The sequence below is a fragment of the Anomaloglossus baeobatrachus genome, chromosome 6 (assembly GCF_048569485.1).
Source record: "Anomaloglossus baeobatrachus isolate aAnoBae1 chromosome 6, aAnoBae1.hap1, whole genome shotgun sequence".
Classification (NCBI taxonomy): domain Eukaryota; kingdom Metazoa; phylum Chordata; class Amphibia; order Anura; family Aromobatidae; genus Anomaloglossus; species Anomaloglossus baeobatrachus.
Window position 1 is genome coordinate 152,562,191 of NC_134358.1, and position 288,358 is coordinate 152,850,548.

Consider the following 288,358-nt stretch of genomic DNA (forward strand, 5'->3'; position numbering starts at 1 on the left):
ACAGTTAGGTCCAGAAATATTTGGACAGTGACACAAGTTTTGTTATTTTAGCTGTTTACAAAAACATGTTCAGAAATACAATTATATATATAATATGGGCTGAAAGTGCACACTCCCAGCTGCAATATGAGAGTTTTCACATCCAAATCGGAGAAAGGGTTTAGGAATCATAGCTCTGTAATGCATAGCCTCCTCTTTTTCAAGGGACCAAAAGTAATTGGACAAGGGACTCTAAGGGCTGCAATTAACTCTGAAGGCGTCTCCCTCGTTAACCTGTAATCAATGAAGTAGTTAAAAGGTCTGGGGTTGATTACAGGTGTGTGGTTTTGTATTTGGAAGCTGTTGCTGTGACCAGACAACATGCGGTCTAAGGAACTCTCAATTGAGGTGAAGCAAAACATCCTGAGGCTGAAAAAAAAGAAACAATCCATCAGAGAGATAGCAGACATGCTTGGAGTAGCAAAATCAACAGTCGGGTACATTCTGAGAAAAAAGGAATTGACTGGTGAGCTTGGGAACTCAAAAAGGCCTGGGCGTCCACGGATGACAACAGTGGTGGATGATCGCCGCATACTTTCTTTGGTGAAGAAGAACCCGTTCACAACATCAACTGAAGTCCAGAACACTCTCAGTGAAGTAGGTGTATCTGTCTCTAAGTCAACAGTAAAGAGAAGACTCCATGAAAGTAAATACAAAGGGTTCACATCTAGATGCAAACCATTCATCAATTCCAAAAATAGACAGGCCAGAGTTAAATTTGCTGAAAAACATCTCATGAAGCCAGCTCAGTTCTGGAAAAGTATTCTATGGACAGATGAGACCAAGATCAACCTGTACCAGAATGATGGGAAGAAAAAAGTTTGGAGAAGAAAGGGAACGGCACATGATCCAAGGCACACCACATCCTCTGTAAAACATGGTGGAGGCAACGTGATGGCATGGGCATGCATGGCTTTCAATGGCATTGGGTCATTTGTGTTTATTGATGACATAACAGCAGACAAGAGTAGCCGGATGAATTCTGAAGTGTACCGGGATATACTTTCAGCCCAGATTCAGCCAAATGCCGCAAAGTTGATGGGACGGCGCTTCATAGTACAGATGGACAATGACCCCAAGCATACAGCCAAAGCTACCCAGGAGTTCATGAGTGCAAAAAAGTGGAACATTCTGCAATGGCCAAGTCAATCACCAGATCTTAACCCAATTGAGCATGCACTTCACTTACTAAAATCCAGACTTAAGACGGAAAGACCCACAAACAAGCAAGACCTGAAGGCTGCGGCTGTAAAGGCCTGGCAAAGCATTAAGAAGGAGGAAACCCAGCGTTTGGTGATGTCCATGGGTTCCAGACTTAAGACAGTGATTGCCTCCAAAGGATTCGCAACAAAATATTGAAAATAAAAATGGTTTTTTTGGGTTTGGTTTATTTGTCCAATTACTTTTGACCTCCTAAAATGTGGAGTGTTTGTAAAGAAATGTGTACAATTCCTACAATTTCTCTCAGATATTTTTGTTCAAACCTTCAAATTAAACGTTACAATCTGCACTTGAATTCTGTTGTAGAGATTTCATTTCAAATCCAATGTGGTGGCATGCAGAGCCCAACTCGTGAAAATTGTGTCACTGTCCAAATATTTCTGGACCTAACTGTATATATATATATATATATATATATATATATATATATATATATATAGATGTTGTTGTCTGTAGTTAGCAAGCGTTTGTGTAGGCGCTGTACATGTTCTGGGTGTTGTCTGGGTGTGGCGGGGGGTGAGAGCGGTGTTGTTTGTGTGTTGCACTGTTTGTAGAGCGCTGTGTGTCTGTATCATTGTGTATGTGTGTTGCGCGGTTTGTGTGGGTGTGTGTGTGTGTTTTGGGGGAGGTATGTTTTGTGCAATGTGTGTGTTGCGCGGTATGTGCGTATATTTGTGTGTGCCGCGGTGTTTGTGTGTTGGGTGTTGTGTGTGTGTGGCGTTGTGTGTGTGGGTGTCTGTGTAGGGCAGTGGTTGTGGTTCCCAGTGTGTGTGTGGTGTGTTGTGCAGTGCGTGTGTGGCAGTGTGTGTGTGTGTGTTTTGGGGGGAGATGTGCACCCCCCATCGTGCTCCATCCACCATGCTGCGCACCCCCCATCATGCTCCATCCGCCATGCTGCGCACCCCCCATCGTGCTCAATCCCCACTCTTCATTGTGCTCCATCCCCCATGCTGCGCATTCCCCATCGTGCTCCATCCCCCATGCTGCGCATTCCCCATCGTGCTCCATCCCCCATGCTGCGCATTCCCCATCGTGCTCCATCCCCCATGCTGCGCATTCCCCACCGTGCTCCATCCCCCATGCTGCGCACCCCCCATCGTGCTCTATCCCCCATGCTGCGCACTCCCCATCGTGCTCCATCCCCCATACTGCGCACCCCCCATCGTGCTCCATCCCCCATGCTGCGCACTCCGCATCGTGCTCCATCCCCATGCTGCGCACTCCCCATCGTGCTCCATCCCCCATGCTGCGCACCCCCCATCGTGCTCCATCCCCCATGCTGCGCACTCCCCATCGTGCTCCATCCCCCATGCTGCGCACTCCCCATCGTGCTCCATCCCCCATGCTGCGCACCCCCCATCGTGCTCCATCCCCCATGCTGCGCACTCCCCATCGTGCTCCATCCCCTATGCTGCGCACTCTCCATCGTGCTCTATCCCCCATGCTGCGCACTCCCAAACGTGCTCCATCTCCCATGCTGCGCACTTCCCATCGTGCTCCATCCCCCATCCTGCGCACCCCCCATCGTGCTCCATCCCCCATGCTGCGCACTCCCCATCGTGCTCCATCCCCCATGCTGCGCACCCCCCATCGTGCTCCATCCCCCATGCTGCGCACCCCCCATCGTGCTCCATCCCCCATGCTGTGCACTCCCCATCGTGCTCAACAGTCACACATCAGACATTAAACACGCACACATCTGATCGCATACACTCACACACACACCCCACTTCTCCCTGTGCCCACCGGTGGCCGGTCCCAGCAGCTGTGCTGCACGCCGTGCTCCTCTGCCGACACTCACAGATCCAATCGCATACACTCACACACTCACACACACATCCGATCGCATACACTCACACACACACATCCGATCGCATACACTCACACACACACATCCGATCGCATACACTCACACACACACATCCGATCGCATACACGCGCTGACACAATCACAACATCCGGAAATACCACATGCTTCCGGCCATGTGATCCTCCGGCAGGTCCTGGAAGATCACTACACAGTATCGCCGCCGAGAAGCAAGCGACATCACGGGATGTTGTGAGTATGTGGATGTGTGTGTGTGTGTGTGCGTGCGTGCGTGCGCGTTCCGCCCCTGCAGGACCTTGATGCGCTCACCTCGTGTGGGGGGCGGAGCCTGGGCGATCGGCCAATCCGTGCGGGGGGGCGGAGCCTGGGCGAGGAGAGCGGCCAATCCGTGCGGGGTGGAGGAGCCGAGGCGAGCAGCCAATCCGTGCGGGGGGCGGGGCCATGGCAAATCCGTGAAGCCGAGCGACCAATCCGTGCGGGGGGCGGGGCCATGGCGAATCCGTGAAGCCGAGCGGCCAATCCGTGCGGGGGGCGGGGCCATGGCGAGCCCAGCGGCCAATCCGCTGTTTGTCACCGTAAGGACATGCCCAATCCGTGCGAGGGGGGGAGGACCCGAGGCGAGCGGCCAATCCGTGCGGTTGGGAGGAGCCGAGGCAAGGCGAGCGGCCAATCCGTGCAGGGGGGCGGGGCCATGGCGAGGCCAGCAGCCAATCCGCTGTTTGTCACCGTAAGGACATGTCCCAGGACACAATTTTGGAGCAAGACAGACAGACAGACAGACAGACAGAATAAGGCAATTAAATATATAGATTATTTTTAAATACAAGAAAAATGACCATTCCTCTTCACTGTGCTTGCTCGAATATTTATCCATTTTTGGTCTGTGTGTCTGTTTTAACGAGCAGTGTGATATCCATTTTTCTTGGAATTAATTTGTTCCAAATTTGTCCTTCCCATTAGCCCTGTTTCACACATCAGTGAAAAACCCATATGTTTTTCACTGACGTGTTAAAAATGTATATGTCTGTCCGTATACCGTGGGTTCCATATGTGCTATCTGTCATCCATGATAGTGTGGCGCCCTGGCCTAGCCAGGTCGTCACAGATAACACACACACACCCCCACCCCCATCAGACAGGGACAACAGCCAAACACAAAACCCTTGTTGCCTCCCTCCAGTGACTGATGTCCACACCAGGTGGGGCGGAGCTAAGCGGTTGGCTCCACCCACCGAGGAGTTCACAGGCCTGGAGGCGGGAAAAGTGACAGAACAGTGTTAGAGTTTAAAGTGAGAGGAGCAAGCACTTGGGTGTCTGGGTTTGTGGCCCAGGCACTGACAGTAAGGTTGGCAGACGGTGGTGGCCGTCTGCAGGAGTGGTGGAGCAACGCGGAACCGTTTCGAAGTGAAGCCAGCACACACAGGCAGGGCCATCGGACCCCGACCAGGCTTGGAGCCGCCGACAATAGTCAGATCCGAATGTGACTGGAACCCCAGGGGTTTCTTAGCAGCAAAAGTTCCGATTGAAGGCAACCGCCCACACCGTGAGGGTATACAGCTACCGCCTAAGGCTAGAGACCCAAGGGCCAGCGCCTGCGGGCAAACGGGCTCCTCCGGCATCCATACACCGGGAAGCGGACTACCGTTGGGAATCCATAGTAGTCAAAAGGAGAACATCAAGGTGCAGGGAAAGACAGCCGCCATCACCTGTCCGGGGAGAGACGCAGCAGCCGGCTGCGGGACCCATCCATCCAGCCGTTTGGTTTACCGAGGACTTTGTACCTTTCTTGCTGAGCGAGTACATCCGTGCCATCCGGCACTGCGTCGCGCTGTCCCTGCGACCCTGCACCTCACTGACCCTGCCTTCCCGTCTCATCCTCGGGCCCCGGGACCACCGACCCCTACCCACGGAGGGGGAAAACAACATCCCAGCTGCTCCTTGCCATCGCTCCCGGGATCCCCGTCACCAGCAGCGGTGGTGCCCATCTTCACCACGACCCGTGGGTGGCATCACGGACTAAACCCCCCAAACCAACCACCACTTTCACTCACGGGCGAGGAGCGCCGCTCGAGTAAACAGATCCGGCCCACCGCTCGAGCCACCGAGCAGCAGCAGCAGCGCCGGACCCGAGCGTTAGCGAGAGCGCAGCAGCGACGGCGTCCTCCCCGCCCGCGACAATAGCACATGGAGATATACTCACCTATCCCCGCCCCTGCCGACCGTAGTGCTGAACTCTTCGGCTCTGCTGTGTATCCTCCGCTGCTGACCCCCGCTGCAGCTATTTCCAGGTCGTGGTGCTGTGCATAAATGCATATACATGAGAATAATGATCCAGCCTGGAAGCAGCAGAGAGCAGCGGCCAGAGACTGCATCACTGGAGAAAGTGAGTATAAAAAGCTTTCTATTTTCAATGTACAGGTTTTTCTGGTACGTGTTTCACAGATCACACCATAGTATGGTCCATGGAACATCAGTGATGCAGAAAAAAATAGACATGTCTCCGTGCGGAGCACACGGACGCACGTGTACGCCACACAGAGACACGGCCAGTGAAAAATCACTGATGTCTGCGTAGACCCATTGATTATAATGGGTCTGTGTATGTCCGTGATTCTGGTACGTATAAAAATTGTCACATACATACCAGAATCACTGACGTTTGAAAGAGGCCTTAGGCCCGTTTCACATGTCAGTAAAAAACACTGACGTTTTTCACTGGCGTGTAAAACACACACATGTCCCTCCGTGTGCCGTGAATCACGGCACACGTGGGTTGTCTAAGTGCAATCCGGGCTTCGTTCTCCGTGGCCCGTGATTGCACTTAGTAATCAACTCACCTGCGCCCGCTCCCGCTCTCCATGGTGCTGATCGCTCCCGCGGTGCAGCATCCGGCCGGCGCTGACCCCCACAGCAGCTGCTTCCGGGTCGGCTGTGTCGTGCATCATGAATATGCGCGACAATAATGAGCCAGCTCAGAAGCAGCAAGCTGCACGGGCTGCAGAGGACATCGCTGGACGCCGGGTGAGTAAAAATGATTTTTATTTTAAAAGCACGTTTTTTTCTGGCACGTGTTTCACGGACCACACCACTGCGTGGTCCGTGGAACATCAGTGATGCCAGAAAAAAATGGACATGTCTCTGTGCGGCAATCACGCACACCCGGGTACGCCGCACGGAGACACGTGCAGTGAAAAATCACTGACGTGTGAGCAGACCCATTCATTATAATGGGTCTGCGTATGTCCGTGATTCTGGTACGTTTAAAAAAAAGCACAAACGTCCCAGAATCACTGACGTGTGAAAGAGGCCTTAGGCCCGTTTCACACGTCAGTGAAAAACAGTGACGTTTTTCACTGGCGTGTAAAACACGCACATGTCCCTGCGTGTGCCGTGAATCACGGCACACGTGGGTTGTCTAAGTGCAATCTGGGCTCCGTTATCCGTGGCCCGTGATTGCACTTAGAAATCAACTCACCTGCGCCCGCTCCCGCTGTCCATGGTGCTGATCGCTCCCGCGACGCAGCATCCGGCCGGCGCTGACCCCCGCAGCAGCTGCTTCCGGGTCCGCTGTGTCGCGCATAATGATTATGCGCGACAGTAATCAGCCGGCTTAGAAGCAGCAGGGAGAACGGGCTGCAGAGGACATCGCTGGACGCCGGGTGAGTTAAAAAGGTTTTCTATTTTAAAAGCACGTTTTTTCCTGGCACGTGTTTCACGGACCACACCACTGCGTGGTCCATGGAACATCAGTGATGCCAGAAAAAAATGGACATGTCTCCGTACAGCAATCACGCACACGCGGGTACGCCGCACGGAGACACGTGCAGTGACAAATCACTGACGTGTGAGCAGACCCATTCATTAGAATGGGTCTGCGTATGTCCGTGATTCTGGTACGTTTAAAATAAAGCACAAACGTCCCAGAATCACTGACGTGTGAAAGAGGCCTTAAACGGTAAAAAACAGACAACACTTAAATGACACACAAATGGCATCCGTGTTTGTCCTCTTTATTCATGGACCCATTGATTTGGATGGGAATGTTTGGCTCATGACTTGAATAAAAAATGGTCATCTCAGGTTTTTTTCTTTGTAACGGACATGTGCACAGCTCCTTAAATTATATAGGATATGTGTTCTATGGATGCAAACAATGGATTTAGCATCCACGTGATAAACCAACGACTGACTGAGGCCTATGATACGATTACTAAAAAATGCATCTAGACTTTTGCAAAAAGATGCACGTGGCCCTGGTCAAGTGGCCACGTTGGTAGTCTGGGGTCACTAGAACAGAGCACTGAGAACTTACTGGTTAGACCTGGAGATTAGGGCTGTATCATTACATCTCAAAGCTATAGGGGGACCTGTTCTTCTTTCCTTTGAGCATTGCAGCCTGGTTATGATTGATCAAGGTCAGAGTGAAGAAGTACATGGTCCTAGTGAAAATAACACCCACTTGGACTTAACAAAAAAAGTTAACTCATTAGGTGCTAATATCTTGGTAACAGAGAGGCAAAGTTAAAGAAATAATGTTTTCATTTACTCTGGAACGACTACTGCATAAAAACATACTACAAATAAAACATGAAAAAATTGGAGAAAGATCCTCTTTAAATGAGACCCGTCCATCATGGTATTTCATCAATATATTCAGCTACAGTAAAGATACTTCTATATAATTTTGATGATGTGACATCTAGTGGTCATTTTAGATATCTGTTAAATGCTTAGGCTATGTGCGCACGTTGCGTACAGTTACTGCAGAAATTTCTGCAGCGATCTGAAGAGCACACATGCGCTTCAAATCGCTGCAGAAAATGTACGTAGAGAAAAAAAAAAAGCCGATTCCATGCGCTCTGCCTGCAGCTCCTCCCATAGACAGTGCAGGGGCTGCCGGCAAAGCGCACGGAAGAAGTGACATGTCACTTCTTTGAACGCAGCGCTTCGGGCAGCAGCCGAAGCGCTGCGCTCTAAGACGCCACGTGCGCCCGGCCCCTGCACAATCTCCATAGACTGTGCAGGGGACGCAGGACGCATGCAGTTACCCTGCGCTACAAAGCGCAGCGTAACTGCATATATTTACGCAACGTGCGCACATTATTGTCATGGTAACATTTTCCTTTCTAATAAGTTAGGCATGTGTAATAAACAAAGTTGATCTGTACCTAAAAAAAAAATGCAAATAAAACTAATAGAAAAATGCTCAGATTATTTGATTTATCTACAGGACTTCATGTAAAAAACAAAACAAGAAAAAGTATATAGCAACCAGAGGAATATTGCATGTCTTATAAGCCTCCTTATGCTGGCTTGTCAGGAATGTCACTCTTTACAAGGAGAAATGTTACCCTTTATCTCCAAGTCAGAAGCCTCTCATACAGTCAAATCAGATCTCATCCTTTGCATGGATTAGAGGCAATACTCTGAAACACCGTGTCTGCAAATTAATATTCTGGTTTGGCTTTTGTATTAAGACATATGGCAAAGCTCATTAACTCCTTCACCCCGGGTGATAATCCGTTTTGTTTTTTTTTGTGCTCCCCTTCTTCCGAGAGCTGTAACTTTTTTATTTCTCCTTAAGTCTTGCCATATGAGGGCTTGATTTTTGTGGGACGAGTTGTACTTTTAAATTAAACCATAAGTTTTACCATATAGTCTACTGGAAAACAGCAAAAAAAAATTCAAGTACGGAAAATCTACAAAAAAAGTGTGATCGCAAAATAGTTTTTGGGATATTTTATTCACCGTGGTCACTATATGGTAAAAGGGAGGTGTTTGTGTGATGTTTCAGGTTGGTACGAGTTCGTAGACACCAAACATGTATAGGTTTACTTTTATCTAAGGGTTTAAAATTTTTTCCCAAGTTTGTCCAAAAAAAGTGGCACACTTTTTGCACCATTTTCCAAAACCCATAGCGTTCTCATTTATGGCTCAGTGATGGCTTATTTTTGCAACTTAAGCTGATATTTTTAACTGTACTATTTTTGCACAGATCCTATGTTTTGATTGTCTGTTATTGCATTTTGCGCAAAATTTGTGGCGACCAAAAAATGTAATTTTGCCGTTTGGAATTTTTTTGCCGCTACATGATCAGAATAATTGATTTTATATTTTGCTAGATTGGGCATTTATGAACGTGGCGATACCAAATATATGTATATTTCTTATTTTTTTTAACCCTTTAATTTCCAATGGGCCGAATGGGGGGGGGTGATTTGAACTTTTAGGTTTTTGTATAATATTTAAAAAAAAAAGTTTACTTTTTTTTTTATTTTACTAGGTACCTTAGGGGGCTATAAGGATCAGCAGTCTGAGCGCTCTTCTATTTCTCCAAATCACAGCTACATAGCTGAGATCTGGAGAATATCTGCTTTTTTGCACTCTACCGGCAGTGAAAGAAAGTGACTCATGATAGCTACAGGGGTCATCACATGACCCTGTGCTACCATGGCAAGCATTGGAAGTCACGTGATCAAGTGAGTGTTTACCACGGCGCGCTGTAACATCTCGCTGTCAGATTTTAACAGCAAGATTTAAGGGGTTAATAGGCGCGAGTGGAATGCGATTCCACTCGCGCTTGGCAGACACACATCTCAGCTGTTGAAATCAGCTGACATGTGCACGGATCTCCGTGGACTGCCCACGGCAGCGCGCGGGAATTATAGTGACACGATCCATGACGTACCCAGTACGTCATGTGTCGAGAAGATGTTAAAGGATAAATATTGACTTTTAGGATTGCTGCTTCCAATAGAGCTCAAGTTCTCTTCCTCTCTGAAGAGGCAACTTGCATATTTAATTTCCCACAGGAGCATTTCATGGCTTATAAGCCTCCTTACACTGGCATGCATGGCATTTCACTCTCTACAAGGAGAAACATTACTTCTGAAATCTATAGCATCTAGTCAATAATGTGTTATTTTCTTAGGCATCATGAGCATTAGTGCAGGCGGTCTCTTGGTTTATGAAAATAAAGATTAATCATTGCATAATAGCAAAAATATGAAGAGCGTAACTTTCTAGAATACGTTCTGTTTCTGTTGTACTGTAATAGTTTGTGTTTCACAATTTTAGGATCTTTTTTGGTTGTCAGTGGATACAAACATTCTCACAGAAAACAAACATTACAAAGCTAAAAATTATGTGTGTGTGTGTGTGTGTGCGCGCGCAATGCATTTTGCTTCAACACCACCCAGTCACCCGGGTTATACATCGCAATGGGGGCACATAAGTTCAGAATCCTCAAGGGAAAATCTCCAACTTTATTATTAATTCACCGGCTTTTGTGGAAGGTGAGAGAATTGCAAGACTTGAACGGGATCCCACAATTTACCTCACTTGGCTTCTTAAGTGCTATAAAACTAAAGGGGTTCAAAAGCTGGGGCTTGAGAGGACTTCATAGGATAGCTCACATTTTAATGGCAAGATGATTAAGAAATCTTCTGTTTTGCAAAGCAAGTTTGGAATATCTCACTCTGAATTTTATAAATACCTCCAGTTACGGCATGCATATCAGGCAGATGGGCTCACTCTAGATGGTTATCTGCCTAAAAATATGATCATTCAGAGTATGGATACCACACATAGCTCTGGCGGTTTGTTTTCAGTATTATATAGCGCTGTGCTGGATTTGTTTTTAATTAACTACCCAATAAGCTCTAAAGAAAAATTGGAGGGTGAAGTAGGCCCCAATGAAGAAGGTCAGTGGCAAGAAATTTTGGAGAGTTCCATATTTGTCCTTACAAGAATCCCATAGATTATTCCATTTGTATGTGCTGCGCTAGGTATACAGAACACGCCAATTCCTATTTGACATGGAGCTTCGGCCATACAATCTATATACTAGATGTAAAGTGCACTCAGCAAAGTCTCTACACATGATATGTGCCTTTCCTAACTTGGAATCCTTTTTGGAAAGGTTTATTAGAAATTAGAAATTGGGTATATTTAGTCAACATAGATTCTTCACTCGTTATATGTATATATATTGAAGATTTAAAGGGGATCTCTGGGGAGATAAAAAATTCTTCTACTGTCCCTTCACCCATAAACTATAAAGATGAGATTAATAATGTGTCACGCTCCCCGGGTCCCCTGCGCTGCTCCCCGGCTCACCTGTCACGCTCTCCGGCTCCCCTGCCTCGCTCCCCGGTTCTTCGGTCCGGTCTCCGCCGCTCCCCGCTCTCCAGCGTCCATCGCCTGCGCTTCCCAGGCGTCCTGGTCCCCGCTCCCGGCGCCCGTCGGCTTCTCAGCCCCAGCCCGGCTCTGCTGCTTCCTCCCCTCAGCTTCCTGCTCTGGCTTCTGGCACCCGGGCCGCGCGCATGCGCATTAGGGCGCGCGCGCGGTCATTGACCCTTTCTTAAAGGGCCAGCGTCAATTGACAGGAAATGAAGCACACAGGTACAGGGTATAAAGGGGTTTAATGTCCAAGTGGGCGGGGCCTGATCTTCGTGTTTCTCTAGCTAGGAGTCAGGTCTCCTTGTGTTCCTGTGAGATACTCACCTCTCTCTCTTCTAGAGCCGATCCTGCCGTGCCATCCGGTCCTGCCGAATCCCGAGACCCGAACGCTGTCTATCTGCCATCCTGACAGTCCGTACCATCTCTGATCCCTGCGGTGACCCGTCATCTCGCTCCCAAGGTTCCGGACTCCGCCTGACATCATCTCGGCTTCCGAACCTGAGCTCCGTCACCTGGACTACCATCAGTGACTCCGTGGTCCCAGGGACTTCTCCGTTATACTCTTGTGCACGGACTGTTCAGCTACCTGTAGTGCTCCAGCTACTGGACCCCTTACCATCATCAAGGAGTTCGGCCCAGTGGATCCACCTCCTGGGTCTGTCCGTCCACCTGGCCCTAACATAATGCTGTTCCATATCTTTGCACTACATGTAATTAAGTGTTACTTCACATGGATCACATCAGTGTGCGGTCTGTGTGACATCTGTGCTACCAGCAGAAAAAGGACATGTCACCATGTGGAGCACATGGCCATGTGTGTGCACCACATGGACCTATGGTCTGTGTCAAAACACGGACGTGTGCGCAAGATTCTACGTTTGTCTGTGTCTCTGGTACGTCTGAAACGGACCACACATGTACCGGAATCACGGATGTATGAAGCAGCCCTATAAGATAGCCAAGTTGATTCTCTATAAAATGAAAGTAGTCTCACGCTCAAAGCTGTAGTTGATGTGAGATACGAAACCTGAAAGTCAAGAGTTCAAATCATTGTTACCCTTTTGATTGTTACTGTAAAAAGGAGAAATAATCAGATTTCTTATAGTCTATGTCTTGGACATGGCAGGTCCTGACCTGCGGGGTGACGAGTCTCCTTGAACGCAGGAGACCGCAGTGGATCGTGCCCACGATTAGGGTTCGGTGCGCTACGGTCTCTCACGTGTGTTCTCCCTACGAAGGAAACATGCGACCCCACAGTAAAGAATTGACATGCTGTGGCCTTGAAATGCTGCAACGCAGGTCAGATTACGCTGTGGGCTGTACACGCAAAGTGGGCATGAGATTTCTATAGATTCCTCTGTGCTTGTACTGTACATCGCAGCATCACATCGTTTTGGAGGCAGCTGCAGCATGTGTGGTGCCCCTGACCTGGTCAGGCACCACTGAGTACTGCACCCATCCTGGGACAGTGCTTCCAGGTGATCCTAAAGGCCAGAATGAGGTGTGTACGCACAGACACATAGCAACAAGGTCTCCCACACCTTTAGAGGGGACCCTTGGGTAGTCTCCAGAGGGGGCTAGCTTTCAAATCTCATCAAGAGGTGAAGCGGAGGGGCTGGGAGCTAAAGGGCAGAGGCTGTCAGGAAAGGAGGAGAGCCAGTCTGGTAGTGGTGAGCGGCGGTTGCCAGGGTGACGCGCGCAGCCACTAGTCAGACCCTGCGCGAGTGTAGTGACAGTTAGTGGGGGAGAACGGTCACCGAGTTAGGACTGATAAGAGGTGCTCCTGGTGACTAGGCATGTACAGGGAACAGGTCCCTAGAGCAGACTCGAGTTTAACTATCTGCTAAACCTGGCCGGTGAGGGGAACTACAAGTTCCTCACCAACCACACAGAGTCCGAGCCTCAGCAGCAACACAGGGACCCATAAGAAGACAGAGCCTGAAGCCATCTCACCTGGTGCACGCTGCCGGCAAACGGGCCAAACACGGGGGAGAAAAGGCAGTTGCGACTCCCTGGATAGACCCCCATGGACTTCAAGTCAGGGAGTATCCGAACATAGAAGTGCTAGGAAGGCAAGCTAACTGTTACCCTCAGACTGGTCCGAAGGATACCTGGTCCTATCTGGTTTATCGCAGCATCGCTCACCATAACGTCAAAAAGAGTGAGTAAAAAACAGTTAAAGACTTTTGGACTCTGCCTGAATTATTCCGGACCCGCTACTCTGCTCACCCGAGCCCCTGGGGCCTCACGGGAGGCCACACCACCTGGCTGCAGACATCATCAGCCCTAGACGCTCGCAAAACTGCAGCGGCGGTCATCCACATCTCTGACCGCAAGCCGTGAGTGGCGTCACAACACATTTAAAATAAATGACATTACCTGTTGCCAGACTTTAGAAGACCTGTGGCGTCCCCGAACAGGATCATCACCCCTGGGGCGTCACACATGCTGCGTCCAAAACGCTGTAAACACTGATCTTGGGCACGCACCCCTATAGTTCTTGAACTATTTAGTTATTCAAACCCACATTTGTTATTTTGTTGAGGCTAGATACACACACCAGTTTGTCACAGACCATGACATGATGTCGACTTGCCATGAGAAAAAAAATTGTAGATGGACACCGCCTCATTGTCTACCACTAGTGTGAGTGCAATGTTTTATCGGATTGCACTAGTCCGTGTTAAATGCAAGTGGGAGCGAGGCCTCATACTCTGCCTATTCCTCCATCTCCTTGTCCCGGTGCGGACCCCATCTAGAAATAAATAGGAGCAGTTGATTTAATGGTCATATTCATAGTAAATTCCTTGAAGACCTGAACTTGCTGCAGACTGATCATACCAATGTATATATGTACTGTATATACATCAAACATTAAATGTTACATCTAAAACAAAACTTTATTACAAGTGAAGTTTTCATACAAACATTAGATTGTTTTGAAAAAAAAAAAAAGAAAGAAAGAATAATAATGTTACCTACAAAATGTCATGTAATATGTGTATATGGGTGAAGACAAGCAGTGACTGTACAGGTTATGTGTGGGTTTCCACTTGTTCACTGACCACTGCAGTTGTGGAGAAGGAATAGGGAGTGAGGAGCACGGCAATGGTGTAGTGACGGTGACCGGCGTCATTAGCAGTAAACACCACCTAGGAAGGAAGCAAAAAATATTCAGTGTTAAAGGCAAATACAAGCGGGTTATTATAATGTCTGCTGATCATGACAGTGACCACAATGCAATAAATACATTCTGTCAATCTGTTAAACAGACAGGGTACATGATGGCTTCAGCACCATTCATTAAAAGAGCTGTCCACTACTGGATAACCCCTTATAAATAGGCTTGGGAAGGTGAAACATAATGCAAGAAACCACTGCTTTTCCATTCCCAGTTCCCACTGGATTGCTGAGATCAACATCTGTTGGGTGCGCTCATGTGACACCCCGCCGGATGGTGATGAATATGGAGGAGCAGTGCCAGTTATGTTTTTAAAATTTTCTTCATTTCCCTGAGCCCATGTAGTTAACAACAGCTTTAATGTTACAGTTTTCTATACTGCTTATAGTGCTGTTTCATTGTGGGGAATTCGAAGTTAAGTTCAGGATTCATGGCAGCTATGTTGATTTACGTGCATGGTGTAGCTCTATGTAAATGTATAGTATTTGACTATTGAGGTAACTATGAAAAACCAGGCATGTTGGTTATTGTTGGGCCTAATAACTAGAGTCTTCATTTAGAAGTCAAGTGTAATCAGCTTGTGGGATCGTGGTCCATAGTTCCACTTCAGACAGAGCTGTTGACTGAGGGAGATCTAACAGCTTCAAACAATGATGACACAAAACACTTAATGCTTACAGTTCATACTTTTGGGCCTTGCTAGGTGATACCACAGCAGCACTTTTTGCCATTCTCCAAAAGTACCCAAATGGCCAATTACATGGTTTCTCTCACTCAGTGTGGCCTTCAGTCCACCAATGCTTTCTGAAGAACAAGGCCGACTGGCTTCCACTTCATACATAAACAAGCTCAGACCTTACAAGGGCAATCTAACATCTTCCAAACACTAAATGTGGATCATCCAAACTTGGCACCTTGGCATCAAACCTGTCCCATTTATCACCTCCAATCTGCTCCTCCTATGAATGTTAATCAAAAAAAGACTGTGGAGCCTCTGTTAGGAGTCTCGACACAGAAAATAGCCAGAATCCCACTCCACAGTGATAAGGGGGAATACCCCGAAACAGCTGTGTGTGGATGTATACCTGGCCTTGGTATTTCCCTTGTCATGTCTTTAAACTTGTCAAAGAGTTGGATATTGACTAAAATGGCCACTTAATATGGTGATTACAGTGGTCTGCTAAAAAGAGCCCCTCCTTGGCTTGGTCCTTCCCGGAGGGATATCTGGCTATTTTCTGTGTCGAGACTCCTAACAGAGGCTCCACGGACTTTTTTTGATTTGCATACTTCCCAGGGGGCAATGCACCTAGGATTTCACAGTGTTGAGCGCCTTTGATGGCTGCTGGCAGGGTTTTCTCTGGCTGGTCTCCTCGAGATCAGTGATTGTTTTCTCTTGCTGGTCTACTAGGCATTGCTCCTACCTAGCCAGAATCCTACTCCACAGTGATGAGGGGCAATACCCCGAAACAGCTGTCTGTTGATGGATACCTGGCCTTGGTATTTCCCTTGTCATATCTTTAAACTTGTCAAAGAGCTGGATATTGACTAAAATGGCCACTTAATATGGTGGTTACGGTGGTCTCCTAAAAGGAGTGACTCCTTGGCTTGGTCCGAGCAATGAAGAAGAAAATAAAATGTGCAAAAAAAGTGGGATCACCAATATAACAAATAACATCATTTATTAGACACAAAAAAACAAACATGGACATGCATTAAAAACAATTAAAAAAGCACAAGCTTATAATCATATGTTTGGTGTCAATGGTATATGGCACCAAAAAACACCCCACACCCTCAACAAGCCCAACAGCCCAATGAAAAGGACGTAGCCCAGCATACAGGTTCAACCAGATATAATGCAATGAGGCAGGTGAATAAAATACCACACCAAAAAATGCCCAGACGTCAATAGAATAGGTAACTGACTAGCAATACATTGCAGTAAATAACACACATGGGCTGAAACACAACAATCACCTGTCCCAAGCAAGTATGTAGAGCCGGAAGAGTGCAAAGACGCACGCTGGTGAGAAAATGAGGGCTGGAGGCGAGAAAAATGCAGAAGAGGGGGTGGGGTGATGACCCCACGCGTATCGCTACAGCAGAGTGTAGTTTCCTCAGGGGAAAGTGAGGAATGCCATGAATAGTGTGTCTTAAATACAACATAAATTGATTAGTAAATTGTTTACCAGCATGGAGATAGGAGGCAGAGAGGAATCACCATGTATACCGAGAGACGCCGATGGACGCCGCCATATTCACCATGTGATGCGGTCAGGTGGGGTCATGACATGAGAGTGCCATGTACTGCGCATGCGCTGGATCAATGACGCTCGTAATCAAAAAACCTCATATGCGCATGCGCGACGCTACGGGCGAACAGAACACACATAGTTCAATCACATGACTACAAGCCATGCATCACGTCACTCATCAGCGCGCATGCGTAAACACAATCATATTCCAAGTAGTACAGGTTCCTATAAAGCATCAAACGCATATAAGCAGAGAGAGGTGCGCATACATAATACACAGCACTGTACATGCCATAGTGTCATAAGCAGCGTCATGTAAGTAATTTATTATCCAATGCAGGTGCAGAAACGACGGCACTCATTACAACAGGAATGAACTCATACAAATATTGAAATGACCAGAGATCTGGACTCTGGATGCGGCGTATAGGGCATGGTTCACATGAAAGCTGTAAAAATGTCAATGTGACGCCAATATGGCAGAATGGACCACCCACTGCACAAGTAGAACACATAGATGAAAGATACATCCATATGTATGAGAGATGTGAACAGCAAGAGATGATTTGTTTGGCGCACCTTCTGAGGTGCTGGCACAAGATTCTTTTCAACAGTTGTCGATTGAGCTCACTAATTTACATAAAGCAGTCACCAAGACATGGTGGAATGTTAAGACTCTGGAGGAGTATGTTAAAATGGGTATTGTGCCTCGTGGCCTGAGGGTGCAGATTTTCCCTGCCTGGGAACCAAACGCAGGGTTTAAGAGCACATGGGAAGCAGGCCTTATGAAGTGCTCAGATATAATTTTGAACATGTTGATTGAACATGACAGGGCGTTGTTAAATGACATCAAGGATAAGATCAGGGTGTGTGAGTCCAAGTTGAAAACATTTGACCTCAATACACAGGTCCTTCCCTTTCAGCAACAGCTTAAAGTCTCTATTGAAAGGTATGAGAAGGACATTGTTAGGGGCAAAAAACAAAAATTCTTTAGAGACAAAAAGGATTTTGAAAATGGCGCCGTTTTTCGATTGACACATCATGGCAATCAAAGATTTCGGAAAGCTGTCACAATGGGTCACAGTGGATCAAATATTGCAACCCGTGATTTATCCTCAAGCGATTTTTTGTCCTCGGACAACAGCGACAGAGAAGGCCCACCAGACGAGGTAGACGTAAATGTACCAAACACATCAGGGGGTGTGTTACATCAGACACGACGCAAACAATGGCCTACAACGTCCAACAGGACAACGAGGAACAGGAAGAAGTGGTGATGGAGGACGGCACGTGCTCCACGAACCAGGAGAACAACTTGCAAGGTAATCTGCAGATTATTAATTTAACTAATTATCAGCTGTCTGAAGAAGAATTGAGTCTCTTGTCCAAGGGTCTTTCTTTTTCACCCACTAAGGTACTTGATAAATTCGAACTCACTAAGGATGTGTACCTATTCTGCAGGCAACTGGTTCTCAAACTTATGTACCATCAACCTGGAGTTGTTGACACCTTACCTGTGGAGGACAGACAAGCTTTTCGGGATCTGTTGGAGCTCCTAGAGGAGAGCGATGGGCCTGGAGGTAAGAAGTTGCCTTTCACATCAAGACTTCCCTCTCAGGCTACACCATCATTCTCTTTGTTCCCGGCAGTACAAATCTTTTTTGAGACTATGTGTCGGGATATACAGAATCTAAGGATTGTGCCTTTTCAGCAAAACAACCTTACTGCCGCGGAACAAAAAGCTCTGTCCAGACTTGGGAAGAATACCTCATTTATCATCCGTGAGGCGGATAAAGGAGGGAATGTAGTGTTATGGCCCGTGGAATTGTATACAAAGGAAGCTATCAGACAACTTGGCAATCGGGTTTTCTACACTATCCTCCCCTCAGACCCCACTGATGCTTATAAGGCAAAGCTGGACAGACTCTTGGGTCGGGCTTTTGACTTGGGCATCATTTCCAAACGGGAAAGAGATTTCCTTACTACACGCCATCCTACAATCCCTACGTTTTACATGCTCCCGAAGGTCCACAAATCACTGGTGGACCCACCGGGAAGGCCCATAGTATCGGGCATAGGGAGTTTGTATGAACGTCCATGTGTGTATTTGGATTTCTATTTGCAACCTTACGTGTTCACTCTTGATTCCTATATCAGAGATTCAACGCATTTGATCACTCAATTGGAGCAGATTGAATTAAAGGCCGGAACCCTATTGATCACTATGGACATTGAATCCTTGTACACGTGCATCGATCACAACCTTGGCATGCAAGCAGTTACCTATTTCTTGGATCGTCGTTCAACAGGTGACAGAAAACACGATTCTTTTGTGTTAGATTTATTACAACTTGTCTTACATAACAGCTTTTTCGTGTTTGACCGTGTTTTCTATAAGCAGGCGTCTGGGACTGCGATGGGCGCCCGGTGTGCCCCTTCGTACGCCAATCTATTTTTAGGTTGGTGGGAGGAGGCACACGTGGCGCCCACCGCTTCGTTCCAGGGGCATGTGTCACATTGGTTTAGGTACATCGACGATGTTCTGTTTTTCTGGGTAAGTGAGCGTGCATCGTGTGAGGATTTCATTGCCCAGCTGAATGAAAACCCGTGGCACATAAAATTGTCATCAAATATTTCAACTACATCGGTGGATTTTCTCGATCTGAGGATTACGTTGGAGAATGATCGGATCACGACCTCTCTGTTTCGGAAACAGACTGCAACCAACAGTGTGCTACACTACACTTCGTTCCACCCCAAACATGTTCGGGATGGAATACCCAAGGGCCAGTTCCTGTGGGTACGTCGCAATTGCTCCGAAGTGACTACATTTAGGAGTGAAGCACAAGATCTGACCACACGTTTCCTCAAGAGAGGCTATCCACGTAAAGTGGTTTCCAGAGCCTTTCAACACTCATCTAATATTTCACGGTCTGATACCTTCCATGGCCGCCAAAAAACAGAGATGAGTACTATCAATCTTGTGACAACCTACAACAATCAATGGGACAAAGTACGACAGGTTTTGGCAAAAAACTGGAATATTCTTCTCAGTGAACCCAGGTTGGTCCCTTTTCTTAATACTTGTCCGAAATTGATCGCTAAACGTGCTAAAAACTTGAAAGACCTTCTCTCCACAAGTCATTTTAAAAGACCCACGGTCCCTTTGGGTCGTGGAGAGAGATTGGTCGGTTCTTTTCCATGTGGGGACTGTTCTATCTGTCCTTTTCTTGCTGCTGATAGGTCTGTACAAATTTCTATCTTTCCAGGAACTATCACAACTAAGGTTTATTCCAACTGTCGTACCAAAAATGTTGTGTACCTTTTGATTTGTGACTGTCCCAAATTGTATGTTGGACAGACCACACAGGAGCTCCGGCGTCGGATTCAACACCACTTTTCGGACATTGGATGGGCGAATAAGGATCAAGCTCAAGGTAAGCCCATTACATCTGTGGCTAAACATTTCCTTGATGCACATAATGGTTCGTTTCGCAAGGTCCGTATCTTGGTGCTTGAGTCTGTCCCACTTAATATTCGGGGGGGCAGGATGTCCGATGAGCTTTTGAGAAGGGAAGCTAGGTGGATTTACCAACTACAGAGTCTTTCTCCCAATGGCCTTAACGAGGAATTACTATTCACAGGCTTTTATAAGAAATGAGGGCCCGCTCGTGTCCAGTTTTGGAACCCTGTTCCTGCCGTAGGGGCCAGTTAAATTTTCCTCGCTGGCCTGACACCTACTTGTTTCTGGGTCACCTTGTCTTCCCCAGTGGTTTTCCCCCCCCCCCTTTTCTTCTGTGGTGAGGAGGAGGGGGGGTTGTTGTTCGGGGGGGTTTTCTCCTTACTGGTTTATTCATTTGTGGGTTTTTCCTTTATTTATAGGTGGCATTCCCACACCTGGGAGGGTCGGATCCCCTGCGATGGAATAGTGTGCGTAACCATTTCTCTACGCTTGAAGATTCCTATTTGATGTTGGTATGCTCTCTGAGTGATGAATTCTGGTCCATCTACAGTTTCATCTGTTCATCTCTGGCTGTGTGTTTCATCAAGCTCTTTTGGATCTACGGATTTTTCTACATCATCGTGACATCTTCCTGTTTTTTGTACCCAAGAATCCCACAAAAAAAATAAATTTTTTGTGTCTCATTAGGAACTATGCCCTACTATGAAGGTTTTCTTTTTCCTTCACAGAGTCTTTTCACGTTCAAGGACTTTTAATTGTCATCATATATTTGGTCCATCTGTCATTCAGCTGGTCTATTCCGCCATAATAGTATCATGTTTACATTGTTTATTGTCTCGATGTGCGTTAAGCCCTACACTATCTTATTTGCTGCATCTGGAATCCAGACCTCTGGGTATCTTAATATCCTTATGAGTTCATGTGATGAGTGTCGCTTTCTTTGCGCATGCGCTGGACAATGACTCACCTACAGTATGTCGGCTGTGATGGCATAGGTTACTTCTATGCACTCCCAGGCGACATGTGTTAACATCAGCATCTTTTGCTGTTCATATCTCTCATACATATGGATGTATCTTTCATCTATGTGTTCTACTTGTGCAGTGGGTGGTCCATTCTGCCATATTGGCATCACATTGACATTTTTACAGCTTTCATGTGAACCATGCCCTATACGCCGCATCCAGAGTCCAGATCTCTGGTCATTTCAATATTTGTATGAGTTCATTCCTGTTGTAATGAGTGCCGTCGTTACTGCGCCTGCATTGGATAATAAATTACTTACATGACGCTGCTTATGACACTATGGCATGTACAGTGCTGTGTATTATGTATGCGCACCTCTCTCTGCTTATATGCGTTTGACGCTTTATAGCAACCTGTACTACTTGGAATATGATTGTGTTTACGCATGCGCGCTGATGAGTGACGTGATGCATGGCTTGTAGTCATGTGATTGAACGATGTGTGTTCTGTTTGCCCGTGGCGTCGCGCATGCGCATATGAGGTTTTTTGATTACGAGCGTCATTGATCCAGCGCATGTGCAGTACATGGCACTCTCATGTCATGACCCCACCTGACCGCATCACATGGTGAATATGGCGGCGTCCATCGGCGTCTCTCGGTATACATGGTGATTCCTCTCTGCCTCCTATCTCCATGCTGGTAAACAATTTACTAATCAATTTATGTTGTATTTAAGACACACTATTCATGGCATTCCTCACTTTCCCCTGAGGAAGCTACACTCTGCTGTAGCGATACGCGTGGGGTCATCACCCCACTCCCTCTTCTGCATTTTTCTCGCCTCCAGCCCTCATTTTCTCACCAACGTGCGTCTTTGCACTCTTCCGGCTCTACATACTTGCTTGGGACAGGTGATTGTTGTGTTTCAGCCCATGTGTGTTATTTACTGCAATGTATTGCTAGTCAGTTACCTATTCTATTGACGTCTGGGCATTTTTTGGTGTGGTATTTTATTCACCTGCCTCATTGCATTATATCTGGTTGAACCTGTATGCTGGGCTACATCCTTTTCATTGGGCGGTTGGGCTTGTTGAGGGGGTGGGGTGTTTTTTGGTGCCATATACCATTGACACCAAACATATGATTATAAGCTTGTGCTTTTTTAATTGTTTTTAATGCATGTCCATGTTTGTTTTTTTGTGTCTAATAAATGATGTTATTTGTTATATTGGTGATCCCACTTTTTTTGCACATTTTCTTTTCTTTTTCATTGCTCAAGTCTTCTCTAAAATGTGCTAGTGACTTTTTATGATCCCTTTTTTCATTTCTATATGTTATTTGTGTCTAGTGCCCTCCCACACCTTAGTGCTTACAATCCTTGGCTTGGTCCTTCCCGGGGGATATCTGGCTATTTTCTGTATCGAGACTCCTAACAGAGGCTCCACGGACTTTTTTTGATTTGCATACTTCCCAGGGGGCAATGCACCTAGGATTTCACTGTGTTGAGCGCTTTTGATGGCTGCTGGCAGTGTTTTCTCTGGCTGGTCTACACGAGATCAATGATTGTTTTGTCCTCCTATGAATGTTGTGATAGAGTCCTAGCAGCATCACATTCCAGATCGCTATATTGTACCTATACTGGTGCTTCATTTTGATAAGTGACCAGAATTGTCATCACTAACTACTCCCTACTGTTTCTTCTAGATCTCTCTGCTACTTTTGACACTATGGATCACCAACTCCTTCTAACTATGCTCTGTTCTATCGGCATCAAGTACACTGCTCTCTGCTGGTTCTTCTCCTATCTCTCGGGCCGCTCTTTCACTGTTTCATTTGCCAGCTCTTAATCATCTCCTCTGACCCTCATCTTTGGGATTCCTCAAGGCTCAGTCTTGGGTCCCCTCCTCTCCTCTCTATTCACCGCCCCTATCGGAAAAACCATCAGCAGATTTGGTTTCCAGTATCATCTCTATGCTGATGACACTCAATTATATACATCATCTCCTAACATCACCACTGTATTACTATGAAATACAAGGGATTGTCTGTCCACTGTCTCTCAAAGCATGTCCTTCCTCTATTTGAAACTGAATCTCTCCAAAACTGAATTTCTTGTGTTTACTCCCTCTGCTAACCAACCTTTACCCGACATCACAATTACCTTCGATGACTTAATCATTACTCCCAAGAGGCATGCTCTTAGGGTTATATATGACACAGAACTTTCCTTCATTCCCCATATACAATCACTCGCTCATATCACCTACATCTTAAAGGGAACCTGTCAGCAGAAATTTCGCCCAAAACCTAAAAGATTCCCCCTCTGCAGCTCCTGGGCTGCATTCTAGAAAGGTCCCTGTTATTATTGTGCCCCATGTGAGACCAATATAAAGACTTTATAAAATGGTACCTTTTTGTATTCAGATACTGTAAATGTGACACGGGGGCGGGCTCTCTGGCGTCCGTTATTCTGCCTCCTGGTCCTGTATGCCGGCCCCATCGCTCCTTTCCATAGCTGATGCACCGCCCACTGCTCCAGCCATCCCCGCGCATGCCCAGTGCCAGTCTCACAGGACTGAGCAGTGTGACCGCTGGTGACGTGTGCGCAGGCAAGTGATTATGGGTGGGGCTGTGATTGTTATCAGCAAGTACCCGCCCATAATCTCGTGAGCGCGCAAACCTCACCAGCGGTCACACTGTGCTCAGGGTAGTGCTAGACTGTATGGGCTGCTTCCAGGGATGCTTCCTTTTGTCACGTGATAGGGGCGTGTTCAAAATACTATCACGTGACAAAAGGGATAACAATCACAGCCCCACCCATAATCACTTGCCTGCGCACACGTCACCAGCGGTCACACTGCTCAGTCCCGTGAGACTGGCACTGGGCAATGCGCGGGGATGGCTGAGCAGTGGGCGGTGCATCAGCTATGGAAAGAAGTGATGGGGGGCGGCATACAGGACCAGGAGGCAGGATAACGGACGCCAGAGAGCCCGCCCCCGTGTCACATTTACAGTATCTGAATACAAAAAGGTACCATTTTATAAAGTCTTTATTTTGGTTTCACATTGGGCACAATAATAACAGGGACCTTTCTAGAATGCAGCCCAGGAGCTGCAGAGGGGGAATCTTTTAGGTTTTGGGCGAAATTTCTGCTGACAGGTTCCCTTTAAAAACATCTCCAGAATTCGACCATTTCTCGCCTTTGAAACTGCAAAAACCCTTACTGTTGCTCTTACTCATTTTTGTCTGGACTATTGCAACTCTTTATTGATTGGTCTCCCTCTAACCAAACTTTCTCTACTCCAATTCATTCTGAATGCAGCAGCCAGGGTCATATTCCTGTCCAGCCACTTCACCGATGCCTCCATCTTATGCCAATCACTCCACTGACTGCCCATCAGCTACAGAATACGATACAAACTTATATCTCTCACCCACAAAAGCTCTCCACTGTTCTGCACCACTGTGCCTACAAGTAGTATTCAACCCCCTGCAGATTTAGCAGGTTTACACATTCGGAATTAACTTGGCATTGTGACATTTGGACTGTAGATCAGCCAGGAAGTGTGAAATGCACTGCAGAAAAAAAGAATGTTATTTCTTTTTTTATTTTTTTTTTTAAATTGTGAAAAGTTTATTCAGAGGGTCATTTATTATTCAACCCCTCAAACCACAAGAATTCTGTTTGGTTCCCCTAAAGTATTAAGAAGTATTTCAGGCACAAAGAACAATGAGCTTCACATGTTTGGATTAATTATCTCTTTTCCAGCCTTTTCTGACTAATTAAGACCCTCCCCAAACTTGTGAACAGCACTCATACTTGGTCAACATGGGAAAGACAAAGGAGCATTCAAGGCCATCAGTGACAAGATCGTGGAGGGTCACAAGGCTGGCAAGGGGTTCAAAACTCCCAAGGAGTTGGCCCTACCTGTCTCCACTGTTGGGAGCATCATCCGGAAGTGGAAGGCTTATGGAACTACTGTTAGCCTTCCACGGCCTGGACAGCCTTTGAAGGTTTCCACCCGTGCCGAGGCCAGGCTTGTCCGAAGAGTCAAGGCTAACCCAAGGACAACAAGGAAGGAGCTCCGGGAAGATCTCATGGCAGTGGGGATATTGGTTTCAGTCAATACCATAAGTAATGTACTCCCACCGCAATGGTCTCCGTTCCAGACGAGCCCGTAAGGTACCTTTACTTTCAAAGCGTCATGTCAAGGCTCGTCTACAGTTTGCTCATGATCACTTGGAGGACTCTGAGACAGACTGGTTCAAGGTTCTCTGGTCTGATGAGATCAAGATCGAGATCTTTGGTGCCAACCACACACGTGACGTTTGGAGACTGGCACTGCATATGACCCCAAGAATACCTACCATCCCTACAGTCAAGCATGGTGGTGGCAGCATCATGCTGTGGGGCTGTTTCTCAGCCAAGGGGCCTGGCCATCTGGTCCGCATCCATGGGAAGATGGATAGCACGGCCTACCTGGAGATTTTGGCCAAGAACCTCCGCTCCTCCATCAAGGATCTTAAGATGGGTCGTCATTTCATCTTCCAACAAGACAACGACCCAAAGCACACAGCCAAGAAAACCAAGGCCTGGTTCAAGAGGGAAAAAATCAAGGTGTTGCAGTGGCCTAGTCAGTCTCCTGACCTTAACCCAATTGAAAACTTGTGGAAGGAGCTCAAGATTAAAGTCCACATGAGACACCCAAAGAACCTAGATAACTTGGAGAAGATCTGCATGGAGGAGTGGGCCAAGATAACTCCAGAGACCTGTGCCAGCCTGATCAGGCCTTATAAAAGACGATTATTAGCTGTAATTGCAAACAAGGGTTATTCCACAAAATATTAAACCTAGGGGTTGAATAATAATTGACCCACACTTTTATGTTGAAAATTTATTAAAATTTAACTGAGCAACATAACTTGTTGTCTTGTAAGATTTATGCATCTGTTAATAAATCCTGCTCTTGTTTGAAGTTTTCAGGCTCTAACTTATTTGCATCTTATCAAACCTGCTAAATCTGCAGAGGGTTGAATACTACTTGTAGGCACTGTATATCTCATTCCTCATCTCTGTCATTCTACCTGCCCATTCCGCAAATGATCTTAGACTAACATCCTCCATAATCCAAGCCTCGCACCTCTGTCTCCAAGACTTTTCCCGGGCTGAACCAGTTTTCTGGAATGCATTACCGCAAAGGATGCGACTCATATCCATCCCCCATGTTTTTAAGCAAGTGTTAAAAACACATCTCTTCAGAAAACCTTATTATCTTAACTCCCTAAGTTAACTCTCCCTCACCTGTTCCACCTTCTAAATGCTATTCATTACCTTCTCCCTCCTATTTCTGTCCTCACATCCTCCATACAAACAACAGCACGTAAGTGCACTTAAATGATTGTTATCTGATGACCGTATCATTCAACTTTATATGAAACCTATAATTTATCATAATTATGGCTGGACCATATACTACAAGCACGTTCTACCTTTTGTATCCCCCTATTTCCCTATAGATTGTAAGCTTGCGAGCAGAGCCCTCATTCCTACTGTAGTTGCTGAACTATGTGCTACTTTGTTTTTTTTTTGTTTGTACAAGCCCCCGCTTAATTGTAAAGTACTGTCGAATATATTGGCGCTATAAAAATAAACTTTATAATTATTTATTAGGCTATGGGCGCACATAGCGTTTTTTTTACGCTGTGTTGTTGTGCATTTTTGGCCGCAAAAAACACACAAAGACGAAAAAAAACAACCTGCGGCAAAACCGTACCGGAAAAAACGCATGGGTTTTTACCGCGTTTCGGTGCGGTTTTGGCTGTATTTTGCTGCGTTTTTGATCACTGCGTTTTGATGCGTTTTTTCAGTCCAAACGTAGTAAAATGCAGGAAAGAATTGACATGTCCATTTTTTTTTTAGCTCAAAAACGCAGCTAAAAAAAAAGTTGTGTGGGGACAGCAAAAATGAAAACTCATAGACTTTGCTGGGGAAGCAAAGTCATGCAGTTTTGAGCCCAAAAACGCACAAAAACGCACCCAAGAAAACGTGCAAAAACACCACGAAAAACGCTCAGTGCGCACATAGCCTTACTGTGAGAGGACATGGGATCCTGGTGCGTACCATTCCACCAGTCTAGACAACCCAGGACCACAATGTGTATAGTCAGTATAAAGCACACAATAACACAACATATCTACATATATTAAGTATAAATAAATATACACAGCCCAACTGTCTCGTAAATAGAAGTCTCAGTGATCGACACACTTGTTTTCCCTTATAGGGGTGCCTACTTACAAATTAGGGTCAGGGAGAAAGTAAAATGGGCAGAGTCTAAAAATCCCTGTGCTCTCAATGTGCTGAAATCACTCAGGATGGACATGGTGGGTGGGTCATGACGCATCTATAAGGGATAAGCAGGTTACCATGTTAAACACCCCCCGTACCATATTTACTTAAATAAAGACGATAACCACGACTTTATTGCAGGAATGGCCACAGCTTTATTTTTCAACCGTATATATGTATACCAAACTCGTGGCTCAAACATGCCACCCATTGTTAAACATAACCTTATACATATATACCCCCTTAATAACCAAAACCACCGATAGATCCATCCGAGAGGGAAACCATCATTCTTAACCCCCTGGCCGTAACCTCCAACCGGCCCAGAGGACCACCTCGGCCGTGACCAACCGGCCCGAGGTGAGGGTTAATAACGTTCCATCGTTAATAACCCCCACCCAGAACCTGCAGGACCTCCGCCCACAAGTTCCCATCCAATCCGAAGCCACTCCCCTTGAGCGACTTCGTACCAACAAACCGACTGTCGGTACTCCCAACCTCTCAGACGGACCCATCACCCCGCTGTGACAACAAAACAAAACCATCCATTTTTTTTTTTTTTTTGATAAAACAATCACCCTTTTCTTTTTTTTTTTTATATCCTTTTCTTTTTTTTTTTCTTTTCTTTTATTTAAGTATAATTTTCTTTTTTTTTTTTTTTGTAATTTTTATAAAGGGCGGGTGGGCACAAAGTTCACGGCGACAAAAGGGAGGTAACATTTTCTACACCCCCTTTTATACCTCCTACTACATCCCCACCCCTTCCTTGCTCTCCTCCAATCCCCCCTCCAGTACCATCCACCAATCCTATGCCCCCATATACCTCCCCCATCCTAACCAAACCCTTAACTCCTTACTACCCTGCACCCTCCCGATCGTCATGGGCCTGTTCACCCCTATGGGGCTCACTGCTCTTCTTGACGCATCTATAAGGGATAAGCAGGTTACCATGTTAAACACCCCCCGTACCATATTTACTTAAATAAAGATGATAACCACGACTTTATTGCAGGAATGGCCACAGCTTTATTTTTCAACCGTATATATGTATACCAAACTCGTGGCTCAAACATGCCACCCATTGTTAAACATAACCTTATACATATATACCCCCTTAATAACCAAAACCACCGATAGATCCATCCAAGAGGGAAACCATCATTCTTAACCCCCTGGCCGTAACCTCCAACCGGCCCAGAGGACCACCTCGGCCGTGACCAACCGGTCCGAGGTGAGGGGTAATAACGTTCCATCGTTAATTACCCCCACCCAGAACCTGCAGGACCTCCGCCCACAAGTTCCCATCCAATCCGAAGCCACTCCCCTTGAGCGACTTCGTACCAACAAACCGACTGTCGGTACTCCCAACCTCTCAGACGGACCTATCACCCCGCCACAGTCCGGCCAAGTGACACCTTACTTGGCCCGGGCCCTCCACACGCCCAGCGCTTGCTCCAGACCATCCCTCAATCCCAACATCCACAAATGTAAACCCACGTCCGTGAGATGGACCCCATCTCGCCTTAGATACTGTTCAGTGGACTCCTCCAGTTCTCTGTGCCGCACCACCAAACCACCATTCCGCGCCACAAACTTGCCAATTGCCCGGTTTAATTTGCTCCGAGCCCTGTTAATACGGTCCACCGACCTACCAAAACGCCACTGCGTCCGAGCTATAATATCCGACCAAACAATAACAATGCCCGGGAACGCCCTCCACAAATGTAACAGATCCAGCTTTATGTCCCTTTTTACTTCTCTCGCCGACCTCACTCCCAAATCATTCCCTCCCACATGTAAAATCAACACATCCGGGTCACGATCCATGCGGCTATAATAAGCCACCTCGGGGCGCACTCTACCCCAGGTCATGCCCCGAATTCCAAGCCACTTTACTCGGGATTCCGTCACCGCCACTCCGAGCTGCCGACCGTCGCGACGAACATCCGCCCACAACGTTCGCCAATACACATAGGAGTGCCCGAGGATCCACACAAGGCATGGACCTACAAAATACAAAAACCACGAATGAAAACAGCAACAGAACAAGAAAAATATCGCAAAAATGCCAACAAGGACTCCCCCACTTACAAACCATCACCTGACCAAGTGAGGCCTAATGTACAAGCGAAACCTGGAAGACTCCCACCTCCCAATCCGCTGGATCCAATCCTCACTCAAACCCCACCTAGCGGCTTCCGTTGCCGCCCCAATCCGGAAGGAGTGAGACCCGTACTCACTTGGCTCCTCCCCCACCTGTGCTAAAGCCATCTTCAGCACCGCAATGAATTGGTAACGGGATAAAGCAAATCCGTCCGTATGCCTAAGGAAAACGCCGGGGTAACCACCGCGCACCCTTAAAAACTCTGAAACCTGTACCACCGGGCATAACTGGTGCCCCGGTAATGCAAACAACACCACTAAGCGCCCCCGGCCCCTCTGATCCGTCTTTGAAAAACGAAGCCGACATTCCACCCTTTCCTCCCCCAGCATTACATCCTCCATCAGCAAACCACCCATCGCTTGCTTAGTTGGGCTGACCAATTCACCAATGCGAAAGGCCCCAAAAAACGCCAATACAAAAGCTACCGAAAACAACACCCGCTCATAAGGAGATGAACACAACTCCCTTAAACACCCCACTAAACGAACCAACAATGGCAATGACACCGGCCGCCTCATGTCACGCGACTGGGCCCCTTTACGAAAACCCTTATTGCCTGCCGCACCAGAAAATCCTTAGTCGCATCCCGAACCCCTTGCATCTGAAACAAGAAGGCCAACGCTGCCAACTTGTAACCAATCACCGAAACGGACCGACCTGCCGAAAAGTCCCCACTAATTAACGTCAGGACCCCCAACACTCGGCCCCTGTAACCCGGCTCCATGAAGTCCCCACTTTCCAACTCTGCCCATTCCTTCCAAACCGCCTGATATCGGCACCAAGTAGCCTCGGCCACCGATCTCCTAATTCCTTCAAATGCTATACCGATGCCAGGCCCCACAGCCATTCCGGGCAGGGTTCTCCATCCGTGTCTGCTCCCGGCACCAACCTCCTGAACCTGCAAAACTGAAACCGTGATAGCGCGTCAGCCACCTCGTTTTGAACCCCGGGCACATGCCGAGCAACCACGCAAATGTTTAACTCCAAGCAACGCAACACCAGATGCCTTAAATACCCCACAACCGGTGGGGATTTTGCCGACAGTGCATTGATGGAATGCCCCACCGCACTGCTGTCACAATGCATGCAAACCCTTCTTCCGGAAAAAGCGGGGCCCCACAACTCCACCGCCACAATAATGGGAAAAAGTTCCAGCAGCGCCAAATTCTTTACCAAACCTGTTTCCACCCAAAACCGTGGCCACTTTCCCACACACCAGCGCGTCTGAAAAATTGCTCCAAAACCTGTTGCGCCAGCCGCATCAGTATACAATTCCAGCTGGCTATTGGACAATGCCTCGCTCATCCAAAGGGTCCGACCGTTATACCGGTCCAAAAACTCCTCCCAAACCAACAAATCCCCCTTCATCACCTTGGTCACTCTGACAAAGTGATTTGGAGCTTTCACCCCCGCGGTTGCGCTCACCAGTCTCCTATTAAATATCCGCCCCATCGGCATAATGTGACAAGCGAAATTCAATTTCCCGAGCACTGACTGCAAATCCCGCAACCGCACCTTCTTAGCCCGAGACAAAAACCGCACCGACGCCTTCAAATCCATAAGCTTCCCCTCCGGCAACCGGCATTCCATCGCCAGTGTATCAATTTCGATACCTAAGAAACATAGAGCCGTCACCGGCCCTTCCGTTTATTCTTTCGCCAACGGAATACCTAGGCTCCGCGCAATCCGCTCTAACGTAAATAACAACAAGGAGCAAACCGAAGAGCCCGCCGGACCAACGCAAAAGAAATCATCCAAATAGTGAATCACTGAATGGACTCCTGCCACATCCTTGACTACCCATTCCACAAAAGTACTAAATGCCTCAAAATAAGCACACGAAATGGAACAGCCCATCGGCAGGCAACGATCCACATAGTAATCACCATCCCACATACACCCTAAGAGATGAAGGCTCTCTGGATGCACCGGGAGTAAATGAAAAGCTGTTTCTACATCCGCCTTTGCCATCAGGGCCCCCCGCCCTGCAACCCTTACCAACTGCAAGGCCTTATCGAACGATACATAACATACCGCCGACAACTCTGGTGATATCCCATCATTCACCGACAGTCCCGCCGGATAAGATAAATGATGAATGAGCCGAAATTTGTTCGGCTCCTTCTTAGGTACCACCCCAAGCGGGGAAATCCTTAAGTTGGAGAATGGCGGGTCCCGGAATGGGCCCGCCATCCTCCCTAACTCCACCTCCTTTTGCAGCTTTTCCTTCACCACCTCCGGATGTTCTTTTGCGGACCTCAAATTCCCCGGGCGAAACACCGGCGCCTCAGATTCAAACGGAATCCGAAAACCGTCCGTAAAACCACTTGCCAACAACTCTGCCGCCTGAACATTTAAATAGGGAAGCATCGCCTCTACCCTCACTGGCGTCCTCCCTTTTTCCAGACCCCTCCCCCGCCTTTCCTTTACCTTTCTTGAAGCACCTGGCCAAGGAGTGGGAACCTCCACATCCGGAACACTCATGTTTGAACCGACATGAGGCCCCGAACTTACACTGTCCCTCGTTATATTGCCAACAAGCCCCCTTTTTCTACCCAGCCGGGGACCCACCGCTCGCACCTGGGCTCCCGGCACCCCCTCGAAAGGGCTGAGCCGGAGCCATCATTAATTACATCCACAAGGAAATATCCTTGTGACCCCACTGGACACCAGGCCGCAGAGCCTTCCGTTGCCGGAACTGCTCGTCATATCTTAACCACCCTAAACCTCCGTACACTCTATACGCCTCCCCTATCGCGTCCATATATCCAAATAGGGCGGAACAATGCTCCGGCTCCTTTTCCCCGATCATGCTGGCTAAGATCGCAAAGGCCTGTAGCCAGTTAGTAAACGTCCTCGGGATCAACCTATACCTTCGTTTTTCTTCGTCCTCTTTCTCCTTTTTTGTATCACTTGACTTCACTTTATCCAAATTAAACTTCTCCAAGGGAAGCAGGGAAAAATTTTCCACATACTCCCCTTTCCATATCTTTTCCCTCACCTCCTTTTTCAAATGGACCCCTAACTGACTTTCAAAACACACATGAATTTCACTCCGCACCCTATCGTCCAACCGCACAACCTCATCCTCCTTTTCTTTTTCCTTTTCCGCCTCCTTACTCGCACCCACTTCAGCCGCCCCACCGACCGCCTGTCCCGCACCTACCGCCGAGGTAGGGTCCCGCGCCGCAACCTCGCGCACCGGCGCCTCTGTCTGCACCACCTCCGAGGGGCCCACCCACGCCCCCACCGGAGCCCCAGGCCCACTCCGACTTACCCGCTTCCCAGACAACCCCTGCAACACCCCCAAAAGCTGCCCCCAAAACTCCGGGCCCGGTAAACCTGACTGTCCAACCGCCCCCGCCCCCTGCGTAACGCTTCCCGCGGAGGAACCCCCGCCTGCACTACCCACAGCATTAAACATTTCTGTCGTCCGCTCACCAGGCTGCCGTTGAACCGAAGTCGGAACAGCCGTACCACGATCTTCCTGCTGCCGCTCCATCCGACTCGCCGCTGCCACCGACCCTTCTTCCTCTCCGGAGTCTGAACTGCTGCTTCAGGCCACAGGGGGGACCAGCAAGGGGACAGCCCGCACCTGGCGGCCGTCGACCCCCACGGTCACCGCACCCCGCTCCTCCGGGCGTCTCCTGCTGGACCTCATTCTTTTGGCGCGACGTGGCGCCTTACCGCCGTCCATCCCTGCCGGTCTCCTGTGTGACTGCTGCGCCGCCGCTGCATCCTCCCCGCTCCGTGGGCTCCCTCCCTGCCGGCTGCAGGAAGGCCGTCCTGCTCCTGACACACGCTGGGAACCCCCCCCAGCCCGATCCTTGCTGGGGGGGACCGTAATCCGGGACCACATCAGGCCCTCCGGGCCACCGTACTCCTCCCCCGCTCGTCTCTGGCTGCCGCTGCGCTCTACATCTGCTGCCCGTCCTGAGTTCCTCCCCTGCTGCCTGCAGGGAGTCTCCTCCGCAGATCCGGGATGCTGGGCTCCACCCCCGGCCCGCACATCACCGGGGGCTGCCGCTACTCGGGTCCGGGGCCTTGCAGGCCGCAGACCAGAAGTAGGCCTCGCCGAAGCTCCGCCAACTTCCGACCCGCGGGATCTCCGGCGAGGATTCCTCCCGGCGGCCGGCAGCTCCACAGAGGCAGATGCGGGGCTCCCTTGCCCCGGAGGGTCCCCGAAGGGGCTCCTTGATCTCCTGCTCCCTCTCCCGCTGGGGGAGTAGCGCTCCGGCGGCCGCGCCCGCCGAGCACGTAGGATAGGCCCGGGCGCAGGGGCAGCAGGCATCACTGCTCCAGCACCGCAGACCGCCGCCAGCTGCTCCCGCAGCACGTCCACACCCAGGACCTCGGATGCCCCGCGCACCAACTCCATCAAAGCGGCGAGGTCAGCCATCGCAGGGGGATGCAGCACAGACGTCCTGGGGCACAAAGTTCACGGCGACAAAAGGGAGGTAACATTTTCTACACCCCCTTTTATACCTCCTACTACACCCCCACCCCTTCCTTGCTCTCCTCCAATCCCCCCTTCAGTACCATCCACCAATCCTATGCCCCCATATACCTCCCCCATCCTAACCAAACCCTTAACTCCTTACTACCCTGCACTCTCCCGATCGTCATGGGCCTGTTCACCCCTATGGGGCTCACTGCCCTTCTTTGCTGTGACTACCATAGACCCTGAGAATGTGTTCTGAAAAATACAGTTGGAATGGAAAACTTGCTTCAGATTTATTGTCTATGGGACCGTCCGGAGCAGGCACATTGTCTGAATTGGTTGGAGTCCAACTGGATGGATTCCAGCTTTTAGCAGATATGACCTATCCACAGGATATGCACATCCTCTAGATTTCTATGAACCTATCCCTGGTCATAGTGGTGGTTTAGGAATGAACGTTAGATATTGTATATAATAGATTATTAGGTTCCAATTGATCAAGGAGTTTTCACCACTTTTTTGGCTTAAAACTCCTTGAAATTTTGCAAACTTTTTGATCAATTCTTTAGATTGTTAGTTTATATTAACATATTATTATGTACTTACATCTACATATTCATGGAATGGTGAAAGTCCAAGCTTGCTCCAAAAACGCTTGGTTGCAAGTTCCAGCTTATAAACTCCTTCAACAAAATCTTGTTCGCTGACGAGATCATGGATTTCTCCTTCTTCAGATGTTACTCTTAGAAAAGAGACACATTTATACTGTTATCATGTTTTCTATATTGTTATCATGTTATTCCTAGCACCTTACAAGATCTTAGCTAATGTTAGCATTGGAAGTTATATAAAAAAGCCAGAAACAGTGTTTCATGCATATACATTGTTCAATCACTAAACACATTGCAGGTCACAGCAATTCACAAGTTCTAATTTTCAATACAATGCACAGGAAAAGCATATTGTTTATTAATATATAACCAGTAAGCTTTATCCTACCAAGTGTCTGGTCAGGGCATAGTTATAATGGGTGGAACAGCATCAGGTGAGGTGCGACTAATAACTCTGCACCCATCATAGCTCTACTACAGTATAATAAATGGCACATGGTATGTAAGGGCATCTCTGAGTCTTACAATATTGGTAAAAACCTTAATAGAAGCATCAGTTAAGTAGCCAAGGTGGAATAACATGGTGATGTCCTGTGTGTACCCTGGCACTATGACATCACCATGACACTGCGCCCACGCCGAGACACTGACTGTCTTGTACTTATAGGAAGCTGTGGGGGCATCATACTGTGTGAGGGGCGTTGATGGGGCATCATACTGTGTGAGGGGAGTTGATGGGGCATCATACTGTGTGAGGGGAGTTGATGGGGCATCATACTGTGTGAGGGGAGTTGATGGGGCATCATACTGTGGGAAGGGAGTTGATGGGGCATCATACTGTGTGAGGGGAGTTGATGGGGGCATCATACTGTGTGAGGAGAGTTGATGGGGCATCATACTGTGTGAGGGGAGTTGATGGGGCATCATACTTTGTGAGGGGAGTTGATGGGGCATCATACTGTGGGAAGGGAGTTGATGGGGCATCATACTGTGTGAGGGGAGATGATGGGGCATCATACTGTGTGAGGAGAGTTGATGGGGCATCATACTGTGTGAGGGGAGTTGATGGGGGCATCATACTGTGTGAGGGGAGTTGATGGGGCATCATACTGTGTGAGGGGAGTTGATGGGGCATCATACTGTGCGAGGGGAGTTGATGGGGCATCATACTGTGTGAGGGGAGTCGATGTGGCATCATACTGTGTGAGGGGAGTTGATAGGTATTGTACTGTGTGTAGAAGAGTTAATGGGGTATCATACTGTATGTAGGGTTCTGGGAGTGGAGTTGTACTGTATGGTGGACTGTAGTGGCTTCATTCTGTGTATAAAGTGCTGTGGGGGCGTTATACTGTGTGTGGGGGAGGTGCTGCTGGGCACATTAACTGTGTGCAGAGGGTTTAGGAACCATCATACTGTGTGTATGGGTTTGTAGGAGCCATAATACTGTGTAGGGAAATTTTGGGGCCATCATATTGTGTGGAGGGCTGTGTCTACATGTTTTTTTATTTTGTTTCCAATAATCTTTCTGCGCTTTATAATTTTTTTTGTAGTGGGACTCATGGGGCATTGAAGTATATGTTGGGGGCTCAGGGGGCATTATTAATGTATGTTTGGGATAAAGATGGCCTTATTATTGTATTTGTGGGAACACAGACATTATTACTGTATGTGTGAGGGACACAGAAAGAAGACTTTCACAGTACGTCGTGAGACCCAGGCACGTTATCACTGTATGTGGGGAGAGGACACAAGGGATATTATTACTGTATGTGGGTGGGATTCAGTGGAGATTTTTACTATATGAGGAGGGAACTCAGGGAACATTATTTCTGAATTTAGAGGACTCAAGGGCATTATCCCTATATGTGAGGGGGCTCAGGGGACATTACTATATGTGCAGGAACTTGAGACATTACTATGGTACACAGGGTACTCATGGGGCATAATTACTATTGTTGAAGCACTCGAGACATTATTAATTGCTAAGGAGACACTCCAGAGAATTTTTTTATTTTTAAGATCACTCAGGGGGCAACGTTAAATGTTAAGGGTGCACTTTAGATCCTTTAATACATTATAGGTGCACTCGGTTTATTATAACCATCAAGGGGTGCAAAGAAGGCTTTATTACTTTCCAAGAGATAAAATTTAAACATTATTACATTGTTTACCATGTAGGGGTCTCACAGAGGGCATTAATATTTTATATTGGGCAACTTTTCTATCTTTAGAGTACAAGGGGAATTTTACTACATACTGGGCACAGCGTAAGACTTAGGCATTATTATGTGGGACAGTAAGAGGTACACAGTTACCATGCTAAATAGCAGCTCCAGTAATAGGGACAAATATGGCAGCAGAAGGTTCAACATTGGCTTGTCACCAGGATGGAGAGTTTGTGAAGGTTGGGATTAGAGGAGTGCAGTGCTGAAAATGGGAGAAGTCAAGTTTATATTTGCTGTAAACCCTGCAGTTGAATCGTGTCTCTCTGAAAGAAGTTGTCATAGCGGTCTGGGTCAGATAGCAAGGACAGTAAAAGTGAACGTTTCCATCAGAAAGAACGTCAACCATAAGTCAATATCTATAAATGCACTGTAATATTTTATTATAAAGGAGAGATATGTGGCACTCGACTTAAACCTGGGTGCTCAAGTTGTATTCCATATTTGTAAGAACTTGATTTGTAACAATTGATGCAGAAAAATAACAAGTATTTTATTTAAAAATGTCACTCTGTTGCATAAACATAACAAGAGAACTGTAAATAATACAGAAATACTATCAGATAGTCAAATTCAAAATATATATAACTAGATATATACAAAAAAATAGGCATGTTGGTACATGCAAAAAAAATATACCAATACATGTAAGCGAAAACATATTTTTTCCAAAATCACTATTGTTTAGGTGACCGTTATTACAATGGGTGAACATAGATAAGGTGTATGGGAGACACAATTAATGTACATGTAAATATGTACTGACATACGCGTATATACATGAAGTTAAAGACATATAAAGTAATGTTAGATAATGAACCTGGATAAATTGTATAATATACAGTGGCGTAACTAGAATTTGATGGGCTTTGGTACAAAATTTGGACCAGGACCACCCCAACACTCCAAAGCTCTATTATCCATCTCATCGTCAGCCCCCGACTTTCCCATGCTCTACTATTCTTCTTTCCCTCAGAAATTGACTTTCCCATGCTTTGCTATACATATTTCCTTCAGCACTCGGCTTTCCCATGCTCTGCTATACATATTTCCCTCAGCACTCGGCTTTCCCTTGCTCTGCTATACATATTTCCCTCAGCACTCGGCTTTCCCTTGCTCTGCTATACATATTTCCCTCAGCAGTCGGCTTTCCCTTGCTCTGCTATACATATTTCCCTCAGCACTCGGCTTTCCCTTGCTCTGCTATACATATTTCCCTCAGCAGTCGACTTTCCCTTGCTCTGCTATACATATTTCCCTCAGCACTCGGCTTTCCCTTGCTCTGCTATACATATTTCCCTCAGCACTCGGCTTTCCCATGTTCTGCTATACATTTTTCCCTCAGCACCCAGCTTTGCCATGCTCTGCAATAGATCTTTCCCTTAGCACCCAACTTTCCCATGCTCTGCTGTACATCTTTCTCTCAGCACCCAGCTTTCCCATGATATCAGAGCAGGGGAAGAGGCACCATAATGCGCTGCCCTGTGTATGCTTACATAATAAAAGAGTAATGTGGGCTGATTACCGTCATGATGTAATATCCTATCAACCCCTGAGCATACAAAATTAGTATGGTTGTCTTGGTGATGATCGCTATTTTGGTATTGGGCTGGAGGAGTCTGAAGAGGCAAATGGAATTGTCTTGGTAACGAAACTTTGTGATGAAATTTTTCTGGTGATTTTAGTGAACCGGAAGCAAACGGTTCTCAACTCTAAAGCTGGTGTCACACACAGCGACAACGACAACGACGTCGCTGCTACGTCACCATTTTCTGTGACGTTGCAGCGACGTCCCGTCGCTGTCGCTGTGTGTGACATCCAGCAACGACCTGGCCCCTGCTGTGAGGTCGCCGGTCGTTGCTGAATGTCCAGCTTCATTTTTTGGTCGTCACTCTCCCGCTGTGACACACACATCGCTGTGTGTGACAGCGAGAGAGCGACGAAATGAAGCGAGCAGGAGCTGGCACTGGCAGCTGCGGTAAGCTGTAACCAGCGTAAACATCGGGTAACCAAGGGAAGACCTTTCCCTGGTTACCCGATGTTTACGCTGGTTACCAGCCTCCGCTCTTGCTGCCAGCGCCGGCTCCTGCTCTGTGCACATGTGGCTGCAGTACGCATCGGGTAATTAACCCGATGTATACTGCAGCAAGGAGAGCAAGGAGCCAGCGCTAAGCAGTGCGCGCGGCTCCCTGCTCTCTGCACTGTGACATGTAGCTGCAGCACACATCGGGTTAATTAACCCGATATGTACTGTACCTAGGAGAGCAAGGAGCCAGTGCTAAGTGCGGCTCCCTGCTCTCTGCACATGTAGCACAGCGACGTTATGATCGCTGCTGCGTCGCTGTGTTTGACAGCTAAGCAGCGATCATAACAGCGACTTACAAGGTCGCTGTTACGTCACCGAAAATGGTGACGTAACAGCAACGTCGTTGTCGCTGTCGTTTAGTGTGAACCCAGCTTAAGAATGAAAATTGTGTTTGACATTGTTTTATCCCTTTCTATGTTAGTTTTACACATGATTTACATATTTTGTAATTTGTCTAATTTTGCCCACATATTTTTTTGGGATAAAACATGGTAAACACAAAGCCAATTTTTTCCCCAGATATCAGGAAGTTTATTATTCTGAGAGGGAAGTCAGATAATGCCAGAAAGAGGTATATATGGAATTCAACTGTTCTCAGAGTCAGGTGTCACATATAATAAAGAACAGCCCACATACCTAGAAGAGGACAACCACAGACAACTTCCTCCAAAGTTGATTACATTGTTAAGAAAAAGTCTGTATCCGATGTCCATAAAAGTACTGTACAGATTTCACACAAAATGAACACAGAATATTGGATCAAAGTGAGTTGCCAAACTGTTGTGCGACGGCTAAGAGTAGTAGGCTTGAATGCAAGCGTACCAGTCAAGAAGTCTCCTGCACATGGGACGGGAGCTAAAACTACAAGAACCGGGGTTCCCAAGTAGCTTCAGGCCACAGGGATTCATCTTTACCAGCGCAAGAAGGAAGGACCCACAGACTACCGGACTGGTTCTGACCTCTGAAGGATCCGGGATCGGCTGGGGCCCATCACGGCAGAGACCGGTACCCTGAGGCTGCACTTGAACTGTGAGTAAAAAGACCTAGAACCGCAGCAGCTGACTCAGCCTCTTATTGCCGTCGCCGTCGCTCCGTGCTTCAGTGCCAACGGCCATTACAGTCCTTCATCATCCTCCCCGGGTCCCACTCCACCTGTGGGGAGCAGAACCATCCTTGCTGCGACACCATCAGCCCCGGAGTACATCACTCGCAGAGACGGCTAATCCATGGCCGCGTACCACAGGTGGCGTCACGAGACAAACTTCCATTCCATCATCCTCCCCTTTTATTTTACACCTCGGGGCCACGAAGCTGGGCAGGGCCACCCATGACATCCCCAGACATGACATCACCGGCCCGGAGACGAGTACGTTTAACCCCTGCCCCGTGGGTGCTACATAAGCAATGAATTACTGTCTATGTTGTGATCAATATATAGTATATGCAAAACTTTTGGCAGTCAGTTTTCTTTTATTGAATGACCATACCTATATTCAAAAGCATTTTGGTTACAATTAAGGTGTTATATGATGATAACTTCAAGCACTTTTAATTCATCACAGGAAAATGGCATCATAATAACCAGACACAAGTACTAACACTTTAAAAAAATGCTAAACTTTTAGTCGCTACTGTATGCACCCATTGTTGTAATTATGGTCTCCTAAACAATAGTGATCTTGATAAAATGTTTTTTCATTATTTATCAGTATATTACGTTTGGATATACCAGCATCTCTTTTTTTCTATATACATTTATATGGATTTTGAATTTGAGAAGCTGATACTATTTCTGTATTATTTTCAGTTCTGATGAAGGCCAGATAGGCTGAAACGTTATATATATGGAATGGATTGACATTTTGAAAGAAAATCCTTGTTACTTTTCTCCTTCAATTTGTGGAGTGTTAAGTTCTTACAAATATATGTAATCTTTTAATATGTAGAGACCTGGTATCTACCAGTATATACAGTGGCATGTAAACGTTTAGACAAAAATGACTGTTATTGTGAACAGTTAAGTAAGTTGAAGATATAATAATCTCTAAAATGTATAAAGTCAAAGATGACACATTCCCTTTATATTTTAAGCAAAAAAACTAAAAATATTTTCATCTTTTACATTTGAAAAATGGGCCGATGCAAATGTTTGGGCACCCTTGGAGATTTGTGTGCCCAGATATCTTTGACCATGGTTTCAGACCTTAATTAGCCCATTAGAGTTAAGGCCGCTTTACACGCTGCGATATCGTTACCGATATCGCTAGCGTGCGTTCCCGCCCCCATCGGTTGTGCGACACGGGCAAATCGCTGCCCGTGGTGCACAACATTGCCCGGACCCGTCATGCCTACTTACCTGCCTAGAGACGTCGCTGTGACCGGCGAACCACCTCTTTTCTAAGGGGACGGTTTGTTTGGCGTCACAGCAACATCACTAAGCGGCCGCCCAATCAAAGCAGAGGGGAGGAGATGAGCGGGACGAACATCCTGCCCACCTCCTTCCTGCCTCATTGCTGGCGGGACGCAGGTAAGGTGAGGTTCCTCGTTCCTGCGGTGTCACACGGAGCGATGTGTGCTGCTGCAGGAACAACGAACTACATCGTTACCGCAGCAGCAACGATAATTGAGAAGGGACCCCCATGTCACCGATGAGCGATTTTGAACGTTTTTGCGACGATTCAAAATTACTCATAGGTTTCACATGCAATGACATCGCTAACGCGGCCGGATGTGCGTCACCAATTCCGTGACCCCAACGACATTGCATTAGCGATATCGTAGCGTGTAAAGCGGCCTTTATGGCTTGTTCACTATTATCGTTAGGAAAGGCCAGGTAATGTCAGTTTCACAGCTTTATAAAAACTCAGTCTCCTCTAACTTTGGGCCCAAAAACTAGGTACTAACCATGCACAGTGCCCAATCTTTTGCAGTGCTCCATTTTCCTTTTTGCAGTTTTTCAAATGTAAAAAATGACATTTTTTGCCTAAAATAAAAAGGAAGTGTTTTTAGCCTTTTAAAGATCATTTTATCTTCAACTTTCTTAAAATGAATGTGTTAGCAGGTTTTTGCTATATAAGCTGAGGACCTCATGATGTAGAGGTTAAAAAACAAAAAGCAACTGTGCTTCTATTATCTGTGTGTGCGCTATTGTTTACTTAACCTAATGGCTTTAGTACCCTGTGATTAACATTGCAGGACAAGAAATGCATATGTAGGGAAGTCCGACACGCCCCCCGTTGTGATTGACACCTCATAGTCAATCTATTGAGAGCCTGGTGTGGGCAGGACAGCTCTCTCAGCTCAGCTACATGCTTAAAACTCAAATCTTTGACTATGTGAGAACGGCTGCACCCAGTAATCTCTGTGATACACTGTTGGATTCAGTATCTCTATGCCTACATTATCTTGCTGTAAGATATGGTAGCAAAAACCTGGTGACAGATTCCCTTTGTTCATAATAACAGTAATTTTGACGGGGGGTGCCCAAACTTTTAGAAGCCACTGTAGTCACAATATGGTGGTAATTGGGGTCTTGGACTCTGCATAGTGATTTCATTTCAGTCACAGCATAGTCATCTGCTGTGATTAGGATGTGTCACCATAGTCATATACATATTTACCTGGTTACCTGGTTAGGGGCCCACTCAGATATAGTGTGTCCCCCCCACCTCTGTTGAACCCTTAGTTACTGTACTTATCTACCTTGATGACAGCAGGTCCCAACTCTTGTCCTCCTTCTGCCTGTGAACCTTGACGCTTAGTTTGGAGGCTGGAATTCCTCTTACAGCATCCAGTACTTTTATCATTAGTGCACACTTAGAATAAGTTTCGTCTTGTGCACCATGTACCTTCCAATGAGAAAAAGAAATGTAAATTGCTGTGTGATTTATGGATACAAAAGCTTTATTAGAACTTAAAGAAAATCTGTCACCAGGCTTTTTCTTCCCCACCTGAGAGCAGCATAATGCAGGGGGCACCCAGATTCCAGCGATGTGTCACTTACGGGGCTGCTTGATAAAATTGCAGTTTTAATTGGCTGCAGATCCAGCAGCTCTCTGAATGCTGAGCTTTGTATAACCCTGCCCATACCACCGATTGTCATCTCTCTCTCTACTCTGCATGACCAGAAAGCTGCAAACCATTAGAGTTATGGAGGATTACACGGCAGCAGTGATAATCTCCAGGTAATAAAACAGTGATTTTATCAATACTACAACAAGCAACACAGTAAGTGACACATCACTGGAGTCAGGGTCTTTATCCCTACATTATGTTGCTCTCAGATGAAGTAGCAGAAACCTGGTGACTGATCTGATTTCTTTTAAATTGAGCCTGTCATGGACCTGAAGCCTCAGAAATATCTAGTACTATCTAGAATATGAATCCAGCTTACAAATAATGTCTCTGATACCTGAGACAATAGATGTTATGATCAGAAAAAATAAACTTTAGTGCCACCCTGAGTGTATGAATATGTACGTGCCTAGGGACGTTCCTTCACTGATTGCTCTGCCTCTGGCTGTTCAGTTTGTTTTCATTTTCCCTTGAGCTGGATTAACATTCTCATGACTCTCTCTACGTCTTCTCTTCTGTGCTTGCCCTTCACACATTGTCTTTCCTTCTCAAACAGAAGAAGATGCAACGGGGCTGCACGTAATGAAGAAATGCCCTTCGCCCCCACCCCAGACTAACCAGGTTCATCTGCATATACCGAGGACAGCATTAATTAATATTAATTATTATATTCATTAATATTGTCATAGATAATGGTAAAAAAACGCAGGGACCAACCTGCGGGAAAAAAACGCATCAAAAACGCGGTAAAAACGCGGTGCATTTTTTGAACACAAGTGCGCTAATCTTTCAGACTCTCAAGAAATTTCTTGAGAAAAATCCTTATTCTAGTGCGCACAGGGCCTAACAGTTTATTTTTTTCTTAGATATTGTCACGCTCCCCGATGTCCGTGCAACGCTCCCCGGCTCCCCTGCCACGCTCCCCGGCTCCTCTGCCACGCTCCCCGGCTCCTCTGCCACGCTCCCCCGCTCCCGGACCTCGCTTCCCCGCTCCCGTGCCACGCTCCCCGGTCCCCCGCTCCTCAGCCTCCAAGCTCCCTCACCTGCGTCCTCCAGGCAACCCGGTCCCCGGTCCCGGCGCCCGTCTGCTGTCCTGAGCCGGCCCGGCACTCCTGCCTCCGGCACACCGCATCCTGCTCTGGCTTCTGGCACCCGGGCCTCGCGCATGAGCATTAGGGCGCGCGCACGGTCATTGACCTTTTCTTAAAGGGCCAGCGTCCTCCAACAGGATATTGAAGATGCAGGTACAGGGTATATAGAGGGTTCCTTTGCAAGTGGGCGGGGCCTGTTCTTCGTGTTTGCTAAGCTAGGAGTCAGGTCTCCCTGTGCTTTGTCCCGTACTTACCTATCTCTCTTGTAGAGCCGCTCCTGTCTCGCCAACCGGTCCTGACGGTTCCAGAACTCCTAACGGTGACTGCCCGCCATCTTCTCAGTCCCTACCGTCTCCAATCCCTGGATCCGTGTGGCGACCGACCTTCCCGCTCCGCTGGTTCCGGACCCTGCCTGACATCTTCTCGGCCTCCGAACCTGAGCTCCGTCACCCGGACTACCTTCAGAGACTCCGTGGTCCCAGGGACTTCTACACCCACTCCTCTGTACGGACTGTCCTGCTACCCGTATTGCTCCGGCTACCGGGCACCTTGCCCTCGGTGTGGTGCTCAGTCCAGTGGATCCACCTCCTGGGCCTACCCGTCATCCTGGTCCTAACAGGTATTAGGCTAGGGACCCACTTTGCGTTCACCTACTTGCAGTTCTAAACGCACGTTTTGGGCTTAATTGATTTGACCAAAGTTGCCTTTTTCAGAAATTTAGCGCTGAAAACGCATGCGTATTTACCGCGTTTTAGATGCGTTTTCAGCGCTTTTTACATGCTTTTCCACCTGCATTTTGATAGATGCGTTTTGAACATCATGACACTGCTAAATAAAGTTTAAATAGTCAAACTCAATGAAAAAATTGGAAAAAAAGAAACAAATCTATATTTTTGTGAAAAATAATGAAAATAGATTAATTTAATGAAATTATAGCGGTAATATGATATTTAATGGAAAAATAGCAATAATTTATTAAAATTCTTATTTTTAATTGTCGGACTATGTGTGTGTGTAAAGGGACATATGAAATCATTATTTTGATGTCCAAAAAGCATGCGTTTTTTAAGACCAAAACGCGTGTTTTCTGCACTGGAAAAGCAGGTAAAACGCAGGAATTTGGTTTTTGCCATTTCTCATAGACTTCAATGTTAGCAAAACGCATCCAAAAATGGCAAAAACAATTGACATGTTGCTTCTTTGAACGCATGGTTTTTGCCAAAAAATATGCAAATTAAACACAGCATTTTAAAACGCAAAGTGGGGTCTAGAAATCCCCATTTTCCATAGACTTTGCTGGGAAATCAAAACGCATGCCTTTTCGCATGAAAAAGGGGCTTCTCAAAACGGACCTAAAAAGCACCAAAAACGCAGGTGGAAACGCAAAGTGGGGCCCTAGCCTTAGAGGCATGATTGGGAAGCTGGAGTCACATTTAACATTGTGCTGGGGATGGTTTCTGAGTCTGCCGGGACCTGACAGATACATTTATCAAGGTGTATGGGAAGATTAATTGATATTACTCATATTGCTCTTGAAAGCTGAACAATGAAACCAAAACAGCTGTAGATTATGGAGTATAAAGTTACTTGTACAGTGGCTTCTTGAAAGGCTTTGCATCTTTGGACTATGGGTTTATCTAAAGTGTCAACCTGCTGTGTCTTCCAGAAAACATACCAAGTAGTGATGAGTGAGCACTATCATACTCGGGTGTACGATACTTGTAACGAACAGTAAAACGTTCAGTTGGGCACAACGCGAGTATTGAGTATAATAGAAGTCATGGGGAAACTCGTTCTTACAGAAAAATGTTTCAGTTCCCCATTGACTTCCATTATACTCAATACACAAGTCAAGCCTGTCCAAGCGTCCGACTGCTTGTCACGACTACTGAGCGCCCAAGCTCATCCCTAGTACTAAGATTTCTGATGGAACAATAGGGATGTTGAAGTCTCATCCACTAAGTCAGGATTGCCCCTGACTCTCCCAGGACCACCACCTAGCAAACCCTAAAACTTAAATTTTTAGGTGTTGTTTGCAAAATGGCTTCCTTTTTCAGTCCTGAACAGCTCATAGTTGCTAATATTGTGTCTGAAAATTCAACAATGTCCTAGAAAATCCAGGTCAGTTAGCAGGGATGCTCCAGAAATTTTCTGTCCTATGGTAAATCAGCATGTGTTCAATTCCCCTTCACAGGGTTAATGGAGCATTACACAGTACCCACATCAAGGGCTGTTTGTGTTATGCAGAATGGGATAAGTCCCCCGCAGCCATACAAGCTCTTATTAAACACAATCTACCATATAATCCTAAGCGTAATTATGAAAATGGGTTTCCCCAGCTCTACCCTTTTAACATAGCCACCTTTTGGTGCCGTAGAGCGTCACTCTGCTCTCCCTGCAGAGGTTAATGAGTAGATCGGTCGACATCCGGCCAAACTAAGACTCAATTGAATGCATCCTCTGAAACATATTTACAGATGATAATAGAATTTACTATTTTTTTTGAGTAATGTATTACCAATTTGTACAGCACAGAGTTGTAATAGAACTTTTCAGCACAAAACCTCAAAGAAATCTGATATTTTACAATATCCTTATTACATGTGTCACCACATTAATCCCAGAACAAATACACCAGTCTCTATAAGTGCTAAATTATATGAGATTATATAGAATATAGTCTTGTATACAATGAACATTAGTTGCACAGTTGCAGAAGTAAAATAGCAAAAACTCCTAAATACAAACATTTTGTGTTCAATGTCTACCTTATTACTGAAAAAGGATAAGGTTGAAATAGATCATGTCAAGGCTTTACCAATCAAATAATAAGCTAGCTAAGCAAAAGTATAATAGAAAAAGGTGGTGACGATTAAAACGTAGCTTTTAATAGCCTGTGATAAAATATAGAACCACACAACAAGAATTCGTTGTAAATCCAACCATAAAATAATTAGGGCCCAAGTCAGGTTCCTACTATTATAGAGATAGGACAAACGGAGACGGTAGGGAATGCCCCCACCGTGACCAAACTCGCAAAGGCGACAACTAGATTATTACGAGTGTCACACAAAATTGCACACCAATATGTACTGCACTTTAGTCCACAGAATAGTACTGGGCTTTAGTCTGCAGTATTAATGCCATGACCTGACAACTTTGCGAGTTTGGTCACGGTGGGGGTATTCCCTACCGTCTCCGTTTGTCCTATCTCTATAATAGTAGGAGCCTGACTTGGGCCCTAATTATTTTATGGTTGGATTTACAACCAATTCTTGTTGTGTGGTTCTACATTTTATTACAGGCTATTAAAAGCTACGTTTTAATCGTCACCACCTTTTTCTATTACACTTTTGCTTAGCTAGCTTACTGAAAAAGGATAAGGTCTAATGTATTCTAAAAAATTAGAAAGAATCATAACTGGCGCAATAAACAATATAGATATATAGATAAACAATATAATTTAGTAGATGTGAACTCTGCGCTAAACACATGAGAATAAAAGAACCAAACTCAAATCCTAATATTCCTCTATCAATATTTACCAAACACACGAGATTAATAATGATGGGCATATTGTACCCATTACCGTAACTGTCCATATTCTGAGTATATCATTCAGACTCCTGTGGCCCTTTCAATCCATTTTCAGGCATTATAAGATCTACGTGGTGCTTCAATGTTGCTTTCAGAATACAGAGCGTTAAACAAGGATATCAATATACAAGTCTAGTTCAGACTGATCTTATGGTGATGGAAGTGCCATGAGGACCTTGTTTTTTGTGCATCTGGACTTTTTTTTTTTTTTACAAATATGACATTTTCTGTGGCAAAAATTCTTATATTTTTCTCAGTTTTCTGATTTTATAAAACTCAATATTCCAAAATTGCTGAAGATGTACAGTAAGCGTATGGTCCTCAATATATAAATTCTAAAAGTAGATATTTGATTCACTTACCCATTTGACTGTATCACAAAACACAAGAACAGCCGTCAATACAGCAAGGAGTTTAAAACAAGTCATCTTCTGAGATACCAACATAAGCCGGGATGGAGACTGTGCGGTGAAATCCAGAATAGCCTATATACAAGCTAACCTGCTGATTCAGGTTATTGACTTGGTAAACAAGGGGAAAATAAGTAACCCATACAAGGCTCATGTTTGGAGAGATGTAAAGATATATGAAGAAACGTTTTGGACTGTGTTACAAATTCAGTTCTTTATTTTAGACTCCGTTGCTGATTGGCAGATTCATGAACTAATAGACAATAAACTGCAATTCTAGAGTCACATGAAGGAAATAACATGGGACTGACTTTTTCTAATTATAAGATTTGTCTAGTTTTAAATGTCCAATTTTATATAACCAATTTGTGACTGTTAATAGAGGGTGTCCTCTTTGGTATTCTCATCTTTGGGTCAGAGTGGAGAATGGTTGCAAAGAGCATCATCTGTATAACACAAGTTGTTCTGTCGTGTATTACACAGTACTGTGTTATGTTTAATTTGTCTTGTGGGGACAGTGTCGGGAAACTGAATACTGCTAAGTTCCCCTCTGTTACACAACTCTCCTGGATCCGTGCTTCGCTTCCTTTACCCCGATCAGCTAAACTCTGTTCTGCTCCACATCAGGCTTTGCAGATGACCAAGTGTGATCGAATGCGATGATCTGCCCTGGCTGATATAAAGCTCACCAAGACACACACCTGTGTCTAGGTTAAGATTCCCCAACCTGTGGCTTGCCAACCACATGTGGCTCGCAGGACCTTGATGTATGGCTCACAGCTGTCTGTCAGCTTTGTACATTAGCACAAGGTCTAACTAACTGCTATGAAGAGCAGGTATCCATATGGTGAAATTTGTGAGAGCCACGCAAAGAAAAGAAGAGCTATACTGGTGTCAGTATCAAATGATACTACCAGATAGAGAAGTTGCTTGGATCTGGATATGATAGTTTGGTGGGAGTGCCTGATGCGAGAATACCACAAGTAGGTAAGGTGGGAACCCCTGGATCTTGATATACTGCCTCAAAGTGATTTTTATAATGGGCGCTCTGGGTGTCACTACTGTTGGGGGAGGATGAGTAAGATCTGGATGTTACTATTCGAGGCGGTTAATGGGGGACGTAAATGTGGCCCGCTATCAGAGCAGAATATGGCTTTTATGGTAAGAAAGGTTGGGCAATACTGGTCTAGGTATTCAGAGCTTAATATAATCAAAACCTGTTTGCTTGCAGCTTTCAGTACCTCAGCTACCTTTCTGCCTGCAGCTCCCAGTACCTCAGCTACCTGTCTGTCTGCAGTTCCCAGTACCTCAGCTACCAGTCTGCCGGCAGCTTCCAGTATCTCAGCTACCTGCCTGCCTGCAGCATCCAGTATCTCAGCTGCCTGTCTGCCTGCAGGTCCCAGTACCTTAGCTGCCTGTCTGCCTGCAGCTCTTAGTACCTCAGCTACCTGTCTGCCAGCAGTTCCCAGTACCTCAGCTACCTGTCTGCCTGCAGCTCCCAGTACCTCAGCTACTTGTCTGCCTGTAGCTCTCAGTACCTCAGCTACATGTCTGCCTGCAGCTCCCAGGACCTCAGTTACTTGTCTGCTTGCAGCGCCTAGTACCTCAACTACCTGCCTGCCTGCGGCATCCAGTACCTCAGGTGCCTGTCTGCTTGCAGTTTCCAGCATCTCAGTTACCTGTCTGCTTGCGGCTTCCAGTATCTCAGTTACTTATCTGCCTATGGCTTCCAGTATCTCAGTTACCTGTCTACATGCAGCTTCCAGTATCTTACCTAAATGTCTGCCTGCAGTTTTCAGTACCTCTGATAAAGGTCTCCTGCCTGCCAGCAACCTCTAGTCCTTCAGCTATGTGTTCTGTGTGCCTCACTTATCTGCCGCAATGATGCCCATGGCCCATGTGCCCAAAGGGCTTGGAGTATCCCCCTCACCAGTTGAGCCTAACACCCTGGAGATTGTGATCTGCTTATTTTCAAAGAACAAACAAGTATTCATATTCCATAGATAAGACCCCCTTAATGAAAATGCTCCATCCTTGTAATAAGACTGTCTTGCACTCATTAAATTCCCATGTTGCTCCACGGCCTTGGTTGCCAAGTGTCCAGAAATTCCAGGATAGGCCATAAAAATAGAGCACCTTTTTTGCATTGTTCATAATTTTTTTTAAGGCATCTGTGATTTTTTTTTTAAGCTGAGAAAACTATGATACAATGAAGGGGTTATGATACAGTGTGGAAAAATAATAGGGGCCATGATACAGTGTGGGGCAGTGGCGTAGCTAAGGGTTCATCTCAGGGGGGTGAAATATCTGAGTGGGCCCCTAACCAGTTAACCATGATAACTACGGTGGCACAAATTAATCCTAGGTATAGGGCACCCTCAGCAAATTACACTGATATTACCGCTATTTAATGCCTACATAGTGGTAGATATCGGTCCGGCAGCACATACAAGAGATGACAGTACAGTTATAGATGGTGACTTACAGCTGATGTTTTTTCAGATGGAATTGTTCTCCTGTTCCGTCTTTTCTATTTGGCCCAGACCAACATGACAACTTCTTCCAGCCATGACTCGTCTACAGAGATTACATCAAAGACACATTTGACTTCTCACATTTCTGGCACCGTCCCTATCTAATCCCAACCTGCACAAACTCCTTATCCTCCCATCACCCCAATACTGAGCCGCTGCTGTTTTATGTGTCCTTATTAAGGCACGTGCTGTGTGGCACAAAAACCGTGCTCCTCTTACTGCGCCACATAGTAATGCCACCACTGCGCCCCCCACATATTAATGCCACCACTGTGCCCCCACATACTAATGCCCAAACTGTACCCTTTACATTGTAAAATGCCTCCTTTGTACCCTCTAGATGGTAGAATTGCCCCCGGAAAATATTAATGCCCTGTACACTCCCTGACAGAAGTTCTGTCGCTTATCCATGTTAGGTAAATAAAAGCTTATAACCTGACTTTAAATTTATCCATTGGTTTTATGAATTACTCTTTTGAAAGCTGAAACCCTTCCAAATTTGGTTTAGGTTATGAAAATAAAGTTGCTGCAAAGCTGAAATATTGATCATTTAATGAACACAGAAAGGTCAGATTTTGGCAAGACAAAGGTTTTGTCGCCCACAGAAAGTAATGTGAAATTCAAACAAATAATTAACTTCTAATACAAAGATATGTTGCATAACATTGGTGAATGAAGTTGTGGTGCTATTAGAGCCATATTTAATATTTTGTGAGACCTCCATGAGCTTGAAGGACTGCATCCATGCGGTTCAACAATGATTCATACAATTTATTGATGAAGTCATCAGGAATAGCAAAGAATGCAGTATTACATGCCTCCCAGGGTTCATCTAGATGCTTTGGTTTTGTCTTCCAAGCTTCCTCTTTCATCCTACCCCAAACATGCTCAATGATGTTCATGTCTGGTGACTGGGCTGGCCAGTCCTTAAGCACCTTGATCTTCCTTGCCAGGAGGAACTTTGTTGGAGAGATGGATGTATGAGATGGAGCACCATCCTGCTGCAGAATTTGACCCCTTTTATGATTGGGAATGTAAGCGGTAGCTAATACTTCTTAATATTTTAGGCTATTAATATTGCCTTCCACCTTGCAAATGTTTCGTAAACCCCCATACTGAATGTAACCCCAGTCCTTGATCTTTCCACCACCAAACGTAACTGTTTTCTGGGTGTATTTTGGATCCATATCGGCTCCAGTAGGTCTCCTGCAGTATTTACAGTGGCTGTGGTGTATTTCAACTGAAGATTTATCAGATAAATCCACCTTCTGCCACTTTTCAAGCGTCCATCTGTTTAGCAGGCTGTGGGACTTGGCAAATGCTACATGTTTTTTTAATTGCCTTTTGTTTAGTGCTGGCTTCTGGGCACTAATTCAACCATGGAAACCATTTCGAGACAGAATCCTACAAACTGTTCTAGTTGACACAGGGACTTGAGGTGAGCAGGCCTGTTGGAGCTCTGCTGCAGTGGAAGAGGGGCTGGCTTTGGATTTTCTAACCAACAAACGTTCCTATTGAGCAGTTGTCTTGTGGGGTCTGCTGTACCTGGGCTTGTCAAAAACATCTCCAGTCTCTTCAAATCTTTTTTTATAATTCTTTGTACTTGACGCTGAGACACATTAAAGGTGCCAGCCACCTCTGCAGTGCATCTGGTCTTCAGCCTCTTGATAATCAAGGCTTTGGTTGTAGGGTGGATTTTTGGCATGTTGTCAGAGGTCAAGTGGCAGTTCAAGGGAAGGTCTGGGGTTCTGGGTTTCTTTTTATGCACACCCACTAATTAACCAATCATTTAGTGAGCACAGATGAGGATGTAAACTAGGATTGGGTGCATTATATGACAAGGCGATAAAACTTTTGTCTTGCCAAAATCAATATTTCAGCTTTGCAGCAACTTTACTTTCATAACATCTTCCAACAATCGCGTACACGATTTCTCCTGTGTCTCCCCCATACTCTGGAATGCTCTACCACAGCATATCAGACTCTCCCCTACCGTGGAAAGCTTCAAGAGGAAACTCAAGACCCACCTCTTCCAACAAGCCTATAACCTACAATAACCCTCAGTCCAGTACACCACTGCGCAACCTATTGTACCATCACCCATTCCCCATAGACTGTGAGCCCTCACGGGCAGGGTCCTCTCTCCTCCTATACCAGTCTGTTATGTACTGTTAATGATTGTTGTACGTATACCCTCTTTCATTGTAAAGTGCCATGGAATAAATGGCGCTATAAAAATAAATAATAATAATAACCTAAACCGAATTTGGGAGGGTTTCAGCTTTCAAAAGAGTAATTTATAAAACCAATGGATGAATTTAAAGTCAGGTTATAATCTTTTATTTACATAACATGGATAAGCAACAGATCTTCTGTCAGGGAGTGTAAATTCAATATCAGTATCAATAGGATAGGCTACAAGGTAGAGAGGAAGGAAAAAAGGGGAGCATAGCAATGATTCAGCAGTGGCTTCTATCTGCTGCTCTACCAATCAGAAAGTGCAAGAATGCAAACTGCAAGCATGAAGGCAGAGGAGGGGAGGTCTACTAACTCCTGTCAGTCCCTGCCTGCTGCAGAATGACAGTCCAACCCAATTTTATGTAGGCTGTTCAGCGCAGGTATTAGTAGGTAGGGATCCAGCATACGAGATACGCCTTGACGTTGGCTGCTGGGCTTACATAAAAGTGGCCTTTTTTATGTTGTGTTTCAATTTTAAAATGTATTTCCTTAGCAGTAATGCATGCTCAAGTTGCAATATTCAATGTTTGCATACCTTTGCATCTCAGAGTGCAGCTGTTTATTTAACTTGTTTCATGTTTAATATGCACCTGTTCACACATGTTTGTTAGGAGGTACCTTTAGTTTTCTTTTTTTTATTACAGGACTACAAGTACTAACATACCCCTGACATCATCTGATTCCCTTATAATGCAGCCAGGACAGGACTTCAAGCACCAGCATGCCCCTGACATCATCTGATCCTCCTTATACTGCAGACAGAGTAAAACTACATGCGCCAGCATGCCCCTGACATATGATCTCCTTATACTGCAAACAGGACTACTAGCAAGAGGATAATCCTAACATCATCTGACGCCCCTCCCCCCCCCTCCTTACTGCAGACAGGACAGGACTGCCCCACTGATCATACCACAAATCAACTTTACTAAGTATGCAATCTCTTTAGATGTGACGCGCCCACACCGGGGCCTGGGGGTTACTCGTTACCTGGCCGGCTCTGTTCTGTTCGGGGACGATGCGGTGGTAGAGACCCAGCTCGTTGACCCCAGCAGTGTCACTCAAATAAAGATGATGGTGGGGGAATATTTACAGGGGAGATGTTCGTGACGCTACCTGTGGTATGCGGCAAGATAGGTGCCGCCGGTTCCTCTTCGGTTCTCCCTGGAGTCGGTGGTGACGAAGCAGAGATGAAATAGCGACTAAAGCCTACGAGGCGCCACAGATGCATCCACCAAAATTTCATATACTTCACTACTTACCATGTTTTCCCAAAAATATGACACTATCTTATACTATCTTTTGCCGCGAAAAATGCACTAGGCTTATTTTCAGGGTAGGGTTTATTCTCGGGGAGACACGAGTTGGGGGTAAGTTTACCCCCGAGAAAAGCAGACCCCTCTTCCCAGGAAACTCATACTTACCAGACTCCAGTCCTCCTGCGATCTTCAGCGGGGGCAGTCTTTCCCTGCTTCTGGCAGACATACACACGTTAGATTGCGCACGCACCCACCCACACACACACACACACACACAATCACACATTAGATCGTACATACTCTCACAACATCCAGCGATACCGATTACTTCCAGCACTACCATGCTCAGGTGCTTGGTACGCACAATGAGTAGTTGGATGTTCAGATGGGCGCAACTCGAGTACCCAAGTATAATGGAAGTCAATCAGGAATGGGAGTATTTTTTCGAAAGATTTCTCCGAAAAATGCTTGCGTTCCCCAATGACTTCCATTATACTCGGGTATTCGAATCGCGCATATCCGAGCACCCACTGCTCATTACGAGCACCTGAGCATGGTAGTGCTCGCTCATCACTAATTACATAACTATGAAGGTTAAAGGTTAATTATTGTAGGACATTGCCATTGAAGTTTATAATCTTCATGCTAACGTAGTTGTTAATCAAACAAAGATTTATCAGTTGCATACAGTCCTTTTCGTCACTAAAGTCCGATGTGCTGAGGGGGTGGCTAAATGGACACATATGTCAGTCCATGAACTCACAGACATGGGTTCAAAGTTCTATACATCCTTTTGCAATACTGGTGATAGAATAGGAATGTTTTATTTAGTATTTAGTTTCTGCAGGTCAAAATCTTCTCCACAAAATCTAGTAAATACCAGAATTGAAATCTTATGATTCCCATTGAGACAAACATCCACTTAAGATGAAAATCATCTTTGCCAAAACTGTTCTGAGATATTAAATGACCCCACAAAACCTCGCAAGGTGTTGTGTGTTTTCTAGCACCAAAACTTCTGAAAGTGTCCTGTGGTTTCTCATACCTAAATATCAGCAGATCCTTTAAGTCCGGTAAATTGAGGCAAAGACTACATAGATTGGACCAGCATGTCAACCATTAGGTTTTCTATTTTGTCCAACAGACACTCTTTAAAATCTGGAGAATTTGGAGGCCACGTCAGGGCCTTAATCCGTTTACAAAGGTCTCTAAACCATTCAGGAGCAATTTTTTCAGTGTAGCAGGGCACACAATCTTGTTGGAATAAATCACTGCCATTAGTGAACGCTATTTCCGTAAATCAATGTAATCGCCCTGCAACAAAGTTGATAGGTAGTATGTGTTAATGTAACATCCATACGAAAGCCACCCCCAATGGTTCTCAACAGAACATTACGGTCTCCTACTTGCATTCTTTCTATAGTGTATTCTGGTACCATCTCTTCAACAGGTAAGTCACCTGTCCTGGTCATATCTTATTACATATAATCGTCACAACACCTATCCACTCCAATGCTCTATGTAGGAGTAGGATCCAGGGAGGTGCTTTCCGGTTCTCACAATATGGTTGCTAAAATAGTAGGATCTAGGTCTACTTAAATAATCCTGAATTCAATCGTATCGACAGCCTTAAGGGTGCTTAACATGCTGTGACATCGCTAACAATCTTGTTAGCGATGTGACACGCCAGATCGCAGATGCGATCTGCCGAGATCGCACATAGGTCGTTTTATAGCGCCAGTCACCTGTGCGATCTCGGCAGATCGCATCGGCGATCTGGCGTGTCACATCGCTAACAAGATCGCTAGCGATGTCGCAGCGTGTAAAGCACCCTTTAGAAAATATCACACAGCCCAAGTAATTCCACAATAGTCATGATGACTTTCCTGAAGAGGCAAGACCTTCTTCTTTAGATGACAGTGCAGAAATTGGCAGAGGTGAATATCTTTTACTTTGCAACATTTTCAGATTTTTTTTACGTGTAATCGGTTAAACCCATGAAAGAGACTTCTGTTCAAAAGTATGCGAGTAATGCAGTAAATATTGCTTGTTTTTGTCTGTAGACTAATACCATGGCCCCTATCTTGAATCGTTATACAGCAAAAGAGATAACCTCTAGGTTTTAGGATGAGGTAACAAACGGTGTCCAAGTTCAATATAGATTATGAAACATATTATGTAATGGTGCAGACCACTTTTTTATGGCTTGCGTATTAGCTTTTTCTCAATGGACTACAGCAGTTTTAATTGCATTCACCCCTAATCTTAAACCCCTTACTACCAAAGCCTGTTTTCACTTTCCTGACTAGGACATTTTTTTTGATGCTGACACTTTATGTGGTAAATAACTTTGAAATGCTTCAATATATTCCAGTGATTTTGAGACTATTTTTTGTGACATATTTTACTTTTTCATCAATAAAAATTTTAAATTAATGGTGAAGAATCAACAAGTGGGACACAATTGTGAAGGTGAACGATATTTATTGCTTATTTTAAACTTTTATAAAAAATAAACTGAAAAGTGGGCGTGCAATATTATTCATCCCCTTTAAGTTAATACTTTGTAGCTCCACCATTTGCTGTGATTACAGCTGCAAGTCGCTTGGGGTATGTGTCCATCAGTTTTGCACATCGAGAGACTGAAATTCTTGCCCATTGTTCCTTTGCATATAGCTGGAGCTGAGTGAGGTTGGATGGAGAGTGTTTGTGAACAGCAGTTTTCAGCTTTTTCCACAGATTCTTGATTGGATTCAGGTCTGGACTGTGACTTGGCATTGTAACACCTGGATAGGTTTATCTGTGAACCATTCAATTGTAGATTTTGCTTTATGTTTGGGATCATTGTCTTGTTGGAAGACAAATCTCCGTCCCAGTCTCAGGTCTTTTGCAGACTCAAACAGGTTTTCTTCAAGAATGCACCTGTATTTGGCTCCATCCAACTTCCCCTCAATTTTAACCATCTTCCTGTCCCTGCTGAAGAAAACCAGGCCGAAACCATGATGCTGCCACCACCATGTTTGTCAGTGGGGATGGTATGTTCAGGGTGATGAACTGTGTTGCTTTTACGCCAAACATATCATTTGGCATTGTGCCCAAAAAGTTCGATTTTGGTTTCCTCTGACCAGAGCACCTTCTTCCACATGTTTGGTGCGTCTCCCAGATGGCTTGTGGCAAACTTTAAACAACACGTTATATGGATATCTTTGAGAAATGGCTTTCTTCCTACTCTTCCATAAAGGCCAGATTTGTGCAGTGTACGACTGATTGATGTCCTATGGACAGACTCTCTCACCTCAGCTGTAGATCTCTGCAGTTCATCCAGAGTGATCACGAGCCTCTTGGCTGCATCTCTGATCAGTATTCTCCTTGTTTGAGATGAAATTTTTGAGGGACTGCTGGGTCTTGGTAGATTTGCAATGATATGATACTCCTTCCATTTTATCTTTATGTTTGAAGCCTGAAATGTGGGAAAAGGGTGAAAAATTCAAAGGGGCCGAATACTTTCGCAAGGCACTCTATATACAGTGCTGTAAAAAATTAATTGGGACAAAGCAAAAAAACATATTTTTGAATATTTAATAATAAAATGTTATAATGCACTGTTACCAGGGGCGTAACTGCCGCCGTCGCAGAGGTTGCAACTGCGATCGGGCCCGGCAGATCAGCAGCCAGCTCCTTTCTGTGAGAAGCGCTGCACTGATCTAGGGCAGACCACGCGGCAGCTATATGACCCGGTGCTGTCGCTGACATCGGGCCCCCCTGCCCGGTGTCAGCGGCGATGGCACAGGGCTCCCCTCCCCTTTCATCGCGCACAGGAACAATGAAGGGTGGAGCGGCCAGTGCAGCTCCACGCTCCATCATTCTTCCCCTGTGCCTGCGCGGTGACGTCACTCCTGTGCGTCGGCTGTGCTCAGAGCACAGAGCGCAGGGCGGGAGGACGCCGACGGCAACAGCAGCAGGGGAACGGAGGAGAGCTGGGGACGGAGGAGAGCGGAGGACGGAGCAGCGCTGGAAAGAGGAGAGAGGTAAGAAGAACTTGTTGTTTGTTTTTTTTGTTTTTTTATTAAATCAGTGTATATATGGTGGCCAGAGGACATGGGGGACTGCATTATACATGGAGCATGGGGGCAGCTTGCATTATACATGGAGCATGTGGGCAGCTTGCATTATACATGGAGCATGGGGGCAGCTTGCATTATACATGGAGCATGGGGGCAGCTTGCATTATACATGGAGCATGGGGGGGCTGGCTGCATTATACATTGAGCATGGGGGCTGGCTGCATTATACAACATGACGGACACCTTATACATGGACTATATGGGTGCATTATACATGGAGGAGTATGGGGCTGCATAACACAATATGAAGGTATTATGGGGCTGCATTATAATACATATAAGGACTATGGGGGCTACATTATAATATATGGAGGACTATGAAGGCTACCTTATACATGGACTATGGTGGTGCATTATAAAACATGGAGGACTATGTGGTGCAGTATAATATATGAAGTACTATGGGGTGCATTCTAATATATGGAGAACTATGGAGTGAATTATAAAACATGGAGAACTATGGGGTAAATTGCATTATAATACATGTAGGACTATGGGGTGAATTCTAATACATGGAGAACTATGGGAATGCATTATAATACATGGAGGACTATGTAGCTGCATTCTAATATATGAAGAGTTATGTGGGACCCTTTATACTATATGGAAGGCTATGCAGGGGCCATTATTGTATTTGGAGAACTATATACAAGGGGGCAAAAATACAAGCATGGGATGGGAACGTTTTGTGCTGAGGGAAAAGGGCTCTTTCCCTCAGCACCCAGCTTTCCCATGCTCTAATATGGGAAAGCTGGGTGCTGAGGGAAAGATGTATAGCTGAGCATGGGGAAGCTGGGTGCCGAGGACAAGATGGATATCAGAACATAGGAAATCTGGGTGCTGATAGAGGGATTTCAGATTATGGGAAATCTGTATGCTGAGGGTAAGAGCCAAGTGTCAGCGTGATTATCCCATATCCTAAGTGTCGGTATACGTGGAGGGGGGCCCAGGTCCGAACTTTGCACCAGGGCCCATCAAACTCTAGTTACGCCACTGACTGTTACATACCAATTTTAGTAAGAAATATGTCCTCTAGCAGATATGAGATTTTCAATGCGTTTTGGCATTGAGTCTATCAAGTTGTTGCATAAATTCTTCAATTCTTCATCATGGAACCACACTTGTATGGTACAGTTTATCATGCGTTCTTTGGTTGTACAGTCCATTTTGCCAAGATATCTCTTCACAATGCTCCACAAAATTTCTATAGGATTTAAGTCTGGTGAATTGCCAGGCCAGTCCAGCACTTTTACTTAATTTTCTTCCAGGAATTTCTTCACACACTTGGAATTGTGGCAGGACTTTCTGCGTTAATTTCCTGCATTAAGTTGCTGTTCTGAATCGCTTGGACCATTGTATTGTTATGGATTCAAGCATAAAGGGAAGACATTTTTAACAGCACCCTGGATTGCTCAGTCCTCACGTCATTGCTGGATATTGCCTTGCCGTTGTTCACATTGACATGGATGGACTCCCAATCCTGATCCGGGCATAATGGAGTTAACCAAGTTAGATGAGGTTCCAGGTGACTCACTCGAGAGAGCTGGTCTGCACTAGTTGTTTCATATATTATATATAGCAAAAAAACCTTGAAGGCAGCACACAGCTTCAACTTGAATGAAAACGCCTACTTATTGGCCCATATAAGCCAATAAATAGGCGTTTTCATTCAAGTTGAAGCTGTGTGCTGTCTTCAAGTTTTTTTGCGGTCTATTGGAATCGGGTGAGACTGATTGGAAGGACTTTGCACCGAAACAAGTTAAGTGCTGCTCCTATTTTTGCATTGCTATATATATATTTTATATATATATATATATATATATATATATATATATATATATATATATATATATATATATATATATATATATGACACACAGTACATACCAAAGGCTTGGACACACCTTCTTATCTCTAGAACAACTGTTTGGCCTGAGTCACACTTGCAAGAGACTCGCGTGAGTCTCACATCGGCATCACCTGGCACGGCCCCACACTCTCCGGACAGGAGCATCTCAGCTGCATAGAAATACATGCAGCCGACCCACTCTTGTCAGGAGAGGGTGCAGCCCTGCCGGGTGATACCGGTGTGAGACTTGCGCGAGTTTCTCGCAAGTGTGACTCCGGCCTTAAGAGGAGACTTTGTGCAGCAGGCCTTCATGATAAAATAGCTGCTAGAAAACCACTGCTACGGCCAGGCAACAAGCAGAAGAGACTTGTTTGGGCTAAAGAACACAAGGAATGGACATTAGACCAGTGGAAATCTGTGCTTTGGTCTGATGAGTCCAAATTTGAGATCTTTGGATCCAACCATCGTGTCTTTGTAGAAAAGGTGAACGGATGGACTCTACATGCCAAGTTCCCACCGTGAAGCATGGAGGAGGAGGTGTGATGTGTGGGGGTGCTTTGCTGGTGACACTGTTGGGGATTTATTCAAAATTGAAGGCATACAAAACCAGCATGGCTACCACAGCATCTTGCAGTGCTACTCCATCCGGTTTGTATTTAGTTGGACCATCATTTATTTTTCAACAGACCAATGACCCCAAACACACCTCTATTTGACTAAGGAGGAGAATGATGAGGTGCTACGCCAGATGACCTGGTCTCCACAGTCACCAGACCTGAATCCAATCGAGATGGTTTGGGGTGAGCTGGACCGCAGAGTGAAGGCAAAAGGGCCAACAAGTGCTAAGCATCTCTGGGAACTCCTTCAAGACTGTTGGAAAACTATTTCTGGTGACTACCTCTTGAAGCTCATCAAGAGAATGCCAAGAGTGTGCATAGCAGCAATGAAAGCAAAAGGTGGCTACTTGGAAGAACCTAGAATATAAGATATATTTTCAGTTGTTTCACACTTTAAGTATTTCATTCCACATGTTTTAATGCCTTCAATGTGAATCTACAATTTTCAGAGCCCTGGAAATAAAGAAAACTCTTTGAATAAGGTGTGTCCATACTTTTGGTCTGTACTGTATACACACACACACACACACACACACACACACACAGAGTCATGGTTGAAAGTGTTGACACCTTGAAATTGACCCAGGAAATGAAGTATTTCTTCCAGAAAATTATTACAATTACACTTGTGGGAGTGTGTGTCTTAGTCCAGATGTACCTGGTTTGCTGGTGCCGCAGTGGTGGAGCAGGGTCACAGGAGGCAGGAGCAGATTGCAGCGGCGACTGAGGGTGATCATGTATGTCCTCTAATAAATGAGATAAGATTGAGCAATGACTGCACCCCACACCCATGATCCCACCAACCTCTCTGCACTGAAGCCAGGACCAAGAGGTGGGTGGGATTATGGGCGTGGGAGCAGTGAAATTATATATATATATATATATATATATATATATATATATATATATATATATATATATATATATATATATATATATATATATTATATATAGTGACGCCCTGGCCTATCAGGTCGTCACAGGGTATTGTGCAATCTGCCCTTCCGCACAGTATCCACAGCCTCCTTGGTTACCGGTCCCTGACCTTTAGTGTTGCTAAGAACGAGCTAATCAAAATCCTAGGAACACTCTGCACCACACCCACCAATGGGTAGCCTGAAGGGAATAGGGCTGCCCACTTGGGGGTTGGTTAGGGAGGGTCAGGAGTGCCAGGAGCAGACAGTTGAGGAGAGACTCAAGCTGAGAGGTTGGGGAGCAGGGCTCCGTGAGACTACTAGGTGGCAGACATTTGTCTAGGCCTGGTAGGAGCTGGAACACCGGTCGCAGGGGATCGTGACAAGGGGCACGGAACTGCCGAGGAGGGCAGCCGGTGACCTTGTGCCATCTCCGGGCAGGGGCCATGGCACGACTGGGTACGTGGACCCTAGGCCGGGAAGTAGCTTCAAGCGTCCTGGTAATTCACCTGACGAGGATGAAGCCTTCAAGATTCATTCTCCACCCGCTCCAAAATCGGAGTACCAGCGCAATGAGGGGGATAGGACTTTCCCAATACACAGTCCATAAAATCCCAAGCGTGAACCCTGAGACCAAGCTCACTCCGTTAACCATACGGGTGAGCGGGACCCAACTAGTTCTACACTACCAGGGCCAATCAGTAAAGAAGGTGCCAAGGGAAAGGTCACAGGCTAACAAGCAACACCAACGGGCACGGGATCCAGGCATGCTCCCTCCCTGCTGCTGCGGTGCTCAGAATTCCGGTTAACAAGTTGTCTGTGTCAGCGTTATTGGACTGAGTGAGTACGCAGTGCCCCTCCTTTCCTCCCCAACGGTATCCCTTCACTACCATTACCGAGCCCCGGGGCATCCCCCCTACCCACGGAGGGGTTAAACACCTGGCTGCCATTCCATCACCACCGGGCGCTCCCAACAGCAGGGGTGGAACTCCACTTTACCACACACCGTGGGTGGCTTCACGAACTTTAACCATACAGTCCCCCCTGTAAATACATCCCCCCCTTTTATTTCGAGTGGCCGGACCTCCAGGTCTGGACTCCCCTCAAGCCACCGCGGATCCAGATCCGAGCGGCTCAGCTGCTGACGCGGGGGCGGCACATTATATATATATACACATATATCTCTCTCTCTATATGTTATGTTATAATTATATATATATATATATATATATATATATATATATATATATATATATATATATATATATATATATATATATATATATATATATATATATATATATATATATATATATATATATATATATATATATATCTCTCTCTCTCTCATTATATATATATATATATCTCTCTCTCTCTCATTATATATATATATCTCTCTCTCTCATTATATATATCTCTCTCTCTCTCATTATATATATATATATATCTCTCTCTCTCTCATTATATATGTATAATATATATATATATATATATATATATATATATATATATATATATTATATATATATTATATATACATATATATATACATACTAGAAGGTGGCCCGATTCTAACGCATCGGGTATTCTGGAATTTATTGTGTAGTTACTGTATGATTTTTGTTATATATATATAGATGTTGTCTGTAATTGCCAAGTATTTGTGTAGTGCGCTGTAAATGTTCTGGGTGTTGTCTGGGTGTGGGGGGGGTGAGAGCGGTGTTGTTTGTGAGTTGCATTGTTTGTGGAGCGCTGTGTGTCTGCAGCGTTGTGTTTGGTGCTGTGTGTGTGTGTGTGTTTTGGGGGGAGGCATGTTTTGTGCAGTGTGTGTGTGTGTGTGTGTTGGAGGAGTAGTCCTGGGGGGAGAGGAGGATAATAGGAGGAGTAGTCCTGGGGAGAGAGGAGGATAACAGGAGGAGTAGTCCTGGGGGGAGAGGAGTATAATAGGAGGAGTAGTCCTGGGGGAGAGGAGGATAATAGGAGGAGTAGTCCTGGGGAGAGAGGAGGATAATAGGAGGAGTAGTCCTGGGGGGAGAGGAGTATAATAGGAGGAGTAGTCCTGGGGGGAGAGGAGTATAATAGGAGGAGAAGTCCTGGGGGGAGAGGAGGCATAGTTACCTGATGTGTATCATTGTTATCAGCGTACGTGTGCCGGGAGTCTGGGTATGCTAGTAAGCATGGTACACATCAGGTAAGTATTCAAAGAGACAGTGCTGGGTCACTTGTTGGTCTCCTGCTGTGCAGCACGCATCAGCGTGTGACAGCGGGAGACAAACGATCTGAATGGGCAGGGAGCCGGCATACGCTGGTAACCATGCTACACAATATTACCCGATGTGTACCATGGTTACCAGCATACCCCGCCCCCCGCACGCACGGGAGCCCACACCAGCGTACGCTGTCAACCCCAGCAATGCGAGGGTATGTGTCGGCTGGGTTGCCGGCGTACGCTGGTGTGGGCTCCCGGGGGTACAGCACTCACCTGGGAGTCGGGGCTCCGTGTCGGTTCGGGGAATGCATGCGGCGGGGCGGGGCCAGAGCAAGCGTGCAATGCGTGAGGGGGGCGGGGAGTGGCCGAGTTGCCAATGCGTACAGGGGGCCGGGGCGAGAGGCCAATCCGTGTGGGGGGGGGCAGAACCTGGGCGAGCGGCCAATCCGTGTGGGGGGGCGGAGCAGAGACGAGGCGAGCGGCCAATGAGACGCTTGTCACGGTAACGACAGAATTTTGGAGCAAGACAGACAGACAGAATAAGGCAAAATTATATAATATATATATATATATATATATATATATATATATATATATATATATATATATATATATATATATATATATATTATATATACACACACATTTTTTTTTTTATTTTTTTTTTTTAATAGGGGGCACATGTTTGGCTTAGCCATCGGCTTCCTGAACCGTGTCCGCTATTACAGAAAATTAATATTCACTGCTCCCCATAGTTCCAGGATTAGCAGACAGCTGATGTCAGTGCATGACTGATGGCAGTGATGCTACGCGCTAGCTCTGTCAGTTGTCAGCATCAGAAGGGGAAACCATTCACCGGAGAAGTGGAGGGATGGTAAGTATCATCATTTATATTTTTTGTGTGTGCTGCATAATGGGAGGCATATATACCACAACGGGCCCATGATGGGAGACATATACCAGGATAGGTGACATATATACCAGGATGGAAAACATACACTATATACCTGGAAGGGGCCCAGCACGGGGGACATTAGTACAGAATTGGCGGACATTAATCCCATAACCGTGTGAGCAGAAAGCCCACATAACAGTGAACCAAGACAATATTATTTGCTTCAAAAATGTATTACCCTATTTTCTTTTCTAAAACTTACTTGCATTTATGGTCCGGTACATCTTATAGTCTGAAAAATATAGTATACACACAGACACAAACATTATTTTTTAATACCGTTTATTTGTTAACCAAAAATAGAGAATGATGCAAAACCAGTGCAAAAACCTTGTAATTTGCACAATCATAAAAATGCAGCCATTTTAAAATCCTCTGCAAGCATGGCTAAAAGCTGTTAAAGGATTACTTATAAACACTAAACCTCAAAGTCCAGCAATGTACGATCTAGTAAAACACAAGAACTAATGTATACTTTCTAAATAGGGAGAAAAAAATGTTTTAAACATAAGTCACCTGAAACATTAAAAGCTAACATGTACTGGACCACTTTGCCAAAAAATGACTCAGACAAATTTAAAAATCTCATATAAAATGCATGTTTTTAGTATTACACAGAAATGCAAGATAGAAAGGTAAATCTATAAATTGGAACAATTAAAACAAAGTGCAGTTCAAGTATAGAAATAAGAAATAATGACTAACAAGACCTAGGGTTAGATTTTATTTCTATATGTTGTTGTTATCAATTTATACTTCTGCACTGCTAATCCAGATTTCATGTGAACCTTTAATAAAGTAAACCTGACAAAGTAGACCAGAAGGCACTGAAGACCTTTATATTTGCACATCCATTGTGTCTGGCAATGATATAAATGTGTCGGACATGTGTTTCTTAGAAACCATATTTGATATTTTTCCCCCTCACTATTTTTTTTCTTTTAAAGACACCAGAGTAGATTAGCAAACATTCGCTCTCCCTTCTCTTTAGAGATTCCCAAGAACTTGGCAAAGCGAATAGGATGTCACTTGGTAGTAGTATTAGTGTAAATTAAAATCTACATGAGCATTAAATGGAATGTGTAATGATGATCAAACCACTTATATGGTTACCTAGTTCATATAAAGAGAAGCCCACATATACTATTATTTATAAAATCCGTTGCTAGAAAACTAAAAATTCCAGTAAGTCGTCAATCCGCAAAAGCAGGTGGTACTGGGCAAGGAATAGGTTGAGGCTCAGGAAGGCCCATGATTATGCCCTGACTAGCTAACTATTCGTACTCGCTATACTCATAAGACGTACTGTCTAATATTTGCGTATTCGTTCCAAATAGCATGTGCAGTACAGTCAATGGGGAAAAACTTGCAATGTAACGAGTAATCTGAATGCTGCATTGCTGAATGCTGCGGAATTCGGGTTACTTGTTAAATTGCGAGTTTTCCCTCATTGACTTGCATTGTACATGCTATTCGAAACGAATACTAGTATTTAATACGAGTATTAAACAGTATTCGTCATGAGTATAGTTAGGTACTCTCTAAAAACTCTAGCCCTGATCCTCATTTGCACTTGGATTAATAAATTAAATATATATATTATATATATGTATATATTATATATATGTGTATGTATGTATGTATGTATGTATGTATGTATGTATGTATGTATGTATGTATGTATGTATGTATATATATATATATATATATATATATATATATGTGTATGTGTGTATGTGTATGTGTGTGTATGTGTGTGTATGTATGTATGTATGTATGTATGTATGTATGTATGTATGTATGTATATATATAAAAATATATATAAATATATATAGTTTAATCATTGATTCAATCATTTTATAAATTATAAATACAAGGTACAGGTTGGCTTATTTTGAGAGAGCTAAATGACTATGTAAAAGATTTGGTGGAGTGGTTTGATCATCAGATTATTTTAAGTACCTGCTAAATGATCTACTAGAATGGAGTGCATTAATATATACAAATGTGGGAGGCTGATAATTGTACAACATTATAACCCACTCTGCCCACGATTTGTGGGGTATTCTATCAAACAAGTCGATTTGTCATGCTAAACGTTTGTGGCTACTTCAGTTGGCACACTCTTTGCCTACTAAGCCACTGTCTAAAAGGTCTTTTTCAAAGCGACTTTTTGAAATGAGGCTCTTACTTGAATTTTGCTCAATATAATATTTGAATTCTAAAACATATACAAAACACACATGGCTATTAATTTGTTACCCCTCCCTCCCATTTTTCTTTTTACAAAATGTATAACTAAGACATTTCTAAAAGATCAAAGAAGTTCGCAAACCGCTAAAAAGTAGTAAAAAATTGTTTCCAGTGAGTGACAGTTCAGGCTATTTAATTTTTACATATACATTATATACATAAAGCCATTTCTGAAAAAGATAAGGTATAATTACCTTTGACATAAAAAGGCTAGATAAAAAAACAAACAAAAAACAAACAACCACCCCCCACTAAAATACAAACCCCCTACTTAATTCCAAAGGAGTTTCAAGTAAAAGGTGAATACAAAGCATTTAACAAAAAACTGATCTAGATAGATAAAATAAATGTGTCTTTTTAGTACTAGTAAATTATAACTATTGTAATTTTGGCAGAACTTGGTCTAAACAAAAATAGAAATATGGAGTCACAGCAGGTTTGTTAAACTGCAACAACCATAAGTGGAAACCGAAAAATATTGCAAGATGAAACACCTAGGATGAGGACTACCCCCCAAAAAATTATTGTAGATGATTCAATTTAATGCAATATCTATATAATCAGGTGAATAGGAAAAAAAACAACAAAAAAACCCCAAACAACCTCCCTCCCCTGCATATTTACAAATCAGCCGCTTTATACATCAGGCGATATAACAAGGTCTGTCAATTAAAAAAACAAAACAAAAAAAGCAGGACTGAAAAAAAATCTCTGTATATTTTAGAACTATTTTACATCAGATTTTGTTGCAAATCTGAAATATGTTTGTTGTATTTGAAAAAAATATTTATTTGGAATAAAAGTCAAGGGTAAATCGCTATGCTACCAGGAATGCGTTCAATAATGTGTGCAAACAGTCAAAGGTGGATATTTAATACAAAGAGAATAGAGACTTTTCAGAAGATGTCACATATGGGGAAGACATCACAATATTACCACTTTTCTCCAAATTTCTACATTTTATGTGGGTGAAAAACTGAAGCCTTATTAAATTTTATTTCAACCCCTCACTCCAGCTCCTTCTTTACTTTAGACTGGTGTAAAAAGATATGGGACTTTGCGCACCAGTGAAGAGTTCAAAACGCAAGGATGGATTCTAATTTCCTTACTTCGAGTATTTCTATGATGAAAATGGTTAATAAACATGTTATTTAGAACAAAAATTCACAGGAGCAAAAAAAAAAAAAATAAAAAAACCCAAAACATCATTAAGAACGTGTATACTGTACAGTGCTGTATTTAGTCACCCTGCTTGATGAGCTCTCTACATTATTAGCAGCTGGATGTATCTCCTCCACCATATAGCCTCCTTGCTTAAAGTGCGTTTGTGCCTGCACCCCACCATTTAGGATTGAGACACTTTCATTTACTAGGTTTTTCCCACCTGACACCTCTACTGGAATGATTGCACTCCCATTAATAGCTGTTATAGGAGTGTAATGTCTCTCAGTCACTACTACATTTTGCCCCATGGACACATCCGGGATGCTTAGGGAGGAATTTAAATTAGAGTTGGGGGCAAGAAGCCGCTCTGTTACCAGCATGTACTGGGAATCGTGAGGCTCAGTTATAAAGCCAGAATAGCCTTTGTCAGACTTGATCACCCTTTCTGTTACCATCACATTTTCTCCTTCTGAAGCTTCTACTATGTTATGAATGCTGGCGGCCGGACGAATGATCCTTTCAGTCACCAATACATTCTGTTGACGTACTGGCTCAAGAATTATTGTGGGGGCAGTGGTGTAGGATTTTTCTGTCACAATAACATTACCTCGCATAACCGGCTCTTGTACATATCTAGAAGACACACGAGACTCCTCAATCATCACATTCTCCCTAGCTACACTCTCAGGTTCTAATCTAGAAACTAGGGCTTCCGATGATACATAAGACTTGTCCATAGCCTGGTGGTGTTCTACATTCTCTTCATTCTGGACTGCGCGGACATTTGTGATGACTTCAGACTCTATGGCGCCATGGTTATACTCCTCATAAGATTCATTCTGTGAAATTTGCACACCTTGACAAATTTCAGCCAGGACCTTGAACTTCATTCCTAAGTCATCCAGGTAGTTATCTTCAAATTCACTTTCAATTAAACTGCAGCAGCCGACTGACCCAGCAATTGAGCCAGTTCCTTCCTGTGAGTATATAAGAATACAATCCTTTGCTGTCTGGGCAAAGTCTTCATCAGCACACCCCAAGACTTTCTATAAAGGATAAAGAGCAAAAGGACTGTTAGCCATAGAGACAATGTATGGAGGATTCTAGATCATGGAAATAAACATTGTTCCGGAAAAGAAATATGCCCTGTATAACAGTATAAAAGAGGACCTGTCACTAACCAGAATTCTCGAACATCATGATTTATGGTGCCCAAGAGGTCAAACTCCAAGGACTCGATATTATGGTTAAATCCCATCACATGCTAGTTATACACACACACACACACACACACACACACACACACACACTATACATTAATATATATTATATATATTTTATATACACACACACACACACACACACATCCAGCTCTGGCAAAAATTAAGAGACCACTGCAAAATTTTCAGTTTTTCTCTTTATAGGTATATTTGAGTAAAATGTAATGTAAATTGTTCTTTTATTCTATAAACTACTGACAACATATCTACTAATTTCCAAGCAATACATTTTGTATTTATTTTCTGAAAATGAGAAATTGTCAAAATAACAAAACAATGCATTGTTTTAAGACCTCAAATAATGCAAAGAACATAAATTAATCATGATTTAGAAACAACAATACTAATTTTTTAACTCAGGAAGGGTTCAGAAATCAATATTTTTGTGGAATAGTCATGATTTTTAATCACAGCTTTCATGCATCTTGCCATGCTTTCCACCAGTCTTTTGCACTGCTTTTGGGTGACCTTATGCCACTCTGGGTGCAAAAATTTAAGCAGTTCTTTATTTGATGGCTTGCGACTGTCCATCTTCCTCTTGATTACATTCCACAGGTTTTCAATGAGGTTCAGGTCTGGAGACTGGGCTGGCCATGACAGGGTTTTGATGTGCTGGTCCTTCATCTACACATTGATTGATTTAGCTTTGTGGCATGCCATATTGTCTGCTGGAAAGAACAGTCCTCAGAGTTGGGGAACATGGCCTGAGCAGAAGGAAGCAATTATTCTTCCAGGATAACCTTGTATGCGGCTTGATTCATAAGTCCTTCGCAAAGTTTAATCTGCCCAATTCCAGCCTTGCTGAAGCATCCCCAGATCTTTACCGATCCTCCACTAAATTTCACAGTGGGTGCAAGACACTGTCTTGTACGCCTCTCCAGGTCTCCGTCTAACTATTAGACGACCAGGTGTTGGGCAAAGCTGAAAAGGACAATGTGACATGCTACACAGCTAGGTCGATCAATTTGTGGATGAAGGACCACCACATCAAAACCCAGTCATGTCCAGCCCAATCTCCAGACCTGAAACCCATTGAAAACCTCTGGAATGTAATCAAGAGGAAGATGGATGGTAACAAGCCATCAAACAAAGAAGAACTGCTTATATTATTGCACCAGGAGTGGCATAAGGTCAGCCAAAAGCAGTGTGAAAGACTGGTGGAAAGCATGCCAAGATGCAAGAAAGCTGTGAGTAAAAGTCATGGTTATTCCACAAAATATTATTGATTTCTGAACTCTTCCTGAGTTAAAACATTATTAGAATTGTTGTTTCTAAATGATTATGAACTTGTTTTCTTTGCATTATTTGAGGTCTGAAAGCAATGCATTTTTGTTTTGTTATTTTTACCATTTCTCATTTTCAGAAAATAAATACAAAATTTATAGCTTGGAAATTCGGAGACATGTCAGTAGTTTATAGAATAAAAGAACAATTTACATTTTACTCAAAAATATACCTATAAAGAGAAAAATCAGAAAAACTGAAAATTTTGCAGTGGTCTCTTAATTTTTGCCAGAGCTGTATATATAATATGTGTACATATTTTTTTATAGTCTGCACTGAACACTCCTCATATCCCTCCTCACAGCGTATCGGTGATGGCTGTAAAATCAAACCAGTTGGTCGCTCAGCAGAACACCTCACATCAATGTATAACTTCAGCCCATAGCTTGTTATTGCAGGATTTAAATCAATTTGAAGGGGTTGGCCACTTTTTCCTGTTAGGAAAACTGCACTAACACATTGACCAGTTTTTCTGTCGAAACAACGGCTACTGATGGATGAACATTATATCAGACCTGTTTATAAGCCACACCAACTGGAAGACATCTCAAATTGGGAAAGCTACTTTTCTATTGGAGGAGCTGATGGATTGATAAGTTCACTGTTCGTCCACCTATTAACCATTGTATGGGCAGAAGTGCTAGTGGCTGATCTCTATAAAACCATTGACCATGAAAACAAAAGGCCACTTTACACACGATGTCGCTGGTGAAAGCACCCGCCCCCGTCGGTTGTGTGTCACGGGGGGGGGGGGAAATATCGCTGCCCGTGGCGCACAACATTGCTAACACCCGTCACACATACTTTCCTAGCGACTTCGCTGTGGCCGGCAAACCGCCTCCTTTTTAAGGGGGCGGTTCGTGCGGCATCACTAAGCGGCTGCCCAATAGAAGCAGAGGGGTGGAGATGAGTGGCCGTAACATCCCGCCCACCTCCTTCCTTCCTCACTGCCGGCGGCCGTAGGTACGATGTTGTTCCTCGTTCCTGTGGGGTCACACATAGCGATGTGTGCTGCCGCAGGAACGACTAACAACCTGCGTCCTGCAACAGCAACGATATTCGGGATTAGAACGACGCGTCAATGATCAGGTGAGTCATTTTGATAGTTAACTGTCGTTCCTGCGTTTCACACGCAATGACACCGCTAACGAGGCCGAATGTGCGTCACGAATTTCGTGACCCCAACGACATCTCGTTAGCGATGTCGTTGCGTGTAAAGCCCCCTTACACTAGATATAAATTGGGGTGATCAAAAGCTATTTACATGTTGCAAAGAAAAAAAAAAAAAATACAACTTCTGGGCAGTTTGCAGATATTAAAGATTGCAACATGACTATACTCTTGTGAATTCCATTGTTTTCGCCCAATCTGGCCTAAATCATAATTAAAAGTTTTAAATGACAAATATGAAAATACAGTACTACATATGGTCGTAAGTATATCAGAATAGGTCTGGCATCAGGGAGATAAGAAACTAAGCGAGTGCTGTAGCGAGGCAAAAAAAAAAAAAAAAATTGTCTCTGCGATTAGTTCTGCAGCTAACAGCATTTATTGTATCATTTAATTATAGAATGTAGATAATGTTTGGTTACTTACATCATAGAAATACCCTTTAATGAATTCTTCATTCAGAGCTGCCTGACTCCCAGCGCCATAACCATATCCAGCTCCCACTGCCGAGCCGTAACCGCTCATCATTTTTACGCCGCCACTAGCACCGATTGCCATGTCTCCATTCATAAGAACCTGGTTATCATCGTAATGTCCATCCATTCCCATAGTGGATTGGTAAATTTCTTTAGTGTAACCTTCCATTGACTGGATACCATAGGCTTCTCTCATGCCAGACGCAACTCCAGCGCCAACTAATCCAGAACCAACCACTCCAATCATAGATGGAAGAACAGCCTAAGGTAACAAAACAAATGTCAGCATAACTTATGAAGTGTTAAATGTGTCTATATATTTAGGCTATATGACTGCACATTATGGTAATAATACAGAAATGGAAAGGAAACTTGTGCATCGGTGAAGATGGCTAGCAGCATTTAACACTGGAGGCAGAGACTGACACTGCTGCATAACAGAAGAGTTTGTTATTGGCCTTTCAAGTTCAGGTTATAATCAGTGTTTTATTTATCTTATTAGTGCACATGGGCATTGGTATATATAGAAAAACGGGTCCCACAACATAGATCGAGATGCATCCCCCATAATGGTGCCAAGTTTTTCTAGTCAGAACAGAAAGGTCAATATCTGTTTCAAGTTATATGTCTTGTGAGACTTGAGTACGTTTTTCACCCCTTTTTTGTGAATAACGTCACTCTTCTATACACAGGTTGTCACTACCTAGTACCAAAATTGGTAAAAAACAATTAGTGCAGGGCCCCAAAACAGTTTCATGGCTCAGTCTAAGTCCTTGTAAGTGTTGGAATTAAATAATACTCACAGTATCCACAGGTTCTGGACCTTCTTTGTTGTGTATAAGCATGGACTGCTCAGGGCCATCGACAGCCATAAATCCCTTCCCTCCTCCTGCGGAGCCACAGGAGCATAAAAGCAACAAGAGTGGCACCACTGGTGAAACATAAAATTAATTAATCTTCCTAGGTGTTTAAACTAAATTCATGACAAAAGGCAGCACATATAAAGAATAAGGAAATTACTCTAAGTTGCCTAAAGGAGTGAGCTGATCATTTATTGTATATTAGAATGATGATGATTGAATAGAGTGCTCCGATGCATGGATGACCGGTTGCTCCATTCAACCTCACACGAATACAGTAGCACAGACAGGAAAGATCCAAAAGTGGTATACAAAACATTTAAAAGTATCATCCATCCAGTGGATAAATGATAGTTTTTTGGTATCTGAAAAAGTCTTTTAAAGATGGAAATACTCCACTGTTGATCTTACCAAACAAAATGATAGTATGCTATAGTACAGCACAACCAACTATAATTGTCCAAGTAGCCATTCGCTTCAAGTTCTTCACATGCCACACTACAAATCAAGCATCAACCTTCGCCCCAGAAAGAAGAGCATATTGTATACTTACATAGTAATAGAAGACAGGCGAGTATCATGAGCGCAATCGCACCACCTCCTAGGCCTACAGAAGTGTCTGTCCTCCTTTCACTGCATGCAAAACCGGCATCACTACAAGTGCAAACTGTCAGTGTCAGGACTTGTTTTTCTGGGCAACTTAATCCTTGGTTGTCAGTTATTACAAGTTTCACTTGATGTGGACCCTCGTATAGATCTTTTGGAATCAGTTGTGCACTTACAGCTATGGGGTGAAAAAAAAAAATACTGTTTGAAAAAAAGATATGGCAACATGTACAGTGCCTACAAGTAGTATTCAACCCCCTGCAGATTTAGCAGGTTTGATAAGATGCAAATAAGTTAGAGCCTGCAAACTTCAAACAAGAGCAGGATTTATTAACAGATGCATAAATCTTACAAGCCAACAAGTTATGTTGCTCAGTTAAATTTTAATAAATTTTCAACATAAAAGTGTGGGTCAATTATTATTCAACCCCTAGGTTTAATATTTTGTGGAATAACCCTTGTTTGCAATTACAGCTAATAATCGTCTTTTATAAGACCTGATCAGGCCGGCACAGGTCTCTGGAGTTATCTTGGCCCACTCCTCCATGCAGATCTTCTCCAAGTTATCTAGGTTCTTTGGGTGTCTCATGTGGACTTTAATCTTGAGCTCCTTCCACAAGTTTTCAATTGGGTTAAGGTCAGGAGACTGACTAGGCCACTGCAACACCTTGATTTTTTCCCTCTAGAACCAGGCCTTGGTTTTCTTGGCTGTGTGCTTTGGGTCGTTGTCTTGTTGGAAGATGAAATGACGACCCATCTTAAGATCCTTGATGGAGGAGCGGAGGTTCTTGGCCAAAATCTCCAGGTAGGCCGTGTTATCCATCTTCCCATGGATGCGGACCAGATGGCCAGGCCCCTTGGCTGAGAAACAGCCCCACAGCATGATGCTGCCACCACCATGCTTGACTGTAGGGATGGTATTCTTGGGGTCGTATGCAGTGCCATCCAGTCTCCAAACGTCACGTGTGTGGTTGGCACCAAAGATCTCGATCTTGGTCTCATCAGACCAGAGAACCTTGAACCAGTCTGTCTCAGAGTCCTCCAAGTGATCATGAGCAAACTGTAGACGAGCCTTGACATGACGCTTTGAAAGTAAAGGTACCTTACGGGCTCGTCTGGAATGGAGACCATTGCGGTGGAGTATGTTACTTATGGTATTGACTGAAACCAATGTCCCCACTGCCATGAGATCTTCCTGGAGCTCCTTCCTTGTTGTCCTTGGGTTAGCCTTGACTCTTCAGACAAGCCTGGCCTCGGCACGGGTGGAAACTTTCAAAGGCTGTCCAGGCCGTGGAAGGCTAACAGTAGTTCCATAAGCCTTCCACTTCCGGATGATGCTCCCAACAGTGGAGACAGGTAGGCCCAACTCCTTGGAAAGGGTTTTGTACCCCTTGCCAGCCTTGTGACCCTCCACGATCTTGTCTCTGATGGCCTTGGAATGCTCCTTTGTCTTTCCCATGTTGACCAAGTATGAGTGCTGTTCACAAGTTTGGGGAGGGTCTTAGTTAGTCAGAAAAGGCTGGAAAAAGAGATAATGAATCCAAACATGTGAAGCTCATTGTTCTTTGTGCCTGAAATACTTCTTAATACTTTAGGGGAACCAAACAGAATTCTTGTGGTTTGAGGGGTTGAATAATAAATGACCCTCTGAATAAACTTTTCACAATTTAAAAAAATAAAATAAAATAAGAAATAACATTCTTTTTTGCTGCAGTGCATTTCACACTTCCAGGCTGATCTACAGTCCAAATGTCACAATGCCAAGTTAATTCCGAATGCGTAAACCTGCTAAATCTGCAGGGGGTTGAATACTACTTGTAGGCACTGTACATACTGAGCAGATACACTTTACATGCATGGTACATACAGTAAATATTGTCACAAAAGAAGGGAATTTTGTTTACTTACCGTAAATTCCTTTTCTTCTAGCTCCTATTGGGAGACCCAGACAATTGGGTGTATAGCTACTGCCTCCGGAGGCCACACAAAGTATTACACTTTAAAAAGTGTAACCCCTCCCCTCTGCCTATACACCCCCCGTGCATCACGGGCCCATCAGTTTTGGTGCCAAAGCAGGAAGGAGGAAAACTTATAAATTGGTCTAAGGTAAATTCAATCCGAAGGATGTTCGGAGAACTGAAACCATGAACCAAAAGAACAATTCAACATGAACAACATGTGTACACAAAAGAACAAACAGCCCAAAGGGAACAGGGGCGGGTGCTGGGTCTCCCAATAGGAGCTAGAAGAAAAGGAATTTACGGTAAGTAAACAAAATTCCCTTCTTCTTTGTCGCTCCATTGGGAGACCCAGACAATTGGGACGTCCAAAAGCAGTCCCTGGGTGGGTAAAATAATACCTCGATAAAAAGAGCCGTAAAACGGCCCCCTCTTACAGGTGGGCAACCGCCGCCTGAAGGACTCGCCTACCTAGGCTGGCATCTGCCGAAGCATAGGCATGCACCTGATAGTGTTTCGTGAAGGTGTGCAGACTCGACCAGGTAGCCTCCACTCAAAAATATTATGTATTGCAAAGTGTGCACAGTACCAACATTCCAAGCTGTACTATTGAAAAAATGAGATTTTTGGCAAAAAATTGCAATTTTTCGAGCCACCCCGCCAACGTCACGGCAAATCTCCTGGGGCAGTCCTAACACTAAAATATTTTTATTTAAAGTGTGCCATGTGGCCTCACATATGCAAAATTAGGACTACACAGCATGTACCTTGTGCTTTTCAGTCACCGTCTCCATGACTGATTCATGGTTGTGGGCGGGACAGGCCCGGGCACATGCTGCTTAGAACAAATAGCCAGTGGACGGGGTTGGATGGCAAGTGTGAACAGCCACCAACCGCCAAAAATCAGGACAGATGGAAAAATAAACATGAGGTGCACTGCAAGATGAGAACCAACTGGGACCCTATATAACAAGAAAAAACAGCATAAAAACAACCTCCACTCAAAAATATTATGTATTGCAAAGTGTGCACAGTACCAACATTCCAAGCTGTACTATTGAAAAAATGAGATTTTTGGCAAAAAATTGCAATTTTTCGAGCCACCCCGCCAACGTCACGGCAAATCTCCTGGGGCAGTCCTAACACTAAAATATTTTTATTTAAAGTGTGCCATGTGGCCTCACATATGCAAAATTAGGACTACACAGCATGTACCTTGTGCTTTTCAGTCACCGTCTCCATGACTGATTCATGGTTGTGGGCGGGACAGGCCCGGGCACATGCTGCTTAGAACAAATAGCCAGTGGACGGGGTTGGATGGCAAGTGTGAACAGCCACCAACCGCCAAAAATCAGGACAGATGGAAAAATAAACATGAGGTGCACTGCAAGATGAGAACCAACTGGGACCCTATATAACAAGAAAAAACAGCATAAAAACAACCTCCACTCAAAAATATTATGTATTGCAAAGTGTGCACAGTACCAACATTCCAAGCTGTACTATTGAAAAAATGAGATTTTTGGCAAAAAATTGCAATTTTTCGAGCCACCCCGCCAACGTCACGGCAAATCTCCTGGGGCAGTCCTAACACTAAAATATTTTTATTTAAAGTGTGCCATGTGGCCTCACATATGCAAAATTAGGACTACACAGCATGTACCTTGTGCTTTTCAGTCACCGTCTCCATGACTGATTCATGGTTGTGGGCGGGACAGGCCCGGGCACATGCTGCTTAGAACAAATAGCCAGTGGACGGGGTTGGATGGCAAGTGTGAACAGCCACCAACCGCCAAAAATCAGGACAGATGGAAAAATAAACATGAGGTGCACTGCAAGATGAGAACCAACTGGGACCCTATATAACAAGAAAAAACAGCATAAAAACAACCTCCACTCAAAAATATTATGTATTGCAAAGTGTGCACAGTACCAACATTCCAAGCTGTACTATTGAAAAAATGAGATTTTTGGCAAAAAATTGCAATTTTTCGAGCCACCCCGCCAACGTCACGGCAAATCTCCTGGGGCAGTCCTAACACTAAAATATTTTTATTTAAAGTGTGCCATGTGGCCTCACATATGCAAAATTAGGACTACACAGCATGTACCTTGTGCTTTTCAGTCACCGTCTCCATGACTGATTCATGGTTGTGGGCGGGACAGGCCCGGGCACATGCTGCTTAGAACAAATCTAAGCAGGGGTGGCGGGGTGGCTCGAAAAATTGCAATTTTTTGCCAAAAATCTCATTTTTTCAATAGTACAGCTTGGAATGTTGGTACTGTGCACACTTTGCAATACATAATATTTTTGAGTGGAGGTTGTTTTTATGCTGTTTTTTCTTGTTATATATCGACCAGGTAGCCGCCTGACACACCTGCTGAGCCGTAGCCTGGTGCCGCAATGCCCAGGACGCACCTACGGCTCTGGTAGAATGGGCTTTCAGCCCTGAAGGAATCGGAAGCCCAGAAGAACGATAGGCTTCAAAAATCGGTTCCTTGATCCACTGAGCCAAGGTTGACTTGGAAGCCTGCGACTCCTTACGCTTGCCAGCGACAAGGACAAAGAGCGCATCAGAGCGGCGCAGGGGCGCCGTGCGAGACACGTAGATCCGGAGTGCTCTCACTAGATCTAACAAATGCAAATCCTTTTCACATTGGTGAACTGGATGAGGGCAAAATGAAGGTAAGGAGATATCCTGATTGAGATGAAAAGAGGACACCACCTTAGGGAGAAAGTCCGGGACCGGACGCAGAACCACCTTATCCTGGTGAAATACCAGGAAAGGGCCTTTGCATGACAGCGCTGCAAGCTCTGACACTCTACGGAGTGAAGTAACCGCCACTAGAAATGCCACCTTCTGCGAAAGACGTGATAGAGAGACATCCCGCAGCGGCTCAAAAGGTGGTTTTTGAAGAGCCCGTAGAACCATGTTGAGATCCCAGGGTTCCAGCGGACGCTTGTAAGGTGGGACTATGTGGCAAACTCCCTGCAGGAACGTGCGGACCTGCGGAAGCCTGGCTAGACGCTTTTGAAAAAACACGGAAAGCGCCGAGACTTGACCTTTGAGAGAGCCGAGAGACAAACCCTTGTCCAATCCCGATTGAAGGAAGGAAAGAAACCTGGGTAAGGCAAACGGCCAGGGGATAAACCCCCTCTCAGAGCACCAGGCTAAGAAGATCCTCCAAGTTATGTGATAGATCTTGGCTGACGTTGGCTTCCTGGCCTGTCTCATAGTGGCAATGACATCTTGAGACAACCCTGAGGACGCTAAGAGCCAGGACTCAATGGCCACACAGTCAGGTTGAGGGCCGCAGAATTCAGATGGAAAAATGGCCCTTGAGATAGCAAGTCTGGTCGGTCTGGGAGCGCCCACGGTTGCCCCACCGTGAGATGCCACAGATCCGGGTACCACGACCGCCTCGGCCAATCTGGAGCGACGAGGATGGCACGGCGGCAGTCGGACCTGATCTTGCGCAACACTCTGGGCAGCATTGCCAGAGGAGGGAATACATAAGGCAGTTGAAACTTCGACCAATCCTGAACTAAGGCGTCTGCCGCCAGAGCTCTGTGGTCCTGAGACCGTGCCATGAATGCCGGGACCTTGTTGTTGTGCCGAGACGCCATGAGATCGACGTCCGGCGTTCCCCAGCGGCAACAGATCTCTTGAAACACGTCCGGGTGGAGAGACCATTCTCCCGCGTCCATGCCCTGGCGACTGAGGAAGTCTGCTTCCCAGTTTTCTACGCCCGGAATGTGAACCGCGGAGATGGTGGAGGCTGTGGCCTCCGCCCACAGCAGAATCCGCCGGACTTCTTGGAAGGCTTGACGACTGCGAGTGCCGCCCTGGTGGTTGATGTACGCAACCGCCGTGGCGTTGTCCGACTGTATGCGGATCTGTCTGCCCTCGAGCCACCGATGGAACGCCTTGAGGGCTAGATACACTGCCCTTATCTCCAGAACATTGATCTGAAGGGAAGACTCTGTCGGAGTCCAGGTTCCCTGAGCCTTGTGGTGGAGAAAAACCGCTCCCCATCCTGACAGGCTCGCGTCCGTCGTGACCACAGCCCAGGATGGGGGCAGAAAGGATTTTCCTTTCGACAGAGAAGTGGGGAGAAGCCACCACTGAAGAGAGGTCTTGGCTTCCAGAGACAGAGAGACGTTCCTGTCTAAGGACGTCGGCCTCTTGTCCCATTTGCGGAGAATGTCCCATTGGAGTGGACGCAGATGAAATTGCGCAAATGGAACTGCCTCCATTGCTGCCACCATCTTCCCCAGGAAGTGCATGAGACGCCTCAAGGGGTGCGACTGTGCCTGAAGAAGGGATTGCACCCCTGTCTGCAGCGACCGCTGTTTGTCCAGCGGCATCTTGACCATCGCTGAGAGAGTATGAAACTCCATTCCGAGGTACGTCAGTGACTGGGTCGGAGACAATTTTGACTTTGGAAAATTGATGATCCACCCGAACCTCTGGAGAGTCTCCAGAGCAACGGTCAGGCTGTGTTGACAAGCCACCCGTGAGGGTGCCTTGACTAGGAGATCGTCTAGGTAAGGGATCACCGAGTGGCCCTGAGAGTGAAGGATCGCTACGACGGATGCCATGACCTTGGTGAAGACCCGTGGGGCTGTCGCCAGGCCGAAAGGCAGTGCCACAAACTGAAGGTGTTCGTCCCCGATGGCGAAACGCAGGAAGCGTTGATGCTCTTGAGCGATCGGCACATGTAGATAGGCATCTTTGATGTCGATTGATGCTAGGAAGTCTCCTTGGGACATCGAAGCGATGAGAGATCGGAGGGATTCCATGCGAAACCTCCTGGTTGAGCAATTTTAGGTCCAAAACGGGACGGAATGAGCCGTCCTTTTTTGGCACCACGAACAGATTGGAGTAAAAACCGCGACCGCGTTCCTGAAGGGGAACGGGGATCACCACTCCTTCTGTTTTCAGAGTGTCCACCGCCTGAAAAAGCGCAACGGTCCGCTCGGGGGGCGGAGATGTTCTGAAAAAACGAGTCGGAGGACGAGAGCTGAACTCTATCCTGCAACCGTGAGACAGAATGTCCCTCACCCATCGGTCTTGGACATGTGGCCACCAGGCGTCGCAAAAGCGGGAGAGCCTGCCACCAACCGAGGATGCGGTTTGGGGCGGCCGAAAGTCATGAGGAGGCCGCCTTGGAGACGGTGCCTCCAGCGGTCTTTGGAGGACGTGACTTAGACCGCCATGCAGAAGAGTTCCTCTGGCTCTTCTGTGGTCTGTTGGACGAGGAGGGTTGGGATCTGGCTGAGGGCCGAAAGGACCGAAACCTCGCTTGAACTTTCCGTTGCTGAGGTCGGTTTGGTTTGGGTTGGGGTAAGGACGAGTCCTTTCCCTTGGATTGCTTAATAATTTCATCCAATCGCTCGCCAAACAGTCGGTCGCCAGAAAAAGGCAAACCGGTCAAGAACTTTTTGGAAGCAGAGTCTGCCTTCCATTCGCGTAGCCACATGGCCCTGCGGACTGCCACAGAATTGGCGGATGCTACCCCTGTATGGCTAGCCGAGTCCAGGACAGCATTCATGGCGTAGGATGCAAATACTGACGCCTGAGAAGTCAAAGATGTTACTTGTGGCGCAGCGGTACGGGTGACCGCATTAATCTCAGACAGACAAGCTGAGATAACCTGGAGTGCCCACACTGCTGCAAAGGCTGGGGCAAAAGATGCGCCTATGGCTTCATAGATGGATTTCAGTAGTAGCTCTATCTGCCTGTCCGTGGCATCCTTGAGCGATGCACCGTCAGCCACTGCTACTACGGATCTAGCCGCCAGTCTAGAGACTGGAGGATCCACCTTGGGACACTGAGCCCAACCCTCAACCACGTCAGCGGGGAAAGGGTAACGTGTGTCATTAAGGCGTTTAGTAAAGCGCTTGTCCGGGAAAGCCCTGTGCTTCTGGACAGCATCTCTAAAGTTAGAGTGATTGAAGAAAGCACTCCGTGTACATTTAGGAAACCTAAACTGGTGTTTCTCCTGTTGTGAAGCCGAATCCTCTGTAGGCGGAGTTGGGAGAGACAGATCTAGCACCTGGTTGATGGACGCTATAAGATCATTTACTATGGCGTCCCCTTCAGGTGTATCCAGATTGAGAGCAACGTCAGGATCAGAGTCCTGAGCTGCGACCTCCGCCTCCTCCTCTAGAGAATCCTCAAGCTGAGACCCCGAACTGCGTGAAGACGTCGGGGAAGATTCTAAGCGAGCCCGCTTAGCTGGTCTGGGACTGCGGTCCGTGCCGGAGTCCTGCACGTAATAACTAGAGGCCACACCAGGAACACGCTTAGTCGCAGACCGAGAGGGGCCTGGGGGTGATCCCGCAGTGCCCGGGGCCTGTGTAAGGGCCGGTCTGGACTGCAAAACCTCTAGAAACTTAGCAGACCATTTATCCATAGACTGAGTCATGGAATGAGAAAGCGACTCAGAGAGTTTGTCAGCTAAAACAGCAAACTCTGTCCCCTAGTGCCTCAGGCTCCGGCTGAGCGAGTGCCACAGGGGCCGAGCATTGCTCACAGTGAGGGTAGGTGGAACCTGCAGGTAACATAGCCGCACAAGAGGTACAGGTAGCAAAATAACCCTGTGCCTTGGCACCCTTGCTCCTTGTGAACGACATGCTGTTGTCTCCCAGGAGCGTGATCACTGAGGTATATAGCCACAAGTGAACAATACAGCTGAACCGGAAAAGTATACAAATATAATGTATCTATATACAGTTCATCACCCTAGGGGGACCAGCACCGGTAACCGGTGTGGCTTACCAACCGCTCCAGCGGTGTGTGGCCACCAGATTCCCTGCCTCGGGTCTCCCAGAGCTGCAGCCAGACGTCCTCCACCGGCAGGATGTGTTAAAACATGGCTGTCGGCGTTCACAGGGAAGGAGGGAGCCGTGGGCGAACTTACAAAAGTGCGGGAATCTGGTGCCCCATAGGGATTAGTGAGGGGGGAGGAGGACAGCTATGTGTGCTCCAGCCCTCACTGTCGGCGTCAGCCCGACCGTCCCGCCCTTGCCCCTGACTGGCAGGCCCGTGGGCGGGCGTTTAATGTACTAGGCCGCAAAAGCCGGGGACTAAAGTAGAAACCGCGGCCGGCAAGCAGGCATGGTCGGCGCGGTAGTCCCGGACAAAAAACCAACACTGCATGCGCTGCAGCGTCTGAGGCCCAGGTGCTCCATGCACCGTCCCAAAGGGGACACAGAGTACCTGTAGTTGCAGGGCCTTGTCCCTGACGATACTCAGTCTCCTGTCCGGCAGATACCACCAGGGGCTGCGGAGGGAGCCCGGTCCCAGTGCCTGGATGACCGGTTAGGATCCCACTTCACCCAGAGCCCCTAAGGGATGGGGAAGGAAAGCGGCATGTGGGCTCCAGCCTCTGTACCCGCAATGGGTACCTCAACCTTAACAACACCGCCGACTCAGTGGGGTGAGAAGGGAGCATGCCGGGGGCCCTGTAAAGGGCCCTCTTTTCTTCCATCCGAAATAGTCAGCAGCTGCTGCTGACTAAAATGTGGAGCATTGTGTGCATGTGTGCCTCCTTCAACACAAAGCTAAAAACTGATGGGCCCGTGATGCACGGGGGGTGTATAGGCAGAGGGGAGGGGTTACACTTTTTAAAGTGTAATACTTTGTGTGGCCTCCGGAGGGAGTAGCTATACACCCAATTGTCTGGGTCTCCCAATGGAGCGACAAAGAAAACATCAATGATATGTCAGACAACTCAAAAAGTAAATTTGATTTGCCATTTTGGAAAACTACCAATTCCTTAAAATCAGCCTGACACAGAACCGAACCAGTGATGGATGTTGGTGGAAAGCAAGACATAAACCTTTTATCTGTTAATATTAAGATAACCGGACAGCGTCTTGTGGTATCCAACCTCTGACTTTTTGGCAAGCCTAGAGGTTCTGATAATAAATCTTACAGCCACTAATCCATAGTGAGCCTTCAGGGATTTTGAGCAAGTGCCATGGATGATTCTCTATTGCAGAAATTGATCGTTGTATCATCTTTGGAACGCTGAGGGCCACTTCTGTGTGTCCACCATTGCTCTACTGAAGTTTTGTGCAACTGTGCAGTGAGGAACAATGGAGTAGTGTCGAAGATTTGTTTTTTTGTTTTTTTTTAAATTAAAATAAGTATATGCCTATGTCCAAGCAGGGTAATCTCTGCACAAATGCTTTGGGGAAGTGTTTACATCAGGTGACATGGTTTTCATGGTGTGGAAGGGGGTAGGTGGTCTACAGCTGCTGATTTATATAGCGTATTTTTCGCTTTTTAGGATGCACCTGATTAGAAGACGCACCTAGGTTTTAGATGAGTTAACTTAAAAAATATATATTTTGCGCAAAATAGTGCATTAAACATTTTAATAAAATTATAAAAACATTATTTTAACAATATAGACTCAACAGCAGCATTATAAGTAACATGAATCGTGTGTGAATAACATGAGGAGAAGCCTGTGTGATGATGGGGGATCTATGGATAATGCATGGTTATGGTGGATCTGTGGATGACGCACTGCTATGGGGGATCTGTGGATGACGCACTTATGGGGGATCTGTGGATGACGCACTTATGGGGGATCTGTGGATGACGCACTTACGGGGATCTGTGGATGACGCACTGTTATGGGGGATCTGTGGATGACGCACTGTTATGGGGGATCTGTGGATGACGCACTGTTATGGGGGATCTGTGGATGACGCACTGTTATGAGGCTCTGGGACTAACAGCCCCCTCATCCTTGGGAATACACCCACGTACTGTATATCATACATGGCTGTAATCTAAAAGATGAAGAGGGTAGTAGCTACATTTACAACACTTTGGCCACTACATTACAGTCCCTCCCTGGAGTGTTTATACTAAAAATGACTACAACCCCCACCATCCTTCAGAATATAACCATTTATACAGTATATTCTGAAGGCTGTTGACGGGGGTTGTGTTCCCCTTCAGTGTGTTTGATCACCTATTAAGGACCCTTCATTCAACTGACAATTTTGTCAGGGTCAGATCACAGATTGGTGGAGGTAGCGCTACAGCAGTTGCCTACACCAATTAGTATCCAGCTCTGCAGAGGAGGAGAAGAATCGCTCTTAAACTCTTAAAACTTAAAATGGTCTCCATCAGGAGAACTAAAACAGAGTGCTGCATCAGTCACAATCGACTATAGAATAATGACTGTGGAAGTGGCGCATGTGCAGATAGAAATCTCAACTCTCTGAGGCGCCAACCTTCGCAACCATTTGCCGGCAGATACATGGCACCCTCCTTGCGTCACTGTGACACCCCAGCTATGGGCCCACAGCCCCACTGATGCAACTGCGACAGGAAGCCAGCGACAGCGGTGGCACAAGCTTTCTGTTACTCCATTCCACCGCTGCAGCACTCCCCTCCACCACCGCAGCACTCCCCTCGGCGACAGTCGTGGCACCAGCCTCCTGTATTTCCGCTACACCGCCACAGCCCTTTCTGGTAAGCTAGATTCAGTTTGTAAGACGCACCCCTATTTTCCCTTCAATTTTGGGGGGAAAAAAAAAGTGTGATTTATAAAGCGAAAAATACGGTATATCTGCCGCTGCCACACAATGTATAGTATAAAAAAAGAAATAAAAAAAAATTAATAAAAAAGGACATGCTATTAAGAAGTGGAATTAACTTTTTGTCTATAGATGGCCCATATAGATAGATAGGATATAGAATTTCAGTGAACCTTTTCAGGGTTAACATGGTACATAAAGACCAGAAATGATTCAGGTATTGGCAACAATAGTGGCTGTGTGAACTAGTAATACATTTGCAATTCCTAAACTTTCCAGAACTATAATATCTTTATATACTTTCATGAAGAAACAAATAAGAATAAAAAAGGTAAAAGAAACCTGCTACTTACCATCGGTTTTTCCAATTGACCACAGCTTTACATTCCCAGGAGGTTCATCTACAATCATAAATTTCAATGGAGCTCCATTGGGAAAGCCATCTGGATCAGCTGCAGTTATGTTGATGAAGGGTGCATTGTTACAAACGGTCTGCGCTGGATTTTGTAGAATAGGGCAGTTGTCATTCACATCTTCTACTTCTATAGCTACGGTTCCAGTGGCAGTTTTTCCTGGAATATCTGAAACAAAAAAAACATTGGGAAACAATGGTGTAAACTTATTGCTTTTGTTTGTAGTAAGAAGGCTCAGCACGCATAATGTAATGCTCAGTATCACATTCATAGACATTTACCGCAACATGACCAATATTAAAAAAAAAACAAAACACAAAACTATCAACTACTGTTTTTTTTATGTCCTTTTATATAGGAATGCATAGCAGATTATGCTGTACAGTAAAAAGAAAAAACCATGCTGATCTTTGCAAACTGAAAGGACGCGATTTTAGGCTCATGTGACCTGACGATACACTTGGCATATGGGGAGAGCTTTACCAAATGCATACCCCTAACATAACGGAAAACGTAAGATAAAATTAAGGCTGCTTTCACACTACGTTTTTTTAACATGCGTTCCGAACGTTTTTTTTTAACGCAAAAACGGATCCAGTGCAAATGCGTTTTTATTTCAATGCATTTGCAATGGACTCGGGTCAACATGCGTTCACCTGCGTTTGCGTGCGTTATAGTGAGGATCCAGCGACTTACAGTTTTTTACCATTTTTCAAAAACGCTACTTGTAGCGTTTTTGAGCTGCGTCCAAATACTGCAAATTGCTGGATCCTGACTATACTGCACACAAACGCATGTGAACGCTGGTATGCTGATAGACAGGATCCTGCTTGCTCTACTGAGCATGCACAGAAACCAGCCTCGCGTGATCATTCCCTCTCTCCCCTCCCTCTCTGCCTCTCTCACCCTCTCCCTCCCCTCTCTCTCTCCCCCGCCTGAGCTGCACACTCTCGTAACCAAGATAAATATCGGTTAACCAAGCAAAGCGCTTCTCTTAGTTACCCGATGTTTACGTGTGCAGGGAGCAGGCAGCCCGGCTCCTAGCAGCTGCGGATGCTTGTAACCAACGTAAATATCGGGTACCCAAGCAAGTTACCCGATGTTTACCTTGGTTACGAGCCTCCGCAGCTGTCAGAAGCCGGCTCCCAGTCTATCACATTCAGTTCCACTGACTCCCGATCACATGACTCCAATGCCCGCCCATAAACTTAAAGTGACAGGATACTGCAAAATAACATGCGTTTGCATGCGTTTTTTTGCTGTAAAAGCAGGATCCGCTTTTACAGCAAAAAAAACGTTCATGACGCATGTTAAAAAAACGTAGTAGCGTCGAATTCAGGCACAACTCCTGCTGAAAGAAAGTTGTTGTATATTTAAGGTATGGGTTTTTTTTGTTGTTTTTTTGGCATCTATGCACTCCTTGCATTGAATTCCACAAAAGTGTGCAAAAAGATCCAAGATGGCAAATTTTTTTATTTCACTTTTTCTTTTTTGAACTAGAATTAAATATTTGTATTAACACAAAAGCGGTCCTTATATATATGGACACTCCCATTTTACAGTAATATCAACAATTGAAAAAACTTTGTAAAATCATAAAATTGCATCCATATTGTAGTGGAGAGCCGCCAGTCTCTTACCCCGACGTACGTTTCGCTACCCGCTTCAACGGGGGGCATGAAGCGGGTAGCGAAACGTACGTCGGGGTAAGAGACTGGCGGCTCTCCACTACAATATGCCCAGGTAACTTTTTGCTCTTGAATGGTTGATTTGGTGCCCATACTTTGTCAGTTTGGCGTCTGCTAAAACATGATACTTTCTCCCGTTCGGGAGTTGTTTGCAGGTGCCAGCTGATTGATCTATTTGCTGAGTATGTTCTGTATCGGTCCCGCTTACAAGTTGGACCTTAGCGCCATCTATGGATGCAATTGGGTAATGAATCCACCATTCATTTGCAACTGGGTTATATGGCACGATATTCAGACCTTCACTTAAACGCAGTGACTTTAATATATATTTTTTATGCAGTGATAAACTGACCTTAAAATTGCCAGATTATTTATGGGCCTCCTACTAGTTATTCCATGTTTGGAAATTAGTTTAGGTATAAAATCCAATATACTGACATTACATGGGAATTTATTACAACTTGCATTTTTGTACAGCATTAGTCACTTTGCATAGTGGATTGGGTATATGTGCAATATTATTACGCTGCTAGTCTGTTCTGTTGCTGTATACATCTTTTTATGCTTGTGTGATTGTATATATTGAATAAAGATTATATTGTATACTTAGGACTGTTTGCTCCTTTTTGAAAAAATGATTTTACAAAGTTTTTTCAATTGTTGATATTAATTAAATATTTGTGTTGTATCTGCAGTCATAAAGCAGCTCAGAGAAAGTGAAATTTAGTGCAGTTCACTGAAGATTTTTCATAATTTGTGTGCTCCAATCTGATAAATTCTGAGCAGCTTATTCATTATATAATGCTGAAAAGGTCATGTTGTCCAACGCTGAGCCGGCGAGTCCACAGTGCTAGGTTTATGTGCGCACATGCCGGTCGTCACCTTCGCCTGACTACACCACACATGTCATGGTGAGGGAGGGGAGAGGCATGGAACTGCCCACGCACACCAGACGTGTCATGGTGAGGGAGGGGAGAGGAACCGCCCCTGCCAGACCAAACATGTCATAGTGAGGGAGGGGAGAGGTGAAGAACCGCCCATGCTCACCAGACGTGTCCTGCTGAGGGAGGGAGGAATCACCCCCGCCAGACCAGTTATTGTGAGGCAGGGGAGAGGCAAGGAGGCGTCACCAAGGCAAAAGGCAGAATGTCATGTCCATCTGCCCACACCAGACGCATTATGGTGAGGGAGGCGAGGAACAGGACACACCACTGTGGCAACCACAGAAGGAGAGGATGGATGGAGGAGCGCACACTGCCAAAAGGACAAACAAAGGGATAAAACGCCACGCACTAATGCCCATAATGAGTGCTAAATATAAAAGGCATGTTCTCTATGACGCTAAATAAATAATATAAATTCTTAATAATGCTGAACATATCCTTCTTTCCAAAGCCGGGATCGAACAGTTTGGCCGACACATGGGCCGTGCTATGTTCATGTTGTAGTTGAAGTCTTCAATAAATGGCACCCGAGTCAGCACATGCACATACCACCAACTCCGGTGCCATTTTATTGTAGATACTGTCTCTTTGAATATCACCAGTTTGTTTGTTTCAGATATTCACAGATGGCGCAGAAGATTGCGGTATGAGAATGCGCTCACTCCGGCGCCATTTTAGTGAAGAATTCAATTATAAATGTGAACATAGGACTGCACATGGGCTGACCATAGGGATGATGGTGGCAGCTGTGATGCAAAATTTAAATAAAGGGGAGGAAAGCACTCAAAGGAGGAATAGTTAAAGAGGACCCAACCCACAAAGTCCCATCCTGCTGCTAAATGATCGCTACCCAGACGTAGAACGGGTTCAATAGCTAGTAAATGTATAATCTTACTAAGACTATGACGAATGAGTCCATTCCACTGTGTATTGAAGGAAAAAAGCAGTGTGGACAAACACTTACCTTCACTAATGGCCAAGATTTTTGCTAAATAAGTGCCATTGACAACATACACGGACTCCCGATCGGGTACTTTTATAAGTTTAATTTCAGATGTAGTTGGATCAATCATAAACCAATTATCTGGATCATATTCTTTTGCATACCTGTTACAAAACAATATAGAAATGGAAATAAATCACATTTATGAAAGACATTGTGCATAATGTACAGACTTCATGAGCTGGGGGTGTGAGTGATACTTCTCTAAATCTCAACTCCTGCTAATGACTAGTGCTTATAGCACGTGGCAAAAACAGGATTATCTTATTGACACCTTAAAGGAGTTTTCCATGGCTGGGATATTGAAGACCTATTCAGAGGATAAACCATCTATATTAGATTGGTGGGGGATTGACAACAAGCACAGCCACCCATCAGTTGGTGACAACTGTTACTGGAACATTGCAGCTCTGTACATTGTATAGAGGCCATGCCTGTGTACTCCAGCTCGGCTATTATTCACGTCAACAAGAGCAAAGCTGCAGTATCTGGTAATTGCCACAGGAAAATGTACGGAGCTGTGCTGTACATATGCACAGTTCACAAAAGGAAAGATTATCAATATCACAGTCCTGGAAAATCCCTTCAACTATGGCACAAAACAACAATTCCACTACAATGTTATATCAAGTGTATGAAAATTCATATGCCAAGGCTATAAGACTGACTGGTCATCCTTGTGGACATATTGTGGCTCTGTTTCGTATTAAGATATTTATAAGGCTTTCATAGGAGGTACAGAAGAGTTCTCCTGCACCTTTGCATGCCTCAGATGTCATACAAAGATGGGAAGATGGGGTAGCAGAATTTATGTCTTGCCTAGACCACTTACTTGACATTGTCAGCAACATTTCCTGTATCTGCATCATATGCTCGATATGATCCAACAATTTTGTTTAGTATAGTTTTCCCTTCAGGAATAGATAGAATTTTCCTCCTGGGCTTGAAAACGGGACCCTCACGAACATTCTTCACTCTCACTTTTATGGGAACACCTTTCCCACCTCCGCCACCAGCAGCACCACCACCTGCAGCTCCAGCTCCACCTCCACCACCAACAACCAGATGCTTAATTGAGCTGTGATATTCGGCTCGGTTTGCAACAACGACATTAAGTTCCACAGACTGCATAACTTCATAATCAGCTTCCTGGTAAAAATATAAAAAAAAAGATAAAAATACATAAACTATCATTTCACAAGAATACATAATACCCAAGATGCCTCTTTGCACTCAGTAATTGACAACATTTTTTCTAGCTTCCAGAGACTGAAAACCATATAGGCCTAGTAATACGATTCTCTGTATCACAAATGTCTATTTAAGTGAACAATCAAAACAATGTATTCAGGTAGGGAAATGTCCAGATATGGAGGACAGATGATTACCAAGACTGGATACAACAGTGGACACGACCAGACTTTCATCACAGAAATTACACTTGTGGATGGGATTGATAGTAAAGTGTCAGTCTTTGCTGATGATACCAAACTATGTAGGATATTAAAAACTGACCTTGATAGTACAATATTACAAAAAGATCTGGACAAGATGTCAGAATGGGCAGATACTTGGCAAATTAAATTTAATGTTGATAAATGTAAAGTAATGCACCTAGGACGGAGTAATCCTATAGCTGCGTATACATTAAATGGAAGTAAACTTGGGACTGCAGAACAGGAGAAGGACTTGGGTATTCTCATTACAAATAAGCTGAGCAGCAGCACTCAATGTCAGGCAGCAGCTGCTAAAGCAAACAAAATTTTAGGGTGTATAAAAAAAAAAGAGATTAGATCCCGTGATCCCAACGTATTGTTACCCCTCTATAAATCACTTGTAAGGCCACATCTGGAATATGGGATCCAGCTTTGGGCTCCACATTTTAAAAAGGACATTCAGAAGTTAGAGTCAGTTCAAAGGCGGACAACTAGACTACTACAAGGGATGGAAGGCCTCCCATATGATGAGAGGTTGAAAAAGTTAGATATGTTTAGCTTAGAAAAAAAAGGTCTCAGAGGAGATCTCATTTATATGTATAAATACATGTGTGGTCAATATAAAGGACTGACACATGAATTATTTCTTCCAAAGACAATACTAAGGACTAGGGGCACTCACTGCGAGTGGAAGAAAAGAGATTCCGACAGCTAAATAGGAAAGGGTTCTTTACAGTTAGAGCAGTCAGACTGTGGAATGCCCTTCCACAAGAGGTAGTAATGGCAGATACTATAACAGCTTTAAAAAAAAAAGGGCTGGATGATTTCCTCAGTACACACAACATTGTTGGTTATAAATGACTTAGTGACCAAATGTAAAACTGGTGGAGGAAGGTTGAACTAGAGATGGACCTAGGTCTTTTTTTTCAACCTAAGTAACTATGTAACAAAGCCTCCCCCCAAAAAAGAACTAAAGTACAAGTCTTTACAGATATTAATTCCTCAAAAGGAAATAAGCAGAAAAATGATGACTGTGTTTCCATCTGACTAGTAAATATTTATCAATAGAAGAAAGTATCATCACGGCCTATTGTTTCTACTGAATATCTGAAAGGACGGCAAAGTGTTAGTAGCCATGATTTGCTTTCCTCTGCATCAGTACGTATATTGTAAATCAATATAACCCGAGGACCATTTTGCCCCATTCCCAGTTACTTTATATTACCTTCACCAGCATCAAAACTCCTTCATTGGTTTGAGGATCTGTTACGATTTCAAAATAGTTGTCCTCATTTCCTGACACTATAGTAAAGGCAGCAAGCCAATTATCGGTGAATTCCTCATCATTGTCAAACACCTTCATACGTAATATTTCAACATTGGCAATATTTTCTTCAACATCTCCTTCATACTAAAATGGTAAAACAGACTGTAAAATGGAAGCTCATAGCAATATTAAAAGCAATATTCACAGAAATTATGTAAAAATACAAGATTTTTTTGTTGTTGTAATTTCTAGTTATGTACAAACTACAACTACGGCACTGTTCACACTGCATTTCTGTTCAAATGTGCTATATACACCAAACATATGGCCGGGATTTTTGCTTCTGGATGCATCACCAATTTGTGCTGAATTAAATCCTATTATATGACAATATAATCTGCTTTTAACTTTATCTAGGAGGCCGCATGGCACTTGAAATACAGAATATAGAGTAGGACCCCCCTATTGAAATTTGCTGTGACGTTGGCAGGGGTGGCTCAAAAAATTGATCAATTATTTGCTAAAAATCTCATTTATATTACAGTACAGTTGGAATAAATCTGTGAATTTGCACTTTTTATATGATGCATGCCATTTTCAGATCGTGCTGGTTCCCCTCTCTCTATGACAATATGTTGTATGTTTATGCACAACCTTTCTGTATGATTGTTGAATCTGTCAGTCTTTTGCTTAACGTACCTGTTCCTTTTCAAGTACCGGAATGTGGTCATTTACATCCTTTACTTTAAGTTTAACGGTGGCGGTCTCAGATAGGCCGTTTCTGAGATCTCCATCTAGATCTCTCACTTCAACCACAAGGGTGTAGCTGCTCTGAGTCTAAACGGAAAAAAAAAATAATACATCGTATTACATCATAGACTAGATTAAATTCTAGTCTGATAACATTCCTGGTGCATCTTACAATATTCCTGCAATTCTGAATAGTAAATTATAAACAACATATACATGGCTTGATTCGGTAATCACTGGGGGAAACACAACCTGGAGTTCCCACAGGGGGGGGTGCCTACTTCAAAGAGCATTTTGAACAAAGAGGGAAGAAGAGATATGGCACCAAAATTAATTGCAAAAGTATTAAATTTTATTCACATAAAATAGATGAAGATACAACTTTTTTTTCATAAGAATAAATAGTACAGTATCAAATTAGAACACAAATTGGAAAAAATGAGGCAACCCAGGGATGAGGATGCAAGTATAGGTAGAACACAAAAAAGGGGGGGGGGGGGAGAGGTATGAAGTCCTACTCATTGCCAGTAACGAAACCCTGGGGGGGTGGTATATAACTGGAGTGTATTGGTCCAAAAATTGGACCCCAGCCCCCCAAGGTAGTAAAAAGACCAAATGACCCTCCACAGGGGATGTATGGTCAAAGATTGAAGTGCATGACCAAAAAACAGGTAGGCAAAGGTGGTTAGAAAAAGTAAAAAGAAATAATCTCCACCAGAGTAGTCGTGGGGCAATAAAGGGGAGGCTGAAGTATTGTGTGTAATAAATTCTAGTCGTGAAGCCGAGAGGTGCCAGTTAGCACAGGAACGGCTAATAAAAATTACACAATACACACACACAATCAGGTCCTTTATGCCCGGGCTAGTCGTGGAGCTGGAGAGGAAGGAAAATACACACACACAATCAGAGCATAAATGCCCTGACTAGTCGTGGAGGTGGAGAAGAAGGGAAGGAATGTGAAAGATCCCGTAAAAGGGCGCAGAGAAGGCAGATAAAAACAGTTAGAGGAGTGTGCAGCCCAGCTCAAGAAGTGGACTAGTCATGTGGCAGAGAGAGGAAGCAAGTGGATACAAAGCAGGGAGAGTAAACGTGGGGCCGGGCGGTGCTGTACTGCACCGCCCGGCCCCACGTTTACTCTCCCTGCTTTGTATCCACTTGCTTCCTCTCTCTGCCACATGACTAGTCCACTTCTTGAGCTGGGCTGCACACTCCTCTAACTGTTTTTATCTGCCTTCTCTGCGCCCTTTTACGGGACCTTTCACATTCCTTCCCTTCTTCTCCACCTCCACGACTAGTCAGGGCATTTATGCTCTGATTGTGTGTGTGTATTTTCCTTCCTCTCCAGCTCCACGACTAGCCCGGGCATAAAGGACCTGATTGTGTGTGTGTATTGTGTAATTTTTATTAGCCGTTCCTGTGCTAACTGGCACCTCTCGGCTTCACGACTAGAATTTATTACACACAATACTTCAGCCTCCCCTTTATTGCCCCACGACTACTCTGGTGGAGATTATTTCTTTTTACTTTTTCTAACCACCTTTGCCTACCTGTTTTTTGGTCATGCACTTCAATCTTTGACCATACATCCCCTGTGGAGGGTCATTTGGTCTTTTTACTACCTTGGGGGGCTGGGGTCCAATTTTTGGACCAATACACTCCAGTTATATACCACCCCCCCAGGGTTTCGTTACTGGCAATGAGTAGGACTTCATACCTCTCCCCCCCCCCCCCCTTTTTTGTGTTCTACCTATACTTGCATCCTCATCCCTGGGTTGCCTCATTTTTTCCAATTTGTGTTCTAATTTGATACTGTACTATTTATTCTTATGAAAAAAAAGTTGTATCTTCATCTATTTTATGTGAATAAAATTTAATACTTTTGCAATTAATTTTGGTGCCATATCTCTTCTTCCCTCTTTGTTCAAAATTCTGAATAGTAGTTTAGAATATTATAAACAATAATAATAATATTATACAAAAAAAACCTGAAAAGGAAATTTCAATCAAATTTCCCAATAACCATGGCTGATGATGGTGATATGAAGGATAGAAATGAATAAGGGAAAAATTACTAAGAGTGAAATAAGCCTGTTCATGAGAGTGAATTAAGATTTTGTCCCAATAATATAGTGTTGGCTAGTAAGGGGGGGGAGGCAAGGCAGTGTCATGGGTGCAGTTAACAGGGAATGCCATAGACATAGCTGTCTACAACAGGTGATTGTTGCTACAGTCACAAGACAAAGAGCAGCAGTAATCAGCCATTTTGTTCATCTGCTGCTCTGTGTACACAGCGACTGCAGCAGTAATCATCTAAGGCAGAAGCAAGATGCCATAAACCTTTGGTGTTGGCATATTGGAAGGGATGTACATGGGGTAGGGGTTGAGAGAAGTGAGGATTTGGGGGAGAAATCATAGCACTGCAGGCTATGGAGCATCACAATTGCAGAAAGTTGCCTGCAGTGCCGTTTTCCTCCTTTCTTTCAGCAGATAGTTCTCTCTATTCCTGACCCCTCCACAGCTCCTCTCCTGAGATTGAAGAGGAATCTGCAAAGCCCAATGTCAGATCCATCATATGGGAGGTTACTGTGTACCTCTGTAAATAAAATATATATTGTTTTATTGACGGAGATGTAAAAATAATATTATATATACACATATACATATATACACACACACACACACACACACACACACATACATACATATATAACATACATACATACACACACACACACACGCTGACCTACTATACGATGGATCTGAAATTTGGATTTGCAGATTACACACACTTATATACAGGGGGTGCAATATTGAATATGTCACCAATTCACCAATTTCATAAGTACGGTAAATATATTCCTAGAGGTGCTATTGACATGAATTTCTCACCGGATATTGGTAGCAAACAATCAAATCCACACAGGAAAAATCCTATAAAGGCTGCTTTATACGCAGCGACATCGCTAGCAATGTCGCTGGTGAAAGCACCCGCCCCCGTCGTTTGTGTGTCATGGCAAATTGGTGCCCGTGGCACACAACATCGCTAGAACCAGTCACACGGACTTACCTGCCTAGCGACGTCGCTGTGACCGGCGAACCGCCTCCTTTCTAAGGGGGCGGTTCGTGCGGCGTCACACGGCAGCCGTCTAATAGAAGTGGAGGGGCGGAGAGCAGCCAAAAGGTAAGACACGCCCACCTCGTTGCCGGAGGACGCAGGTTAGGTGTTTTTCGCCGTTCCTGCGGTGTCAATCATAGCGATGTGTGCTGCCGCAGGAACGACAAACAACCTGCGTCCTGCAACAGCAACGATATTTGGGATTTGAACGACGTGTCAACGATCAACGATAAGGTGAGTAATTTTGATCGTTAACGGTTGTTCATGCGTTTCACACGCAACGACATCGCTAACGAGGGCCGGATGTGCGTCATGAATTCTGTGACCCCAACGACATTTCGTTAGCGATGTTGTTGCGTGTAAAGCCCCCTTAAGGCTATGAGCACACAGTGCGTTATCGAGTCTTTTTGGTGCAGTTTTGTCACAAAACTGCAAGAAGATCCTTATGCAACCAATTGAATGAGAAGCCGTAGCTACGTAGTGAAGCGTAGTGCACATTGAGTTTTTTCCTTGCAGATTTGGTGCAGAATATAATCTGCAGCGTGTCAAATCTTTCAGTGTTTTGCCTGTGTTTGTCACCATTGAAAGCAATGAAAAACACATGCAAAAAAAAACCGCATGCAAAGATGCACACTTTGAGCTGTTTTTCCTACCAAAAATGGTGCAGAAATTTTGGAAACAAAATACTCAACCTGTGTACATACCCTAAAAAGGTATCACACAAGATACATCTCATGATGGGTAAAACCAAAGAGCTGTCTCTAGACCACAATCTAAATGTTGCAGAACATGCTGATGGCATGAGTTACAGAAGAATTTCTAAACTACTGAAGGCTCCAGTCAACACTGCTGGGGCCAGAAGTTAAAAGAACATAATTTCACCATAAATCAGCCACAACCAGGTACTCCCCACAAGATTTCAAGTTGTCTAAGGGCCAAGGAACACCTGTGGAGAGCTACAGAAAGACCTGCAATCAGCAGGTACAATTGTTCCAAAGGAAACAGAAAGTAATGCACTCAACCTCCATAGCCTATATGCACGAGCACCACGCAAGACTCTATTGCTAAACAAAAGCATGTTCAAGTGAGTTAAGTTTACTTAACAACATGTCGACAAGTCTGAAATACTGGGAGAGTATAATCTGGTACGATGAGACCAAGATTGAACTTGTTGGATGCCATAATACACACCATGTTTGGTGACCAAAAGGCAGTGCATATCACCCAATAAAACACCATACCAACAGTGAAGTTTGGAAGTGGGGGGGGGGGGCATCATTGTATGGTGCACATTTTCAGCATACGGCACTGGCAAACTTCATATGATTGAAATACGAAAGAATGGACAAAGTATTAAATGCATTTCAGTATGCATGTTCAATATATTTTCCCGGTGTCATTTTTCATTATTAAACATCACTAAATTTATGAACACCTATGGCTTAATTTTCCTGTGCAGAATTGATGGATTGTTGCCGACATCTGGTGAGATCATGGCCTTTGCACCCTTAGAAATATATTTAATTAGAAAATTGGTGATGTGCTCAATATTTCCCTGTTTAAGTATATATATTGTAAATATAATATATTTTTTTATTAATTAGACAATATCATTTACTTTTTGATCCAAGAAAGATAATAAGTTTTATTTCTATAGCGCCAACATATTCCGCAGCACTTTACAATTCAGAGGGGACATGAGACATTACAAAATAACAAAATTAAGATACCAAGAGGAGTGAGGGCCCTGCTCATAAGTTTACAGTCTATGAGGAAATAGATGAGACACAAAAGGTGAATGGGGGAGAAAAGCTTGTCATATATGGTCCAGCCATTGATTTAATAGGGGACTCAAAACCAGCTGCGTGGACCGGTCACCAGCCAGAATTTATACAGGTACAGAGTGTAAAAAAGTACTTGAAGAGGAATGGAACCAGAAGATACAGGGGACAAGAATTGGAAGTAAATTTTATGAAGGGGCAGAAAGGGACTAGATTAGATCAGGGCAGTGAGTTGATAGGCTAGTCTAAACAAATGCGTTTTTAGGGCCCGCTTAAAGGTGTAGATTTTGGGAATTAATTGGCTTGTTCTTGGTGGTGTGCAGAGCATAGGCGCAGCTTGTCAGGTACCTTGAAGACGGCAGTGGAAGGTTCGAATTGTTGAGGATGTCAGTCTTAAGTCATTAGCAGAGCGGAGGGCACGGGTGGGGTGATAGGCAGAGATGAGGGAGGTGATGTAGGGTGGTGCGGAACGTGGAGAGCTTTGTGAGTGAGAGTGATAAGTTTATGTTGGATTCTGTATCGGATAGACAACCAGTGCAATGACTGGCACAGAGCAGAGGCATCAGTGAAGTGGTTGGAGAGGAAAATGATCCTGGCTGCGGCATTCAGAAAAGATTGGAGAGGGGAGAGTTTAGTAACAGGGAGACCAATTAGTAAAGAATTACAATAATCCAGGCGAGAATGAATGAGAGCGACAGTAAGGCTCCTTTCACATTGCGTTTCAGTGGCTCCGTCGGGGCGTACGTCCGAAATCCCGCCCCTCCCCCTACAAAACGTGTTTCGGACATATGCGCCGACAGGGACATTGAGTATAATGGGCAGATAGAGCAAGAATGTGCTCTGTCTTGCACCATATATACGTTTTCTGCAGGCAGATGCCCAGACGTAGCAGACTATGTCTGGGCATCCTGCTGCAAAAAGCATATACATCCGAAAATGGTGCAAGACAGAGCACAAGTTTGCTCTGTCTGCTCCATTATACTCAATGGCTCTGTCGGCGCATACGTCCGAAACACAACGGAGCCACTGAAACGCAATGTGAAAGGGGCCTTACAGTTTTTGCAGAGTCAACGGTAAGATAACATTTCTTCAATCCAGAGAGTTCCATGTCCACACTACGACCATGCAAACATTGAATGACACTATTATCAGATGGGATCTTCTGAATACTGGTTCACCTGTACCAATCTCAGTGGTATTCTGGGCCTAAATCTTTTAAATCCATAGCAGTGTTTATGTTAGGTAAGAAACCCCCTTTAAGTTACCATTATAAAGCGCTTTTATGATTCTGCCAATTTGAAGCAAAAATATTTCTTGCCCTTTTAAAAGGTTGTTCTATATTTGCTCCACAATACACCACTGAAAATTGCATCTAGCGAGGTCTTGAAAACTTCTTGCGTTCATTATAATCCATCAATATTGGCAAAACTACTTAACCCGTCATTACCTCTCTATCAAGTGTCCCCGAAGTGGTGAGTATTTCCCCATTCTTAGTCACCATGAATAAAGATGATCCTGGTTCTTGAGACAGAATTCTGTAGGCGAGTTTAGAATTTATTGTATCTGGTTCATCTGCATCAGTTGCATTTAGGATCATAATAAGGGCGTCTGTGTAAAGATAAAAAAAAAATAAAATAGAAATTTATCTAGATTTTACGAGGTTTGTTACATAAAAATATGGATCTTTACTTAAAAGTATAATTTGTCACTTAAGGCAGACCTGGGCAGAGTGTGGCCCAAGGACCACATCCGGCCCTCCAGCTGTTTCAGTGTGGCCCTCAGACAGAGACCGCCAAAGTGCTGCAGCCTGTATTATTTCGTCTGAGTGGAAATTGGCTCTGATAGACTATTAATGACCTGTAGCTGCTCAGCGGCCACTGATTAACTACTGTGGTTACATGATACAACAAAGTGAAATCCACCTGGAACAGCACTGTGGACATTGAAGGAACAGGGCCCCTTAATTTAATAAGCAGGGGTAGCCCAGTAGTGGACAATCCCTTTAAGGCCTCATTCACAGATCACTATGTTTGATCAGCAGTATTTGCCAAAATCAGAAGTGTCTCCAAAACACATAACAGGTGTCAATCTTTCAATTATAGCTTTTCTCTTTAAGTTCCACTTTTGGAACAAAATGTGGTTTGTTCTGAGGAAGAAGTGTGAATCTTAGATACGCGTTAACAAATAAACCAAATTTTATCCATATGAGTTTTTGGCTCCATCCATTTTGCAGCCCCCTTCACCCAAGCAGCACAGGTTGTAGTCCATTCTTCTCTTCTGGCATCCTTGTGGGTATGCAGCAGCCTTTCTTTGTGGTTGTGTGAAAACAAACCATGACCAGGTGACCAACTCTCCTTATTTCTTGACACCACTTAGCAATATAAGACTCTATTGTGCTATTGTCTCTTCACTTTACTTTTCACTCCGCTCCTGGCTTTGGCATACAAACACTGATGCAAAATTACTGAACTGTGAATGAGGCCTAATATTCAACAAATAACGTATTTTTCAGACTATAAAGACTCGGGGTGCGTCTTATAGTCTGAATGTGGCTGCGGGGAATGAGGGTGCTGCGGTGGAGCGGGTCATCGGTGGCATGAGCAGGCTGTAGCAGCCTGCCGTGACCACCTGGGCCGCTAATTTCATATGCATGCCCAGTCTTCCGCCCATCATCTCTCAGTGCTGAAGCCGGCGCTGACAGGTGGGCGGGATGATGGGCGGGGGGTGCGTGCATAATTAACAGCCGGCCTGCATGATCACCCCTAGCAACTACAGCCAGGAGTGATCATGTGCGGCAATATTCACTGCCCCCCGTGCATCATCATCAGCGCGGGGGGCAGTGAATAAGTATATTCACCCGTCACCGTTGTCTGCAGCATCGCTCGTCCTCCTGTCTGCCGGTCAGAGAGAGTATAGAGAGCGGTGAGCACAGCGATGAGGTCATTGCTGTGCGCTGCGCTAGTCTCCACACAGGTCAGCTGACAAGCAGACAGGAGGACGAGCGATGCTGCAAACAACGGTGACGGCTCCACACTCCAGCGGCGCTACTGTCTGCACTGACAGGAGGAGGAATAATGCTGCATGGAGCGAGGAAAGGTGAGTATAAATGTTTATTTTTTGTGTGCCACAGGATACAGGCCATATAGCAGGATGGATGGGGGTATATAGCAGGATAAGGGCATAAACCAGAATGACGGTATGTTGCAGGATGGGAATATATACCATGATGGCAGTATATAGCAGGATGGAAATATATACCATGATGGCGGTATATAGCAGGATGGGAATATATACCATGATGGCGGTATATAAGCAGGATGGGAATATATACCAGGATGGGGGACATATATACAAGAATGGGGGTCATGTACAAGGCAGGAGGATCATTACCAGGATGGGGTACCTTAGTAGAGAATTTGGGGACATTACCCCCATAACCTGTGTCAGAAGCAGATCCTCGACCCATAACAATGTGTCATGACCACATTTTTTGCTTAAAATTTTAATTTTCATATTTCCCTCCTCTAAAACCAGGGTCCGTCTTACAGTCTGGTGCGTCTTATAGTCCGAAAAATACGGTAATCGAAGTAAAGTGACAGACTTACTCGCAGGGCTCAATTCTTCCACCGATGCAACAAAAATGTCTTGTGTAAAAACTGGATCATTATCATTAATGTCAAGAACTTTCACTCTGAGATCAATCGGTGGCTCGACATCCACATTGTTCTGGTCTCGGGCGTAGCCTTTTAACTGAAAAAAATTAGACATTTTTAAAGATTGTATAACAAATGTCAATGTTAGTGGAGGTAAAGTGTAATTTTATGTAAAAAAAAAAAAAAAACACAAACAAAATGTTTTCTGCCATTCCCAGGTAAAACTTCTAATATATGCTACAGATCCACAATTAACAAAAGGAAGGCGCAAGTCGTTAAAACAAAGATCAATTATTATAAGAAATCCTTACTAAGAACATGGCGATTTGTTCTCTGTCCACGATTCCGGTTACGTTCACTTCTCCAGTATTTTCATTGATAAGGAATATACCCAATGGAGGTTCTGTAACCCCAGGTCCAACGATTGAATAGCGAATTCTACGAGTAATGTCCAGTTTAATGTCAGATTGTATCTAGGCAGGAGGAGATAATAAATTAGTTTGTAGGCAGCATGAAATAAATGAAGGAAACTTTTAGATTTCACCCATTCAATAGCTCCGATCAATGTGCGATTTCCAAACTTCACATCTATACGGAAGATAATGGGTTAAATGACTCTTACCTTTGCAATTGGATTCTTTAAAGAATTGTCCTGCTCTTCGTAAATTGAGACTGGTGGGATGATCCATTCTCGTTTGTGCCTCACTAATTCTACTGCTTTGTCACCTGGTTTATTGTTTCGCTTCACCATCTTTAATGGAACAAAGAAAGAAAATGTTTAAACTTTAACGATACGCAGAAAACATGGCAGTGACTTTTGGCATATAGTATAGAAGCTTACAAAATGTATCAAATATAACATAAAATACAAATACATTGTGGGTCTGGAGATGAAATGTGGATTGTCTAAAAGCACTTTACATAGTTGGACAGCAGAGGGCGTAAAAGTTTGTTGTACGAGAGTAAAACAAATGGTACCAAAATGACAGGTGACCGGACCACCCAATGATGAAAACATTGACATTTCGTACGCCATATAATGAATTTACAATTCCCATTGTTACCTATGATACAGTCAGTAATAAATACGGTCAACTGCTAACCCACAGTACTATAATACCTTTACTTAATGAGATACTGTTAACATGCAGTGCAATGTCAATACATGACACTACAGAAAAAAAAGTCCGGTTTACAAGACACTACTCAAAACTGCTTAGACTGTTTCCTTACCTCTAAATGGAGGCCATGTCCAACACCAAGAAGGACCTGCATACAGAGAACAAGAAATCAGAAGTTACATTATGCCAAGTGCAAGAAGTAGAAAAAAATTAAATCAAATCAAAAAATTATTAGGGGCACATTCTTGTCTCAAATAATTAAAAAGGGAATCTGTCACTGCTTTTACCTATTTACACTGTTAATATGAGCATACAGGTTATAGAATGCTGACAATAGGCTTATCTTTAAGTCTCATATCAGATGCCTTAATGTGGATAAATCATCTTTTATCACTTTATGTAAATGAGTTCTTCCAGGCTATGGGGCGAATTCTGCCTGGAAGATAACTGCGCCTCTGTTATTACAGGGGGGAGGAAGGAGTAAAGACAGGCAGGCAGAAAGGGGTGGGAATAACTAGAAAAACCCAACCCACCTATTACTTAATTGATAGGTGCTGCAGAATATGTAACAGTGCATTTCACAAAATTTACTTGCCTGTATTTCAGAAATTATACATCCGATCTCACAACTAAAGGTACGTTTAAAATCACCACGATAGTGCCAGTATAGCACTGGCTTTAGTTTATATATGAAAATCCTGGTGGTTGGTCCTCTTTAAAACGGAGCTTGCACATTTTGCAATCGACTTGTCGTGCTGATTGCATAGTTTTTAAACTTCTTACACTTTCAAATTGATGATGTACACTTAAGAAAGGTCATCAAAATCAGATCTGTGGGAGCCACCACCCGGCCCCTTCACCGGTCAGCTGTGATCAGCTCTGGTGGTGGCCAGATATAAACGGTGTATGAAGTTGAAGCAGAGCAGCAAAGCTCTTTACATCTATTGTAAGTAGATCTGCTCCTATGGAGAATATGCTTCTGCCTCTAGGGCTGCTCTAGGCATTGATACTAGTGGAAAATATTTCTGTATGTACGAACTGACAGTCTGTATGGCTTCGTACTTAGCTGTGAGCATGGTGCTGCTGTACATGAGCCCTTCTGCTACCTGAAATATTCATTTTATTTCCAGGATAAAATCCTTAAAGGGCTGATCAATCTGCAGTAGACCTGATGTCCAACCAAATATGCACTTTATAGCAATGATGAGAGACTGCACTCCCGTACAACTTTAAATTTTATGTAAAAGGCACAATAAAGCCATGTTCACACGCTGCAGAAACATTTCAGCTGCAGATTTGGTCAGAAATCCGCAATAAATCTGAAGACAGAATTTACAAGTGTTACTTGGTTGGCGATTTCAACCCTACTCATTAGAAAGTAATGAAAATTCACACAAGAATGAGAATATTCCAGAGCTGAAAATCTGCATTGTACTTTCATTTTCGCAAGATTTTTTTTTTTTATTTTTGTAATGTGTGAATGGGATTTTGGAAATGCCATTTATATTTATTGTACTGTAATTTGTGGAAAATCCATGACAAATCCGTGATGTGTGAAATTGGCCTAACATCTTAAGTTGTAGTCATACCCCAGACATGTTATATTGAGATAGAACAGTTGTAGGCTATGTGCGCACGTTGCGTAAATACATGCAGTTACGCTGCGCTTTGTAGCGCAGCGTAACTGCATGCGTCCTGCGTCCCCTGCACAGTCTAAGGAGATTGTGCATGGGCCGTGCGCACGTGGCGTCTTAGAGCGCAGCGCTTCGGCTGCTGCCTGAAGCGCTGCGTTCTAAGAAGTGACATGTCACTTCTTCCGTGCGCTTTGCCGGCAGCTCCTGCTCTGTCTATGGCAGGAGCTGCAGGCAGAGCGCATGGAATCGGCTATTTTTTTCTCTACGGACATTTTCTGCAACGATTTGAAGCGCACGTGTGCTCTTCAGATCGCTGCAGAAATTTCTGCAGGGCTAGTACGCAACGTGCGCACATAGCCTTAGGCTGCTTTCACATTGAGTTTTTACTTCCGTTCAGTGGTCCCGTCGGGGCATCCGTCCGAACCGCCCCTCCCCGCTAAACATGTTTTGGATGCATGCGCCGACAGGGCCATTGACTATTATGGAGCAGACTCCGTTAGCATGTGCTCTGTCTTGCACCATTTTTGCACATATACATTTTCTGTAGGCGGACACCCGAACATAGTTGACTATGTTCGGGTGTCCGCCTGCAAAAAACGTATATGTGCAAAAATGGTGCAAGACAGAACACGCTAACGGAGTCTGCTCCATTATAGTCAATAGCCCTATCGGCGCATGCGTCTGAAACACGTTTTGTGGGGTGGGGGTAGGGGTGGTTAGGACGAATGCCCCGACGGGACCACTGAACGTAAGTAAAAACGCAAGTGAAATCTGAAGCTTGACACACTTGGAACTAGTTCTATAGTACACACTGTAGCTGAAAAATGACTGATCATACAGCTCAAGTCACTGCAAACAAAGAATCTCTGCAACTGAAAATATAGGGAGTTTTAATACCATCAGACATTACTAGTAAAAGATTCACACATAGAGCTTTCAATTTAGCTGTATAGGGGAACTCCAGGAAAGGGGCATCTGAGCTAGAGAGTGGTGTGGTATGCATCTAACAATGGACGCTGTGTACAGACTTGTTTTCATGAATGAGAGGGCCTCAGACACACGTCGTGCCCAGAAGCTCATTGGCATCAGCATCTGCCCCAGCTGAGAGGCGCTGGCCACAACCTTTCATTTTTTCAAACTAGTCGTGAAAGTAGTCACCTTACAGCAGCCATCATTAAAAGGGTTGCCCAGGGTTTATATTAATGCTTAGTTCTGATAGGCCAGGTAAACTCTTTACGCACCATTGAAGAATTAGGCAGCATTCAGGCTTCCAGGAGCTGCGCTCACATCTGTCCTATATACCAAATTTGGTAACAGGAGCCATCTCTTTGAAGAAGGGGAGTTTGGGGAAAATAGTTCCCTTTCTGCAAGTAGCATTAATTATTTTCTTATATTCTAATTACGGTACAGAAACAAAAGTAGTAAAAGGATAGTGTGACACAAGTGAACCGTGATGGCTGCATTTTTACTTTTCATGCTGTTGACTGGATTTTAGGACTTGGCCCTTTTTCTTACCACAATCCAGAATAGGTCTTATGAAAAACAGTATTGAACCTCGTTATCCTGGCAGGGTTTTCCCTTGTTTTAGAAAAAGACATTAACCCCTTCAGCCCTTGGGCACTTTCCTTTTTTGCGTTTTTGTTTTTTGCTCCCCTTCTTCCGAGAGGCGTAACTTTTTTATTTTTCTATCAATCTTGCCATATGAGGGCTTGTTTTTTGCGGGACGAGTTGTACTTTTAAATGAAACCATAAGTTTTACCATATGGTGTACTGGAAAACGGCAAAAAAATTCCAAGTGCGGAAAAATTGCAAAAAAAGTGGGATTGTACAATAGTTTTTGGGATATTTTATTCACAGTGTTCACTATATGGTAAAACTGATCTGTGGGTATGATGCCTCAGGTCGGTGCGAGTTTGTAGACACCAAACATGTATAGGTTTACTTGTATCTAAGGGGTTAAAAAAAATTCACAAGCTTGTCCAAAAAACGCGCCATTTTCCAAAACCCGTAGCGTTCTCATTTTTCAGGATCTGAGGCTCTGTGATGGCTTATTTTTTGCGTCTCGACCTGACGTTCTTAACGGTACCATTTTTGCACAGATGCTATGTTTTGATCGCCTGTTATTGCATTTTGCGGCGACCAAAAAACTTAATTTTGGCGTTTGGAATTTTTTTGCCGCTACGCCGTTTACTGATCAGATTCATTGATTTTATATTTTGATAGATCGGGCATTTCTGAACGTGGCGATACCAAATATGTGTGTATTTTTTATTTTTTTAACCCTTTAATTTTCAATGGGGTGATTTGAACTTTTAGGTTTTTTTATTTTTTTTTAACTTTTTTTTTACTTTTTTTTTTATTTTACTAGTCCCCCTAGGGGGCTATTGCGATCAGCAATCCGATCGCTCTGCACTATCTGCAGATCTCAGCTACAGAGCTGAGAACTGCAGATTTGCTGCTTCACTTTCAATGCCGGCTGTATTCCGGCATTGAGAGGAAGTGACTCATGTTAGCTACAGGCGTCATCACATGACCCTGTGCTACCATGGCAACCGCCGAAAGTCACGTGATCATGTCACGTGACTTCCGGTGGGGGCGGGGTAAGTCACTGTCATGGCGGCGCCCATATACATATCGCTGCCAAGACTTTGGCAGCGAAATGTAAGGGGTTAATGGCCGCGGGTGGAAGTGATTCCACCCGCGGCTAGCAGGCACACATATCAGCTGTTGATAACAGCTGATATGTGCACGTCTCGCCGCCGCCTGCTGGCGGCAGGGGGCGGGGCTTACCGGCACACGATCCATGACGTATCTAGTACATCATGGGTCGTTAAGGGGTTAAGGCTATGTGCGCACTAGAAAGTGACTATTTCTTAAGAAAAAAAACGGACCCTCTTAAAGAATTCCGCACTCGCGGTAAAAAAATGCACCAAAACCGCAGCGAAATCCGCATGCGGTTTTACTGCAGGTTGGTCCCTGCGGATTTTTACCATTATCTATGGCAAAAACCGCAGGTACCTGCAGAAAAGAAGTGACATGCTCATTAATTCCACAGCGGAAAATCCGCAGGTAAATCCGCGGGTATAAAAAAAAACGCAGTGTGCGCACAGCATTTTTTTTTTTAAACCCATAGGATTTTCTGGGGAATGACTGCAGCAATATTAGACACATTTTCTGCAGCAATTCAGTGTCAAATCCATGGCAAAATCCGCCGCGTGCGTGTGGCACCCTGGACAAGCCAGGACGTCGCAAACACTACACCAACACACCCCACACTCCCGGTCAGGCGCACCAAAGTCAAACAAAAACCCTTGTTGCCTCCCTCCAGGGGCTGATGTCCACACCAGGGGGCAGGCCAGGCGGTTGGTCCTGCCCACCGATGAGTTCACAGTCCTGGAGGCGGGAAAAGGAGTGAGTTGAGTTTGCAGTGGAGTTGAGTTTGGAAGTGAAGTGGCAGTTGAGGAGTCTGAAGTTGGTCCGGGTGTGTGGCCCGGACGGTACAGCAAGGTTGGCCGACTGTGGTGACCGTCTGCAGGAGAGGCCTATTGGAGCTAGCCGTAAGGACCGTGGACGGGCGGTGGCCCGGCGGTACCGGACCGGTACGCAAAGAGAAGCCAGCACCAACCGGCAGGGCTTACGGACCCCGACAAGGCTAGGAGTCGCTGCTGAAATTGTCAAATCCGTTAGCGAAGGGAACCTCCGGGGTTTCCCAGCAGCCAAGTCCCGACAGAAGGCAACAGTCCAACCGAGAGAGGGAAACACAGTCACCGCCAAGGCTACAGTTCCCAGGGCCAGAGCCTGGGGGCAAAAGGGGCTCCTTCAGCAACCTTCAAGCTGGGGAGCGGGTTACCGGTGGGAACCCATTGGAACCATTTACACTACACAGGTGCAGGGAAAGGCAGTCACCATCAACCTGCTGGGAGGAGAAACACCACAGCCGTCTGTGGGATCCGTCCATCCAGCCGTTTGTTTTACCGGAGACTTTGTGTACATCATTGGCTGAGTGAGTACCACCGTGCGGCATAGCACTGCCCCCGCGACCCTGCACCTGGCCAGGCCCCGTAACCCGCCTGCCATCCATCCCTACCCCTCACCGGGCCCCGGGAGAACCAATCCACCTACCCACGGAGGGGAGAACTAACATCCAAGCTGCCCCTCGTCATCGCTCCCGGGATCCCCGTCCAGAGCAGCGGTGGTGTCACAACCTCACCACAACCGTGGGTGGCGTCACGGACAATAAATCCCCAAAACCAAACCCCTTTTCACTCACGGGCGAGGAACGCCGCTCGAGACCCCGGGATCCGGCCCACCGCTCGCGCCACCACCGAGCAGCAGCAGCCGGACCCGAGCAGTGGGAGAGCGCAGCGTCCCCTCCTCCGCCCGCGACATGCGCACATAGCTTTGAGGAGGGAAACCAACACCACACTTTCGGATATGTTCCCATGTTCTGAAATCTTACAGGTTTTCCAATACAGTAAACTATAGTATTCAAGTAAATGTGCAAGAGATCAGAGCTGGTTAAAGCAGATGGTAATGAGACAAGATAGTGGTTAAATGCCTAATCACTATTTCTATACAAATCCTCCTTTCTTTGTGGCCGACTTTCTACAAATTTTCCGCATGTGATCAGGATTCTGGAATCCCACCGCACGCTGAGCCCTGCTCACTCCCTCGCTGGGTTATGTGGGTGTGTGCGCTGCTTTGTTCAGTCTTCACTTGTCAGAATAGTTGCTTACTGTAGGTTTTTACTTTTTTTTTTTTTGATCCAGTGCCATATTATGAGCACGGTGTGCAATATTGTATGTTAGAACATTCTCACAGACTGCTACATATCCTCCTCCTACAAAGTTTTCTATATGATCATTGGAAGCAGATCAGCCGGTTCTCTTCAGAGTGGTCTGTAAAAACTTGTCTCACTGCACTTGGATTTCACATGACAGGGAACCAGATCTCTTATTCAAAGGAAATTAAAGACTTGAAGAAATATAAAGTGGATAAGGAGGTGTAAGGTAGAAAACAAGAGGAATAGCTCGAAGGAAAGGAATATATAAAGAGAACAAGGAGACATGTCAGCTAGGAAGTACTCTTCTTGGAGCTAGGGAGATGTCTTCAGAAACAAACTCCATCTAATTCGGTTTTCTAATTTTAGGTTCATGTGGTTATTAAAAATATGAGCATCTTATAAAAATGTATTACTTTGTGACCTTTATTATTATATTAGGCCAAATAGAAAAGCAATTTTTGCAAGTCAATATAAAAAAAAAAAAGTTGATCAACAAAGTGACACTTTTTGGGTACAAGTTCAATTTTTATTGGCCAGAAAATAAAAATTCATAAGCATCTGTAAGAAACAAAGTAGGCCCAACAGAGACATTATAGGCATGTCGGCATCTATCCCACCACATATTTTAAAAGAAACTTTACTTTTTTAAGATACCTATATTGGTCTAGTAGCTACACAAAAAATAAAATACATAAAAATCACTTTCTTGGGTAAGCAATGTGTAAGCACTCCGGCATCCATAAATGTTATGAACCAGAGCAGGCCACCTTGTCCTACTGCTCCATAGTCCAACTGATACTGACTTGTCCATTGTTGGGGCTTTCAGCAGTGGCCAGGGGGTCAACCTGCAGCTACACAATGCACCATGTGCCGTGAACAAAAACTTTTTTCAGCAATTTTGACAGTATCCTTTCTGTGAGATATGATGCATTGGGCTAGCTTTTCTCTTTATGTGCCCCATTAAGCCTTCGGTTCAGTGAAATTGCAAAGGTTGTGCATATTCTTTCAGGTCAGTGACAGCCATGTTTTGTAACCAAGCTTTAGTCAGTCTAAGGCTATGTGCGCACGTTGCGTAATTTCATGCATTTACAGTGCATATTGCACTCAACGTAAACGCATGCGTCCCCAGCACGTTGCGTTTGAGAGCGCAGAGATTTGCATGCTGAAATTTTTATCCAAATCGCTGCGCTCAAAAAAGTAACATGTCACTCATTTAGTGCGCTTTGGATGCTGCTCCCACTCTGTTTATAGAAGGAGGCTGTGGACAAAAAAGCGCAAATAGGGTCTTACCCCGATATATGTGGGGTGGGGAAGGGGGAGTAAACTCACTCACCTGATGTAGTTGTGACAGTCCCAACTACTATAAGTGCATGTAAAACAAGATCCACGGCTGCAGCCACCCAGTGGCAGACATCAGAGAGCAATAGAGAAGGGTGTTCAATTGCCGCGCCAACAGATCACTCATTCAGATGATGAAGACCAATGTCACTTTATTTTCATACAGGTCTACGCGTTTCTGGAGCACCTGCCCCCTTCCTCAGGACCATCAGGTTAAAGATAACATCAAATCTGTTCCACAGAGATCAGACACATCATAAGTAGTGAAAATGACATCATAGGGACCACCCCCTTCAGAAAAAAACGGCGGGAAAAGGCTGCCACGTTGTCAGCTATGACGTTTACATAGAAACAATAAAAAAAAAAAAAAAAAAAAAAAAAAAACATCATCATTATGTATTTTATTTTTTACACACATCCCGTTTTTTCATGCAACATGTAATGGGTGTGATTCACAATTTACAGAGGTGTTTTTTGACATTCATGTGTTTGATGTTTTTTTTTGTTTTTTTTTTATTGTTTCTATGTAAACGTCATAGCTGACAACGTGGCAGCCTTTTCCCGCCGTTTTTTTCTGAAGGGGGTGGTCCCTATGATGTCATTTTCACTACTTATGATGTGTCTGGTCTCTGTGGAACAGATTTGATGTTATTTTTAACCTGATGGTCCTGAGGAAGGGGGCAGGTGCTCCAGAAACGCGTAGACCTGTATGAAAATAAAGTGACATTGGTCTTCATCATCTGAATGAGTGATCTGTTGGCGCGGCAATTGAACACCCTTCTCTATTGCTCTCCCACTCTGTTTATGGGAGAGGCAGCATCCAGAGCGCATGAAATCAGCATCTATTCTGCAGACACACTGCATCCATTACATAGTGTTTCTGCAGCGATTTGAAGCGCACATGCACTGCCAAATCTCTGCAGATTTTTCAGCATGGACACTACGCAACGTGCACACAGACTTAAAAGGGGGCTTTACACGCTACGATATCGTTAATCTTTTATCGTCGGGGTCACGTTGTTAGTGACGCACATCCGGCGTCATTAACGATATTGCAGCGTGTGACACTTACCAGCGACCTTAAGTGACCTCAAAAATGGTGAAAATCGTTCACCATGGAGAGGTCGTCCCAAACTCAATTCGGTAAGGGTTGTTTATCCATGTTGTTCATCGCTCATGCGGCAGCACAAATCGCTGTGTGTGACACCGCAGGAGCAAGGAACGTCTCCTTACCTGCCGCCGGCCACAATGCGGAAGGAAGGAGGTGGGCGGGATGTTACGTCCCGCTCATCTCCGCCCCTCAGCTTTGATTGGCCGGCCGCTTAGTGACGTCGCGGTGACGCCGAACGTCCCTCCCCCTCACAGCGACGTCGCCGACTAGGTAAGTGCGTGTGACGCTGCCATAGCGATAATGTTCGCTACGGCAGCGATCACACGATATAGCATGTGCGACGGGGGCGGGTTCTTACACGCTCGATATCGCTGGAAATTGCTAGCGATATCGTAGCGTGTAAAGCCCGCTTTAGGCCAGGGTCGCCTCACCGTATAAATTGCATTCTATTTTTTTTTTTTTTTTTAATCTGATTGCAATTAGATTAATGTTATTCAATGGGGCAGTGCTAATTAATATTTTTTTCTCATACTGGTTCAGCATGAGAAAAAATAAACTACAGCATGTTGAGATTTGACGCATACATTGTACAAGACTCTTGCATATAAGTCTATGGGTGCAGGGAAATCATCGAACTGTGCTCCGATAACATCCAAGTTCATTCCGATTTCTCCAGACTCGGAACGGAGAAAAATGGAGAAATATTATTTTCCTTCTTCTCCACAGCGTGTTTCGATTTTCTCATCCAAGATCACACTATGCGGACACTCCGCTCAAATTCTGATCAGACAATGTTCAGTCTCATTAACATAAGTGACTGGGTAAGAGTCTGTCTGTCGTGTGACCCTGACCTAAGGTTATGTTCACATAAAATGCAGCAGATTGCATGTGTCGCGGGCGGGGAGGAGGGTGTCAGCACACTACGCTCACCCCTTCTGCTCGGGTCCGGCGGCTGCGGCTCAGTGGTGGCTCGAGCTGTGGGCCGGATCCCGGGGGTTCTCGAGCGGCACTCCTCGCCCGTGAGTGAAAGGGGGTTTGTTGGGTGTGGGGATAGTTTATTGTCCGTGACGCCACCCACGGTTGTGGTGATTTCACCACCGCTGCTCAATATGGGGGTCCCGGGGATGGTGATGCGGAGCAGCCAGGTGTTGCGTTGCCCCTCCGTGGGTAGGGGTTGGTGATCCCGGGGCCCGGTGATGGGGTTAGATGCAGGGCCTGGTGGGTGCAGGGACGCGGGGGCAGCGCTGTGCCTTGCGGCACTGTGGTACTCACTCAGCCTGAGACACTGACACAGTTCTTAGTAAAACACTCGGCTGGATGGACGGGTACCCTCAGACGGCTGCGGTTGTGGTTTCTCCCCTGACCCAGTTTGATGGTGTAAGTCCTTTCTTCCACCTCCGTGCACCCCTCTCCTGCACTCCGGCTTCCAGCTGGCTCCCCGACTCCGTACCGGGGGGCCACTGCCCAGCCCCGGCTACCTGCGGTTCCACCAGCTGTCTCCCCGGCTCCCTGCAGACGGCACCTAGCGTCTGCCGGACTCTCTCTACGAGGCCCTAGGCTCCAACCTAGGCCCCTGGCTCTGTCTGCCTCTCTGCAGACCTTCACTCTTCCTCTCCTAGGACTAGACTACCTGGTTTCTCCCGCCTCCAGAGCTGTGACCTCCTCGGTGGGCGGAGCCAACCGCCTGGCCCACCCCCTGGTGTGAATCATCAGCCTCTGGAGGAAGGCAACAAGGATTTTTGGTTAGCTGAGATGTTCCTACCTGGGATGTAGGGTGTGGTGGTGTGTGACCTGTTTCCCCTGGCTTGCCCAGGGCGACACACATGTATACATACCCTTAAGGCCATTGGTGTAAATTTTTCAATTTTTTTGCTGCACTGTATGCACATAATCTGCCTCATTTGAAATTTTAAAGCAAGGCGGATGTGTTTTTATGTTTTAAGAGCAAACTGCAGATTTCTGCGCTTTAAAGAGAAAAAAAAACAAAAACAATGAAATCCTTATCATAAATGCTTCAAAACAGAGAAAATGCAAAAAAAAAACGTGAAACACATAATAGATTGCTATATCTTATTTTCGTGCAGACACCTGTGTAAAATACGCAGAAAAAAAAAACAAAACACTTAACCAGCGTAAAAAAACTCCAAAACAGGGTTCTCACACATAGGGGCAATTTCAATTCTCCTTCATTTTTGTAGGCTGTCTACAGATATTTTCAGCTAAAATTCCTTTTAATTGCTATCCCTCCCACTCCTGGGGTGATCTTTCACATTCCTTTTCAGATCAGTGCGATTTTTGCCTGTAGCATTTTTAGAGATCCATCATACTTTAATGTAAGAGAGATGTACGTTTTACAAGACATTAGCGAATATGTATACAATATGTACACAGCGCGAACTGTGTACCATTCACTTATTTCACATTCACTATGGATGCACTGGCAACACAGGCAGAAAAGGGCCCCTGTGCAAGAACATTATACGGGCCCTTTTCAGTACAATAACTCATTAAATTGCACAATTCCATCCGCTTTGGAGGTAAAAGTGCCACTCGCACCTCTTGGGACCCTGTGTGCCTGCATAGGTTGCACTAATGATACGTCCACCCCTGTATTAATGTATTCTTATTTACTTATTCCTTTAGATGGACTAACAGAGACTTCCCAGTAGTTTATGTATTAGATGATACCAATGATACTCTACTGTAGCTCCAGCATTTTAGGGGAAGGTGCACAGTTAGTAGAGCCTGGGGTTGCCGAGGGGATGTGCATGATGATGGCTATGTGCCACCATACTACCACAAGGGAACGGATGTGGAGAGCAGTCAGGAATGGATATAAAAAGGTGTGCCACCCACAGGGTGTGGATGGTTTGTTTGCAGTGATATTGGGCATACTACTTGCCTGTGCTGTGATTAACCATGTGTCATCGAAGAATAGCTTGCCTGTTCTGGAAGATGGTGCCAGCCTGGTATCAGGACTAGAAGTGGTGACTGACGGAGAGGTTTGGCTGCAGATGATTTTGGTGGTATGCTCGAGACTAAAGAGATGGTACAGGTGTTGTCATACAACCATACTCTTCAGGTCAATGCAGGTTTCTTTGAGTTAGGCTAGTCTTGCAGTGAAGTTTGTAGTGGCTGTGAAGTTAGCCAGGAGAAAGCCAGGGTGGAGTCAGCTAGGTTGAGCACAAACCCAGGGGAGCCTAAAGGGGGCTTTACACGCTACGACATCGCTAATGCGAACTCGTTGGGGTCACGAAATTGGTGACGCACATCCGGCCGCATTAGCGATGCCGTTCCGTGTGACACCGATGAGCGATTTTGCATTGTTGCAAAAATGTGCAAAATCGCTCATCGGTGACATGGGGGTCCATTCTCAAAAATCGTTACTGCAGCAGTAACGAAGTTGTTCCTCGTTCCTGCGGCAGCACACATCGCTCCGTGTGACACCGCAGGAACGAGGAAGCTCTCCTTACCTGCCTCCCGGTCGCTATGCGGAAGGAAGGAGGTGGGCGGGATGTTACGTCCCGCTCAGCTCCTCCCCTCCGCTGCTATTGGGCGGCCGCTCAGTGACGTCGCTGTGACGCCGCACGGACCGCCCCCTAAGGAAGGAGGTGGTTCGCCGGTCACAGCGACGTCGCTGGGCAGGTAAGTATGTGTGACGGGTCTGGGCGATGTTGTGCGACACAGGCAGCGATTTACCCATGTCGCGCAACAGATGGGGGCGGGTACCCACACTAGCAATATCGGGACCGATATCGCAGTGTGTAAAGCCCGCTTTAGGCTATGTGCCCATGCTGCGGAAAATGCGCGTATTTTGCCGCGGATGTCTCGCGGAAAAGCCGCGGATTTTCCGAAAATTTGCAGCACAGCTACTCCCCAGCCATTTCTATGGCATTTGGGAAATGCTGTGTCCACGCTGCGGATTTTTCCGCAGCGGAAATCTCGCGGATTTTCGTCCGGAAAAATCTGCAACATGTCAATTATTGTTGCGGATTTTGGCTATAAAATTGAAAAAAAAAAATCTGCAACAAAATCCGCGGTAAATACGCACCTATGAAAAAGGTGCGGATTTTGCAGGAAAGCTGCGGATTTTGATGCAGAAAAATCCGCAGATACATAGTCCCGTGGGCACATAGCCTACGGCCCTGTAACCACGAGAAAATGTACCTGCGGAATTTTCTGCAGGTTCACGCAGCAGCTCCCCGGAATCCGCAGCTATCCGTTATTGCGGATTTCAGGCAGAATTGTTGTGGTAAACCTGCAGAAAACGTGTGGAATTCGAGCGTTATTCCTGTGCCCCCCCCCCCCATATCTACATAGTAGAAAGGCAGGAAATCCGCAGGAAAGTCCGCATGAATAACTGACATGCAGTTCTTTGCGGCTACGGGAAATCCGCAGCATTTTCCGGAGGTGCAAATTCCGCAGCATTGAAACAGAACTCCCCAAATCCCATAGGATAACATGGGGATAACATGGGGAGTGTCTGTACTTGCGCAAACCTACAGATTTATCTGGAAAATCTAGAAAATCTACATGTTTTCCATGGCAAAATCTGCAGGTATTTTCTCTCATGGGCACAGGGCATAAAGGTCACATTATATGTAGCATTTCTGTGAGGACCAGACACCAGCTGTAGTGGAGTCATGGTTCCATGAAAGCCCTGCAGTCTTTTTAATGTTTACAACACTCCATCCACCAACATTTCATCTGATTATTCACTTCCAATGCTGCAATGCATGTCAGCACTACTAAGATGCTTTGTTTGCATAACTCCCATTTATTTGTATAGGAGCAATGGAAACACAGTTCGGCCATAATTTCTTGCTTCCTTAGCCCCACTTCTAGTGGCTGACATAGGACATTATTATCACAATTTAAGCCATGAGTGGCTAAGATGAGAATGACCCATTAGGGTATGTGCCCACTAGGTTTTTTTGTGGCATCAAAAACGTTGTGTTTCTGGCTGCTAAAAAACACACAAAAACGCATAAAAAAAATGCATGAGTTTTTACCGCGAATTGGTGCGTTTTTGCTCGCTGCGGTTTTTTTTTATCAGTGAACAATGCCATTAAAGATTGTTGGGGGAAAAAAAAAAAAAAAAAAAAGGTCTGATGTAATTTCCTTCTCCAATATGGTCTTCATTCTCCACTAGTGTATGCAGGAGAGCAGACAGCTGCAGAACTACAAGGCTCAGCATGCTCCATCCAGGACTGTATGCTGGAGAGAGAGGCAGGGGGAGCAGAACTACAAGACTCCGCATGCTCCATCCACTACTGTATGCAGTTTTTTGCCCCCCCAAAAAAATGACGTGGGCTTTGCCATATTTCTGTATGCTAGCCAGGTACAGCAGGCAGGTACGGGCTGCCCCTAGCTGCCTATTTCTACCCAGCTGGGAACCAAAAATATAGGGAAGCCCCTTTTTTTTTCTTCATGAATTTAATGAAATAATTAAAAAAAAAAAAAACACGTGGGCTTCGCCCAATTTTTTAGTCCAGCCAGGTACAACTAGGCAGCTGAGGATTGGAATCTTCAGCGCAGGGTGCCCAAGCTGGGCGCCCCCGCTGCGAATTGCAGTCCACAGCCGCCCCAGAAAATGGCGTTCATAGAAGCGTCATCTTCTGGCGCTGTGTCCAACTCTTCAGCTGCCCTGGTGCCGGGTGGCTCGCTGGTTAATAAAGGGGTTAGTGCTAGCTGTGTATTATCAACTGGCCCCAAGCCCGAAATTCATGGTGTCACGCCAATATTAGACATGGTCACCATGAATTTCTAGTAAAGATAAAAAAGAAAAAAAAAAAAAAAACACCACAAACACACAGAAAAATATATTTTTATTATTAGAAATAAAAAACAACACAATTAGTGACTCCATCTTTATTGAAATAAAGACACCCCCCCTCCCTCCGCAGTAGTCCTGGGTCAAGAGTCCCGCGCCGTCCAATCCGGATCGAATATCATCTGATCAGTTTGCTGGAAGAAAAAGTGATCAGATGATGTGTCAGGTTCAGGGATGTGAATCACATGACATATCAGCTGATTGTATAAGCGGCGTTTATACAATCAGCTGATGCATCAGTGCAAAAAAAACAAAAAAACAACAAACGACTCACTTCTGTGCAGACTCCCGTCCGATCGCTGCAGGAGGTGCAGGTCCTGCAGCTATCGGACGTGTCCCGGGAGTCTGCACACAGCCGGAGCAGGGGTGGCAGTATCGGGAAGAGGCGCTGGGAGCTGACATGTACCGGAAGACTGCAGACAGGTAAGTATGAGATTTTTTTTTTTTTCTACTCTTCACTTTTGATTTCGCAGCTGCTTCCACCTCCCGTCCGAACATGGCGCCAGACGGGAGCGGACATAGCGCTGGACGGGAGGTGGAAGCAGCGATGGCGGTACCAGGAGGATTCACGCTTCTGTGTTTACCAACACAAGGAATCCGCTTCCTGTACACGTCACGGTACTACCCACCCCTTGTGTTTTTAGCTACGTTTTTAGTCATAGAAAAACACTAAAATGCAGCTATATTTGCAATTGGCGTTTTTCATTGAGTTTTTGAACATCTCATTGAACTTAATGGGTAAAAAAACGCAGTGAAAAACGCAGGAATAATTGACATGCTGTGTTTTTTGTGGGCACCACAAAAATGCAGCTAAAAAAAACGCTGTGTGCGGACAGCAAAAATGAAAACACAGACTTTGCTGGTGAAGCAAACTCATAGTTTTCTGAACAAAAAAGCACCCGAAAAACACGCAAAAACGCCGCGAATAATGCTTAGTGCGCACATAGCCTTAGGGTATGTTCACACAGGGCTTTTTTGGTAAGTTTTTGCTGCAAATTTGCCTTGGTTTTATGCAAACCATGCTAGTAAAAAGCTGCTTTTTACAATACCAGCAAAGTCTGAGACTTCTTTAATCTCATACACACACACGCAGAATTTTTCTTGACTGTTTTGTCAAATACCTGCATTTTTATTGCAGATTTCAAAGAATGAGTATGTCATTTCTTTGCAGCATTTTTGCAACGTTTTTCATTGATACAACCCATTATGTAGAAAAAACGCAAAGGACTCAAATGAGATTTCCTGCCACAAGATCAGGTTTTGGTCAGGAAGAAAAAAAACAAAAAAAGTCCTGTGTGAACACAGCCTATTTAACTGGCCTTCAAGGCAACCTGTCAAGTGATTCACGGCCAGAACTTTTGCATGAACCAGGAACTGGTGACCCTATAGTTGACATATATAACAACATAGTTTCAAAAGGAGTCAGCAAATGTATGTGTGGGGTGGGTGGGATCTTTAGCACAGCAGGTGTGCAAGATATCTCACTAATCATACATATTGGCGCCATACCTCAATGAATGCCCAGCTTCTTTCCATGTTATCTAAAGTGGATAGCTATTAAATATTCACACCTGTTACAGGATCTGCTAGTTCATCTATATTAAGTAATCCTATGGACTGATATTACACTACAAGCGCAAACCATGTCAGACTGGGGTGGCCCCATCAGTAACAAGTGCCATCCCCCAAAGGCAATAACTACATGCAAATATTACATCCACAATTTTACCTATTGTGAGGTAAATCCGGAGATATGACGATAAATCATGATATTCAAGTATGTCAGGAAGCCCTCTCCTGGTGTCACCCCCCCTTTCCTTCACACAACTGGTTTAGCAACAAATCCCATGGCCATCTCCTGTGATATGGAGATGAGGTGGTGTGGGAACAATGGACACAGGATGACTCCCTGCCGTCACCCTGTAACAAGAGTTGTATCTCATTAGCAAGGCTATGGAAATAGCCAGACAGAACGACTCCAGTAAAAAATGGTTCATATCTCGCAAGCCATATTTCCGATAAATATGGCAACCATAAAAATGGTGTCTCCGCATGCGGACGATGCCGGCACACCCTTTTTATGGGAGCAGGACATTGGGAAATGCCCCAGGCGTGATATCAGCCAATGGGGAACTGGCAGACAGGTCATGAGTCCCCTCGTTCTGTAGCTAAATTCATAACTGTCACAATGAGAGCATTGGCGTCCGCCTACGACGCTCCCAGGCAAAGTTATGGCCCATATTCCATGTTGTGGATTGTCCATAACTCAAGCCAGGGGTGGAGCAGTGCTCCCTCTGAGGTCACTAAGGTAGGAGGGGACCTGGATTTGCCCAGGTTGATAACCCTACTTCGGCCATTTTCCAGTGTTCTTTTCGCTGGGGGCACGTGTAGGAAACATCTGTGGGAAGGATCCTAGAAACCTGGGTACAGCGCCCCCCTGTGGCCAGACGCAACAAGGTAACTGCTGGAACTGTGTATGCCTGTTTGTAACCCATGCTTTGATTGTAACTGTACTCTGACATATGTATATTGTGTAGATTCCCTATTGTATATATTGTAGTTTCTAGTGTGCTTTAGGCTGATTAAATTATATAATTAATCTTGGGCTGTTCTGTTATCTCGATCTTGAATCCCACGTCTGTGTGTTCGGCTAATAGTTACCGTAAATCGGTTGGTGGCAGCGAATTGTGCCAAGGATTATTGTGGGGAGGCCAGTGAGATTCGGGGAGATTTTATATATTCCGCCCGCGGAGGTCGGGGGAATATATACCCTACTCTGACCGGGGACCCTTCAATAATCGGCATAAGTAGTATAGCGGCCTCCTTGCTTATCGTCGGGCAATTCCATAATTGGCCTGACTATAAGAGGGGCGCTAGAGAGCGCATCACGTGCTCTGTCTGTCGGTCGGGAGGTATAAAGGAGGGGTGACCCCCACTTGTTACCCCCCGATTGTGACGTACTGGTAGCCAGCGCGGGGGATTTCTGAGTGACCCCCCCGGTGGTTTGTGACATATTGGTGGCATAGCGGTGGGATCGAGATAATAGTGTGTGTGAGTGTGAGACCCATACTCCCAGACACTAAAGACTGCCTGCAGCAGCTGTGGCTGCTGGGGTCTTCAGACTAGCTCAACACTAGAGTGTCAGAGTGCAGATACTGTAAGGTGTGTGGAGGCATCAGGTGTCAGTTCTGTGTCAGTGACCAAAAGTCTGCAAGAATGGCTGATGGCACCAGGAGCAGAGCTATGCAACTGGCCAATGCTAAGGCAGGAGCCGAAGAGAGGGAGGACGGTGCTGTGGACAGCAATGAGGAGGTTGCCCACGAGTCCTCCAGGAGCTCGACGCCAGAAAACCGTTCTGCCGAGGACATTGCGCAACCTGGCACTGCTGGACAAGATGAGGAGGAGCTCACCCAAGGTTCCTCAACGAGCCAGATGCCAGCCCTCCGCTCTGAAAGGGACAGTGAATCGCCTAGCTCTGCAGCGTGCCGCAGATCACCACGTGCCATTCCACCGAGCCTGGGAGGCTCGGATAGCCTTCTTCAAATGGCTATGGCCCTTCTCCAGGCTGGAGACCAGAAGGGCTACAAGGAACTCCTGGCAGAGCGCAGGGCGGAGCGGCAGGCAGCGCGTGACGCTGAGGCTGCGGAGCGGCACGCAGAGCGTGAGGCTGCGGAGCGAGAGCGGCAGGCAGCGCGTGAAGAGCGAGAGCGACAGGCAGACCGTGACTACCAGCTGCAGCTAGCTCAGCTCCGGCCCTCATCAGCCACATGTGACCTTCGAGACACCAAACTTCCAAAGGTCCGTGTTGAGGACTTCCCAGTGCTGGAGAAGGATGGAGACTTGGACTCTTTCTTGACTGCTTTTGAACGGACTTGCTTGCAGCACCATCTGGACAAGGACCAGTGGGCCAAATACCTGACCCCCCGTTTAAGGGGTAAGGCCCTGGATATCCTTGGGGACTTGCCTGCTGAGGCAGATCAGGGCTACGACACCATCAAGCGGGCCCTGATCCAACAGTACAACCTCACTCCAGAGTCCTACCGCAAGAAGTTCCGGAGCCTACAGAAGGGACCAAAGGACTCCTGGGCTGACCACCGGCGGGCACTTGCCCGAGCTGCCGACCACTGGACCCAAGGCCTGCAGCTTTCCACCGGACCGGAGATCCTGGACTTGTTCATCACGGAGCAACTCTTGTGGAACTGCCCTGAGGATCTCCGCCAGTTCATCCGAGACCAGAAGCCAAAGGGGTCCACGGCTACAGCTGCCCTTGCCGATGACTACACCAACAACCGGGCCCCTGAGGCCAGGAGAGCGGCCACCAGCAGCACCTGGAGAGGGGGTAAGATGAATTCTGCGACTGCCCCACCTGCCCCTAGACTGCAGGGGGTGTCCCCCTCAACTCCCCTCTCCAGGCCCGTGGCGGAACCAAGACGGTGCCACCAGTGCAACCTACCTGGACACTTCAAGGCCATGTGCCCTCAGCGTCCCAAGGCCCCGGCTCCGTCCCCGTCCCAAGGGCCGCCCAAGGTGTATTGTGTGGGTGGGGGTGGTGGTAGGTCCCTGGACAGCTTCCAACCTGTCACCGTCGGCCGGTCTGTGACCATAGGACTGCGAGACAGCGCCTCGGAGGTGACTCTGGTGCGGCCTGAGATGGTGTCCCCCCAAGACTTGATCCCTGGAAAAACCCTCGCTGTCTCCGGGATTGGAGGCACTGACCCGGCGCTGCCTGTTGCTGACATTTATGTGGACTGGGGCGCAGGGCGGGGGGTGAGGGAGGTGGGGGTAACTGATCGGATCCCTGCAAACGTGCTACTTGGGACAGATTTGGGGCAGATAACCTCCCAGTTTGGGCCCCCCCCAAGGGCTGAACCTTCAGCCCGTACTGACATGACTCCTAACAATGTTAATGTGTTATCTATGAATGATGTAAGGGAGGAGGGAGTGAACTCTGATATTTCTGCTTGCATAGACACCATAGACACACACTCAGCTGCAGCTGTGACAGGGGAGGGGGTCAGAGAAAGGTGTGACAATGCCTCTACAAGTAACCAGCCTGTGAGCTGGGATCTGTTGCCCTCTGCAGGGATAAGCAGAGAGCAGGGTGCTGCAGGGGGAGGACCAGTGTGTGGGGTGGGGGCTACCACAGCAAATGTGGGGTCCCCAGAGATTTCACAGCGGGGTTCTGTTGCTGCAGGAGGGGAACAGGCAGGTGAGATTGGGGCCGGTCCAGGAGCGGAAGTGCTCCCAGGTAAGATCTCGGTGCATGGTTCCCCCACAACCGGGGTGTCAGGAAGCCAGGTAGGTCTGCCTGAATCGGCGACTTGGTCAGGAACGGAGGAGGAGCAGGCACGACCCACGGTCGCAGCGGCTGTGGCCGCTGTCACCCGCAGTGGGAGTGCTGGAAGCCAAGGGGCCTCCCGGAGGTCCGATAGCTCTTCCCCTTCTGACCAAGTGGCAGCCGAGTCAGGTGGAGGCCAGGACACAGGTCCCGGGGTACTGACTGAAGATGTGACAGTCTCGTCGATTCTGGCCACATCTAGTCAGGGGTTTCAGGCAGCGTTAGAAGCTGACGACAGCCTGAAAGCTCTTAAGGAGCAGGCGGCACAGCCTCCCTCGGACTCGGACCCGGAGCGAGTGGTCTGGGACCAAGGACGGCTGTACCGGGCCACGGTCCAGCAGGGTTCACCGGAGGCGTGGCCCAGGGACCGACAGTTGGTGGTACCCTATCCGTTCCGGACGGAGTTGTTGCGGATCGCACATGAGATTCCGATGGCCGGACACCTAGGGATCGCTAAGACCAAGGCCAGGTTAAACCAGCATTTCTACTGGCCAAAAATGGGGGCCGATGTGGCTGCCTACTGCCGTTCGTGTGAAACCTGTCAGAGAGTGGGGAAGGCGGGGCCACGCCCCAAAGCCCCACTGGTATCTCTGCCAATCATCGATGAGCCTTTCAGGAGGGTGGCTGTGGATCTGGTCGGCCCGCTGGCCATCCCCAGCAGCTCCGGGAAACGCTTCATACTGACGGTAGTGGACTATGCCACCCGGTACCCAGAAGCAGTGGCCTTGTCGTCCATTCGGGCTGACAAGGTGGCCACCGCATTGCTGGAGATTTTCTCCCGAGTGGGTTTTCCCCAGGAAATGCTCACTGACCGGGGGACCCAATTCATGTCCCAGCTGATGGAGGCCCTCTGTAAGCGAGTCCAGGTGCGACATCTGGTGGCCAGCCCGTACCATCCACAGACTAATGGCCTGTGCGAGCGGTTCAATGGCACCTTAAAGCAGATGCTTAAGATGTTGGTCGACTCCCATGGGCGTGACTGGGAGCGGTATCTCCCACACCTGTTATTTGCTTACCGGGAGGTTCCACAGGCCTCAACAGGATTCTCACCGTTTGAGCTCCTGTACGGGCGACGTGTGCGGGGCCCCCTGGCTCTGGTGAAAGAGGCTTGGGAAGGGGATTTGGCCACCCCTGGAGTGTCGGTTATCGAGTATGTCATGCGCTTCCGGGACAAAACGCAGGCCTTGACGCAACTGGTACACGACAATATGGCTCAAGCCCAGGCCGATCAGAAGCGTTGGTACGACCAGAACGCTTGTGAGAGGACCTACCAAGTGGGTCAAAAGGTGTGGGTACTGGTCCCCGTACCACAGGACAAGCTTCAGGCAGCCTGGGAAGGCCCATACCTCGTGTACCAGCAGCTCAACCCTGTAACGTACCTGGTCACCCTGGACCCTGCCCGTGGAAGGCGGAAGCCCTTCCATGTGAACATGATGAAGGCACATCATGAGCGGGAGGCATGTGCGCTCCCCGTGTGCAACCTGCCCGAGGAGGGAGAAGCGGAAACCCTCTTGGATATGCTAGCCCAGGTTAGGGCAGGCGGATCCATTGAGGATGTGGAGGTTGGCCACCAGCTCTTGGAGGACCAACGGTCCCAGCTGTGGGCCACCCTACACCCCTTCCGGGGGTTGTTTACCAACCAGCCCGGAAGGACTGACTTGGCTGTCCATCACGTGGACACTGGGGATCATCCCCCGATCCGGCGTTCAGCATATCGGGTCTCCCTGGAGGTGCAGCAACACATGCACCAGGAGATTGACGAGATGCTGAAGCTGGGGGTGATCCAGGCATCCAACAGCGCTTGGGCCTCGCCTGTAGTCCTCGTCCCTAAGAAGGACCGAACCACTCGGTTCTGCGTGGACTACAGGGGGCTCAATGCTGTCACGGTCGCCGATGCGTACCCAATGCCACGCATCGATGACCTGCTCGATCAGTTGGCCGGGGCTCAGTACCTGACCATCATGGATCTGAGCCGGGGATATTGGCAGATCCCCCTGACTCGCAAGGCCAGGGAACGCTCTGCCTTTATTACCCCATTTGGACTATACGAGTCCACGGTGATGCCATTCGGGATGAGGAATGCCCCTGCCACTTTCCAGCGGATGGTCAACACCCTGCTCAAGGGACTTGAAGGGTACGCGGCCGCGTACCTGGATGACATTGCCGTCTTCAGTCCCACCTGGGAGGACCACCTAGAGCATCTAGCACAGGTGCTCAGGCGGATCCACCGGGCAGGTTTGACCATCAAGCCGGGAAAGTGTCAGCTGGCCATGAGCGAGGTCCAGTACCTCGGACACCGGGTAGGTGGGAGAACACTGAAGCCCGAGCCTGAGAAAGTGGAAGCCATCGCATCCTGGCCCACCCCCAGGACCAAGAAGCAGGTGATGTCCTTCTTGGGGACCGCTGGGTACTATAGGAGGTTTGTTCCATGCTATAGTAGCCTGGCAAAGCCCTTGACGGACCTCACCAAGAAGAAGCTGCCCTCTGCAGTCGATTGGACAATGGACTGCGAGACCGCCTTCCGGGCCCTAAAGGACGCCCTGTCCAGCCCGCCCGTGCTACAGGCAGCCGACTTCACGCGGCCGTTTGTAGTACAGACCGACGCCAGTGACTTCGGCCTCGGTGCGGTGCTCAGCCAGGTGGACTCTGCGAGCCAAGAGCACCCAGTTTTGTACCTGAGCAGGAAGCTGTTACCAAGGGAAGTTGCCTATTCCACGATGGAGAAGGAGTGCCTGGCCATAGTGTGGGCCCTGCAGCGTCTGCAACCCTATCTATACGGGCGCCACTTCATCGTGGAGACGGACCACAATCCCCTCAGCTGGTTGCACACCGTCTCTGGGACGAATGGGCGATTGTTGCGATGGAGCCTTGCGCTCCAGCAATACAACTTCACCATTCGCCACAAAAGGGGCCGTGACCACGGTAACGCAGACGGGCTGTCCCGACAAGGAGAGGTCGCGGACGGGCGCACGGGGGAACACCGGAGTGTGCTGCCCCCTAGCGCCCTCAAAAGGGGGGAGGTGTGAGGTAAATCCGGAGATATGACGATAAATCATGATATTCAAGTATGTCAGGAAGCCCTCTCCTGGTGTCACCCCCCCTTTCCTTCACACAACTGGTTTAGCAACAAATCCCATGGCCATCTCCTGTGATATGGAGATGAGGTGGTGTGGGAACAATGGACACAGGATGACTCCCTGCCGTCACCCTGTAACAAGAGTTGTATCTCATTAGCAAGGCTATGGAAATAGCCAGACAGAACGACTCCAGTAAAAAATGGTTCATATCTCGCAAGCCATATTTCCGATAAATATGGCAACCATAAAAATGGTGTCTCCGCATGCGGACGATGCCGGCACACCCTTTTTATGGGAGCAGGACATTGGGAAATGCCCCAGGCGTGATATCAGCCAATGGGGAACTGGCAGACAGGTCATGAGTCCCCTCGTTCTGTAGCTAAATTCATAACTGTCACAATGAGAGCATTGGCGTCCGCCTACGACGCTCCCAGGCAAAGTTATGGCCCATATTCCATGTTGTGGATTGTCCATAACTCAAGCCAGGGGTGGAGCAGTGCTCCCTCTGAGGTCACTAAGGTAGGAGGGGACCTGGATTTGCCCAGGTTGATAACCCTACTTCGGCCATTTTCCAGTGTTCTTTTCGCTGGGGGCACGTGTAGGAAACATCTGTGGGAAGGATCCTAGAAACCTGGGTACAGCGCCCCCCTGTGGCCAGACGCAACAAGGTAACTGCTGGAACTGTGTATGCCTGTTTGTAACCCATGCTTTGATTGTAACTGTACTCTGACATATGTATATTGTGTAGATTCCCTATTGTATATATTGTAGTTTCTAGTGTGCTTTAGGCTGATTAAATTATATAATTAATCTTGGGCTGTTCTGTTATCTCGATCTTGAATCCCACGTCTGTGTGTTCGGCTAATAGTTACCGTAAATCGGTTGGTGGCAGCGAATTGTGCCAAGGATTATTGTGGGGAGGCCAGTGAGATTCGGGGAGATTTTATATATTCCGCCCGCGGAGGCCGGGGGAATATATACCCTACTCTCACCGGGGACCCTTCAATAATCGGCATAAGTAGTATAGCGGCCTCCTTGCTTATCGTCGGGCAATTCCATAATTGGCCTGACTATAAGAGGGGCGCTAGAGAGCGCATCACGTGCTCTGTCTGTCGGTCGGGAGGTATAAAGGAGGGGTGACCCCCACTTGTTACCCCCCGATTGTGACGTACTGGTAGCCAGCGCGGGGGATTTCTGAGTGACCCCCCCGGTGGTTTGTGACACCTATGCATCTATATATTAAATATACTGAGTAGTTTGTAAAATCAATGATAAGATGCTTCCTTTGTCTATACAAAGTGAAACAAGTGTATTGTGCCAACTACTATGTTGGGGGGAGGCAAGTGACGTTCAACTGCAAAAGGGGCCCACCGGAGGATTCTCCTGTTCTCCCATGGGCCAGTCTGAGCCTGAGAGCACAATGAAAAAAAAAAGAGGTCAGACTGTTTTTAGCCAAATGTTTCAACAATTCCTAAACATTGGAGGACCCTAACCATGTACCAGGTTATGAAATATTTTATCAGTGTATTTTTAACATTCAGTTAAGGCTTCCAAGCTCATTGCAGAAAATTAGTATGAACAGGCCAATTTCGTTGGTCCTGTTGAACATCTGTTGTGTATAAGTGCCTCCTCACTCCGACAAATTATGTTGGAGGGAAAAGATTGGGCATGCTGAACTTCACTGCCAGATCATTTTATTTTTCCATGAGATAAGCCACCATCAAGGTTGTTTGGCAGTTTACTCCCCTTAGCATTAATGGATTTTCATCAGGGTAAGGCAAATTAAGCATGCATTCGTACTTTGTACTGAATAGGCATCTTTTCCGATAATAGCAATGTATACCTAGTCTACTTGCTAAAGTGAACACATCCTTAGCTTCTAGTCAGTTTTACATTACTCATGTCTTTAGCTCAAGGCCAAATTGCTGTTTCGAGAAAGGCAGATTATATGCAAAGTGGTTAGGTATTACTCACGGCTTGTTCGTCTGGTCTCCAACAGTAATATTAATCAGATTTGTGTACAGATAAATGAGTTCGAAACATTTACAATAGTTATAGATGAGATATACCAATTCTGGGACACCGATCTACCTCAAGAACAAGTGCTTCCAGACTTCATCCATCCAACCAGGTGTGCAGATCGACTAAGCCACAAACTAAATTGAGAGGTCATGGAAAGAGTTAAGGGGGCTTTACACGGTAGCGATATAGCTAGCAATTTCTAGCGATAGCGACCGTGTAAGTACCCGCCCCCGTCGCGCATGCGATTGTTTGTGATCGCTGCAGTAGCGAACATTATCGCTATGCAGCGTCACACATACTTACCTGGTCGGCGGCGTCGCTGTGACTGTCGAACAATCCCTCCTTCAAGGGGGAGGGATGTTCGGCATCACAGCGACGTCACCGCAACGTCACTAAGCGGCCGGCCAATCAAAGCAGAGAGGCTGAGATGAGCAGGACGTAACATCCTGCCCACCTCCTTCCTTCCTCATTGCGGCCGGTGGCAGGTAAGGAGACGTTCCTCCCTCATGCGGTGTCACACATAGCGATGTGTGCTGCCGGATGAGCGATGAACCACAACGCTAAACAACCCTTACCGATTTTTGACTTTGGGACGACCTCTCCATGGTGAACGATTTTCACCATTTTTGAGGTTGCCTAAGGTCGCTGGTAAGTATTACACGCTACGATATCGTTAATGACGCCGGATGTGCGTCACTAACAACTTGACCCCGGCGACCAAAAATTAACGATATCGTAGCGTGTAAAGCCCCCTTTAGTGTAGGTCCTCTCTATAAGGCCAGAGTTCCACTTTCCACTTGCATATGACTCGTGCGAGTCTTGCATCGGTATCATGGCTGATAACGATGAGAAACTCGCACGAGTCATACGGATGTGGAACTGTACCCTAAGGCTATCTGCCCACGCTGCGGAAAATGCGCGAAATTTGCCGTGGATTTTTCAAAAATCTGCAGCACAGCTACTCCCCAGCCATTTCTATGGCATTTGGGAACTGCTGTGCCCACGCTGCGGATTTTTCCGCAGCGGAAATAATGCGGATTTCCCTGCGGAAAAATCAGCAGCATGTCAATTATTCCTGCGGATTTCTCCGCAGGGTCCCATATACTTATCTGCCTCACCGGAGTCACTTTCTCCGTCTGGTGTACAGGAGCACGGTGAATCCAGGTACAGGAAGGAAGAGGTGGGCGGGGCCTGCACGAGCTCTGGTCATGTGACAGCCGGAGCTAGTTCAGGCCCGTCCACCTTCTCCTGCAGACGCCGACAGAGTGAAACGGCCACCGGAAAGCGAGGTGCTGCATGATGGAGGTAAATATGAACTCCCCCGATCACTGCAGCACTTGTTCTGCATTGAGGATGCAGTGCCGAAGCCATGGTATTTATTGAGACACACTTCATCCAAAAACATTGTTTTTACCCCCAATGAGAGCCATTCAGAGACTGCAAATAGCTTTCACTGGGGTGCCTGCACACATCACACAGTGAAGCAAGCTTGTGCTTTGTGTTCGATATTTCATAAATGATACATCCAAGCACCCGCAATACTTGGATGAAGCACTGTGAGAAAACCAAACACCCTGATGCTCGATTGAGTACAGAGCACGCTAGCTCATCATTATTCTTGAGCAATACCAATTATTGCCTAGTCCAAATGAAGAAGATCAATGATGAACCATCATGCAATGACGCACGTTGTACATTAAGGCCATGCTCCCACCATGAGCTTTTTGTAAGTTTTTGATGTTGCAGAATTTCTGCACCAATTATATAAATTAAGTTACATGTGTTTTTTCATTGCGTTTGCGTGCATTTTTAACTGCTTTTTTGGCGCTGCATATTTTTTGTCTCTTGTTGGTGTCAGGCGTTAAATAAGGCTGCTTTGGTTTTGAAACTTCCTGGTATTTGGCTGTGACAAAACTTTATTGACATTCTTAGGTGCGGATTACATGTGGTTTTGATGTGTTTCCCCCATGAAAATGTACGCTTCTTGCCTGCAGATTTTCCGCATGTAATGCACGTCTGGGGAGAAAAATCTGCACAGAAAACTGAGCATACCCGTAAGAGAAATTGAAATTATATGAATTTGAAACATGCACTGCAGGTCAGTTTACGCAGAATAAAAAAAGCTCAGTGGGCAGGAGATCTCTATATATCCCATCCACTTTACTAGAACTATAAGATGCTGCTTCAAGAGCTCATCAGTAGCCTAACGTATACAATATAAATGCTACTACAGTTTAATAGAACAGAATATGTACAGATGAAAATGCCCATCAAATACTTAGAATGATTTTTCAAGACAATAGTAGTTGAAAATGGGCCATAAATAAAATAAACAGTTGTACAAAAGTATAAATAATATATTTCAGGTAGGTATTTTTTTTATAATTACATCATCAGGTCAAGTGGCGAGGAGAACCTAGGACACAACAGTCATGTCCACAAAGAAATAACATTGGATATGTGCACATAGAATATTGTTCAGACGGAATACGCTCGAAATCATCCTGAAAAAGCATCCCAAAAAATGAACAAAATGCACAACACTGACAAAACAACACTACTATGTATGGTTTGTCTTATAATCACATTTTTAAACTGCTTCAGAAACCCTAAAGCGGTAAGGAAAAAAAAAGTGATCTGTCCATTCTTCAGGCAGCTTCCACTAAGAAGCTGCCCAAAGCAATGTTGTTGGCAAAAACACCTGAAGGACGCCTGTGAAGCATCTTCAGAAAAATGACCGCCAACGTTTTCCTGGGGTGGTCACATCTTGAAAAAAAAACACCTGGTGGATGGAGAGGATTCTTGTAGTGTCTTACATTGCTCTGCCCATCGTGAAAATACAAATGTTTGGCCGAGTGATCACGACTACAGAGGAGGTAGTTATCTAGGGTCTACGTCCAACTTGAGTCATGAAGATGTTTACTTTGAAAAAGGTTTTTATTCCTCTAAAAACTTCCACAGACGAAGGGGGGGGGGATACTTTTTTTTTAAAATATGGAATGTCCTGTATAATAAAATGGAATATGTAACTATCGTAGAGAGGTCATCTAATTGTATTCAAATAAAATGATGTAAAAAAAAAAAAGAAAAAATAAACCTTCCACAGATGGGTGTATCACATCACTATTTAACTGTCTGATTTTCAAAATAAATTAAATCTAAACTCCTATCACCCATGTGTTATTTTACTGCAGGTGCAATGAAGGAATCCAGGCAATACATTCTCAATTCAGATGGTTGAACGTGGATTTTATTTTTTATTTTTTTTTTTACACACACACACACACACACACACACACACACACAGCTCCATCTCAAATTTAAGAACATAGCTGAGGAAACAATACAGATAAAACTTACAGGAAAGCCTCATTTACACTATAGACAATCTGTAAACAGTAAGGCTATGTTTACACTAGAAAAATGATTTTTCTTAAGAAATATCTTAAGAGTGAAGGATTAGTGCACCTGCGTTTTTGCCGCGTTTTCGGTGCGTTTTTACCGCTGGTTGCTCCCTGCGTTATTGTGCCAATTATCTATGGCAAATAACGCAGTTAGCTGCAGAAAAGAAGTGACATGCTCATTCTTTTTCTTAAGAAAATCTACTGAAAGAATTTTCTTAAAAAAACGCAGTGTGCGCACAGCTAATGTTTTTTGCCATAGGTTTTGCTGGGGAATGTCTGCAGAAAGGTTACAAGAATTTCTCAAGAAATTTCTGCAGCAAAAACGGACCAAAAACGCAGGTCAAAAACGCAGTGTGTGAACATAGCCTAAACGTGAAATTATGTGTGAGTTCTATTGAGTCAACCTCATTCGTGGACTAAAAGATCACAGAACTATGCACAGTAAAAGTTGTGGTTTTTGTGCAGAAAATCTTCTTTGTTTGAAAGTTCAAGCAAAGAGGACATTTTATGAAAACTCATGCCCAATATGCATTTAAAGAAGCCGTGATACTGCATTTCTTGGGTGTTTTTTCCCCTTTATGCTTTTAATGTGAGCCTGAAAAGAGGTGTGTATGCTTAATTGCACTAAGCGAAGAATCACAGCATTTTGGCAGTAAAGAAATGCTTGAAAATGAAAAAAAAAAAAAAAACACATCAAACTATGCACCCGGAAATGTATTAAATAAAGGAAAACACATGAGAAAAAAAAAAAAGGCAATAATCCATGCAGATGGCTTGTGTGTATTTTAGTGAAGACACCAACAGAAAAAACATAGCAAAAAGAAAAGAAATGCAGTATTTTCGCACATACATAGGCATAGTCTTGTATTTCTAGCATAATGCTACAGCTAAAATCATCATTATCAGTATGAGCACCGCTGGTTCTAAACATCCAGGGTTTCGAGGTCCGTTCTTGCACCCCTATACATGGACTGGCTGCTGGTCTAACTGGAACCTGGCAGTCTTATAGGCATATATGAGGCTGCAGAGTTCAGGTCCGTAGACCGATGGCCAGCACATGAACCAAAGTCCGAAAACAATGTCTGAAACCAGCCTTAGTAGCAGCAATGAGCTGGTCCTGAGAGCCATGAGGGGAATTTGAAGAAATATGTGTATTTCCAAAAAAGGCTTAACCCCATCACGACCGGCCGATTTTTCGCTTTCCGTTTTTTTTTTCGCCATTCTTTTTCTGAGAGACGTAACATTTTTATTTTTCAGTCAATATGGTCATGTGAGGGCTCATTTTTTGCGGAACGAGCTGTACTTTTAAATGAAACCATCAATTTTACCATATAGTGTACTGGAAAACGGCAAAAAAATTCCAAATGCAGAAAAATTGCAAAAAAAGTGCGATAGCACTATGGTTTTTGAGATATTTTATTCACTGTGTTCACTATATGGTAAAACTGATGTGTTGGTATGATGCCTCAGGTCAGTGCGAGTTCGTAGACACCAAACATGTATAGGTTTACTTTTATATAAGGGGTTAAAAAAAAAAAAATCGGAAGTTTGTCCGAAAAAAGTGGCGCACGTTTTATGCCATATTCCGTGACCCGTAGCGTTCTCATTTTTCGGGATCTATGGCTCAGTGACGGCTTATTTTTTGCGTCTCGAGCTGACATTTTTAACGGTACCATTTTTGCGCAGATGCTACGTTTTGATCGCCTCTTATTGCATTTTGCGCAAAAGTTGTGGCGACAAAAAAACATCGTTTTGGCGTTTGGATTTTTTTTGCCGCTACGTCGTATACTGACCAGATTAATTGATTTTATATTTTGATAGATCGGGCGTTTCTGAACGCGGCGATACCAAAAGTGTGTATATTTTTATTTTTTTTTAACTCTTTAATTTTCAATGGGGCGAATGGGGGCTGATTTGAACTTTTAGGGTTTTTTGTTTTTTTTTTTAAATTTTTTAAAACTTTTTTTTTAACTTTTTTTTTTATTTTACTAGTCCCCCTAGGGGGCTATTGCGATCACCAATCCGATCGCTCTGCAGCATCTGCTGATCACAGCTACAAGGCTGTAAACAGCAGATATGCTCTCTTTCTCTTTTGCTGTGCCGCTGGCACAGCGAAAGTGAAAGCAAGTCATGTGTAGTACAGGAGTCATCACATGACCCTGTGCTACCATGACAACTATCGGAAGTCACGTGATCGCGTCACGTGACTTCCGGTATCGGGCGGTAAGTAAAAGTTTACCGCGATCGCGCTTATAATGGAGCTGTCACATATTGACAGCGCCATTTAAGGGGTTAATCGGCACGAGCAGATAACGATTCTGCTCGTGCCTAGCAGGCACACATCTCAGCTGTTAAAAAATCAGCTGAGATGTGCGCCGATCGCGGTATGCTGCCGCCGGCAGACCGCGGGCAGTAACATTATGACATTTAGGACGTAATTTTACTGCCCGCGGTCGTTAAGGGGTTAAAATCTTCCAGTCATATCTGGCTCCAAACATAGATAGGCCTAAATGAAGTACCAACTTAACTAACATTCCTCTAAACATCAGAAACCTTCACACGTAGACATTGCGTATTTTCATGTGTACTACCGATTAATTAAATACAAATTAAAATGCATTAGGATTTAAATATGCACATGTACCTTAGATAGGGTTTGACATTGATCTCTCCTGACCCTATACACATGAATGGCCTGCTAAGTTTGCATGTGCTTTAAATGGGGACAATATGGTAAGCCAATGCTTCCTCTGCGGCAATAAAGTATCTGGTATTGTATTTCACCATGTCTAAAGGTGGCTTTACACACTGCAACATCTCAAACGACATCGCTGTAACGTCACCGGTTTTGTGACGTAATAGCGACCTCCCCAGCGACATTGCAGTGTGTGAAACACATCAGCGACCTGGCCCCTGCTGTGAAGTTGCTGATCGCTACAAATCGTTCAGGACCATTCTTTGGTCCTTTGTTTCCCGCTGTGCAGCAAAGTCTCAGTGTGTAAAGGGGACTTAAAACACTGGAAACGAGTGATGTGTCACAATATCTGTCAATCACTATTCTCTGTCAGTCGGTCTCTCCCTCTCGGTCTCTATTCTCTCTCTGTCGGTCCGTCACGATCTCTGTCCCTCTCTCACAGTCTGTCGGTCATTTTCCCCTCCTCTCTCATACTCACTGATCCCCGGCACTGCACGGCATTCACACTGCTCCGGCGGCTTTTACTATTTTGAAAAAGCCGGCCGCTCATTAAACAATTTCGTATTCCCTACTTTCCCCGCCCACAGGCGCCTATGATTGGTTGCAGTGAGACACGCCCCCACGCTGAGTGACGGGTGTCTCACTGCACCCAATCACAGCAGCCGGTGGGCGTGTCTATACTGTGCAGTGAAATAATTAAATAATTAAAAAAAAACGGCGTGCGGTCCCCCCCCCCAATTTTAATACCAGCCAGATAAAGCCATACGGCTGAAGGCTGGTATTCTCAGGATGGGGGGCTCCACGTTATGGGGAGCACCCCAGCCTAACAATATCAGTCAGCAGCCGCCCAGAATTGCCGCATACATTATATGCGACAGTTCTGGGACTGTACCCGGCTCTTCCCGATTTGCCCTGGTGCGTTGGCAAATCGGGGTAATAAGGAGTTATTGGCAGCCCATAGCTGCCAATAAGTCCTAGATTAATCATGTCAGGCGTCTCCCGGAGAAACCTTCCATGATTAATCTGTAAATTACAGTAAATAAACACACACACCCGAAAAAATCCTTTATTAGAAATAAAAAACACAAACACATTCCCTCATCACCAATTTAATAAGCCCCAAAAAGCCCTCCTTGTCCGGCGTAATCCACGGACCTCCAGCGTCGCATCCAGCTCTGCTGCATGCAGGCGACAGGAGCAGCAAAATACACCGCCGCTCCTGTCAGCTCCACGCAGCTAATGAAGACAGCCGCGCGATCGGCTGAGCTGTCACTGAGGTTACCCGCTGTCACTGGATCCAGCGGTGGATGCAGCGGTGGCCGCGGGTAACCTCAGTGACAGCTCAGCTGATCGCGCTACTCACCGCCGCTCCGGTCAGCTCCACGCAGCATCTGAGGTGAGTAGCGCAAACAGCTGAGCTGTCACTGAGGTGACCCGCGGCCACCGCTGGATCCAGTGACAGCAGGTAACCTCAGTGACAGCTCAGCTGATCGCGCTATTGTCTTCATTAGCTGCGTGGAGGTGACAGGAGCGGCGGTGTATTCTGCTGCTCCTGTCACCTGCATGAAGCAGAGCTGGATGCGACGCTGGAGGTCCGTGGATTACGCCGGACAAGGAGGGCTTTTTGGGGCTGATTAAATTGGTGATGAGGGAATGTGTTTGTGTTTTTTATTTCTAATAAATGATTTTTTCAGTTGTGTGTGTTTATTTACTGTAATTTACAGATCATGGAAGGTTTCTCCGGGAGACGCCTGACATGATTAATCTAGGACTTATTGGCAGCTATCGGCTGCCAATAACTCCTTATTACCCCGATTTGCCAACGCACCAGGGCAAATCGGGAAGAGCCAGGTACAGTCCCAGAACTGTCGCATATAATGTATGCGGCAATTCTGGGCGGCTGCTGACTGATATTGTTAGGCTGGGGGGCTCCCCATAACGTGGAGCTCCCCATCATGAGAATACCAGCCTTCAGCCATATGGCTTTATCTGGCTGGTATTAAAATTGGGGGGGACCGCACGCCGTTTTTTTAAACTTATTTAATTATTTATTTCACTGCACAGTATAGACCCGCCCACCGGCTGCTGTGATTGGGTGCAGTGAGACACCTGTCACTCAGCGTGGGGGCGTATCTCACTGCAACCAATTATAGGCGCCTGTGGGCGGGGAAAGTAGGGAATACGAAATTGTTTAATGAGCGGCCGGCTTTTTCAAAATAGTAAAAGCCGCCGCAGCAGTGTGAATGCCGTGCAGTGCCGGGGATCAGTGAGTATGAGAAAGGAGGGGAAAATGACTGACAGATTGTGAGAGAGGGCCAGAGATAGTGACGGACCGACAGAGAGAGAATAGAGACAGAGAGGGAGAGACCGACTGACAGAGAATAGTGATTGACAGATATTGTGACACATCACTCGTTTCCAGTGTTTGACTAGCTAGGTCGTTCTGCAGGTCCGGATCGCTGTTGCGTCGTTGGCCAGGTTTGCCCGTTTGACAGCTCACCAGAGACTCACCAGAGACTTTGTAGCGATCCCGGCCAGGTTGGAATCGCTGGTGGGATCGCTGAAAGTCTCAGTGTGTAAAGGGGCCTTAATTCTTGTGTCTTTTGACATCTGTTACTGGAGAGTAGCCCCCATTCACGATTGGCTCCTGCTAAGATTAAGTTGGGTGAACGTGACAAAATCGTGTGTACGGGGGACAATTGGATAACAAAATAAATTTTTCTGTAAAAGGTGCCCTTATGTCCTAGATAACTGTTGGCCAAACAGCTATTTCACCTGACTCCATCACACAGATATGTGAATGTTCAATTCGGATGAGAAAAATCATTGGCTGAAGGCCACCCATACACTAGTTGCACGTTAGGTTAGGCCAACTACTAGCTAATGAATGTGTATGAAGGACTTAAGCCAATTGGTAGATATAGTCTGTTATATGACAGTCTGCATCTGAGACATGACAAGGAAAATATAGGCAGCAGTAAATCCTTACTAGATCTTTCCTTTACTTTGTATGTATTGGAATAATAAAAAAATAAAAATAAAAATGCAAATTGGACATGATTTCACACAAAACACCAACAATGGGACAGACAACATTGCTGGCACCTTTCCAAAATTATGGGAAAACAACTTTCTTTTAAGCAACTCACCTGTGGAAAAAAACAGGTGTGTGCAATATGAAAATCCCCCCCCCCCCCAAAAAAAAACCAAAAAAACCCCCAAAAAAAACCCCAACAAAACATAAAAAGGGGAGAAGTTGACTCAATATTTGCATTATGCATCTGTGTTCCACACTAAGCATGGAAAACAGAAAGAAAAGAACTGTCTGAGGACTAGAGAACACAAAATGTTGAAAAATATCAACAATCTCAAGGTTGCAAGTCCATCTCCAGAGATCTTGATGCACAAAATAATCAAGAAGTTTACAACCCATGGCACTGTAGCTAATCTCCATTTACAGACGGCAGAGAAAAATTGATGAAAGGTTGCAATACAGGCTAGTTCAGATGGTGGATAAGCAGCCCTAATCAACTTCCAAAGAAATTCATGCTATCCTGCAGGCTGAGTAGATCAATGTCAGCACAAACTATTTGTTCACTTTTGAATGAAACGCTATGGCAGGAGACCCAGAAGGACCCCACTGTTGACACAGACATAAAAATCTAGGCTGCAGTTTGTCAAAAATATATGTAAGCCAAAAGCCTTCTCAGAAATCATTTTGTGGACAGATGAGACCAAGATAGAGCTTTTTGGTAATGCACATCATTCTAGTGTTTACAGAAAACAGAATGAGGTCTACAATGAAAAGTATAGTACCTACAGTGAAATATGCTGGAGGTTCAAAATGTTTTGTGGTAGTTTTGCTGCCTCTGGTACTGGTTGTCTTGACTGTGTGTAAGGAATCATTAAATCTGAAGATTACCAAAGGATTTTCTAAGGCTATGTTCACATTTCCGTTGTTTAGGATCAGTCACAATCCGCCGCTCTGATAAACAACGCAATCCGTTTGGCAGATTCCGTTGTTTTCCATAGACTTGTATGAGCGGCGGATTGTGACTGATGACCCCGAGTTGCATCCGCCGTGCGGCGAATCAGCCGTTTACTGACTGACTGTTGGGCGGGAGGGACGCAGCATACAACGTTTTTTGTTGCGGCAAAAATACGCACCCAGTAGGATTCCGTTGGAATCCGTCAGGAGGCATAATGTTAGTCTACGGTGCAGGATTCCGTTATCCTGCGTCATGCAACGAATTCCAGTGCAAGAATCCGTCACGTTTTACCGAGCATGACCACCAGAATGTCCGAAATCAGGTAATATCAGTTCCTCCCCCCCCCCCCATGCAGGTTTTAAACTGAAATGATTGGCTTTTCAGAGCGATCAGCTGATCGTTCTCTCTCTCAACAGAAACCGCTTTCTCATGACAAGAAATTCCATTTCTTGTCACCCGTTGTACTCGCATCAGTCACAAGCATTAAGCAACGCAGGTGACTGATGCAAAAAACGGAAATGTGAACATAGCCTAATACAACCTGATGTTTTTAAGTTGACACAATACACCTTCATTTTTATGCAATGGTGAGTGCCACCACTATGCTTTTTTCTTCACTCTTTTCATGAACGTTTATGTAAGCCACAATTTTTGTCGTGTGCACCACCTAGAAGCATGTTAATGAAAACTTATACACCTGAGTGCTTGCTGCTTACCCTCCACACATTCAGGGGGATGAAGATTCATATTAGGGGTGTAGAACCTTTCTTGCGTTTGCCTATGAGATCTTTAAAATTGTTGTTAGGAGAAAGCACCCTTCAAATATGAGTGATATGGAGCAGTCTGCAAAAGAAGAGTGGTCCAAAAGGTCTAGTTGAGAGATGTGAAAAGCTTGTTGATTTTTATTGGAAGCGATTGATTGCTGTTAATTATTCCAAACGGTGTGCAGCCAAATATTTAGTTGAGGGTGCCAACATTGTTGTCCAGCCTATTTTTGAAGTTAAACAACATAGAGAGACAGCACTGGATCTCATAGTGTGATCAGAAGGCAAAAACTTCAAGTAGCGTGAACACCAAAGGTGTTTATCTATTTTTTAAGTTGTGTGAAATTATGTCCAATTTGCCTTTTATTCTTTTTTGTGTTGTTCTAATACACACAAAGGATGGGACAACTGTAATAATTTGTGCAACTAATTAGCTGTATGTCATTATATACCTTCATTGTCAACTTATACATTCAAAAGGACTATTCCAGCTTTTTTTTTTGTCTTTTTTTTCTCCCCACTACTAGAGTGGTGCTTTAGATGTAAGCCCCGTTTTATACGCACCCTTCGGTGATGTAATTGAAGTTACGTTACAAGCTCTCAATGCAAGTCTATGAGAGCCAGAACGAGGCTCTCAGAGATGCAATGAGTTGTGGCCTCTGGCATACTCTATGAAACAAGCTGCCTGCAGGTCACAAACTACAGAAGAACTACAGAAGCAACGCTGATGACAGATGAAGACAGCGGCACATGAATATAAGACTGGGGCAGGGGACGTATATTTGAATCACCACTCCAGTGGCGATAATAAAGAAGCACTGGGGCGGTGCTGTAATTCACAGCTTCACCTATGGTCTGATGTTAAATTACTGTAGGCGCCAGCTACAAAGTGGAAAGAATTATTATTATTATTTTATTAATTATAGCGCTATTTATTCCATGGCGCTTTACAAGTGAGAGAGGGTATACGTACAACAATCATTAACAGTACAAGACAGACTGGTATAGGAGGAGAGAGGACCCTGCCCGCGAGGGCTCACAGTCTACAGGGAATGGGTGATGGTACAATAGGTGAGGACAGAGCTAGTTGCGCAGTGGTCTACTGGACTGAGGGCTATTGTAGGTTGTAGGCTTGTTGGAAGAGGTGGGTCTTGAGGTTCCTCTTGAAGCTTTCCACGGTAGTGGAGAGTCTGATGTGCTGAGGTAGAGCGTTCCAGAGTATGGGGGATGCACGAGAGAAATCTTGTACGCGATTGTGGGAAGAGGAGATAAGAGAGGAGCAGAGAAGGAGAGGATCTGAGGTTGCGTGCAGGTAGGTACCGGGAGACTAGGTCACAGATGTAGGGAGGAGACAGGTTGTGCATGGCTTTGTATGTCATGGTTAATGTTTTGAACTGGAGTCGTTGGGCGATGGGAAGCCAGTGAAGGGATTGGCAGAGTGGCGAGGCTGGGGAGTAGCGAGGGGAGAGATCGATTAAGCGGGCCGCAGAGTTTAGGATAGATTGGAGGGGTGCAAGAGTGTTGGAAGGGAGGCCAGAGAGCAGGAGGTTGCAGTAGTCGAGGCGGGAGATGATGAGGGCATGCACTAATGTTTTTGCAGATTCTTGGTTAAGGAAAGCACGTATCCGGGAGATACTTTTGAGTTGTAATCGGCATGAGTTGAAGAGGGCTTGAAGGATAGAGCAGAGTCGAGGGTTACTCCAAGGCAATGAGCTTGTGAGACTGGGGTGAGTGAGCAACCATCAAGTTTGATGGAAAGGCTTGTTGGAGGAGATGAGTGAGGAGGAGGAAAGACAATGAACTCTGTTTTGTCCATGTTAAGTTTTAGGAATCGTGCAGAGAAGAAGGATGAAATAGCAGACAGACAACTATTCTTTAAGGGGCTATAATAAACATTAGCAGAATACTTTTTCTAAGACGTAAATGGGACCGTGAAATTGAAGAACATAACAGGTTAAAACTTCTATGTCAAATGCGCTGGAGGATCATAAATAACAGGACATGAAGAGTAACTGTGACTAGGTGTGGTAACATTCTTCATAGGCCTTCCGTGGAGGCAGCACCTACTAGTTAAAGCATTCACAAGCCTAGGGTGAAATCACACATCTAGATTTCTTGAATCAAAGCCAAGATGTAATTCAAAGGGAAGGCGACGTATTAAGGAAGAACTTAGCTTGGTTGTCACGTCATTTAATCTATACATCGGAGGCAGAAACAAACAAGATTGGTGAAATCTGGGCAGTTGTACAGGGGCCCAAAGTGTAAAGGCGCCACTTGTACCCTCAAACAGCAAACAGTTTCTGCCTCAGACGCAATATTGGTCTGCCAAGGACCCATACATGTCTTGCACTTCTGGTTGTGTCCTGATGGGGAGAGGGTTGAATGGTGCATTAGTATGTCTGTATATTTTTCTCTTTCTCCTGCTGGCCAGCAAACTTCCCTCTCTATTCACTGTTTCTACAGACAAACTGCTCCAGCGTTCCCCACTGACACCAGCATTACCATCTTAGGCCCCCTTCATCCGTGTGTGCGTATCAACCATGTGACATCCGGATAGCACACAGACAAAATGAACTTGCATACTTATCTGTCTCCGGCACTGCTGTCACACTTGCTTCCAGGTCAGCGGTCAATATTGTGAATATTTATGAGGCATAATGAGCGGGACCCGGAAGCAACAGCAGCGCCGGAGACAGGCAAGTATAAAAATCCATTTAATTTCACTGAGGTGTCCTCCGGTACGTGTCACATTGATGTCACATGGATCACATCAGTGTGCGTTCCGTGCCACATCTGTGCTGCTTGCCAAAAATGGACATGACACCGTATGGAGCACACGGACAAGAATGTGCTCCACACAGACACATGGTCTGTGGCAAAATACGGACGTGTGAACAAACCCATTGCATTTAATATGTCTACATGTGTCCATGTCTCTGGTACATGTGGAAACAGACACCACATGTACCGTAGACACGGATGTGTGAAGGGGGCTTTAGGCTGAGTTTACACGTCCTGTAATCATCTGTTAGAACGGATCTTGCAGAGATCCATTGGGAAAATTATGGCTAAATAGCAATCCATTGACTGATCCATTCTTCATAGGCTCCAATGTTTAAAAAAAACAACAAAAAAAAAAACCGGATCTGTCAGACATGAGTTATTTAACAACGGACAAAAAAAAAGTTATGTTTCCAGAACTTTTTTCCCCAACGGATCTCTACAAGATGATTGAACGGATGATTACAGGACATACTGTATGAACTCAGCCTTAAGGTACCATCACACATAACGAGATCGCTAGCGAGATCGCAGCTGAGTCACGGTTTCTATGACGCAGTAGCGATCCCGTTAGCGATCTCGTTATGTCTGACACCTACCAGCGATCAGGCCCCTGCTGTGAGATCTCTAGTCGTTGCAGAATGGTCCAGGCCATTTTCTTCAAAGGCGATGTCCTGCTGGGCAGGACACATCGCTGTGTTTGACACTGTGTGACAGGGTCACAGTGACTGCTGAGATCGTTATACAGGTCGCTACTGCATTGTTGGTAAGGTCTGACTGTGTGACATCTCACCTGCGACCTCCCAGCGATCCCTATCAGGTCGCATCGTTTTCGGGATCGCTGGTAAGTCGTTGTGTGTGACTGGGCCTTTAGTCAATCCTCGTCTGCATGAGTGTGACTCCAGACTGGCAGGGTGTGAAAGGTTTATATAGCCCGCACCTGATTAAGGGCAGGTGAGGCCGAGCCGCAGACAAACCGGATAGATTTTGTTTCTTTTGTATGACTTGGTTGTTTTCTAGATCTGTAGAAAGATTGTATGCTCCTTTTGTATTCAGAGGGAGATAGCACTGATTTATGTTTAAAATGTTGGTTTATCATTTGAATCAACTGTACATGCCTTTAAGATTACGTTTCTGGGTCATGGCATAGGGTGTATTTAGGGGCAGATGGGAGATGTGTAGTTCTTGATCAGTGTGTGAGCTGAACACTGGCAGGATGCTTGAGCCAAAAAGGTAGCTGCAACGTAACACCAAATTTCCTGAATTTTTGTATATTTATTTTTTGCTCAAAATGAATATGAGCTTTGATTGAAACTGCACGAGTGACAACCTTCTACGATGGCCAGAGTGCGCACACCCCAACATGTCCACCCCCGATTGGTGTTAGTCAGGAGTTTGCATACATTGGCCATTGCCCACAATGCAACAACAGTATACCACACTCTTCTGGCCTCCAATGGGTGAGTGGGAGCCTATGGCAACATTGGGCGTTTGTGCCAGGAGATTTCCCTGGGCATACAGAGCGCTCACCCTTATAATTCTGCTTCTTTTTATATTCACTCCAGTTACTACCAACAGTGTCCGCATGGATTCACACATGGAGATTTTTGAGAAGACAAGAGCGGACACACAAGGGATATACAGGTCATTTGTTTTTAACTTTTCTTTCTTTTGGATCCACCACTTCTGATCTTGAAGAAGAAAAAAAAAAAAAACTTGGCCAAAATCTGTACATGTGATTCCAGCCCAAAGGTTTTTTAGAGCAGATTTTGTTTTTGTGAAAACCTCAGTGTGGATGCACAAGACAGGAGATCTCTCAGGGTTTCCGTCATAATTTATCATCTGAGTTCTTTGATGCCTTTGGCTACAGGACAGCAACAGGTCGTACAAGTGTGAATTGGCCTTAGGTAAAGCCACCAGTCCAGCAAGTCACATCCGCAGCTCCTGCACTGATGGGCACAGCAGCTGCCTTCCATTACATGCTCTGCTACCATCTGTAACTATCGCTCATCCGATAGTATCCTTCATGTGCACTTGTACATTACCCATCATCGGCCAGCACTTACATTGACTTCATAAGGTGTATTGCTACATTGATACACACACACACACACACACACACACACACACACACTGCAACTTGATGTTATCTGAAAGGCAGTGGGAAATATGAAAGTGTCATTCAACTGGAGCTGTCAATTTAAATTATATTTAATCAATAGTGCACATGTAAATGAGCAACTAATATATCTTATCAGACAACTCTGTTTCTTTCTCTGCCAGGATTGATCAGTCATTATCAAAATTCTCATTTCTGGGCAAAATCTGTATTCAGTGAAGACTTTCCCATTGCTGAGATAGGAGTTGTTACTGATGAGATTCTATGACAATAGGAGGAGGAGCCAGAGGCAGAGCTCCACCCCCTCCTTTCTACATAGAATCTCATCAGTAACTGCCATCTCCTATCTCACTAATGGGAAAGTCTTCACAGAATACAGATTTTGAGTTTTGATAATGACAGGTCAATTCTGGCAGAGAAAGAAGCAGATTTGTCTAAGATATATTACAAAATTGCATATGGCTTTACCCAAACTTTATTGATACGTGTGTGGTTTACATGCGTTCTTTTTGGTGTCTCTGTGTATCCCACACACTAAAAAAAGCTCAGAGGGCAGAAGATTTCTATAAATCCCATCCACTCTGCTGGAACTATAATGCTATGTATGCCTGTGGAGTTTTTGATGCAAAAATATTCTGCACCAAAAACTGCACCTTGTGGCAGAAAAACACACCAATAAAAACTAACGCTTTTGTGCCATGTCTTTTCTTTAGTGGAATCAATGGCTGGAAGGACTAAACACAGAAAAAAAAAAAAAAAAAAAAGCAACATGCACACAGCACTTCAGAATTCTCATTGACTTTGCTGGCATAATTCACAAAAATGCATAAAAAACTGCAGCATGTGCACAAGGCCCAAGAAGCTGCGTTTTTGATGCAGCGAAAATACAAAGTATCAAAAACTTACTGTGGGAATTTAACCTAAAGGTCGAAAAGTGCAGCAGCCACAAATTAGCACAAAAAAAAAAAAAAAAAGCTTAAATTTTTTTTGAATTGTTTAATAAAACACTAATAGTTGTGTCTGGGATGTAGGCAGTAAAAATAAATATATATTTTCTGTGATTATAGGTTTTGGATTTTTTTTTAAGATCAAATAATTAACATCTTGATGTACTGTACATCCCTATAGAATTTATCACTATGCGCTCCCCCTCGCAGTTTAGCTTCTCAGGCACATCTTTTTTTGCTTGATAATAATGACAAAATGGTGAGCCAGCTCGCCAGTGACAGGCCGATGTGGTGACGTCAAGTCACGATTGGCAAAGCTTCGGCATGGGGCACGATAATGTCCAAGAGCATAAACAGCTCTAAATAGAAAATTGCAAAAAAAAAAAAAAAAAAAAAAAAACACAAAAAACTGTTTTTGATACTTCCTGGTAATTTGTTTTGACAAAACTTTATTGATATAGTCATATATGGATTACATGCCTTTTTTTACCTGCAGACTTTCCGCATCTAATGCAAGTCTGTGTGGAATATTCACATATAACACTCCTGTTCCCGCAAGAGAAATTGACATGTTGTGGATTTGAAAAACGCACCGCAGGTCAGTACACTGAGTAAAGAAAGCACGGTGGGCAGGAGATTTCTATAAATCCCATTCACTTTGCTGGAACCTTGGCTACCTTCCCATCATGAGCTTTTGATGTTGCAGATTTTCTGCACCTGTGATTTAGATTAAGTTAAATGCGTTTTTATCGCTTGTTGGAGTGTCATGCTTCAAATAAAGCTTTGTTTTTGATACTTCCTGGCAGGGCCGGTTCCAGGTTTTTGTGGGCCCTGGGAAAAAGAGTCTCAGTGGGCCCCATCCACACATAGACATGCACAGATACATACACATACAGGCATACGTACACATACATATTTAAAGAGAAATTCACAAAAACATATATACAGATGTGACGCCCTGGCCCCCAGGGGTCACAGGTAACATCACACACAAACACCCCCCATCCCTTGTGAGGAAATACCCATCACCCGAAAGGGAGACCTGATGCCTCCCTCAGGGCAGGTAGGGCACACCAGGTGGGCGGAGCCAGGCGGAAAGGCACGCCCACCGAGGAGACTACTGTCCTGAGGCAGGAAGTAAAGAGAGTTAGTTCAGAGTGACAGTGAAAGTGACAGGAGGTGTGGAGGAGAAAGCTGTCAGGGACCCAGGTTGGAGCCTGGGATCCCCGAAACGTCAGGCAGGCAGACGGTGGTGGCCGCCTGCAGGAGTACCGGTACACGACCGGCGGAACCGTAGGGACCGGGTCAGGGTTGGAGCCCGCCGGACCTGAACCGGGGAGTCAACCGTTTACCGGAGCACCAACAGCCGGGTACTCAGACCCCGTCCTAGCTTAGAAACACTGAGTGTAGGCGAATTAACTGATTGCTGGCTGGACCTCAAGGGTTCATCCACACCCAAGTCCCGAAAGAAGGCAAAAGCCCACCGATACCGAGTGAGTGCCACCGCCAAGGGCCAAAACACCCGACGGGCCGGCGCCTGCGGGCAACCGAGGCTCCTCCGGCAGCTAAACGCCAGGCAGCGGGCTACCACTGTCAAGGCAGGAAAGCCAAACAGAACAAAATGTGCAAGGGAAAGGGACCATCACCAACCTCACAAGGGACACCCCGACCATACCCGAACTTTGGTTTACCAGTGACTCTGAGTGCAGTCAATTGTGAGTACAACAGTGCCACCCGGGCACGGCACCGCAGCACGGCCCCTTTGCACCGCAACCCCCAACATCGCCTGTCCCAAACACCGGGCCCCGGGACACACCGCCCCTACCCACGGAGGGGTTAACACCAGAGCTGCGCCATTACACCGCTCCTGGGAGTCCCTCACCTTCACCGCAGCGGAGGTGCCCACATCACCACAACCCGTGGGTGGCGTCACGAACAATCTCCACAGCTGCCCCGGCCGCGCACCCACCCGATCACCAATCCAACCCCCCTTTTCGCTCGAGGGCGAGGAGCGCAGCTCGAGCCCCGGGTCCGGCCCACTCGAGTCACCGGAGAGAAGGCCCCGGACCCGAGCGTGATCTCCCCGAGCAGCCCCCCGCGACGGAGGACTGGCCCCCGCCCGCGACACAGACAAATCTAGACACAGTTCTATACACTGACATACATAGATACACATCATACATGCACACACAGACACATTAGAGATATTTCTAATATTGGGAAGCCGGCAACAGCCTCATTCACCTCCCCGCTTGTCTCCATCCAGCTCCTCTTGGGCATGTGTTTGTGCCACGCTGATTGGTGGCCATCACCAACAGACATGGCTGTACATAGAGAACACTAACTGCTGTATATACATCACAAGAGAGGCTGGGGACATACACATTACTGGGGGGGGCATACATATTACTGAGGAAAGAGGTATACAGCAATGGGGGGGGGCATACAGCTCTAGAGGGGGGGGGACAAACAGCTCTGAGGGGGTATACAGCACCGGGGTGGAGGAGACATAACTCCTGGTGTATAGTAGTATGCAGCCCCCATATTCCTCCATATATAGTGTTATGAAGCCCCCATAGTCCTCCATATAGTATTATGTAGACCCATGTAACATTATACAGCCCCCATATGGCATTATGCAGCCCCCATATGGCATTATGCAGCCCCCACATGGCATTATGCAGCCCCCACATGGCATTATGCAGACCCCACATGGCACTATGCAACCCCCATATAACATTAAGCAGTCCCCATATAGCACAGTACAGACCCAGATAGCATTAGGCACCCTCATGTAGTGCACAGCCCCTATATAACAGTGCAGACCCAGATAGCATTAGGCACCTTCATGTAGTATACAGCTCGTATATAGCACAGTACAGACCGAGATAGAATTAGGCACCCTCATGTAGTGCACAACCCCTATATAACAGTGCAGACCCAGATAGCATTAGGCACCCCCATGTAGTACACAGCCCCTATATAGCACAATGCAGACCCAGATAGCATTAGACACCTTCATGTAGTATACACTCCCCATGGTCGTCTGGCCACAGTGACTAGTACATACTTCTCCTCGTTCCCCCGCTGTTCTGGTCTCCTCGTCGCGTCCACTGCTGTCGCTCGCTCTGACCTCACTGCAGGCGCACAGTGATGACGTCACTGCGCTCCGTTGCAGTCCTGTCAGAGTGCCAACACTCCAGTCAATCCACACAGTGGGGAGAATGATAGAGAGGGAGCGCACTGCTCCCTCTCTCATCATTGCTTTCAATTGTATCGGCAACTACGATGCCGATTCAATTGAAAGTGCGATCCTCGGTGGGGGATCAGCCGGTGACAGCGCGGGCATCGGGCCCCCCTGAGTAGCGGTGCGCCACTTCTGCCGCCGCGAGTGGGCCCCCCTGGCATCCCAGGGCCTCGGCATTTGACTGGGTTTGCCGGGTGCTGACGCCGGCCCTGCTTCCTGGTATTTGGTTATGACAAGTCTTTACAAGTCGTTACAAATGCAAGAAAAATGGAAGGTTAAATAGCAATCAGGTAACGGATCCGTTTTCCATAGACTCCAACGTTAAAAGGAAAAAAAAAAAAAAAACAGATCCTGAAAACAAATTCTTTCAAAACAAGACAAAAATAAGAGTTTGCAGAACTTTTTTTTGCCAACAGATCCGTTCTAAGAGATGATTACTGGATGTGTGAACTCAGCCTAAAAAAGAAGCGCAGTGGGCAGTAGATGTCTAGAAATCCCATCCACTTTGGTGAAATGATAAAACGCTGCGTTTTAGATGCAACGAAGATACACAGCGTAAAAAATGCACTAAAACCTGATGATGGGAACGTCGCCCAAGAGCTTTGTTTGTACAGTGTAAGTACAGTATGCAATGTTTAAAGCCCACCAAAATGAAGTGTGGGAATTAACCTTGAGGATTGGAGACAGTCTATCAGTCTGGATGGTGCAGTCTTCTCAGCATGTCAGGGCACATGTCTCAGACAAACTGTCCAAATCCTCTTGTTACAGTTAAGAAAAAAACAAACAACAACAAACAATAGTGGACTATAAAGAAGGGCCCGGCCCGGAGAAGAGGACACAATGTCTCACTGCCTCCATGGCCTTTGTTCCTGGCATTCCTGACATTTTTCTCAGGAAGTAACGCAGATTAATGGGAAGACTAGCAATGCTCAGAGGCAGAGGGCAGACCTACAGGGAAGCATGGCCCCCACATACAGGACACAATGGGGGCCACATTCTGGGGTCTCTATTATTCCAGCTCCAGCAGAACATCCAGACTCCGTCTCACTGGGGGAGGGGATCCGGGACAGATCTGGAGAAGTGTCGGGAGCCTGAAGCTGAGGGTCCAAAGTACAAAGTGACAGTATCACACAGGGCAGGGCACCGCCACCTGCTGCTGCACTACTACCCCCAGCATGCCCTGACAGGGTGTGGTGTGCACAGGTAGCTCTCTCTGGGCTGGTGGCCACTCACCATTAGCAGCAGACAGATCCAGGTCCGCGCCATCCTCAGCTCCACTGACACAAAGTCACAGAAACACAAGAGTCCGCAGCTCCAGGTAAGTGAGGAGTCCGGCTCTGAGGGAAAATGGAGCCCTATGTGTGAGGGAAGAAAGGTGTAGTGAGTGAGGGGGCAGGGAGCCCAGCACAGGGCGGAGGAGGGGGCTGTCCCGGAGGCACGGCTCTGGTGCTCAGCACTGTGCTCAGGTAATGGCTCCCACCCAGACCTGCAGCTGATGTCACCAGCACGCAGCCATAGGTGTGACAGAAACTGCACAACTTCAGCACTTTCCATCACAGAACGAGAAGATTTTACTCTCTGTTTACAAGGGACCATAGTGACAACCTGCAACTAGTCAAGGGAGGCAAACATGGCGACTTTTCTGTGGTGTAGAAGTATATAGGAGACCATCCCTCCACTACAGAGCAGGAGTCCTGTCAGGGCTGCATTAACCCTTCTGGTGCCGGGGTGTGGTAGAAATCTGTAAAACAGGAAATAAAGATAATAAGAACATGCATAATAATAATAATAATAATAATACACAATTTATTACATCCTCTATCTTATCTGTAGAGATGAGTCGATACTCTACCGAGTAACGGTGATCGAGGCGCTTGAGTTCCCGGCCGGCATATTTTCTCATCCTTCCGGAAGGAGCGAGAGACGACCATTATATTCGTTATTTGAGTCGCGCCGTCCGAGCGTCCGACCTGCTCGATTTGAGTACCAAGAACTCCAGCATTTAGTGCTCGCTCATCACTGGTTATATGGCCAAAATGAAGAAAAAGGTTACAGGAGTCTTAAAGGGTTATTCCTATCTCCATAGGTGGACATTACACACCTATGCCACTTATTAACCGTTAACTAGTCGTGTGAAGCCCATTGGACCCCTAGTGAGTTAGTTTTTGTCAAATTTCCGCAGGTATGGAAGGTGGGTAAAAACTTGTCATGGAAGCTTCCTAGCTCGGGCGCCCCCCTCCTTACTGCATCACAAGACGTGGCACATGCCATAGCGAGGTGCTTGGGGTACCGAGACAGACTGACCGTTAACATTTTCAACCATTCTGGAGATTTTAACCCCTTAACGACCACCGATATGCCTTTTAGGCTGGAATCACACTAGCGTATAGCATCGGATGTGATATGCTAATGACCCTTGGCTCAGGCTCTGATGCAACCATGAGCCGTGTGCCGTGCGACTGTGGCCCAATCTTGCAATCGGGTCACAGCTGTGAAGCTGAGGGCGGGCGCTGCAGAGGAGAGGGAGGGGTTAATCCCCCCATCTCCTCCATTATCAGCCTGTGCGTATATCGCACTGCACTGGGATAACATCCGAGTGCAGTCCGATGTTTCTCTCGCACCCATTTACTTGAATGGGTGCGAGTGATACGGCTCTCGCAGAAAATCGCAGCATGTTGCGACTTTTCCCACATCCAGAATCTGGATGCGAGAAAAAGCTGACAACTGCTCTCCCTCATTTACTAACATTGGTCAGAATGCAATGCGGGATTTTCTCACATTGCACTCATCCATTTTCACGCTCGTGTGAGCATGCCCTTAAAGGCAGTCGATCAGGGGCCATAGGCTATGTGCGCACGTTGCGTACAAGCCCTGCAGAAATTTCTGCAGCGATCTGAAGAGCACATGTGCGCTTTAGATCGCTGCAGAAATGTCCGTAGTGAGCGCCGATTCCATGCGCTCTGCCTGCAGCTCCTGCCATAGACAGAGCAGGAGCTGCCGGCAAAGCGCAGGAAAGAAGTGACATGTCACTTCTTTTTGCGCAGCGCTTCGGCAGTAGCCGAAGCGCTGCGCTCTTAGACGCCACGTGCGCACGGCCCCTGCACAATCTCCATAGACTGTGCAGGGGCCGCAGGACGCATGCAGTTACGCTGCGCTACAAAGCGCAGCGTAACTGCATGTTTTTACGCAACGTGCGCACATAGCCTTATTCCTCAGTGCCTCTTTTTAGTGGTGCCGAAGAATAAGTAAATTTTGCCACCCCACACGTCAAAATCCTGCTGGTGACAGTTGATACCCACGGGCATCAGCATTTTGGAACCGATCGGGGCCACTTAACTTCTTAAAGAGGACCAACCACCAGGATTTTCCTATATAAACTAAAGCCAGTGCTATACTGGTGCTATCATGGTGATTCTGTTCACACTAGAAAAATGATTTTTCTTAAGAAATTTCTTAAGAAATTTCTAGAGTGCAACTGTGTTAAAAAACGCACCAAAAACGCACCTGCGTTTTTGCCGCGTTTTCGGTGCGTTTTTGGTGCGTTTTTACCGCTGGTTGCTCCCTGCGTTATTGTGCCAATTATCTATGGCAAAAAACGCAGTTAGCTGCAGAAAAGAAGTGACAGGCTCATTCTTTTTCTTAAGAAAATCTACTGAAAGAATTTTCTTAAGAAAAAAACGCAGTGTGTGCACAGCTAATTTTTTTTGCCATAGGTTTTGCTGGGGAATGTCTGCAGAAAGGTTACAAGAATTTCTCAAGAAATTTCTGCAGCAAAAACGGACCCAAAACGCAGGTAAAAAACGCAGTGTGTGAACATAGCCTTAGGCCCAGTCACACTAAACAACTTACCAGCGATCCCAACAACGATACAACCTGATAGGGATCGCTGGTAAGTTGCTAGGAGGTCGCTGGTGAGATGTCACACTAAGCGACGCTCGAGCGATCCCACCAGCAACCTGACCTGGCAGGGATCGCTGGAGCGTCGCTACATGTGGAAGTGATGCTGCGCTTGGTAACGAAGGTAAATATCGGGTAACCAACCCGATATTTACCTTGGTTACCAGCTGGTAACGAAGGTAAATATCGGGTAACCAAGGTAAGGGCTTCTTGGTTACCCGCTGTTTACCATGGTTACCAGCGTCCACAGAAGCCGGCTCCTGCTGCCTGCACATTTAGTTGTTGCTCTGTCGCTGTCACACACAGCGATCTGTGCTTCACAGCAGGAGAGCAACAACTAAAAAATGGTCCAGGGCATTCAGCAACAACCAACGACCTCACAGCAGGGGCCAGGTAGTTACTGGATGTCACACTAAGCAACATCGCTAGCAAGTTGTGCCTCAGCAGCGATGTTGCTAGCGATGTTGCTTAGTGTGACGGTACCTTAAACATACCTTTAGTTGTGAGATTGTATGTATACTTTCTGAAATACAGGCAAGTAAAGTTTGTAAAATGCACTGATATTTGATGAGAGGTGCAAGGGAATAGGTTTGTCGGGTTTTGCTAGTTATTCCTGCCCCTCTCTGCCTGCATGTCCTTCCTCCCCCCGATCCTTCCTCCTTCCTTCCTCCCCCTGTAAAAACAGAGACAGGGGAGGAAGGTCAGGCAGGTAGACAGGGGCGGGAATAACAAGCAAAACCCGACCCACCTATTAGGTATTCCGTTGCTCCTCTCATCCAATAACAGTGCATTTCACAAACTTCACTTGCCTATATTTCAGAAAGTATACATCCGATCTCACAGCTAAATGTATGTTTAAAATCAACATGATAGCGCCAGTATAGCACTGGCTTTAGTTTATATATGAAAATCCTTGAGGTTGGTCCTCTTTAAATACCACTGTAAATCAAGAGAGCGGTATTTAAGAGGTTAACCGGGGTTACAAGTTCCACTATGGCAGGATCGGCACCCCAGTGATTATAATTGCAGATGCTCATCCTTGTCATGGTCCCCTGAGGTCAAATGATGACCCGATGGACATAGTGGCCTGTAAGATCCTGCTATAACCTGTGTCTTACAGGCACAGTCACTGAATCACTGACTAGTCTCATGTGCTGCTGTACACGAGATCAGTGATCAAAATAAAAAAATATTCAAGTCGCAGTGGAAATAAGTAGAAAAAGTAAAAAACTTAAATAAAACAGTAAAAAAAAACGACACAAAAGAGGACACACAAATCACAAAAACTTTTTTCACCACTAAAATGCAGCTTATGTCAAAGCAAAAATAAATGTACACATAATTGGTATCACCATGTCCACAATGATCCAATCTATAAAAATGTCACATTATTTATTCCATATGATGATTACCGTAAAAAATAAATAAAACACGCCAAAATTGTAATTTTTTTCATCATATTGACACACAAAAAATGTGAATAGAAAGCGATCAAAAAGTTAATGGATGTAAAAAAAATTGGTAGAAATGAAACCACAAAACCGTCCCTCAAAAAACAAGCCCTAATTTGGCTCAATCAGAAAAAAATAAAAAAAAATTAGTTCTCAGAATATGGCAATGCAAAAACAAATTCATTTTTTATAAAATATAGATTTAACTGTGTAAAAGTAGCAAAGGATAAAAAAGCGATATGTCTGGTATCACTGTAACCTTACTGACCCAAAGAATAAATCGATCTTATCACTTTTACCACACGATGAACCGCACAAAAACATATAAAAAAAAAAAGTTACCGTAATTGCTGGTTTTTGTTCAGTCTTCATCTGAAAAATCTAAATAAAACGCAATTAAAAATGTTATTTTCCGCAAAATGATGCTAAAATGATCTTCAACTCGTTGCGCAAAAAAAATAATCCCTCATACAACCCTGTTTGCCAAAAAATAAAAAAGTTACAGCTCTCAGAATATGGTGACAGAAAAACTATTATGAAAAAGCTTTTTTACTGTGTGATAGAAGCAGAACATTAAAAAACTATATAAATATGGTATCCCATCACTAATACCGCATGGTGACCTCCGCAAAAATAAAAAGAACTATTCCTGTACTTGGTCTATTTCTTTATTATACCTACCAAAAATCAGAATAAGGCTGAGGCCACACGGGGACTACTGCATGTCATCGCATGACACTCGGCTCACGCTCGCAGCACAGCAGGAGTCGAATGGCATGCGAAGGTCATGCGACTGTGGTCCGATCGTGCGATCAGACCACAGCTGCAGAGGGAGAGGCCGGAGTTGCGGAGGGGAGGGCTGACGATGCAGAGGGGAGAGCCAGCGCTGAGGAGGGGAGGGAGGGATTTATCTCCCTATCTTGTCCGTTGCTGGCTATTTCGATTCTCGCATTGCACTCACATTACACCGGTGTAATGCGAGTGCAGTATGATGTTTCTCTTGCCTCATAGACTTGTATGGGTACTAGTGAAACAGGATCAGATTACACTCGCAGCATGCTGCGACTGTTTTCTCGGTCCAATTAGGGCTGAGAAAATAATCGCTCATGGGTAATGCTGTGCGACCCCGGTGTTAGTTGGGCTGCTCGGATCTGGGATTGTGGCTCGAGGGGGGTCCGAACCTGCTTGGCAGACACTTTGATCCGTATAAAGGTGGTATTTGCAGGGGATAAGTTTGTGATGCCACCTGCGGGTTGCGGTAATGAGAGTACTGCCGCTGCTGTAAGGAGTATCGGGGCAGATGGGGTTAAGCAGCTAGATGTCAGTCCCTCCGCAGGTAGGGAAGGCCCCGGACTCAGGGTGTTGGTAGTTATTTGGGAGAGCAGGGTGTAGGGGACCAGGGTACTCACTGTGGGTAGTCATGGTGCTGGATGAGGTTTATAAAGGAGACACACATGCTGTAGGTAAACCAAAGTCTCTGAGTGCTGTTGCCGCTGCGGGGAGCCTGTCCAAGTACCCGGTCCCACCGGTGTCACCTAGTGATCCAGAACCTGCCTCCGTGCACAGTTTTGTGTCCAGTTCTTCAGTTTTTAAGTGAAGTCTTGCACCTAAGGGCTGGCACTTGGGACTTCAGTGGGTTGCTTTTTCTGGAAAACCCTGTCCCCCACGTTGTGCTGATGCCCTCAGCCTCTGAGCTCTGGGAAGGTCCCTGAAGGTCCCCTTCATCTGCAGGTTAATTGTCAGGACGTTGAATCGGCTTCTGACCTAGCATCTTGTACCCCGTCGTGCCCGGTACCGGTCAGCTCTGTTGGTCCCTCTCTGGTGCCTACAGTCCCTCATAGACCACGTCTGTCGCACTCCAGACCAACGTCCCTGAACCCGGTCACCGACTCCTGGTCCCGGACCACTGTCTGCAACCCAATTTCAGTCTTTCTAGCTCCCCAGGAGCTAACACTCCAGCTCCTCTCTCACTTTAAGGGCTCTCTCTAGACTCACTTCGTCCCTCCTACCAGTCTGCCTAACCCCTAGGTGGGTGGCCCTGTTTCAGCTAGACCAACCCACCGGTGTGTCTGACAGGTCATGATGTGAGGTGTTGGTTGGGGTTTGTGGTGCTGATGGAGGTGACATCGGTTTCTGGGAACTTGGAACCATGGTGGGGTAGGTCCTGCACCCTGGGGAAAAGGATGCAGTTCCCTGTAGCACCCTGATGTATTCAGGGGCGCTACACAGCCCCATAGAGTAATATTGGTCCGAGTAAACTGCGATTTTTTTTTTTTTTTATTTATTTATTTTTTTTTATATTATCGCATTCCACTCGCACTGTTTTTCTCGCCGTGTCCTAGGCCTAAGGTTCTGTTGACATTTACCTTGCGCTCTCCGCTGAGCACTTATGTTGTGTTTTTTTTAGTAAATCCCAAAACCGCACTTCAGACAAAACCACGGTTGGAACACTCACTCTAATGAGGCAGATGGAGACACTTTGGTCTACGTCTGGTCTCTGTTCTGGCCCGCAAATGTTCCATCATTTTAGGTGTTTTTTTAGCTCATAAATGTGGACGAGCACAGCTCTGTGCATGTCTAAAAAGATGGACACCAGCGAAATAGACGGCAATTGGAGTACAAAGTCTCTCCATCAGCGCAGATCACAAGAAGATGATCCCAGCCTTATACTGAAAACAATCAAAAAATGTTCTGTACCCCAAAATGTTGCAAATAAAACCCTAATTTACCGCCAAAGAAATAGCTCCCATTTAAGTCTGTAAACTGTCGCTGGAAAGAACTTTTGCGTATCGTTCTCTTTTTACATCATCCCCTACTTTATATTTGCATTGTTGTCTGAGAAGTCCTAACTATTGTTATTTTAAAAGGAATTTTTCAAAATATAGCTGAATTTTTATTAACACCCTGGTGTGTGAGCCGGATCCATCTTTGTATCATTCAAGTCTCCATTCGCTGTGCAGCAGCAGGATTCCTGTTCTCCTATCCTGGATTGGAACGAACTATGCCTCAAGGGTGAGCTGACTTTTCTTTTCTTGATACGTATGTGTGTCGCCCAGGGATAGGGGGTACTCAGATCCGGGCCAAGGGGTCACTTCTGTAGGTATCAAGGTGGTGTGACCCGGTCTGTGATCCCAGGCTCCACAACAAAAAGGGATTAAGTAAGGGAGATTGTCCGTGACGCCACCCATGGGTTGCGGTGATGAGATGGTGGCATCGCCGCTGCCTCTGGGGATCATGCACAGGACTGCTGGTGTGGGGCAGCAAGGTGGAATCCCCTCCACGGGTAGGGGAGGTGTAGTCCCGGGGCCCAGTTGGGACTTGTGGTGGTGGCAGGGATTGCAGGGAGCAGGAAACTCACAGTTCGGTTGTCTTGGTGTTGGATGAAGCTAGGCTGATGGGTGTGGTCATAAAACACAGAGTCCTCTGTAAACCAACTTGCCGGTGACCAGGAGCCTTTTGGAGGGGTGTGCTGGTCCCACACACGGTGCAATGAGCAGGAGCCCTCTTTTGTTGCACTGCACCTGGCAGTCTGCTTAGCTCCTCTGGTTGGAACGGGGGGGAAGTCCACTTCCCTATACTATTCCGAGTTCCCAAAGCCGGCGTGCTACTACCCTGCCCCGGTCCACTTTGGGTCCCCTCCTAGTGCCTGACCTGTTTCTGCAGTCCAGGGGCGCCAACCCCTGACCGCTCTGCAAGTTTCTCTGCAGCCCAGGAGACACACTCCTGGCTGCTTTGCTGCTCTCCTCTGACTGACTGAACTCTTCCCCTGCTGCTCTTTTCAGCTCCTCCCTGGGGGGGGTGCATACAAATCAGAGTGAAAAGGGGGTGAATGCCGCGCATCAGCCAAAATGAAGATGTAGCACGTTGATGTTATAAACGTATTCTTTTATTCCATCGGTTACGCGTTTCGAGGATATACCTCTTCTTCAGGACCAGTGCATCAACATAGATACTATGTTGATGCACTGGTCCTGAAGAAGAGGTATATCCTCGAAACGCGTAACCGATGGAATAAAAGAATACGTTTATAACATCAACGTGCTACATCTTCATTTTGGCTAATGCGTGGCATTAACCCCCTTTTCACTCTGATTTGTATGCACATCCACGTGGGGCTGCAGCAGACGCCATCATCCTATGCTCTATCAGTGGTTGTGACTATCACAACCATTTCAGGTGAGTGTATTTTTCCTGATCTACCTCACTGATCTGTTGGTATTACACTATCAGCGCTCCTTATTTTTCAGCTTATGGAGGGGGGGGGAAAGGTGCAGCTGCTTATATGCACCATGTGGGGGTGGTGTGTGTGTAATCCCAAGGAGGAAGCGATTCCTGTAGCCTTGGTGGGGGGTACAGTCATCTGTGACTACCTGGTTTTGCCAGGGCGTCACATATGAGGGCGCTACAATACATGGGGCACAATGTATGGGTGCGCTACAATATATGGGGCACAATGTATGGGTGCCCTACAATATATGGGGCACAATGTATGGGTACTAAACTGGCATATTTTTATTTCTCCAGAACAAGCGTGGCGTGAATGCTACATAATAGTCACTGCAGCCATAGATAAATTATTTGAGAGGTGCAATTTTTACAATAGGGTCACTTTTGTTTTTTTTTTTTCTGCTGTTCTGGCACTTTAGGGGCTCTGAAAATGTTGCCTGCAAACTATTCTAGCAAAATCTGTGCTCCAAAAACTGAATAACGCTCCTTCCTGCTAAGTCCTGCCGTGTGGCCAAACAGTAGTTTCTGATGGACATATAGGGCATCACCGCATTTGGGAGAAATTGTGCAATAAATTGTGGGGTCCATTTTCACCTTTTAACCCTTGGGTAACTGACAAATTTGCAGCTAATAAAAAAAACTACATTTTTACCACTAAAATGTTATGTTTCCATATCTCAATATTATAAAATACACTGAGGCACCTGCAAGTTCAAAATACCCACTACACCCCTAGATGAACCCCTTAAGAAGTGAAGTTTCCAATAAGAGGTTACTTGTGGGGTTTCTGCTGATCTGGCACCTCAGGAGCTCGGCTAGTGTAGGCCCCAATCTATTCAAACGGAATTTGCGTTCTACATACCAAGTCGCTCTCCATCCCATTTGATTCCCGCCGTGTACTCAAATAGTAGTGTACAGCCACATATGCGGGACTGCCACGTTCGGTAAAAATTGCTTAACAAATTGTCCTGTCCATTTTCTCCTGTTACCCTTTGTGGAAATTAAAATTTTGAAGTTAAAATAAAATTTTAGCTGAAAAACCCTAAGTATTTCATTTTCACGGCCCAATCTAATAAAATTCTGTGTAATTTGTGGGTTAAAATATTCACTACACTACGAAATTAATTTATTAAAGGACTTAGTTTGCTAAATGGGGTCATATATGGGTGTTTCTGCATTTTGGGTACCTCTACAAATACAACATGTCCAAATTTGTGTTTGCGTCCAAATTTGCGCTGTTCGTTTTCTGAACTCTTCTATGTGCCCAAACATTAAGCGTTTTTTTTTTTACCATGTATGGGTTACCATTTCATTTGGGAAAAATTGCCTAATTTTTTTTTTCCTGATATCAATTGTCAAAATTACAAATTTTAGGCTACAATTACATTTTCACATCCACATTTTAAAACATTCTGTGAAGCACCTATAGGTACAAAATGCTCAACACTGCCCCTACATAAATTACTTGATGGCACTAATTTTGTATAAAAGGGTCACTTGTGGGGTTTTCTGATGTTTTGGTACCTCAGACGCTCTGCAAATGTGACATGGTGCCCGCAATCTGTTTCAGCCAAATTTGCTATCTAAAATTTAAATATTGCTCCTTCCATTCTGAGCTCTCCCATTTGTCCATACAGAACGTTTTGACTATATGTGGGATATCACTACGCCTATAAGAATGTGAGTAACAAACTGTTGGGTCCACTTTGCGGTGTTACCGCTTGTAAAAGTTATAAATACGGTGCTAAAGCAACATGGTAAAAAAAATGGACATTTTCAATATGACGACCTAATGTTATCAAATTCTGTAACGTACCTGTTGATTCAAAATGCTCACTATACCCCTGGATAAAAACCTTGAGGGGTCTAGTTTCCAAAATGGGGTTACTTGTGGGGGGGGGGGGGGGTTCTGCTGTTTAGGTACCTTACGGGCCCTGCAAATACGACATGGTGCCCACAATCTATTTCAGCCAATTTTGTGTTCCAAATTTCAAATATTGTTCTTTTCCTTTCGAGTTCTCCCGTTTGTCCAAACAGAAGTTTCTAACCACATGTGGGGTATCAGCACACCAGAAGAAACTGAGTAACAAATTTTGGGGTCCATTTGTCATGATATTTCTTTTAAAAGTTAATAAATTGGGTCAAAAGCAAAATTTTTATCTAAAATGTATTTATTTTTCCCTTTCACTTTGTATTTATTATTTGTGAAGCACTTAAACAGTTAATAAACTTCTGGGATCTGGTTTTGAGCACTTTGAAGGATACAGATTTCATTTTTTTTTTCACCAAGGCCTCTGAAAGTCACTTCAAATATGATATAGTTCCTAAAAATTGGTTTTGCAAATTTTGGTGGAAAAATTAGAAATTGCTAATACATTTTTAACCTTTCAAACCCCCAAAAATTATGTTTAAAAAATGATGCTGATGTAAATTAGACTTTTGGAAATATTATTTAATAACTATTTTGTGTGACATAACTCTCGGATTTATGGGCATAGAAATGTAAAGTTTTAAAATGGCGAAATATTTTACATTTTCACCAAATTTCAGTGTTTTTTCACAACTAAAAGCAAAAAAAATATCATCCTAAATTTACAACTAAAATGAAGTACAATATGTCACGAAAAAACAGAATAACAAGGATCTATTAAAGCATTCTAGAATTATTACATCATAAAGAGACACAGGTCAGATTTCTAAAATTTGTCTTGATCACTAAGGTGAAAATTGGCACCATCTTTAAGAAGTTGAGGGGGTTGCCCCTTTCAGAAAACAATGGGATGTAAGCTGCAGTAGTTATAAGAAAACAGACTGAGTACTGCTTACCTTCCCAGGGGTCAGCGAAGGTCTCCACCATTTCCACAGACTATTAGATTGTCCACCGTTAATTGCAAAATTGTATTTACATACACAACCTGACTATACCTGTTTGTAAAAGTGAGAATAACAATTTAAAAAAATACAACTCTGCAACTTTCTAGTATATGAAACAAATTTTCCCTACAATCAGATCTGGAGTAATAAAGACAAAAATCTGTACCCAGAAGAATTGATGATTTGATGCTCTAAGTGACTGCAGACTTGTGAATCCTCACATCGCGCAAATTTGCTGGTGCTGGCACTGGGATTGGCAGGTGAGTGATCGCAAGTATGCGATTTGAATACATGGAATCTTGCTCAATGCTAGTGTATTGAGCGATGCCGGACACAGTCTAGTCAGAATGTGGCCGCAACTGTGAAAATCACATACTTGCAGCCACATGTCCACCCGCTCCCGGCACCAGAGAATCCTCACAATGCACAGTGCGAACGATGTGAGAATGCACAAATCTGCTGTCACATAGTGATACATAGAGTGACTGCAGACGCTATGTGACTTCAGACTTGCAGCCTAAGGCCGGATAACCCCTTTAAACCTTTGCACAATACTGTACATTAGGTAAAAGTTATCGGAGCTGCCAATTTTAGCAGTATTTGCAATATATCTAATGTCTCTGAGTGTCCTCAGACTCTTTCTCGATGTAAGATGGCAAGCGAAAGCAGGATCGGGCATGTTATATTTCAACATGCCCAATCCTTTATTACTGAAAGAGATCAGTCATTGCCATAGGTGTCTGGCGGCAGCCTATTGCCTACTCCTCATTAAAAACACATACATGCTTGTCCAAGTTGACCATGTATTTGTATAGGGGAGTTGCAAGGGAAAGCTGCCCCTAGAGTGATGGATTACTTGTTGAACTGACATCCATCCAAAGTGTATGAGCAGCTTAAAGAGCCTCTGTCAGCACAATATGACTGTTTGTACCAAGTACAGACGCTTGTGTATCATGGAAATAGAAAATGCATCCTTCTTTCTTTTCAGAGCAGAATGGCAGGAGCAGAGATGGGATGCCCTGGCCTATTAGGTCGTCACAGGGTATTGTGCAACCTGCAGCCTTGAGCTATCACTGGGCAGGGGCCAGGGCACGACGGGGTACGTGGACCCCAGACCAGAAAGTAGCTTCACGCGTTCCAGTAATTTACCCGACGGGGGTGAAGACTTCAAGTGTCATCCCTAACCCACTCCAAAATCGGGGTACTAGCGCACCGATGGGATAGGACTTTCCCACTACAGTCCAAAGAAATCCTATGCGAGAACCCTGAGAGCAAGCTCACTTCGTTAGCCATACGGGTGAGCGAGACCCGGAGAGTTTCATACCAACGGGTCCAAGTGAGACTAAAGTGTCAGAGATAGGGCCACAGACCAACAACAACACCGAGGGCACGGATCCAGGCGTGCTACCCGCAGACTACGGTGGTGCTCGGAACTTTGGTTTACAAGCTGTCGGTGTGGTTATTCTGGGACTGAGTAAGTACATTGGAAACCCCCTGCACCTATCCCCCAACGGCACCCAAACACCATCCAACACCAACGGGCCCCGGGACACCAACCCCCTACCCACGGAGGGGTTAAACATCAGGCTGCCACACCATCTTCACCAGGCTCCCCAACGGCAGCGGTGGTCCCTTATATTACTACGCACCGTGGGTGGCGTCACGGACTTTCCAAAATCCCACTGTACATATCTCCCCCCTCCTTTTTAATCGAGTGGCCTCATGACCCCCGGGTCCGGAGACCCCTCGATCCACCGTGGATTCGGATCCGAGCGGCGGCAGCAGCCCGGCTGCTCGCACGGGGGCGGTACAGAGACGCACTTAGCATGCATGTTCCAAGAAGACATGATAAAGCCCGAAGCATGCACATTGAATTTGGGTCAACCTCCTCAGATTTATTTCATATGTGCAAATGCTCCAGGCTTTATCATGTCTTCTTGGGAGTGTGAACACTAAGTGCATCTGGGCTCCCACTGCTCACCTCTGAGGAGAAAGAAGAGGAACGCACAGAGCGCATGCTCGGACAGCTGAGGGGCAGTGAGCAAACGCGGAATTCAATAGGAGATTGCCGTGACATCGGGCCAGTCACGGCAATTAATCACAATGCGAGGGGCGTCCATAATTTGAAGACAGAGTCTGAATGACTGTGACTGAACAGAAGGCAAGCACCATCCCTGTGACTGAAACTGAAGATATATAATGCATTTACATGATCATAAAAATTGTTTTTTTTTAAGATTAATATGGGGAACTTTTGTTTGACAAAACCATGTTAGTGATTCACATTGCATAACTAACAATACATTGGGGCAGTTTAATATCGAAAAAGGACGTGACCTGTGCCCTTTAAATAAACTTTCCCACTTGCTTGTTTTTCATCTACAGTACTGGCCAAAAGTATTGGCACCCCTGCAGTTCTGTCAGATAATACTCAGTTTATTCTTGAAAATTATTGCAATCACAAATTGTTTGGTATTATTATCTTCATTTAATTTGTCTTCAATGAAAAAAAAAAAAATTGTCATAAAGCCAAATTGGATATAATTCCACACCAAACATAGAAAAGTGGGTGGACAAAAGTATTGGCACTGTTTGAAAAATCATGTGATTCTTCTCTAATTTGTGTAATTAACAGCACCTGTAACTTACCTGTGGCACCTAACAGGTGTTGGCAATAACTAAGGCCTGTTTCACACGTCAGTGATTCTGGTACGTTTGTGCTTTTTTTAAAACGTACCAGAATCACTGACATACGCAGACCCATTATAATAAATGGGTCTGCTCACACGTTATTGATTTTTCACTGCACGTGTCTCCGTGCAGCGTGCACCCTTGGCCGTGATTCTGCACGGAGGCATGTCAGTTTTTGTCTGGCATCACTGATGACCCACGGACCACACTATGGTGTGATCCGTGTGTGATCAGTGAAACACATACAAGAAAATCACGGACATATTAAATATTAAAAATTTTCAACTTACCTTGCCTGCGATTCGCTCAGCAGCCTCTGCTTTCGGCAGCTCCTGCCTGGCTCATGAATATTCATGAAAGCAGGAACTGCCGACTAGGAAGTAGGTGCTGAGAGTGGTGGGCGGACGCTGCAGAGCTGGAGACTTCAGCACCATGGAGAGCAGCAATGAAGGCAGGTGAGTAATGTCCATATGCATGGATCACGGATCACGGATCATGGATTGCACATGGACAACCCACGTGTGCCGTGAATCACGGAACACGGAGTGACATGTGCGTGTTTTACACGTCAGTGAAGAACGTCTGAGTTTTTCACTGACGTGACGTGTGAAACGTGCCTAAATCACACTTGCACCCAGTTGACATGGATTAAAGTTGACTCAACCTCTGTCCTGTGTCCTTGTGTGTACCACATTGAGCATGGAGAAAGGAAAGAAGACCAAAGAACTGTCTGAGGACTTGAGAATCCAAATTGTGAGGAAGCATGCACAATCTCAAGGCTACAAGTCCATCTCCAAAGACCTGAAAGTTCCTGTGTCTACGGTGCGCAGTGTCATCAAGAAGGTTAAAGCCCATGGCACTGTGGCTAACCTCCCTAGATGTGGAAGGAAAAGAAAAATTGACGAGAGATTTCAACGCAAGATTGTGCGGATGGTGGATAAAGAACCTCGACTAACATCCAAACAAGTTCAAGCTGCCCTGCAGTCCGAGGGTACAACAGTGTCAACCCGTACTATTGTCGTCTGAATGAAAAGGGACTGTATGGTAGGCTACCCAGGAAGACCCCACTTCTCACCCCAAGACATAAAAAAGCCAGGCTGTAGTTTGACAAAACTTACCTGAGAAAGCCTAAAATGTTTTGGAAGAATGTTCTCTGGTCAGATGAGACAAAAGTAGAGCTTTTTGTGAAAAGCCATCAACATAGAGTTTACAGGAAAAAAGGAGACATTCAAAGAAAAGAACATGGTCCCTACAGTCAAACATGGCGGAGGTTCCCTGATGTTTTGGGGTTGCTTTGCTGCCTCTGGCACTGGACTGCTTGACCGTGTACATGGCATTATGAGTCTGAAGACTACGAACAAATTTTGCAGCATAATGTAGGGCCCAGTGTGAGAAAGCTGGGTCTTCCTCAGAGGTCAATGGGTCTTCCAGCAGGACAATGACCCAAAACACACTTCAAAAAGCACTAGAAAATGGTTTGATAGAAAGCACTGGAGACTATTAAAGTGGCCAGCAATGAGTCCAGACCTGAATCTCATAGAACACCTGTGGAGAGATCTCAAAATGGCAGTTTGGAGAAGGCCTCCTTCAAATCTCAGGGACCTGGAGCAGTTTGCCAAAGAAGAATGGTCTAAAATTCCAGCAGAGCATTGTAAGAAACTCATTGATGGTTACCGGAAGCGGTTGTTCGCAGTTATTTTGGCTAAAGGTTGTGCGACCAAGTATTAGGCTAAGGGTACCAATACTTTTGTCTGGCCCATTTTTGGAGTTTTGTGTGAAATGATCAATGATTTGATTTTTGTTTCATTCTCTTTTGTGTTTTTTCATTGCAAGCAAAATAAATGAAGATAATAATACCAAAGAATTTGTGATTACAATCATTTTCAAGAAGAAACTGAGTATTATCTAACAGAATTGCAGGGGTGCCATTACTTTTGGCCAGCACTGTATAGCCATGATGCACGAGTGCCTGTACTCAGTTTAGACAAGCTGCTCATACAGAAAAAGGATGTGACAGGATCCCTCTAAATGATTAGCTCCGCCACGATGCACCGAGCACGTGTACTTCTTTTGAACAGACATTTTGTGCTGACAGAGTCCCTTTATTGCAGGAAAAGCAACAATATTCAAATGCATGTCAATTATAAGCACTTATGGCCCCATTTATTTAAGACGAGTTGGTTCCACCAGTGTTAAAACGGTGGCCCATACCTTAAACAAATTTTCAACCAAATCTCTATCTATTTAGTGAGATAATAATCTAAACTCATTTCTAATATGGTTGCATTAAAAATTCCTGTTTACTGTAATTATACTATCTAACTGCTATTGATTTGTTTCCTTACTTCCTGTCTATGACACTTTGAGAATACCAGTGCATGTTGGGATTCTGAAACGAAGTGTCATTAGGGAGCAGAGGTAGTGGTCACTGTCACAATCCCTGCCCCCTCCCTGAAACGAAGTGTCATCAGTGACGCTAGTTTCAGGAGCTGGTCTGGTCCCTGTGTGCTGTCATTGTGTGATGTGCACAATGGCAGCATACTCTCTGTTGCTGGCTCAGATCAGCTGTGCAAAATCAACAGTCAGGGCGCGTTGTCAGATTACCTAGTAATGTTCCAGGATCAGCACTGCCCCTGTAAGTGACGCTATTTGCGGGGTCAGCACTGATTTCTGAACACCGCTCTGATAAAGCGTCTCTGCTGGGTCATTACAGTTCATCTGATCCGGTAACACAGAGTGTGCTGTCACTGTGCACATCGCACACTTCACTTAATGAATGTGGCACATCTTAGGAGTGGTGTGCCCTCACCAGAAACCTCACTGCACTCAGGTGGTAAACACTTTGATGTATCGGCCCCTTAGTTACTGTTTATTCATCAGTAGATTTGGGTTCATGTGACTGATTGTCAATGGTAGATGAAGTTATTAGTGCTGTAGGGATAGAGTCACGATTCAAGTATATAAGGTTCAGTGATTAAGTAAGCGACTCCTGGAAATTTGCACTGATTCACTGATATATTGCACAGAGCCCCACCCCCAAAGGATTGATTGACATCTCTTCAGCAATATTCTGTTCTGTTTTTAGCATCATAAGCTTGTGAGGATGAAAGTAGATGAGGAATAAAGAGGAGGATCGGGGCTATTGCAGCCTGATTTACATAAAGATTCAAAGTATATTTTAAGTGTATTTTTGTGATGTAAGCTTTTTTGTAACCTGGTTGGTATGAAGTTGTCTTTTTATTTTCTACCCTCCCCAGCTATGTAATCAGCTTGTTGATTCCAAAATTCCTGTCTTACACAGCTATAGAGGAAATATTTGCTTCTTTTTCTAAAATATTGCTAACCATTATCTTTGCCCTGTCAGCACTCTTTGTTTTTCGAACAAGTCTGAAACTGTGTGAACCTTCCCTCCTTACTGTCTGATACACACTGTGATGTCAGAGGTGCTTCAAAGTGAGAAATGCCTTCCATCTGACTCATCCCCACAATCCCATATCAGTCTATGTGTCCAGACAGAGAGAACATGGCGACCAGGAAGAAAGTATAGAACATATGCCATAATGTTGTCTTCTCATTTATCAGTGTTTCATTTTATCCAATACCAAAGTTTAAAGAGAATCTGTCAGAAGGTTCAACTTTTATTTTCAAAAAGCTCTGGAGGCAGATTCTCCTACAGATCAGTGTCCAGCCCAGAGCCTGGATCAGCTCACTTATATATAAGACAAAAATGGATTATTAGGGAATAAGACATTGAATTGCTTACATGCCCAAATAGACAGCTTAGGCTAAAGGCCCTGTCACACACGGAGATAAATCTGCGGCAGATCTGTGGTTGCAGTGAAATTGTGGACAATCAATGCCAGGTTTGTGGCTGTGTACAAATGGAACAATATGTCCATGATTTCACTGCAACCACAGATCTGCCAAAGATTTATCTCTGTGTGTGACAGGGCCTTAAGTTTACACTTCCGTTGTTTTAAATCAGTCAGGTCCGTCGTTGCGACGCAACAACGGATCCGTGGTTTTTTTTAGATGTCAACTGACGCAACAGATGTATTATTTCACAGGATTCCATTCACAGGAATCCTGTGAAAAGATGGATTTGTTGCGTCCGTTACATCCGCTGTGCGTCAATTTTTTGACGGATCCGTCGTGATCCGTTTGTGTTTGGGACAGCCCAATGGGTGTGCCAAACATGCTGGGCATGCCAGTATTGCATGACAGAATCCAACACTGGATTCCCTCGAGTGATGGATTATGGCGGAATCCAGCAGCATAGACATCCATTACAGCTCTTGACGGATTGCGACGGACACCTGCGGAGTTCATTTATTAGACGCTCCAAAAAATGTTATATTCAGCGTTGCTCCCGCCTGACGGTCAGTCAGTAAACGACTAATCCGTCACGCGGCGGATGCAACGCAAGGCCATCAGTCACAAACCGTCACTAATAGAAGCCAATGGGGAAAAAACAGATTCCTGCAAATATTTTGCAGGATACCATAATTCCTCAAGGCTACCGATTGCAACTGATGCAAAACAACGGAAGTGTGAACTTAGCCTTAGGAGAGTTGATCCTACCAGCAGATTTCCTTCAATGAATAGTACAAAAATTCTATATTTTAGCTTATCCCTTCCCAAGAATCACAGTAAACTTTTATTTATTCATAATTGTATATGTGCTTATAACCCCATTTATATCAGTATCCAGCAGTAAAGCACCCCAAACTGCCCTGTGATAACCTGTTAGGTTGCCTATGCCCTCCAACCCAGCAGCATTCATGGCTGTATGCCCAAATTTGCCGCTTAACCAGCTCTGTATAACGCTATTCACTAATATGAATGTTTTTAAAAAACTACTTAGAAACCTCACTTTCCCTACACCAATTAGGCCTGTGACTAGTCGCAGAGGCGTTAGTTCCCCTGACTAGTCAGACTTCTTTCCATGTTATCACGCCCCTATGGGGAACTCCCGAGTTCCCCATAGACTTGCATTTTACTCGGTACACGAGTTGAACCTGTCTGAGCTTTAAATTGCTCGTTACAAGTACCGAGCACCCAAGCAAGGTAATTCTCACTCATCATTAATGATGAATATACAGCAGTCTTGGTGTATCCTATGTGATGTGTATACAGCAGTCTCTGTGTATTCTATTCTATGATGTATGGAGCAATCTCTGTGCCTACTATATGATGCATATACAGGAGTCTCAGTTCATAATATGTGATGTATATACAGCAGTCTTAGTATAATCTATGTTATGTATATTCAGCAGTCTCACTCAGTGTCTCCTGTGTGACATAGGCTACACCAAGACTGCTGTATATAGGTGATGAGTACACAGACGCTTCGGTGTATCCTATGTGGTGTATAAAGCAGAGTTGCAGTGTCTCCTATGTGATGTATGAATAGTGTTAGTGTAGTCTATGTGATCTAGCTACAGCAGAGTCGCAGTATTTTTTATGTGATGTATACAGCAGTCTCAGTGTATCATATGTTAGGTATACAGCAGGTAGAGTGTTATATAAGTCATATATACAGCAGCCTCAGTATTGCCTACCTGATGTTTGCAACAGTCAGTCAGTCTTCTTTGTGGTGCATATACAGCAGTCTTGATGTCTTCTTTGTGAAGTATACAGCAGACCACCCAGTGCTTGATTGCTATAAATGATATGTGAGCAGTTATACATTTTCCATTTTGAAGAGACATGCATTGAAATATGCACGTGTTTGGAACAACTCACTGCTGCGAGCCGTTCTTTACAAAACATCATCATAAAACATCATCACAAAGAGTTGACTGCGTTCTAGTCCGACAAACACAAACCTGGAAAAGCAGTTGCAAGTAGAAACATCAACAATACACCTAACATCACATGCCTCATCAAAGAGAAGCTAATTCCGAGTGTGATGAAATTGCTAAAAAAAAAGTGCAAGTCTACAATTGTTTTTTTTTTTTAATTTACCGTGTTCACTGTATGGTAAAACTGACCTGTAATGTAATTCCTCAGGTCAGTACGAGTTTGTAAATACCAAACATGTAGTATAGTTATTTTTTTTTTAATTGGTGAAAAATTTTTGGGGAAATTTGTTTTAAAAAACGGCGTTTTTGTTGCTATTTTTTGAGACCCGTAACACTCACATTTTTCGTGATCTAGGGCTTTATAAATGACTAATTTTTTTGCTCCCTGAGCTGACATTTTTTACAAATACTATTTTTGGGTAGATGCAATGTTTGATTGCCTTCTATTGTATTTTACTGCAGTGTTGTAGGGACCAAAAAACCTGTAATTCTAGTGTATTGAATTTTCTTTTTCCTTACGCTATTTAACCATCAGATTATTCTATTTTATATTTTGATAGAGCAGACATTTCTGAAATTGGCAATACCAAATATGTTTTTTTTTTCAATGGGGTAAAACAGGGGGGGGTAATTTGAACTCTTATTTTTTTTTATTTAATACTTTTTTAAAAAAACTTTATTGTTTTTACTAGTTCCCATAGGTTACTTAAAGCTGCAATACTCTGATACTTCAGCACTTCTCTGTACAGCACAAATTCTCTCTTCCTATGAACACTGGCGCACTCATCAGCTGACCCACGGCTGTCATCACAACCCATAGGCACCCCGTAATCATGCCACAGGGCCGTCAAAGGGAGCGGGGAACAATGTGCTCTCCGCCAACGTGCCTTAAATCCCTCTGTCAGAGATTGACCGAGAGATGTAACTGGTTAACAGCGGCAAGTAGTCTAGTTAACAGTGGCAGTGGGATTGTAAACGTCTTGATTATGTTGTGCACCGTGGACAAAACAAAGGAACAGCAAGATCTCCGGAGATGTACTTGTAACCTTGAGACTGTTGATATTTTTGAACAGTTTTGGTTCTCAAGTCCTCAGAGTTCTCTTCTCCTCTTTCTGTTCTCCATGCTTAGTGTGGAACACAGATACACAATTCAAAGGTTGGGTCAACTTCTTCCCCTTTTTATCTGATTTCAGATGTGATTTTCATATTGCCCACACCTGTTACTTATCTACTTATCACAGGTGAGTTTGAAGGAGCATCACATGCTTGAAACAAAGTTGTTTACGCACAAGTTTGCAACAGCCCAATTTGGGAGGTTTGTGTGAAATTGTCCAATTTGCCTTTTTTTCTTTGTGTTGTTCCAATACACACAAAAGGAAATAAACATATTAAATTGCAATAATTTTTTTGATAAATAGTTCATTTTCTGGAACATTTTCAAGGATGCCAACACTTTCGGCCATGACTGTATTTGTACTTGTTCTGATATATTCCATTATTTACTATAGCCAGCATAGTGGTCTTTTACACTGTGCATAAAGCGAAACCAAATAAGTATCAAAGGGGCCCGTATCTGGCCCTCAAGATCCTGCTATTGGATTATCCATAAGACCAATAACGGAGCTCAAGCTGTGGCCATAGATACTTAAGGGTGCTTTACACGCTGCGACATCGCTAACGATATATCGTCGGGGTCATGATGTTTGTGACGCACATCCGGCGTCGTTAGCGACATTGCAGCGTGTGACACCTATGAGCGACCTTAAAGGATCGCAAAAGAGTTAAAAATCGTTGGTCTGTGACAAGTCGTTCATTTACCAAACATCGTTGTCTGGTCAGTAGCGAGGTTGTTTGTCGTTCCTGCTACAGAACACATCGCTACGTGTGACACCGCAGGAACGATGAACATCTCCTTACCTGCGTCCACCGGCAATGAGGAGAGAAGGAGGTGGGCGGCATGTTCCAGCCGCTCATCTCCTCCCCTCCTCTGCTATTGGGCGGCCGCTTAGTGACGCCGTCGTGACGTCGCTATGACGCCGAAAGCACCTCCCCCTTGAAAGAGGGATTGTTCGGTGTCTCCAGCTAAGTCGCTCAGCAGGTATGTGCGTGTGACGCTGCCGTAGCGATAATGTTTGCTACGGCAGCGATCACCACATATCGCACCAACGACGGGGGCGGGTGCTATCGCTCACGACATTGCTAGCAATCGCTAGCGATGTCGCAGCGTGTAAAGCACCCCTTAGACTATCAATGAGGCACTAGTGTTATCTTTCACTGTACATTTCTAATTCTTAAATTGGTAATATTAAGGGGGGCCTGCAAATTTTGGTATAAATAACCAAATAGCTTTTGGCAGAAAAAAGGTGCATTTGCAATTTGGGGCAGGATGGCAAATGTACAGCTTAAATGTGATGTGAATGAGGTCTCATCTTTGTAGACTATATAATAATCTAATAGTCTACCATCTTCTCTGGACACTGGAATAGTTTTTATTGATTTTATTCCTTATAAAACATTATGTAACTCGAGAGGCTCAGTGAGAGCCCCATTTGCAGAGCTTTACTGTATTTCTGTAGTTGCCCTTCCTACAAGTGATTGTTTTCGTTTACAATACAGTATGATGTGTTTAATACCGCCATTAGCTTCATCAAAGCAGTAGCACAAAGGGGAATTAAAAGGAACCTTTGTTCTGCCATATACAGATAAAGGCTGGCCGTACCTGGATTATAGCAGTGCTGCACTAACCTGCAGGTACTGCAGTCCTAGGTGTGGCTGTGAGTCACGGAGTCCCCATAGAAACCTGCCTGTTTTCTTTTGTATTCGTTGCTTTTTTACCTGAGGGGGAAATAAAAAGTACAGAACAGTCTGCTGTGATGTAAAATCTTTTTCTTTTTTTTTTTAGATATTTTCCTGTTTTGGTTTGTTTTGATGGTTTCCGAATAAATGTAGTTATGGATATGACTTTAGTTCCGGTGCTTGGCTACGGTTTTTGTTCAAAAGTTAAATTAATAACAATTTTGCACCTAAAATAAAAATTAATTTGTACATATACTAGTTCCTGAGTCACTGCCTGATGAAGCCAGTTGTCATTCAGGACTGTGGAAAAGCTTGAGGTGGCCACACACATTACATAGAAGCAAGCTGTGGTATGAATGACTGTCTAGTAAATATTGACACAGCCATATCATTCACATCCTGCCTAATTTCTGATGTCACAGGGGTTGGGTGCAGCTGAACTTTTCTGCCCACCCCATACTTTACACTGCAGTTCTGCCTTTTTTGAATTGTCTGCTATGTAAAAGCTGACATCCCTCGGAAACCCATCAGAGGAGGTAATTTAATTTGTGTCATTAATAATTTTATTACACAAAGCCCTGTAAATCAAAACCAAATAAACTGCTGACATATGTTATATTCTAATTATCACATACGATATATTAAGGAGGCCAAATAAGAGGGCACAAAAGTTCTTTCTTAAAAAGACTCGTACACACTTAAGATTCACGTAAAGACATTATGCATGCACAAGGATGATTTAGCTTAATTTTAAAGGGAATCTGTTTGCAGGATTTCACACCTTAAACTCTTTATACATTGTAGCGCTTTCTAAGAAAATTCAAGCAATAACTTCTATATGGCCAGTCCTCTCCTCCTTTACTGGAAAATAAGCATTTGGTTGATATATAAATGAGGCTGAAGAGCTATTGTGGATCTGAAGCCTCTGGCACTTCAGCTCTATTATCCTCCCGGCACAGCCTCCTCCAGCCTGACTGACAGCTACTTTGCCAGAAGTCACAGAGTGTCGCGGGCGGGGAGGGCGCTGCGCTCACCACGCTCGGGTCCGGCACTGCTGCTGCTGCTGCTCGGTGGCTCGAGCGTTGGGCCGGATCCGGGGACTCGAGCGGCACTCCTCGCCCGTGAGTGAAAGGGGGTAGTTTGGTTTGGGGATTGGGTCCGTGACGCCACCCACGGGTTGTGGTGAGGTTGGACACCACCGCTGCTGTTAACGGGAATCCCGGGAGCGATGGCAGGGAGTAGCTGGGATGTTGTTTCCCCTCCCGTGGGTAGGGGTTGGTGGTCCCGGGGCACGGTGAGGTGATGGGGAGGCAGGGTCGGGCAAGGTGCATGGGGCGCTTGAACTGCGCAGGGAGGTGCCGGACGGCACGGTAGTACTCACTCGGCCACAAATGGATGCAAGTCTCTGGTAAAACAAACGGCTGGATGGACGGGTCCCGCAGCCGGCTGCTGTTGTTTCTCCCGGACGGTTGGTGGTGGCTGCCTTTCCCTGCACCTTTTGTGTATCTTCAGTCCCGATGGCTTCCCACTGGTAACCCGCTTCCCAGCGTGGATATGTGCCGGAGGAGCCCTTTTGCCCGCAGGCTCTGGCCCTGGGAACTCTAGCTGTGGCGGTAGCTGTATTTCCCTTTTGCTGTTTGAACGGTTGCCTTCAATCGGGTTTTGGCTGTTTGGAAACCCCTGGGGTTCCGGTCACTAACGGATTTGACCTGTTTAACGGTGACTCCAAGCCTGGTCTGGGTCCGCAGGCCCTGCCGGTTTGTGCTGGCTTCACTTCGCTCCCCGGTTCGGTAACGGCGGGCCACCGCCCGTCCCCGGTCCTACGGTTCCGCGTTGATCTGCCTCTCCTGCAGACGGCCACCACCGTCTGCCGACCCTGCTCATGGTGCCCGGGCCACGTACCCAAACACAGTCAGTTTGCTCCTCTACTACCACTTTACTCCTCACTCTTTCCCTTCCCTAACTCATCTGACTTCCTTTCCCGCCTCCAGGACTGTGAACTCCTCAGTGGGTGGGGCCAACCGCCTGGCTCCACCCCACCTGGTGTGGACATCAGCCCCTGGAGGGAGGCAACAAGGATTTTGTGTCTGACTGATGTGCCTATCTCGGGGTGGGGGTGTTGTGTTTGTAGTACCTGTGATGACCTGGCCAGTCCAGGGCGCCATAAGAGCATAAAGGCTGTCAGTAAAGCAGGAGGAGGAGGCTCTTGGCAGGGAATAGAGCTGAAGTGACAGAGGCTTCAGATCTAACATGGTCCCTCAGCCTTGCTTGTATATCTCTTAAAAGATAGATTTTTCAGTATTGGAGGAATGGAGAGTTCGTATAAAAGTATTGCTGCATTTATCTTTGGAAGAGCTACTTGTGCATAAAAATACGTTGGGGGTTAAAATCCTGCTGACAGGTTCCCTTTAATGGGAGTGAATAAAAACTGTATGTTCTATATACAGTACATTTTATAGAATGTCTAACCTGTTATGTAATAATATTTGTTTAGTTTACTATCAATATTCTTCCCATGTTTCCTCACCACAAGGTCTAGTTTTTTAACTTATATAATTGTAGGACACAATAATTATTTATAGCTATGTTTTACAATAATCTTTAACTTTGTATGCACTACATGCCGTAGACCTCACATTTCAATCTATGGATTTAATGGTACACAAATCTACCGCTGCTAGACAACAGAACAAGTGCGGTACTGACAAACTCTTTTGTATTGGATTTGTAAGTGCTGTTTTGAAACTAGCCAGGATCACTAGAGCGCTTGTTATCTCCAAATCACCAGCCATATTCAGTGCAGTGGTTACAAGCTAAACAGCAGCAGCGGTCAGTCTCTATGAACTGGAAGTGTCGCGGGCGGAGGAGGGGACGCCGCGCTCTCCCCCTACTGCTCGGGTCCGGCTGCCGCGGCTGCTGCGGCCTGCCGCTGCTCGGTGGCTCGAGCGATGGGCCGGATCCCGGGGACTCGAGCGGCGCTCCTCGCCCATGAGTGAAAAGGGGAATTGGTGTTTCGGGATAGTTTATTGTCCGTGACGCCACCCACGGTTGTGGTGATTATGTGGACACCACCGCTGCTCTGGCTGGGGATCCCGGGAGTGATGGTATGGAGCAGCCAGTTGTAGTTTTGCCCCTCCGTGGGTAGGGGTTGGTGATCCCGGGGCCCAGTGATGGGGTGGGTGATGCAGGGCTTGGTGGGGTGCAGGGACGCGAGGGCAGCCCTGTGCCTTGCGGCACTGTGGTACTCACTCAGCCTGAGACGATGACACAGATCTCGGTAAAACACACGGCTGGAAAGACGGTTCCCACGGACGGCTGCACTTGCTTTCCCCAGTAGTTGACGGTGACGGTCCCTTTTTCCTGCACCTAAGATGATGATGGTTGCGATGGGTTCCCACCGGTAACCCGCTCCCCGGCTTGGATATGGGCCGGAGGAGCCCTACTTTGCCCTGAGAAACTGGTGCCCTGGCGGTGGCGGTGTCTCTCTGTTACGGTTGGACTGTTGCCTTCAATCGGGACTTGGTTGCTGAGAGACAGTCGTCCCCTTCACTGACGGATTTGGCAAATTATGGCGACTCCTAGCCTTGCCGGGATCCGAAAGGCCCCTGCCCAGGTGCTGACTGCTCTTCGTATACCGCTCCAAACCGCCGGGCCACCACCCGTCCGCGGTCCTTCCAGCAACCTCCGAGCAGTCCCCCTGCAGACTATCACCGCCGTCTGCTGACCTTGCTGTCACTGTCCGGGGCACACACCCGGACCAACTTCAGGCTTTACAACTGTCACTTTCCACTGTCTCTACTCTCACTCTTTACTCCTTCTACTTCTTCCTCCTAAACTGCACTCAAGCCCTCCTGAGCTCCACTGCCTGTGTTTTCCTGCCTCCAGGACTGTGAACTCCTCGGTGGGCGGAGCCCACCGCCGGGCCCACCCCCTGGTGTGGACACCAGCCCCTGGAGGAAGGTAACAAGGATTTTTAGTTAGCTTAGGTGTTCCTAACTGGGGCGTAGGGTGTGGTGGTGTTATGACCTGTGACCCCTGGCTTGTCCAGGGCGTCACAGAAGCAAAAGAAAATATCAGTATCTCAAGAAAAACTGCAAATTTTAATTTCAATCACTATCCGAAACATCCATCTATTGTAACATCTGCCCGGGGACCACAGTCTCATGATGGCTGTCATGTACAGACTAGAAGCTAGCCACCCACTCAGCAGGATCTTGAGAACCCTGAAACCCTTTAACCCCTGTACAGGAATCTGAAATTACTACACTGTCCAGGAGGTCACTGCCTATGGAAGGCTGCAGTCCACAGAAGAGTAGTGAGCAGGCAGAGTCAAACCAGGAGGTACAAAAAGGGACAAAATCTGCAGGCAAGAGCGTAGTCAGGAAGTCAGGCTAAGGTCAAACCAGAGATGGCAGCGAAGTACAAAACGGAAGGCAGGAGAATGGGCAGAAATCAGGCAGAGGTCAAAACGCAGGGATCAAAATACAGAGCAGGGCATGAACCATAGAAGCAGTAACATCTAAACTATATCTGGCAGTGAGTGAAACAAAGAATTGATCCTGCACTACCAGGGTTTACCTTTCATAGTTGGGTGGCCAGAGGAAAGCTGCTCCAGATCTGAAAATCAAACATGCTCAGAGGGGCACACTTCAAACGAGGAAGCTATCCAGCAAGTAATCCACAAAAGAAGAAAAAGTGGTTCTACTCCAAGGTCCATGAAAAGGATTTATTAGTCCAAAAAAGTGTGCATAAAAAAGGCAGTGGCAGAGCTGGGTGTGAGCTCACCCAGGACTATGGCCATTTTGCGCTAACCATGTGCTTCTATGGGACACTAAGCAGCCCAGTAAGTGAAACATTGCTGGAATCAGGGTCTCTGCTCCTACATTATGATGCTCTCAGATTAGGTGGCAAAAGCCTGGTGACAGATTCCCTTTAAGTGGTATATCTTAAATGGTTTGTCTGGAATAAGAAAAACACTGTTGTCCATAAGCTGTGTCCAGCATTTTAACTCAGCCCCAATTAATTGAATAGTTCCCATCTGCAGTACAAGTCACAGCATGTGGATAACTAGGGCAAATTCTGGCCTTTCTTCTAGTTTCCTAAAACCGACCAACCAATTTACATACACAACCTAAAGCCAGTGCTATACTGGCACTATCATGCAGATTCTAAACATACCTTTAGTTGTGAGATCGGATGTATACTTTCTGAAATACAGGCAAGTAAAGTTTGTGAAATGCACTGTTATTTGATTAAGAGGTTCAACGGAATATCTAATAGGTGGGTCAGGTTTTGCTAGTTATTCCTGCCCTGTCTGTCTGTCCTTCCTCCCCCTGTCCTTTCTCCCCCTGTAATAACAAGACAGGGGAGGAAGGTTAGGCAGGCAGACAGGAGCTGGAGTAACTAGCAAAACCCAACCTACCAATTAGATATTCTGTTGCACCTCTCATCAAATAACAATGTATTTCACAAACTTGCCTATATTTCAGAAAGTATACATCCGATCTCACAACTAAACATATGTTTAGAATCAGAATAGAACCAGTATAGCACTGGTCTTAGGGTAACGTCACACTTTAGCGACGCAGCAGCGATCCCACCAGCGATCTGACCTGGTCAGGATCACTGCTGCGTCACTACATGGTCGTTGGTGAGCTGTCAAACAGGCAGATCTCACCAGCGACCAGTGACCAGCCCCCAGCCAGCAGCGACGTGCAAGCGACGGTGCGCTTGCACGGAGCCGGCCTCTGGAAGCTGCGGACACTGGTAACTAAGGTAAACATCGGGTATGGTTACCTGATGTTTACCTTAGTTACCAGCGCACACCGCTTAGCTTAGCGTGTGCAGGGAGCAGGAGCCGGCACTGGCAGCGTGAGAGCTGCGGAGGCTGGTAACGAAGGTAAATATCGGGTAACCACCTTGGTTACCCGATACCTTGGTTACAGCTTACCGCAGGCTGTCAGACGCCGGCTCCTGCTCCCTGCACATGCAGGATTGTTGCTCTCTCGCTGTCACACACAGCGATCTGTGCTTATCAGCGGGAGAGCAACATTAAAAAAACGAACCAGGGCTGTGTGTAACGAGTAGCGATCTCACAGCAGGGGCCAGATCGCTGCTCAGTGTCACACACGGCGAGATCGCTAATGAGGTCACTGCTGCGTCACAAAAAATGTGACTCAGCAGTGATATCGCTGTGTGTGAAGTACCCCTTAGTTCATATCTGAAAATCCTGATAGTTGGTCCTCTTTAACAATAGAACTATAGGAGTAATCTGACAGGTTTCTTTTAATATGATTTTCACTTGTTGGTTTCTGATTTGTATGGAAGGCACAAATGAGGTTAAAAAAATGTTAAAATCTGCATCAGAACTGATAGTGAGTGTGAATTGGGCCTGCGGCAGTAAACGCCCCTGTGGCTATGTAAGGTCCCCTTCACACATCCATGAAAAACATTTATGTTTTGTATGGCCGTGTTGAAGGTGCGTATGGCCCATCCGTGTGCCTTGATTTCGGCACACTAGTGTTCACCATGTGCTATCCGTGATAGCACACGGAGAGGAGAAACTTTTTACTCACATTTCCCTGGCACTGCTGTCCTGGCGCTGATGTTTCCAACGCTGCTGCTTCTAGGTCCACAGTGCAGTGAATATTCATGAGCATAATGAGTTGACCTGGAAGCAAGTGATATCAGCGCTGAGACAGCAGCCTTTGAGACAGGTGAGTATAGAAATTTTATTTCAGAGACACGTTTTTTCCGGTACGTGTCACACTGATGTCACAAGGATCCCATCAGTGTGGGGTCCGTGAGACATCAGTGCTGCTGGAGAAAAACTGACTTCTCTGCGTGTGGAACACACGGACACGCTTGTGCACTACACGGACACGCTTGTGCACTACACGGACACAGGGTGTGCGCAGACCCATTGACTTTAATGGCTCTGCTTATGTCCGTGTCTCCGGTACATATAAAAACAGACATCATACGTACCAGAATCACTGACGTGTGAAGGAGGCCTAATATAGGACTGTAGAAATTGGATGTGCTGCTGTGGGATCTCACATGGGACCAGTATAAGCAAAGTTTTCAGGAGAGAATAGCTTGGTAATAAGCAATCCAATGGATCACACTGTTTTTTTTTTTTTTTGCATGAAGTCTGATTGAATAAAACATTTCTATGACTATTGTTACACTAAAGGCTGCTTTACACGGTACGACCGATTTGTGCAATTTCACAATCGATCGTACCCGCCCCCGTCCTTTTTGCGTCACGGGCAAATCGCTGCCCGTGTCGCACAAAGTCAGTAACCCCCGTCACACATACTTACCTCTCGTGCGACCTCGCTGTGGGCGGCGAACGTCCACTTCCTGGAGTGGGAGGGACGTTCGGCGTCACAGCGACGTCACACGGCCGCCGGCCAATGGAAGCGGAGGGGCGGAGATGAGCGGGACGTAAACATCCCGCCCACCTCCTTCCTTTACATAGCCGGCGGTGGCCGCGTGACGCAGGTGAGCTGCTGTTCATCGTTCCCGGGGTGTCACACGGAGCGGCGTGTGCTACCCCGGAAACGATGAACAACTAAATTAAACGATATTATGGAACCTAGCGAGCAGTACACGACTCACGATTTGTGAGCGATACTGCGTCGCTAGGAGGTGTCACACAGGCCGGCATCGCCAGCGATGCCGGATGTGCGTCACAAAAACCGTGACCCCGACGATCTATCGCACGATAGATTGTCTGGTGTAAAGCAGCCTTAAGACTCTATCTACCTTTATCATAACTCAAAGCCTATATACTTGACGTGTCCTGAGCCATATCTTCATCTAGTGAATAAAATGCTTTTTTTTTAAAGTGGGTTTCATGTCATGTTAACAGCTGAATGCTAAATGTGGGAGTGTCAATCAGTAACCAGCCAGCTATTTCACACGGTGGTGGGACATACACAAGCGCTATGTAATGCATCCACTGGTAGTCATAATGAACCTGAAATGTAATGCTAAGTGTAATCATTTATTAAACTACAAGGATTAGAAAGTGAGTGGGTGATGCTAAATATGCTGCAGATAAAACTTTTATCAAAATTGCAGCAAGCTGTCCAGTAAGCGACACTTGCTGGAATCAGAGTCTCTTCCCCAACATCATGCTGCTCATCGAGGAATGACAACTGGGGAAGGGAATATTATAAAAACCTGGAGATAAATTTTCTTTAAAGGGATTGCCAACTACTAGAACAACCTCTTCAGATTTCACATGTTGTGACGTGATCCCTGCGTCCAATCAGCGTTGACTTCTGTCTTTTTTAGGACACAGGAGCAAATAACAGAAAGTGAGTGTCAGTCACTGCACTCAATTCCTGTTGATTAACTCGTTTGGTCTGAAAGCGCTGATTGGATGCGGGGCTCCCTTAACGTCACAACACCACTTGAGCCGCGGAAGCACTGGAACAACGCTGGCATGAGAGGTGAGTGAGAGTATAGGCTTTATTATTTTACCTGGGGGAAACATGAGGGATCAGAAGGGTTTATCCTGGGACAATCCCTTTAAGTGTGGCCACATCTTAAGGGCCTCACAGATCTCTGGACATGTTAGTTTTAGTAAATATTGCATTCCCCAAAAAATAATAATTGTGGAACATCTTTTCCCTGAACTCTATATTGTGCTGATCCTTTATTATGCCTCCTGCAAATGCATGAATAGACAACTGATTGCTACAAGTCTTCTTGTCCATGTTGTGCTTAAATAGTGCAGTCTATGCTGACTATATGTAGGGACACACCCTGTTCACAAGGGAAATGGTAAAAAAAACAACAGTTTTCAGCATATTCCTGCATTTCCAGGATGTTAACACAAAAATGGAGAATTTACTAAAATAGACCGATCAGAAGAGCTGAAAGGTCTGGATGTGTACAAAAAGGGGAAATATATGGAAAGTTTTATATAGTCATATAGCATAAATCCAACCTTCTAAGAGCTTAGGACAGAGGATTGGAGGATTAGACTACACTTGGTGTGTTTATAGTCTGTGACCTTAGAGCCACATTGGTTATGCAGACGCATAACAGTGAAAACACGAAGCACTATGAAATTTGTTAAAAAGAGGTACCCTAATGACAAAAAACAAAAATACAAAATGGACAAACACTTGCGGACTCTAAGGGGTACTTTGCACACTACGACATCGCAGGTGCGATGTCGGTGGGGTCAAATTGAAAGTGACGCACATCTGGCATCGCATGCGACATCGTAGTGTGTAAAGCCTAGATGATACGATTAACGAGCACAAAAGCGTCGTAATCGTATCATCGGTGTAGCGTCGGCGTAATCCATAATTACGCTGACGCGATGGTCCGATGTTGTTCCTCGCTCCAGCAGCAGCACACATCGCTGTGTGTGAAGCCGCAGGAGCGAGGAACATCTACCTGCGTCACCGCGGCTCCCGTAGGATATGCAGAAGGGAGAAGGTGGGCGGGATGTTTACATCCTGCTCATCTCCGCCCCTCCGCTCCTATTGGCCGCTTGCCGCGTGACGTCGCAGTGACGCCGTACGACCCGCCCCCTTAATAAGGAGGCGGGTCGCCGGCCAGAGCGACGTCCCAGGACAGGTGAGTCCATGTGAAGCTGCCGTAGTGATAATGTTCGCTAGGGCAGCTATCACAAGGATATCGCAGCTGCGACGGGGGCGGGGACTATCGTGCTCGGCATCGCAGCATCGGCTTGCGATGTCGCAGCGTGCAAAGTACCCCTTAGAAGGAGTAATTTCGGGTGACTTATACTGGTGAACTGGGGTAGCGTGTGGCAGTAATAGTTTTGTGCCCCCCCTTACTGTTACTAGTTGGCATCTGAATGAACACACCAGTTGGTGAGATTGTTCCAATTTTACATTAGTCAGCCCTGTTATATTCACTGAATTGGTTCGCAGGCCCCATGAGTACTTTCCTTTTCAGGTTTTAGGTGGATGTCTGTGTTTGATTTTTGTTGTCACCATCAACACAAATCTAAGAACACTAGAGTCCACAAGTGTTTGTCCATTTTTGTATTTTTTTTTTGTCATTAGGGTACCGCTTGTTAACTTTCATATTAAAAGTTATGTTTTATAAATGTATTTTTAATTATTCTACCCTGGCTGTTTTGACTGAAGATCAGGTGTGGAGCAGATGTCTGACTAGGGCATCAATAAGGAAGGTGGATCAATTTGTTAATTAGAAAAAAAAAGCAACAACAACAGCAAAAAATATATATGACATATACATACAACGAGGTACATAACATGTATGCTAAGTAGGTTCAAAAGTACATGTTAATAATACCAATAGCTATGGCCTGAATCATTGTTCATATGAATAATGGTGTAGTTGTCAGGGGGAGGGGATGCACATCCTGAAATCCCTGCCCTGGGCACAAAAAGAACTTTTGTGACAGTCATTTGGCTTCTTCTACTAGGTCTTAGGAAATTAGGTACAAATGTCATAACCTCTATACACTGATCACTGATCACTTTGTCCTCTGTGCACAACATGAGGACAATGGCACACAGCCAGCTACTAGAAAGCTGATACTGTCACACCTATGTCAGACAGACAGTACACACCCTAAGAAGTGACTTATCTGGTTTAGTTCGTTGTTCAAGCTCTCCTGCACAGTACACCAGGCTCTTTTTCTCAAGGAATTTGTACATTCTAAAAAATGTATACTAATGTCCGCACAACTGTCCACTTTGTGGTAAAATGCTAACCAAGCTACTCTGTCAACTTAAGAAAATGCAGACCTTACCAATCTGTGTTTTACAGTGAAAAAGTGCACAATATGGTATCGATGGCTGAGATGACTCCACCTTCACAGTAAACAGCAGAGTTAATAACTTGCATTTTCTTAAACCTCTATAGGGGCTGAAAACTACAATACTGCCCGCTCGTTGACAAGAAATTCATCATGCAGCAAGTGTACGTTTTAGCAGAATTGAATTTGTTGATCTCATTTCAGACCAGGGAATGGATCAAGTGTATTAACTGTTCTAATCAGCTAGGACACCAAGAACATGAACACTAAAGATGATCCATGGAAGATCAAGTTTGAGTCATAATTCCTGAAATTCGGGAATTTGGACATTAAGATTTGATTCAAAGCTTGAAGAAAAAAATTGCCTAGCACTATTTCCCACATTGTTAGAGCATCAGAGAGTAGAGTAACGTCAATACGCGTGGCCATGCAAACTTCACTATAATTCCCTGCAGCGATGACATCTAGTGGATTATCCTAATTTGTATAGTGGCAGTCAGTACCTGGGCCATCTGATATCAGTGGTTCTCATTGGAAAACAGTCTGGAGAAAGTCACTGGATAAGTCTCTCCTATAGAGTGTAAGCTCTTATGGTCAGTAGGGTCCTCTTTCTCTCTCTTACCTATACAGTGTAATATCTTATGGTCTCTGTGGTCCTCTTTCTCTCTCTCACCTATAGATAGTAGTCTGTTATGGTCATTGGGGTCCTCCTTCTCTGTCTCACCTATAGACTATAAGCTCTTATGGTCAGTGTGGTCCTCTTTCTCTAACTTATAGAGTGTAGGCTCTTATGGTCAATGTGGTAATCTTTCTCTAACCTATAGAGTGTAGGCTCTTATGGTCAGTGAGGCCCTCTTTCTCGCTCTCACCTGCAAAGTATTAGCTTTTATGTGCAGTGGGGTCTTCTTTCTGTCTGCTGTGGTGTTTCTCTTAAGGTAGGTGGGGTTCTCTTTGTTTTGTAGAATTTTAACTCTTATGGTCAATTGGGTTCCCTCTTTCTCTATCTTCTCCACATGTATTTTCTAGTATTCAGATTTGTGTGAATTTATTTTGCTGCAAATAACATTTTGGGGTAATATTCTGCAAAGTCGATAAATTCAAATTTCAAAAGATCTGCTCATCACTAACAAACACCATTGGATTTTCAGGGACTGATACAAAATATAACTGGGTCACTAAGAACATAAAAATAGAAGTTTCCAATGAAGTATAAAAGACATTACCTTCTCCATTATCTAAAGTCATTAAGATTATGAATTCAGAATTAATATCCTACTGGGCCACAATGGACACGTTTAGAGGTACTTAAATGGAACTTAAATAAACAGTCATAAATTATTACAGTGACTCATGAGATATTTACTTATATTGGTCCCAGTAGACCATAAAGCATAGCCTACCAGCAATATGAAGAATCGCAAAGGACCGACAGCAAATCAGCCTGTATTCCCGCAGTCATATTGATAATGTTTTGTTTAGGGAACTAAAAACAGACCAAAACGCATAGATTGAGCCATTACTGTACTGTTGACAACTTTTAATCAATAAGGATAATTTGTACTCACATTTCTGAGTCTAAAGGGCACTTTACATGCAGCGATATCGCTGTCGATATCGCTAGCGAGCGTAGCCACCCCCATCGGTTGTGCGTCATGGGCAAATCGCTGCCCATGGCGCACAACATCGCTTACAACCATCACACATACTTACCTGCCTAGCAATGTCGCTGTGGCCAGCTTTCTAAGGGGGCGATTCGTGCGGCGTCACAGCGGCGTCACTAAGCGGCCGCCCAATAGAAGCGGAGGGGCGGAGATGAGCGGGACGAACATCCTGCCCACCTACTTCCTTCCTCATTGCGGGCGGCCGCAGGTAAGGTGATGTTCCTCGTTCCTGCGGTGTCACACGTAGCGATGTGTGCTGCCGCAGGAACGACGAACAACCTGCATCCTGCAGCATCAATGATAGGAACGACGCGTCAACGATCAACGAATAGGTAAGTAATTTTGATCGTTAACGGTCGTTCGTGCGTTTCACACGCAACGACGTCGCCAACGAGGCCGGATGGGTGTCACGAATTCTGTGACCCCAACGACAGCGCATGTAAAGCGGCCTTTAGAAGCAAATAGGAATTATATAATACCATGGTTACAAGGATATTTTACAAAGGCCATGGGGTCATATCATTTTTAGTCTGGGCCTCCAAAAATACATATGTGCTGAAACAACTGTGGAATAAGACATTGGCATTTTTTTTTATCTTACATCCATTCACATGTATAATAATATAATTATACAATACAACATCATTCCCTATTGCCAGATTCTAATGTCATCTTTCGAATATGCTAAACATGTTGAAATGTTTTAAGACCACATAGCATAATGTTACATATTTATTATATAAATGCAGAAAGTTACTTACCACAGAGTGGACATAATACCTCACTGTGTCACTGTGTTATGTTACTCTGTTCAAAGAGATAAAAGCTGTTTGTTATATTGTACTATATAATTAAGATTAGCCTTTATTAAAAAGAATAAGTATCATACCTGTGATGGGCATCTATATCAAATCTTTCATTGAGTAGGTGATCAGTTTGATCTAATGTATGTGGGGGCATCTCGACTCTCTGCCACTGGATGATGTTGGGGGAGAGCAGGATCCGGGGAGATGACCGCTGCTGGAGGAGTCTCTCATAGATCACACAGGAAAGGTCAGCCGAGCCAAGTGTTAATGTGTATGGGGGAGTTGGAAGAGGTAGCTCTCAGGCGTCTGATTCATATCTTTATTAGAGATTAGCGGACTCCAGGATGTTCGGGTTTTGTGAGTTCAGTTGGACTTCAGATAAAGTTCTGTTCTAGACTCACACTAGCGTGAACATCTTTGGACATCACTGATTGGGCAGTTTGGCTCCACCACCCACATACAGCCAGCCGTAAACAAATCACTTCTGGGGGAGAGAGGGTGGGCAGGGTTTTCGAATTTTTTTTTTTTACTATATCTGATCACGCTGTCATTATCCCCAGTGCAAGCCATTCAGAGACTGCAAGAGGCTTGCACTGGGCTGAACACCAAGCGAACCCAATCACAGCGTATGGTCATCAGACATAAAGCTCCCAAACTCTGAACTCGAACACTGATTTTTTTTCTATAAAGCCTGAGCTCTGTGCGAGCACCAAACTTTAAAGTTTGGGTCCGCTCATCTCTAGTGTTTATTAAAAGGGCACATCCACATAGGGCTTAACTTTTTTGTAACACTAATAGATCGTTTTTGATATCAACATTGCATCCTATAGGAATGAATTAGATTTGTCTAAGGATATTTTTTTTTCACATATTTCTCAAAAAATGACAAAAAGTATAAAAGCTAGTGTAAACACTTATCTTTTTTTTCCTCCTCAAAACAATCTTTTTGGAGTTGCAGGTTGTGTATACGCTTGTACATGCAATGGATTGTGTTCAATAGACATTTATGTATTTGCTGCCTTGAAAGAAACACCCTGGCTCTTGTCAGTGAAAACCAAAGCCCTATTCTCAATTGCTTAAATATAGGTTACAGTCAAATACAGTATATTCCATTCTGTGTGTTTGGCATTCAGGGCACAAAGCTCCTTGCCTAAGATCATACAGATGGGGCAGCACTGCTCAATAAAAGGCATAAACATTTATGGGATGTTTGAATGCTAAATTTATCACTAAGAGCAATGCACCGACAATGACGGCACACATAATTCTAATGCCATCGTGTACTACATGTGATACTACACCCCACCTACTGTCTCCTCCCCAAAATCCTTTAGGATGTAAGCCCGCAAGGGCAGGGCCCTCTTCCCTCTGTGCTAGTCTGTCTATTGTAACTTGTATATGTATTCTGTATGTAACCCCCTCATGTACAGCACCATGGAATCAATGGTGCTCTATAAATTAACAATAATAATAATAATAATAATACTATGACTCACGACTAGAGTGTGTTTCTTGCATTTTTAACCTGTTTGATAAAAAAAAAATGAGGAAACTGTAGAATTATTTAAAAGTGCTTTATTAATATATTCTGGAAAATACAAAAACATTGCATAAAGTTTCAGCTCATACAAACGTGGATTTTTTTTTTGGAACTTTACAATCTATTGCAACTGATAAATTGATCGTTTTGACACTTTGTTTGAGCAAAAAAACTATCCTAAATGCCTAAAGGGGTTTTACCAACCTCTAAAACTAGTTCGGCATTACTCCAAAAGTTTAACATATTCTACTTTAATTCAAATTTACCGCCATTCCTTCACCACTGATCACTGAATTAATCCCCAGTGATTGACTGCCATGGTAGCATTATAGCAAAGCACAAAGAAGCTTTAGCAGCTCAAGTGCAGTCCAGGAGTGTTGCTGAATTTGAAAGATAACATCTAACCATTTTAGGGTTAGAAACCCCTCTAACCACTTCTTTGCATTCTAACAAATTATAAGCTGACAACAAATAACTTTAAGAAAACTGATAGCATAGGCGGGGAAATTGTACCAATGCTATATAATCTATTTCATACTGTGTGAAAATATTTTATATCATCACAAAATGCTAAATGTTATTGGCACCTATGAAAGGGAATCTGTCAGGCCCTGTATGCATCCAGAACTAAGAGCAGTTCTAGGTGCATATTTCTAATCCTTGCCTAGCAGTCCCAGCCTATAGTAGCATACATAAAGGGGTCTTTAGAAAAAGTATTCTTTAAAGATCCTTTATGATAGGCTAATCAGGCCAGGGACTAGTCGCAAGGGCGTCAGTTCTCTTGGATAGTTGGCCCCTTTAGCATGTAAGCACTTCTGGTTATGCGCACTGAGCTGAAATCCAGCGTCAGGCGCGGTGCCCGCAGAGAGGGGTGATCGACCATGCCTCTGACGCTGTGCGTTCATTAACATATTAGCACACCCACAGGGGCGTGCTCACATGCTGAGGTGGCTGACCAGCCATGGGAACTAACGCCCTTACGACTAGTTCATAGCCTAATTAGCATATCATAAAGGATCTTTAAAGAATACTTTTTCTAAAGATCCCTTTATGTATGCTACTATAGGCTGGGACTGCTAGGCAGGGATTAGAAATATGCACCCAAAACCGCTCTTGGTTCTGGCTGCATACAGGACCTGACAGGTTCCCTTTAAAGTCATATGCTTAATAGTATATTAATGAACATTTCCACCTGAAAGTGGCCATTTATAAGTAAACCAAAAGTTAGAAAAATACCTACAAATTTTGATGCATTTTATGCTTTTTTGTATTTTTCTTACGGTAAAGTAAGTAATGGCTAAAGGGAATCTGTCACCAGGTTTTTGCTCTCCGATCTGAGAACAGTATAAAGACAGAGATCCTGATACCAGTGACGCATCGCTTACTGATCTGTTTGTTGTCATTTTGATAAAATCAATGCTTTCTCTCCTGCAGATATAGCAGTTATACAGAGATCATGAATTTGCTGGACTACCTGGCAGCATGCCAAGTAGTCTTCCACTGATAATCTACTGCTGATTAAACAAAACTAAACTAAGCAGCCCAGTAAGTGAAACACCGCTGGAATCTCTCACCCTGCTCTTAGATTAGGTGTTAACAACCTGGTGACAGATTCACTTTAAGTCAGTATAACACAAACCAGTTGCAAAGGAGCCACATATTGCCATATGTTGGCAGCTACATGTACAATTGTGTACCACTAAAGTCAACACCAGGGTCGGAACCACTTTTCTGGTAGTCAATTTGAGGCCTGACTGGTGGGCAATATCAATATTACTTAACTCCTGGGTCAATTTATATAATACTTGCAGTACTGTACAAAAGCCTAAGGCAGATATGGAAAAAAACTGTAACATAAGAATATAAAAAAATAGAAGTGTTAATAGTTTATTTTTACCAACACAGTTTTTGAAGGAACTAAGAAGATAATTATCCATCATGTAATACCATCAGGGAGGTGTCTGATTAGCTCCAAATGTATTCTGCAGCCGGACACCAACATACATACAGCCAATGTAATTGAGAACTATTTTGAGTGTAAAGAAGAACAATGAGTCCATAAAGTGATGATACGGCCCCCACGGAGCCCTGATCTCAACATCATGTAAGAGGTTTTCCACTACTACTTTAACCCCTTCTCATATAACCTCTTCCTAATAATCTTTTCCTAATATACTTTTATTACCTGCCCTGCTCCTGTAAGCCTATGTCTATTTGTCTGGTTTATTACTGCGTTGTGATGCACCAAGCCTACTTTGTATCTGGGGAATCTCCGGAATCGGAGGAACTGAACAGGGCACGTCACTGGTGGGGGCAGGGCTGCCTCTTCCTGAGTGACAGCATGCTCAGATCTGCCTCCATCCTGCCGGGGCACAATCACTTTACTTTAAAGGAGTCACTTCGGTCTAGCACTATTTTACTGTGAAATCAGTCCAGATATAAGTTGACAAAAGCCAACAAGGAAATTAAAATGTGCATATTATTGGTTCCACCACTGGATGTCCCAATTTCACTCAGTACCAGTTTTTAAATGGATTTGTCTTGATGCTATATGATCTGATGTTACTGTTCATCTAAATGAAAATATGGATGTTATGTATAATATATATTTATTAGATGGAGTTTAGGTAAAAAAAGGACATTAGTAGGTTTTATAAAAATGCATTAGAAACAGAACCCTTTTAAGCCTCTATTTATACTAGTGCATTTTAAGAGCGTTTTCTTTTTATTTATTAGAACAAATGACATAACTAATGTTATTATTTCATCAGTTATTTCAAGCCATCACCTAAAGACAAGAAGAAAGGAATGCGTATGAATATTACGTAGCGCTGCTGTTTTTGTAGGAGTAAAAATATAATTTAGTGTGGGTTTTAAATAATATTACTAAACTTTTTCTAAAAATAAAAACTCTATAAGGGTAGTTACATTTGTGTACCCTAAGAGGGGGGTAATCAAATAACAATAAATTTTATAAAAATATTTATATTATACAAAAAAAAACCATTTAAAAATAGGATTTTTTATTTTTTTTTGCACTTTTGTATTTAGAGCTACAGGCGCGAACATCAAAAGACATGCAGTGAACTAACCTAGACCGAAAGGGGCAATGTAAGTATGAAGTGTAGCAGGTTCTATGGGGAAAGTAATGATATTTACAGCACAGTAACACAATTGTAATTTACATATATTACACAAGAGCAATGAACTAAAACAGCCCAAACACTGAGACGTATTTGTTTAATTTTTTTTAAGCTCATTGACAAATACTAAAGTTGTATGACTGTATGTTTTTTTTATTGTTTTTTTTTTTTTTTAACCTTAACCTTAGTTTTCTTTTTACATGTAAGACATCTAGGCTACTAAAAAACTTTTTTTTATGTTTTTTTTTTTTGTTTTTTTATATTTGAGTGGTCACATAAAAGACTAATGGCAGCACATCTGATTATTTTCAGTGGATCAGTATGTCTATTATTGAGTCTTTAAAAGCTTGATATTTATTAACATAAACAAAATCTAAACTGAATAATTAATAGCGTAGTTTTTTTTAAACAATTTCCAGTTCAGTTGACAACTTTTATTGTTTAGTGTATTGGACTGTGCTGTACTTTGTTACTTTGCTGCGGGTTAAACTAGGGGAAGTGGAGCCCATTACTTGAGATCGCAAAGGCTCTGCACTCAACATTTGGGTTTTAATCGCTGGACCAGATCGTACAGTTTTTTCTGTTACATATAGATTTTGAGAACTTCCCATTTCGGGACGAATGCTTAAATTCCCCTGAACATTTGAGATGGGTTGTATCACTCTTTCAGTAACCAGAACATTCTGTGCATCACCTAAATCTAAATCTGGGAAGTTAAATGAATTAGATAGCCTGACATTCGCATTTTGAGAACTTCCCATTTCGGGACGAATGCTTAAATTTCCCTGTACATTTGAGATGGGCTGTATCACTCTTTCAGTTACAAGTACATTTTGTGCATCACCTAAATCTATATCTGGGATGTTAAATGAATTAGAGAGCCTGACATTATTTGGTGCAGCAACCCTTTCTCTTAATACTACATTCGATGCATCTGAAATACTTGTAATGTTTGGTATCTCTAGGAATTCATGAACACCAGATGCCGGACGAACTACCCTTTCTGTCACAATAACATTGGAGCCATTGTGTAGATCAGAAAATACTCCACGTGCTGCTGGCGCTGTAGATTCAACCAGCCTTTCTGTTACTAAAATATTAGTAGGGATGACGGGATCTACATTCCGGATAACTGGTCTCATTGTGCCCCCAGATGTTGTGTAAGTCTCAGTTACAATTACATTACCTGGCATTAATGTCTCTGCCATTGGCCTCATTGGTTGCAGGTTGGCAGATGACATTGAGCTTTCGGTTACATATGTAGCGCTCCTAACAGCTGCCGGTTGATTTACTGGAACACTCAATGCTGATTCATTTAACATCATATTTGCTTCAGTTTCTATTATTGGAATGTTTGGAAATAATCTTGGCTCTCCACCACTTGCCACTGGTTCAATCTCTGAACCAATGCAAATTTCTGCCAGTGTTTTAAATTTCGGTCCCAACGTGTCCAAGAAAGTGTCATCCAAGTCATCAGCAATAAAACTGCAGCATCCAACAGATCCAGCTGGACTTCCCATGCCTTCATTATCATAAATCAGAAGACAATCATTTGCTGGGCGACTCTCATCTTCATTGGCATACAATTCTGCTTTCTAAAATGATAGCAATCACAGAATTCCATAATATTATATCATTCATTATAGCTACAATCATACACTTACACAGCTTATTTTGATACTATTTTCCCATTCCATTTCTTTAGTTCACTGACATCTTTTAGCAGAGTAATCATTTAAAAAGTAGTAGACACTTCTAATAATACTTTTATCCTTTATTATTTGAAATTTTTATTTCCAGCTCCTTATTAGACCTAGCTTCTAGTTAAACATATTTGTTGGGTGTGTTATAAGACTACACATAGCACTAAAACAAAAACCTACTTTTCAATATAAACTCAATATTTATCCAATTGTGGTAGGGGTCTCAGGACCCAAACCCACATTGATATACAGGCATATAAATTACTTACAAAATAAAAAAGTCAAATTAAAAATTATATGCTCTAAACTAGTAAAACCAAATAAACTCTAAGGCCTTGTGCGCACTGGGAAATGGAATATTCTTGAGAAAATTCCGCATGCTCTCAAAGATTACCGCACCCGCGGTAAAAAACTGCAGGAAACCGCACCCGAAAACCGCATGCGGTTTGCCGCGGTTTGCTGCGGTTTTACCGCGGTATTGCCGCGGTTTTGCCGCGGTTTTGCCGCGTGCGGGTTGGGATGTGCTTTATTGCATTCAATGCAATAAAGCACATTGAAGAAAAAAAAAAAAAAAGTCATTTAATTCTGAGATAGTAGATAGACAGAAGAATAGATAGAGGGATAGATAGATAGACAGACAGATAGAGGGATAGATAGAGGGATAGATAGAGGACAGATCGCTGCATTTCCCACGGTCGGCAGTGAGTTCACATTACCGGCCGTGGGAAATGACCGGTAATTACCTCTGCTGTCTGCTGCTTTCATTCAGCGCTGTGTCTGTGACAGTCGCAGCTGGATGGAAGCAGCGCAGGACCTGTGGATTACGCCGGAGCGGTGGATTACGCCGGAGCTTTGGTGCGGGAGGGGTTAATAAAATGGTGAACGAGGCTTGTTTGTTTTATTTAAAATAAAGGATTTTTCGGTGTGTGTGTTTTATTCACTTTACTTATGGGTTGATCATGTCAGCTGTCACATAGACGCTGCCATGATCAAGCCTGGAGTTAATGGCGGTGGTCCCCCACCATCATTAACCCCTTGTATTACCTTGCTGCCACTGCTACACGGCGGCAAGAAGAGCCGAGGACACGCCGGTAGTGCCGCATAATGCATGCGACAGTGCCGGGGCAGCTGCGGCTGATATTCTCGGCTGCGGGAGGGGGAGTGAGGCGGGGGACATTAATCCTGCCCCTCTCCCTCCCCAGCCTGAGAATACCGGGCCGCCGCTGTGTGCTTACCTCGGCTGGAAGGTAAATATGCAGCGGAGCCCACGTTCTTTGTTTTCTATATTTCCGTTTTCTTTCTATGTGTGTTCTATGTGTCTGTGTCTATGTGTTCTATGTCTGTGATGTGTCTGTGTCTGTGATGTGTGTGTGTTTACTCTCTGCACGGCTTCCTCTTCCTGTAATGACATCACTTCCCTGCAAAACCGCAGACAGGCGATGCACATTACCGGTGGTAAACCGCGAAATACCGCAGGGAATAACGCAGGAAAACGCAGTGAACCGCACAGAATTTGCTGCCTGCGTTATTCCCTGCGGGATTTCATGATTAACATTGGAGTCAATGGAGTGAAATCCCGCAGCGATGTGCGGAAAAGAAGTGACATGCACTTGTTTTTGCTGCGGGATTCCCGCAGCAAAACATGCAGCTGTCAAATTCCACCCAGTGCGCACAGGATTTTTTTTCTCCATAGGATTTGCTGGTGATTCACTGCAGAGATGTTCTGAACATTTTCTGCAGCGAAACATGCAGCAAATCCGCGGAAAATCCGCAGCAAAATCCGGTAAGTGCGCACATAGCCTTAAGGCAGAAGTCCCACAATCTGTCATGTATTTAGTTTTTTTCCAGGCTTTCTATGCAACTGCCATTATAAAAAAACATTATGGACTTTGTGGTCACAAAGTAGTTTAGTAATATGTTGGCAAAGGTTCTTGTGTAACTTCTAACCACATGACCTCATTATTGTGGTTGGTAATAACTTTGTATTATACAGTAATAAAGTCAATACAAAAGTAAAGGTGGTCTGCTATTCTTAATAAATTAAATCAGTTCTTAGTGTTATTGTGCAGCTTACCTCAGCAAAGTAGTTCTCCACATAAGCCATGTTCAGAGTGCCACTTTTCTCATATGGTGGTGGCATGATTCCTATAAAAGAGTTGGCTGTATTGCTTATGCCTGAAAATCCTCTCATACCATCTCCATCAAAACCATCTCCTTGAACATGGGACATCTCGATCCCAGTCCCAGAAGCATGTCTTGTGCCACCTGCTGTTGCTGTTCCTGATAAGCTTCCTCCCGCAGCACCAACTCCTTGTATAAAGTTACCAGCATTGACTTCTGCAAAATAGGAATTCATTGAAATGGGACTAAACCAATTCTTCAAGTACTCAACACATTATTGATAATATTACATGCTAACTACTTGGGCTATCAATGCACACCATAATACATACCATACCTATGTGGCTTAAATTCTGCACATATTCACTTTTCATACATTGTAGACTTGCAGACATACAGTTAGGTCCAGAAATATTTGGACAGTGACACAAGTTTTGTTATTTTAGCTGTTTACAAAAACATGTTCAGAAATACAATTATATATATAATATGGGCTGAAAGTGCACATTCCCAGCTGCAATATGAGAGTTTTCACATCCAAATCGGAGAAAGGGTTTAGGAATCATAGCTCTGTAATGCATAGCCTCCTCTTTTTAAAGGGACCAAAAGTAATTGGACAAGGGACTCTAAGGGCTGCAATTAACTCTGAAGGCAACTCCCTCGTTAACCTGTAATCAATGAAGTAGTTAAAAGGTCTGGGGTTGATTACAGGTGTGTGGTTTTGCATTTGGAAGCTGTTGCTGTGACCAGACAACATGCGGTCTAAGGAACTCTCAATTGAGATGAAGCAGAACATCCTGAGGCTGAAAAAAAAGAAAAAATCCATCAGAGAGATAGCAGACATGCTTGGAGTAGCAAAATCAACAGTCGGGTACATTCTGAGAAAAAAGGAATTGACTGGTGAGCTTGGGAACTCAAAAAAGCCTGGGCGTCCACGGATGACAACAGTGGTGGATGATCGCCGCATACTTTCTTTGGTGAAGAAGAACCCGTTGACAACATCAACTGAAGTCCAGAACACTCTCAGTGAAGTAGGTGTATCTGTCTCTAAGTCAACAGTAAAGAGAAGACTCCATGAAAGTAAATACAAAGGGTTCACATCTAGATGCAAACCATTCATCAATTCCAAAAATAGACAGGCCAGAGTTAAATTTGCTGAAAAACACCTCATGAAGCCAGCTCAGTTCTGGAAAAGTATTCTATGGACAGATGAGACAAAGATCAACCTGTACCAGAATGATGGGAAGAAAAATGTTTGGAGAAGAAAGGGAACGGCACATGATCCAAGGCACACCACATCCTCTGTAAAACATGGTGGAGGCAACGTGATGGCATGGGCATGCATGGCTTTCAATGGCACTGGGTCACTTGTGTTTATTGATGACATAACAGCAGACAAGAGTAGCCGGATGAATTCTGAAGTGTACCGGGATATACTTTCAGCCCAGATTCAGCCAAATGCCGCAAAGTTGATCGGACGGCGCTTCATAGTACAGATGGACAATGACCCCAAGCATACAGCCAAAGCTACCCAGGAGTTCATGAGTGCAAAAAAGTGGAACATTCTGCAATGGCCAAGTCAATCACCAGATCTTAACCCAATTGAGCATGCATTTCACTTGCTCAAATCCAGACTTAAGACGGAAAGACCCACAAACAAGCAAGACCTGAAGGCTGTGGCTGTAAAGGCCTGGCAAAGCATTAAGAAGGAGGAAACCCAGCGTTTGGTGATGTCCATGGGTTCCAGACTTAAGACAGTGATTGCCTCCAAAGGATTCGTAACAAAATATTGAAAATAAAAATATTTTGTTTGGGTTTGGTTTATTTGTCCAATTACTTTTGACCTCCTAAAATGTGGAGTGTTTGTAAAGAAATGTGTACAATTCCTACAATTTCTATCAGATATTTTTGTTCAAACCTTCAAATTAAACGTTACAATCTGCACTTGAATTCTTTTGTAGAGGTTTCATTTCAAATCCAATGTGGTGGCATGCAGAGCCCAACTCGCGAAAATTGTGTCACTGTCCAAATATTTCTGGACCTAACTGTACATAGCACAAATACATATATATTGGATACATTTTTAAAAAGTGAAGATTGTGAAAAAAATACAATTTATCTTTAAGCACCACTTCTTAAGCGGGTTTTTTTTTTCATTGCTGGAGTAGCGCTTTAAAGGTAAGTCCCCTAGCCCTGGTATTATACTCACCCTCTGGTGTTTACCTACTTTTTTGCAGTTGCGCCGGTCCCACGGCGCAATATTATGACTGTAACGTCTAACTGCCCGGAAATCAGAAGGTACATCACAAACGCTCAATACAACTCTATGGGATACAGAACAAGGCTCATAAAGTTGTATTGATTTATGACCTCGGTTCGCTCCATGAAACACTAGAGCTGCTGGAAGGTCTCAAATTGCCGGAGATCGATGGGAGCGATGGTTATAGAAGATGAAGCCACCAAAGGATGAGTATAAGACAGGTGTCAGGGGATTTCAATTTTAAAGCACTGCTCCAGTGCAATAAAAAAAAACCAAAAACCTGTTGGAGTGGTGCTTGCACGTTATAGTCAAAGATCTTAAACAGTAGTGTAACTCCTGAATGAACATAGGGGGTAATTGCCTCAGCCTTGTGATCACAGCGGCTTACCCATAGCTACTGCTACTGTAAACTATATCGTTTTGCACAGGTTTTGCACCTCTCCATTCTATAGACTGCTGGTCAATGTAGGCCAGCGGTCAAGAGAACAGCAGGAAGACTCCAAAGGCGGGGACGTGGAACAGCGTGATGATGTCATCACGCTGGGACTCTGCGTGCCACAGCGAGATGATATCATCACATTGGTCCTCCTGCCAGCAGACCCATCATGATCCATAGATAGTGGGGGAAATACTAATTCCTATATTAAAGTGTGAAGGAAATACTGGAGGCCTTATTACAGTGTTGGGGAAATACTAAAGGCTATATTACAATGTGGGGGAAATACTGGGGGTCATATTATAGTGGGGGAATATTTGGCGCCATATTAAAGTGTGGGGGAAATATTGGGGTTCATATAGTGTCGGGAAAATAATGGCGCCATATTACAGTGTGAGGAAAATGCTTGGGACCATATTACAGAGTGAGGAAAATACTGAGGTCCATTATACAGTGTGGGGGAAATAGTGGGGGCAATCATACATTGTGGGGAAATACTGGGTGCCATATGACAGTGTGGGGGAAATACTGGCTGCCACATATTACAGTGTGGAGGAAATACTGGAGGCCATCATACAGTGTGAGGGAAATACTGGGGGTCATATTACAGTGTGGGGGAAATACATACAGTGCGAGTATGGCTACTTAGGGCTATCATACAGTGGTGGGGTACTGGGGATCATCATACAGTGGGCGGGCCACTCGGGGCCGCATACAGTGTGGGGGGGTTAGGGACCTGCATACAGTGGAAGGGGCTACTGAGGGCCTACATACAGAGGGAGTGGGTTACTGTGGGGCCCATTATGCTGTGTATAGGGAGCTGTGTATCTATCATACTATGTATATGGGAATTGTGAGGGGCATCATGCTGTGTATTTGGGAGCTGTACATAGGGAGACTCATTAGACATTGTTAAATGGGTACTTAAGAAGCATTATTATTATTAAAGGGGCACTCAGTATTGTTACTGTCAAAGGTTCAAATTGGGAATTATTACTTTCTAGGGGGTAAAATGTGGGCACTGTTTTCTAGGGCACTTGCACAGGGCATTGATATTTTATAGGGCAAATTTTACCATCTAGAGGGCACAATGGAGTAATTTTACTTTATATCAGGCACAATGGTGGTTATTATCTGGGGAGTAAGAGGATCAGTAATAGGGACACACACTACAGCAGTGGTTCAGTATTGGGGAATCAGCAGGATGAGGAGTTTGTGCAGGTTGGGAGCAGATGGGGACTTTGCTTGAAATGTGAGAAGTCAAATGTCTCTATTTTTGTAACCTCTGCAGATGACTCGTGACTGGAAGAAATTGCCGTGTTGGTCTGGACCAGATGGAAAAGAAAGGAAAAGTGAACGACTCCACAAGAAGAATGTCATCTGTAAGTCTTCATCTCACACTGTACTGTAATTTCTCACATGTTCTGCAGGACTGGTATCTACCACTATACGGTCACCGTATGACAGTAATATCAGTGCTAATCTTTGTATAGTGATTTCTATAATAGCCAGTCATCCGATGAGGTTCCCCTATACCTATGTTTAGGCTGCGCCTCTATCGTTGTAATCAGGGTTACCTGGTTAGGGGCCCACTCAGATGTTTTGCCCATTATGAGTTGAACTCCTAGCTACATCTCTGATCTAACCAGTGAAAAATTGTATTTTTCACTAGCTAAATTATGTAACAATAGAAAGTATATAATTAAACATTTTGAGACTATAGAAATATTCTGTATCTATATTTCCAATAGTATATATTCTCTTATTGTAAGTCCTGTACACCATTGGTTTTACAAAACTTTCTATAGAGTTTGACCCAACCTAGGCCAAAATAAAGTTAATAGTCAATCCTACAAACAAAACAATAACCTACAGATAGAGAAGACTATACCACAAAATAAAAATGATAATCTTTATGAAACCATGATTCACAGAAAAAAATGAAGACATGGATATATAATACAAAAATATAAATCTGGTTGCACACCGAATCAGCCTCTCGTAAAGTGTTAATGCATATAAAGCCCATACTTACATTTAATTCTAAATTGACCAGGTACAGATAGTCTTACATTCTTGACATATAATAAAAAGGTTATCCACTACTTTAACATTGATGGCCCATCCTTAGTATAAGTCATCAATGTCTGATCGGCCGGGGTCTGGCAACCAGCACCCCCGCCCTACAGACGCTCTCGGTGCCGGTGGAGGCAGCCTGTGGTCAGAAATACTCAGTTCCAAAGTTGCTCCATTGTCTGGTGGTGGCTGTAGCTGGGTGTGCAGTACCAGGCCATGGCTGCTGTCAGAAGACTGGGCAGCTTTGGAACTGAGCATTTCTGGGCAAATACGCTGTTGCCGCCGACACACAAAATGCTTATTGGTGGGGTGCGGGCTGTCAGACCCTAGCCAAACAGACATTGATGACCTATCCTAAAGATATGCCATCAATGTGAATGTAGTGGATAACCTTTTTAGTGTTTTTTTTTATGTGAATCATGGCTTAATAAAGCTGACTGATATTTTGTAGATTGTGATATTGTGCCCTCTATCTGTAAATTGTTATTTTTATAGAGTATGTTGACACAGTATAATTTTGTTGTGTAATTTAGCATAAGATCCACTACTGAAGTCAAAATGCAAACCACCTTCCATTGTTTTTCAGTCGGAATTCACCTAGCTTTCTTTTTAGTTTTGCATTGTGAATATGTATATAATAACTGGATCTCATTTAGTTACTGATTTATTTAAGTCATACCACAAACGTCACATTTTCTTGACCGAATTTGTTTTAAGTGGGTGGATCAGTATACACATGGGTAATTTTGTAAAAATAAAATATACTCCATAACTTTTTGTACTAACGAGTCTTAAGCTCTTCCTGTTTAAAGGGTTCTCCAAGCATGTCATAATAATGACCTATCTGGAAGATATTTCCATAAGATACTTCATCAATATCAGGCCGGTGGGGAGTGACACCCAACACACAGAGGAATTAGCCAAGCATGAAATAGAGCTGCACTGTGCAGTTCTATTCAATGTGCAGCAGCTGCTGCCAAGCTCTGCAAATTAGCTAATATTTAGGATAATAGATACAAATACATACATACAAAGATCTATTTCTTGGTTCAACATTACATAGCTGTATTGTGTTTTCTCGCTACTGCATTTGTAAAAATCGTAGCCACAAAATGATACTACTTCAACATGTAAAGTGTTAAAATTATTAAAAATGAACATTTGTTAAACTTACCAGAATAATCAGGGCCTCCTGCAGTTACAAATGGACATGTCATATCCTGTATAGAAAACAAACAAAGAATGATTTATTGCTATTGTTTTATTTTCATTGTTACAAGTCAGTGCAGCCCGTCCAGTCACACACACACACACACACACACACACACACACACACACACACACACACACACACACACACAGAGTAAAGGGGCCCAGTTCTACATCCAGAGTAGGTGGAATTGTGCATTATGATGAACTAACTATTGGATTGCAAGGAGCCCAAATATTGTTCTTGCACAGTGGCCCTCTTTTGTCTGTGCCTAACCCTGCACCTTTATAATCTTGTTATAAATCTGTCTCCAAAACCAATAGAGTTCATGTTGAGTTTAAACACGTTTAGCCCCCTTTTGTTGCTCTGTTTTCTTGGGAAGGTTCACATTAAGAATTGGTAGTGTGTCTGTAGGAATATGTGCCCGTTAATTTTAAGGTCAGGCTAATTTCGGGAAGGCTCTCTTCTGTTCTTGCATTGCAAGTTCGATAAAAACATGGTTTTACTACTTTCTTGGGTAGGAACTTGAGGCTCCCCAACAAACTAGTCAAACCATGTTTTTATCAAACTTGTAATGCAAGAACAGAAGAGAGCCTTCCCTAAATTATTGACACAAAAATGGAAGCATAAAATTGTCATTGTGTGCTTCACTAAAAATAAGATATATAGCCCAAATCCTAAAAAAAAGCTGTATATCCATTGTCTCCTTCAAATTTTAAGCAGCTGCTCAACCGCAGAAATCCATTTCATAAAAGCTGATGATTCCAAGTTCTGATGATGATGCCACTTTCAGAGGCATTTAAAGATCTGTAGTGAGTAGAGATCAACAAATCTTTTGAAATTTAAATTTTCTGGAGTGACTACCCCTCTGAATGTAAGAACTTACACTCTATAGAAGGGAGAGAACTAGGCTAGGGCCACATGAGCGTATGGCATGCGATGCGAGAGTATCAGATGCAATATACCAATGACCCCAGGCTCAGGCTCTGCTGCGAGCCTGAACCTTATGTGATTATACTGTGATCCGATCCTGTGATTGGATCACAGCTGTGGAACAGAGGGAGGGATTAATCTCTCCATGTCCTCCATTGTCAGCCTGTGTGTATATTGCACAGCACTCGGATGTCATCTGAGTGAAGTCCAATGTTTGACTTGCACACATAGACTTGTATGGGTGCGAGTGAATACAGTGCTCGCATACATTCGTAGACTGTTATGATTGTTTTCTCTGTGCCTGAGAAAAAAAATCGCAGATGGGAACTGCATGATAAAGTAACATTGGTCTGATTTTTTTTTTATCTCAATCCACTTGTCTGATTTTACTCTCTATGTGTCCTAAGCCTTACTCAGTGAATCTGAAGATGAGAAATGACTTTGCCATACAAACTGTGCTCCACTGGGATCTGGGATCTGTGATGGCCCAGGTACTGACCACCACTTTACATAAAGACATTAGACTGTTAAGATGTTTCAGCAGTGTGTGAAATGTTATTGGTATTATTTTCTTTTTTTGCAATCCGTGAATCAAATCAATGGCGCTGAAACATCTGAGCTCAATATTTAGGTGTGATGTCCACATACTTTTTGCCATATAGTGCATCTAAGTATTAACTCTGCTATATCTATGTCAGATGTATGGATCTGTGGAATAGACATTGTATTTTGCCGTCACAGATGCTTACATTAATGTTTGCTAATTGGTCATCTCTTTTTGTCTTTTTTATATTTTCTACAAAAAGTTAAAAATTCAAGTAGTAATGTAATTATTGTAATACTAATAATAATATTATAAAAAGAGAAACTGACCACATCCTCAGGCTTGGCACCTTCTGTTCCCCATGCATGAACAGCTCCATCATACCCAGCGGCAATCGGAATAAATTTAGTCGCTGCAGCAGATCCACATACACATAGTGGTAATAGGAGCAAGGCCACTGTTCAGAAACAAGTAAGAAGTATATAAAAGGATTTTTCATAAGACATAACATTGCATTGGGGAATTTTAATTGAAAGTATAAAAACGGTATAGTGGTTTAGGCATATAGTAGTTTAATTGTCGATAAGTATGATTACTCTAGTTTTTCATGAATGTCTTGTTATTTTTCTTAGCTTTCTGTTGTAGGTTTCCCTTTACACATATAGAGGCAATTGATCTGGAGATTTTGACAATTATTGAATTTTCCATTTCATAAATGAACTAGAGCAAAGCATGGCAACAGTCTAGCCATGACGTCATGTAGATGTAGAAAGGAAAGGAAACAAAGTTGTAGTATTTGATTGAAAAAAAAATGGTTCAACCGCAATAAAGATATTGACATGTTTTCTAGTATAAGGCACTATGGGGCAATTCAGATAGAAAACCTGATGGACCTATTGACTTTAATGAAGCACTCTATGCTCTGTCTGACCTATAATTTTAACAGTGCCTGCCTTCTTGATGTGGGCACAAAAGTATGGTTGGCTGCACTTTTATGGCCACCTCAAGAACTCAGACAGTGCTGAAAGAAGGCCAGACAGAACACAAAGTGACTCCATGTGCTTCATTAAAGTTAATGGCTCAATTTGGGGTTCTGCCCAAAACCATTTTCAGGTGGACCTCCAACAAATTGCAATATAGAACTAGTCTTAGATGTCATAGATAATAGAGATAACAGCATCTTTCTGGATGCCAAAGAGGGCATCTCTGAGACTCCACCATCTCCTGGAAACAACAGTACCAGTAAGTTGTAATGTAGCAGTGTCTAGTGGTGGTCCAAGGTTACTATCGTTAACTTTCCTAATAAAAGAACACTTACTGTTAATGGACTACAATACAGAATACTACATTGCTGTTGCTTTATCATTATTACCTCTTCATAATGACTAATCACATATTTAGCAAAATAATTAATAGTGAGTTAAAGTCTGATTAGATTACTTACAAAGAAGAGCTAAAAATCCTAGAACCATGAGGCCAATTGCTGCGGGACCAAGGGATACATTCTTGCTTGACAGTTTTGAAGCATCACAAGATCTAGCAGCGGTACACTCACAGGCTTGTATACCAATAGGAATTGCGTTTGGACAGGTCAGATTATTATTGTCCGTAGCGTATACGAGCACAGTACTATTACGAGCTCCAACAGATGGTCCTCCAACCAAAATCACTGCCGTGTCTAAAATAGAAAAAAGTTCAATCAACTTTTTAAATATATAAACAGGTATTAGATTAATATTACTATTTGATAGTACTAACATACACATATATATACTAATTCACATATCTATCTTTCTATTTATCTATCATACACTTGCCCATTATCTATCTATCTATCTATCCTTCTATGTATCCCATAGCCTCCTATCTACCGAACTATCTATTAAGGTGACCCCCACCTGTTTATTCATGCTGTTTGTACATTGGCCACCATGAATCATACACCTCCTCTGTTATTGTGGCCTTGTATGTTTTACTATGTATGAAATTCTGCAGAGTAACCCATACACCACTACAATAACAGAGCCTATTTCTGATCCATTTCATGGGCAGCACGAATGAGAAGACGGGTGCCCTTTAATAATGAAATACATAAAACTGAGAATGACAACTAAAATCAGTATTAAGTCATATATTGAAGAATACAGGGAAAGTGAGATGTAGCCTTTTTATATTTTTCATCTTGTTAATAGTTACCGTTATATGGTAGGACATTCCAGTCAGAATTTGGCGCAACAGTTATCTTCAAAGGGGCATTCAATGGGTCTTGAACTGCCCTAATAATAACTTCCTTCCTATCCAAACATGCCACACGGGGTTCTTGTGTAACCACAGGACAAGCTGGAGTTGGGGTTGGATTACTCATTCCTACTGCAACTGTACCAGATGATGTTAAGGTAGGATCATCTGCACAAAAATAAATAGAAAGGAAAAACAAGTGATGACGTATGCTTTTACAAATACTGAGGATCGTAAAAAAAAGTGGAAAAGTGGATATAGACTTACTAGTGTCTTCAGCAAAGATTGTGGCAGTGAAATTTTTACCATTATTTGGATTATTTGGATTAGTGTTATCCTTTGCAATATTGTCAATCATTTGATAAGTCATCTTGATCTCACCAGTTGTGGAATCTATTATAAGCCACCGGCTGGATTCTTTGTTCAATGAATACCTATTGAGATTGACAGTATTAAAAATTCTACAATGTAAACTAGTAAAATTTAAAGGGATTGTCCATAGTAAATTACGGTAGGTTCTCCAAAGACATAGGCACTCTATAAAAGGTCCTGAACAACTGACTTTTCTACATTCATTAAATGTTCTAAAATGTATAGTATTTGCCTATTTCAGTACTTTCCAATTTATACTAATGTAATACATTTGTTGAGGATGTGATTTTGTGGCACTTAAACAGTTATTTTATGGACAGGAGGCCTGCACAGTTTATAAGGAAGACTACTAATAAGTTAAGGAGAAGAAGTTGTAATACTTGATTATTAAGTGAGCAAAATAATGTCCCCAACACATTGGCAAATCTCTTTACTGATTATAATGAAAATGGTTCCGTAACTTACACAACATTTTTCGCTGGTCCTCCAGTGTCTAAATCCACAGCTACAATTTTGGCCAATACATATTGTAACATAGCTTCTTTTGACAACCCTGATGGAATCTGTACAAAATGGCTGGTGGGAATAAAGGCAGGTCCTTCTCTCACATTTTGTACTTGAACGCTTATGCTAGACACTTTTGCTTGGTATTGAGACATGACTGAAGAGTGGAAAGCTGCCCGGTTGTTTACAAGGATAGCTAGATTGGCTGACTGCATTGCTTCGTAATCCATTGCCTACAGATACAAAAGATAAAAAAATCAAGAATGAGAAAGATTGTCAAATATCTTATGTGCATGACATATGTGTATTAATATTTGAAGTACAAGGTGTTTATTTCATAGAATGAAAATCCATCTATATAATCTGCATCACGGAAAATTATAATTGATATTTTTGTAATATTTTTTAGTGTCAAGGGAGGCTAATACTTCTAGTTTAGAAGTGAGTAAGATACGAAATCTAGTGGTCAAGTCTGCTCCTTCATTGACAGGGGTATGTTATTTAAAGCACCACTCCGGGGTATTTTTTTTCAGTGCTGGAGTGGTGTTTTAAATTTAAATCCCATGTCCCCAGTCTTCTTCTTATCCTTTGGTGGCTTCACCTATTTTCTTAGACGCGCTGGTCCCCCAGCGCCATCTTGTGCCCATAACTTTTGACTGGACGGAAGTCAGAAGTTAAGTCACCAGCTCACAATGCAACTCTATGCGAGCCAGAGTGAGCCCAGAACGACGCTCTCATAGACTTGTATTGAGTTGTGACCTGAGGCACTCTCCATGAAACACTGGAACTGCCAGCAGGTCACAAATTGCTGGAGAGCAATCCTGAAAACAGATGAAGGTGGCGGCAGGTGAGTATAAATAATGGTCCAGCGACTTACATTTAAAAAACCACTCCAGCTGTGAAATAAAAAATGCTGGAGTGGAGCTTTAAATATACTAATATACAGTATGTAAACCTATACGATCATGCATCACAAATTTAGCTCTTGAGAAAACCTATGTTTTTGTTCCTCTTGTCTGTACTTCATACAGCAGTATTGTGTTCATGCCCCATACGCTGCTCATTCATCAGGTTATTGGATTGTTTATTGCTCGATGCAAACTGCAGATGCGCTGCCGATAACATGATACTATATGGAGACAGATTGATCTACTAGTGATCGTTCTGTGCCAATCATTCTTCCTCAGCCCGTGTAAAGAGGCCAATAAACAAGCACTGAACGACTTCAATACTGTCGGTCACGCTTGTTTAACGGTTTTAAAAAAAAAAAAAAACCCTCCCCAACCACACGTATTGCCAATCCATATCATACGCATAAATAGCCTGGGTCTCAGCTTCCCATACACAGTAAGTTTTTTAACTGCATGAGAGGACACACACAAGCTAGGGACCCCAACGTAGAGAAATACTTTGGCGTAGTGTTGGGGCTCTATTGCATTGATCAATTCAGTAGCTAAATTTCTCTTGATTCATATGTTCATGGCAGTAATGCAGATTCCATTTTTCACATTTTCACTCTTACATATAGCTATTGGATTTTTCAAGTCAGTATTCACACAGCAGTTTCTGCTATTTCATGTATTCCCCTTACATAGTCACTGGTGTGCATACCTTATCTCCCCATAGTGTTTAACGGTTTGAACTCAGCGCATGTAAGTGTAGCCTAAATATCTAAGTGTGATGAAGGAATATGATAGCATTTAGGGCCCCATTTTAATCTTTGCCCAGGGCCCCACATTATCTAAAACTGGCTCTGATTAGGTGGTTCAGGATGCTCTAACAAAGGGGCAACAGTGCTTAGCTAATGGTATTGATCCTTTGGCTGTGATTGATTTTGCTTGTCTCAAGTCAGAAATGTGTCATTATGGCTGTACTGAAAGTTTTCCCTTTCTGTATAGGGAGTCAATGAGTCTTTATATTGCTTTTTTTGCTTCTACAAAGTGTTTTTAACATTTCATTATGTTGAAATTATAGTTAATCGTTAATGACTATAGTGATAAGGGGACCCATGGCCAGATTGCCATCATTAAAATGTTTTGTGCACCGCCATTGGTGGTGTATATGTCTGGGCAGTGGGCTCTCCTGAAGCTCCGCTGTCAGCAATGTATAGTGGCAGCAAAGCTCCAGGGGAACTTTTTCTGTGACGTGCTGGCGCAATGACTCCTTTGTGCCAGCGCCAACATATAAGTGCTGGCCACAAGAAGAAGTGGAGCCCCGGCAATCGAAGCAGGGTGCCTGGCTATTGAAGCACTGTGAGGTGAGTATGTGTTGTGTTTTTTTTAATTTGTGTATGGGTTGTGTGCCTGTATATAGGTGCTGAGAGCTCCTGAATATAGGGAGCCTAAGTGGGGGTGCATGCTGTATATAGGGAACTATGTGGGGGACTCATACCATATATAGGGAATTAAATAGAGGCTTTTACTGTATATAGGGAGACTGAGGGTTCATCCTGTATATAGATGGCTATTTGAGAATATACTGTATATAGGCAGTTATGTAGGCTCACGTAGTTTCATAATGTATATCAGGAGCTATGTAGGATCTCATACTGTATATAGGGGGCTATGTGGGGGCTCACATTGTATATAGGGGGTTTCAATAATTTAAATCACTATCTATATACAATATATATCTGCAAAACATTTACCTGTACGACTCTTAAGACACCTTCATTTGTCTGAGAATCTGTTTCAATAGTGAACCATCCTCCTTCATTGCCTGATATTATTTCGAACACTGCAATCCAATTATCAGAGTACATTTCATCCAAATCGAAAACTTTCATCCTTAGGTCTGAGAAACCAACCATATTTTCTTTGATTTGAACTGAGTACTGAAACATGAAAAAATAAAAATAAATGTTTGATATAATATATATTCGAATATATATTCTGTCACTTATCTAAGGACACACAGCAGAAATGTTTTTCAAGACTTTGCATGGTGTATTGTTTTCCACTAATGACCTCAATATTTTTGCTCTAGCTGCTGTTTGCAAAAACGCAACAGCCTCTCTGTAACCATGCTATGTTTTGGTTGCTTTCATTTTTATTTTAGTGCTCTATCATAAACGTTAGGTCAATTTTGAATCATGTTGTTAGCTAAGAATGTAGTTCTCTTAGGGGATGAGAATCCTTCACAGGTTCTTGCCACCTATCGTGGTTCCCCAAAAATAAAATGAAAATAAGAAATAGCAGGATTTTTTTTTGCCTTTTTGGGGTATGCATAAAATATAAGCCCTACTCCAAAAATAAGCTCTAGTTGTGGATCATCATACTAATATTATCCTGAAATAGGGCTTGGACAGTTCTTTCAGGATATGTAACTTTTATTCGCGTATGTTACCCAGTTGTGTTGCTGTAAGCCCGAAATTTTAGTGTCACATGCTGGATAGTTAATGAAATAAATATTCACTCCTTCCCCGCCCATAATCCCACCCAGTTCTCTGCCAGCATCAGTGATTTGAACTTCTGTTAATGAAAAAACTAATATTCACCCCCTTCCCCCACCCATTCCTCCATGCCGGCATCTGTGATTCAGTCAGATTTACTACTGCCCAAGGATTTCAGCGCAATGCTTAGACTGGCCATCTGCTCTTCTTACCGGAGTGTGACAGCTGCATAGAAATACATGCTGTCACTCTCTGGTCAGAAGAGACGCCAACCAGTGCTAGCATTGTACTGCGATCCTCGGGCACTAATACGAATGTCTGAGTGAATCATTGACTCTGGTGCAGAGGAGTGGGTGAAGGAAGGGGGGAATATTCATTTTTCAATATTAGTGACCCATTTACTGACGCAATACAAAATATAACACATCCTCCAAAAATAAGCCCTAGCGCGTCTTCTGGTGCCTAAAATAATATAAGACACTGTCTTATTTTTGGGAAAAGATGGTAGTAGCAAAAGAAAAAAGATCACTCAGGATGAGGCTCCTATTCTCCATGGACCCCATAGCTCCAACAATACGGTATGTACACCCTTAACAGTTTATAATATAAAACTGGTGAAAAATGCAACTTTCATTAATATTTTAGGCTCTGACTTTTACACAATTACTACTCTGTTTATCTATCTATCTATCTATCTATCTATCTATCTATCTATCTATCGGACAAGTTGTAGGTTTACATGACATTATGTAATGAACACATGTGAACAAAATGAAAATGTTTTACTGGCTTGCTGTATGTGGTAAAAATGACCTGGAAATATGATTCTTCAGGTCAGTACAATTATAGCAGTACCAAACTTATGTATTTTATTTATTTAGTGGTTAAAACAATTCTGAAACTTGTACAAAAAAATAAAAATATTGTTTTATGTCACCATTTTCTAAGTTTTGTAACTTTTTATTTTTCTGTTGATGGACCTGTGTTTAGCTTCGTTTTTTAATGTTGAGCTGTAATTTCACTTTCCTTTTTGTTTTATTTTTTTTTGTGTAAGAGATACAGCAACCATAATCATATTAACCTGAAAAACTTTGATCTACTTTCAAGATGCATCATAACAGGATTCAGGGTGTGAGAATTAATTTACTGAAATTATATACTTTGGGAGTGCGTCTTCGGATATACTAATTTTGAATCGATGTACATATGTAAATTGCAATTTTATTCAATTTCAATAGGTTCGTTGAAGGTATAGATGATTTTCCATTCTGCATGTTGTCTACATTGCCTTCTAATTTTTACATGGCATTTACGTTACATTGACAAAATAGGGCTGTGTACTCACTGAATCATACTCAAGCATAGGGAAGTTGTCATTCACATCTAAAACTTTGACGTCGGCACCACATTGTCCAGACAGTCCTCCAGGACCTCCATTCAAGTCTGTTGCACCAATTACAAGGCTGTAGCTGCTTACCAGCTAAAATACAAAACAACGCCTGAATAAGACCTGCTCAGAATATGCATTAAATCATTAAGTTTTCATATTGCTTTCTGTCAGAAACACTAAATAGAGCAAATGCGCTAACATTTTCAAAACATCCCAGCATCCCCCAATAGTCACCACATATCTTTTCACCCTAAATGTGTCATATTGAAATTTAAAAAAAAAAAGAAATATTAAAATGCATTTTTTTAGAATCTACTTTTTTTTCTTCTTCTGCTTCTCACATTCTTGCAGTTATTTTAGGACCATGCAGGAAATCCGCTAGATGGACAAACATGTGGGGATGGGTTTTTACTGTTTACTTATATCATTTCATTTTAATATTAATGTTCTTTGATATCTAAGAATACTATAACATACCTCTCTGTCCAGATTAGCCATGGTGAAGATTTGGCCAGTATGTTGATTCATAATAAACATGGAAGGATCACTAGGATTCTGTGTTATTATTCTGTAAGCAATTTGAGAATTGATGGTATTTGCTTCATCTGCATCAGTGGCGATAATTTGCATCACTGGAGTATCTAGAATATACAAATTTAGAAATCAAAATGAGTGTATGAGCTTCATTTTTCCCTGAAGTCGGAATGAAATATCTGATTTGACATTAGTAAAGTCTTGCCTGCTTGGGTCTGCTGTGTTTTCATAAATACATTACTTTTGGGCTAGTGTCAGGCAACCAACAAGCAAATTGCATTAATATGGGGCAAATGCTCATAGCAGCTTATATGTAAAGTATGCACATCTCTCAGGCAAGACATCAAATCAGCAGAATTCTGAACAATATATCTCTATTTATAATCTTCTGATATAGAGACACAATTCTTTGTAATGTTACAGACACAATTAAACGTCTCCAACTTTGCGCAGCCTTTCTTCCCTTGCTGTCTATACTGGTGTGTTTGAACTTGTGTTGCCAGAAATGTAATGTTGAACTTCTTTCATTCTGAAAGTTCTCTCACTACCGGTTTTGTAAATGAGAGTGATTCCAGCTTTCTGGCTGTTCCACTCCAAGCACACTCTAGATACTTTAATTTAGGCCTGCTCCCACACACACGCACACTTGCACAGTTCTATCTTGAATGATTACTCCACTTTCTCTTTTTTTGAGTGTCCCTGGGACTTGAACCAACAACCTCTATGGCTGCAGACATGAGCTAACCCTTTAAGCCACAGACTGCTTTGAATGATTCCTCCAAACCCTCTCCCACAAGCAATACTTGCTTCTTTCCGGAAGTACCCTTTTGGACATCCCAATTATGCAGTTGTGTGTAGGCCCCTTTTGGCTTGATAGGTGACCCAAGCGATATCTCCTTTGCTTGTCTGTAGAGTTGGTGTGAATCAATTTGTACATTCCATTCCATTAGCCACAAGAGTAGTCTATGGCTCCAGCATGATAGTGGGAGAACTGCCTCTTATCTGTTATCATCCCTTGCTATTCTTTTGATTAGACAGCTTGGAACAATGGCACATGTGCGTTACGCCACAAGAATAACTTCAAGCCAAGCCAGTTAATCAAAAGAACAACTGGGGATGATGACTAGTAAGAGGCAGTAATACTGTGTTGTGGCAACAGACCTATGGTTGATGGAATATGCAATACTGTGGAGAAACCGTGCAATAGGGTCTTACTTAATAAAAGAAAAGGGAAAAGACAGATAGAGGGATGCTCACCTTCTGTTTTTATGTGGTACACAACCAGTATAGAAGCAAAAAACAGCTACTTCAAGACGTAAGCACATTCACATCACCCATGGGAAATAGGATGAAGACAACCAGAACAGTCCACAAAGCTTTCAAAGAGCATTCTCAAATTTTACCAGCTCCTACAGACTCTGCACATATCTACATTTAACTCATTACATTATTATTTCATTCCGATGAGCACTCCATTCTTCATCGAATGTACTCCCCTGAATATTGTTATAATTCTTTGTTAAGGAGGATCTTTCACCACATTGAGCATGTTAAACTGGCCATATTATGGAATAGTGTCTAAAAAGCTGAATAAAATGTAGGGGTTTTTTTATTTTTAAATTTCCAATTCATACATATTAGTTAGTAAAGTTTAGAATCTGATTTATAAGACTAATTGGGCATTTCAAGAGATTCTTCTGGGGGGTATGTACTTTTTTACTACATAATGTTGAACAATCATAAGCAGCAGGTGTCATACAGGGGAAAAAAAAGAACATGCTCCCATAAGATCTGAAAAACATGCTCTCTTTTGAGGGATGAAATGACAGACAGCCCTGCTATCAGACCTAAGTTCTGAAAATACTGTATAGAGTAGGGCAGACCTTAGTGTCCTTACAAACACCTCCAATTTTCCATCTCATGGCAGTCAGTGAGGGTGGAGTGGGAGTACAATAAATCTGTGTCATTGCATACACCTGTTTCTGCTACAGCTTTATTTTTCACAGTGCTGTCAGCTCTGCTGAACACCAATTGCCCCAAACTGCCTTGAGATGAAAGCTGGAGGTAATTTGTTAGACACTCAGGTCTGCTGTAGTCCTGCTCCATTCACACTGACTGCAGTGAGATAAAAGGTAGAAGTGTTGGTAATGACACACAGCTCTACTGCTTTCCACCTTCCCCCAAATTGACTACCTTAAGCTGAAGCTGGAGATGTTTGCATTGTAATTACACTCATGTCTGCTCTACTCCCCCTATCCTGAAACCTGTGAGATGAACCTAGAGGTGTTTGTGACTAAATCAGATTTGCTTTACTCTACTCAGTATTTGCAGAGATCAGAGGTGAGAGCAGGGCTGTCTATTATTACATTTTATTACATCTCACTGGAGAAAGCATGTTGCTTTGCCCTCCTGGGGGGTGTTCTTGCCCCCCCCACTAACATAATTTTACACCCAGTTGAACTTCCTATAAATGATAACCTAAACTTTACAAGATAATATCTCAGCAACAGAAATGAAAAATTAAAAACAACATTTATTCAACTCTGCAGTCACTATTCCATAATGTGATCAGTTTAACATGTTAAAACTGGTGAAGGTTCCTTTGTAGGCCCAAACAGTTTAGAACATCTTTCACTTACTTGCTTTACAATTTTCTTCTACAGAGCCTGTAAAAACACTTTGGTGGAATATTGGTGGATTATCATTGATGTCCAAGACTCTCACACGCAGCTGTAGGGGCTTCTCTACCTCTTCTCCACTAACTGAGACTGCATGGACTGTAAGCTAAAATAATCATAAACACAATAAAATAATTGTATTAATGGTGATGAATGAGAAAGAAGTGATTAATTTCATATATTGAAATGGTCATGATTTAAACAATAAACATTTATGGAATAAATTATTTAGTCCCCATATCTGATATAGAAAAAAGACTCAAGTTTCCATTTGGTATTAAAATATATCATTTACTCTGTCGTTGCAGTTACATTACGTCATGCTAACTTACGTATAACATTGATATTTGTTCACGATCCACAATAACTCCAGTCACGTTCAAGTGTCCTGTTCGAGGGTCTATTACGAAAAGCCCATAGGGAGGCAGATCAACACCTTGTCCAGAAACTCTATAGCGTATAATACCTTTTTTCGTCTCGATGTCAGAATGAACCTGTCAACAAAAAAACATCATACTTTTATGTATTTGTAAAACCACTTTACAGAGTAAAAAGATGTTGCTTCGGTCAGGGAGCCATGGCTGATCCATTTTAGACACTTCCTAAAACAAACCCTGTACTGACTACATAGATTGGCTGGAAGGCTAATGAACATTATGGTAAAATGCATATAAGCAGAATTTTACATAAGATTTGCATCATGGCAGTTGTGAAAAACATGTTTGGAAAAATGCAGAACAGACTTGCTACATTGCATCTGTGTGACTTGTTGCCCGGAGTTCTGCCATATTCTACTTGATAGTAGAATACTATTCTTTTTAAGGTGTTCGACAAATTACTTATATAAAATAAAAAAATGGGAAACTTTTTATTTATGGTGGGAAAGTTTATAAATAATTACACTTAGTACAGTTTGTTACCTTTGCTATAGGATTTCTGTATCTGTTGTCCTCTTCTTCTTGCATATTCGTTGGGGGCACAACCCATTCACGCTTTTGTCTTTTTAGATAGATGTTGCTATCTGATATTTGACTTTCTTCATATTTTCCTTTATTTGCCTGCAGTAAAGAGATATGAATTGTAAGGTGCTACAGAATATGTTGGTGCTATAAAAATTATTATCATTATCTTTTAGAAGAAAATCATGTAATGATAGAAAAGTTTAGATCTTTAAAGTTTATTTATTTTGGAAGAGTTCACGGTATAAGTTTTGTAGAGTTGCGAAACGCATTAAAGGGTTCACATGTCCTCTAGTCATCTATTATAACGGATCCATTAGAGATCCGTTTGCAAAAAAGTGTTGCAAAAAACTTTTTTGTCTGTTGTTAAATATGGATGTCATCTGGATCCATTTGTCTATGGGCAACGGATCTGTTAACAGATTTGTTATTTATCGTCTATTTGTAGCAGATCCTTTAAGAAAATAATGGATGCCTTACATATGCAAGTATAACGGATGGCTAAATAGCAATCTGTTAACGGATCAGTTGTCTATAGACTCCCATGGTAAAAAAAAAGTGTATTCGGTAAAAATCAGTTTTCCAATGGATCTGTTCTAACGCATGACCACAGGATATGTGAACATAGCCTAACTGGCATAGTGCAGTCAGAAGTTGTGATCTAGGGTTGGAGTGTTCTGACATTGAACAATTGCTAAAATAAAGGGGAAATAGCATGAAGCTGAATGCTTGGCCCCCATTTTTTTGATTGCCCGTCTATCCTCGGAGAGTGGAGTGCGAGATGCATGGGTTCATAGTATACGTATTTGCCCCATATACTGTACATTAGTTGGCTGTCAGTTAAATGATACTTCTGCCTACAGCCATCTTGGCCGACTTTCCCATGCAGAAGAGCGATCATTCAGCTGAGATAGCTGCCGACAGACATCTCTGCCAGCTGCTTATCTCCAGGAGATGTACCGTTGGATACCCCATTTGTGCTGCTCTCCACGCTAGCATATTCACCTTAGGACTCTGACTACGCACACTGAGGAAGGTCTGATATGACCGAAACGCCTGTGCTTAAGCTGGTTCTACAACTTATCTTTAATAAAGCAATTATTTTTCACCTATTTGGGTGCCAAGTCTCTACATCTATGTCCAGGAGAACAAGGCAATCAACAGTCTAAAATCTGACATGAAGATCAACATCTTTGTCGGCAATCACTTACCAGCGTCCCCATACCCATTAATATTTACAGTAGTCTGTATATGGGGGGCTTTCCTCTCATAATCTCAAGTATGAGGATTCAGGAGAAACAACTGTCTACAAACCAGGCATCCAGCTGGCAGCTTTCTATGACCAGCTTTAGTCCTACTTACAGATTAGAGTTCGTCATTTTTCTGTCTAGCTGAAAGCATTTTACATATCCTGATAAAATGTGATCAGTGTTAAAAAATACAATGTTTTTTATTTTAATTAAGTTAAAAAAGAACAATAGTTTTACAGTAATAGATGAGATATAGGCGGTTACCTGGACATTCCAGTGACAGCTGCATTGTGAACATATCTAGAAAGAAAAAGAACACTTTGGTTACCAAAGGAATTACATGGGACTTATGATGATGCTAGAATCCATTGCTTATAATTTTAGCTCTAGTCTCTCAAAAGAAAGAGCCATTTATATATAGCATAGAAACCAAGGATGACAATTATAAAACATGTAATATTAGATGGTAAAGGACAGGGGATTCATTGAAGCAATTAGCTGAGGTACATTATGTGTTTATAGTTTTCCTTGAAACTGAAGACAGGTTGGAAACATGATGTCATACTTTGGATTTAAGAGATCTTTTGTCCGAATTTGTGATGTTTACATGTCGATCTTTTAAGCGGCTCAGATCAGTGTTTGAGGCACAATTTGATCAAAAGATTGTTTAGACCGAACAATTTAGACTGCTATTGGTCATCTGGGTGGAATTGGACTGTAAATGTAGATTCAGTCATAGATGACCGATTACCTGAATAGACGTGTTTTGGAGAATTGCTAACAACACAACTAAACAACTGAACTCATCCCCGGAAACTAAAATTGGTTAAAAACATGGTGGTTTTCTTTCATAAATAATTCTACCCCTGTTCATCTATAGTGTCTGATTATTGTACCTTAGCTCCACTTAAGTGACGAAGTGCAATACCACACACAACTTATGGACTCATGAACAGTTTATTGGAAAAAAGCAACCAAGCTGTTTAATTCTGGAAACATCTTTAAATAGGTATCAATATTTTTAAAATTTTTAAGGGGTTCATAATCATGAAAATGATAACTAAATCCAAAAGTACTATTATAAAAATAAGGCAGTTTAAGAGTAGCTGCAAATGGCTTCCCTTTTGTTACCTCTTTATTTTTCAAAAAGTCTTCTCCACTCTCTTCTTAAATATTACATATTATAACACAAACTGGTAAACGGTGTAAATTTCTTCCCCCTATATTTTGGCTAGTGGTGCTTCATGCTATCTCTATATATGAAGAACGACTCCTGGATAATTGGGCAGGTTAGTCAACAGATATCATATATCTATTGCTCACTTTACTAATGCTTCATTGTTTGATGTTTGTACAAAATCACATATCTGGAACGCTGCCTGGTATATTTCTTTAAAAGCAGGATTTAAGAGAAATCATTTTAATTCCGCTTCAATAGAAAATTACATATGATATTACCAAGTATACAGTTATGGCCAAAAATGTTGGCACCCTTGAAATGGTTTTAAATAGGAAGTATTTCTCCCAGAAAACTATTGCAATTGCACATGTTTATTTCCTATATGTGATCCGACTACATCTCCTAGGCCGGGGAAGTAAAAACCTATATAGTCATTACAGCACAGGATTGCAAATAATTCTTTCTTTGAGGTAAAACATTTTTTTAAAAACAGGCAGGGAAATATTTCACCTCACAAAAAGAATCATCTATGATCCTGTATTGTAATTTCTTGTAATGTTTCTATACTTTTTTACTTCCTCCCCTGCCCAGGAGATGTGGTATGATCAGACCATGTCCCTCTACAGTCAGACGGCCATTACACAGTACATAGTAGGGGCACATTTTAAGATTATCTTAGGTCAGAAACATTTTTTTTAAACACATCCAATTGTGGAACTTATTATTATTATTATTATTAATATACCAAGATCTAGTGGTTAAAATAACTTTAAAATTAACTTGGAAAACTCCTTTAATGTAATCCACCTTAGATGTATTTGCACCTATGTGACAGTATGCTCTGTCAGTGGTAAACACACAATAGACAATGATTTTTTATTATGTTAATTATCTGTTTGTTTATGTGAATTTTGATAGCAATAAATATAATTTTGCAAAAATAATTATTTAATCTATATCTTTTAAGAATAGTGGCAGACAATCCATCATCCTCTGCAGCAATCAGTTATCTTGTAATTTTACCTATAAGATTTATTTTTTCCCCTTAGATACAGTAGTAACATCTTTATTATTACATTACATATTATTACACAAACTGGCAAATCAGTCTAAATTGGCTGATTTCTTTCCCCATAAATTTTGTCTAGTGTTGTTTGATGTTATCTGTATATAAGAAGACCGACATCTGTATAATTGGGCAGGTTAGTCAACACATATCATGTATCTATTGCTCACATTACTGATGCTTCTTTGTTTAATGTTTGTAGAGAATCAGATATCTGGAACATTGCCTGGTATATTTCTTTAATAGCAGGATTTATGAGAGATTCCGCTTCAATAGAAAATTACATAATATGATATTACCAGGTCTTCTTTTGCAAACTGTTCCAGGTCTCTCTCATTGAAGGCACCTTCTCCCAACAACATTTTTAAGATCTTGTCAAAGGTGTTCAATGGGATTTAGATCCAGACTCGTTGCTGCCACCTTAGAACTGTCCAGTGCTTTGTTTCCATCCATTTCTGGGGGCTTCTTGAAGTATGTTTGGGATCATTATCCTGCTGAAAAACCCATGACCTAGGGTGCAAACCCAGCTTTCCGACACTGGACACTACATTGCGACCCAAAATCCTTGCTAAACTTCATGTGGTTAAGGTACCCAGAACTAGCAAAACAGAGGCAACAAAATAACCCTAAAATATAATTGAACCACCACCATATTTGACTGGATACTGTGTTCTTTTCTTTATAGACCTCATTCCATTTTTGTTAAACAGCAGAATGATGTGCTTTACCAAAATGCTCTATCTTGGTCTCATCTGTCCCCAAGATGCTATCACAGAAGGATGTTGACTGGTAGTTTGCGTTGACACTGATACACCCTGGACCTGCAGGACAGCTTTACTCTCTTTGGAACTTGATTAGGGCTGCTTATCCACTATCCTGCATTGCAATCTTTCATCAGTTTTTCTTTGCTATCAATGGAGAGTTGCTACAGTGTTATGGGTTATAAACGTGGTTATGTTGTGAACTGTGGACAAAGGAACATCAAGATCTCTGGAGATGAACTTGTAACCTTGAGATTGTTGATATTTTTCAACAGTTCTGGATGTCAAGTCCTCAGACAGTTCTCTTCTGTTTTCCATGCTTAGTGTGCCACACAGACACCCAATGTAAAGATTGAATCAACTTCTTCCCTTTTTGTCTGGTTTTAGGTGTGATTTTCATATTGCCTACATCTGTTACTTTCTACAGGTGAGTTTGAACAAGCATCACATACTTCAAAGTTGTTTACCCACAATTTTGCAAAGGTGCCAACAATTTTCTCTAGCCCATTTTTAAGGTCTTGTTTTGTGTTGGCAGTTTTTATTTGTGTTGTTCCAATACAAATAAACAAAGTAAACATGTTTATAATAAAATTTGTGAAATTGCAATAATTTTCTGAGGGAAATACTTCATTTTTGGAACAATTTCAACGGTGCCAACACATTTGGCCATAACTTTATGTAAAGTATATACCATATAAAGACACTAATTATAAGTTGCTCACAGCATGGAGGCAAGTAATATCCTGTATATATTCAGCACAAATATAAGTCAATGGTCTCCCTCTTCTCAGAGCTGTAGTAACCTGGGATCATTCTCATTGCAGTGATTTGGATACTAGTAATACTGGATCCAAGAAACCCTACTATTGATTGCTACAAAACCATATAAATAGTTCTTTCAAAAAGGGAAATAATTGTGTTATTGGGGGAGTGAGCTTCTGTAAGCTTTTAACCCTTTCATGAAGGGTCCAATTTCCAATTTTGTGCATTTGTTTTTTCCTCACATACACATATGAAGGCTTGTTTTTTGCAAGATAAGTTGTACTTTTGAATGACTCCATACATAGTATAATGGAAAATGGGGGGGGGGAATCCAAATATGGAGAAATTGTGAAAAAATCCACAATTCTGACAGTTGTTTTGGGAATTGTTTTTACGGTGTACATTTTGTGTTAAAAATGACCTTTCATTAAGATTGTCCTTATTGCTACGATTTCAGCAATACCAAACATGTCCAGATTTTTACTATTTTAGTGGTGAAAAAAAATGTGTAATTTCCAAATAGGCAACGGAAAAATGATTTTTCTAGGAAAATTCTTTTAAGGAAAGATTATTTATGGTTGAATGATTATCCATATGGCTAAAAAAATCTTTTGTACAGATGTTGAATGGAAAAAAAAATGGTAGACTTTTTGTCAGATGTGAGAGTATAAAAAAAGCAAAAAAGAAAATATCATTACTTACAGCAAGATGGAATTGCAGCTGTATATTGCTCAGGCCAAAAGACTACTGCTACTCCAGCAGGATACAGCTAAACCCCCACTAGGTGGAGGCAACACAGGTGCAGGTGGAGCCATTCACACTCACCTCCAAATATGGAGGAGGTGATGGCTGGATGGTAAAACTTTTATATTATATATAGTGTAGGGACCTACAAGCATGAGGTTCCCGTGACGAGGGTTGTAGGCTTACGTCTTATGGCCATAACGCTAACAAAAAACCTCAAAAACTTTTTTGTACAGGATACAGCCAGGCCCCTTTTTGTTAGGCCTTGCTATCAGAGCTTCTGTCCCTACGTAGCGCGCAGTGGGGGTACGGCTTGGCAGCCCGCCTGATCTAATAGTATGGGCGTCACCTAATAGGCTGCGGGTTTGTGACTGTGCGTCTGCTAGTGTGAACAGTGCTCTATGCAAGCCACCAGTGTGCAGTTTTACCATCCAGCCATCACCTCCTCCATATTTGGAGGTGAGTGTGAATGGCTCCACCTGCACCTGTGTTGCCTCCACCTAGTGGGGGTTTAGCTGTATCCTGCTGGAGTAGCAGTAGTCTTTTGGCCTGAGCAATATACAGCTGCAATTCCATCTTGCTGTAAGTAATGATATTTTCTTTTTTGCTTTTTTTATATTATATATAGTGTAGGGACCTACAAGCATGAGGTTCCCGTGACGAGGGTTGTAGGCTTACGTCTTATGGCCATAACGCTAACAAAAAACCTCAAAAACTTTTTTGTACAGGATACAGCCAGGCCCCTTTTTGTTAGGCCTTGCTATCAGAGCTTCTGTCCCTACGTAGCGCGCAGTGGGGGTACGGCTTGGCAGCCCGCCTGATCTAATAGTATGGGCGTCACCTAATAGGCTGCGGGTTTGTGACTGTGCGTCTGCTAGTGTGAACAGTGCTCTATGCAAGCCACCAGTGTGCAGTTTTACCATCCAGCCATCACCTCCTCCATATTTGGAGGTGAGTGTGAATGGCTCCACCTGCACCTGTGTTGCCTCCACCTAGTGGGGGTTTAGCTGTATCCTGCTGGAGTAGCAGTAGTCTTTTGGCCTGAGCAATATACAGCTGCAATTCCATCTTGCTGTAAGTAATGATATTTTCTTTTTTGCTTTTTTTATATTATATATAGTGTAGGGACCTACAAGCATGAGGTTCCCGTGACGAGGGTTGTAGGCTTACGTCTTATGGCCATAACGCTAACAAAAAACCTCAAAAACTTTTTTGTACAGGATACAGCCAGGCCCCTTTTTGTTAGGCCTTGCTATCAGAGCTTCTGTCCCTACGTAGCGCGCAGTGGGGGTACGGCTTGGCAGCCCGCCTGATCTAATAGTATGGGCGTCACCTAATAGGCTGCGGGTTTGTGACTGTGCGTCTGCTAGTGTGAACAGTGCTCTATGCAAGCCACCAGTGTGCAGTTTTACCATCCAGCCATCACCTCCTCCATATTTGGAAGTGAGTGTGAATGGCTCCACCTGCACCTGTGTTGCCTCCACCTAGTGGGGGTTTAGCTGTATCCTGCTGGAGTAGCAGTAGTCTTTTGGCCTGAGCAATATACAGCTGCAATTCCAGATGTGAGAGTGCGTCATTGTTTGGCTAAAACCAGTAAATGTAGTAATAAGGCTTTTTTTTTTTTACTGTAATAAAGATCTACTATTTTACATCTTCCACTCCCTTTGTTACATCTTCCTCCTCTTCTCCAGTATCTAATTGTGACTTATTTCCTGTATTGCACCATAGATAACTATCTTATGATCATAAAAGATATACACAAACTGATATAAAAGTCCACCTACATAAAGTGTCTACTCTCTTATTTCTTTATGTTGTTGAACAGTAGTGACAATTTTAAAAGGGTTCTCACACGAACAAAGTTAATTTGAAAGTTGATATTAATCAATTCTTAGAATAATAATTATTTATACAATTGGATGAGTTTTAAAAAAAAAAATTATTTTATATATGAGCCCCTGCTGTGTACTGTGTAATGGCCGTGTCTGACCATAGAGGGACATGGTCTGATCGATCATACCACATCTCTTGGGCGGGGGAGGATGCAAAAGAGAGTATACAAAACACAGCATGGGATCGTATATTATTCTTTCTTGGAAGTAAAGCATTTCCATGCCTGTTTTTTTAAAATATTTTACCTCATAGAATAATTTGTTATCCCAAGCTATAATGTTTGTATACTTTATTACTTCCTCCTGGCCCAGGAGATGTTATTTGGTCAAACCATGTCCCTCTATGGTCAGACACGGCCATTACACAGTACGTAGCAGGTGGCACATACTGTATATAAGATTATCTCAGCACAGGAAATATTTTTTTAAGCAAATCCGATTGTGTAAATTATTATTATAAGATCTATTGATTAAAATCAACTTTAAAATGAACATTATTCGTGTGAAAACCCCTTTACGTTTTTTACATACAGTGGATGGTATATTATAGCCAAGGATTAAGTGCCACAAGATTTCCCTCTCAACATGTGCTTTTATTAGAAGAAATTATTTGAAGTGTTACTTAAAAGGTCAACGGTGCTGAATGCACAGAGGTCAACCTGTACGGCCATTTGATATTTTCAAAAGACACCATTAGGCTGAGGGTTTGGCCATACGTAGCCTGTTACAGTATATATGTTTTATAATTTAGTTAAAATGTCCACAGAGGTCAAAGAAATGTAATACATAGAGTCCCAATAAACATGACTTTTTGTGTTTTGTTTCACATCACAGTACAAAGTGGAGACAAACAGATTTGTCATACTAAACATGGAGAGGATTATGGCAAACAAAAATTTTATATAAAAAGTGAGAAGTTTGCCTAACTTTGTTTTCTACATATTTTAAATGATCCTCATAAAGAGTAAGAAGAACATACATTTGGGTCTTCTACTAACTTGAAATAGTCCTGAAAAAACATTGTTCACAAATCCTAAAAATATAACCATTACCAAGAAGTACATAAATGTGTATTGTATAATACGAAACACTGAGATAAGGAAATGACAACAAGGCTGAGATTGCTCCAAGGTAAAAAGCTTTCGGTTGGGCACAAACACAGATCTCGTCAGAGAAAAGCAATCCACACCCTTTATTATGAGTCATACTTTAGTTGAGTGCCAGAGGTATATATCTTGCACACCACCCATTTTTACCAGCCGTGCATTTATGAGTCAAAACTTTTACGCCACGGCCTGCATGAAAGTAAAGGGTGTGGAAGAAGCTGCAAATGAGGAAAAATAATCCTATTAATCTTATAATTATCACAGTATCTCACAAAATGTAGCACGCAACTTATGTTGGTGCTGACATAAATACTAATAGGGGTTATAAGGGACATTTTTTTCCCACTGGCAACCATTTGTCCATTTCTCAGATCCACTGTATTGAAATATAGAAAAGAATCTTTTATCATGTTGGGTCAAACAGTGTTATTTGGTCATCAGGACTCTTTATTTCAAATTGGTAACAAAGTTAAATGTCTTCTCAGTGGTTCACTAGGAAGTGAAAGAACATGCTTGGATCACAAGGAATCCGTTACTGTTTCATCAAGTCACCAGATAGTCAAAAATAAACCAGTACACTTGAGGACATACACATTAAATGGTTTTTGGCTAAACAATCTGGAAGCCATCTCTGCCGTTGCTCCCATACAGAAGAACGCTTGTTCAGCGAGTGGCTTCTGTGTTATTAGAATGTCAGTGCTAGACATTTCTGCCAGAGACTTATCTCTGGGAGAAAAATGCGATCTGTAATCCGAAATCAGACATAACCAATCAGCATCTCCCTGACAATCAGTTGTCTGGGGCTACCATACACATTAAACTGTTTGCTGAACCCTTTGATATTGCTGAGTTAGGCCAACTTTAGCTCAATGTGTATGGGGGACATTACTCTAAAAATGAAACCCAACAGTAACACCTTTGTTAACGGTTACATAGCACATCATAGAAAGGAATATCAATGTTAATAATTTAACCAAAATATTATATTTTCTAGGTTGCTGGAAGAGCTGTAAGCTTAAGAGCGATATCACCTATAACTTTGGCCCCTTTAAAAAGATTATCTTTTTTAGATATTCATATTCTGAGATTAAAGCTCTTGTTTGATGTCCTTGTCTGTCCACGACAACTTCTGCTCATGCGGCATAAGAAATTGGAAAAGTTGTGCTTCCTTGTGGTCTAATGTGCCTATCTTTTAACTTAGCTGGAAGTGCAATGAGGCAGGAGAACATGTTATGAAGACCCAAACAGAGATATTTTTAAAGACCAAAAGGTATTTAACATCGATCTTCTACTGTTTTACCTTTACGAGAGAATCAATTTGTCTGGACTTTCATGTACAACATTACTAATCCTTCTCCTTACTATAAAACCTCAATATCTGATGCAACTACTACATTTTATATTCTTTAAATGTATTGGTCTTTTAATAGCCTAATCTTGGCAGCTTCAGTGCCCTGAATATCTTATGTCAAAAATGTGAATGTCCTTTTAAAATTTTACAAGAAATCCCAAAGAGCTTCACTGCTACAAAATTCCCAATCTAATTGAAACTCACAAGTTCTCATGACTGTGTTATTCTGTCTTTTATTGGCATTGTGCTTTCATCCCTGATCAATTACAAGAGAGTCTGATGAATAATGAGTAAGGTTTGAGTTCCACCCACCACTCCCATCAACACAATGACTACTTAGTTATAGTCCTGCTTGTCAACAGGTAGGAGGACTACCAGCATGTCTGCTAGTGCAGTCATTGATATATCATTGTGATGATACTCAACACAGATTTATGTGATAAAAGAGAAGTCAAGGGCTAACCAACCAAAGAATGCTAGAAAGAAATGTGAGAGGACTTCTTAACTGTGTAATATTGATTTGTTTTCCAAAAATGTGGGGGATAACCTGTTTGGCATTCATTTTATTTATGACTATCATGACATCAAATATAAAAGTTGGCATCAGGGGGCAGTAGTTTTGATGTTCCACCTCTCAGTGGCGAGGTGGTCATGACTGTAATGGAGTGATAGAGGGGAAGGAGCAGGGTAAAATTGAAGATATAGTACTGGAAAGTCAATGAAATGAGAGAAAGATACAGAAAGCTTGACTGATTTCATGTCTTGAAGTATTTGCAGCTGAAATTTGTCACAGTAAAGAGGTATTAAATTGCATGATACAGTGAATAACAAAAAAATTCTCTTGAAAATAGCACTTGTTAAAAAAAAAGAGATATATTAAGCAGCAAACATCCAGTTCTTGAAGTTAAAGTGTTGGAAACTGGAAAAATGGGAAAATCAAAAGGACAAGCGTTTTCGAAAGGCAAAATTGTGATGGCAATATGACTGTATCAAAGCATCTTTAAAATGTCAGGTCTTGTTGGGTGTTCCTGATGTGCACCAGAAAAACTGGTCTTTAGGCCCGTTTCACACGTCAGTGAAAAACACAGACGTTTTTCACTGGCGTGTAAAACACGCACATGTCCCTGCGTGTGCCGAAAATCACGGCACACGTGGGTTGTCTAAGTGCAATCCGGGCTCCGTTCTCCGTGGCCCGTGATTGCACTTAGAGATTCACTCACCTGCGCCCGCTCCCACTGTCCGTGGTGCTGAATCCTCCCGCGACGCAGCATCCGGCCGGCGGTGACCCCTGCAGGAGCTGCTTCCGGGTCGGCTGTGTCGCGCATAATGAATATGCGCGACAGTAATCAGCCGGCACAGAAGGAGCAGGGAGAACGGGCTGCAGAGGACATCGCTGGATGCCGGGTGAGTTAAAATGTTTATTATTTTAAAAGCACGTTTTTTTCTGGCATGTGTTTCACGGACCACACCAGTGCGTGGTCCGTGGAACATCAGTGATGCCAGAAAAAAATGGACATGTCTCCGTGCAGCAATCACGCACACGCGGGTACGCTGCACGGAGACACGTGCAGTGACAAATCACTGACGTGTGAGCAGACCCATTCATTAGAATGGGTCTGCGTATGTCAGTGATTCTGGTACGTTTAAAAAAAAGCACAAATGTACCAGAATCACTGACGTGTGAAAGGGGCCTTAGATGAATTAGAAATGCTAGACAGGGTCACAGACACCCAAGGCTCATTGATGGAGCAAAGGCAGGAAATGTTTAATAAAAATATTTGGGAAAAAGATGGGCTACTCTATGTTTGTTGGGGACATGGTGGAGTCGGTTTTATAAAGGAACAGTGGGCGAGTTGACAATTTTGGCCATATTCAATAAAAATAGGGGAGAGAACAGTAATGGAGGGCCTGGAAGGAAAAAGGTTAGGGAAAAAACTAAACTGCAGAGCCTGATGAATGGAGTGCAGAGAGTTTGTTAAGAAAATGAAGGGAGCCATTCACTGTGTGGCAGGCCACACTGCCGAGTGAGACCTCTGGAGTGACTCAGCCTCAGTCCAGTATCCCGGCACTGAACGCCCTTTTTCAGGATAGGTACAGCCATCACTGCGGACGCTTATGGTATGTCATCAGATTAGATAAAGGCATTAGGTAAATGGAAATTGAAGTTTTGTTTGGGGGTTACATTTGCCCTGATCTGGTTGTTCACAGTCCTACTACAAAAGTTGTTTGATTATACAGAAGAAAGATACTACTCGTCTGTTTTTATTTTTCATTGCTTGTTATGGGTTACACAGTATTATATTTTCTTTGGTACAGGCAACACCCAATCAAGAGCTTTTTTTGTGATAAGACATACTTATATTTTTTGGGCAGAAAGTAGTACTAACGTACACCCTGGTAGAATAATTTTGTTTAACCCCCAGGTACCAGTGGTTTGGAAGGGAGTAAGTGGGTTATGTTTGATGCATGTCCGTCCATCAAAGTTCCAGTGTAGTAGACAATATTCAGTTAATGTGGTTTTGATAATATGCAAACCAGGCAACTACTGTATTTATGCAAGGTAAAGGTGGGTAACCTATTGTCTTTAATGAAACTTGACATTCGGAGATTTGAGAAATTTTTGACTTTGACAGAGTCACTGTGGTATGGTTGGAAATAGTCCCAAGAAATAATTGGATGGGAGGCAGGAGCCCGGCAGGAGTTGAGAGAACCAGAAGATTGCTAAATATATGGGTGTGCCAACACATTCAGGCCTGGCTTTTTTGTTTTTTCTACATTCAGGCCTTAGGCATCATAGTGGTAAAACACAAAGAACGAGAAGGGGATAATATCAACTTATTGCTGAGAAATGGGCTGCATTTGAATGACATAGGGTTAGATAGCAGAATGACCTTGAAAAACTGTTAATCCTTTTGTATGGGGTTGGTCAGAATATAAAGTAGGTGTACATTGTCTTCCTCTGTGGTGGTTTCTATACCATGCCAGATTAATTTTTTCTTTACAAAGCCCGCTCCCCAACAGCGGTTGGCCTTTGTTTTTTTGGTCTAAAGGAACAGTTGGAAGCAAGAAGAAATAGGCATGGATAGAAGATAGGTTTTTGGGGAAGGATTTACATTTGTTGAATAAAGGCTGTGGCCAACCCATTTAACCCATAATGGTATTCTGCGTGGTTATTAATGGATTAATGGGATTTGAAAACAGCTCAAAATAATTAGGGGCTGATAAATTACACTCCTTTCAAGTCGATAAGGGCCTGAACTAAATCAGGATAGGCCCAAGGACTGCAAGTGAGGCAGGAAAGGGTTAAAAAAAAATGTGGGGAAAAAAATGGGCTGCTCTATGTTCACTGCATGGTGGAGTCAGTTTTATAAAGGAACAGCAGACCAGTGGAGCATTTCGACCATATTAGATAAGAATAAAGGCGAGAGCACCATAGCACCTTTTCCAGATATGTAGTAAAAAAAACCAAACATTTGAACCGTTTGTATATTATTTGTATATGATGTTGTCACAATATGGCAGTTTCTATTCCATGCCCGATTAGTTGACTAGGCCTGCTGTATAACAGTGGTTGGCCTTCATTTTTTTGTTCTAAAGCAGGGGTTGGGAACCTACGGCTCATGGGCTGCATGCCGCAAAGCCTTTTCTGCGGCCCAGGTCAGATTCCCGGGGACCCTAGTTCTCGGACGGCAGACACGTTTTACCAGCTAACAGCATTTAAACCCCAACATGCACTGCTAACGTGCTAAGGATGTACTTTGTGGATGGGGAAGCACACAATGTGTTCCCATCTCACAGAAGAAAAGGAGTGACAGCCCCAGCCTCCCCAGTGCTGTGCACCACCCAGTGCTGTATGCTTCCATGATGTCCATACCCTGCAGTGCTGTCTGTGCTCCCCTAGTGCTGTCCGTGCCCCCCCAGTGATGTCCTTGTTCCCCCCAGTGATGTTTGTGCCCTCCCAGTGATCTCCATATCCCTCAGTAATGTAGATACCCCACAGTGCTGTCCCTGCCTCCCAGTGCTGTCCGCGCTTACCAGTGCTGTCCATGCCCACCAGTGATGTTCTTGCTCCCACCATGATGTCCTTGCTCCCACAGTGATGTCCTTGCTCCCACAGTCATGTCCGTATCCCCCCAAGTGCTGTTTGTACCTCCAGTGCTGTCCACAACTTTCAGTGTTGTCCATGCCCCTCAGTGATGTCTTTGCCTCTCCAGGGATGTCTGTATCCCCCCAGTAATGTCTTTACTGCCTCAGTGCCTCAAGTGATATTTGTGCCCCCCCAATGATCTGTGCCCCACAGCCATATCTATGCCTCTCAGTGATGTATATACCCTTCAGTTATATCTGTGTCCCAGCCCCTCCTGTGATATATATGCCCCCAGCATCTCCTGTGATGTATAATCCCCATCCCCTTCTGTGATGTATATGCTCTCAGCACCTCCTGTGATGTATATACTGCAACCCCATGTCTCTTATGATGTATATGTGCCCTTAGGCCCTCCTGTGATGTATAGGCCCCTAACACCTCCTGTGAAGTGTATGTACAGCAGTCCCAAGGTCTCCCATGAAATGCATATGACTTACAAAACTTATAATCACAAAGAGTTGACTGTGCTCCAGACAGAGACAAACGTGGAAAAGCAGTTGTGAGAAGCAACGTGATCAATATAACCTAACATCACAGCCGCACCAAAAGGAAGCAGCTCCACCTACCACAATAGGGATTAGTTAATTGTTTGACCAAATATAGCAGGTGATTTTCAAGTTGATAATTTTGAGTTGCCCCCGAAGGTTGGTAGAAATGTCTAAATAGCCCTTGGCAGAAAAAAGGTTCCCCACTTCTATTCTAAATGAACAGTCGGAAGCAAGAAGAAATGGGCATGGATAGAGCTGATATAAAGCAATAGTCATTCTTTTTATAGCATTTACCAAACTATTTGTACAGTACAGTATGCATTCAAATCTACATTAGTAGAATGAGAAGCATTTGTATGATAGGATACCTCATCATACCTAGAAGACACTGTCAGTTAAACAATCTGTAATTAAAAAGAACCTCACACATCAATGAGCCCATTCATAATTCAGCTACACTTACAATCTGCTGACGACCAATCTCCCTGGTGGTGGTTTAAAAGTAAACTCTTAATTATGAAAAAAAACCATAAAATGTAACAATAGATGAAACTAGAGGACTATTCTAAAATATACAGTACAGACCAAAAGTTTGGACACACCTTCTCATTCAATTAGTTTTCTTTATTTTCATGACTCTGAAAATTGTAGATTCACATTGAAGGCATCAAAACTATGAATTAAAATATGTGGAATGAAATACTTAAAAAAGTGTGAAATGACTGAAAATATGTCTTATATTCTAGGTTCTTCAAAGTAGCCATCTTTTGCTTTCATTACTACTTTGCACACTCTTGGCATTCTCTTGATGAGCTTCAAGAGGTAGTCACCGGAAATGGTTTTCCAACAATCTTGAAGGAGTTCCCAGAGATGCTTAGCACTTGTTGGCCCTTTTTCCTTCACTCTGCGGTCCAGCTCACCTCAAACCATCTCGATTGGGTTCAGGTCTGGTGTCTGTGGAGACCAGGTCATCTGGCATAGCACCCCATCACTCTCCTTCTTAGTCAAATAGCCCTTACACAGCCTGCAGGTGTGTTTGGGGTCATTGTCCTGTTGAAAAATAAATTATGGTCCAACTAAACGCAAACAAGATGGAATAGCATGCCGCTAGAAGATGCTGTGGTAGGCATGCTGGTTCTGTATGGCTTCAATTTTGAATAAATCCCCAACAGTGTCACCAGCAAAGGACCCCCACACCATCACACCTCCTCCATGCTTTACTACGGTGGGAACCAGCCATGTAGGGTCTATCCGTTCACCTTTTCTACAAAGACACGGTGGTTGGATCCAAAGATCTCAAATTTGGACTCATCAGACCAAAGCACAGATTTCCACTGGTCTAATGTCCATTCCTTGTGTTCTTTAGCCCAAACAAGTCTCCTCTTCTTGTTGCCTGTCCTTAGCAGTGGTTTCCTAGCAGCTATTTTACCATGAAGGCCTGCTGCACAAAGTCTCCTCTTAACAGTTGTTCTAGAGATGAGAAGGTGTGTCCAAACTTTTGGTCTGTACTGTATGTCATTAGAAAATCAGAGTTTTTTTCCTCTGGACTATAGGGACACCAATTTTATTTTGTATGTTAGTGTGTAGTGAAGCAGGGAGCAGGAAAGGACAGTTTGTACACAAGGTGTGATGGTGCAAGTAGTGTAGAAAAGAGTGAGGGTGAGGATAGACATCAAACCTGCATGCAAACCGATAAGCCTTGGTCAGTGGGTTGGCATGCATAATCTGCAAGATGATATCCACACACCCCATGATATCTGACGAAGAATAATGTGCTCTATTGAGTGTTGTGGCCCTGTTACTCTGTTAATTGGTAGTTTTGCTGAACGTTCACCCCTTCTACCAACCTCACCAATGTGATATTTTCTAAAAAATCTTAATGATTGTCCATCAATATTAATTTTCTCAAAAAAATCCTTTAAACAGTCTGTACACTAAATATTTTAAATGGCCATCTGCTGGCCAGGTTGAATCTAACATGCTTGATTTTTTTATGGTCAAACGAAAAGAAAATTTTACAGTATCTGTAAACTGAATCTGCCAGTTATGGTACCATTATTGGAATGTCAACAATTGGGATTCCATGATTCTGCATTTTCTTTATTTTGTTTACTAAATCTTCATCTGTTTCTAAATGTTTTCTGTTGGTGTGTCAAAAATATTACAAAAAGTATTTGTTAGAAATATCAATGGAGGTCAAGGTGTTCAGATCCTACAGATCGCTAGAAAAAAAATTGTCTGTAACTGTCTTCAGAGAACCATGTCTCTTTGTCTGATTTTGGGAGAAATGATGTTGGCCCACTGTAATCCATGGCCTGACCCAAGTTTTGGAAATCATGGTAGGTCTCATCATCTCTACCAATACTGTATTTTTAAATAAATATGATATGATACCATGTTTCTCCGACAATAAGACCTACCTAGAAAATATTCCCTAGCAGGATTTTTCAGGCTTTTTGGTGTATGCTTAAAATATAAGCCCTAATCCAAAAATAAGCCCTAGTTGCAGTTCATTTTTTCATACCATATTAATCATATCCTGAAATAGGGCTTGGGTAGCCCTTTAAGGGTATGTAACTTTCACTGCTGTACATTGCCCTGTTGTGTTGCTGTAAGCCCCGGAAAATATATAGTCACGTGTTGGCTGTTAATGCAAAATTAATATTTAACCCTTCCCCCACCCATAATCCTGCCCACCCCTCTGTGCGCCTGCATAAGTGATTGGGTGCAGTCAGACTGCCATATTACTGGCCTAAGGATCACATCGCAATCCTTGGACTGGCAATCTGCTTTCCTGACCTGAGAGTGACATCTGCATAGAACTACATGCTGTCATGCTCAGGTCAGGAGAGCAAAAATGACCTGACATACCGTATTCTATTTGAACAATACAGCACGACACATCAAAGAAAGCAAACAAAATAAGAGATTCCCTGAAAATAAGCCCTAGCGCATCTTTCGGAGCCAGAAACAATATCAGACCCAGTCTTATTTCAGGCGAAAACAATTATTATAAAGCTTTCAACAGCTCATTGTTTATGTGTAAATATATGTCCTCCATTACACTATTAACATGTGGAGTTAACCGGAATCTGTGGAAATAGAAGAAGAAATAACTAAAGGAATTATAAATACATTCCTAAGTACATTTAATCAGCAAATCACACTGATTTTATCTATGGAGGTAATCATTATACTATTAAAATAATTGCCATCTTGCTACACTGACAGATACCTGTCCCAGAATGTTAAGTCACCTGGCAGGCAAATAGGGAAAACGGGGAACATGGGAACATGGGATCACGTCCCCCCACCCTCTCAATTCTCTCTGTTTTGGTGTTTGCATGTCTGTCCACCCTTCATTTTTACCTCAAATAGTAGTTGATGTATGTTACATCCCCATTGGGAATGTGATATGGTTCTAACATTCTAGACTGTTCTTCAGGGGTCACATGAATAGGTAAAATTTAGGAACACTTGCTGGCTTCTGTTTGTAGTAAGAAGACTTTCACTTAGAATCCATGGCCCACATAAGCCCTAGTGTTCAAGCCTCTCTGGCTGTCCATCTGAAGCTCTCACCTCTGGGGCAGCTTCTGTCTTCTCCACCTGTATAAGATGTCTGTCCTGGTGTTTGGTAGTCAGTGTTCGCCCAGCTAAAGCTGGCTACTTATAGTCTTATATTAAATTGATTGATAGGTTTGTATATGAATTTTATTGATTGGTTTAAAATATTAATTAGTTAATTTACTCCATAACCCAGATTAAACATCATGACCTTTTTCACTTCTAAAATCTTTTTTTGCTATTCATTCCTATTGAAGGGTTTTTGGTGGGTGGTGACTGTGATCCCATATTAATAGGACAGGTACTGGTGAGCTTTTGCAGTAGGTATCTCTGCCCCACATTAATGTTTAAGAAGATGTGTTTCCTGTGGATTTTCTCTCTTAATAAAGGGGATAATAAGGGTGCTGAGGTAAGAATAGGCTGCTCACACTACTGTCCACCCTGTCATTCTGATTTAATTTTAGAGTAAGGGGTGCTTCACACACAGCGAGCTCGCTGCCGAGATCGCTGCTGAGTCACGCTTTTTGTGACGCAGCAGTGACCTCATTAGCGATCTCGCTGTGTGTGACAATGAGCAGCGATCTGGCCCCTGCTGCGAGATCGCTGCTCGTTACACACAGCCCTGGTTCGTTTTCTTCAAAGCCGCTCTCCTGCTGTGACACACAGATCGCTGTGTGTGACAGCAAGAGAGCGACAAATGAAGCGAGCAGGGAGCAGGAGCCGGCGTCTGACAGCTGAGGTAAGCTGTATCCAAGATAAACATCGGGTAACCAAGGTGGTTACCCGATATTTACCTTAGTTACCAGCCTCTGCAGCTCTCACGCTGCCAGTGCCGGCTCCGGCTCTCTGCACATGTAGCTGCTGTACACATCGGGTTAATTAACCCGATGTGTACAGCAGCTAGGAGAGCAAGGAGCCAGCGCTAAGCAGTGTGCGCGGCTCCCTGCTCTCTGCACATGTAGCTGCATTACACATCGGGTTAATTAACCCGATGTGTACTGTAGCTAGGAGAGCAAGGAGCCAGCGCTCAGTGTGCGCGGCTCCCTGCTCCCTGCTCACACTGGTAACTAATGTAAACATCGGGTAACCATACCCGATGTTTACCTTAGTTACCAGTCTCCGCAGCTTCCAGACGGCGGCTCCGTGCAAGCACGTCGCTGCTGGCTGGGGGCTGTTCACTGGTCGCTGGTGAGATCTGCCTGTTTGACAGCTCACCAGCGACCATGTAGCGATGCAGCAGCGATCCTGACCAGGTTAGATCGCTGGTCGGATCGCTGCTGCATCGCTAAGTGTGAAGGTACCCTTACCAGGAGTAAAGTCCACACACACTACCATTTTTCTTATCTAATACAGGAGATAACACCAGTGCTAAGGTAAGAAGAGGTTGCTCACTCTGCCTGTCTGCTCTAATACAAAAGATACCAGGGTTAGTGAGGAAGTAGGGGCTGCTCACACTACTGTCCACCATGTCTTTCTGATCTAACACTTGAGATAACAGAAATGCTGAGATGAAAAGATGCTGCTTACACTGTTGTGAGCAGTTCACCCTGTGTTTCTGATCTAATACCAAAAGTACCAGGAGAGTTGAGGTAAGAAGTGGCCACTCACTCTGCTGTTCACCCTGTATTTCTGATCTAATACTGGAGATACCAGGGTTGTTGCGGTAAGACGAGGCTTCTCACGCTGCTGTTAACCATCTTTCTGATCTAATACTGAAGATACCAAGGGTTTTGAGATAAGAAGAACCCACTTACACTGATGTTGACCCCGTTTTTATAATCTAATACTGGAGGTGCTGAGGTAAGAAGCAGCTGCTCACACTGCTGTCCACCCTGTCTGTCTTATCAAATACTGGAAATACCAGAGGTGTTGAGGTAAGAAGAGACTGCTCACACTACTGGAGGTACAGTAGTGTTGAGGTAAGAAGAGACCACTGACACTGACATTTACAATTTTTCTAATCTAGTACAGGAGATAACAAGGGTGCAAAGGTTGGAAGAGGTTGCTCACACTGCAGTTCTCTCTGTCTTTCTTATCTAATACTTGAGATACAATGAGTGGTGAGATAAGAAGAGGCAACTCACACATCTGTCCACCATCTTTCAGATCTGATACTGGCAATACCAGGGTTGTTGAGGTAAGAAGAGACTGCTCACATTACTGTTTACCTTGTCCTTCTGATCTAATACTGAACATATCAGGGGTTTTGAGGGTAAGAAGACGTCACTCAAAATGCTGTCTACTCTGTCTTTCTAATCTAACAGTGGCTATGCCAAGGATGCAAAGGTAAGTGTTCACACTTTTATTCACCCCGTCTTTCCGAATGCTGCTTTAACCTGGAAATAACCTATGCCACATACTGTCAAGCTATCTGCAGGTCACAGCAATGGAGCTTCCTACTGCACATGTTCACAGACACTTGTCCTATTATAGGACAGGTTTCTGTCAGTGTAACAAGATAATGGTCATTTTAGTTTTATATTGATTACTTCATTAGACAAAATGAGTTGATTTGCTAACTAAAAGGTATTTAGTAATTTATACAGTATGTATTGGCATTTCCTTTATTTATTGATTTTTGCATTCCTCTAAGCTACAATTGCAGTTATACCTACTCTCTTGCTGCAGTTACCGCTATTTTTTGAGGGTCTAGAACAGGCCTTCACAACATGCATCCTGCAGGCTCTGATTCTCATATTGCTTTGTTCAGTTGAATACTAGAATGCAGGGACTGGGGTAGATATGAGCAGCACTCCTCATCCCCTTCCCTGATGTGCAGAAGTGTGATGAGGTTATCATGCTGTGACTTCATCACGCTGTTGCTATTGCCGGTGCCACAGTGCAGAGGAAAAAAAAGATGCAGCCAGAAACAGTAAGCGCTCAACGAGCATCCAAATATTATATGTACTATTATAGGAGGGAAGGGGGTTGTTGGTGTTGCTATGAGGACACCTTATAAGGCACAGGTGGGGGGATCGTGAACGAGAGACAGTATGCGGAGGGGCAATATGGGACATATTATGGAGTGGTGCAGCATGTGGGGGAACATTATGGAGTGGTGCACGGTGTGGAGAGACATTATGGAGCAGTGCAGGGTGTGGAGAGACATTATGGAGCAGTGCAGTGTGTGGGGAAACATGGAGTAGTGCAGAGTATGACTTACATTATGGAACTATGCACGTTGTGGGGGGGACATTATTGACCGGTGCAGGGTGTGGGTGATATTATAGATATATAGGTTCAGTGTGGGGGAATATTATAGAGAAGGGGCAGTGTGATGGGATATTTTGTGCAGGAAGCACAGTGAGGGTCAATTATTTATTTATGGGCGCAGCATGGGAGATATATTTTTTTCATGATACTTTAATTTTTAAGGACACCATATCTGGATTTGCTGCAGAAGACAGGAGAGGAGGGAAGTCTGCAGATGTTAAGACATCATGGTGTCTGTACTATGACAAAATGGTTGGAGACAAAAGAGATGGAACAACACCAATCAGAGGAGATATCATCTGAAAGATACCTGGATGTAAATAATTATTTGTGAACTCACTACATCTTATCAGTATGTTGGTTCCTGTATGGTCCACAGTCTGATGACTGATAAAAACAACTCCCAGTATCGCCTTACCATTGTTAAGGATGAACTGAGAGTTGCAAATTCATGTGATACAATTTTATCATGGGGCTGACCTGGAATTGCAATGGATCATGGATCACTGTACTTGGTGATGTGTTCTTGAACTGACGGTGATTCTGATCATGTAACAATCAATACCGTGCTTCATGGTTAACCTGAAATATCCTCAAAACTTAGTTTTGAGATTATAAGAAGGGTTTAGTTTAGTTTCTGCTCCTAAAAGTGAAGATTGGGTGAGTTCACACGGATTTTTTTGAGCAGAAACTCTCCAAATTCTTCTCAGATATTGATTTTGCTGATGCATTAATATAAGTACCCCTATAAGTACCCCTTTAAAAATGTTTTGTGGCCTTTCAGATTGGTTCAGTATGACAATATTCCCCTTGGACCAAAAATTGTTCACCCCCTTAGGATCTGCAGTGCCTGAGTTTTGCGGTTTCTACTGAACAAGAAGCACAATTCTTAAAGAGAACCAATCACCAGGATTTACGTATATAACCTAAATCCAGTGCTATACTGGCACTATCAGGCTGATTTTCTACATACCTGTAGTGGTCAGCTCGGATGTTTTGGTTTTGAAATCCAAGAAAGTAAAGTTTATAAAATCTGCAGCTTCTTGAGTGACAGCAGCTGAGGAGCAGATAATATCTGCGGGGTATTCATACTTATCTCCTACCCCTGTTAGAATTAGTATAAGTATTATACCATCGATCTACTTTTACTTGCAGGACCTGTGGTGAGGTCATCCCCATGTGACCAGAAGGGGCGGGGCCTCAGCCAACAAAGCTGATACCAGCTGGTCAGGTCACATGGGTATGACCTCACCACAGGTCCTGCAAGTAAAAGTAAATCGATGGTATAATACTTATACTAATTCTAACGGGGGAGGGGATAACTATGAATACCTCCCCCCAGATATTATCTGATCCTCAGCTGCTGTCACTCAAGAAGCTGATGCTCATTACTACAGGTATGTATAGAATCAGCCCGATAGTGCCAGTATAGCACTGGCTTTAGGGTATATAGGAAAATCCTGGTGATTGGCTCCCTTTAATAGACTTGTAGTTGGAACAAGTGTAATATTAACAGTTCTGTGGTTGTGATTTTTCCCTCAAGATAGTTCTAATAATGAGGCGACCTACACAGTTCAGTTATACCTCTTCTCACAACTTTTACCCTTTTTTAATCTCGCATAATGTGCCTATTATGGGCCTTATTCTCTCATTGCATTCTGTGACAGCTCATCTCCATCTCCACCCTTTATATATAGACTAATCCAATATACTCAATTACCTAGTTAGTGCAGTATCATATCGTGACAATAAACATAAAATCTAAAACAGTCAGCAGCACAATTATTAAAGGGGTATTCCCATCTCCAAGATCCTATCCCATTATGTAGTAGGTGTATTAATAATAATAATAATAATAATATTTGCAAATATCTCAAATTAGAAATGTAGTATAGTTCTCTTGATTCACTTTGTCACTTACCTCATGAGCAGGGCATTGCAGCAGTGTAGTTATCCATGGCTTCAACCAAGAGCAACTAACTGTCACTATATGAGTGGTCATAACCATAGATATCTAAGCTGCAATGCACTGCACGTGTGGTAAGTGACATAGCTATTTGGGAGACCTATACTACATTTCTCATTGGAGGTATTACACCTACTACATATTCAATGCTGGAGAGGAGAACATGGTTAATGCCGCACTGGTTTATCCGTTTCGCAGAACATCAGTCTCCGTCATCAGGACAGAAGAAAATAATCCTATGGTAATAACCCTTAGGGGTACTTTGCACGCTGCGACATCGCTAGCCGATGATAGCGATGCCGAGCGCGATACTACCCGCCCCCGTCGCACAAGCGATATCTTGTGATAGCTGCCATAGCGAACATTATCGCTACGGCAGCTTCACACGCACTTACCTGCTCTGCGACATCGCTCTGGCGGGCGACCCGCCTCCTTCCTAAGGGGGCGGATCAAGCGGTGTCACAGCGACGACACACGGCAGGCGGCCAATAAAAGCGGAGGGGCGGAGATGAATGGGATGTAAACATCCCGCCCACCTCCTTCTTTCCGCATAGCTGGTGGAGGCAGGTAGGAGATGTTCCTCACTCCTGCGGCTTCACACACAGCGATGTGTGCTGCCGCAGGAACGAGGAACAACATCGTATCTCCTATTGGTGCGACATTATGAAAATGTCCGACACTACACAGATCACCAATTTATGACGCTTTTGCGATCGTTTATCGGTGCATCTAGGCTTTACACGTTGCGATGTCGTTACCGGCGCCGGATGTGCGTCACTTTCGATTTGACCCCGACGATATCGCAGTAGCGATGTCGCAACATGCAAAGTACCCCTTAAAGTTTTTATTACGGGAAACATTTTGTTTCTCCTTTAAGTAAAGTGTTACCTCTATTTCTCAAACATCAAAGCTAAACAAGTTTTCAGGCCTGGTTTTAAGAAAAAAAATGCTACACCACTGATTGACAGCTCTCTGTGTACACTGTGAATAACAGAAAGCTGTCAGTCAGTGGTGGGTGTGGGACTATACAAAGTTCACGAGTATAGAGGACTACATGGAGCAGGTTACCAATTCTCTAGTGATAACCATCTGAAGCGTAAACAATGATTTTATCACAACTGCATTTGACAGCCACCGCTGGAATCAGGGTCTCTGTCACTACATTATGCTGCTCTCAGATTAGGTGGCAAAAACATGGAAACAGCATCTTTTTAAGAAATGTACATAATATTGTATTAAATAACAAATAATAGTGAATATTATGGTCATTTAATACCATATTATTTATATTCATCTTACAAATATAGAACAACTAAATATTTTTCCAAGTAAGACAAAGGAATTAGATAATACCATAAGAGCGAAGTGAAAAATGTAGGCCTATACCAGGCACTAATTAAGACTGAATTCAAAGCAAGCGCCGAGTCTTCTAATTGGACCGGCATTATTTCACAAAAAGTATACTAAACACTGACCTGGTGTGAGCTAAAAAATATTTTCCTCTCCTCCACAGTGCACCTTGTCTTCTTGCTATCAGTTAAGGATGAAGCTCTTGTACGGACACTGGTTAGTGATCGCTATTCAAAACATCTGGGTTAAAAGATGTCCAACACTGAGACGTTCGTACTTGTCTCAGATGAAAATATAAGTGTTTATAGGAAATTATGCATTATGTTTTTATTCTAGTTTATATTTGCTTAATGGCCATAGCGTCAATATGCACCTGCGTATGCTTGTTTTTAGTTTGGTGTAAGGGCGGCTTTGCACAGTACGATATCGCAGGTGTGATGTCGGTGGGGTCAAATCGAAAGTGACGCACATCCGGCGTCACTTGCGATGTCATAGTGTGTGAATCCTAGATGATACGATTAACGAGCGCAAAAGCGTCGTTATCGTATCATTGGTGTATTCTCCGACATTTCCATAATGCCGGTGCTGAGACAGGTACGATGTAGTTCCTTGTTCCTGCGGCAGCACACATCGCTGTGTGTAAAGCCGCAGGAGCGAGGAACATCTCTTACCTGCCTCCCGGCTGCAATGAGAAGGAAGGAGGTGGGCGGGATGTTTACATTCTGTTCATCTCCACCCCGTCCGCTTTGATTGGCCGCCTGCTGTGTGACGTCGCTATGACGCCGCACGACCCGCCCCCTTAGGAAGGAGGCGGGTTGCCGGCCAGAGCGACAGTCGCAGGGCAGGTGAGTCCATGTGAAGCTGGCGTAGCGATAATGTTCGCTACGCCAGCTATCACAAGATATCGTACCTGCGACGGGGGGCGGGGACTATCGCACTCGACATCGCAGCATCGGCTTGCGATGTCGTAATGTGCAAAGCTCGCCTAAGTGTCTGAAGGTTATAGTTACATATATCTGCACAAATAGTGGTAACAAATGATAATAATCTGAGTATCAAATAAGATACTGGGATGCAATATAGTTCTAACCTGATATCTAAGAGCATGTCAAGTTTAATAAATATACAGTAACAACTCATAAGTATACAGGTTATAATCTGACGGTTCCTAAGAAATCTACCCAAATTGTTGACCACTCCCAAAATAAACTCTGTATTTGTCTTAGATGTAGTACACTCTGTTATACATGTTTGGATAATGAGCCTGCCACCTCCTTACTTTCAAAGTTAATTGCTGCCTTCAACATATTTTTGCAGATAAAAAGAAAAAAGAAATTTTTACAAACCACAATACGCCAATTAGAAAATGGAAGGTGTCCTCATAAAACGTTGTTGCACTGTTCTTCTGACAAGAAGTAATCTGTCATTGTATTGTAACTACCATATACATATGTCATCACTCATTTTTAATATACTTATAGTGCATATCACAAAAGTGAGTACACCCCTCACATTTTTATAAATATTTTATTATATCTTTTCATGGGAGAACAATGAATATCTGACTCTTTGATACAATGTAAAGTAGTCAGTGTACAGCTTGTATAACAGTGTAAATTTGCTGTGCCCTCTTAATAACTCAATACAACCATCAATGTCTAATCTGCAGGCAGCAAACTTTAGTACACCCCTAAGTGAAAATGGATAAATTGTGCCCAAACTGTCAATATTTTGTGTGGCCATCATTATTTTCAAGCACTGACTTAACTCTCTTGGGCATGGAGTTCACTAAAGCTTCACAGAAGCCACTGGATCCTCTTTCGCTCCATGATGACATCACAGAGCTGGTGTATGTTAGAGACCTTGCATTCCTGTATCCTCTGTTTGAGGATGCCCCACAGATCCTTGATAGGGTTTAGGTCTGGAGACATGCTTGGCCAGTCCAGCAGCTTTACCCTTAGTTTCTTTGGCCACGTAGTGGTCATCTTGAAGGTGTGTTTGGGGTCGTTATCATGTTGGAATACTGCCCTGTGGCCCAGTTTCCGAAGGGATCATGCTCTGCTTCAGTATTTCCCAGTACATGTTGGCATTCATGGTTCCCTCAATGAACTGTAGCTCCCCACAGCCGGCAGATCTCATGCAGCCCAAAACCATGACACTACCACTACCATATTTATTTATAGGCAAGACACACTTGTCTTTGTATGCCTCACCTGGTTGCCGCCACACACGCTTGACACCATCTGAACCAAATAAGCTTATCTTGGTCTCATCAGACCACAGGGCATGTTTCCAGTAATCCATTTTCTTAGTCTGCTTGTCTTTAGCAAACTGTTTGTGGGCTTTCTTGTTTTTCATCTTTAGAAGAGGCTTCCTTCCGGGATGACAGCCATGCACACCAATTTGATGCAGTGTGTGGCATATGGTCTGAGAAGTGACAGGTTGACATTCACCCCTTTATTAAATTACAATCTCTGGATATGACGCTGAGCACATGCACTCAACTTCTTTGGTGGACCATGGCGAGGTCTGTTCTGAGTGGAACCTGTCTTGTTAAACCACTGTATGCTCTTGGCCACCGTGCTGCAGCTTAGTTTGAGGGTGTTATCAGTCTTCTTATAGCCTAGGCCATCTTTATGTAGAGCAACAATTTTTTTTTCAGATTCTCAGAGAATTATTTGCCATGAGACAGTGTGTGAGCGATAACACCAAATATAACACATTGGACCCCCATACACGCCTGAGGCTTTGTAACACTAAAGAGTCACAAGGGAAAATGGATAATTGGGCAAAATTTGGCCATTGTCACTTAGCCAACTACTCAATTTGTTGTCAGTGGTTTAGATATTAATGGTTGTATGTTGAGTTATTTAGAACACACACCAAATTTACACTGTTATACAAGCTGTACACTGACTACTGTACATTGTATCAAAGTGTGTATCTTCATTGTTGTCCCATGAAAAAATATAATAAAATATTTACAAAAAGTGAGGGATGTATTCACTTTTGTGATATACTGTATATATTTAACCACAGAGACACATCAATGGAGGATACTAATGTCAGGTAAAGTAGGAGAGTCTTAGAATTTGAAAATTCTTCTCAATAATCCCTGACTGTCATAGTCAGATCTTAACATTATGTTCATGTGCGTAACACAAAGGGGGCGAGGAAATAATTGACAATTTGTAAGTTTACTATACAATGAAGGGATCACTCATAACTCCCTTAGCATCTCAAGTGTCAAGTTCTAAAACTGTAACATGCCCGAGTCTTACTGATTCCACATATTGTACAGATAGTGTCATCTGCTTCTCCAGCTATTACTGAGCTTCACCGATTAAGCAAAACTGTAATTATGAATCCTGGGTGTAACCTAAATCAATTCTTAACATGTTCTGTCAATGCCTCTTTATCTTCATCATGCTGAAAATTATTTTCCATGCATACACAATGTGCTATATATATATATATATATATATATATGTATATATATATATATATATATATGTACAGTATATACGCACATACACAGTTTTATTAAGTTTTGATCCTTATTTTGCAACTGAAATGACATTTTTGAGTATACCAAGACATGTTTACACAACCAAAGCAAACTAGTGTATCTTTGCACAAGATTACATCCTCTGGAAATAAATAAGATCTGTCATATGATCCTTTCCTTTAAGTTTTTGTGACAGAACATAAGTAAAACAAACATAAATCATTTATATAGTAGGGAAATTTTAGTATAATATTTGCTTAGCTTTAGTTGCTCTGCCAGTTGGTAATTACAAATACTAATGGGAGCTTAATATTCATTGCTTTGTCGTTAGATTGAGGCCTTATTCTAAGTTTTTTAAGACTTGACTGCTATGTGAAATGACAGTCCAGCGTTTCACTATGATATTGATCATCTGGTATTGTGACATAATATGACTGGATATATTCTGTGACCCATCTTGTTTATTAGAGCAGCTCCTGACTCTATTATGTGCGCATGCAGCACATATTAAAGTATCACTGCTGTACTGTATTCATTTACAGTGTGAGGTCAACTTGGAGGTGGTCTTTGATAGACATAGATTTTGAGTGGTTTGAGCCTCTGGGCAATAACGGTTATGGCCATATTTTCCTTCCAAAACAACATATTAACAGTAATAGTTGTTAGTTATAAAATTATAATACACCAGAATAGGTCGAACACAAAAATGTGAGAAGGAATTGGGTCAGGTATCATTTTTTTAGATTCTGCAGTTAAAGTTTTATGTATCGGATTCAGTATCTATGGGCCCCCTCTGACTTTGGGGTTTTATAGCTGAATGCTTAGTCCATCTTTCTATACTGGATAAGCGTATGCAGAGATGTAATATTTATGACACATGCATTTAAAGTATGTGCCTTATGAAAGTTAATTTTCAGGAGCAGCACATTTACTGCTTCATCTATCTATCTATCTAAATTGGATGTATTGATATTGATAATTTATTACATCATTCCTCAGAATATTAAGCACATATACCAAAATAAAGAAATACAATTCCTAAGCAAGTAGTGGAAAGTAGTATGAGTAGAAATTGCAGACAAATTATTCACTGTCTATTCATCCAAGAAAGCAGGAGATAAGCAAAATTACCCAAGAAGTGTAGTGATCGGCCGTTTATCGTATCTAATTATGCTAGCTGATGCCTGAGCTAAGCGGCAATACGAGCGCACGTCACCCACTTTTTGCACAGAATTGCACATAATTTCATTGCCGCTGGTTTATTGTTTAGCAATTTAATCTTTAAAGCACTCGCAGGTGCTCAAGTCATGGAGCAATCTCTAAAAATATACTGCACTTTATGGGACTATAAAAGAACAATTCACATGAACAAACAATTCTCAAGAAATGTATAAAAGTATAAAAATAAGTTTAGTCATTCATCCCATATAATGCTGATGATCTGTTAGATTTCTTTACATTAATTGACCCATTCTAAAAGCTTCAATAATTGAGTAATCATTTACTAAATAAAAAAGGGTCAGAATGCAAATGATTTATTTGCAGGAACTTGTGACTTATTAATCTAAATCTACTTCAATTGTTCAAAGAAATTTCTTCTATGTGTGAATTTATTCTCACAGGCCTTATGAGACAATGTGATTGTGAAATAGAGCTGAATTGCTGCTTTGTCTGTGTGGAATAACAATCATCTAAAAAAACCCGGAATTAATAAAGAATGAACAATGCTGTGGGATATTCTGAATATAAAATGTGTAACAGAGCAGAATCATGGCTGTCTATAGGTGGGAACATCTAATATAGTAGGTAAAGAGACTTGTAAAAAGCCTAAAAAACTTATACCGAAGCCATAAGGTTCACCTAATTACACAATCTGCATGCATGATACAATGTTCCTGTTTATAAATGCTAAAATATGTCAGACATTATAATTGTCTGGCTCAATGTATTTAATAGTCATAGGAAACCAACTTCCCTACTTTGATTTCTGCATCTACTTAATGATTTTTAAGTTTGTCTTAAATCTTTTTACATACATCGCGTTAGTTTTCTCGTTTGTAAAGGAAAAGTCTTACCAGTAAAATGATGAGGACACTAAAAGGCGCACAGAGCTTCCAGTCCATGGTGTAATTCTCCTGTGCTGTCCGGCACAGTCCCTAGTGAGCCGCCTGTGTATCCCAGACTCGCAGTTGGAGTAAAGGGATGCACTATCTTTTCTGCTCTCACAAGTAGATGTTAAAGGTTTCCTTCAGTGAGAGATGAGCCTGGATGCTGTTCAACAGAGCCCTTTTCTCCACCCATAATCTTGGGCTGGTCTCACCTGAAACACATGACAGCATCATTATTGTAGCTGGATAACTCACTATTCAGACACACCTTGTATCTTATTGGTATGAAACCATTCCTAAGTAATGTAATATGACAGATCTACAAATTAATCATTTTGTGTTATGTATTAGAGTTCAATAAAATGTGTATTTTTTGTGGGGGGGGGGGGTTGCATAATACAAAGGTCTGCAATAAAATATCTTTAAAAAGCTGCATGGGAGGTTTTCAGTGTATTATGGTGTGCTGAATCTAAAAATGACTTCAAATTTCTTTCTTCCATTTTCAGTGATTCCTTTTTTTTATCTATATAGTGCTTTTCCAGACCATATAATTTGTTTAGTATGTGTCCAAAACTGGTTGTGTACTTATATAAGCATTAAATTGCAAAAACTTCAAAAGTACACTGATTTCTGCAGCTTGGCAATGTACCGCATCTTTTCTCCTCCCCCAAAATTATAAGTCTATAAGAAACTTCTAGGCCTTCATTATGAATGTATGTACAAAAACCATTCTTTTTATAAAGGCCTAACGTTACATTAATGTTACCCTAGAGTAGTTCTTTCGTTTTCCATGATAAAGTGCTCACCATTGTACAATGTAACGTGAATACATACTTTAAAGTGGGTTCCCACATTTTGGGTCAATACTGCCAAACGTTATAGAGCTTATTGGCACCACAACTTTTCAACTTTAGCTGTGGTGCATCACGTGCTCTTCTGGATGGTAGAAATGGCTCAGTGGTTGGGCATTTTAGAACATACAGTGGCATTCAAACGTTTTGGCACCCCTGGACAAAATTACTGTTATTGTTAAACGTTAAACAAGTTGAAGATTAAATGATCTCTAAAAGTCATAAAGTTAAAGAATACTCATATATTTTGTATGTTAGGCAAAAGAAAATAATTTAACATTTTAAAAATTACAAAAAGAAAAATGAGCTGATGCAAATGTTTGGACACCCTTGGAGTTTTGTGTGTTTAGGGGTATGGCTAGGTCACTATCTTCATTAGGAAAGGCCAGGGGATGCAAATTTCACATCTTTATGAAAACTCAGCCTCCTTTAACCTTGTGCCAAAAAACAGCAGCCTTGAGTTCTTCTAAGCAACTGCCTAGCACTCTAAAAATGAAAATGGTGGAGACACACAAAGCAGAAGAAGGGTAGAAGAAGATTGCAAAGTATTTTCAAGTTGCCCTTTCCTCAGTTCACAATGTAATTAAGAAATGGCAATTAACAGGAACAAGATAAGGCCTGGAAGACCAAGCAAAATTTCTATGAAAGCTGTTTGAACCATTGGTAGAGAGACAAGTCATAACCCCCCCCCTTGACTGCAAAAGACTTTCAGGAAGATTTAGCAGACTTTGGAATTGTGGTTCATTGCTCTACTAATCAGAGACACCTACACAAATACGGCCGTCATGGAAGATGCATCAGAGGAAAGCCTCTCTTGTGTTCTCACCATAAAAATCAGCATGAGAAGTAGAGAAGTATGCAAAAGAACAGCTAAACAACGTTGATGCATTTTGAAAACAACTCCTGTGGACCAAGGAGTTTAAAACAGAACTATGTGGGTACAATGATCAAAGGTATGTGTGAAGAAAAAATGGCACAGAATTCCACTAAAAAAACATATTGCCAACCATGTAGCATGAGGATGGATCAATCATGCTTTGGGGTTGTGTTGCAGCCAATGACACAGTGAACATTTTCCAGGTAAAGGAAAGAATGGATTCAGAGTTCGAACAAATTCTTGATGCAAACATAAGACCATCTGTAAAAAAGCTGAAGTTAAAAAGAGGATGGCTTCTACAAATGGATGATGATCCTAAACAAACGTCAAAATCCACAATCGACTACCTCAAAAGGTTTTACAATGGTCCTCATAGTCCCCTGTTCTGAACATCAAGATAACTGAGGAATCTCATAGAACTAGAAGACTTTTCCAAGAAAGAATGGATGAAAATCCCTCAAACAAGAATTGAAACACAACAGGCAAAAAAGCTTTTAGAAGCTGTGATACTTGCCAAAGTGGGTACTACTAGGTACTAACCATGCAGAGTGCCCAAAGTTTTGCATCCGCCCATTTTCCTTATTGTTGATTTAATAATGGTTAAGATGATTTTTTTTTTTACTTAAGTACAAATCAAATATGTCATGTTTTTTAGAGACAATTCACCTTCAACTAGGTTATCTGTTCACAATAACAGTAATTTTGACCAGTGGTGCCCAAACTTTTCCATATTGCTGTATGAAAGAGGAACATAAAGGGAGGGTCAACAATATGTAACACATAGTGGATCATTTGTATGTTACATTTAAAGCACCACTCAGGTGTTTTTTTTTATTACACTGCCAGAGTAGTATTACTAATGCACTTTACCTGTCCTTAGTAATATACTTGCCAGCGCTGCTCTTCTCATTGCACCATCAGCCCTACTTCTCCATCCAGGGTCGGACTGGGGTGTGAGGGGCCTACCAGGGAAATTGACTCTAGGGGCCCACACTATAGCTACCATAAACGTTTTTATTACTTGTTCATTTTCGGCTTCTCTCAGTATAACATGCGCCTTTTAGCAAACTATACAGTGCGCAAAAGAGACCTGTGCCCTGCATATATCACAGGATTTCTTGTAACATCGTATTTATTGTAGTTAATAATGGAATCTGTTATTTACAGTCAGTCACAGTTTTTCTCACACACGGACATTCCTTGTCCTAGGAAAACCACCGAGTCTATCAGCCAAACAATATTCAAAGAGAAGCAAAATTCAATCCAGCATCTTCAGATGGAAAAGTTTACTAACGTTAATCCACCGATGCCACCATCTATTCACCATATAGGGAAATCCTCTATAAGGCCCCTTTCACACGTCAGTGATTCTGGGACGTCTGTGCTTTTTTTAAAATGTACCAGAATCACTGACATACGCAGACCCATTATAATGAATGGGTCTGCTCACACGTCAGTGATTTTTCACTGCACGCGTCTCCGTGCGGCGTACCTACGTGTGCGTGATTGCCGCACGGAAACATGTCCAATTTTTTCTGGCATCACTGATGTCCCACGAACCACGCAGTGGTGTGATCCGTGAAACACGTGCCAGAAAAAAACGTGCTTTTAAAATAAAAAACATTTTAACTCACCCGGCGTCCAGCGATGCCCTCTGCAGCCTGCTGCTTCTGAGCCGGCTCATTATTGTCGCGCATATTCATTATGCGCGACCCGGAAGCAGCTGCTGCGGGGGTCACCGCCGGCCGGATGCTGCACCGCGGGAGCGATCAGTACCATGGACAGCGGGAGAGCGCACAGGTGAGTTGTTTTCTAAGTGCAATCATGGGCCACGGAGAACGGAGCCCGGATTGCACTTAGACAACCCACGTGTGCCGTGAATCACGGCACACGCAGGGACATGTGCGTGTTTTACACGCCAGTGAAAAAACGTCACTGTTTTTCACTGACGTGTGAAACGGGCCTAAGAGTTAGTATGTGGAGATGTGAAGCATTACCACTCCAATACACTCTTCCATTTGGAGACTGGTGAATTCTCTTTTCTTTCCACCTTCACACATTACATAATTATCAGGTAATGATCAGCCATGAGTGTCTGTAATGGATGTGATCAGTCATTCTGTGGGGAAAGAGGCCCTTTGAAAGCCTCACTATGGTTTCCAAATTAGTTTTACATGTTGGATAAACCTTTACTAGTCCTGTGTATTCTGACAACACTGCTCTATAGGCAGATCATGCTTTTTTTTTTTTTTTTTTACATATACAGTATTTATATTGAGGCCCCTCCTGTACTATCATTACATATAGACGCCCTCCTGAAGAGTAATTATATATAGCCTAAGATAATAACACTGACACTGGGGGTACAGGATAATGACACTGACACTGGGGGTACAGGATAATGACACTGACACAGGAGGTACAGGATAATGACACTGACACTGGAGGTACAGGATAATGACACTAATACTGCAGGTACAGGATAATGACACTGACACTGGAGGTACAGGATAATGACACTGACACAGGAGGTACAGGATAATGACACTGACACTGGAGGTACAGGATAATGACACTGATACTGCAGATACAGGATAATGACACTGACACTGGAGGTGCAGGATAATGATGCTGACACTGGAGGTACAGGATACTGACACTGACACTGAGGGTACAGGATAATGACATTGACACTTGGGGTACAGGATACTGACACTAGGGGTACAGGATAATGACACTGACACTGGAGGTTCAGGATAATGACACTGACACTGAGGGTACAGGATAATGACACTGACACTGAGGGTACAGGATATTGACACTGACACTGAGGGTACAGGATAATGACACTGACACTGAGGGTACAGGATATTGACACTGACACTGAGGGTACAGGATAATGAAACTGACACTGAGGGTACAGGATAATGACGCTGACACTGAGGGTACAGGATAATGAAACTAACACTGAGGGTACAGATAATGACGCTGACACTGAGGGTACAGGATAATGAAACTGACACTGAGGGTACAGATAATGACACTGACACTGGTGGTACAGGATAATGACACTGACACTAGGTGTACCGGATAATGACACTGGGGGCACAGGATAATGACACTGACACTGAGGGTACAGGATAATGACACTGACACTGGGGGTACAGGATAATGACACTGACACTGGGGGTACAGGATAATGATGCTGACACTGGGGGTACAGGATAATGACACTGACACTGGGGGTACAGAATAATGACACTGGGGGTAGAGGATAATGACACTGACACTAGGTGTACCGGATAATGACACTGGGGGCACAGGATAATGACACTGACACTGGGAGTACAGGATACTGACTGAGTGGGTGATGAGGAAAAGAGTCTATTTCTCTCAGCTCAGCATTCAGCTTTCCCATGATATTAGAAAATGGGAAAGATGAGTAGCTGAGGACAAGATGGATATCAGAACATAGAAAGGCTGGGTGATGAGATAAAGAGACTTTTTCTCTCAGCTCAGCACCCCTCCTTGCAGTGTCCTTACTTCCTGGGTGCAGGAGAGTGGATTCTCCTCCTTGCAGTCTCCTTACTTCCTGGGTTCAGGAAAGCGGACTCTCCTTCTTGCGTGACAGTTTTGGTGACTAGTAGAATTGTAGTATTAGAACTATAAAGATCAGCACAAGTTCTGCTAAAACACATTTAGCTATCAGTGTTTTGTTCTGGAGTCTACACTGTTATCCCTTTATTTCCACATAGTGCTAACAGGGCACTTGAACAAGCTCACAGCTCCAGTTGTGATTTCAGACCTGCTGTGAAAGCTTCATTTATATGTAAAGCAACTATATCTGTCTAGAGGATGAGAAGGAGAGGAGGAAGGGGGAAGGGAGGTGAGCAGCTGGAAATTGACTAGTAAAAGCTGGCTGGGATGTCAAGAGTTAACCGCTATACTGAAATATAACTGGGGGTGCTCTCTGTGGGCTTTTCGGAAATGAGCTGTACACAATAAAAAATTAAATCTCTCAGTGCAGGAGAATGACAGTGTTATGCTCCTGCCCATGTTTTGAGATCGCTCCATGTCTGGCTTCACAGGCAGCCTGAAATTGGATGAATTGTTTGGGACTATTTAACAGATTGGAGGACTCTCATCTCGGCCATGTAATTGATGGACTGATGGAGAGCATGTAACTGTATTGGAGAGGCCTAGGCACAGCCCAGAACTTAATCCAATAGAGAATTTGTGGTAGACTTGAAGATTGTTGTTTACCAGAGGAAACCATCTAACTTGAAGGAACTGGGGCAGTTTTGCCTTGAGGAATGGGCAAAAATTCCAGTGGCAAGATGTGGAAAGATCAGATACTTATCCAAAATGTCTTGCAGCTGTAATTGCTGCAAAAAGAGGCTTTACAAAGTACTGACTTTAGGGAGTGAATAGTTATGTACACTGAAGTTTTCAGTTATTTTGTTCTATTTGTGGTTTGCTTCACAATAAGAATAAAACCAAATGTTCATACTTGTAGGCATTTTCTTTACATGAACTGATGGAAACTCTCAAAAAAAAATCAGTGAACTTCCAGGTTGTGAGCTACTTTTGAACTTTCGCACCCCTGCAGGTCCAACGTAATCCACACGGGGTCGCATAACGCTTCCAGTACTACTACATCTGAAGCTCACAGCGAGTCCCATAGAAAATGACTGCCCGCTGTGAGATTTAGGCAGAGACTGACATCACTCAGGTTAGCCATGGTCACTCCGCAAATCACCTGAGTGATGTCACCGCTGATCGCGCAGCTCACTTCAGTCGCTACCTGAACCTCACAGCTGGCAGTCATGTTTTATGGTTCTCTCTATGAGCTTCAGATGTAGCAGTGCTGGAAGCGTCATGGGACCTCATGTGGATAACGTTGGACCTGCAGGGTTGTTTTGGGGGTTAATAAAGTGGTGAAAGAGGATGCTTTTTTGTCTTTTATTTCAAATAAAGTTTTTTTTGGGTGTTTGTATTTAATTACTTTCACTTACATATTAGTGATGGGGGTCTCATAGACTCATCCCATTACTAATCTAGGGCTTAGTGGCAGGTGTGGGCAGCCATTAACTCCTTATTATCCTGATTGCCACCGCACCAGTGCAACGGGTAGAGTCAGGTCTAGCGCCAGAATTGGCGCATCTAATGGATGTGCCACTTGTGTGGCGGTTGCAGGCTACTATTGTTAGGCTGGAAAGGGTCAAATAACTATGGCTCTTCCCACCATAATAATATCAGCCCCCAGTTGTCTGCTGTACCTTGGCTGGTTTTAGGAAAATGGGGAGACCCACCATCTTTTTTTTTTTTTTTAAATAAATCAAATAATTAAAAAAAATTCATAGGATCCCCTCTATTTTTCATAACAAGCCAAGGTACAGCAGACATCTGAGAGTTGCAGCCCGCAGCTGCTGGTGTTCCTATGCTGGATATGAAAAATGGGGGGGACCCCATGTCATTTTTTTTCTATCTATTCTATCTGTTCTTTCTTTCTATCTATTCTATTCTTTCTTTCTATTTGTTATTTATTTCTATCTGTTATTTCTATCTATTTTATATGTTCTTTCTATCTATTCTATATGTTCTATATGTTTTATATTCTATATAACCTATCTATTCTCGCTATTTATCAATTGTTCCATCCTAGCATTTTTTGTTTCTCTTTTAAAACAGGCACTAATAAAAAATGCGGCGAAATGCAGCAAAAATGCAGCAAAAAGTCATGCGTTTTATGGGTCAAAAGCTGTGTTTTCTGTGACCACAGGATAAAAAGATGCACTCAAGATGCATTCAGTAAAATATGCAGCTCGCGCAAAAAGCCTTAAAATAGAAAAATTGTGTTTTATGGCAATAATAACACATATTTAGTTTTTTGCTGCTGGTTCAATTAGTATTTTTTCTTTAATTAAGCATAATTTTAATAAAACATTGTATTGTGTTTTTTTAATGCTCAATTACAATGTAATTTTTTTTTTTAAGCAAACGTTTTCTATGCCTTACAACATAATGATTTTCCATGATAAATTGAGTTAAAATTTCAGCTTCATTTAGAAAGGAAACTTGTGCTAACAGTGTAACATTTCCCATATATGTGCCAAACATGTGACCCATAGTGCATTTGCAAGAGAAAAAACAGGAAACTCCCAACAACTAAAGCCGGAAAAAAGACAAAGAACATTAATGATTTGTAACCAATATAAGAAAATGAATTTATTATATCAACATAAGTTTTGGTTCCAACGACAATATAAAAAATCAGTCCAATTTTCATCAAGAAAAGTGGGATTTTTTCTCACCTCTCATCCATGTGCAATCTGTATGAAGTAATTTTCAAGGCCATTTAGGCCCTGTGCACACACTGCATTTTTATCTTTTTTTTATGCTTTCTTGAGTGCAAATTTTGTCACAAAACTGCATGCAAATCCTTATGCCAGCAAAGTCAATGAGAATCCTGAAGTTTTGTGCACATGTTGCATTTTTTCCCTTGCAGTTTTGGTGCAGAAATAAATCTGCATGTCAATTCTTGCAGCATTTTTGCAACCATTTTCCACCCCAGAATGCATAGAAACAGGGCCGTATTTACCATAGGCACCCGTGGTCCAGTGCCTGGGGCGGCGGGTTGCGGGGGGCGGCACCGTCTGGCTGCAAAAAAAAATATTTTTTTTTACACCCCCCTCTGTTAGACAGTCTATTAAATCCGCTGTGTTTTCAGAAGGGGGGAGGGGTGAGAGGCACACCTCCATCTATCTGTATCTACGTATTTAAGACGCGCATACAAATAGACTGCGGGCGCCGTACACAGGGAGCTGATTGACCCCGGAAGTGCCGACGCCAGCACTTCCGGGGTCAGAGGCGCGCCAATCAGCTCCGTGCTGTGGCGGCCAAAGCTGTAGATGCCGCGGAGTAAGAGAACTCACCGGAGCCAGCAGCAGGAGGAGGATGACGGACACCGGAGGAGGAGCTGCAGCTTCGGCAAGAGGAGGAGGAGGAGGGCGGCGGCAGCACAGGAGCAGGTAATCACTCGCAGAGTTCCTAATGCGAGCGAGGAGGTGAGAGGGTAGAGGAGAGGGGAGGGGAGGCAGGCAGAGGCTATAAAGTTAGGATTGTGGGGGAGGGGCAGCAGAGGCTATAGTCTGGGGATTGCGGGGGAGGGGGATTAGGTGGCCCATTATTGTAGTCTGGAGGTTAGGGGGTCTTTGACTCGACAGTGTTTAGGGGGGCTGGGGCTATTAGTATAGTCTTAGAGTTAGGGGGCCTATTAAAGAAGATGGTGGTAAAGGGGGCCTATTGCTGTAAAGGGGAAGGTTTAGGGAGCCTGTTGCTGTAGGAGGGAGGGTTAATGGAGCCTATTGCTGTAGAGGGGGAGGTTAAGGGAGCCTGTTGCTGTAGGAGGGAGGGTTAATGGAGCCTATTGCTGTAGAGGGGGAGGTTTAGGGAGCCTGTTGCTGTAGGAGGGAGGGTTAATGGAGCCTATTGCTGTAATGGGGAAGGTTTAGGGAGCCTGTTGCTGTAGGAGGGAGGGTTAATGGAGCCTATTGCTGTAGAGGGGGAGGTTTAGGGAGCCTGTTGCTGTAGAAAGGGGAGTTAATGGAGCCTGTTGCTGTAGAAGGGGCAGTTAATGGAGCTGGTTGCTGTAGAAGGGGGAGTTAATGGCGCCTGTTGCTGCAGAAGGGGGAGTTAATGGAGCCTGTTGCTGTAGGAGGAGGGTTAATGGAGCCTGTTGCTGTAGGAGGAGGGTTAATGGAGCCTGTTGCTGAAGGAGGAGGGTTAATGGAGCCTGTTGCTGAAGGAGGAGGGTTAATGGAGCCTGTTGTGGTAGGAGGAGGGTTAATGGAGCCTGTTGCTGAAGGAGGAGGGTTAATGGAGCCTGTTGCGGTAGGAGGAGGGTTAATGGAGCCTGTTGCGGTAGGAGGAGGGTTAATGGAGCCTGTTGCTGAAGGAGGAGGGTTAATAGAGCCTGTTGCGGTAGGAGGAGGGTTAATGGAGCCGGTTGCAGTAGGAGGAGGGTTAATGGAGCCTGTTGCGGTAGGAGAAGGGTTAATGGAGCCTGTTGCTGTAGGAGGGGATTAGTGGAGCCTGTTGCTGTAGGAGGCGGTTAATGGAGCCTGTTGCTGTAGGAGGGGGTTAATGGAGCCTTTTGCTGTTGGGGGAGTTAATGAAGCCTGTTGCTGTTGGGGGGGTTAATGGAGCCTGTTGCTGGGGGGTTAATGGAGCCTGTTGCTGTTGGGGGGGGTTAATGGAGCCTGTTGCTGTTGGGGGGGGTTAATGGAGCCTGTTGCTGTTGGGGGGGGTTAATGGAGCCTGTTGCTATTGGGGGGTTAATGGAGCCTGTTGCTGTTGGAGGGGGGGGTTAGGAGACCTGTTGCTGTAGGAGGGAGGTTTAGGGGGGCCACTGCTGTAGGAGGGGGGTTAGGGGGCCCATTGCTGTAGGAGGGGGGGTTTAGGGGGACCTTTTGCTGTAGGAGGGGGGGTTTAGGGGCGACCTTTTGCTGTAGGAGGTGGGGGTTTTACAGGGACCTTTTGCTGTATGAGGGGGGTTAGGGGGACCTTTTGCTGTAGGAAGGGGGGTTTAGGGGGGCATTTGGTTTTGGAGGGGGGATTTAGGGTGACCTTTTGCTGTAGGAGGGGGGGTTTAGGGGGACCTTTTGCTGTAGGAGGGGGTTTAGGAGGACCTTTTGCTGTAGGAGGGGGGGTTTAGGGGGACCTTTTGCTGTAGGAGGGGGGGTTTAGTGGGGCCTATTGCTGTAGGGGGCCTCATGCTGTAGATGGGGGGTGGGTTAAAGGGGCTTACAGAGGGAGGGATAGTGCAAGGGACAAAATCGATGGGGAAAAGTAGAAGGACTCGGTATGTTGGGGTCTCAGTATGGAGAGGGGTAGATGTAGAAACTTGGCACCCAAGATGAATGAAAACAGTTGTTTTTATTGTGAAGAACTTGTAGGACCAGCACAAGCACAGATGTTTTGATCAAAAGACCTTCATCAGTGCGTGCAGAGGGTCCTCAGAAGGTATAGTAACATGGCGAGCGGTGTAGCTGGGAATGATGTGGTGTCCTCCGCTGTCTATGTGGCAGTGCTGCGCTTGTGCTGGTCCCACAAGTTCACTACCTCCCCTGATGAAGCTCTGTTGAGCGACACGCGTCGGGCTGGTACCTCTTTCTGACATTTTCCATGACTTACGCTTTATTCTAAAGATAGGTGTTATCCCCTCTGAACCTCTTTGATATTTTTCTGGGTGCAGTATTGCTATTAGGGAATATTGGTCTTTCAGGGCTATTGTGATCCTCATTCATATACCCTTGTTCCCTGTTTCTGTACTGGTATGATTGTATTTTGCCGTTTGATTGTCTTGGCACTATAAGATTGGGCTCATGGGGTAACATCCTTGTTTCATATATTGCTATTGTACTGCTATATTTGTAATATTATATCTTTAGCGTTTACATTTATGCACTGAGTCTATGGGACAGATGTCCTCGTTTTTAATTGGTTTTATGGTGTTTTGCACTCATATGTTTATAAATAAATTTTTTGAATTAAAAATCCTTGTTATTATTGTTCTTATATGGTGAGTTGAGTGCTCCTTGCCTACTTCTTGTTTCTCTATACATGTTTGGCTTTGGTAGGCTTGCACCCTCACCTCTTGATTTTGATTTTGCTTGATTCTAGCTGTGCAGCCCTACTCCTTCTTGCTTCAGGTCCCACAAGTTCTTCACAATAAAAACCACTATTCACATTGATCGAGCACCAAGTTTCTACATCTATTTGAGGCGGTTTTGGACCCTCCTTGTGCACAACCCCAGAAGTGCCATGTATCAACTCACTAAGTATGGAGAGGGGAAAGCATTGGGAACTCATTATGGAAAAGGGGTAGCATGGGGGTTCAATATGGGGGGGTCATTATGGGGGGTTCAATATGGACAAGGGCAGTGTGAGGGCTCAGTATGGAGTGGATCAATGTAGGGGATTTAGTATGAAATGTGAGGTAGTGTGGGAGGGGGCTCAGCATTAGATGTGAGGTAGCGCGGGGGTCTCTGTGTGCTGAGTGGGGCAGCATGGTGGTCTCTGTATGCTAAGTGGGGCAGCATGGTGGTCTCTGTATGATGAGCGGGGCAGCATGGTGTTCTCTGTATGCTAAGTGGGGCAGCATGGTGGTCTCTGTATGCTGAGTGGGGCAGCATGGTGGTCTCTGTATGCTGAGTGGGGCAGCATGGTGGTCTCTGTATGATGAGCGGGGCAGCATGGTGGTCTCTGTATGCTGAGTGGGGCAGCATGGTGGTCTCTGTATGATGAGTGGGGCAGCATGGTGATCTCTGTATGATGAGCGAGGCAGCATGGTGGTCTCATTATGGAAAAGGGGCAGGCAGCATTTGGAGTACATTAAGAAGGGGCCGCATGGACGGCTCAGTATGGAGAGGGGCAGCATGCATGAGACATTGTGAGGAGGGGGCAGCATGGGAGGCTCAGTATGGAGAGGGACAGAGTGAGGGCTCCGTATGGAGAGGGACATTGTGAGGAGGGGGCAGCATGATGTGAGGACAGTGTGCAGATCATATTTCATAATTGAGGAAGGTGTGGTGGGTATAGTTTATGAGGGAGGACAGTGTGGCGTTTTATTAGGGGACAGTGTGGCGGTCATAGTATATAAGTGGGGACGGTGAGGTGGGAATATTTTATAGGAGAGGATAGTGTGGAGGCAGTGTACGTTAAGAGGGATTGTGAGAAGTAATCTTCTTTTGCGGGGAGCGTAGTGAGGAGCAATTATTTATTTCACAGCATATGGCTTATGTATTGCACAGCGTTTGTGGTTATTGTTATTCAGGAACATTATAATGACATTATTATTTTACAGGGCACCATGGTGAGATGTGCTGTAGAAGACCGGAGAAGAGAGAGGTCTGCAGAGACTAGCTGTGGATGTGAAGTAATTATGGAGTTGGGGACATGAGGACAGCGATCGTTGAGTGAATTATCACACACCATAAACTACACTAACATTTACATAGGTTTAGTGGAAAAAATGACCGGAGTGCTTCTTTAAAGTGAACCTGTCAACAGATTTGGCGTATAAGCTGCGGCCACCACCAGTGGGCTCTTATATACAGCATTCTAACATGCTGTATATAAGAGCCCAGGCCGCTGTGTAGAACATAAAAATCCCTTTATACTCACCTAAAGGGTGGTGCGGTGCAAACTAGTCGAATGGGTGTCTCCGTTCTCCGGTACTGGCACCTCCTCACTCGGCCATCTTTGTCCTTCTGATGCGTGGGTGCATGACGTGTTCTACGTCATCCACACTAGCCGACATTGAGGTCCTGCACAGGTGCACTACAATGCACTCAGGGCAGATCAAAGTGCGACTGCGCAGGACCACAATGCCGGCGAGTGTGGATGACGTAGGATGCGTCATGCACCCAGGTTTCAGAAGAAGAAGGAGGACAATGATGGTCGAAGGAGGGGGTGCCGGTACCGGAGAACGGAGACACCCATTCGACCAGTCTGCACCACACCGCCCCCTAGGTGGGTATTATATAGGGATTTTTATGTTCTACACAGCGTCCTGGGCTCTTATATACAGCAGCTGCAGCTTATAGACTGAAAAACTGGTGACAGGTTCCCTTTAATATTTGCAGAAAAATCTACTTTTATTTAATATGCAAATGAGGGCATTTTGGTGCACCAATGGTGTGGTCTTTGTGTCGGTGCACCGTTGGTGTGGTCTTTGCTTTGGTGCACCGTTGGTGTGGTCTTTTTTTTTTTTAGTGCACCATTGGGGTGGTCTTTTTTTTTGGTGCACCATTGGGGTGGTCTTTGCTTTGGTGCACCGTTGGTGTGGTCTTTGCTTTGGTGCACCGTTGGTGAGGTCTTTGCTTTGGTGCACCATTGGTGTGGTCTTTGCTTTGGTGCACCGTTGGTGTGGTCTTTGCTTTGGTGCACCGTTGGGGTGGTCTTTGTGTCGGTGCACCATTGGGGTGGTGTTTGCTTTGGTGCACCATTGGGGTGGTGTTTGCTTTGGTGCACCGTTGAGGTGGTCTTTCCTTTGGTGCACCGTTGGGGTGGTCTTTGCTTTGGTGCACCGTTGGGGTGGGCTTTGTCTCGGTGCACCGTTGGGGTGGGCTTTGTCTCGGTGCACCGTTGGGGTGGTCTTTGCTTTGGTGCACTGTCGGGGTGGTCTTTGCTTTGGTGCACCGTTGAGGTGGGCTTTGTCTCGGTGCACCGTTGGGGTGGGCTTTGTCTCAGTGCACCGTTGGGGTGGTCTTTGCTTTGGTGCACTGTCGGGGTGGTCTTTGCTTTGGTGCACCGTTACGCTCTCATATTTGTATTTTAAAGTCTTTTGTTTTTATTGACAGCGCTCCATTAGTAAAAGTGAGTGCTGTCTAATATTAGCTTGTATGTCTGATTTTTACTGCTCTTACTAAGTGAGCGCTGTCAATCAACACAAGGGACTGGCTTCATATGCAAATATAAGAGTGCACCAGGCAGAGGTCACGCCAAGGGTGCACCAAAGCTCCCTCATTTGCATGTTAAAAAATAATTTTGAAGCAAATATTAAAGGGGTTGTCCAGTCTAGAATGAAAAGTCTGCAGTCCCTCTGTGTGTCACTCTGTGTGACTGCAGATTTGTGAATCCTCTGAGTGAACCCCCTTGTGCTATGAGGATTCTCTGGTGTCTGTGCTGGCAATGGCGGTCAATTATGTGATATGCAGAGTCCCAGCTAGAACCTGTCTAGGGGACGCCACCTCACCCAATACAAGTGCAGTAAGTGAGGCCATACTCACTAGATGAGTTCTCACTAGAAGTCTGCATATCGCATACTTGACCACCATGAGTGCGCTGGAGGATTCACAGGTCTGCAGTCATAGAGTGACACATAGGCGGACTGCAGACTTGTCATTCCAGACCGGACAACCCCTTTTAAGCTAAACTGTTTGTGATTTTTGTAGTGAAATCGCCCCTTTTATAAATGTTCATTTATGTAAATGGAAAAATCACTTCACCCGACAAACCTTTTGTTTGTGCTTCGGGTGATCTGACAGCCGGTTTAGATAGGTCAATCGGTTTCTGATTATTAGCAGCATTGTAAATGCACCTCAAAGAGTAACTGAACTTTTTTTTTTTTATATTTTATGCCCAATAATTCTGAGTAGATTGGTGGGAAATCTGGTCCGGAGACCCCCAACCACAACTGAAAAGCTCTTTTAGAAGAGTGCACACAGCGCAGAGCGGATGCTGTAGAAAGTCATTGTCCTGTCTCCTGAGCTGTGCACTTCTAAGGGGTCTTTTGAACAATTTACGAGGGTCTCCGGACCCAGACCCACACCAATGTGCTCAGAATTAATGGACCTAAAACATAGAAGATATCGCCCAAAAAATAAGGTATTTTTTAAATGTTTAATATCCGCAGGTACAAAGTCCCATGGACACATAGCCTGAAGGCCGCTTTACACGCAACGACATCGCTAAAGAGATGTCGTTGGGGTCACGGAATTCGTGACGCACATCCGTTCTCGTTAGCGACGTCGTTGCATGTGACATGTATGAGCGACCGCTAACGATCAAAAATACTTACCTTATCGTTGACACGCTGTCCATTTCCCAAATATCGTTGCTGTTGCAGGACGCAGGTTGTTCATCGTTCCTGCGGCACCACGCATCGCTATGTGTGACACCGCAGGAACGAGGAACCTCACCTTACCTGAGGCCGCCCGCAATGAGGAAGGAAGGAAGTGGGAGGGATGTTCAGCCCGGTCATCCCCGCCCCTCGTGCGGCCACTTAGTGACGTCGCTGTGACGCCGAACGAACCGCCCCCTTCGAAAGGAGGCGGTTCGCCGATCCCAGCGACGTCACTAGGCAGGTAAGTAGTGTGATGGGTCCGAGCGATGTTGTGCGCCACGGGCAACCGACGGGGATGGGTACACTCGCTAGCGAGATCGCAGCGTGTAAAGCGGCCCTTAGTGTCTTTGAAAATCTGAAGCTGTTACAATAAGCTAAATAAAACTGAATATTTGCGCAGCAACTGCAGATCTTCATTCTTATAGCGTTGAGCACTTTTTCAAGTGTGTTAGAGTAGATCCACCTTAAATAGATGTCGTGTGCCCAAAATCATAGTTTCAATAAGGGGCGCGACCACTTAAAGTGCCTAGGGCAGCACGAAGGCCAAATACAGCCCTGCATAGAAATGCATGAAAATGAAGCATTAAACACAGAAAAATCCATCACAAATGCAGATCAAAAAGGAACGTTATATTATACTGTTTGCTGCTGCTCACTTGGCTATTTGTAAATTTTTCATCATTTTCTGAATGAAAATTGCACTTATGGAATTAAAGGAATTTTGGTTTGATAGTTTTAAGCAATTTACCTCTTTCTGACAATTTTTCCCTTTTTGACCTACCCTGCATAGGGTCAGAACACATGACATAGTGCTGACTCTGTAGGGAATAGATATTGATCACCTAGTCATGTATATGGCCAGTAACCGTTTGCTTTGCAACAGCTTCAAAAAATAAGGATAAAAGATTCTCGTGGTAATGCACCAAATTCACCACCCAAAAATGTATTACCAATTTGTTAAAAAATATCTAATTTTGGTGGAGCCGATTTTAGCCATGGAAATCTAAGAATTTTGGCTTGATTCATTACAACGAATTTTGCCCTTTCTGTCGATATTTCACTTTGAACTACCTAGGCATAAGGGCCACACATGAAGGGAAGTGTGGACTTTGTAGGGAGTGAAAATGGTTCTCCAGTCAGTCTTAGGCCTCTCTCACACATCCGTAAAAAACACGCATGTGTTTCACGGATACGTCAGAGTTGCGTTTTGCGTCGCTGTCCGTTTTTTTGATGTACACAAAAAACATTGCATTGTGCATTGCTTCCGCCTCACGGTCAGTCATTTCATGAGATGCAACGCAAGGGATGAATGCAACGCAAGCCCATCAATCACAATCCGTCGTTAATACAACTCTATGGGGAAAAAATTATGTCATCAATGGCCAATCAGGAGCCGCCGTGTCACTGGTGACGTCACGCGCATGCACAGTAGCGGGAATCCCGCACTTAGAGCCAGGAACGGTAGCGGGAACCCGCGCATGCGCAGTATCGCAAAACAGGGACTTAGCCTCAGAACAAACAAAGGCCCTGGACACCTGACGCCTAGCAGCCAAATGCCTGGAGCAGTGGATATGTGTCGGGTCCGAGCCTTCCGGGGTGGTGGCTCGAGGGTCTCCGGACCTGGGGGTCTCGTGGACACGCCGAATTAAAAGGGGGAGACGTAGATGTACGGGCTAGGCCGTAGTAAGTTCGTGACACCACCCACGGTGTGTGGTGAGTTGGGACACCACCGCTGCTGTTGTAGGGCACCCAGGGGAGATGTTGTGCAGCCAGTTGTTAACCCCTCCGTGGGTAGGGATGGTGGCCCCGGGACCCGGTGTCTCTGTGCAGCGGATAGCGACCGCGAGGAGTATTAGTGTACTCACAGTTAATAAGCTACACAAGTCTCTGGTAAACCAAGGTGATGGTGGCCTGTGCCGCGGCCAATTGCATTCAGGTCCCCCACCTGGCTGGTGCTCTCTATCCTTTTCTCTGCACTGTTTTGTGTTAGGTGGACTTCCTAGCATGAAACTCAGGAGTCAGATCCCGGCTGGATGTGGCCTAAGGAGCCGTGCCCGCAGACGCTGACCCGTGAGATCTATGGGCCCTGGCGGTGACCTCTTATCCCTATCGGTGGGCTGTTGTCTTCTATGAGGTTCTTTGGGTGGGACAGAACCTCTAGTCCTGGCATCAATCGGTGAATTAACCAGTCCGCTTGTTTCCGGTTCTGGCTTCAGGGTCCAAGTACCCCCCCTTTGTGCTACGGTTTCCGGGTCGGTTCCCCGTGTTGGTACCGGCGGGCTACAACCCTGTCCCAGTCCACCTGGGTTTTGCTGAGCCATCTTCCCGTCTCCTGCTGATGGAGATCACCGTCTGCCTCCTAGCCAGTGGCACCAGGGCTCCTACCCTGGTACCGTTCAACTCGAACTTTCCTGCTGGAGCTACACTTAGCTCCAGCCCACACTCCTCTCCAAACTGAACTCTAAACAACACTCTCTGTTTTCCCGACTTGGGCTGTCTGGACCCCTGGGTGGGCGTGTCCCAACCACCTGGTCATGCCCACTGGTGTGTCTATCTTTCCCTAAGGGGGGGTGACTAGGGTTTCTAGGTTGGCTGTGTGTTTCCTAGTGAGGGAAGGTGTTATGCGGGGGCCTATTTGTGACTACCTGGTTTTGCCAGGGCGTCACAGATAGGTGCCGCAGGAAAGTCAGACGACACCACCGCAGGGGATGAGGATGGGGCAGGAGCGGTTCGAGCCTCAGGAGAACCCTGAACCGTAACAGGGAGTTTCTTTTATTGAAAAATTGATGCACGTAATATGATAAATTTTGTTGTTGAAAAAAATTTACATTTTGATCCAAAACCTGGCAGAGACTGCTTTTTGGTACAATAAATAATAACCATGGGCCTCCCCAGCCTGAGAATGCCAGCCCCCAGCTGTCCGCTTTATCTTGGCAGGGTATCAAAATTGGTGGGTGGGGGGATCACATGCCATTTTCTTAAATTATTTATTTAAATAAATAAATTAAAAAAGCCACATGGAGTCCCTCATATTTTGATACACAGCCAAGATAACACACACAGTGGCGGATGCAGCCTGACTGGTTTGTTTTTTTATGCCACTGCACTTTACTATTTATAAATGCACTTTATTTAACAGGTTGAATTACTCTTATCCAGCTGTGGGTATTTTTACAGCTCCAGTTAATATTTCTCAGTTTTCCGAGTATCCATTCACAACCACTAAGTTTTATATATAGTTCTGGCAAAAATTAAGAGACCACTGCAAAATTTTCAGTTTTTCAGATTTTTCTATATATTTTTGAGTGAAATGTAAATTGTGCTTTTATTCTATAAACTACTGACATCATGTCTCCAAATTTCCAAGCAATACATTTTGTATTTATCTTCTAAAAATGAGAAATTGTCAAAATAACAAAAAAATGCATTGCTTTCAGACCTCAAATAATACAAAGAAAACAATTTCATAATCATTTAGAAACAACAATACTAATGTTTTAACTCAGGAAGAGTTCATAAATCTATATTTTGTGGAATAACCATGATTTTTATTCACAGCTTTCATGCTTTCCACAAGTCTTTCCCACTGCTTTTGAGTGACCTTAAGCCACTCCTAAGCAGTTCTTTGTATGATGGCTTGTGATTATCCATCTTTCTCTTGATTATATTCCAGAGGTTTTCAATTGGCTTCAGGTCTGGAGATTGGGCTGGCCATGACAGCGTTTTGATGTGGTGGTCCTTCATCCACACATTGATTGACCTAGCTGTGTTGCATGGTGCATTGTCCTGCTGGAAAAACCATTTCTCAGAGTTGGGGAACATTGCCTGAGCAGAAGGAAGAAACTGTTTTTCCAGGATAACCTTGTATGCGGCTTGATTCATATGTCCTTTGCAAAGTTTAATCTGTTTAATTCCAGCCTTACTGAAGCATCCCCAGATCATCACCGATCCTCCACCAAATTTCACAGTGGTTGCAAGACACTGTGGCTTTTACGCCTCTCCAGGTCTACCTGTAACCATTAGACGACCAAGTGTTGAGCAAAACTGAAAATTAGACTCATCAAAGAAGATTTACCTTACTCCAGTCATCTATGGTCCAATTGAGCAGATTAAACTTTGCAAAGGACGTATGAATCAAGCCGCATACAAGGTTATCCTAGAAGAATAGTTGCTTCCCCCCTGCTCAGGCAATGTTCCCCAACTCTGAGAACTGTTTTTTTCCAGCAGGACAATACACCATGCCACACAGCTAGGACAATCAATGTGTGGATGAAAGACCACCACATCAAAACCCTGTTATGGCTAGCCCTATCTCCAGACCTGAACCCCATTGCAAACCTCTGGAATATAAATAAGAGGAAGATGGATAGTCACAAGCCATCAAACAAAGAAGAACTGCTTACATTTTTGCATGAGGATTGGCATAAGGTCACCCAAAAGCAGTGTGAAAGACTGATGGAAAGCATGCCAAGACGCATGAAAGCTGTGATTAAAAATCATGGTTATTCTACAAAATATTGATTTCTGACCTCTTCCTGAGTTAAAACGTTAGTATTGTTGTTTCTAAATGATTATGAACTTGTTTTGACCATTTCTCATGTTCAGAAAATAAATACAAAATTTATTGCTTGGAAATTCGGAGACATGTTGTCAGTTGTTTATAGAATAAAAGAACAACTTACATTTCACTCAAAACTATACCTATACAGAGAAACATCAGAAAAACTGAAAATTTTGCAGTGGTCTTTGCATTCTTACCAGAGCTGTGTGTATATATATATATATATATATATATATATATATATATATATATATATATACATACAGTCATATGAAAAAGTTTGGGCACCCCTATTAATGTTAACCTTTTTTCTTTATAACAATTTGGGTTTTTGCAACAGCTATTTCAGTTTCATATATCTAATAACTGATGGACTGAGTAATATTTCTGGATTGAAATGAGGTGTATTGTACTAACAGAAAATGTGCAATCCGCATTTAAACAAAATTTGACCGGTGCAAACGTGTGGGCACCCTTATCAATTTCTTGATTTGAACACTCCTAACTACTTTTTACTGACTTACTAAAGCACCAAATTGGTTTTGTAACCTCATTGAACTTTGAACTTCATAGGCAGGTGTATCCAATCATGAGAAAAGGTATTTAAGGTGGCCACTTGCAAGTTGTTCTCCTATTTGAATCTCCTATGAAGAGTGGCATCATGCGCTCCTCAAAACAACTCTCAAATGAACTGAAAACAAAGATTATTCAACATAGTTGTTCAGGGGAAGGATACAAAAAATTGTCTCAGAGATTTAAACTGTCAGTTTCCACTGTGAGGAACATAGTAAGGAAATGGAAGAACACAGGTACAGTTCTTGTTAAGCCCAGAAGTGGCAGGCCAAGAAAAATATCAGAAAAGCAGAGAAAAAGAATGGTGAGAACAGTCAAGGACAATCCACAGACCACCTCCAAAGACCTGCAGCATCATCTTGCTGCAGATGGTGTCAATGTGCATCAGTCAACAATACAGCGCACGTTGCACAAGGAGAAGCTGTATGGGAGAGTGATGCGAAAGAAGCCGTTTCTGCAAGCACGCCACAAACAGAGTCGCCTGAGGTATGCAAAAGCACATTTGGACAAGCCAGTTACATTTTGGAAGAAGGTCCTGTGGAGTGATGAAACAAAGATTGAGTTATTTGGTCATACAAAAAGGCGTTATGCATGGAGGCAAAAAAACACGGCATTCCAAGAAAAGCACTTGCTACCCACAGTAAAGTTTGGTGGAGGTTCCATCATGCTTTCGGGCTGTGTGGCCAATGCCGGCATCGGGAATCTTGTTAAAGTTGAGGGTCGCATGGATTCAACTCAGTATCAGCAGATTCTTGACAATAATGTGCAAGAATCAGTGACGAAGTTGAAGTTACGCAGGGGATGGATATTTCAGCAAGACAATGATCCAAAACACTGCTCCAAATCTACTCAGGCATTCATGCAGAGGAACAATTACAATGTTCTGGAATGGCCATCCCAGTCCCCAGTCCTGAATATCATTGAAAATCTGTGGGATGATTTGAAGCGTGCTGTCCATGCTCGGCGACCATCAAACTTAACTGAACTGGAATTGTTTTGTAAACAGGAATGGTCAAATATACCTTCATCCAGGATCCAGGAACTCGTTAAAAGCTACAGGAAGTGACTAGAGGCTGTTATGTTTGCAAAAGGAGTATCTACAAAATATTAATGTCACTTTTATGTTGAAGTGCCCATACTTTTGCACCGGTCAAATTTTGTTTAAATGCGGATTGCACATTTTCTGTTAGTACAATAAACCTCATTTCAATCCAGAAATATTACTCAGTCCATCAGTTATTAGATATATGAAACTGAAATAGCTGTTGCAAAAACCCAAATTGTTATAAAGAAAAAAGGTTAACATTAATAGGTGTGCCCAAACCTTTTCATATGACAGTATATATATATATATATATATATATATATATATGTATATATATATATATAGGGTGTCCAAACTTTTGGTCTGTATTGTGTACATATATATATATATATACATACATAGTACAGACTAAATGTTTGGACAGAGCTCATTCAAACAGTTTTCTTTATTTTCATGACTCTGGAAATTGTAGATTCACATTGAAGGCATCAAAACTATGAATTAACACATGTGCAATGAAGTACTTAACAAAAAAGTGTGAAACAACTGAAAATATGTCTTATATTCTAGGTTCTTTAAAGTAGCCACCTTTTGCTTTGATTACTGCTTTGCACACTCTTGGCATTCTCTACCTCTTGAAGGTTCTTAGTCAAATAACCCTTACACAGCCTGGAGGTGAGTTTGGGGTCATTGTCCTGTTGAAAAATAAACGATGGTCCAACTAAACGCAAACCGGATGGAATAGCATGCCGCTGCAAGATGCTGTGGTAGCCATGCTGGTTCAGTATCCCTTCAATTTTGAATAAATCCCCAATAGTGTCACCAGCAAAGCACCCCCACACCATCACACCTCCTCCTCCATGCTTCACGGTGGGAACCAGGCATGTAGTGTCCATCTGTTCACCTTTTCTGTGTCGCACAAAGACACGGTGGTTGGATCCAAAGATCTCAAATTTGGACTCATCAGACCAAAGCACAGATTTCTACTAGTCTAATGTCCATTCCTTGTGTTTTTTAGCCCAAACAAGTCTCTTCTGCTTGTTGCCTGTCCTTAGCAGTGGTTTCAGGGCAGCTATTTTACCATGAAGGCCTGCTGCACAAAGTCTCCTCTTAACAGTTGTTCTAGAGATGTGTCTGCTTCTAGAACTCTGTGTGGCATTGACTTGGTCTCTAATCTGAGCTGCTGTTAACCTGCGATTTCTGAGGCTGGTGACTCGGTAAACGTATCCTCCGCAGCAGAGGTGACTCTTGGTCTTCCTTTCCTGGGGCGGTCCTCATGTGAGCCAGTTTCTTTGTAGCATTTGATGGTTTTTGCCACTGCACTTGGAGACACTTTTAAAGTTTTCCCAATTTTTAGGACTGACTGACCTTCATTTCTTAAAGTAATGATGGCCACTCATTTTTCTTTACTTAGAATTTGTATTATGGCAAGAAAAATGCAGCTAACAGAGAGAGGACAGAGAGGAGAGAGAACAGAGAGAACAGAGAGAGGGAGAGAGAACAGAGAGAGGGAGAGAGAAGAGAGAGAAGAGGGAGAGAGAAGAAGGGAGAAAAGAGAGAGAAGAGAGAGAAGAGAGAGAGGAGAGAGAAGAGAGAGGAGAGAGAGAGAGAGAGAGAGAGGGAGGGAAAAAGAGAAAAAGAGAGACTGAGAAAAGAGAGAGAGAAAAAGAGAGAGAGAAAAAGAGAGAGAGAGAAAAAGAGAGAGAAGGAGAGGGAGAGAGAAAGAAAAAGAGAGAAGGGGAGGGAGAGATAGAGAGAGAAAGAGAGAGTGAGAGAGGAGAGAGAGAGGAAAGAGCAATGCAGCCTCATTCCGCGAACTGCTCTGATTTTAGAGGTGTGTCCCGCGGCTCACAGCTGATGTCCGGCTCCTCCCCTCAGTGCATAATTAAATTAAATTATAATTATAAATAAATAATAATTATAATTTAAAATTAAAAATAAATTAAATTCTTTAAAGGGACGGCCGGGACTGGAACTCGTGAACTAACTCTCCTTAGGCGGGAGCTCTATCCATTGAACCACTGCCTCTCATGAACAGCATAGGAAGATTTGGTAATCTTGACCTCTATACTGCAGTAGAGAATCTAGAAGCAGATTGTTCAGCTGCAAGGATGGATGGATGGATGGGCGGATGGGCGGATGGACGGATGGGCAGATGGGCGGATGGGCGGATGGGCGGATGGATGGGCGGATGGATGTATGGGCGAGCAAACACCGGCAGTCCCACAGGCACTACAACCCCCATCATCACCGCACTCGCAGGCACTACAACCCACATCATCACTGCACACGCAGGCACTACAACCCCCATCATCACCGCACACGCAGGCAGTACAACCTCCATCATCACCGCACACGAAGGTACTTCAACCCCCATCATCACCGCACACGCAGGCACTATGGCACTCATCCTCACACACACGCAGGCACTACAACCCCCATCATCACCGCACACGCAGGCACTAGCTGGGTGGTCTTTGCTGACAGCATGGCTCACTTCATTGCTCCGTGGATCTGACACAGAGTGCTCCTGTTCTACTGCTGCTCCTGTCAGCTTCATGTAGCAGAGCTGGATGCGTCGCAGGACCTCTTGCCCGGTGGCGATGGTGTGGCAGCTAGGTGTTTAACCCCTTCGTGGGTAGGGGGAGAGTGCCCCGGGGCTTGGTGGTGGTGAGAGGGGGGCACCGTTGGGAAGGAAGGGTTACTGCGTATTCACCAAGTCCAATAATGCTGACACCGACAACCTGTAAACCTGAAGTCTTAGCACCGCTGTAGCAGAGAAGGAGTACGCTGGGATCTGTGCCCGATGGTGTTGCTTGTTACCCTGTGACCTTTTCCTTGGCACTTTCCTTACTGGTTGGCCCCTGTAGTGTAAAAGTAGTTGGGTCCCGCTTACCTGTATAGCTAACGGAGTGAGCTTGCTCTCAGGGTTCACGCTTGGGATTTTCTGGACTGTGGATTGGGAAAGTCCTATCCCCCTCGTTGCACTAGTACCCCGATTTTGGAGTGGGTAGAGGACGAATCATGAAGTCTTCGCTCTCGTCGGGTAAATTACTAGGACGCTTGAAACTACTTCCCGGCATAGGGTTCACGTACCCCGTCGTGCCCTGGCCCCTGCCCGGAGATGGCTCAAGGCCGCCGGCTGCCCTCCTCGGCAGTTCCGTGCCCTTTGACACGATCCCCTGTGACCGGTGTTCCAGCTCCTACCAGGCCCAGACTAACATCTGCCACCTAGTAACTGAGGAGCCCAGCTCCTAACCTCATCCAACTACTTGTGACCTCTCCTCTCGAGAGTCACCACTTGACTGACTACTTCTGACACTCCTGGCCCTCCCAACCAACCCCTTAAGTGGGCGGCCCTTCAGGCTACCCATTGGTGTGTCTGGTGGGTGTGGTGCAGAGTGTTTCTAGGATTTTTGATTGGCTCGTTCTTAGCAACACCAAAGGCCAGGGACCCGTAACCAAGGAGGAGATGAACACCATGCAGAAGGGAAGATTGCACAATGTCCTGTCATGACCTGATAGGGCAGGGCGTCACATTCCCCCTTGGTTAAACGTAGCTCGTCCCTGAGCTACAGGACACCAGAGATTTTTTTTTTAAACTGTAGAAAAAGGTAGAAAGTGTTAACATATTTTTATTTAGAACTTTCATCCCACGCAGTGGAGGCACTTTTCTTAAACGTTACTTAACTATAAAGAGTTCATCGCCCAACGGTTGGACGCTACCGTTTTTTGTGGTAACGGAGGCTCAACCTGCTCCTTTGCAGCCCCTTCTTGCGACAGTCCAGTCTCAATGTCCCGGATCCCAGTAACCCGCCACCTAAACAACCTGACTCCCTGGAAACCTATCCGTGGGTCCGTGACCAGGTTAAGGTCCCAGGTGTGGTTTTGGACGACTCTGGTTGGCACAGGAGGTGCAACTATATACAATACATAAGTTTGTGTTGGTCACGCCAGTCCTATGACCATGGTCTATATTTACTTATATAAAAACAACGGAGTCCATGTACCGTGTGTACATTCTGTAAAGGAATCTGGTTGTTAATCAGGTAACTTCTTCGTTCATTTGTAATTGATTACTCAAGCATTCATTTGCTAACATCTCTACATGAAAAACAACAAACTGTGGAAAATAATAACCGAAAACACCGATACCTAACAGTTCTATGGCATCGTTAAACTACTGGTATTCTGACATTTTTCAACACTCTTCTCTGTACCTCCGTGGAGGTTGACCAAAGTTAGCACATGTTGATCTCCTTAATGCTGGACCCTCATCCCCTTCTGAGGACATGGCTACATTCCCTGCAGGTTCCTCGCCCTCAGTGCTGGGTGTAACTGGTAAGACCCTACGTGAGCGTGGAAAGGGGACAGGTGCTACTCTAGGTGCTGGAGTGGGAGCAGTGTCAGTAAGCCTTTCCTGTTCTGGTTCTTCCACGGGTTGTGGGAATGTTAACATAGGGACTATTACTCTGGAAAATCACCTAGAATGGTGGGAATCACCCTCTTCTTTTCTTGCACCACTTGAGGCTGGGACTGAGGTTCTTCCATCTTTCTTAGGGGTTCTGGACACCTTTTCAAATGATCCCGAGATACAGTAGCCGTAGTTCTCCCGTGATTCTTGCTGATCAAGCAGGTCTTTTGATTGTCGAAGTTGGACGGCTGTATTATATACGGCTCCCTATCCCATTGATCTTCGAACTTGTGTTGTTTCCTCTTTAACACGATTTCACCAGGGACGAAGAGAGCTGCTTTCGCTTGTTTGTTAAAGTTCCTTTCTTGCCGTTCCCGCGTTTGATTCAAACTTTCTTCAACGCACTTATGAATCTGTTTGTACTGAGCTTGGCGACGTGAGTCCCAATCTTCTCCGGGAGCGCAGGTTTCAGGCAGTGCAACCTCCATATCCAAGTCCACTCGGAGTCTTCCAGGTCAAGCTCTCATCAGGTAGGCTGGGGTACACTTGGTGGATCCCACTGGGATGTTGTTGTAGATGTCTACCAGGTCTAGTAGTTTTTCAGGCCACTGATTCCGCTCTTCCAGGGGAAGGGTTTTCAGCAAATTGATCACCAGGTGGTGCATCTTCTCGCACATCCCATTCGTGCTCGTGGTAGGGTGTAGTGCAGATCTTCTTGCAACCGTACAGACTGCAGAACTCCTGAAAGATCTCAGGTTCAAATGCAGGGCCCTGATCCGTAAGGACTAGAGATGAGTGATGTTCGAATTGAACTGTTCGCCAATTTCAAATTCGAGTGATTTTGGGCGGTATTCGAGTCATTCGACAAACTCAAACGATTTGCTTCATGCTCGACTGTTCGAATTACCATTCGATAACGGTTCGATCACCAAAAGCGTAGCTAGTTACTAGCTGGCTTTTCACTGTAATACTGTCAGTCACTGTATTTAATGATATTATCAAAAGTAAGCGTATAGTGTGGGGAGGGGACGGGGTTTAGATCAGTGCTGCTGAGGGCTGAAAGAATGGCGATAGCCATTTTTATTTTTTCCAAACCGCGTGTACAGTGGGGCGGGCCAGGCTGTCAGCCAATCACAGACACACACACAGCAAAGTGGATTTTTGCCAAACAAGCAAGGGCATGTGTCATTGGCTGTGCATGTCACATGTCCTTGCCCTATAAGACCCGGCCATTTTCTCCATTGCCGCCATTATCTCTTTGCTGCGGGTGTGTGACAGTCACTGCTCCTGCTGCTGCGTGCGCTATAGACTTATACAGTGCAATTTACACATCGGTTTAGGAATTAGGGACTCCTTGTAATTGCAGCCCTTTTCAGGGCTACATTAGAGCAGTTCATAGCCATTTTTGCTAGGCAGGTCTGTTCCAGCGCTGTGCAAGGGTTTATCACAGCATCTGTCTAAATCAGCTCAGGCAGTTCCTTGGGGCATAGTTTCATTGTCTGTGATAGTGTTGGTTCCTCTGCTGACAAGAAAGCTATACCACCTCTGCATTCTACACCACCTCTCCATTTTTGCTATGCAATTTTAAGTGCAAAAAGTGCAGGCAGTTTTAGGGGCATAGTTTCATTGTCTGGTATAGTCAGTGAGGGTTCCTCTTCTGACAAGAAAGCTATACCACCTCTGCATTCTACACCGCCTCTCCATTTTTGCTACAAATTTTAAGTACAACAAACAGTGTCCAATTTGTTCACAAACAAAATGAGTGGCAAAAGGACAGATGCTGGTGGAAAGGAGAACAGGCGTGTTGGAAAGGGAAAAAAAGTTTGTCTCCATGGGGTAGGTGGTAAAGCAACAGTAACATCTGCTGAAGAAAGGCCATCTTCCAGCAAAAGTAAGATGTCTACCACTTTCCGTGGACAATCTGATATGATCCCTTTGTTACGGAAACAACCATTTCTACCAAAGGTTGTTGAGGCACAAAAACAGCAGATTCTTTAATGGATCTCAAGTGCGCCATCAAGTGGCCTCTCCACGTCAACTTTAACATCCCAAAGACTCCAGTCCTCTGAGTTGTCACCCCAATCGCACTTGCTTTCTACCAGCTCTCAAGTCTCCACCTGCTCTGTAGAGTATGGGGTAACAGAGATGGTTGAGTCTGCAGAGATGTTCAGTCACACTATAGCCTGGGAATCAGAGGTCTGCTCCAAAATTACAGTGAGTCCAGACAAGGAAATGATCTGCAGTGATGCCCAGAAGCTTTGTGAGTCACATTCAATCCCAGATGAACAAGGTTCTGAGCATAATGTAGACCCTCATTCCCAAATTGTCTCCACCAAGAGGTGTTACAATGAGGAACATGCTGATGACGATGAGACTCAAATATCTGATTGGAATGACAACTAAACTATTCGGTCAGGGCAGTAAGAGGTTGGCTCTGAATACAAGGGGAGTGCAGATACACAGGGTGATGATGAGGTTGTAGATCCCACTTACAGTCAACCCACAGTCAGGCACTCAATGTCAGCAGAGGCGGTGGAGGAGGATGCGACTGACAACAAGGTTAGCTTGTGTCTTCCTGGACAGAGACAAAGTACTGGAAGCATGTCAACAACAGCATCCTCAGCCACAACTCTGCCTCTCAGCACAAGTCGGGGTGGCTCTGCAGGTCTCATGGGCTCTAAGCCTTGCCTAGCCTGGTCCTTTTTTGACATCGCAAAGGATCTCCCAACTCATGTCATCTGTAAGATTTGTCACCAATTTCTAAGTAGAGGCCAAAACCTCACTAGTTTGACTACTTCGTCCATGAACCGTCACATGGATATGAAGCATAAGTCGCAGTGGGAAGCTCACTGTGCTAGAATGCGGCCTAGCGGAGCGGGCCAACCACCGTCTGCCCCTTCAAGTGCATCCGCGCGTTCTTCATCCTGTATGACTGTGGGGACAGCAGTCACACATGCTTTTCGACGCAGACCATCCACCTCTTTAACCGCAACAGGCAGTGTGATTGGCAGGTCGTCAGTTGCTTTTGAAATGGAAACAGCTGCTGGTGTTGAGCTCTCTCAGACATCGAGAGCACCACCTTTGGATGAAGGCAAGATTATGTCTCCACCTGCACTTTCCTCACAGACCAGCAGTTTTCCAGGGACACCCTACTCAACGCCGTCTCAGCACAGCAGCCAGCCATCGGTACCTCAGATGTGGACAAGTAAAAGACCATTTCCTCCTAGCCATAACAAAGCTAAGAGCTTGACTTTCACCATGTGCAAGCTATTGGCTACAGAAATGCTGCCTTTCCGGCTGGTGGACACAGAGGATTTTCGAGACCTTATGTCCGTCGCAGTGCCCCAGTACCAGATGCCCAGTCGCCACTACTTCTCCAAGAAAGGTGTGCCTGCGCTACACCAGCATGTCGCACACAACATCACCACTTCCTTGAGAAACTCTATGTGTGACAGGGTTCATTTCGCCACAGATACTTGGACCAGTAAGCATGGACAGGGGCGTTACATGACACTGACTGGCCACTGGGTATTTATGGTGAGAGATGGAGAAGGGTCTGCTGTACAAGTCTTGCCGTCCCCACGGGTTTTGCGTCAATCCTCTGTATGTAGAAGTTCCTCCACTGTTTCTGCCTCTTCCACCTCGTCTGGGTCCTCCACCTCTGCCCAAAGCCTGTCTGGTCAGGCCACCCACATTGTAACTGCGCACAAGGAATCCCGCACATCTCCGTACTATGCAGCAGAGCTCAACGGCATCAGGCGGTCTTTAAGTTGAAATGTCTGGGAAATGTGAGTCACACAGCTGACCAGTTGTGGTCAGCTCTGTGGACCGAGTTTCGTTAATGGTTGTCTCCACTCAACCTGCAGCCAGGGAAGGCCATGTGCGACAATGCTGCAAACCTGGGTGTGGCCCTTCGCCGGGGCAAGGTGACACACGTGCGTTGTATGGCTCACATGTTGAACCTTGTTGTCCAGCAATTTTTAACCCACTATCCCGGCCTAGATGGGCTTCTGCACGGGGCACGGTCACTATGTGCTCACTTCTTCACACGCCGCAGCTGAACGACTTGCATCACTCCAGAAGTCTTTCGGTCTGCCGGTTCACAGCCTGAAATGCAATGTGTCGACACGCTGGAATTCGACTCTCCACATGTTGCAGCGACTGTGGCAGCACCGCCGAGCCCTGGTGCAATACGTTATGATGTATAGCCTGGGCCAACGAGATCCAGAGGTGGGGCAGATCACGCTGCTGGAGTGGTCTCAGATCAAGGACCTATGCACCCTTCTGCACAGTTTCGACATGGCGACGAAGATGTTTAGCGCTGACAATGCCCTTATCAGCATGACAATTCCAGTCATTTACATGCTGGAGCACACTCTAAACAGTATTCGGAGTCAGGTGGTGGGACAAGAGGAAGGGGAGGAAGTACAGGAGGATTCATATGCGGAAGGGATACCAAGATTTACAAGGTCCAGACAGTCAGCAGCACCAAGGCGACAGGCATGGGATGGTGGGGGAGAGGGATTAATCAGGGCGCATGGTAGCAGCCAAACTGTTGAGGAAGGTGCAGGAGCCCAGGAAGAAATGGAGGACGAACTGGCGATGGGCATGGAAGACTCAGCAGATGAGGGAGACCTTAATCACATTTCTGTTGTTCGAGGTTGGGGGGAGAGGTCAGAGTAAGGAGGCGTGATTCTCACCTTGCCGCCACCAACACAGCAAGGACTTGGTCCTCCTGGATCCGCAAGACTCCTGAGCGCCTTCTTGCTGCACTACCTACAACATGACCCTCGGATTGTCAGAATTAGAAGTAATGCTGACTACTGGGTTGCCACACTCTTACATCCTCGGTACAAGTCAAAATTTGGCGAAATAATTCCAGCCATAGAAAGGGACGCACGTATGCACAGCAAAAGCTGTTATGCAATCTTAGCTTTGCTTTTCCACTAAAGACCAGTGATGCACAGAGTGAATCTCACAGTTGTAACTTGCCAACCATGGGACTGTCAAGTCATCATCAGTCAAAGCGTACCAGCAACACCGTACCTGGTGGTAACAGCAATTTTATGGAATCATTTCATGAAATTTTTAGACCATTCTTTGCAAGGCCACAAGACACAAGAAGTCTGACACATAGTCAACGCCTGGAGAGGGGATGATACAGGAATATCTCCAAGTGTATATCGATGCCATGACTCTGCAACTGGAGCCTTGCTCATTTTGGGCTTCCAATCTGGAAAAATGGCCTGAGCTCGCCACATATGCCTTGGAAATTTTGTCGTGACCCGCAGCCAGCGTTCTCTCAGAACGTGTCTTCAGTGCTGCTGGCTGTGTGCTGACAGATAAGCGCAAGCGTCTGTCCAGTGACAATGTGGACAGACTAACGTTCATCAAGATGAACAAGTCACAGATCCACAAGGACTTTTCTACCCCTGTGTCATCCTGGGGAGAGTAAAGGATTGTGGATTTTGATTGTGCTTCATGCAAATCAACATGTCAAGTTTGCAACTTGGGGACAATTGATGCCACTTAAGTGGTGTCTGTGGCCCAATTTTTGTAAAAAAGGGAGACTCTGGTTGGAGTCCCCTTGCTGTGTTTTAAATGATCCAAGATGAAGAAGTCATGGATCCGCAAGGACTTTTCTACCCCTGTGTCATCCTGGGGAGATGAAAGGCTAGTGGATTTTGATTGTGCTTCATGCAAATCAACGTATCAGTTTGCAACTGCGAGGCAATTGATGCCACTTAAGTGGTGTCTGTGGCCCAATTTTAGGAAAAAAGGGAGACTCTTGTTGGAGTCCACTTGCTGTGTTTTACATGATTTTAGAAGGGCATGACATGCCTATATCTGTGTCTCCTCCTTTTAATCGTCCAGCTCTTTTGTTTTCGCATGAGTATATGTACTTGTCACTTTTCCATGTGTTTGTGGTTTCTTGTGAGTTGTTTGTCACCTTTTGGACACCTTAGAAGGTGTTTTCTATGTGTTAGCATGTGTTTGCCTGCCATTGTTTTCAATGGGGTTCGAAGGTGTTCATTGAACGTTCACCGAACACACCCGCCGTTCGACGAACTGAACTGAACTCGAACACTAAGGGGGTGGCTCAACACTAGTAAAAACTCGGTCGGGGTACCCATGCGGCATACAGAAGTGGGCCTGGAATGCTTTTGCTGCAGTACTGGCAGTCAAATCTTTAACAGGCATCACCACCAGGAGCCGTGAGTAGTGGTCAACCATCGTGAGCGTGTACGTGTACCCACTTCGGCTGGGGGTTAGCTTGACATGGTCCAGAGCCACGCTCTCCAGGGGCTGCTTGGTGACAATCGGCAAAAGTGGTGCTCGTTGACTAGTGCCATCTTGCCTCCTCAAGGCACAGGGGCCACAATTCCTACCCCAAGCCTCTATGGAGTCTCTCATCCCTATCCAGTAGAAGCGACTCCTTAGCAACAACTCGAGCTTCTTCCACCAAAAGATCTCGGTGCCATCATGATATGCCTCCAGCACCACTGGGACGTACGACTTGGGAACCATGATCTGGCAGATTCTCTTGTGAGACTTGGGGTTAGTCAAACTCCTGCATAGCTTGCCTTGGTGCAGATAAAGCCGACTTCGGTCTTGCCACAATTTTCTGGCCTCCTCTAGGGCACCTGGTCAAAGACGGGCATCAGCTCTAGCCAACAACACTTTGACCAATTTGATCGCAGGGTCCCGATCCTGGGCTTCTTGCCAGCCGTGATGGGGCAATGGGTTACAGGTCATCTCCTGCTGGTGAACACTGGAGCTGGACCGCTCTTCGGGTGGGGGCTGATGGAATGCAGGTAGCTCCACTTCTTCCAGGTCACCTTCATCCCTCCCATCATTGAACAAATGGGGCATCCTGGACAGTGCATCTGCGTTAGTGTTCTTGCAGCCAGCCCTGTATTTGATAACAAAATCATAATTGGCTAACCGTGCAACCCATCATTGCTCCAGGGCTCCCAGCTTTGCCGTATCCAAGATAGTTAATGGATTATTATCTGTGTACACCGTGAACTTGGCGGTGGCAAGTTAGTGCTTTAATCTTTCTGTCACAGCACAGACTAGTGCCAAAAACTCCAACTTTGAAGGAGCTATAATTTTCTGGGTTCCTCTCCGTAGGTCTTAACTTCCGGCTGGCATAGGCGATCACCTTCTCCTTGCCATTCTGCACCTGTGACAAGACAGCTCCTAATCCCACATTACTGGCATCCGTATACAACACGAACGGGAGACCGTAATCGGGATAAGCCAGAATTTCGTCCCCAGTCAGGACAGACTTCATCATCCGTTGAAAGGAGTCTTCCTGTTCCTGGCCCCATTTGAATGGGGGCCCTGAAGATTTGCCGTGCACTGTCTGGCCCACCAGAAGGTCCTGCAAGGGGGCTGCCATTTGGGTGTACCCCTTGTTGAAACTCCGGTAGTACCCCATCCGGCCCAGGAACTGCCGCACTTCTCTGACGGTAGTGGGCAGCAGCCAAATCTATATGGTCGTGATCTTTTCGGGGTCTGGTGCCACATCTTCAGCACTCACCACATGCCCTAAGTACTTCAGTAGATGATGACGTCGTCCAGATACAACAAAACGGTCTCAAAGTTGCAGTGGCCCAGGCAACACTCCATCAACCTTTGGAACGTCCCGGGTGCATTGCATGCTATTAAACTCACATATATCCATCGGAGTAGTGAACGCTGTCTTCTCCCGGTCCTCCTTGGTGACTGCCACCTGTCAGTACCTGCTGGTGAGATCAAGGGTGGAAAAGTAAGTAGCAGACTTCAAAGCGGCCGACTCTTCAATTCAGGGTAGAGGGTAGGCGTCCATGTGTCTGATTTTGTTAATCTGTCGGTAGTCTACACACATCCTCATTGTCCCGCCCTTTTTCTTTACAAGTACCAGTGGGGCGGCCCAGGGACTGCAGCTATCACGGATCCCTCCGGCTTCTTTCATGCTTCTGAGCATATCTTTAACACATTGGTAATGAGCAGGTGGTATGGGCCTATACCTCTCTTTGATAGGTGGGTGAGTGCCTGTGGGTATGTGATGTTGAACCCCCTTAATCCGCCCAAAGTCCAATGGATGTTTCTAAAGACCTGCTCATACTCCCTGACAACCCTGTAGACTCCTTGTTTGTGATGTGTAGGTGTAGAGTCGGTACCCACGTGTAACTCCTGACACCACTTCTCCACTGGGCCTTGGGGGCTAGCCCTAGGACACTGGCTAGGTTTGTCTGAAGAGCCTGTTGCATGGATGTCATCTGCATTTACCGTGAACAGCTTGGCTATGGTGGCATATCTGTGTAGTGTAACTTTATGCTCCCCACAGTTTAGTACTCGCACAGGCACTCTCCCCTTCTGGGCATCAACTACTCCCCTGGCCGTGAACACGGTGGGCCAATGCTCTGAGGGTAGGGGCTCTACCACTGCCTGGTAATCCTGTTCGTGAAGCCAGAAGTTTCGAGGTGTACCGCCCCAGCGCCAGCAGCCGGGCTGCTGCTTGGATCCGGATCCACGATGCCTCGAGGGATCTCCGGACCCGGGAGGGGCCGTGTGGACACTCAAAATAAAAGGGGGGTATATACAAGGGATGTGGTTGTTAGAGTTCGTGACGCCACCAACGATGTGTGGTAAAGTGTAATACCACCACTGCTGTGGAGAGTGCCGGGGGAGATAGTGTGGCAGCTAGGTGTTTAACCCCACCGTGGGTAAGGGGAGAGTGCCCCGGGGCTTGGTGGTGGTGAGAGGGGAGCACCGTTGGGAAGGAAAGGGTCACTGCGTACTCACTCAGTCCAATAACGCTGACATCGACAACTTGTAAACCGGAATTCTTAGCACCGCTGTAGCAGAGAGGGAGTACGCTGGGATCCGTGCCCGATGGTGTTGCTTGTTAGCCTGTGACCTTTTCCTTAGCACTTTCTTTACTGGTTGGCCCCTGTAGTGTAAAACTAGTCGGGTACCGCTCACCCATATGGCTAACGGCGTGAGCTTGCTCTCAGGGTTCACACTTGGGATTTTCTGGACTGTGTATTGGGAAAGTCCTATCCCCCTCGTTGCGCTAGTACCCCGATTTTGGAGCGGGTGCCCTGGCCCCTGCCCAGAGATGGCTCAAGGCCGCCGGCTGCCCTCCTCGGCAGTTCCGTGCCCCTTGACACAATCCCCTGCGACCGGGGTTCCAGCTCCTACCAGGCCCAGACCAACGTCTGCCACCTAGTAACTGAGGAGCCCAGCTCCTAACCTCATCCAACTACTTGTGACCTCTCCTCTCGAGAGTCACCACTTGACTGACTACTTCTGACACTCCTGGCCCTCCCAAAGAACCCCCCAAGTGGGCGGCCCTATTCCCTTCAGGCTACCCATCGGTGTGTCTGGTGGGTGTGGTGGAGAGTGTTTCTAGGATTTTTGATTGGCACGTTCTTAGCAACACCAAAGGCCAGGGATCCGTAACCAAGGAGGAGATGGACACCATGCAGATGGGCAGATTGCACAATGTCCTGTGACGACCTGATAGGCCAGGGTGTCACATTTCCATATATGATTGACACAGCAATGGGAGTTTATCTGATCCTTAAAGATTTTTTTTTACTGTATTTCCTGTGACATTTTGTTTGAGAGGAGTTTCATACATGAAGTCACAGGAGGCTGGAGCTGCTGTCGCTTCCCACAGCGTCCATTACCCCTGCCAGAACAGGACAACATTAGGGGGTGGTTCTGCTGTTACTTACTAAGGAGGATGTCCTGGATCCTGAATGATGGGTGATGGATGCTGTGGCCAATGTTAGTTAAGAACTAGCAAGCTACTGCTCTCTCAGACACAGATACCATTGCTTGTGTGAAAGATGTTGGAAGGGGGTGCTAGATTCAATGAGCTACACAAGCACCCCCCACAGCCTTTGGCACTACCCTCAAATAAATTGTTGTAAGGGGGCGTGCTAGAGGTATTGAGTGACACCAGTGACACTTCCTATTGATGATTCATTTGAGGGTGGTGCCAGAGGCTGTGGGGCGGCACTGGTGTCACTCACTGTATCTAGCACTGCCCCCTTCTGACATGTTTCACACAAACAATGAAAGCTGCACCAGAGAATTGAGTAGCATGGCGGTGCTTAACTAACCGCGGCCAGAGTGTCCATCACCCATCATCCAAAATCCAGGACATCCTTAGAGGGCAGCGATGCAACAGATTAGAAAGTAATTGCACTGCTGCCCTCTGGTGATGTCCTGTTCTGGGGGGCAATGGATGCTGTGGGGATGACTGCACCTTTAGCTTCCTGTTATGTCATGTTTGAGACTCCTCTCAAATGAAATGTCACAGTAAGTACATAAAAAAAAACACCTTAAGGGATTGGATAGTTGTAGAGAAATGTAGGGAGTTGTAGAAAAAAAGCTGATTATAAAAGTGGTTAAATGGTAAGGATGTGTGACGCCCTGGACTAGCCAGGTAGTCACAGATAGCGCCCCGAACAACACCAGTCCCACACAAGGTAACACCAGCCAACCACATAAAAACCTAGTCACCTCCCGCAGTGCTTGATGGACACACTAGGGGGCGGAGCCAGGCAGCTGGCCACGCCCACCGTGGAGTTCAGAGGGCCTGAGGCAGGAAACACAGTGAGAGCAGTTTGACAGGAGTGAAGGAGTGTGGAAGCAGGCCTGTGCCCAGGTCTGCAACAGTCTGACAGGTGCCAGGGTCGGAGCCCTGGTACTTTGGCTAGGAGGCATACGGTGGCCTAGCCTACAGGAGCCGGGAAGATGGCTCGGTGGAACCGTGGTGGATCGGTACAGGGTAGTGGCCCGCCGGTACTAACCCGGGGAACCGACTCAGAAGCCGGAGCACACAGAGGGGTACTCGGACCCTGAAACTAGGCCCAGAATCCACTGGACTGAGTTAATTGACTGATTGTGGTCTGGACTTTAGGTCCTTTACCACCCAAGTCCCGACTGAAGACAACAGCCCACCGAGGGGGATAGAAAGCCACCGCACAGGCAGAGAGATCCCACGGGCCAGCGTCTGCGGGCAAACTTGCTCCTCCGACATTTACAAAGCCGGGGAGCGGACTCCCGTCGCTGAAGCGCAGGCAGTCTACACATACATTACACGGTGCAGGAGAAAGGCAAAGACCACCGAACCGGGTGGGGGACCAGATGCAGCCGGCTGCGGGCACCAACCACCATCAACTTTGTTCATCAGAGACTTGTGTGTATCAATAACAGTGAGTACAATAGTGCCATCCGGCTGCGCACTGCTCTGCACCACCCAGCTACTCTCCCCAACGGGTGCTGGGGCCATCATGCCTGCCCACGGAGGGGTTAACATCTTGCTGCATCACCATCTCCCCCGGGTGCCCCGTAACCGCAGCGGTGGTGTCTACACCTTCACCACATCCCGTGGGAGGCGTCATGAACTCAAACACGGCTCTGGCCGTACACCTACCAACCAACCCCCTAAGTAGTGCCAGCACCCTTTCAGAGTGTAGTGACCCCGAGACTGGAGGCGCTCGAGCCACCCACCAACGAGCCCGGATCCGAGTGGCTCGGCTGCAGCTGAGCGCGGGAAGGTACACATTGACTCTTCTGGCGTCAACGAACAGGTTACTCACCTATTCACTTACCTAGTGAATTGCGCCTTGAAGTGAAGTCAGCGGTGATCCGTTGCGAAATTTGCAGAATCCGCCATCTTGCCGCCATCTTTTGGCGTGAAGATTCCCGCCAGAGTCTTCTTTCCCGCAGAAAGGGCGCAAAAGCCGAACCCCGCCCCCTGGGAACATGGCCGTGCAGCAAAGCGTGCGGTCGGAAAGCGAAACTTACCGGTCGAAGAGAGGAGTGCCGCGAAAAGACCAAGGGGGAGAAGCTGGTGAAGATCGGCGGCATGAAACTAACGCTGTGAAGTGCAGGGACGCCAGGACTCTGCAGAAACCCGTTCCTGGACACCGAAGCGGATGGATGTGTCAGAAGATCTGGGCCAAAGCCCGCTTCATGCTGGTGAAGTGGGCGTCGGAGATGAAGGGCCTGGCTGCAGCTGTCCGGGCGTGCGAAGTGGAGATGATCTCGGAGGAGCGGGTAAGCAGTGACCCACGCCCCTATGTTCCCCAGGAGCTGGCCATCTCGGCTGAGGGACCCGACCTTCTCCCGTCCACCACACCGTGTCCCTCATCGCCCGAGTCCGCAGCCACCGCCACGACCGACCCGCTGCCTCAGTCTGTGGCAGCGGAGCCCGTGCCACCTACGGGGGAGGACACAGCAACTGGGCCCTTAGGCCTTACCATCACCTTCGCTCCAGCACCGCCGATGACATCCCATCCGGCCCCGAGCATGGCCGCAACAGAGATGACGATGGCTCCGGCAGTGCGCCCGGCCGCAACGGAGGTGATCCTCGACCAGAAGCCAGCACCACAAGTCACATTGACCGCTCCAAGACACTCGGCTGAGGCTGAGGCACGGCGGGGATGTAGCTGCCAAGCGGCAGAGCAGGCCACGTCACAGCGGGGTCCCTCATTACTAGAGTTGAGCGCAGTTCGCGGTTTGTGGTTCTCCAGTTCGCGGTTCGAGTGATTTTGTGGCTGTTCTAGATCGAACTAGAACTCGAGCTTTTTGCTAAAGCTCGATAGTTCTAGTTACGTTCGAGAACAGTTCTAGCAGCAAAAAGCCAAGCTAATTACTAGCTGGCTTTCCGCTGTAATAGTGTAAGTCACTCTGTGACTCACACTATTATGAAATTTCAGCGTATAGTGTGCGGGAACAGCGCATTCAGATCACTGCTGCTGGGATAATGGCGATCGCCATTTTTTTTTTTCCTTGTCTTCCTTCCCTAAGCACGCGCGTGTAGTGGGGCGGGCCAGCATGTCAGCCAATACCAGACACACACACACACACAGCTAAGTGGACTTTTAGCCAGAGAAGCAACGGCATGTGTGATAGGATGTGCATGTCACATGTCCCTGCATTATAAAAACGGGTATCTGCCCATCCGGACGCCATTATCTCTTCTGCGTCTGGGTGTCAGTCACCGCTGGCGTAGCTCCTGTCTCCGATACTGCTATGTACTCTCTACACACAGCGCTGTACAGAATAGGGATAGAAGTTTCTATTAGCCCTTGTAAGGGCTAATAACAGCAGGCTCAGAGCCATAGGTGACAGTCAGGTCCGTGGAAACAGATTTTAACAGCTACAGATAACAGCGTCTGTGTAGCTAAGGTCAGGGACTTCCTCGCTGCATTTCCCCATTAGGAGGGATAGAAAGTGAGGCTTCCTTTCCTGTACACTGACCCACAACCCTGCCACTGTACCCTCCTGCCCTTTGCACACTCAAGCTCATTGTTACTAAGCCATTATACTAGCAAACACTGAGTAAACTTAGTGGCATCCTAAAAGTGGCTGTTGGACTTCCATTAGTGTCCCACTGGTGCAAAACTATTTGCAGCACCTCTGCATTGCACACTCAAACTCATTGTTACTAAGCCATTATACTAGCAAACACTGAGTAAACTTAGTGGCATCCTAAAAGTTGCTGTTGGACTTCCATTAGTGTCCCACTGGTGCAAAACTATTTGCAGCACCACTGCATTGCACACTCAAACTCATTGTTACTAAGCCATTATACTAGCAAACTATGCTGCCAGTTTAAGGGCTGTAGTTGCATTGTCAGGGATAGTTATTGTTGTTTATTCTGCTGTTAATAAAGATAGACCACTGCTGCAATCTACACCACCTCTCAATTTTTACTACCACATTTTAAATGCACAATCTTGTCTCAATCAAAATGAGTGGCAAAATGACATAGGCTGGTGGAAAGGGGAAGAGGCGTGTTGGAAAAGGAAAAAAAGGGTTTGTCCGTGGGGAAGGTGGCAAAGCTCCATTAACATCTGCTGAAAATAGACCACCTTCCAGCAAAAGTAAAATGTCTACTACTTACCGTGGACAATCCAATGTGCTCCCTTTTTTACGGACACGAACAACTGGAACAAAGGTAGATGATGGCCAAAAAAAGAAAATGCTTGAATGGATCTCAAGTTGTCCAACAAGTGCCCTCTCCGACACCTCAACTACCGCATCCAAAAAACACCAGTCCTCTGAGTTGTCATCCCAATCACACTTGCTTTCTCCCAGCTCTGAAGTCTCCATCCACCCTGCACAGTATGGTGGAACTGAGATGGCTGAGTCTGCAGAGCTGTTCAGTCACACTATAGCCTGGGAATCAGAGGTGTGCTCCCAAGCTACAGTGAGTACAGACCAGGAAATGGTCTGCAGTGATGCCCAGAACCTTTGTGACTCTGATTCAGGCCGTGAGGACCAAGTTTCTGAGCATAATGTTGACCCTTATTCACAAACTGTAACACCTGTTGTTATAGACAATGAGGAACATACTGATGACGATGAGACGCAGATACCAGATTGGGATGACAACTTAAATATTGGTTCACGTCAGGAAGAGGCTCGGTCTGAGGGTGAGGGGAGTGCAAACACAACGCTTGATGAGGAAGTTCTAGATCCCACCTACTGTCAACCCACAGTCAGGCACTCGAGGAGGTCAACAGAGGCGGTGGAGGAGGATGCTACTGATGACGAAGTTACCTTGCGCCTTCCTGGACAGAGGAGTAGTACTGGTAGCACGTCTACAACTGCATCCTCAGCCACCACTCTGACTCTGAGCACTAGTCGGGGGGGCTCAGCAGGTCGCATGCCCTCTAAGCCTTGCCTACCGCCTGCCCCTTCAAGTGCATCCGCGCGCTCTTCTTCTTCTAGGACTGTGGGGACAGCTGTCACACCTGGTTTTCCACGCACAACTTCCACCACTGTAACCGCAACAGGCAGTTTGCTTGGTAGGTCGTCATTTGGTTTGGAAGGGGAAACAAGTGCGTGTGTACAGCTCTCTCAGACATCGATAGCATCAACGTTGGATGAAGGCAACATCATGTCTACGCCTGCACTTTCCTCACAAACCTGCATTTTTTCACGGACACCCTACTCACCACCGTCTACACACAGCAGCCAGATCTCTGTCCGTCAGATGTGGACAAATAAAAGGCCATTTACTGCGACCCATGACAAAGCTAAGAGGTTGACTTTATCCCTCTGTAAGCTCTTGGCTACCGAAATGCTGCCTTTCCGCCTGGTGGACACACAGGATTTTAGAGACCTTATGTCTGTCGCTGTGCCCCAGTACCAGATGCCCAGTCGCCACTACTTCTCTAAGAAAGGTGTGCCTGCGCTACACCAGCATGTCGCACACAACATCACCGCTTCCTTGAGAAACTGTGTGTGTGAAAGGGTGCATTTCACCACCGATACTTGGACCAGTAAGCATGGACAGGGACGTTACATGTCGCTGACTGGGCACTGGGTAACTATGGTGATAGATGGTGAAGGGTCTGCTGCACAAGTCTTGCCGTCTCCACGACTTGTGTGTCAATCCTCTGTCTGTCCAAGTTCTGCCACTGCTTCTGCCTCCTCCACCTCGTCTGGGTCCTCCACCTCTGCCCCAAGCCTGCCTGGTCAGACCACCAGCGTTGTAACAGCGCAGAAGGAATCACGCACCCCTCATTACTATGCTGGCAGCAGAGCGCAACGGCATCAGGCGGTCTTTAGCTTGAAATGTCTTGGAAATAAGAGTCACACAGCGGCTGAGTTGTGGGCAGCTCTGGAGACTGAGTTTAATAAATGGTTGTCTCCACTCAACCTGCAGCCAGGTAAGGCCGTGTGCGACAATGCTGCAAACCTGGTTGTGGCCCTTCGCCTGGGCAAGGTGACACACGTGCCTTGTATGGCTCACATGTTGAACCTTGTTGTCCAGCAATTTTCAACACACTATCCCGGCCTAGATGGCCTTCTGAACAGGGCATGAAAACTGTCTGCTCACTTCCACCGTTCAACCACCGCTGCTGAGCGACTTGCATCGCTCCAGAAGTCTTTCGGCCTGCCGGTTCATCGCCTGAAATGCGATGTGCCGACACGCTGGAATTCGACTCTCCACATGTTACAGCGACTGTGGCAGCACCATCGAGCCCTGGTGCAATACGTCATGACGTATAGCCTGGGCCAACGAGATGCAGAGGTGGGGCAGATCTCCCTGATGGAGTGGTCTCAGATCAAGGACCTATGCACCCTTCTGCACAGTTTCGACATGGCAACGAGTATGTTTAGCGCTGACAATGCCATTATCAGCATGACAATTCCAGTCATTTACATGCTGGAGCACACGCTAAACACTATTCGGAGTCAGGGGGTGGGACAACAGGAAGGGGAGGAATTACAGGAGGATTCATATGCGCAAGACACAACAACATCACCAAGTTCCAGACGTTCATCATCACCAACGCGGCAGGCATGGGACCATGGCGGACAGGGATCAACAAGGGCGCATAGTAGCAGGCAAAATGTTGAGGAAGGTGCAGGAGAACATGAAGAAATGGAGGACGAACTGTCCATGGACATGGAAGACTCAGCGGATGAGGGAGACCTTAGTCAAATTTCTGTTGAAAGAGGTTGGGGGGAGATGTCAGAGGAAGAAAGAACGGTTAGCACCTCTATGCCACAAACACAGCGTGGACTTGGTCCGTATGGCTGCACTACCTCCAACATGACCCTCGTATTGTCAAAATTAGAAGTGATGATGAGTACTGGCTTGCCATACTATTAGATCCCCGGTACAAGTCCAAATTTTGTGACATAATTCCAGCCATAGAAAGGGACGCATGTATGCAGGAGTATCAGCAGAAGCTGTTACTCGATCTTAGCTCGGCTTTTCCACCAAACAACAGTGGTGCATTGAGTGAATCTCCCAGTTGTAACTTGACAAACATGGGACGGTCTCGTCATCTTCAAGAGTCTACCCGTACCAGTAGCACCATATCTGGTGCTGGTAACAGCAATTATATTGAATCTTTTCATAATTTTTTTAGACCATCCTTTGCAAGGCCAATAGAGACAACAAGTCTGACACATAGTCAACAGCTGGAGAGGATGATACAGGAGTATCTCCAAAGGAACATCGATGCCATGACTTTGCAAATGGAGCCTTGCTCATTTTGGGCTTCAAATCTTGAAAAATGGCCAGAGCTCTCCACTTACGCCTTGGAGATTTTGTCGTGTCCAGCTGCCAGCGTTGTCTCTGAACATGTCTTCAGTGCTGCTGGGTGTGTGCGGACAGATAAGCGCACGCGTCTGTCCAGTGACAATGTGGACAGACTAACGTTCATCAAAATGAACAAGTCATGGGTCCAAAAGGAATTTACTACCCCTGTGTCATTCTGGGGATAGTAAATGCTTGTGGATTTTGAATGTGCTTGATGCAAATCTACCTGTGAAGTGTACAACTGGGGCACAAGTGCTGCCACTAAAGGGGTGTGTGTGTGTGTGTGGCCCAATTTTTGGAAAAAAGGGAGACTCCACTTGGAGTAACCCTTGCTTGCTGTGTTTTTTAAAAGGAGCCAAGATGAACAAGTCATGGTTCTGCAAAGACTTTGCTACGTACCCCGGGGTCATCCTGGGGACGGTTAAGGATGGCGTATTTTTGAATGTTCTTGATGCAAATCTACCTGTGAAGTGTACAACTGGGGCACAAGTGCTGCCACTGAATGGGTGGGTGTGTGTGGGGCCCAATTTTTGGAAAAAAGGGAGACTCCGCTTGGAGTAACCCTTGCTTACATTGTTTTTAAAAATGATCCAAGATGAACAGAGGGTCATCCTGGGGACGGTTAAGTATGGCGTATTTTTGAATGTGCTTGTGTGGTGCCCTGGTCTAGCCAGGTCGTCACAGGTACTACAGCACGGCACCCCCACCCCGAGATACGCACATCAGTTAGACACAAAATCCTTGTTGCCCCCTCCATGGGCTGATGTCGACACCAGGTGGGGTGGAGCCAGGCAGTTGGCCCCACCCACTGAGGAGTTCACAGTCCTGGAGGCGGGAAAGGAAGTCAGTTCAGATCTGAGTAGGAGTCAGGAGAGGAGTGAAGTAGTAGTGAGGAGCAAACTGACTGTGTCCGGGTATGTGGCCCGGGCACCGAGAGCAGGGTTGGCAGACGGTCTGCAGGAGAGGCAGATCAACGCGAAACCGTAGGACCGGGGATGGGTGGTGGCCCGCCGGTACCGAACCGGGGAGCGAAGTGAAGCCAGCACAAACCGGCAGGGCCTGCGGACCCCGACCAGGCTTGGAGTCGCCGTTAAACCGGTCAAATCCGTTAATGACCGGAACCCCAGGGGTTTCCTAGCAGCCAAGACCCGATTGAAGGCAACCGTCCAAACAGCAAAAGGGAAATACAGCTACCGCCACAGCTAGAGTTCCCAGGGCCAGAGCCTTCGGGCAAAAGGGCTCCTCCGGCATATATCCACGCTGCGGAGCGGGTTACCAGTGGGAAGCCATCGGGACCGAACACACACAAAAGGTGCAGGGAAAGGCAGCCACCACAAACCGTCCGGGAGAAGCCACAGCAGCCGGCTGCGGGACCCGTCCATCTAGCCGTTTGTTTTACCAGAGACTGTGCATCCATTTGTGGCTGAGTGAGTACTACCGTGCCGACTGGCACCGCGCTGTGCAGTCCAAGCGACCCTGCACCTTGCCAGCCCTGCTTCCCCGTCATCCTCAACCGGGCCCTGGGACCACCAACCCCCCTACCCACGGAGGGGGAAAACATCTCAACTGCTCCCTGCCATCGCTCCTGGGATCCCCGTCACCAGCAGCGGTGGTGCCCACCTTCACCACAAACCGTGGGTGGCGTCACGGACCAAATCCCCAAACCAAACCACCCCTTTCATTCACGGGCAAGGAGCGCCGCTCGAGTCCCCGGATCCGGCCCACCGCTCGAGCCACCGAGCAGCAGCAGCAGCGGAAACGAGCGCCAGCGAGAGTGCAGCAGCGACGACTCCCTCGCCACCTGCGACAACTTGGCATCACGAACAGGATCTTACCGTTATACCGGCTGGTAGAAGTGCGCCTTGTGTCCCGTCGGCGGTGTCCGGCCGAAAAATTTCAGAAGCCGCCATCTTGGGCGTGAAGATTTTCCCGCTCGAGCGTCTTCTCGAGCAGTGGAGGCGCGAAACCCGAAGCTCCGCCCCTGAAGAGGAGGTGCTGAGAAAAGACCAAGGGGGCAGAAACAAGATGTCTGCGCCCAACGAGGCCGCTGGAGGAGCGGCGGTCGCAGCCGCAGCGGCGCCCGTGAATGAGAATAGGCCAGG

At 44.5% G+C, this 288,358-nt stretch overlaps 3 protein-coding genes across 3 annotated transcripts; all 3 read right to left on the bottom strand.

The window, feature by feature from the left end:
- Positions 1–14,304: 14,304 nt before the first annotated feature.
- Positions 14,305–48,217, bottom strand: TTR (transthyretin). The gene is made up of 4 exons (XM_075316046.1): positions 48,134–48,217; positions 42,712–42,857; positions 34,697–34,832; positions 14,305–14,421 (listed from the first exon to the last, which is right to left on the bottom strand). The coding sequence occupies exons 1-4, from the start codon at positions 48,215–48,217 to the stop codon at positions 14,305–14,307; spliced, it is 483 nt and encodes a 160-aa protein (XP_075172161.1).
- A 16,931-nt stretch (positions 48,218–65,148) lies between these two features.
- DSG2 (desmoglein 2) lies at positions 65,149–149,110 on the bottom strand. The gene is made up of 15 exons (XM_075353325.1): positions 148,990–149,110; positions 102,787–102,822; positions 102,176–102,304; positions 101,865–102,026; positions 101,506–101,650; positions 99,348–99,508; positions 92,954–93,091; positions 92,213–92,398; positions 90,384–90,700; positions 89,513–89,655; positions 85,857–86,084; positions 73,925–74,155; positions 73,315–73,442; positions 72,462–72,773; positions 65,149–69,347 (listed from the first exon to the last, which is right to left on the bottom strand). Exons 1-15 carry the CDS (start codon positions 149,020–149,022, stop codon positions 68,346–68,348), a joined length of 3,351 nt encoding a protein of 1,116 aa, XP_075209440.1. The 5' UTR covers positions 149,023–149,110; the 3' UTR covers positions 65,149–68,345.
- Positions 149,111–186,299: 37,189 nt separating this feature from the next.
- LOC142317221 (desmoglein-3-like) lies at positions 186,300–243,419 on the bottom strand. Its single transcript, XM_075353326.1, has 16 exons — positions 243,196–243,419; positions 214,287–214,322; positions 212,734–212,871; positions 212,146–212,307; positions 211,775–211,919; positions 209,079–209,242; positions 208,557–208,691; positions 206,468–206,653; positions 203,782–204,053; positions 203,212–203,378; positions 202,903–203,112; positions 202,151–202,384; positions 201,036–201,163; positions 199,194–199,239; positions 193,201–193,463; positions 186,300–191,018 (listed from the first exon to the last, which is right to left on the bottom strand). Exons 1-16 carry the CDS (start codon positions 243,241–243,243, stop codon positions 189,858–189,860), a joined length of 3,495 nt encoding a protein of 1,164 aa, XP_075209441.1. The 5' UTR covers positions 243,244–243,419; the 3' UTR covers positions 186,300–189,857.
- Positions 243,420–288,358: the final 44,939 nt, after the last annotated feature.

Excerpts from the sequence above, each read along its gene's own strand:
- TTR (XM_075316046.1), bottom strand. The coding sequence starts at position 48,217 with ATGTTGGTATCTCAGAAGATGACTTGTTTTAAACTCCTTGCTGTATTG. Across the intron at positions 42,858-48,133 it reads TTTGTGATACAGTCAAATGG|GTACATGGTGCACAAGACGA; the intron begins GTAAGTGAATCA and ends TCTCATTGGAAG. Across the intron at positions 34,833-42,711 it reads TGGGACCTGCTGTCATCAAG|AGTAACATCTGAAGAAGGAG; the intron begins GTAGATAAGTAC and ends CTCTTTTCTAAG.
- DSG2 (XM_075353325.1), bottom strand. The coding sequence starts at position 149,022 with ATGGCGCGGACCTGGATCTGTCTGCTGCTAATG. Across the intron at positions 99,509-101,505 it reads GGAAGAATTGAGCCCTGCGA|ACGCCCTTATTATGATCCTA; the intron begins GTAAGTCTGTCA and ends ATCTTTACACAG. Across the intron at positions 72,774-73,314 it reads GTCCAGAACCTGTGGATACT|GCTGTTCTTCCATCTATGAT; the intron begins GTGAGTATTATT and ends TTGTTACCTTAG.
- LOC142317221 (XM_075353326.1), bottom strand. The coding sequence starts at position 243,243 with ATGGACTGGAAGCTCTGTGCGCCTTTTAGTGTCCTCATCATTTTACTG. Across the intron at positions 206,654-208,556 it reads CTATGCTTGAGTATGATTCA|TACTCAGTTCAAATCAAAGA; the intron begins GTGAGTACACAG and ends TTCATGTTTCAG. Across the intron at positions 201,164-202,150 it reads AGGATTTTTAGCTCTTCTTT|TGGCCTTGCTCCTATTACCA; the intron begins GTAAGTAATCTA and ends GTTTCTGAACAG.